The sequence below is a fragment of the Rhinolophus hipposideros genome, assembly GCF_964194185.1.
Source record: "Rhinolophus hipposideros genome assembly, chromosome: 20".
Taxonomy (NCBI): Eukaryota; Metazoa; Chordata; class Mammalia; order Chiroptera; family Rhinolophidae; genus Rhinolophus; species Rhinolophus hipposideros.
The window spans coordinates 17,973,574-18,261,931 of NC_138066.1; the positions used below are offsets into that span (position 1 = coordinate 17,973,574).

Genomic DNA, 288,358 nt, shown 5'->3' on the forward strand with positions numbered 1-288,358 from the left:
CTGGCCCTTCAGGAGCTTGGGATCTCTGGGGGAAGCATATGGGGAGGGAATATGGAATCCTGACTTGAGTATGGGAGGGAGTAGAGCCCAGTGGTTAGAAGTGGGTTGGCCGATATCTGCTCTCATTCACCCGTGTGTAGGCCTCGCCAGTTGGTAGATATTTTGGTAATCAGCCTGGTGAAGGGTACTGGGGTGTTAAACACACTGTAGCTAAGCCCCTTGCTGTGACGCACTCGCTGCGCTCACTGGCAAGTTTACGTCTCTGAGCCTCAGCTGTTCTCATCTGCAGCATGGGGACACCACGGCTTGTTGAGGATGAAATGCGGGTGTGCAATAAAGCACTTAGCAGTGTGCCCGTACAGAGGGGGCGGTCAACCAGTGTGAGGGTTTATTATAGTTTACTGAGCACCCACTCTGTGCCAGGGCGCTACACGGCACTTTGCATGTAGAGCCTATCAGCTGATCATCCACAGTGACTCTGTGACCTGCGAGTCATTGTCTCATTTTTCAGATGAGGAAATAGAAGCTCTAAGAGGAGAGTGACTTCCCTCAGGTCATATGACTGGTATTTACAATGTTGGAATTTGAAAACACACACACACACACACACACACACAGCCCACTTGCTTATAGGAGAAGTAAGCTTGAGGTAGAACTGAGAGAATCATCAGCCCACCAGTCAGTCAGTGGACAAGCTTCTGGAACCAGCTAGAAAAGGTCATTGCCCTGAACTGGAGGTTGAGACTTGCTCAAGTGAAAGACGAGTCAATCTGCAATACCATGAACGCATGAATCAAACCAAAGCCTCAGTCCACGCTGGGCAGCCTCACACTCCCACAGCGCAGAGATTTCCCATGTAGTACAGCCGGCAGGGCGCCCCCTGGAGGTAGGCAGCATGGCAACCCTCAGTGTACTTGGGATGCGGCAGAAAAGCAGCAGGGTTAAGGGCGCGGGCTTAGGAATGAGCAGGTGACTTTGCCTCTTAATAGCCCTATGGCTTTGGGCAAGTCCCCTAGCCTCTGAGCCTCAGTTTTCTCATCTGTGAGAAGGGGACAGTAATGCCTATTTTCTGGAGTGGTGGTAAGAACTGAATACATTTTCACATATAAACAACTTAGCACTGTGCCTGGCAGAGAGTAAGTGCTCAATAAATGGCATGTGTTGCCGTTCTCATCACTGTTATTGCTGTTGGCAGCTAGGACAAAGTTGAGCAACATTAAACAGAGTCCCCTCTAAGGGGGCTTAGGGTGGGCTTGGAAGAGTGGGTAGAGTGTGGGGAAGCGAAGAGAAGTAGGGAAGGCATCCCAGGAAAGGGCAGCAGGGTGGGCAAAGACTCAGAGACAGAAGCAAGCATGACTGTGCTTGGGCCTGGGGTGGGGGTGGGGGTCTGCAATAGAAGAGGTGAGGCCAGAGCACAGAGGGCTTGAATGCACAGTAGGGAATTGGGACTTGCTATGGTTGGCAGTGGGGAGCTATTGTAAATTCGTAAGCAAGACAGTCTGGTATGATGTGTGGGTTGAATTAGATGAGAGAATATTTGAAACCTGGTAGCCTGGGCTATGGTGGCCGAGGTGGCCAAGAGACCAAAGGATGAGAACACAGGGTTGGATAGCCTCCAGATGTCCTCCTGGCTCTTCAGACTGACAGTGGTTTTATCCAGGGAAGTCCTGAACCTCAGGAATCTGCTTTGACTCTTCTTGATCACCAAGTCACCCATCCCTTTCTTCTGTTCACCTCATGGCTGCAGCCCCTGCCAACCAGCCTCCCAGCTGCAGCCCCCAATACCAGCTCTGACCTCTGTCACTCCAGCTTGACTTCTAGCAAGCCATGCTTTTGCTCCAGAGTCTGCAGTGGCTTCCTATTGCCTCTCACCAGACTGAGGCTTGCCTGCAGGGTTCTGCGTGATCAGCCCTCCCAGACAGAGAGCCCATCCCACCTGGCCAGCCCAGCCTTCCTCAGTTTCCCAGCGCCTGTACATAGCACATTCCTCCCTCCATTCATTCAGACCGAACTCATGGCCTATCTTTCAAGATCCTCCTCTAACCCCTATAGTGTAGCCTACAGCCTTTATCCCTGAATCCCATACCTTCTAATAACACTTATGTTTTGGGGCCATTCAGGAGACCTGAGCTCAGACCCCAGGTGGGGTCCCAAGCTGTAGGTTGACCTGAAGTCTTTTTAAGCTTGGGTGGGCTGGTGGAAGTACTCAAGTCAGACATTAGAAGTGATGGAGAAAATATCACACATTAATTCATTTACCCCTCCCAACAATCCATGAGGAAGGAACTTTTGTTATTGTATGGTAGCGAGGAGGACATTGAAGCCTAGAAAGTTTAAGTAACTTTTAAGATCTCACGTTTACCAAATGACGGAGCCAGAGGTCAAACCCGGCAGTTTGGCATATAACCACTAAGCTGCGCTGCCACACTTTTGGTTCTGGGCATGTTCCAGTCCATTAAAAATTATTTGTGGAGGGCTACGACTCATCTGGCACTGTGCTGGGGGGTCGTGGAGATGTCAATGAATCCCTTCTGTTTGTTAATTAAGTAAACAGTAAACTGAGCTATTTATTATTTGCATACACAGCAGCTGAAAATAATAGTGTTTATAAAGTCCTTTTTACTGTATCAGTGAGTAATGAGGCAGAAAGTCTTATTATCCTTATTTTACAAGGTTGAGTGACTTATTCAAGGTCAGTAGCTGGAAAGTGGTGGAGCTGAGGTTTGAACCAAATTCAAACTCATAACCTCTACCCTCTATGGGCTCTCTTTGAGGCCCTACTATGTGCCGGGCTGGGAAAGGGACAGAGAAAAGAGACCCAGTTCCTGCTGTCAGGGAGGGATGGGGAAAATAGTGCCTTCCTCATTGGTTTGGGGAGGAGTATATGCAGAATGGGATATTAAAAGGCTCTGTAAATTGGGGTGGGACAGAGAGCTAGACAGGAGGTTACAGGAGAATGCAGGAGCACTAGGAGATCTTCTGGGGTTACTGCGGGGGTGCCTGGCCTGGCTGTGGGGAGGAGTAGGGTGGGAGAAAGCTTTTGGGAGGAGGTAGGCCCAGCTGTGCTACAACCTACAGTGGGGGTGGGTGGGGGGAGGAATGTAACCGGAAGGGGAAGCAGCAGTGCAGAGGGGATTTTATCCTGAAAATGGTGGGAACCAATGAATATATTTTGATTTTAAAAAGTAATTTTCAAATCCATTCAGGTGTAATAAGACCCAGAATCTATTATATACGACTAATGATTCTGTATTTTATGTAAACAAATGATTAGGTAGTGAACATGGTGTGTGTGTGTGTGTGTGTGTGTGTGTGTGTGTTGTAGAGACAAAGGCAAATGTTGGGAACATCTAGGTGAAGCTATGTGGAATTTGGAACAAAGTCAAGTTGGGTTGCAGCTGGCTCAGAATAAATATGGACCCAACTCTCTTTTATTCTGCTTTAATCTGCGTTGGGATTAAATACGCTGGGCTATGTCCAGGAGGGCTCCGTGTACTCTGAAGTGGAGGGCTGCTGCCCTGTCTCTCTGGACCCTCTGACTTATCCTGCTCCCAGTGTAGGAGCAACACACAGATGGAGCCAAGTCAGGAAGCCCTGCGCCTTCCAGGCAGCAAGGACCAGAAGCCTGGCAGAGACTTAAGGGGGCTTCTAGTCCAACCGCCCATCCCCGGTGCCTCAGACTAACAGGCAGCCCCAGCCCTGTGCTTTCTTTGGCTTCTTGGCTGGAGTCACACTGAACGTGCAGAAGAGAAACAGCGCTGCCCCGGGCAGCCCTGTGAGGTGAGAGAGCTGGAGCTGTGGCCCTGGGGCTGCCCTGTGGCCTTGGGCTAGACTGTTAAACGTGCTGGGACCTCCCTTCCTTCTCAGTAAACTGGAGATCACAATACAGAGTTGCCTTCTGGCAATTGAGACTCGATTTCGCAGGGGGTAGATGGAGTAACAGACAGGAAAGTTTGCTTTGTACACCGTAAGAGCCGTCCAGTGGGAGTTACTGTTATGGTCATTGTTGTTCTTTCGTGGGGAACAACCAATCCAAGTCCAGCCGTGCTTGCCTCGGGGTCTTGGCCCAGAGAACGGCCAGCGGTATCCGAAAGACACACTTGCCTGTGTAGGCCCGCTGTGGGCCCCTGGGGATGGGGGACCCGGGACAACAACTCTCTGGCCCCCGGCCAGGCGTGGGTGAAGCAGAGTCCAGGCAGCTTTTCCGACTGGCTCCGCCCCGGGGCGGGGACTGAGGTGTCCCGCCGCTATAAAGCAGCCGGCTCGGAGCAGAGCTTGGCGCCCTTCGAGCTGCGCCCGCGCGGGGGCCATGCGTGAGGGGCTGGGCGCCGCGTGCGAGTCCGCCCGGCCCCGGCTCTGCCGGCTCCTCCGCAGGATCCTGCGGCCGCAGCCCTCCTGCGGGCCCCGCCGAGCCAGGTACTCCCGCCGGGCCGGGGTCTGCCCTGGGAGGGAGGCGGGCGGCTCCGCGGGGACCGGGCTCCAACCCGACGTGGCACTGACCCCCTCTGAGCCTCGGTCGTCCGAGAAAATATGAGGGTTGGAATTTTCGCTCTGTAGGATTCCGATGAGGATTTCCTTAGTGTTTTTCTCGGTTAGAACGCATACGAGGTTGCAATTAAGTAGCCACGAAGACCCACGTGCAGCCATGAGAGGGAGCTGTGCAGGCTGCAATAGGAATTGTCGATGTTTCAGCCCTTGGGAGCTTTCTAGAGTTTTCAGCACGGGGGCTGCTGCACCGGTTAGGACAGACATGGTTAAGGGAGCACCAAGTTTCTTGTTCTACAAATAAGGTCCAATCCCCAGAGCGACTCCGTGCCCCACGCCCTTGGTGTGTGGAGAGGTGGGCGGGTGGGGAGGAGTGGGTACTTCAGGGGAGTCAGGACCCCAGGTCAGTCCCAAAACAAGCCACCGAATGCCACTCTGACCTCAGTGTCGCCAATGTCACTCAAGGGCTTGTGGATGGTCCTGGTTCTAGGCAAGCACCGCACTCCAGCATTCCTCTTGATGACAGGTCCTTAAGGGGCCTGTGTCCCCATGAAGGACCAAGCAGAACCAAGCACAGCTGTGGGTTTAGCCAAGCGGCATGAGTGTCTGGGTAAACAATGCAATAATTTGGCAATAAGTATCCAAACCCTTAATATGCTCACCTGGCTTCTGGTCACCCTATCCCCCAGCACGTAACCCAAAGAACTCTGCGCACTGGGGGAGGAAGGGAACAGTGCATAGCTTTGTTTATTCATTTTCAAATTTAAAATTTTTTTCCCAATTATGAAAGGAAGTCATGGTCACTATAAAAATTTGGAAAATGCAGACAAGTACAAAGTAAAATTCAAATCACCCATGCTTTCATTGCGTGATGCTAGTCATTGTTAACATTTACTGGGTTTTTCTATGCTTGGAGAGAGAGAGAGAGAGAGAGAGAGAGAGAGAGAGAGAGAGAGAGAGAGAGAGAATCAGACCACGTGTACCGTTTGAGGCCTTGTTTATAACAGTGGAGAAACTGGACGCAACCTAAATAACCAGGCACAGGCAATGGGTTCACAGGCTCATTATGGTCCATCTGTACAGTGGCTTTTCAGGTAGCTTTTTACTATTTGGGGACAATCGTTATGTCAGGTGTACAAAGACATTTCTTCTCAATCTAATCGTTACTGTGCACCAGTAAGCTCCTCAAATTCTCCAGTTCTATGGCCAGAAGTAAATGAAAGGAAGCAACACCAAGCAGGGTGGGGTGGGGGGCTGAGGGATGATGGCAAAAAAAATGACGAGGGCAGTAAGCATTCTCACTGAGGACCCCAGTCACAAAACGTTTCCTATTTAAGCATCCCCATGATGACTATTCAGCCATGGCTTACCTGTTCTGAATGTCCAGATTACCCTCTACTGGCTTTTTTTCTGGTGGGCACAGCAGTCAGAGGGGTGATGAAAGCTGGTCACGTGGAGGCCGCTGTCCAGGGCTGCTGGCTCACTTGAGTCAGATAGAAGTTGCTTTCTGATACATATGTTTGTTCTTAAAGGGACATTATCTCTTTATACTTATAAATCATATAATGCTACTAGTATGTAATGTCTGTAGAAAATTATATAATGTCAATATAAATATATGGGCATTACATTTTCCAATAATAAAAACAGTACATGCTCATTCATCATATTCCAACAATGCAGGTATGCATAAAGTGGAAAATGAGAGACCCTTCCCCTTGAATCCCCGCGTCCCTTTGGGTGTGTGCACACGTGCATGCACACCCCAGAAAATACTGCAGAGAACATGAAACAACAAGCTTTACTGAAATGCCCTTGGAAGTGTGATTCGCTCCAGGAGGAGGCATGTGTGGGGTGTGACTCTTGGAAGGGTGCTCGTGCATATGCGACCATAGGAACCACATGCCTTCTGTTCTCTGTAAGCATTTGCCAGGAGAGCGAACCTGAAATCCCAAACCAGAACCAATGGTTTCCGATTTCAGACTATGAGGACTTTTTCCTCTCCAAAGGACAGGCACCGTTCTTTCAGTCTGTTGTTTTAAAATACATATAACCAATATGTTTTTTAGAAAAGAGACTTGATCTTCCAGAAATACTTACGGAGATGTTTTTGGATGATAGAGCATCTCAGGCTTGCTTTAAACTGGTGGCTGAGCTGGGAGAGCAGAGTGGAAACAAGACTGGCCATGGGTAGATAATTGTTCATTGGATTGAATTTGGGTGAAGAGCCCACGGAGGTTGATGACTCTATGATCGCTACTTGTGTATGGTTAACATCATGTTCCATAATAAGAATTTGGAATAAACAAATAAACCAAGACAAATCAAATGCTTTCAATAAAAAAGCTTAAGCCCCCTCTCCTCCCACCCCCACCCCCCAGGATGAGAGGGTGCTCGGCAGTGTTGCTGGCCTGGGAAGAGCTATTCTCTGTTCACCCACGTTTGTATTGGCTTTTGAAGGGGGCATCTTCCCAGAACTTCTGTGGGTTGTCCTTTGGCCACCAGCTTTGGTTCAGCTCCCTTCATGTCTTTTTGGCTTTATAGAGGGAAGGCAAGAGAAGGAGAGGACAAGGGGGGTGGTGATTGAGGAGACTGGGTCTGACTGACTGCCTCCCCCGCCATATACACACACCCTCCTTGACTGGAAACCATGAGCCATTCACTCCCACCCTCTGGACCTCAGTTTCCCAATCCATCAAAGGATAAGCTGGCAGGAGGCACTCCGAGCCCCCTCTCTGCCCTCAGATACTCCATCTCATGATAGCTGTTTCCTTTCACAGGCCAGTGACACAGGATGACCCCAAGTGTCACAGCCTCGGCAAGCACCAGGATGAGTCCCCCCAGCCCCCCACGGGGATGGTAAAGGTCAGTGAGTCACATGGGTGTGGGAAGCCCCGTCCTCCTTTGCCCAAGCAGATGCAGGCTGAGCAGGCTGGGTGGAAGCTGGGGTCTGGGCAGTGAGTGGAGACCCAGGGGGAACAGGTGGGGACAAGGAAGGGCTTTGAGGGAGCAGGATGATCCATGGTGATCAGGACTGGTGGCCTCCAAGGTGCCCTGGATGACTTGGCTGTGTGGGCTGGCAGGCATGGGTGAGGAGACCATTCATGGAGCCAGGGGGTGGGACACTCCAAACTAATCTCAGACTCAGCAGCTGAGCCATCGGTCCCAGCTCCCAGCCTTTATCCCACGGCTTCCTTCTTCTCTAAGTGCTTTGGACCTTTCCAGAGAAGTAGGCAGAGAAGTGGGTGGGAGGTGGGAGCAAAGATGGTTTTCGCATTCTTAAACGCCCCTGTGGATGGCAGTGCCACGTCCCTCCTTGTCCTGATATTTGTTCTCAGCAGTATTGGTTGTGACAGTCGTCTCCCTCGCATCTCACCTTCGTCCCTCCTGTTGCAATTCCTCTGAGGGAGCATTTGGCAGGGTCTTGGGTGAGGAAAGAAACCTGGCCAGTGCCCCAGGCACCTGGAGATCTTAGCAGGCACTGGCCCAGGTGGCCAGGCTGCTGGGAAGGGAGGAGGGACACAGACCGACACCCACCACTCCCCACCCCACCCAAAGCCAAAGCAGGGCCCAGGGGTCCAGGAGAGACCGGTAGCGTCCTTGGGTTGGAGGCATTTGGAAATCTCTGTTTTTCCCCCCTCTTAGAAGTCTCCAGACCCCGTGGTTAAGCTGGATGCGCCCCCTTCGGCCTGTCCACGGCACGTGAGGATCAAGAACTGGGGCAATGGGATGACTTTCCAAGACACACTTCACCACAAGGCCAAAGGGGTGAGAAGTCGGGGCTTCATGGAGAACCACCTTTGTCCCAAGCCAGTGACGCCATCAGGGTCCTTCGCGGATCACATAGCTACCCCCCTGGGCAAAGCAATTAGTCATCAGCTTGGGGAAAGGGTGCTGGGCACAGAGACTTGTGGTCCTCATAAATAACCGCAGGAAATACATGATGCCACTCCTTGTGAACCCCCCTCATGGATAATGGATAATCCAGAGGTGAGCTAACCAGTTACAGGAACAAATCCATTCTTTCCGAGAGAGACAGATTTCAGCATATTATCAGGCAGAACTGAACTGAACTATATCAACAGGTAGTAGTGAGCTCTCTGTCACTGGAAGGATTCAAGTGCTTTTGGATAGGGAGGTTGGAGAGGGGGTCAAGCATCCAATGAGTAGTTGGACGAAGTGTCCTTTGAGGCTCCTTCCTAGCTTCTAAGTTTCTCATTCTAACTTGAGAATGCACTCTAGCTGCTGCATCTCAGTGGGAAAGAATGGAAAATGTCAAGACCATGAAAGCAGAATGATTTCCCACAGTTTCCAGAAACGACCACAGTTAACGTGTGGGTGTACCTCCTTCCGGTACTTTTTCTGCGCCATCCTCTGACTTTGGGATCTGCACCTTCTCACTTGAATTAATTTTGGCTGAATTCACACCAATAGTGTGTTCCCAGGAGCCACGTCAGCCTCTTTAAATGAGAAGGTAGTTGAGCTGTTACCAGGTATTGAGCTGTTGTTGACTTTACTCTGGGTCTGGGGCCGGCTGGGAATAGACCAGAGAGTGAGCCTGGGCGGTGGGGGCAACCACAGCTCACACCCACTGGGGTGCAGCCAGTAGAGGAAAGGAGATCTAGGTGAGGAGAAAGCCTGGTACACCCTAAGGATGAGGCGCCACAGGGGTGGAGAGGACTGGCAGGGAGCTGGAGCAGCCAGAGCGGAAGGAAGGTGACCAGGAGAGCCAGCCCTGGAAAATGGATGGCATCAACAGCTGTCTGCGGGTCCACGCAACCCGCCTCACCACCCGCCTCTCTTTCCAGGATCTCGCTTGCAAGTCCAAGTGTTGCCTGGGAGCCATCATGAACCCCAAAAGTTTGACCAGAGGACCCAGGGATAAGCCTACTCCCCCAGATGAGCTTCTACCTCAAGCTATCGAATTTATCAACCAGTATTACCACTCCTTCAAAGAGTAAGGCTTGCTTCTTGCAGGGTCTGCTGCCTCCTTCTTCCTGGGAGCTCTCCTGTCTCCGGCTATTTCCCTCTCACCCCAGACCTTTTTCCTTCCCAGGTTTGCAGTGGATCCAGGGCTAAAGCATAGTTCTTCAAGGAAAAAGACCCAGGACTAGGTTTTCATAATCCTAAGACAAAGAGGCAGAGCAATAGTGATTAGAAGTATGGGTCGGGAGTGGAACTGAGTTTGAATCCTGGCTTCCCCAGTAACCAGTCCTGTATCCTTGGGAAATCTGTTTACCCTCTCTATACCTCAACTGTAAAAGGGAGGGGCGGTGGTGATGATACAACCTGGTTCATAAGATTGTTGTGAGGATTAAATAAGTTCAGATGAGTGTCCTGCCACAAAGTCACCTTGATGTACACCTTTTTTTATTATGAAATGTTCGTGACAGGTAGTACCTTTGAGACCGCCTACCCAAACCCTCCTCCAGTAGGTGTGAACAGGGAAGCCCAGGGACATACCTGAGGTAACCCCGTCCCAGCTAGAATTCAGGCCACCAGACGTGGAGAAGGCAGGTTGTGTGCTCTTTGCACTGAACTGTGTTGGGTTCTCTATTCCTGGGTATCATAAAATATATGACTTTAAATTTAGGCCCCTTTAAAATTTTAAAATAAAAATGCACAAAGGGATTGTAAGACAGAATGGCCAAGGGCATGGATTTGCTGATTTGTGAGCTGGAGAGGGAGTGTGGCCCCACGTGGCACTTCGCCGCATGAAGAGAGCCACAGAAGTGCAACTGGGATCCCCCCATGGTGGAAAGAGTGGTTCCTGGTGATACCACATTCCCTTTCCTGTGACCCTACAATGTCTGAGCTGAGAGGGACCTTGAGTCTCTGAAAGAGGCCCTTATCTTCCAGGGCCAGTGATCCTCAACCACGGCTACACTATAGAGTCGCCTGAGGACCTGGCAAGATATTAATGCCAGGGTGCCCTGGGCCAAGCGTGTCAGGGTCTCGGGAAGGGGAGGCAGCAGACACGCATGTTCTTTAAAAGCTACCCAGGCAATTCTAATGTACAGTCGGATTGAGAACCCTGGTCACAGCAGGGGGGTGCCTGCCATGTGTGCTGTGCAGCTAGAACCTCTACAGAAGTGCTTTGTGACTGGGAAGTTCAAGGTCCTTGGGCATTCAGCTTACTTGTTGACTAATGAGCTTTTCAGGGTCCAGGAATTTTCTGGATGGGCTTCATTGGGCCACTATATCGATGCTAACGTTTACTGAGCACGAAGTATATTCTGGGCCTTGTGTAAGTACCTTGTAAGGAATGCTCACCACCACTCTGGGAGATTGGTTCCATTATTGTCCTCCCCATTTTACAGACAAGCAAACTGAATGCATGGAGGAGATATAACTTGCTCACAGTCACACGTTCTGAAGTTTCAGAGCTGGAATTTGAACCCAGGAAGTTTGGTGCTGGAGCCCCTGCTTTTAACCTCAACGTTCTAGCGTCCAGCTCTTTGATCGTGAAGATTCCGACTCCATGCTGGACCCCAGAGGTCCCGCTGGTGTTTGGAAAGCAGCTGGGTGGGTAGGAGCCCGGGGAGCCTCCAAGGCTGCTCTCGGTGGCTGTTCAAACTCATTTGCTTCTCATGGAGGCAAGCTCCATTTTTCACAGTCACAAGTCCATACCTGGGACCCCCAAGATGGGAGAGTCCATCCCCACAATTACACTAGAAGCGAAAGGCGTGGACCGCTGGGTGGGTTCCGTCTTTCATGAAGGAAGGATGGTATAGTGAGCAATTGTAACTTGCTCAATGTTCTGTTCAAATCCCATTTGCGGGAGCCAAAAGCCACTGTCTTTTATTTTTTTTCCAGAACAAATAGGTATCATAGCATTTTTAGTGCCTCAGAAATGTGACTATATGAAAACCGTGGTAAAATATAAAACTCTAAAGGAATTGGGTGAAAATGTAAAAAAAGAATCCCTTTTTATGTAGTCACCTGGTAACACTACCAGGTATGCTCAAGGCATCAGTGTCCTGGGCATCGTGACTGTTTTCATGCTTGGATACAGCGGGGAGTGTTGCTAGAAGCTTTTGGGGGGGGGGAGGTTAGGGCTTCCTGTGGTGGGGCAACCTCAACCTTCACCCAGCAGGTCCTGAAGCCAGGAGTATCCTTGAAGATAAATAGCGCCAAGTGTTTTGTCTTGGAGCTTTTTTCTTTAATCAAGGAAGAGTTGTTGAGACACTCTTCATCCACAGAAAGGCCATTTTGTTCTGAGTTGTCCACTCTCCTTAATCAGGAGTTCATTCCTTGAATATTTTTGTTTATTGCCATTTTAAACATCTTTGGTGCTGACTGGAAATCTCAAGGTTGCTGTGTGTGTGTGTGTGTGTGTGTGTGTGTGTGTGTGTGTGTGTGTGTGAAAGCCTTTCTGACTGAATCCCTCCCTCCCTGGGGGATACTTTTGAAGTCTGGGAGAGGAGAGGAGAAGCCAGTGTAGAAGTCTCATATGGGATCGCTGACGGCGTAGTGCAGAAGTGGAGAAAAACCACGCTGCAGAGGGCCTGTGACGTGGGACTGTGCTGGGGAGGGCTCCTCCCTGAGCAGGCCCTGGGGCTTTGCAGGCTGAGTCCTGAGACCCAGTCCCTATGCAGGTCTGTCCAGGAAAGCGTGGGCAGGTCCTGGGCATCTCCGGGCTTGCAATTCCCCGTAGGGTGGAAGGTGGAAGGTGGAAGGGTAAGAGCCTGTATTTGGCGTCAGGCACCCTAAGTCTGAGTCATGACTTTGCTCTTTATCACACTTACGTTCTATGCGGGTACTTAACCTCCTAGGCCCTTGTGACATTGGGCTATAAAATGGACACAAAAGCGCCTTCCTCCCAGACTCAGTGAGACCCTGACTGTGGATGGGCTTCACCCAGTCGCTGGCTCCCAGGAGTATTCTGTACACAGGAGCAGCTGTGGGAGGGACTGGCTCATGTCTTAACCATGGGAGGGGGATGGCCGCGCCCCTGGCCGGGAGGCAGGATGTGGCAGTGGTGGGATGGGTGTTCCTCTGGGTCTTGCATGGGTTTGAGGATTGCACTCCCTGCTCGCCAAGCTGAGCTGGATGTGATTAGAGAAAAACTGCCTAGAAAAAAAACAAGGGTGCTGAAGGGATTGGGACCAGCTACGTAGCATGCAGGGCCCAGTGTAAAAACAAAAACGTGGGTTCCCTGTTCAAAAGTAATGACAAATCAAGACGGTGACAGCAGACCCTTCTAAGCTCGGGGCCTGGGACACACACCCATGAAGCCGTCCTGGAGGGGACAGTCTCCATGAGAGACATCTTGCCCGCCTCGTGTCCTAGTTCATTTCCTGCTTCTGTGGATTGAATTAATCCCCTTGTAAAGCCATCTCATTGTTGATCTTCCTGATGTCTTCCTGTCCCCCAGGGCAAAAATAGAGGAACATCTGGCCAGGGTGGAAGCGGTAACAAAGGAGATAGAAACAACAGGAACCTACCAGCTGATGGGAGATGAGCTCATCTTCGCCACCAAACAGGCCTGGCGCAACGCCCCCCGCTGCATTGGGAGGATCCAGTGGTCCAACCTACAGGTGGATTTCCTTAGCCCCAAGTGGAAGAGGAAGCTGGGGTGGGGCGGGCAGGCCCTGAGCAGATGGCCCCGAACAGCCGAGCAGAGCTGTGCCCAACACTCCCCAGGCTGAAGCCAGGGCCTTGGGTTCTCTCTTCACATTCTCGAACATGAGATGGCGGCCCTGTGAGAAGTCTAGCATGCGATTTCAGCACCAGCCTTTCTAGCTGATCTTTCTCTCGTGTGTTAAATTTGGGAGACTAAATGCCAACATCAAACCAAACGACCTTGTTATTGTTATTGTTGAAACCCTGGTGGTGCGAATTCAAACCTAGACTGTTTGAATTCTTGGCTCCTAGAAAACATTTTCTTTATCCTAGCCTTGTAGGCCATCTTTACAGTGGGGCATCATTTATTGCTGGATAATATCGAAGGCATTTAGGCAGAGAAATTGATGAGAAACGCCAGGGAAACTGACTCTGGCTCTAATAAAATGTGCTGGAGGCCTGGTGTGAATGCTGTAAAGAAATGAGGCTGTGGCAGTTTTTCCTGATTCGTGATACTTGAAAGTCAGGTTTTCTTGGGATTTGGGTTTTGATAGGTTCTTCCAAGGGCTGTTTCCTGAGCTCCCTTAGGAGAGCAGGAGAAAGAATAGACGCGGCAGCCATGAGGTGGGAGATGTCATGCAGAGAGGAGAATGCAATTCTCTGCTTGGTGTTTGGGTGGTGGGCACCTGGGCCACACCCTTGGTCCCTCGTGACTTAGTTTCTGATCAGCCCAAGCCCTGTGCCCTCCCACTCCTTGATGGGTGTGGTCTGGGGGGTGCTTTGTGCAGGTCTTCGACGCCCGGAGCTGTTCCACTGCCCAGGAGATGTTCGAGCATATCTGTAGACACCTGCGTTATGCCACCAACAACGGAAACATCAGGTGGGGGAACCTTTCCCGAGGCTGCGGTGGGGCCCATCCTCCTCCAGTGTCTTAGCGAAAAGATGCAGATGGGTTTAGGGGCGGCATCTCTGGCTCCAGGAGAAACCAGGGAGAAAGAGAAGAGAGACTCAGGCTTCTTTAGGGACAGTGAGCAGAGCCTCCATAAGCTTCACACCCCTTAGTAGCCTGTTTCATGGGTTTCCTTCTGACTGGGAACCATGTGCAGGGGATGGGAGGAATCTCGAAGAAGCAAGGTTAGGGCTCCCCCCTTTTTAGAGGGGCTGAGAGGTTAGTTTTGCAGTAAATGGCTTCAGTGTGTTGTTTTTCTTGTGGGAGCATCTCTGCTCGTCAGTACCCACCTCCCGCCTTCCCTTCCCCTACCCCGAACCGAAGAGATCAAGGCTGATTCCGTAAGACTGAACAGCTCATTTGATCATTTATCCATCCTTCTGTTCAGCAGATACTCAGTGCCCACCTAATAGGGACCCAACAAAGGGCGAGGCATGGGGGTGGGGTGGCAGGGAAGCAGAGGTGACTAAGACTCTAAGATGCCACTTCAGCCCGCTGTGAACCTATGCCTTGCACTAGGCAGTACCCAACTAGCTCAACTGCAGGGAGAGAAATATGCAGCAAAGAAAGGGGGGGCAGCTAACCCTGCCCAAGGGATGGGGAGGGCTACCTGGAGGGGCCGGTCCCTGTGCTGGTCTCGAAGGAAGGGTTGGAGCTGGAGGGAGAAGAGGAGGGAGAGGGTCTGTCAGAAAGTGGGCCTGGTGACACAGAGGCCAGTGAGAGCTTGGCGTGTTGGGGACCTGCAAGAGTTGAGTTCAGTTAGCTTGGGTGCAGAGGGCTGAGGATTGGGAAGACAGGAGTGGGAGGGGGACCAGTGGAGGATAGCTGGGAGCCCCCGATGAAGCCAGGTAGTAAACAGCACTGTCCTCTTCTTGGGGAAGGTCGGCCATCACTGTGTTCCCCCAGCGGAGCGATGGGAAGCATGACTTCCGGGTCTGGAACGCTCAGCTTATCCGGTATGCTGGCTACCAGATGCCTGACGGCACCATCAGAGGGGACCCTGCCTGTGTGGAGTTCACCCAGGTACCCGATCCAGCCTCAGTGGGTGACAGAGTGGAGCCCAGAGGGGTCAAGGTGCCTGGGTCAGGAGCCTCACTGGGCCTGTCTTGCCCCTTAGCTGTGCATTGACCTGGGCTGGAAGCCCAAGTACGGACGCTTCGATGTGATGCCCCTGGTCCTACAGGCTGATGGCCACGACCCTGAGCTTTTTGAAATCCCACCTGACCTTGTGCTCGAGGTGACCATGGAACATCCCAAGTAAGCATGCTGCTGCGGGTGCGAGGGGTGTGAGTTAACATGCATGCCCCCCTCCTTTCCTAAGGGAGACCTCTGTCCTCAGGCCCCTCCCTGCACCTCCCCCAAAGCCCAGCCAGCCGCAGGTAATACTCAAAGGGCTGGCTTTCAAGGCCTGCCTTGTACAGCAACTCTGCACTTGTGTCTCGGGCCTCAGACGTATGAGAATATATTGATGGTGATGGGAAGGCAGGGGCTTAGATGGTGCCCTAGGAGCTTGGGAAGCAGTGACCTCAGGAGAGGAACCCTTGAAAGGCTCTGAGATTCTCTCACTGAGCAGCCCAGGCCCCGTTTGCCTTCTTAGCTGTCCCTCTCCTGACTGTGGTGAAAGCATAGGGCTACAGTGACTTCTGGCTCCTCTGGTTCGGCCCTCGCCCCAGGCCCTCTCTCATAATTACAAAAATACCTCTGTATATCATGACTTACTATGTTGCAAGCATGGGCCGGGCTCTTCTTTTTGTCCTTGAATATACTAAACTTTTGTCTCTTGAATATACCACCTCAGGGTCTTTGCATGTGCTGTTCCCTTGCTCTTCCTTCAGAGTGCATTTCTTCTTGTCTGTGAAGTGGTCCTGAATGCCACCCCCTCTGAGAAGCCTCTCCTGAACACTCAGTCTTGAGACACCTTCACTCTCTAACACATCATCTTGTTTTTACCTTCCTATTTATTGTTCACCTGTTTATAATCTAGAGTTTACACTGTAGACTGTAAGCACCTTGAGAATAGGGATCTTGCCTTTCTCGTTCATCCCCAACACCTAGCAGGGTGCCTGTCCCCCACCGTGTTTCCCCAAAAATAAGACCTAACCAGAAAATAAGCCCTAACATGATTTTTCAGGATGACGTCCCCTGAACATAAGCCCTAATGAGTCTTTTGGAGCAAAAATTAATATAAGACCCGGTCTTATTTTCAGGGAAAAACGGTAGTAGGTGCTCAATTATAAATATTTCTGGAGTAAAAGCATATACGAATAAATGATACTACTATCTTCACAATAATCCCACAAATTTGATGCTATTATCTCTATGTTGTTGGTGGGGATACTGTAAGCAGTAAGGCAGAACTTGAGCTCAGGCTTTGTGACAAAGAACTCAACCACTATGTCATGTTGGGTTCTCAGCAAGGCCTATCATGTACTCGATGCTTAATACATATTTGCATGAAAGGATGAGTGAATCATGCATAATTACTGAATGATACCTAATGCATCCAATTCACCTCTCAGACGGGATGAACTTAGAGATCACTTGGAAAGGAGTTCTCTTGGTTCACTCTTTTTTCTGAAGCTTTTTTAGGGGGAGTAAGGGGGAACAGACGTGAAGGCCCCAATTGCCACTGGCTCTACCTCCCTGCCAGGTACGAGTGGTTCCGGGAGCTGGGGCTGAAGTGGTACGCCCTACCTGCCGTATCGAACATGTTGCTCGAGGTGGGCGGCCTCGAGTTCCCAGGGTGCCCCTTCAATGGCTGGTACATGGGCACAGAGATCGGGGTCCGAGACTTCTGTGACGTCCAGCGCTACAACATCATGGAGGTAACAAGGACTGTCCAGCTGGGCCGGCTGGAGGTGTGGGCCTGTGGGTGGAGTCCCAAGGACCCATTCACCCCCATTTTTCTGCCTCTGCAGGAAGTGGGCAGGAGAATGGGCCTAGAAACGCACAAGTTGGCCTCACTCTGGAAAGACCAGGCTGTCATTGAGATCAATGTGGCTGTGCTCCACAGTTTCCAGGTACGTCGAGTGTTTGGTGAGTCTGAAGATTTTCTGGTTAGAAGGTCATATGGTCCGGCCACTCATGTCACACTTGATTTTCCCCATATCGCATTGTCCTTTTATTCATGCATCAAACAAGTATTGAACACCCAGACTACTGGCAGAGGATCATTCATTCATTCAGCAAAGTTTTATTAAGCATTTTTCAGGCACTAGGCTGGACCAAGGAGATGAATGGAGAACAAAATAGACAACAACTCAGTCCTTGTGGAGTGTAGTAGGGAACTGACATCAAACAATCACCTAGTAAATATTTACAATCACACATTGTTCCTCAGGGCTGCTCACCCCAGAGGCAGGTCAAGCTTGTGCTTGATTGGGGTGGGGGGGTTGGCTCTGAGATGGGACAGGAAGAGCCCCTTGGGGCTGGCCGAGCTCCGGAAGGCCATGCCAGTCGTGGACCACACATCCTGGCTCCTGGGAGCTCCCAGCATCAACCCTGACGTTGGCAGGATACAGAGATGCCCTAGAAAATCTGCTTGTCCTCAGCTGTCCCCTGACCATTGCTGATCATGTTCTTCTGCTGCTTGAGAGTCTCCAGGACTTTCTCGTTACTGTCCTTCAGGTTGAACTTCAAAAGACTTGACCTTGTTTCTTCATCTGTAAAACAGAGATGATAATAGTATGAGGTCTGATAATTAAGTTCGAGAACTCACCCTAGAAAAAGTGCTGCATACCTCAATGCTGAATATCACTATGGTCACTTTCGAAATGCTCCCCTTGGGAAACTGTGCACCGATGCCAGCGCCTAATCCACCCTTCAAAGCTATTCTGGAACTCTTTCTGGAATGGCCATCAGAGCTCTTGTCTTATTACACTTGATGTCCCCAATGTCATCAAAATATCTTCCTTTCAATATTTCCTTTGTCTTCGGGTAAAGAAAGAAGACATTGGGGGCCAGATCAGGTGAGTAGGGAGGGTGTTCCAATACCGTTATTTATTTACTGTCTAAAAACTCCCTCACAGACAGTGCCGTGTGAGCTGGTGCATTGTCGTGATGCAAGAGCCATGAATTGTTGGTGAAAAGTTCAGGTCGTCTAACTTTTTCACGCAGCCTTTTCAACACTTCCAAATAATAAACTTGGTTAACTGTTTGTCCAGTTGGTACAAATTCATAATGAATAATCCCCTGATACCAAAGAAAGGTTAGCAACATCATTGCAACAAGTTCGCGAACTTAATTGTCACACTTCCCTCATTAGGTTACTGTAAGAATTAAATGAAAATATATGCAAAACATTTTGCTGCACTGCCTGTCTCCTAGTGGACACTCAATAAGCATAGTTTTGTTATTATTATTATTGTCATGTTACCATCATTATCATAGAGATCATCATTAGCTCCTGAGCTTAAAACTGGTCTGGTACCCAGGAGTTGCTAGATGTATATGAGTGAATTTTAGAAGGTGTGGCTGGGTCTACTGGGCCCTCCATAAGCTGGTTCCTCTCCTGCCTCCTGGCGTTGAGTCACGCTGTGTCCTCCTCCAGGAATGCCTGTCCCTGGCCTAACCTGTACCCATATCTCAAGACTCACCTCCTCTTAGAAGCTGTCTGTGAAATTCTCCATCTCTCCTCCAGGCTTCTTTCTGTACTGAGTCTTCTCCTCTGCCCTCTGTCAGGACCTGCACCCACCTCCATCGTAGCTTCTATCAGTGCATGTGGAACAAGTAACTTTCATCTGCCTCCTTAATTAGAATATAATCAGATGCAGAGAAGGGGCCATGTCATTCACCTCTATAATGCCCATGCCTTACACAATGCCTGGCAAACAGAAATAATAGCAGCTAACATTTACTGAGCATATTCTATGCTTTACTTGTATTAAAAACTTATTATATCCTATCAACAACATGTAGAAATTGTTATCATGTCTACTTTACAGATGAGAAAACGGAGGCTTAGTGAGGTTCAGGAACTAATTGCTCAAGGTTATATGGCAAATAAGAAGCCAAGGTTTGAACCACTACATTAAACAAATGTCTCCTGACTGAATGAGGTTCCCCTGACACTGAAGGGTTTGGCTGCCCTTGTTGGGTCATTCTGGGAAGGCTCAGATCCCACAGCTTCTAATTTGAGGATGTGGGACACTGTGTTTCCATACAGAACGTTCCCCCAATGCTTCAGTCCTCTTCAGAGGGGACTAGTTCCTTCTTGGCCAAGAGCCACATCCTTGGGGAACTGACACCTGGAACTCTTATCGGCAAAAAGGCACTATGGGTTGCTATATCAGCATTCAGAGAGAGCCATTTGTCGGGAGTTCAGGGAGACTTGTGGGCATGGCCTGAGAAGCCAGAGGCTGCCCCCAGAAAGCCAATAGAAGGCCTCCAGGTGACCTGTGGGCTGACCATGGCAATGATGATGTTTTTGTCTCCTTCAGAGGTTCTGAAAGTGCTTTCTATTTGGGTATTTATTTCATCAGCAAGGAGTGGGCCAGGAGGAACAGCTGTCTCATTTTAGAGATTTCTGGTCTTTCCTAGATAGTTTATATGGGAGCCTGCAGCCAACAGACCAGTCTCCTTAGTCCCCTGTGCCTTGCCTCAACTCCCCTTCTCGCCTCCTGATTTAGAAGCAAAATGTGACCATCATGGATCACCACTCCGCTGCAGAGTCCTTCATGAAGTACATGCAGAATGAGTATCGGTCCCGAGGGGGCTGCCCGGCTGACTGGGTTTGGCTGGTCCCCCCAATTTCTGGAAGCATCACCTCCGTGTTCCACCAGGAGATGTTAAACTATGTTCTGTCGCCTTTCTACTACTACCAGGTAAGGGAAGTGCCTTCCTCTCCTCTCTGTCTTGGAAGCTCAGGGGTGGCGAGGGTATGTGTGTCTGCACCTGTGTGTGTGTACTTGCATGTGTGTGCACGTGTGCATGCATGTGTGTCACTCGTGCAGGCTGTGGAGGAGGAGCAGAGACACAGAGGCATATTTAACGCTTTCCAGGCTTCACTCAAGGTTACTGAGCATCTTTTGTCCATTTCCACAGAGCCTGGCCCTGAAGGAAATCCCTTTTCTTGTACCTTTAGTGCCCTGTTCCTCTGACAGGGTTTAAGCTCCTGGTGATCACCATTGCACCTGCCTCCACCTGCGTCCACGGGGCGGGGAGGTGTCGGGGCATAAACAGTCCTGTAGCGTCATGGTGAAGAGCTTGGTTAGATTTCGTAAGAGCTTCCTTACTCTCAAGGTGATAAGTAGGGTGCCTTGTTGCCCAGGACAGTTTGTACCTGTTGTCATAGCACCTCCTGTTCCTCTCAAAGGTGTCCCAGTTTGGACTGTACATTGTATAGTCTTCCTAGTGATAAGAAACTAAAATCAAAAGTGGGGTCTCTTCCTTCCAGGGGGACACTAATGAGAATAAAATCAACTGACCACGCGGTACATGGAACACAGATAGACACAGCCCTGCCCTGTGGGGCTATTAGTGAGGTGAGGGAATTGAGGACAGGGCCTGCTTGCCCCCCCCAACTCATGAAGGGCATGAGGGTCGTCTGTCTCCACAGCATCGCTGAGCCCAGACTGAGCCCAGGCCCACCTTCCTCTCACGTTGCTCTCTTTTCCGAAGGTGGAGGCCTGGAAAACCCACGTCTGGCAGGATGAGAAGCGGAGACCCCGGAGAAGAGAGATTCGATTCCAAGTCTTGGTTAAGTAAGTGGGAGCGGCCACTGTTGACGTCCTTTCCTTCTAGTCAGCCTGCCCTCGAGGCCTTGAAGAGCAGGGAACCAAGAGAAAAGATCATCTTAATGCAGTTTGGCTCCCAGAGGTCTGCACATCGATCCCAAGGGTCACCTGCTGCCATTGTTCCAACCTCCTGTCTCCTCCGTTTTCCCAAAGGGGCTGAGTAGTGGGTTGAGCAGGCGAAGGAAGGAGATGGACAGTGAGACAGGGTTGATAGATGGTGAGAAACGTGGGGTTTTTCCCCTCAACCTGCTCCGCTTTGAACCCTGTCCTCTTCCCATGCTCCTGGGCGCCATCTTCCTCCGGAAGGCTGAGTCAGCACAGTCTCTGTCTGTTTGTCCCCACAGAGCCGTGCTCTTCGCCTCTATGCTGATGCGCAAGACCATGGCGATCCGAGCTAGAGCCACAATCCTCTTTGCGACAGAGACAGGAAAATCAGAAATGCTGGCCCGGGACCTCGGGGCCTTGTTCAGCTGTGCCTTCAACCCCAAGGTAGCCGACCCAGCTGGACATGTACCATTTTCTCTTCCTGTGTGAAGAGAAGTCTGGGAAAGTTAAAATGGTCACCCTGCGCCTGGATGTCCCAGGACATTGGATGCGCTTTTGTACCTTGTGAATATGTGGTAGGAGGACAGATGTGTGTCTGGGGATTCCCAAACCCGCACAGTAAATAAGTTTCTCAGAGTATTCCAGGGAACACAGTTTGAGAAACACTCTCCTGATGACTCCAAGTCACTCTATGCGTGAGCTGCTCCAGATGAATTTTATTCCCGGTTACTGAACGATCACCTTCCATCCAGGGTACAGTGCTAAAGGTGAAGGGGGCAATGGATGAATACTATGCAGACAAATAAAACCCCAAAGGGTGGCTAATTCATTCCATCAGTGTTGGATTTTATCCTTCATCACTGCAGGCTTCCGAAGCCTCGGTAGCACAGCGACGCAGTGACACCCTTCCCCCGAGATCAGCGTCAGGCAAAGCATTCGGGTTCCTCAGGCGCCAAAGGAGTCATTGTTATAACCTGCTCATCCCATTTTTGTGGAAAATATGTCCACACAGCTGTGAAAAGCTGTGGAAGCGGTGAACGTGCTTTGATTTGGGACCTGCAGTCTACTGGAGACAAAGCCTTCAGGGCTCGCTGACGTATTGTCTTGTCAGTGGGGCTTGAGGCGGGGAGGAGACTCGAGGTCGTTGTTCATTTCACAGGGATTGTTAAGCTCCCGCCTCCTCTGTGCCTCCTCTGTGCTAGACACAGCGGGGACAGGATGATGAAGGGGGCCCTCGGCCTGGGTGGCGGAGGGAAGTGCAGAGTGTCTGGGGAGGGCATCGAGGGCCCCACCCTGGAATCAGGGACTGATACCCACTCTCGGTGCCCTGCAGGTGGTCTGCATGGATGAGTACAGGCTGAGCAGCCTGGAAGAGGAGCAGCTTCTGCTGGTGGTGACTAGCACGTTTGGGAACGGAGACTCCCCCGGCAACGGAGAGGTGTGCTGGCCAGGTCCCAGCGGTCTGGGGGGCGGTAGGGCCCAAGAAGACGAAGGAAACGGTCGGGGGGGATTCAGCATGTCCTAAGGAGGCTTTCAGGACTGAGTGCTCAGATCACTCTGGGTTGTCCTAACGTCAACCATTGTGCCTGTGTCCTTCATAATTCTTGCCATCTGCAGGTGCCACCTTTCCTATGATATACTTAAATATAGTTCGGTAAATTGACCTGCCTTTTTAAATTAAAAAAGTCATGGTTAAAAAAAACTTTGTATCACACTCACAATTGGGAAGCCAGGGTTATTTTAGAGGATATGGGGCCAGTCGTTGCTCTAACCAAGTTCCAAACGAGAAGAGAGGCTCAGTCACACACCATTAGGAGACCCTCTGGAGATGCCCTGCTATCGGCCAGGCCCAGCGCTACTAGGGCTGGGTGAGTTGGGTCTGGGCTGTTCTGGATCCCCCCTGAGGGTCAGGCCCACATGACTGGCTAAGGCTGACCTTGTCCCTGAGCCCCAGGCAGGTACATATAAACCAACTTCCATTTGTGGATCTTGAACCTTCTCCTGTCAGACGTGGCCAGTTTTTCAATGGCTCATCAGAAAAAGAGAAAAGGCGGTGCTTTGATGAATCCTGTCCTGAGAACTCTGTGGTTCTCTCTCTTTCTAGAAACTGAAGAGATCCCTGTTCATGCTGAAAGAGCTCACCAACAAGTTCAGGTAAGGCTGTTCCCCACCCCTGCTTGTCCGAGCCCGGCTTTATGGGCCCAGAGTCTGGAATTGGGTATGTACCAGGGGGTCTTCTCTGGGATGTCCAGGCACAGAGAGAGCCTGTCCTCAGCGTGTGTCCAGGATCAAGCTAGGGAAACCAGGGCCCTCTTACAGAGCTGCAGGCCAAGATGAGAGTTGGTGACAGGCTTGGGAGCCAGGGAGGACCAGAAGGGGATATGCCCTGGTGGGTCCTATGTCTGGCTGGAGTGGGAATGTGTGAGACTGGTCTTAGGGGCTGTTGGTACTGGTGGGCGAGGCTTCCATGGGTTGGCTCACCCTAGGCTGTGTGTGTGTGTGTCCTCCTTGGGCAGGTATGCCGTGTTTGGCCTCGGGTCCAGCATGTACCCTCAGTTCTGCGCCTTTGCCCATGACATCGACCAGAAGATGTCCCACCTGGGAGCCTCTCAGCTCACGCCAACAGGGGAAGGGGACGAGCTCAGTGGGCAGGAGGAGGCCTTCCGCAGCTGGGCCGTGCAAACCTTCAAGGTCAGTTCACAGCTGGAGCTCCTCCACAGCATAGACAGGGGGCTCTGGTGCATTTGTGTCGGGCGTCCTGGGTGGCGTGACCCCTGCCTGCTCCTGTAGGCATGGTCCCAGGTGTGGGTTGGGATTGCAGGCCTGAGGGGACATGTCATTGTCACTTTCCCTCTGCCCCCCAGAAGCGCCCCATTTTAAGTGTAGGTCCCCTGGGTGGGAGAAGGTGGCTAGGACACAGCTCTGCCCTCAGGGAGCTTTGGTTTAAGATCTTTCCCCCTCTGATTATCCTGGTCACCTATTGTCTCCTAGCCACAGAGAGGTGGGGACAGAGACCATCCAGTTGAGTTCTTTGGGCCTGTGTCAATTTGTCAATTTGTCTTAGCAAACTCCTCATTTCAGCGAAGTGTTTCACCCAACAGTGGTGCCTAGAAGCACCAGCTTGAGTCGCGGCAGATGTGCCCACGCCCAGACCTGGGGTTCCGTAGGAAAACGGAAGTACTCAAACCTGCCTCATGGTGTGGGCATGCTGATAAAACGAGATACTGTCAGTATCAATATTTATCATAATACCAATAGCTCCTGTGTGCCAAACCCGGGCACCTCTTTGAGTCTTCACAACAACCCACTAAGATAAGTGTGCTTAGTAATTATACAAAGCACTTAGCTCAGTTGTATGGACCTCAAGTAGGTGGTGGTACCGCTGCTGATGACGATGGCAATTATTAACACCAATCCGCTCTGGCTTCTTCCAGGCAGCCTGTGAGACGTTTAATGTCCGAGGCAAACACTGCATTCAGATCCCCAAACTCTACACCACCAATGTGACCTGGGACCCGCACCATTACAGGCTCGTGCAGGACTCACAGCCTTTGGACCTCAACAAAGGTACCTTCTTCCTGGCACCACATGGGGCTTGCTTGCCCTTCCTGCCAGGGTCAGGGTCTTTGAGCTCTGAGCCTGTGGTCAAGGAGACCACTGGGACCCTCTGAACAGAGGCAGCTGGCCTAGAGCTGCCAGGCATCTCTCTCTCGTTGCCTCCAAGAGCCGGTTGGGGTGCCAGAGGCGAGGCCTTGCTTCGTCTCTGAGGGAGGCCGTTTCAGAAGGAAGCTCTGGGAGGGAGATGGCGAGAGACAGATCTGGCACCAACTGAGGGCCTCCTGTGTGCCACGCACTGTCCTGGGCTCTTTGCCCACCCACTCTAAGTGAGCCCTGACACTCGTCCTGCGAGAAAGGCACAGACAGAGAAACCGAAGTTGAGGGAGTTGCCAGCATGTGGCCAAGTTGAGAGCTGAGCCCCAGCCTTCCAGCTCCGATGGCAGCCAGGGATTGTAAACAACATTCTGTAGAGCCCGTTCCAGGCTGCAGTCTGTGGACTCTCCACAGCGTCCTCCGGACGCTGGCCTCTGTGCTACCTCTTTTCTTGTACCATGAGCACAGCGGTCCTGCAGGTTTCTGCAAGTTTAGGATACCCCAGCTTCACCTGTGCTCTCCTGCGGATCCCAAACCGTGGGAATGTCCTAGAAATCCCCATATTTAAATGCAATTTAAAGGCATCTAAATTGCGTTTCCCAGCCCCCAGCAGCAGGGCAACCACCCTCTGTCAGACCAAAGGTCTTTATTTGTGATTCAGAAACACAGTGGGTAAAAAGAACAGAAGGAAACCCCTGCCACCGCCACAGCGGGACATCCCAAGGGCAGTGTCCGTGACTCAGACACAGGGAGGCTGCCCCACCAGCACGTAAGAGCCACGAGGCCATTTCACCGTCTCTCTGTCCCTCACAGCCCTCAGCAACATGCATGCCAAGAATGTGTTCACCGTGAAGCTCAAATCGCAGCGGAATCTACGGAGTCCGAAATCCAGGTGGGGTAGGGTACCGGGCTTCTTGGGTAATGGTCCACAGATTTTAATGAAGGAAAGACCAGAGCGAGTTAGCCTCTGAGAGAGATGTATCTGCGGGCATCAGCAGTAGTGCCATTGGTGAGGACCAGCTGAACGGGTCACCCTGTGGCCCCAGTGCCTTCGTGTCTGGTCTCCATTAACCATGGGCCAATTTTTCCAACTTGGGATCTAGGACCTGCTTCACGTCCTGCCCTCTGTCACTTGACTCTTTCACCAAAAGGGGAGGGTAGGAGAAACTCAAACCAGTGGACTCTTTCTTAAGAACTCTTAGGAGATGTTTTGGCAGGGAAGGACATTTCTCCTGCAGGATAACAGTGTTGTGGAATCTCTGTAGGTTTTGTTTCTCTGTGCTTCCTCACCCATCCATTAGGAAATCTGGGCTTTGTTCTAATAAGAACTGGATTTGTGCTGAAGACAAGGGGAAATTTGTCCCAAAGCCCACATATCTCCCAGTGGGATGCTTTCTTTAGGGGGAGTCTGTGGTCAAGCGCTCGTGGGCTCAGAGGACTGCACGGGTGGGGGTGGGGTGCAGCACACCTTCTCTCCACGGAGAAGCCGCAGGCCAGGTCAGCTGCAGGTCTCCTTGGGCACCCAGCCTCAGGGAATACCAGCGACCTGTGCTCATGGAACCAGGCAGGAAAATGAAAGGAGGGCACATTTCCTGGGGAAACGGGCCCACCCATCAGAGAGCTCTGGAGGAAATCCTGGTGGCGTCACCACAGGCCTCTTTTTCCCTTGTCCAGCCGCACCACCCTCCTGGTGGAACTCTCCTGTGAGGGCAGCCAAGGTTTCAGCTACCTGCCCGGAGAGCACCTGGGGGTTTTCCCAAGCAACCAGCCGGCCCTGGTCCAAGGCATTTTGGAGCGCGTGGTGGACAGCCCTGCACCCCACCAACTCGTGCGCCTGGAGACCCTCAGTGAGACTGGTGAGTCCTCTGCACGCAGCCTCTGCTGAGGTGACCCCAGAATCCTCCTGCCAACCCCCCAGCAGGCTGATAGGCTGAGCCCAGGCCTGAACTGTAGGCAGCTAATCCTGTCCTTCCTGCTGGGTGGGTGGGTCTCCCAAGCCTGCGCTAAAGCAGCCATGCAAATAGTTCTCTGCCTGCCGGCGGGCCAGCAAAAACGGGCCCTTCTTTGGGACTATTTGCCCAACGCCAGAGGCTGGGGTAGTTTTTTTGCCTTCATTCTTTTGCTCATCTGGCCGCTTTTTTGTTGATTGACTGACTCATTTATTTTTCCATCGAAATTTTAACTGGTCACATCTATAACCCATCTGTAACCCAGGACCTTGTGACAGGACCTGGGTTACAAAAATGAATGGGACTCAGTGTCTGCCCTCAGAGAGCTCACTACCTAGCTATTATTATTATAATAATAACAATAGCAGCTGGCGTGTGTGGGTAATTACTATATGCCAGCATTTTATATGAACAGTATGCTCCTATGTCATATGTCTCCTTAGTCCCCACAATAGCCACATATGTACAGCTTGCTAGGTGACATAATGGAAAAATGTGGAAACCGTTAAAAATGGTGAGGTTTGAAGGTTCAAGTCCCTGATCCATCATTTACTAACTATGTGACCTTGGGCGTGTGAGTTAACTGCTCAAGGCTTTATTTCTTTGTCTCTAAAATAGAGAAAATAGAGCCTTCCTTGTAGGCTTGTTGTGAAAGCAACTTCCTGGAACCAAATAAATGGAAGAATGGAGGGATGTCTATTTCCCACAGGCTAATGAACATTTGTCCAGAAGGTCGGGAAGGATGTCCATTTCCCACAGGCTAATGAACATTTGTCCAGAAGGTTGGAGAAGGGATTTAATATACCCTGAAGGTCTCCTGGATCCCCAAATTTATAACCTCCTAACGTTTTCATGGCATTCTAATTTCATACTGCTTCCCCACGGAGGGTCTGATTTATCCCCACCTTCCCTGGGCCATGGGCAGGGGCAGGCCGTCGGTGACCAGGAGAGTGTGGCTCTGCCTAACTAGCCTCATGGGGGAAAAGACGCTGTCCTAGGGAGGGCCCAGGGCACCCCCTTCCTGTGCTAAGATGAGGCTCTCGATCTCTGTGGTGAGCACAAAATGAGGTGACAGGCACTAGGAGAGGTAAACTAATGAAATCAACCTGAAATCAATCACCATGGGTCGCCCCCCTCCCCGGGCCATAGGACTAGCTTCCTGGCCTTAGCTTCCTCACTGAAAATGACACCTCCAAGCCTGTGTCCCCTTAAACAGTGGCCAAAATAGGAAAGCAGGGGCAGAGAAGCAAAGTCTAGCATTGTCCCCCACGGTCCAGGAGAAGGTGAAAGAGCCTGAAACTTGGGGATGAGGGGGCAGAGATGTCCTCGTGACCGTAGGGCGACAGCGTGGTTCATTAGGCCTTGAGTCTAGATGAAACAGCATAATAGTAATATTTGTACCTAACATTTGTTGAGCACGTGTGCGAGACACTGTACAAACTATTATACCTGTACTGTGTCATTCAGTGAACACACAAACCCAGGGCAACAGGTTTTATCACATCCATTCCACAGAGGCAGAACCCAAGGCCCAGAGAGTTCAGTCACCCAGCTAGTAAGTGGAGAACCAGAGTCTGAACCCACTTCCACTGGCCCCAGAGTCCATGCTGTGACCACCCTGTATGCTGGCCCTTGGGACTCCTAGAGATTTGCCACCTCACTCTGGACAGATTGGCTGCTCTACCAACACCCCTTGGTACCGCGCCCCAGGGGGCTGCAGTCATGTGCTTTTCTCCAAATTAACAACTGGCCTCTGGGACCTATATCAGTCTTTGATGGCTTTAGTCCCTGTGAGTCTGTAGTTCACCTGTGGATATCCCGTTAAAGTTCAGGTCTGGGTGAGAGAGGGACTGGAGTCTAGAGCACCGTTTTGCAGGAATGTGTCACCGTAGGTGCCCTTGGGAGGGCTGCTGCTCAGCCTCCCCTGCAGCCTATCTCTGGGAACCTCCTTCCTGCACATGAGTTGGGCACGTGAGCCCTGTTGTTCCTGGAGCCAGAAAATCAGCATCTTCTCTCCCCTACAGCTGGAGGGTGGAGGGTGCCTGCCTCAAGGGGCTTATCCCCCTGAATGGGGCCATTTCCCCATTCTGACCCCTTCTTTCTCTATTCAGGCAGCTACTGGGTCACGGAGAAGCGATTGCCCCCCTGCTCACTCAGCCAGGCCCTCACCTACTTCCTGGACATCACCACACCCCCAACCCAGCTGCTGCTCCAAAAGCTGGCTCTGCTGGCCACGGAAGAGGCTGAGAGACGGAGGCTGGAGACCTTGTGCCAGGTAAAGGTCAGGGCTGGTGGGTGAGGTAGTGGCAGGGTCCCAGAATCAGGGGAAGCCAGAGCCCAGAGCTGGTCTGTAACCTCCACGGGGGAATCCACCCAACTTCCCAACGTGAGACTTGTCAATGACATCCTTTCCCATCCCATCGCTAGGACGCAGTTGTGTTGAGTGAACTGGATTTTTCTGAGTGTCTGAAGAATGCAAGCAAAGTGCACTTCCTCCGAAGTTATCTAGAAAAAGAGCCACTATGTCTTGTCTGTCTTTGTGCTCCCAAAACCTGGAACAAACCTGGGATTTAGGAAGTGTTGGAGGATGGATGGATAAATGGACATGGTGACAGATGGGTAGTTGAATGAATACATTCATAAGAGAATACATTAACTCACCTGCAACTTTCTAGGTCCCAGTCTTTACAAAAGGCATGGGATGTCATTATTACTGTTATCATTTTTGCTAATTATCATGATTACAGCCACTTCTACTGCCATTCTCCTGTGGCTGCACTGCACGGACTTGGCACACATTCTCGTTTCATTCTCACAACATCCCCCACGAAGTAAGTGGTGGTCTCCTCCTTCCAAAAAGGTTCAGTCATTGAGACAAGATCCCGCAGCTCCAAAACAAGCATCCAGTCACAGCAGCCAATTCAGATTTCAACCCAAGTCTGTATGATTCCAAAGCCCTGCCCCAAATTAGGTTATAATAAAGATTTGACTCCTACCCACAAGTTGCTGACCGTGAAGTCTAAGCACACAAGTTAAATAAATGCTACCTGCTGGCTTGAGTTCCTCTCCGGCGTGGTAGTCTCAGCACCTTGGACAGCGCCTGGTACCTCAATGTGTTTGTTGAGGGAATGAATGAATGAGTACTGGATTGTGACAGGCTCTTCTCTCGGTGTGGGGCAGGAGCACTGAGTCACTCACGCTGTCCTTGCCTTTCAGCCCTCGGAATACAACACGTGGAAGTTCACCAACAGCCCCACATTCCTGGAGGTGCTGGAGGAGTTCCCGTCACTGCGGATACCTGCCAGCTTCCTGCTCTCCCAGCTCCCTATTCTGAAACCGCGCTACTACTCCATCAGCTCCTCCCGGGACCACACACCCACGGAGGTCCACCTCACCGTGGCTGTGCTCACCTACCGCACCCGAGGTGAGCCTGGGCCACAGGCTTCGGAGCAGTCCAACTCTGCTGCTTCCTGGGCAGCTGTTCAACAGCTCTGAGCTTTGGTCTCCTCATCAGTTAAACGCCCACCTTCCAGAGTTGCTATCGCAATAGGAAGCATGTGGGAGAGAGTACTCTGAACCGGGCGCCGAGCTGGCCCCTTTTGTATATGTATTATCGGTAACCAGGGGAGATGGGTACGGTGTGCATTTTACAGGCGAAGAAACAGAGGCACAAAGCAGTTCAGCCACTTGTTCAAAGTCACACTGTTAGCAAGTAGAGAACTGGGATTGAAACCCAGGTCGTCTGCTGAGTCCAAGTTCTTAACCACCCTGCTCCACTCTACTGTCCCACTACTGTTGGGATAATTTAATGAGATTGAATATGGAAAGTACCCAGTACCTGGTGGGAGCCCAGAGACTCTTAACCTTCCCAGTAGTCCAGCCTGAACACAGGGGTGATTCTGCCTCGGTTGTTCATTCCTTCATTCACTCACTCAACGATGATTTATTTCATCCCTCTCTATGCTTAACGCCGTGGCGGGCGTGGTAATGCCCATGCCCCTGCCCTCATGGAGCGTTTCATCTACAGGGGGCAATGAAGAGAGACTCATAGAAAGAGACAGTTGTCATTATGTAGGTGCTGAGAAGGAATGTGCAGGGTGCTATGAGGGCAGAAGATTGGGGGATGGGCTGACACTGACAAGTCCAGTTGGGCTTGGCTCCTGCGCTGGCATGCTCCTGCCTTGACCTCCATCACTCAGCAATGCTTGGGTTGGCAAAGTTGGCGAGCTGGCCCACACCTCAGAGCCTTCTGTGTTCTAAGAGACACAATCATGCAGTTTCTAAAAACTGAGCAGAGACTGTATTTGCTGTGCTAGAGGACATCACACAAGCCCAGTCTCAGTCCTCAAACTGGGAGAGGAGAGGCAGACACATCCTGTGAGGGCAAGATTCCATCCAGAAGAAAAGCAAAGGGACTTCTCAAGTTGGTTGAAGGTCCCTTTACATGCTGGGCCACTGGAGAGGGAATGTACCCCAGAGAAAGCTGGGGTTTCCACAAGCCCAGGAGGGGCCACACACAGATTTCAGAGCAGACTGGAATGCTCAGGAGGGTGTCCATCTCCCAGGGTTCCTACTAGCAAGGGCTATACTTGTGAGGACACTCTGGGCGCAATGACTGGCCACCCAGGGTGCAATTGTCATCGGAGCGGAGTCGTGTGCTGGGAGGGTCCCTGGAGAAACTCTTAGAAGGAGTCAGAGAAGCTGACCTGTGAGCCGATTCTACTGCTGAGTGACCTTGCACAAGTCACTGTCCCTCTCTGAGGCTCAGTTTCTGCAGCAGCAAAAGGAGAGGCTTGTACACTCTCTAAGGCCCTTTCACCAGCTCTGGGTGTGTGGAGGGTGGATCTCAGAACCAGGAGAAAAACAGCTCCCACGTTAAAGCCCATAGAGAGCCTGAGTGGACAGCTGGAGGACGTGCGTCGGTATGGGAGGAACCACTGGGGCGGTTCACGTAGGGGTGAGGTAGGGGGCGATGCTGGTCAGGTCTTTGCTGTCCTTGCAGATGGCCAGGGTCCCCTGCACCATGGCGTCTGCAGCACGTGGCTCAGCAGCCTGAAGTCCCAGGACCCAGTGCCCTGCTTTGTACGAAGGTAAGCACTCCCAGACCACTGGCTCCTGGGAGTTGTGGGTTGAAAGGGCGGGACCTGGGGTTTAGGTGCCACTCTGGGCCCCTAAAAAAGGCACTGGGGGTCACACGGGGCCTCTCCATTCTGTGAGCTGGCCATAGAGCATGGACAAGTCTCTAGCAGGGATGGAGGTGACAGTGGGGATGGGGCCCAGAGTACAGTGAGGTTCAGCCTTTTTCAAAGGGACCCCAGGCCGAGGTGATGGTGTGTCTGGTCAGGGTATGAAGCAGCCTGCAGGATTTGGGAATCAAATCTTAGCTCATTGTCTTCTCGGCACCCCCCAACACTACCAAGCCCAACCATACCTGCCCCCCAGATCCCTAGGCCCTGTCTTGCATGTGCACCCGGCCCATGGTGTCTGAGAACTAGGGCATCTCTCCTTCCGTCCCTGTCCCCTTCAGTGCCAGTAGCTTCCAGCTCCCCGAGGACCGCTCCCATCCTTGTATCCTCATCGGGCCTGGCACGGGCATCGCTCCCTTCCGCAGTTTCTGGCAGCAGCGGCTCCATGATGCCGAGCACAAAGGTACTGCTGGAGGGTTCCCAGGGGTGGGTGTGGGGGGCACCGGGTGGCCAGCCCCTGCCTTGGGAGTCCAACTGGAGCTGCAGGAGAATTGTGCCACTGCCCACACACGTTTCTTGGCCCCTATCTGAAGTTTACCTCAGCCTGTGTGGATAAGTGATCTAAACACCCTGGGCCTCCGTTTCCTCAGCTGTAAAGTGGGGTTAGTACTAGATAGGATGGTTTCTCACAGGGATGAAATGAGAGTTCAAATTGAGCACTCAGCGGTTCAGGCCTTGATGCCGCCCTCTGGTGGCCACTCTGGTAACTGCAGCCTGCTGGGTTTTGCAGGGCTCCAGGGCGGCCGCATGACCCTGTTGTTCGGGTGCCAGCGCCCCGACGAGGACCACCTCTATCAAGAGGAAATGTTGGAGATGGTCCGGAAGGGGGTGCTGCATGAGGTGCACACGGCCTATTCTCGCCTGCCTGGCCAGCCCAAGGTAAATGCAGCAAGTGCCCGTGCAGTGGGCAGAGCATTAAAAGCACAGACGATGGTGGGCGCCCTGGCACCCCACCCGCCCCCTCACCTCTCTGAGCCTTCATCTCCTAGGCTCTAAAATGGAGGCAGTTATACAACTGTCTGAGGCATGCTGTGCAGCTATTACGTTCTCTTTTCCGGGGGTGGGGGGGGAGGGAAGAGAGAGGCCCTGAGACTTTCAGGACTAGGTCCGGGCCACCTACTGGGTTAATCCCCAGGACCCAGCCTGATAAAGGTCCTCCCCCAGGATGCACAACCTACTGGGGAGAGGTGGGCCAGGCCAGCTTTCCGCTCAAGCACAGCATGGCTGGAGGACGGCCGCTGCTCCCACCACCGGCCCCCTGACGAGCTCTGCTGCCCCATGAGCCTTGGGTGGTCGGGACAGACTTGGCTCAGCTCTTATGAACCTGTCCCATCAGGGCTCCTCCCAGGAGAGTGCTCCGTGCCCAGCGCTGGGGTCACTGAGAGTCTCGTGTGGGACAAGAGCAGAGAGTCCCCAATGGGCTCCTGGACTTCTGTGTCACGGAGGAGCCCAGGGCTCTGTGCCCTGCTCTGAGTTGCAGTGGCGATCCCACAGAAATTCTGCACTGAGAGGCTCCCTTTTCTGGGGTGTAGGCAGGTGGGCCTCAGAGCTCTGCACAGGGAAGTGGCTTGATTGACGCCTCTTGGAAGCACGGTGAATTCAGAGTAAATCCAGGAGTCCCACGGGAGCTCCCCGAGGACAGGGCTGTGGCCAGCCTTCCTCTCTCCAGCCTGAGGATAGTCTGGGGCCAACCAGGGTGCCAGTGCACCTCCTCATGCTGGGCCTGGTCCCTGTGCAAGGTCCTGGCTGGGGGGCCGCTCACCCTTCAGCCCCCTGTGACCTCTCACCGCTTCCCCATGGCCAGCTGTCCTGACTGCAAGCTTCTCCCCAGCAGCAGGGGCCTGGACCCACCATTTCCTCTGGTTTCAGGTCTATGTTCAAGATATCCTGCGGCAGCAGCTGGCCGAGGAGGTGCTCTGCGTTCTCCACGAGGAGCAAGGCCACCTCTATGTCTGCGGGGACGTGCGCATGGCCCGTGACGTGGCCTGCACCCTGAAGCAGCTGGTGGCTGCCAAGCTGAGCCTGAGTGAGGAGCAGGTCGAGGACTATTTCTTCCAGCTTAAGGTGTGGTCGCTGGTGTGTGGGCTGGGGAGGAAGGTCAAGGGCCAGGGAGCCAGGGCTGGAGGAGTCAGGCTCAGCACTGTCCTGAAGCTCACAGGAATCCTGGAGGTCACCGCTGGGTGGGCTGTGAGAGGCCTGATTGTGTACATCCTGGTCTGGTTGCTCAGTTAAACGGAGGCAAATTATAAGACTTGCAGAGCCTCTCACATGCTACTGCGCATCGTGATACTTCAAGGCTGGGAGAAAGGACGCAGCAATCTCCAAATCAGAGCCCCCATTTCTGGGAGCATCTTGTGCAAGCACGAGGCAGGCTGTACTGTCCATCATAAAGCCCAAGGTGGTCCACAGCGGGGGGGCCCTGAAGGGAGGGGGAGAGTCTAAGTGAGAGTCAAATGTAATCTAAGCATGACAGTTGGGAAGGCAAGTGGCTCACGAGTGTACAAGTGATAGGGCAGCTGAGGGATCCTCACGCTGGACCCAATGAATGAGAGGTGGCTGAACCAGCAGAGCTGACACATTGGTCTCTGTTTTCCCTTAAAGAGCCAGAAGCGCTATCATGAAGATATCTTTGGTGCTGTATTTCCCTACGAGGTGAAAAAGGATGGGGCAGGAGGACAGGCCCGCGATCCCAGAGCTCCAACAACCCACAGGAGAACTTAAAGCTGCTGCCACAGAATTTCATGATGAAGCCAATTCTCAATTACCTGAGGTCACAGGGTCCGGGGAGATGGAGGGAAATTAAATCCCCAAGCCTCACATCTTATTTCTCCATCTCCTTCCTCCTCATACCCTTTACTTGACCTGCTACCAAGTAGCAGCCTGGACTGAGGGGGACCTCTTGTCTCCTTTGAGCCCCTTTCCCCCAATAATGGAGAACTGGGGCCTCCCTGGTCCCTTGGAGAGTAAATCTGCAATGCCAGGCCTGGCCAATGGGTGGAAGGGAGGGACCTTTCTTCTGATTGCATCACCTCAAGTGACCATCGTGAGGCGCTGTCGGGCCACGCCATATCTGGTTCCCCTATGTACTGCATTAAAAAAAAAAAAAAAAAGTCTGCTGCTGAGGGCCATTTAAGCCTTCCCTGTATGATTCCTTGATGGAGACAGTTACATGAAATGCATTTTATTTTAACCACATCATATGTGTATGTGTGGGGGGGAGGGGGTTTGTAGGAAAAGCAGCCCTGGGCCGGCCCGATGGCTCATGTGGTTGGAGCTCCGTGCTCCTAACGCCGAAGGCTGCCGGTTGGATTCCCACATGGGCCAGTGGGCTCTCAACCACAAGGTTGCCAGTTCGACTCCTCGACTCCAGCAAGGGATGGTGGGCAGCGCCCCCTGCAACTAGAAACGGCAACGGCAACTGGACCTGGAGCTGAGCTGCGCCCTCCACCACTACGATTGAAAGGACAACAACTTGACTTGGATGGAGCTGATGAGTCCTGGGAAAAACACTACTGTTCCCTAATAAAAAGTCCTGGAAATACACACTGTTTCCCAATAAAGTCCTGTTCCCCCTCCCCAATAAAAAATAAAAAATAAAAATCTTAAAAAAAAAAAAAAGTAGCCCTAAGTTATATAGAGTTGAGGACTGGTGGTGGTGGTGGGTGCCATGCCCGGAAAAATACCCCCCAAAGGGACATACCAGCTTGGCCACACTGCTTCTCTGAAATGGCCGCCAGGTAGAGGGGCAGCATACAGAGTGCACATCTGAAAACTGTGGTGGGGGCGAGGGGGGCACAGGCCTCCTGTGGGGCCTCAGCTGAAGTGAGGGGGGTGGGCAGGGCGGCGCGGCACGGGGGTGGCACTGCACATGATGCCATCTGTGTAGTGAAGGGCCTGACCACAGCCTGTCTTACAAAGTCATGTATTTTGCTCTGGGGCAGCCCGCTTCATGAGAGTTTGGCCAATAATGACTTGGCACCTGGATGACAAAGCAGGTGAGGTCGGGCTGCGTGTCAAGGACGTGGCCGTGAGTGAAGGACACACATCTTCCACAGGAAAGGCTTCTTCAGGGACTGAGCCACGTTTCTTTCTCCCAGTGAGAACAAGGAAGGAACTCAGCCAGGGGCTAAGTGGGGGTCTGGCAAAATCTGGCTCCCAGCTTGGGTGTGGTGTCTGTTTCATTGGCTCCCTGGCCCCCCGTTCTCAGATGGGGTGGTGGAGGGAGAAGGAGGCATGGCAGCTTCCAGTGGCCCGGCAAAGCATCTAATAACATGCTCAAGAACGGGGTCACCGGGACCAGCGCCTCTCACACTCTGACGGCGCACACAGACTGCCTGGGGTCGCGTTCATTGCAGGCTCCGATTCAGGAGGTCTGCAGCAGGGCCCGAGCTTCTGCATTTTCAATAACTCCCCGGTGCTGTAGGCGCTGCTGGTCCAAGGACTGTGCTTTGAGCCTGACCCTGGTTCCTGAGGCACTGGATTCTCGACAGCATTAGCAGGGTGTGTTGGCATCATATGGACACAGAGCTGGGCCCTCCCACCCTGGCCCAGTGGCTGGCAGAACCCCTCACACTGAGCCACTTTCCCCACCACACCCTAACCCTTAACTGGGGGACTCACAGTGGAACAACACAAACAAGGCTCTCTTCTAAGTCAGCTTCTCCTGACCCCCCTGCCACCTCCTCCCTCTGGGACACAGGGTTCTGATGAGCCGGCCCTGCCATCTGACCTCCTGGCCCTGCCGCAGCCATCACAGGCTCTGGCCCAGCTCTTGGCCAGTCTTAGGAGCATGAGATGGTTTCCTGGGTTCACTCTACCACCAAGTTTCCTGCGTTAGTAATTCCTGCCCAAGAGGCCTGAGGCACCCTGCTTCCTCCAGCACCCTTGTGGGGTTTGCGGGGGACCCACTGGGAGCAGGCATGGATGTCAGGGCTTCCCTGATCAACGTGAGCCCACACTCTGTCCTCAACCAGGACCTCCCCAATTCCAGAGGCCAAAATGTCTCCACACACAATAAACTACAATCATCCCGTGCCTATGTGCCAACAAGCATTTTTCTTTCTCTCTTTATTTGAAGGACACTGGAAAGTGGGGAAGCCCCCGGCTGAGGAAGTTTCTGTCAGTTGGTGGAGACCAGCAAGTGTTAATCAGTCGCTTTCCTAGAGCGGGAGAAGGGTGGATGCAGGATGCAGGAGAGGTTAAAGTTTGGGGAAAGAAGACGGCCTCCCCTGCGAGTGACCAGCTGATGGCTTGGGCCTGAGGTGGACTTGAATGGGGTATGGGAATGATGGGATTGAAAGGTAGACGGGGGTAGGCCTGGGCTGGGAGCTTGGGAAGGACCAGGACCCCCTCCCTTCCTGCTGAGGAGACTAAATATGGGGCTTCAGCCTGCACAGACTGCCGCGGTCCATGGATAGTAGGATTTGGGCAGCTGGAGCCCCAGGTGCTGCCCTGACTGAGGAAGCAGTCCCAGCCAGCTGCCTCCTCCACTGCAGGCTAGCTACAGCCAGAAGGAAAAGCTGATGAGCAGATCCAGACAGCAACATGTCCCAGCCCCTGTCCCCAAGGCCAGGGATCCTGTCTATGTCTGCACGTGGGTCAGCTGGATATCACCCGCCACTTCCAGGTTGTTGATGGCAGACAGGTTCTTCAGGCGATGGCAGTATTCAAACAGGTGCTGAGCGTTCACGGCCACCTTGAGGCAGTGGCCTTCGCACACAATCCACACCTGGACAGATAAGTCAAGGCCATGTCATTTACACTCCAGTTGGAAAGTCCTCAAACGTAAATGCAGGCTGGTGTCTCCCTCCCTCCTTCCTGCCTTTCTCAAACATTAAGTACATCAACCCCCTCACCTGCATTCTGGCCACACTGAAGGATTCACTCTTCATAAACATGCCATGTACTCTCCTCCCCGTCTTTTGCATATTCTGTTCCATTGGCCCAGAATGCCCTTTCTCCTGAGTCCCTGATCTGCACACTTTGCCCACATGGATAACTGCAAATCACGCCTTGGAGTACACCTCCCTCCAGCAAACCTTACCTGCCTTCCCCCACCTCCTGACCCCCTCCTATCATGTTTCCCCGAAAATAAGATCTAGCCAGACAATCAGCTCTAAAGCATCTTTTGGAGGAAAAATTAATATGAGACCTGGTATTATTATATTATATAATATCATATTATATTTTATATTATATTATATTATATTGCCATTATTATAATATTATATTATATTGACTTGGTATTATATTAATTATATTATATTAATTATATTATATAAGACCCAGTCTTATATTATATTATATTATATTAATTATAGTATAGTATAGTATATAAGACTCGGTCTTATATTATAGTAAAATAAGACGGGTCTTATTAATTTTTGCTCCAGAAGATGCATTAGAGCTGATTGTCCGACTGGGTCTTATTTTCGGGGAAACACAGTAGTTGAGTCAGGTGCTTCCTCAAACCACGTCCCCCACCCCACCCTCACTGTCCAGCTGGACCCTGACCCTCTAGGGGCAGGGATGCCTGCCCCCAGTGCCCAGCACACAGGAGTGTGCTGTGCCTATACTCCTGCAGCGGCAGCCTCCTGACTTGTCTTTTCCGCCCCAAACATTCTCTGCAGGGGAGTCAGCATACCTGTTAAGGCACCATCATCCCCGTCGCAATAACTAACACCTGCACAGCACACTTACTGCGCACCCGGCACTGTCCTATGCATGTCACAAACACGACGTTTCATTCTTACATCTCCATGAGACTGATATTGTTATTAGCCCCATTTTTAGATGAGAAACTGAGGCACAGAGCAACTAGTCATTTGCTGAAAGCCACACAGCTACTGGTACATATAAATCAAAGCATATTGCTTTCTGGCTTGAAACACAACAACACACTGTATTAAAATCCAAACTCCTTTCCATGTCCCTTAAGGCCTTACATCGGTCATTTCCAAACCTGGGTGAAGAATGTTAGGGCTTATTTTAAAATACATGTGCCCACGCTCACCCCCTTATTGGGCTGGGGCGGAGCCAGGCATTGATTTTTTTTAAGCTCTCCAGGTGAATTCAATGTGTACTCAGGGTTGAGAACACCTGCTGAGTGATCCAGGCCTCCAGCTACACCGCCCCACACCTCTCTGCCCCACTCTCCACCTGGGAATCCCTGGCCTCCCTGTTCCTAGACAGGCTACGCCCATGATTCTTTCGCTTTTGCAATGATAGCTGCTTCCTCCGCTGCCTGCCGGGCATGCACCCCTCAGATCTTTGTGGAGTGGGCTCCTTCTACTATTGGGGTCTCCACTGCACTGTGGCCTCTGAGAGCTGTCCCCAGCTAAGGTAGCGTGGCCCCTGCCAGGCCTTCCTCTATGCCCTTATTCCGTTTTGCTTTCGGCATAGCTAATCTGTTGTGATCTGCAATGATCCGTCCATGCGTTTGTTCCCTGTTCTTCCCTCACCTAAACTATAAACTCCATGGGAGCAGGGCCTCATCTGTCTGCTTCATGGCTATACCCCCAGCACCCAGGCTACTTCCTGCACAAAGTAGGCCTTGATAAAACAGCTGATAACTGCTGAATGAATGAGTGAGTGAATAAATGAGTGACACCTCATTCTTGGGTTCGATCTGGCACTTATTGGCTGTGTGACCTCAGGCAAGGAACATACACTTGAGAGTTTGTTTTCTGTCTGTAAACAGCAGACACCACCACCTATATTATGTGAGACAGTGATAGTAAAACCATAACAATAATTGGTTGAATCCATTCTCTTCTTCTGGGCCCAGCCCTCACCCCAGAGGCCTCAGCTCTCATCTTGTTCCAGGGACCCCCAGACACCTCCCACCCCCTGCTTCATTTGCCCCTCCGGAGCCCCTCTGAGCTCCAGGCTGTGACACCTTACCGAAAAGCTCTGGCCTCGGCCAAAGGGCATCTTTCCTGGCAGGCCCCGCTCCTCAGAACCCCAAGTGCTGTTGATCTGCGTGTTTCGGACCACGGCGTTCTCATCAAAACGGGGGTTCAGGTGGAAGGCGATGTCACTCCCAGAGCGCAGGTTGATGTGGAACCTGGGGGTGGGCAGCTCACATGGACTTCCTGTGCCCACTGAGCTCTGGGCCCCTGCCCCTTCCCAGCCTGCCTAGAGTCAGGAGGATGGCCAGTATGACCTTGGGGAACCTCTCCTCCCTGAGAGCCCAGGCTTACCTGTGAGCGCTGGGCAAGACGATTCCCGAAATGATGATGTTCTTGGAGGGGTACAGCCCCCCCGGGATGGTGGTAAAGAAAGGCATCGGCTGTCGGGAAGAAAGGGGCATGTCAACCAGCGGCCTCCAGAGCAGCTGCCACTGGAGGGGGAACTTTCTGCCAATTGCCATGAATTTGATCTGTCAACTGAGTTTGACAACCGTGCCTGTGAGTAACATATTTTCAAGAAAGAACTCCATGATATCTTTACTTGGTTAGTGAATGTCAGAGGAAAACTGTCCAGCGTTCCTCAAATTAATGGGCTTAAACTGTCATGAAAAGAACTTTGGCCAGACACAAAAGGCTACTTGGGCTGAGAAGGGAAGGCCATATAATATGCTCACGATGAAGGAACAATATTAAAGGTGAAAGCTCCTTTCAACAGTCTTCTAATGTACCTGGATGTTTGAAGAACTTCAGTTTACTAAATTTAGGACTGCTTTGAATTTTCTAAGCTGCCCTTCACCTCCCACTCTGCCCAGCACAAACAAAACCCCCACCCTCCCTGAGCAATCACTTACATAGGTGGGGTTGGGGTACACCATAGGTGGGATTACAGGATTCTGTTGAAAAGAGACCAGGAAATTCAGTGCAGGAATGAGCCCACATTCAGGCCCCAGACACTCTAGAGGGGACGCTCCAGTGTGATGCTTCAGTACCTGGATTCTCCCATTCACCTTCCCTCTCCTGTCAGCCTTGGTGCAACTTCCTGCCATATTCCCAAACCCCATCATGGTCACCTGCTTTCGACCCCTCTACAGGCAGCTCTCCTGACTCCAGACCTCCTGTCTGACTTGTGTCAGCAGGAGGAAGACAAGTAGCAGCTTACGCCTGCGATCAGCAGTGATGTCCTGAGGCCAGGGCCTCATGCAGGGCCTCAGATCCGGCCGCTGGGCTGCTGGGACCACTGCATTCCCCTCTCAGTGACAGAAGGACCCATTTTCCTCTTGGCCCCTAGGGTCCTGCTTCTTGGGCGGCTGGGCAAAGCCCGTCTGATCCAGAATCTCTGCTATCCCAAGGGAAGTTTAACTTGTATGTCCCCTAAGCAGAGAGGGCCGAGCCCCAAATGTCCCCATCCTCCTGCTTTCTTCCCTCCTCTAAGACTAGAGAATTCAGTCCTTGGTGAAGGGGGACATGGTGGGGCTGTGAGTTGACCAGAACTTTCAGACTTACAGGGAACAGCTGTCCAGGGACGCTCTGCACAGTGTGGATGACCGTTTGAGTCTGGAAGAAAGAAAGTGGGTTTTAACCAGCTCTCACCAGCGTAAAGACCACCACCTGCCACCAAAGGGCACCACTTCACACACACCCTCCAAGCAGGTAACCAGCCCAGTCACCCTGACCGGATTCCTCAAATGTGAAAGATAGAAGTGTTTTTTTCTCTTAAGGGGATGAGGGAGGAGCCAAGATTTCTTCTGGAGAAGAAATACGGCCTCATTTGTGGCCTGTGGCCCATCTTTCTTCTCAGGAAAATTTCTCTAGCGTAGCTTCACTTTGCAGGAGGAAAAAGTAAATGGGGGGTGTCAGTCTCCTGTGGTTGCCCACAGAATGACAGAGGCTTGGGCAATTCGAGCTGTTTCCTAATTCATCAGAGCCAGCCAACCACCCCTGCCCCCAAACTCCACCAGCAACACCATCACAACCAGGCAGATGGGCAAGGCGTCTGGCCTGAGCTGTCCCACCCTCCCTCTGGGCCTAATGCCTGGCCCTGCCTCCTCCTTTTAACCCACAGGAAGGACCAAAATGAAGAGGTTTCAAAGAGAGAAAGAGACTTACAATGGGAACTGAATCGGCCTGCCAAAAACCTGGAGGCTGAAAGGGATGAGAAAATCAAAATGGTGGTTAACATTGGTGCCACATGGGGGTGAGATGATGGCGGAAACTGTCATAAGAAATGACTTCCCAGACTCATGCTTACCTCCTTCCTGCTCCCAATCAAGGCTTCCTAAGCCCGTGGTGCCCAAATTCTCACCCACCATCCCGGGTATACCATGGTTATGAAATGGGGTTGGGGTGGGGGGGCTGTCAGGGTTGAAGGAGGGGGAATATCCCCATTGGCTCCTCCAGAGAGAGAAGGTGGTGTATCTGATACAGAACATATAGCTTACCTTAGCTCCCAGAGACAAAAACCATTATTTCCAGTGCCGTATTTCACCCAGAAGGTGAAAACTAGTATTCACAAGGCCTATACTGTGTGCCAAGTTCTGGCCTCAGTGCTTTATGGGGGAGGCATCCTTAGCTTCTGGTTTGCTAAGTGGGGCAACCAAGCTCAGGAAGGTCAAACAATGTGCCCAAGCCTGCCCAGGTAGCAAGTGATAAAATCCAAAATGGTACCAGTTCTGTCTGGTTGCAGCCAGCACACCCTGTCCTCCCCAGGTCAGGTCCAAAGTTGGGCTGCCCTGCAAAGGCTCTCTGGAGCTCCACCAGTCCTGAAGTCAGTGTGACAGGAAGCAGGTGCCCTGGCTGTACTGTGATGGGCCACAGGAAGGCTGGATAGAGAGACACCTTTTACCCCCTCCCCCAACTGCTCAAGCAGCCACAGGAAGGCCCAGGCCCTCTTCCCTTCCTGCCCTAGACCCTGTCCCCACCCAGCAGACTTCTTGTCCTGACTGGTCTCCCCATCTACTGGCTGTACAAAGCACATTCCTCATTCATTTATCGAGTCCCTACTGCATTCCAGGCACTGGGCAAAGTGCTGGAGATACACAAAGGAACAAGTCACAATTCCAGGCTCATGGGTGTAGGGAAGGACGGCATGGAGTAACGAGGACAGACACGAAAATACAGTTACAACAGGACATGGTGGCTGGCATGGTACAGAGATGTACAGAGTCCATGGGGATGGGTTGGGGGTAGGGACATCCAGCAATCTACCAGGCGGGGAAGATGCTCCTGAGAAGCGACATTTAAGCAGATCATTGAAGGGCAATTAGGGATTGGCTGGGGGGAGGTGGCAAAGAGTCTTTGACACCAGAACAGCGTGTGCAAAAGCGTGGTGGCCAGAGAGAACCTTGAGGGAGCAGTAGAGGTTGCATGAGCTTCATGAGTGAGGAGCTAGGCGGGAGGTGAGCTGGGCAAGACCAGAGAGGATTCTGTATGTCCTGCGGGGTAATCTGAGTTTTATTTAGAAGCGCTTGGGGCCTTTAGGATTTTCAAGCAGGGAGAGGATGTGATCGGATTTGCTTATGGGAAGGTCACTGTGGTTGTGTGTCGTTGGGGGTAAGGGGGGTGAAGGGTCAGGTGGCCTGGACCAAGGCAGTGGCTTTGGGAAGGACAGGTTTTGATACCCTAGAGAGATATTCAGGAGGGGAGGGAAGAATCAAGGACAGTCCCAGGTCCTGGCTCTGGGTGCCTGGTGGATGGAGGAGATAGGGAACCCTGGGTGGGCGTGATGGCGCCTGTGGACCCTGGCTGGCCTGGTGGCCGGAAGTAGCCTTTCGGACCCTCTGTGCTTCCTGCTGACTGCTCAGCCTCCCAAATTCTCCATGTGTAACTCACTTTTGGTTTGCGCCCCTTGGGCTTGGGTGGGATACGGGCAGCCTGGGAGTACTGCACCCCGGAGAAGACAGGCTGGACTAGGGCTGCACGGGTGTTCTGTTAAAACAAAAGTTACCATGAAGTGAAGAGAAGCATTAACAGAGCCAAGGAAGAGTGAAAAGGCAGGGGTCAGCGCAAGAAGGGGAAAGCCAGGCAGTCAGGGAGAGAGTTGGGTAGGGAGGGAATATGAGAGGAGGACCAAAGAGAGCGGAGCTCGTATTCGTTGAGGGCTGACTGGGTGCTCTTCTCCTCTGAGGGAGCGCACTCAAATACTAAAAGCTGTAACAACAGCTCCAATCCAGCCACCTAGGACTCTGGAGGAATGTAGGCCCATGATACTCCAATCCTCCCAGTTTTCACAAAAAGCCAGAAATTCAGATTTCCATGTGATATCACTTGACCTTTTAAAAAAAAAAAATGAGGTAAAATTCGCATAAAACGTATCTCCTTGACTATGTTAAGTGCACAGTTGAGTATCACAAAGTACATTCACACTGTTGTGCAGCCATCACTACCACTCCTGTAGAACGCAAAACTTCTGACCTTTTAGATGCTGGCAACACTGTAGAAAATTTTAAAACACAGAGAGGGTCCAATAAACCCTGGTGTGGGTCCATGTGGCCATTGTGTGACCTCTGGCAGGTATTGCCTCACCGAACTCACATAATGACCCGTGGGGTGGCAGTGACTATGCCCCTTCCACAGATGAGGAAACTGAGGCTTGGAGTGGCAAAGTCACTTGTCTAAGATCCCAAAGCTGATGACAGTGACAGAGCTGGAATCTGAGCTACATTCAGTTTGATTCCCAAGCCTGGGTTCTTTCTGGAACCACATGGCCTCCTAACCAGGGTGGAAATAGAGAGTGACAGAAAAGAGAGGCCCAGGAGTCGGAGAGACTGAAGCAGGTGTTCTGGACAGGGACAGTGACACAAGAAGGACAAGACAGGGAGCCAGAGATGTGTCCCCAGAGTCACCAGGGTAGGAGATCGGCTGGTACGTTTGGGCACACCCAACAGGGACTAGGCATAGACTGGGAGAGGTGTCAGGTGGATATTCTGACCTGGAAGCTGATGTAGGACAGCCTCACATTGCCGGCGACGGAGATGGTGTCCACGCGGTGGAAGGGCACACGGTGTGAGTACTGCATGAAGAAGCTGCCGTTCACTGTCACCTGCCAAGATGAGTGCACATTCCAGGGGAGAGGTCCAGGCCAGGGCAGGGAGCACACCTGAGCCGCGCGGACCTCTGCTTCTAGTTTTCATATCCATCCCCTGCAGGTCAGGGCACCAGGCCTCAGAGCTGAGCCAGTTACAGGAATAGGTGTGTGATCCAAAATATATCCTGATGGCTCAGGTGGTTGGAGCGCGAGCTCTGAACAACAGGGTTGCCGGGTGGATTCCCACATGGGCCAGTGAGCCGCGCCCTCCACAACAAGATTGAAGGACAACGACTTGGAGCTGATGGGTCCTGGAGAAATACACTGTTCCCCAATACTCCCCGAAAAAATTCATTAAAAAAAAACCAACAACACCAAAATATATCCAAATCCAATCTGCACTTGGCTCTAGTTGTTGTCTTCCTAGTTCTCATAGTTGTTTGTTTATGGCAGTAGGTTTGTCTTTCCACTCTTAGCTCACCTCAGGTGTTATTTAAATTTGCACATTTAAATATGCATAAAATCCTCAGGGGAGAAGAGGAGAGGGGACCTGGGGTTGCACATTGAGGGAACGGGAACGTCCACTTTCACAGAAGCACTGACAGGGACAGCCATCCCCCCAAGCCCGACAGGCACTACTCTGTTTGCAAAAGCAATTTACAACGCCATGCAAAGCTAAGCTATTTGTAAAACCTGGATAAGGGCTGCAATAATGTCGTCACAAAACAAATGTTATCAGGGACCTGTGGAGGAATGGCTACAGCAGAGGAATGGAATTAACTTGGACTTTGAGGCCTGTGGGGAGAGAGCCCCAGAGAGCAGTTTCCAGGCTCTCGGCCTCACGTGGAAAGGTGCTGGCTCAGGTAGTAAATGGCCATCAACTGTGATTGGATGGCCATCAGTTGTGGCCAGTTGGCTGTCAGCTGTAAGCAGTGAGCCATTGGCCACTAATATAACTGCTGTGGCTACAGAGACCCCGCAGGCCGCCCTGCATGACAAGGGCAACTATCCTCCTGGTGACTTAATCTAGTTCTTATTTCCTGATGGGAGAAGGAACAGCTGCACCTGTAGATTCAGGTGAAGATGTGTACGGAGACGGTAGCCATCAGGAAGCCCTTATGAGAAAATGGTAGGTTATCTGTATAATGGCATTGAGCTGGTGATTGTTTAAGGGCTATTCACCACTCCCGCCTGACAGCGCTGGGGGGCAGGCAGCGGGAGGGAGGGCAGGACAGTTCCTGCTCACCTTGAATTCCGAGCTCTGCACCAGGAAGCAGAGCTCAAAGGGACTCCCCATCTGGAAGGGCATTTGCATCTTCCGCTCCTCAGGCCCCCAGCTTCCATTCTGCTTTGTGTTGCACACCACGTACCCTCCCTCTTCAAACCGAGGGTTGAAGTGGAAGGCAATGTCATAATCACTGCGGCCGGTCTGAAAGTTCACAGAAAACCTAGTACAAGAAAAATCAGAAGGTGTTCTGTAGCCCGGTTTATTGCCAATGGTGGGAACGGGAGAGTCTCGCGCCTTTGATTTACGTCTGTCTGTCTGGGAACTTGCGGACGACCTATATGGCAGGCTTGCCCCCATCCTTACTTTGTTGCTATCTTTTTGGTTTACCTAATTTGCATGTAGTGTGTTTGTGTGTAATGATTGCATTTTGCCCTTTACAGTGTGACTTTCCAAAAGTAAGTAGAAAACGGAGCAAGAAAAATGTTGACACTAGCAACAAGGCTTGGAAACTGATTACAAACTTGTATCGAAGATGGCAATCAAGGAATAGGCCTAGAAACGAGAGCCTTTCACGCCAAGTGGGCACTCGTTGGAGGCCAGCCCATGTTTGCTCAACTGGGAAGGAAGAGAGCAAATTGAAAGAACAAGTGAAACTGATGGAATATACCACGAAGACGGTGTCCAAAAGGGGAGGCAGAGAATAAATATTAACTCTCTGGGTGTGAGAACTTTCCGTATGTTCGTCTGCTCCTCATTGGTGTGTGTCCCACACGTGAGATGTGCAGTGGTGGCCCTGAAGTCAGCAGGCCTGGACCCAGGCCCCAGCTCTGCCCTGTTTGTCATTTGGGATGACCCTGAATCACATTACCCTCAAGGCGCTGCACCCAGGAATGGTGGCCGACTTCCTTCCTTTGGGGATGATTCATGAGGCTGTGTTTAGGAAACTCCCACGCAAGTTAAGTGTTCCTTCCTGTCTCTCTCCTCAAGGAAGCCCCTCACCATCGAAAACTTCCTTCGGGTCTAGCTATAGCTCAAAGGTGAGGAATTAAAACGAAAGGAGCTTCCAAGGAACCTAATTCACAAAAGGGGCGCAATAAATGTTTATTCTGCCTTTCCCCAGACACAGCTCACTCAGGTCCTAAAACCAGTCCCTGTCTGAGGGTCTCTCCATTGAGGCGTCATGGTCCACTCCAGTCTTCCCTGAACTCAGCATGAGTAAGTGTGGATCATGGCCTGCTTCTCAGACTCACTCTGGTATTCCCAACTCACACACAGCGCTCAAGGAAGGCCGCCTGCTTTCACGTCTTCTGCATTCACCCAGGGCATTCCACCAAGCCCTGAGACGCCCCTTAATAGACATCCTATAAAATTCCTGCAGAGCCCATTTGAGTTCTCTGTGGAGGAGGGCAAGTTCTGGGCGCCATCCTCAACACCAGGTTGCTCTGTGGACCCTCAGCCAGCAGGGCCCATAGGGACCCGCGGTGGCCCCAAGCCCAGCCTGAACTCCCTCTGGAGACGCTAAAAGGAAAGGAGTCTCCCAGTGACTCTGGAAGCAGAAAAGTCCTCTTTAAATGGAGACTATTGTTTCTGAAATATCTCGGGATGTGTTTTCCATTTTGTGGTCCTCCAGCTCCATTCCTGTGGTCCTTTGAAAATTCTTGCCCCAGGGAAGGATGAGGGCAAACGCTTCCATGGGAAGAGGTAGGGACAGTTTCTAGCAAACAGGATGGGAGTAGAAAGCCCTCCTGGTACTGGGAGGAAGGGTAGACAGAGGGAGGGAGGCTCAGATGTCCCAGGTTCTCCTGCCAGCAGGGTTTAGGGGGATCTGGGTGCCCTGCTTTCGTTGGAGTCTCCTGGGGGCACTTGGGGCTCTCAGAGATGTCCCAGGTATCCACCTGGCAGGGAAGGCAATGGTGGAGGAAGTCCTGTAGAATTTAGATACCAAGATGAGGTTGAGCTGGGCTTGGGAGTGGTATGACGGATCCAGAAGTTTCCCAGGCCAATGCAAGATGATGAGAGGACTATTGGGGGCAAAAGACATCTGGGATTGAGACTCAGAGACTTCCAAGAGAAGGCCACATATCCAGAGGGTCTTCTGTGGACACCATGGACGGCAGCAGGCAGCTACCATGTATGTAGACTCCACCCAAACAGGGAGAGAGCCCCACACCTCTGCACCACCTGGGCGTCAGCAGAGGCCAGCGTTCTGTGAGCATCAGCGTCTAAGATGGGCAAGCTCTTCCCTGTTCCCAAATACACACTTTGGGAAGAAGGAGGGGGTGGGAAACTGCTGAGAAGATGTATGTATTTTGAATCAACTAAGTATTTTCCAGAAAAGACCTTGAAACAGAAAGAGACCAAATTTTGATTTCATGGCAAGTTTAAATATTTCCACGTCAGCCAAATGAGAGCTCTGAAGTAGATGAGGGCAATTATGGGTATTAAAGGAAGTGATATTTTTGTCATTCTGGGTTTTGGTGTGCAAAGTTGAATTCTAGAACATAATGATCTGCCTCCGGGCTGGCCTTAGACTGTGAGCTCCTGCTCTCCCTATGTCTATGGGGAGTCTACGTTCATGGTCCCAGATGCTATAGGCAGATGGCAGTGGTGCCATGAGCGTTGGCAGCGGCTGGGCCCTACTCATCTGGAATCCTCTGAACCAGGTACAGGCAACTCAGGTGAACCAACCTGAGCTGACGGGCGCCATGGTTTACTAAGGGGCGAGGCTGGAGAGAAACAAGAGTTCCAGGTACCTGGTATTACTGGAGTAAATAACAGTCCCACTGACATTGATCTGAAGTCCATCCTGGAGGCCCCCTTGGATGGTCCCAAAGAAGGGGACAACCTGCAGGGAGAAGACGGTGGTCAGTCAGTGGGCCTGCCTCCTTCTGTCTGTTCCCTTCCGCACTTGCTAGTGGTGGCCCTGGGTGTGTCCTGCACCGTGCTAGGGGTTTGGGTGGAGCTGTGAATAGGACAGATGGAGTCTCAGCCTCATGGATTTTCCAGGCCTTTAAGGAAGCTGGCCTGTACTGATGTAGTCATACAGACATTCTGAGACTGTGATCATGAGACCGCAGAACTCTGAGAGATTGTGATGGAGAACTGGCCTCCCGGAAGAGTCTGAGAAGAAGTGACCGCTTCCGAGAGGGGAAGGAACCAGGGTAGTGATGGAGACTGCTGGACCTCAGGCCAAGTTCCCAGTAAAGGCCCAGGGCTCTGGTCGGAGACTCAGGAGGCCTAAGGGACGAAAGAGGACACCCACGAACTCCAGAGGATAAACCTTCTGCTAAGCTGAGAGGGCCAAGAACAGGCATCCTTCCCTCTCTCCTGCCCACCCCACCATAGAATAGTGGTGGCCATGACCTTTGCCCTCCCAGCCACCTGGGGTAGCACCTCTTCCTAGATGCATTCTGCAGCCACAGGGCAGCCGCCTCCTCTACTCCTGCTCCTGGGCTCCCCATTCCTTCTGCCAGGCCCCCAGCAGCCTCCAAATTCCTAATGTGGTATCTCCACTCCTCCTACGCCCCAACAGCACCGTTTGTCAAATTCTCTCTCCGGGGCTACTCGAAAGGAGCAATGGTTATGGTGAAGCTTGCATGAACTTTAGAACCAGGCATACTCCAAGTTTGAATTCTAATTTTGCTGCTCATTACCTGAGTGGCCTTGGGGAACTTATTTAACCTCTCTTTGCCTCAAGTTTCCTCATCTGTAAAATAGGGATAAATCCCACTTTATGTTTAAGATCAATGATTTAGTGAGAAAAATTCTGTGGAAAAGACTGGTGCATAGTAGGTGTCTCTCTACCACCCAGTTTTTCCTCTGGGTCTCTCTGAGCAAAATTCCCAAATTCCAAAACTATCCTCCAGAATGTCTAGTACCTAATGTGGTTCTATAAGCTGCATTAATATAGGAGACAGTTCTATCTCCTAGTCAATTTTCCCATTTTTCAAGTTGCTAATATATTCTCTAACTTCTTCTTTAATTAATACCCTAGAAAAATGAAATGCTTAAGGGATCCAAACAGGAGATGTGTCTCAGTGAGGCAGGGGCGATAGGAAGTGGTAGAGACTATGGCAAAATAGACATCATCTCTCTCATTTAAAGGGGCAGCATCCTCTCACATCTAACCAGGATGAATTAATCCCTCTGCTGGGTCAGAACTTGCTCTCAGCTCCTGGCCATGCCAGGAGGCTGAGGACTTTTTCCTCAGCTTCCTACCTGGAAGTCTGGACAGCAGAGCCAGGCTCTACAGGCCTGAGAGTAGACCGCCTGCTTCTGGAGACCCAGTGTCACCACAGGGCACCCGGCCCCAGCTGGCAGACAGGACTCATTGCAGGAGGCAGTGTGGGCTTCTAGCCAAAGGGCGCTGCTGCCCCAGAGGTTCTGAGGTCTTTCTGGCCGCCAACGTCCTGGTCTGTTATCTAGTTATCTTCGTAACAATCCTGGTCATTATTAATGCCACTTCTACAGATGAGGAAACTGAGGCACAGAAAGGTTTGGTAACTTGCTCAAAGTTGGGCACAGCTGGGCAGTAGTAGAGTGGCGTTTGAACTTTAGCCTCCATGCTTTTACATGCCACACAGCCTGCTTCTCATGATGAAGCACAGAACACCCTCGCTTCTGGTTCACTGAGTGCTTTCCCAGGCCAAACAGCGTGTCCCGTCCTGCTTGAGGTTGCAGCCTCCATCCTGGCCTTCTGAGGAGGCTGGGCCAGATGAGGTCAGTGGGGCGTGGGCAGGGAATGGGGTGAGAGGTCCCCGAGGCAGGCCCTCAGCAAAACAGCTGGGCCGCGTGACCTTCCCGGCACACTTTAGCGGAAGCTAGAAGTTTACTTCTGACTGCTGGAGGTCAATAGGTCACCCTGGAGAGGGAGCCCATGTGGACTGGATGGAGGTGCTCCCAGCACCTGTGGAGGCCGTACCCATTCTCTTTCCTGTCTAGACTCCAAGGCCTGTTTCAATTCTCTGTGGCCCTTGCAGGATTTTCCTTCTGATTTGAAAATTTTGGCTTTTGAGTCCAAGGATTGGAAAGTGAAAACCAGTTACCAGGGTAATAAAATGTCAGGTCCTGGAAGGAGCTCTGGGATTCCCCCATCTTACAGAGAATGAGCCCAGGGTGACACGTCCTGACCCTGAAGCCCCCGTGGAGGCTCTAACCGGGCCTGGCCCAGCTTTATCCAGCCCCATTACGAGCTTCCTCAACGTGGGCTGAGGGTCCCCAGCAACTGCTGGGAGGAAGCAGGCCAAGCCCGAGGCCCCTGCAGAGGCGGGCTTGAATAGGAAGCCCTAGAAGCTTCCCCACTTAGCAAGCTGGTGCTGCCCACCCACCCTCCCCCTGGCCCCAACAGGAAGGGCTCAGTCAGCCCATCTCCAGCCCCTCAGAAAGCTCTTTGCCAAGGCCGGGAGAGGCTTCTATTCCAGGGCCAGGCCTGGGACACAGTGGCTACAGGGCCTCATGGACCAGGGGGCTGCCTCTTGCCTGCCTTCCCCCATTACTGCTCTGTCCATGGGTACTTCCCTCTCCTGAGTGTAAATCAAGGCATCTGCCTACCCTGCCACTTACCATCTGGGGACATTTGGCAAGTAGCCCCAACGTCTCTGAGCCTCAGTTTTTCCATGTATGATGTGGGTATAATAAGGCTCAGGGGGTTTAAACAAAACCACCTGCAAACAGGGCCCACACACACGGCAAAAAGACAGCTCTTGGCATTGCACATTGCAAGGACAGCCCCTCTCCTCTCTCACTCCCCAGAGGGTCCCTCTGCAGACACCCTTGACCTGCTGCTGCCATGTGAACTCACCCTGCGGGGAGCAGACACCTCCTTGGATGGCCTTCCCTGCTGCACTGATTCCTAATCATACTAAACACTTCAAAAACACCTACAGTGTGCCAGTACTGTTCAAACACCTTAGATATGCTACCTCACTTAATCCTTACCCCAACCCTGGAAGGTAGCTCGACGATTATCCCATTTTACAGATGTGGAAACTGAGACCCAGAGAGTAAAAGCAACTTGCCTGAGGTCGTCTAGCTAGTAAATGGCTGACCCTAGGGAGGCCACCTTTAAAGTAAGTGCCCCATGCTGGGGTGTTATTCTGCCCCAGAAGCCACGTTTACTTCCCCTTTCATACAAACAAACCACGAGTCTTCTAATTATGTGTTACTTGTGCCTGTCTGCCCCGCAGCACCTAGGACAAGGCAGGCACCCAGAGGGAGCTCAGTCAACATTTGTCACATGCACAAATCCTCATGAGTATCCTCCCCTCTGGTCCTAAGAGGCACGGGCGAGACCGACCTGGGGTAGAAGTTGTGTCAGGTTTGCTCCATCTGGCATTTCTGCCCTTCTGTGTTCTCTTTGGGATGCCCCCGCCCCCTGCCACTAGGTGCTATTTCTTCCTAGAACCAGAGATGCTTGCCCTGCTGAGGCAGCTCAGTCCAGGCAGCACTGCCATTGCCCTGGAACTCACCGGGTTCACGAAGGGAGTCTGGGGGCTGCTGAAGGCCATCTCTCCACCAGCTCTGTGGTCACTGCTGCTTTTCACACAGGGTTAGCAGTCCTCTGCACTGGGGAGGAGTTCACCAAGAAATAGAAACCAAAGCCATTTGGCAGTTACTCAATGGGGAGGAGCCAGGAGCAAGAGGAAATTGGTCTAGAAAGAGAAAGAAAAGTAGGATGCTGGGGTGGGGGGGTGCTGGGAGAGAAGGGGTGACTGTGAACTCTGGACCAGGAAAGTAAACACTTTCCACCCCAGAGAACTGTCCCTCCTCTCTCCTCCTGTGCTCCACCCTGAGACTGAATCGTGTTTGGTCCATATAGAGGTACAAAGAGCCTGACCACACTGACACGACAGTGAGTTTCTACTAGACACTGATCCTAAGTGGGTGGCTGTGTCGCCTCAGCATGCCCTGTCGCGGTGTCCAGGAAACAACGAGAATGTTTGGCAGGGCCTATGTGGCTAGGTATTGCCTGTGCGTGGGGGGTGGGAGTGGAAGGTCTGGTTATACCCATTTTACACACAGAGAAACTGAGATTCAGAGAGTCTGAGGGACATGCCCAAGGTCACATAGCTTACTGGTGGCAGCCTGACCTCTATGAGGATACTTAGGTTCTCAAAAAGGTATTTCTCTCCTTTAAAATTCTATTCCTCGTATAAAAATATCATCATGTAGAAGGAAGTGTCTCACAAATGGAGAGACACATGGAGGTTATGATCTCCTTGGATATGGTGGAGCCCTGGCAACTTCTGATCCCCTGCTCTATGAATTTCTCTCTTCTCCCTCTCTACTCCTCTCTCCCTATTTTTTTTTCTTCTGGGCTTTAGAACGGCAAGCGAGCTGTCTTGGACATAACGAAACATTCCAAGTGACATAGGAATCAGGGGAACATGTTAAATAAACTGCGTTTAATTAGCTTCAACACCTGGTTAAGAGAAATGATTGAAAAGAGACTTAACAAGATAGGCTGGGTCGGGGAAGTGGGGAGGGGAGGATGGGAGCAGTGACAATAACCTTACCTGAAGTCAAGCTGGTCCCTGCAATGTGCTAGAGAGAAAGCCAAGTGGGCTAGCCGTCAGGCCCGGAGGAGCTAGTAAGGGTCACATGGGCACTGAGTGGGCAGAACGTGCCCCAGAGCCATCAGATGTCTGTACCTCTCTTCCTTCTTGCACCTTATCAAGATGCACCAACATTTGCAAAGACTGACTTCTTTGAGAGGCTCCCATTCAACTGAGGCTTCGTGTTCCCTGGCCTCACCTCCATCCCCACTGTATTGCTGGATCAACTAGAACTTGACTGGTTAAATCCACAGTTAGAGCCGAAAGGAGGGAAAGGAAGGAAAATCCTTTGCAATCCTTTCCAACGCCAGGGACAGTTTCATCATTGATTGGGATATGGGACAAGTGACACTCTCATTCCTTGCAAGCTGGAGTATGAAACAATACAACTTTGGGAAACAACTCAAGAGAGGTGAAAACATATGCATACGTTCATGACAGATTTACTCACCCTAGCTCCAAACTGGAAACAGCCCACAGGAGAGAGGAGAAACAAATGATGGTATTCACACAATGGAATGCCCCTCAGCAATAAAGGAAGTATGATATAGGAAATATCAGTGAATCTCACTGTTAAGGAATGACCCGAGGTGGGTATGGCTGGGAGCGCATGCAGGAGTCTTCTGGGTTCTGGAACTGAATCTGGATTTTGGTCACACAGCGGTTTTACCTATTAAAAACATCCAGCAAACAAGGATCCGTGCATTTTACTCTACATAAGCACTAGCTCAATAAAGTACTGTTAAAAAACCAAAAAAAGCTCTGAGTCTAGAGTCCCATCAAGATACAGGGACAGCTAGAATTCCAGCAAACAAGCATGCACGCATCACCGAGTGTCTTGGAGGTGAGTCAGCCTTTAGAACAGAACCCCAGGGCCCTCTGCTCCCACCCTGCGCCCTTGCAGGGTGAGGCATTCTCAGACTAATTAAGACAGTAAGGAGGCATTTTCCAAATGCAGTGCCAGGACACTGCTGACTAGGCAGCCTGGCATTACTGCGCAGCCACCAGGACTCATTCCCAGGGCCCTACTGTGGTCTTTAAGGAGGCAAGGGGCCACCCTCAGCCCAGCTCCTACACAGAGTTTTGTTAGTCAAAGTCCCAGACACGGGTCTGAGGCTGTCTTCTCTACCCTGGAGACTGAAGGATCTGTTCAAAATGTGAGTCTGCCACCTCACACCCGTTGGGATTGCCACTAACAAGAAACCAGAAGATGATGAGTGTTGACGAGGAATGTGGGTGAACAGCCCTTGGGCACTTGGTAGGCCCGTAAAATGGGGAGGCGGCTATGGAAAATGTAGTGTAAGGGCCTCATGACAGCTTTTTTTTTACTGTAATACTGTGTTTCCCCGAAAATAACACCTAACCAAAAAATAAGCCCTAGCATGATTTTTCAGGATGACACCCTCTGAACATCAACCCTAATGTGTCTTTTGGAGCAAAAATTAATATAAGACCCGGTCTTATTTTCAGGGAAACACGGTATAAGTGCCTGATGTTAAGCGTTTGATTGCCAAGGCCTCCATTTCAAGGGTATCCATCTCAAATAAACAGAATGCCAGCCATGTAATAGCTTCTAGCTGAACAATTAGATAAGCACCCAGATCATCCCCACCCATTAAGTTCCCCTTTGAAAAGGCCTTAGGTAACCTCGATAACTGATCAAGTGAGTCATCCCACTTTTCCCTTCCTGTGTCCTAATTCCCACTTAGCCACCCCACCTTTGGACCCCAATAAATGTAAAACCCTAGGTCCCTGATCTCTCTCTCTACCTGCAACTTTGCTGTGTGGCCCCAGGACTAGTGAGTAGTAAACCTTGTGTTTTCAGAATTCCGTGATGATTTTGTTGCTGAGTTGCATCTTGCAGTCACCATAAGAACCACAAGGGCTGGTCCAGCCGCAACATTGGCTCCAGTTGGGGAAATATCTATAGGAATTCCCCACAAGTAGTACAGGGCCAGGTGAGTGCCCCAGGCATTTCTAGCCAATAGCATCACTATCCATCGGCTGAGACCTATGCAACAAAACAGTATGGCGGTTCCTCAAAAAACTAAATGTAGGATTACTATATGATCCAGCCACTCGTATACCTGAAAAATTTGAAGAGATATTTGTACACCCATGTTCATAGCAGCATTATTCACAATAACGAAGAGATGGAAGTGGCCCATATGCCCATCGATAGATGACTGGACAAAGTGTATATACATATAGGATGGAATATTATTCCTCCCTAAAAAGGAATGAAATTCTGACACACATGCTACAGTGTGGATGAACTTTGAGGACATTAAGTGAAATGAAATAAGCCAGTCACAAAAGGACAAATATTGTATGATTCCAGTTATATGAGGTCCCTAGAGTCGTCAAATTTATAGAAAAGAAAGTAGAATGGTGGTTGCCAGGGGCTGGGGTGGGGGGGAGTGGGAAATGGGGAGTTCTTGTTTAATGGATATAGAGTTAAGTTTTGTAAGATGAAAAAAGTTCTGTGGATGGATGGTGGTGATGTGTGGAGAGCAAACAATTTTATTTATTTACTTATTTATTTAATTTTTTTTTTAGGAAAAAAAATTTTACTCTACCTTTCTAGGTTCTTCTGGCTGGTTTAATAATAAAATTGGTGTGAGACAGATTAACAGGAGAAAAGCCAAATTTAATTTTGTATGTATGAGGGCTCCATAGAATGTGAGGCCCATAGGCAGTCAGGCAATTGAGGCTTATACGCCTGTCCTAAGCTAAGGTGAAGGGGGTAGGTCTGGGACTTCGAAGGGAAGGAAGACAATTCACAGGGAGATGAGAAGAGCAAATGTTTGGCTAATAATTTCCATGCCATGCAAAGAAGTCTTTTTAATGTAAACAGAACCTGTTTGATAATAGCTCTCTTCCTGGTACAGGCTCCCTATCTAAATTCTTTTAGGCAGGTAAGGGAGAAATTAAAAGAAAAACTTCTGGGCCAGCCTGGTGGCTCAGGTGGTTGGAGCACTGTGCTGCTAACACTGATGTCCCTAGTTCGATTCCCACATGGGCCAGTGAGCTGCACCTTCTACAGCTAAGATTGTGAACAACAGCTCTCCCTGGAGTTAGGCTACCATGTGCTACTGTGTGCTGCCATGAGCAGCGTGAGTAGCCGGCAGGCAGCCAGCGAGAGCTGCCATGAGCGGCTGACTGGCAACCAACTGCTTCAGCCGGGGGGGGAGCGCAAGGCTCATAACACCAGCAATGGGGCAGGGAGCTGTGTCCTACACAACTAGACTGAGAAACAACAGCTTGAACAGGAGTGGGGAGCAGTGGGGGAAGGCGGAAAAAGGGGAAAAAAGAAAAACTTCCTGAATTTTCTGTGTCTTAAAAATTACCAGCTCATTTATGCTAAACAGACACATTTTGGGGTGGCAAATTTTGTTTCCCTACAGTCTCACCTTTGAAAGTTCAGAAGTTGAGTTAGTAGATTGTTCCATCTCAGTGAACCAGGGTCTTGGTCCTGACAATAAGTCAATTCAGTGAAACTCATTTCAGGAGGCGGTTATGTGGGTACACTCCCAAAGTTAGGCCTATGGTACAAACAATCAGGTGTTTACTAAAACATTTCTATGGAAACGAAAGGAAAACAAAGGGTAATGATTGGAGAAGACTATAAACCCAGTCTCAGTCCAGAGGGCAGCCAGTCGAGAAGATTTCTAGATGTTTGGCTGGAAGCATATTTTAGATGGAGTGAGGGCAGGCAATGGCAATCTGACAGATGTTTTGAGGTTGCAGTTTGAATGCGTCTGGTGAGCATTCTGAGGGACAGATACAGTAACAGACACAGAGATCGTCCATTCATGAACTGTTGTGATGATTTCTCTGAGGTTTCTATCAGGTTGTCCAACTGTAGCTTCCGTGGCTTTTGGAAAAGGGTAGTTTTAGTTCTCACGGATTCCAAGTCAGAAGAGTGAGAGAAAAAATTGAAAATGTTAGTTTGGTGAGCTGTAGTCAAGTATTGGAGGAAACTAGAAGAATTCAGGATCTAGTCCAGTTTACGGGTAGAAACTGCAAGGACAATTAATAGGACTAGAAGCTGATAGCCACAAAGGTGTACTCGAGTTTGGCTTTGAAACGTAACTTTTCTCTCTGCAGTCACTCCCCACTTCTATCAGACATAATCAAAGTGAACACTAATTTGTTGGCAAAATAAGTCTAGTCTCTTTAAATATCACCTGGTTATTTAAGCAAATGCAGCAAGAACAATGCTTAACCATGTATAATCTTTTAATCTGCTTTGCCGGGACTTTTTATAAGGCATCTCAGACTGGACTTTTTAAAAGCTTCTCAAGGTCAGGACTTGCCTTCATACTTCGCTTGCAATACCTACAGATTTGGGTGAATTCTTCTCTTGTTGAGGTTTCCAAAATATCTTGAGGTTCCCGGGTCTGCCAGTAAGTGACCATCCTTACTCACCTGGTTAAGCTGTTGGGAACCCTATAAGCAAGGTACTCGCCAGGCTGATTTTTCCAAGGGGATTTACTGGCTACAGAAAGTCAACCTTAATTCCCAAAAGCTGTCTGGTCATATGTGAGTCGAAGCTTATTCTCAAATATGACAGTCCAAGTCAAAGTTTTGGTAATATAACCAATGTCCAATTGTATCCTGTTATAAGGAGAACAGATTCTTAATTTTCTCCTGTTAATCTGCCTTATGTCATTTTATTTGACCAGCCATTAGAACCAAGAGCCCTAAAGCAAGTATGCCCAGCACTGGGGATAGTGATAGCCAGACTCGGATAAGCCACGAATCTCTCCCAGAGCCTGGGATTGAGCAGTTTGGGGGGAAGGCTGGACATCTGCATTTTCAACAAACACCCCACACGGATCTGGGTTTTGTGGGACTCAAATTACACATTTGGGAGGCATCTTTAAGGAAAAGAATACCTTACTTTACTGAAATGAATGATCATATAAACATGTTGCTAGGGCCCTCCCCAAGGTCCACTCACATGAGGGACCCTGTAGCGTGAGCCTCCAAAGGCCTGCCTGGGAGACCACCTCTGAGTCAAGAAAGTTCTGAGGTGACAGGAAAGTGAAACTCCCTTGAAGAAGCACAGACTAGCATATCATTTACAAGCATTTTCTGAGCACTTACTGGGTGCTGGCCCTGAGCTTGGCTGTGGGGACCACAGACCAAGAGGACATTGTCTTTTCTTTCTAAAGATTGGTAAATCATTAAGATTGGGGGTAATGCAAATTACTAAATGCACTAATGTGCTATGAGCCAGTGTCTTCAGTTTTTAGTGGGGCATAGCAGCTGGGTGAAGCCAGAGAAGTTACTCTGTCAGCCTCCCTTTCCTCCTCTGTGAGATGGGGCTAATCCCAGGCCTTATTACATAAGGGTACTGTGAGAATGAAATGAACTAACGCTTGTAAAGCATGTAAGTCGATGCCTGGCAGAGAGTGAGCACTGCATAAATTATGTCTGTGTTTTCACATATCTCACCTGTGGGCAGCGAGGCCAGGATAGAGTTCAGAGACGAGGTGGCCCCCCAGGCTGAGTCTTGAAGAATCGGTGGTGTCCCTTCCATGGGTGGCAGGGATAAGGCACGGAAGAGCACGCAGCTCCGTGGAATCAAGCGCACTCGACATCACTGTTTACTCGCACTTCCTCACTGGGGAACCCACGTGAGCAAATATTAAGTACCAGATGTGCAAAGGATTAGTGTCGTGTCAGTAATTGATTTCCTGGCCCTATATAGTACTTTCCTACTTGTTTGGCAGCATACTCTTTTCTGCTTCATCTGATGAAAGATTCGACACATTTTCCATAGAGGAAACTAGGAAGATCGTCTCGTCTTTCCAGTGGCCTGCTTTTTCTCCATGGCCCACATACTTTGGGAAGCAGGCAATGGAGGACACATGCCACTGTGACACACCTCTGGCCATTCATCTGTGTATCTGGACCCAGGTGAGTTGGCACAATGGGCAGGAAGAGTGTTGCAGAAGCCACTCCTAAGCTGGGCAGCTGGGAATAACTTAATTACTCATGAAAGTGGCTGTGACCCACATAAACATATCCCACTAAACGTAAACTAAATATATGCCTAACTCAACTCTCCCTTAGCCAAATTCCCCAAGTGCATATGGCGTCTCCAATGCAATCTGACTCAAGAGGAAACGGTAGTGTTAATCAGTTCATTTAATACATCTTAACTTCCGCAAATGTTACAAACACCCGTGACCATGAAATCCATTGCCCACGCAGTGAAGGGCCTTGATATTCAAGTTTCTCGGCAAACCCGCCTCTGGGTTCAGTTCCTAAACCAGCAGGAAGACGGATGATGGATGGGCTGCAGCCAGATGGAAATGAAACCTGGTTCAGCTGGAACCTCCAGACCCCCGTCCATGCCCTCCCTCTCGGCTGCTCTCCCTTCTTCCTAGTACTGGTGTCTACCTCCTCCCTTTCCCAGAAAAACAGTTGAATCCAGTAAGAGATATTCTGAACTCTGATAGTTTCACTTCCTTCTTTTCAATCTGAGACCTTGCTGGGATGAATATTTCATGAATCTAAGAAGCAGAGAGTACTCGTGGTCACACATGGTACAAGCAACAGAACCAAGATAAAAACCAGGTCCGCCTGGCTCCTAGGTCTGCCTGCAAGCCCACAGCCAGCGCCCCTCCCTCTCTCTTCGTGTGAGTTGAGGAGATGGCGGGAGTAACCAGCAACCAGCTTCTGACCTGCTGAACTGACAGCACCAGGCCTGAGACATCTAGTCCACGTTCTGGTTCCCTGCTGCTGCATAAAATCATCCGAAAACGTAGTAGCTTCAAACAATGACGTTTATCTGGCTCACAAATCTGAACTTGGGCAGAACTCCGGGGGAGAGCTCATCTCTGCCCCAGAGAGTGGGATCCCCTTTGTAACTATCACCTCGCCTCAGCAGTCACACCGTGCCATTTCCACCATGTTCTATCTGTCGAGGCAATCCCCAAAGCCCCCCCTGGTTCAAGGGGTGGGAAGAGACCTCACCTTTTGATGGGGAGCAGCAAGATTCTGGAAGAGCATGTGGGACCTGAAATATGTGGAAGATTCAATGACTGCCACCGTCAGTAAACAAGTGCTGGGCCCCTCCGGGGCGCTGGGGTACAGAGAGGACTTGGGCACAGCCCTGCCTGGAGTAACTCATATTCCAAGTGTAAGACAGATATGCAGCTAATGGCTGGATGGGCATAGAGGAGGGCGTACCCAGAGGTTGTTTTTAAGTTAATATTTGTATAGTGTTGATTATGTGATAAGGACGATTCTGAGAGCCTTACCTTTAATCCTCCCTCAGTTTTATGAAGTAAGTGCCATTAATTCATTAATTTCATGTCAATTCTACATGAAAAGAAATGAAGGTACAGAGAGGTGAAGCTACTTACCCAAGGTTATACAGCTAGAAAGCACCATAGCCGAGTCTCAGCCCACCTGTGCTGCTCACCACTGCACCACCCTGCCTCACTTCTTAGATACCTACTCACGGGACGGGCTTCCTTTCATGGGCCCCAACATCTGTTGCAGGGAATGTAGCTCTGTGCTCTGTGCCCCCAGCGGTGAAAAGGGCTCTGCCAAAACCAATCTCCTGGTTTCCTTTTTGAACAATATTTTCTGTCCCTGGGGAGTGGGAAGCCCAGGGTGTCAGGTTCAGCTTTGGGTCCTATCAACACCGTCTCATCCAGGGCCCATTCCAGAGGGATGGCAGTGAATGAGGGCAGAAGTGGCTGCTCTTCCGAACCGTAAAGAATAATGAATCCATTTTCTTTTGTATCCGGGGACTTCCTGTGGAGAGCGTAACGTAGAATGAAATGGTATTTTCCACGAAGTGGCAGATTATCTCATAGGGGAGGCCAGGTGTTGAAGCAAGAGCTCACACAGAGGCAGCCAGACGTGGCTCCAAGTCCAAGCTGTTCCTTCACTTGCTGGATGGATGACCCTGAGCAGGGTACTTCACCTTTGACAGCCACTTTCTCCTTCTCTAAATGGGGTAATACTTGTCTCATGTAATTTGCCTGATACGAAATGAGAGAATACATATAAAGCGCTGTGCATGGTCCTGCTACATAGTAGATACTCAGTGATGTTTTCTTGCTTTGCTCTGGCCTCCTGGAGTGGGCCCAGAATTAGATCATGTACCCAAGGAATCTGACCAACACATAACAGTGTGGGGCTTTCACCTCCCTTGTTTCTAGAAACTCTACTTCTAGTAATACAGCCTAAGATGATTCTATTATTTTTAGCAGCCATATCTGTCAGTGGTTCTCAACGACTAAAATCCTACAGTTCTTTCTATATGTAGCAGCTGCCCCTCAGTCACTCCTTGCAGCCATCATAATGGGCCCAGCTACAGACAGTGATGCTTGTGGTGTTCCAGAAATATGGCAAATCCCAGGCCACTTCCTCCGTGGCTCAGGCCTTCCTTCCACACTGCCATGGGAGGCTTTCCCAATCCACCCAACAAAGGAGAGACCAGGTAAGATTCAGAACCTAGGGCCCTTGCACCTTCTCCTGATCCCCTCAGTTCCCAAGGGGTGTAGGCCCAGCCGTGTGCTCAAGGGAAAAGATAGCAGACACTCAGTTCCTACCTGGTGATGGTGAGACGGATGAGCCTACGTGTGGATACTCTCCAATGTGGTTGTCTCCCAGGCTAGAACCTTACTGAACTGACTTTTTTTTTTTTTAAGGTGGATTGGGGTGGGAGGTGGAAACCTTCATCACCTTGGAATCTACAGAGTATCATGGGCCACTCCTATGATACAAACATCGAAGACAATCTGGGTCTGGAGCCCACTTGGACTGGAGAGAAGGAAGCCCCTGGGGTCACTACGTAGCTCCCTTTCCAGAGACCAGGACTGGTGAGGGGTGCAGATCCGGCTGGCTCAGGGCAGCCATCAGGCTTTGAGCACCCACCATATGATCAGTGCTTTGCATACTTCTTTTTATCTTGTCTTCACAACAACTAGGTGGGTAGCAAGAGCCCACTTTCTTTAGCAACAAAGAGACTTGGGTTCCGGGGTGCGGGGGAGCTCATGCTGGGTCACACAGCCAATAAGTGAGAGGGCAGCCCGAGCTGGGCCAGAACCTGCAACCCAGTGGCCTACAGGCCAGTTCCGGTCTGCAAACTTGTTTCGTTTGTCCTACATACTGTTTAAAAAAATTGTAAGCTGACTTTTGGAAATTGAGAGATTTTACATAAAAATCTAGTCCTCTCACTTCTCTTAAAAAAAAAAAAAACACAAACCAAAATGACGTAAAAAACAAAAAGGAAGATGTTGTCTCAGACAACAATTCTCCAGAGCCGAGTACCAGCTGCCTCATAACACCAGCATGGGCCAGGGAGCTGTGTCCTACACAACTACACTGACAAATAACGGCTTGACCCAGAGTGGGCGGGAGGCGAAAGAAGGGGGGAAAACAAAGAAATGATAAACAGAAAGGCCCTCGATTTGTTACAAAAAAGACAGGAGAGAAAAAAATTATTTTGTGGAAATGAAGACTATTCCCATGCACTTAACAAGCAAGTACCTGTTCCATCTCACTCATGCCAGATACCTCCTGGCCCCACGGGCCTTTGATTTTGCAATCTCTGCGCTACACCAAAGCCACTGGAGCCTTGAGAAGAAGCAGGCAAGCCTGGCCTTCTTCCTGGTCGTGCAGGCATAGAAAGTGCCAAGTGTCTGAAAGGACGGTGGGGCCCTCCCGCTTTCTATCCGAAACAGCAAGAAAAAGGAGAGCAAAGGATTGACTCTGGGCGACACCAAACTTGCCTTGTTTTCTAGAGACTTCTCACAGTGAAACCAAAACCCGGGTGTGCTGTGGCACCAACCTGCACCCATTTCTAGTAACACAGAGGGTGGTTTCAGAGAGAACTACCGTGAGAAAGCCGCAGCCGCCACACGGGAGAAACAGTGGATCCTTTCACAGACCTCTGTCTCCTTGAACCTCTGTCTCTTGAGGGACTAGTGTGGCGTTGGGTGCTCATCTTGCTCACGGCTTCTGTCTCAGCATAGCTTCTCAATTTGGAACCGTCCCTGGCTACCCAGCATCCCCGCTGGTTCGCATCCCCTTTTGTTCTCCCAGGGTCTCAGTTTGGATGGTCTGGTCACTGTACTTAACCAACCCTTGTCTTTCATTTGTAATTGTAACTCAGAACAACTTCTGACAATTTATTCCTTTATTCTGGACACTTAAGGAGTAAACCAAGAGCAGAAACAGCTGTGGTTTATAAGAACTGTCTGGGGGACTGTTCCATGGGAATACGTCCTCTGCTCCATCTCTAAATGGGATGGCCACTGGGAAGGGCTGATTTTCCTGGAAACTCCCTCAACCCTCTTCTGTGCACTTGCAAGCTGCAAAATATAGTAGGGGAAGGCCAAGGGCTACCATGCTGCCCATCTGTCTCCCACATTTTCCGTGCAACGTGGGACCCAAACCTCCTCTGACCTTCTCACCTTCAGGAGTCAATGTCTTTGCTCAGTGTTGGGAAAGCAGGGGCTCTATTTTCCCTTTCTCTCCATCCCCTTCCCTGTGCTTCTCCTTCTAAGGGCTCCTTGGCATCCCATGCTCCCCCTTACCCACCAGGTTCCGACTCTTGTAAGATATACGCCCACCCCCTTTGAGACCCCAGGTACTCTCCCCAGCCACTATAATGAGTTGCAAAGTGTGTCGACCCGGGACATAGACCAAGTTTGAATCTTGGCCTGTCATTTAATTTCAGCGTGATTATGGATAATTTCCTTAATTTCTCCCAGCTTCATTTCCTCCCCTCTAAAATGAGACAAGTGAATAGGTTGTCGTAGGAATTACTTGGGCTAATGCATGGAAAGGATTTAGCACCGAGCTCAGCACGTACTACCCCTCGGTAACTGCTAGGTAGCACCGTCATGCTTACTCCTGGCCTGGATGGATCTTGCCCCCAGGTCTGCTCACCTCCCCCACAATATAGTTCTGAATCCTTTGGTCCGGAGGGATGTCCCCGGCACAGAGGGACCTCCGCTGGGCGGTCAGTGATGTCCACAGATGCACGAGTCCCACTGTACAGTCCAGGGAGCCATGGGTCCTCCATGTCCACATTGAACCACGTTAACCTCACTTAGCTACTTTCTTCAACCACTGCTCTCAACTCTGGGCTTGCGTCCTAGGAAAGGGGCCTGTTTCAGTGTCACACCCACTTTCTGATGGTCCTGCTACTAATTACATAAAGATCCTGTCCATGCTTTGAGATGTGCATGCCTCCAGCCTGGATTCTATTTGCGTTCTTTTAAGTCGAACAACAGGGGATGGAAAAGAGGGTTCACGTTCTTCTAGTTACAAAGTTTTCTTGCAAGTATACAACTTTAAATTTAATTCCCAAGGACCCAGGTGCACTGTCATTCACTGTCAGTTTGATCTTGGCAGCTGCTGGTCCCCTTTCTTCTTTCTTCCCCATGGACCAGCCTGCCAGCACCACCCTCATTCCCCAATATATCCTAGAGAAGTCCTCTCTCCTGGGCTAAAATCTGGAACCATCTACTTCTGCAGAGGCCATGGACCTGCTTGAATGGAATGGCATATAGAGTTCTGATTTTGGGGGTAATTAGGGACTTTTGGATATGAAACAAGGGGTCAAAGAGAGCCATTGTTTGCTAAATGCTCCCTCCTCCTACTGCTTTCTGAGAGTCAGGAAGTTTAGATTAGAAAAAGAACAAAGGGATTCCCGTCAGGACCTCAGATTGCCCTAGTTAATCTGTAACCTAACCCACTTTCACTCAGCCAGACGTCGTATGGAAAATTATTAGGGAAGCCATACCCAACATCATACTTATAAACTAGACCTCTCTCCCGAAATGTCTCCATAACTGGGGACCCTCAATTTATTAGCTGGGTCTTCAAGAACGAAGTCACGAAACCACAGACCCAGAATCACAAAACACAAAGTATGACGAAATGGTAACAGATTCACCTTAGTACATCCGCTGTAGTTTAAGGGAAAATATACACATCTTTGCAAATGCTCAGTTTGTCTGTAGTAACCCCGAAACATTTTAAGTCCCACAAAACAATTAGATTCAGCCATAAATTTTCTCCTCATCCAAGTTACTTTGGCCAAATCAATCATGCACCCAAGCAGAGGCATGTGTCCACTGAAAGTGGAACCAATAAAGCCCGATCTGCATTTCCAAAGTTGATTCAATTTCCTAGTTCCCACCCTTGTTCATTCATTTATATAGCTGACGTTTCTTGAAGGTGTGATGTCAGGCAATGCTTAAAAACTCACTCGCCTCTACCATGCAAGTAATCCTGGCACGTGCACACAGACCCACACTAGACCTTCACAGCTAAACAAGCTAGCTCCTCGCGGCGAGGTGACCCAGTCCCCCACCTGTCTGCCCCTCGTGGTCAGTTTCTTCTCAGCCTGCCTGGGTAGCGATGACAGCTTCTTTGGCTGAGTTTCACCTCCTACTTGGAAAGTGACACCTGAGGCAGACACACCCACATAAGCCATCCCTGCCGTGTGCGATATTCTAAATCTCGCAGGTGAAAACTTCTAACACACTCAAAAGACAAATTGGTCACGGAAGTCTTTTTTACAGAGCAAAAACTTTTCAAGCTCACATTCTGGTTCTATTAGGTTGCTGCAAAAGTAACTGCGGTTTAAAAGGTTAAGAAAAATTGCAAAAACTGCAATTACTTTTGCACCAACCTAATAGTTGGGGGGCACCATCTCGTGGCTGTTTCATGCCAGCCTGCTGCACCTGCCGGCACCTCTGCTTAAGGTGTTCAGTTCACTGGGGGTGAGGGGAGGTTGGGGACCAGGCATTAGACTGGGATCCCTGGGTGGACTTCACCCTGCCCTTTGTCCTTTATCCTGTAGCCTTTCCCTTGCCCGTCCCAGGCCCCACCAACTCTCACCTCTCCTGTCCTTCCCCACCACCCCTCTGTCCCAATTCTCTCCCCAGTCCCCCAACACTGTCCTCAGTACGTCCAGGACAGCCAGTGTGCGTCATCCCTCCCACCCCACTTGGTAATCAGTGGATTACCTCCCTCTCTCCTGTCTGTTCACAACATAGCATAAGAGGCAGCGTCTTAGCACCTCCCAGCTCTCCCTCAACCAGGTCTTCAGTAGCATTTTGGATAAAATAACTGAAAAATACACTTGCAAAGAAGACAGTACCCAAAGAGCCAACCTGAGCATGATCTAGTCGGTTCAAGGCAGTCACTTGTGCCCAGATGGCCCTCCTGCCCATCTTGGCTTGGCCTGGCTTATTTGGGTCCAACTCTGCTTTTCCCCCCAAGCTGCTAGAAACACCAAAACCTATCCCCTACCCACTTGCCATTTTCGTGTCTCTGTCGCTTGGAGTCTAGAGGAACAAAGAGAAGGTAGAGGGCGGCTGGATGGCTCAGTTGGTTAGAGCGGGGGCTCTCAACAACAGGGCTGCGGGTTCAATTCCCACATGGGCCAGTGGGCTGCGCCCCCTGCAACTAAAGATTGAAAACGGCGACTGGACTTGGAGCGGAGCTGGGCCCTCCACCACTAGATTGAAGGACAACGACTTGGAGCTGATGGACCCTGGAAAAACACACTGTTCCCCAATATTCCCCCAAAACACTTTATAAACAACAAAAAAAGATAAACTTCAAGAATGAAGTTTATATTAAAATGAACAAAGCAAAACAAAATCAACCCCAATCCCCCTCTTACACATGGAATAAGAACAGGGTTGCACTCTTAAAACTCATTGCTGGGCCCCATCCCCAAAGTCCCCGCTGCCAGATGGCCTGAGAATTTGTAACAAGTTTGGGAAGGACGCCATGCTGCTGGTCCGGAGACCCCACTTGGAGAACCACCAGCCTTCAAAAGAGGCCTGATATCCTGGTAGGTCACTCTTGTGGACTTTCCAGCCACTTTCATCTGGCATCCAGTTCTACTGGTGGTGTCTAAATATTTTGAATATCTCACTTGCCTACAGGGGCCAGGTAATGAGCATACGTGGGCTGGATAAAATGCATAAGCCTCTCAGTCTAGCTAGTCACCTCCCCACTTTTGATAGGTGTCCCTTCCTCTGCTCTAGGAAAAGACACCGCTCAAGGAAATGAAACCTAGACTCCAGGGACTGGGGGAGGGGGTAGCAGGAATTAAATAGGACAGAGACTGCCCCAGGGGTAGGAAAAAATGATATATGTACGACATATCATATGATACGTATGTCACATATGTGATGTAGTTGTTTAATAAAATCACCACAAACCCCAAACCGTGTTTAAATGCAGCAGAAAGAGATGAGGAAGAAAAGTGTCCAAGTTTAACACTGCTTATCTCAGGGCAGGGATTAGGACAAAGGGTGTGGGTGTGTGTGTATGGAGGGATGGAGTGAAGGTTAACATTTTCTCTGTAATTTCAGTAATGTTTGACATCTCAATGAACCTGTATGACTTTTCTAATATAAAAACATCTACTAAAGTAGAAATTTTGAAAAGATTCTAGGTATTCGGTCAGGCAAGTCTGGTTTTGAATCCTGCCTCTGCCACTTACTGTGTGTGACCTTTGGCAAGTACTACAACCTCTCTGAAAGGAAGACAGTATCCAAAGAGCCAACCCGAGCAGGATCTAGTCACTGGCCTGCCCTCCAACTACAAAATGGGTTCAGTAGCACCTACCTACTACCTAGTTAGTATGAGGGTTAAAATTAGTATCTGCCTTATCATCAGCATAATGTCCAGAATTTTCTCAATACTTGCTTGCTATTACGATTACCAAAGAATACAATGTTAGTGTAGGCCCATTATAATGACCCCAAAAAGCAGCATGGCTCCAACTCAGGAGTTTCCTTCTTGTTCACATACCAGTGCTGGGCAGAAGAAATAGCAGGTTGGCAGGGCGGCCTCCTCCAGTCAGATACCCGGAGTGGAGCGATGGGGCCCTCCACATGGGACTTCCTGAGTTGCCCTTGGAGGGTAAGGTGCTTGTGTGAGGTTTTTATAGGCCAGGCACTCACTTTCCATTGGGTAGGACTCAGTCCCGTGTTCTCACTCAACTGCGAGGGAGACTGCGAAATGGGTCTGTGTCCAAGAACAGAAGCTAGTAGAGAAGACACATGGGCTTTGGCAAGAGCTAGTTGTCTCTGTCAGTGAGACGCACGTCAAGTTATATCATTGATATGAGTCAATTCATGTCCACCTCATGAACTCCCACTGCTTTGAATATGTTAACTGTCAAGTCCATCGGCCCAGCCCTGTCCCCCAGGCTCCATTCCCGGCATCCATCTAGTCACGCAGATCTCACCTGGATCTTCCCTAAGCATGACCCCTCCCGTGCTCTTTGTCCATAGGCTCATCTTCTCAGCGAATGACTCCATCAGCCACAAAGACATTTGGGGAATTATCCTGTATGCTCTGGACGTCTCACATCCAATCAAAGCTGTTTGTTATCCCTCCTGACTCTAGTTTAACCCCAATCCAGCCTCTATAGCTAACACATTCATCTTATTATGGCCCCCCCTGACTCAAGCATTTTCAGTGGCTCCCAAGGACTGCCATGTGAAAGGCTCAACTCGGGGGCGTGGCACCTACGGAATCCTCTCCAGATTCATTTTACTCCTTAGGTCCCATTTTACAACAGCTAAAATAGCTGATTTCCCCAGGTGTTCCCAGACCTCACAGCCATTGCATATGATGTTCCTGTAGGGTACATCCCGTTGCTTATATGCACCAGGCATATCACTCACCTTTCTAGTCCGTACCAAGGCCACCTCCTCCATGAAGCCTGCCAGGCAAGGGCACTATCTTCTTACCGGTGTGCCAGCACTTAGCACCATCTTTTGAACACAGTAGGTGTTCAGTCAACGTCTGACACATCAGTTCCCCAACGTCTGATGAGAGGGAGGTTCTCGAGTCCGAGTCTTGGACCAGACACCTACCAGCAGTGTCATTTTAGGTGAACACGTGAACCTTTCCTCATGTCTGTTTCCTCAGCTGAGACATCTCAACAATTCCTACCGCATGGTGGTGTTGTGAGGATTAGATGGTGAGATGATACATAGAAAGCACCTCCCTAGCTCACAGTAGGGGGGTCCCACAAATCTGGTTACCCTGACTTTCAAAGCACCTCTCCCTAGGTAACTGGCAAGGAGAGGCTCCTAGAAATAAGATTTGGATAAATGACCACCCCAAGGTTTCCTTCCACAAGGCAAAGGTACCTCCAACTGAGGAGACACTGACAGGTCTGGGTTTGCTCACCAGCTGTGACAGCTGGGGGCTGGAGGACCTTCCTCTGCGCACCGTGAGCCTTTGCTTCTGTTCCTTCTCTACTGTTCCATCGGTTTAGAAATATCTGGTCCATGCATAACTTCTTTCTTTGGAAGGTGTTCCCACAAGGGGTCCATTCCTCTTCTCCCATGCCGTCCATCTGAGCAGTTACCCACACTCATCTGGACTGACCCAAGCAGACACAGCCCTGGACACCTTGGTACAACTTTATTCAAACTCCAGACACCCAGGCTTGGCCTGGCACAAAGGGTGTGTTCTTGCCAGTGGCAAAAAGTGATACAGCACATTCATTAATACTAACCATTTTAATTTAAATTAACAGCATTTCTGGAAGACAAATGCAGTTGGTAGAAAATATAAAAACTTTTACTGTACAAAGTTTACATCACATTCAAAAAAGCAAGTGTGTGCCGTGTGGCCACAGGGGACGCTGGGTTTGCACACACTGATGAAATCCTGGCTAATGTTATAGAATCGCATAAGCTCCCTATTCGGCTTCACATTTATGTCTCCACCCAGACCCCAAATCTTGGTCTGAGCCTGAGACCACCACAGGCTTCCAGGGCACGGCACTGCCCTCTGTGATCACACGGAGAAATGCCATGAGAAGGCAGAGGGATTCCAGAGCCATGCACACATCTGTGATTTGGTGACATGGAGAGAGAGGTGAACCCTGCTACACATTGCTCATGACTAACTGGGGATTCAAACCTAGGATTCAAACCTCAAGTTGGCTGGAGACCCAATGGCTGCGACGCTGGTGGCTAAAGGCAGCAGGGACACCAGCCCCAGGGACGTGGGAGGTGAGGTTGGGAACTGGAGGTTCCTGAAGGGCCAAAGCGTGGGCTCCACTATCAGACCACAGTGGGGTCCTCTGCAGCCCCCAGAGCTCTTGCCAAGGAGACCCTCTCAGCTTCTCCATCCCCTTCACAGTTGGCCATGAGGGCTGAATTCACAGTATCTGCCGTCCTTCATGTGTTTCCAAGGCAGACGGGAGAACACATGAAGGGCAAGCATGTCTTCCTAACCTCCTTCACAGTCACTTAAACAGGGAGAAGGGGACCACGTTGGGGATTTTCCTCAGGAGTTTCTTAATGACAGGCAGTGCAGAGGCTCAGGACAGGAGCAGACGGCTGCCCAGGGCCTCGCAGAGGAAGGGGATATCCCAGTCCCTCAGCTCCACCCTTGGGGTTCCTGGTCGATTCCAGTTCCTTAAGGGCGGGGATTGCGACTGCTCCCATCGTGGGTTTCCCCAGCACTTGCCCAAGACAACAGTAGGTGTGCAATGAAAGCTTCTCAAACTGACCCAGAGTGTGACGCTTATGAGAAAAACAAAACGCAGGGGTCAGGACTGGGGGGTGATGAGCCCGACTTCTCTGCAGCTGTCCAAACCCTGGACTCACCAGCATGGCCATAGGTTTAGAGGGGAGAGGCTGAGAGGCCCAACATGCACAAACTGTGACCTCTGGGAGGGCGAAAACCTGTGGGGAGGAGCTGAATTAGCTAAAGGAGGCAGTGACACACCATGTGGCTTTGGGCGGCGGTGATCACATAGAGGGCTAACGGGGAGCCCAAGGCATGATGGGGAGGAAGACCATATGGAGCTGAACCCAACTGGTTTCCAGCTCCTGTCTTCCTCCCACACCCTGACTGGGAAGGGGGAAGGTGCTCGTGTCTGTCTGGAGTGCTGACGGGCAGCGGGAGGCCAGGTCCCTTGCACTGCCTCACAGCTATGCTCTCCAAGCAGGGCTCAGCCAAGGGGGGCCTGGCTGGGAGACGGGAAGGCAGCCCACAGCTTCTAGGCAGAGCGGGCCATTTCATATGATGGTTTTGGCCAGACTCCGGGGACGGCTCTGAAGACTGGGAGCTCTGCTAGGTGGGTCTAAATGAAAGGGAGAGGAGGACAACATGCTGCCCCATCCTGGATCAGAGCACGGACACAGGTCCTGGGTCTGAATCCAACCACATTGTCGCTGTTGTCACCCTTGGTCATTTGTGGTTTTGGAGCCTAATGACGTAACCGACCACTGAAGGGTTTCTTCGCCATGTGGCACTTTTCTCTTTAGGCAACAGCTTCCAATGAAGACAGGCTCTCACATCATGGACTTTTCCCAAACCAAGTCCCTCCTTCTGGTTCATATGGACACAAGTGACAAGCTTGACTTGGTGTTTGGGAAGGCTCTGAAGATTGGGGGGCTCGCTAGGTGGCTCTAAATGAAAGAAGGGAGCATCCCTCCCATCTTAGGTCGGAACATGGCCAGTGGAGGAACCAGGAGTGTGCTGAGCGGTTTCAACGGGACGAGGGGAGTGGAATAGGTGGGCGGCTCTGGAACCTTGGGATGACTGACCGTGGGTTTCGAAGGGGTCAGATCACGCAGTGGCTGGGAGGGTGGGGTCAGGGACCCACTGCTGCTACTCCCTCCCACCACCTGCCTTGTTCTCACGGATCAAACCTTTATTGTGTACACAGCTGCTGGGTTGGGCCTTAGCTCTGGGGTCCAATGTCAGTCAGGGACTGAGATGTGTCTAAAAAGCCAAGGTCCTGCATCCCATCTCCTTGGTGCTTCCCTGGGGGCTTCATGAAAGAAACATCTCTACAGACAGCGGAAACCCTGGCTGGGAACCACTGGATCAGCTCAGATGTTATTTGGATTTTACCTGTCTCCACATTTCCAGCTGGTATGGGATGGATTACAGGGGTCAGAGGTGAACCCAAACTCTCTGGGAACTGCAGACCTTCATAATCCATCTCAGTTCCTAGCCAGGGTTTCCTCTGCAAAAGGAAGAAGGGACAGTGTCCTTTTGATAGGACGAGGGGATAGCCCTACAGAGGGAGATTCCCCACCGATAGGGTTTAGGGTCAAAGCAGAGGCCAGGCCAAACCTTATGGTCCCTGTCCTACCACAAGGAGAGCCACAGTCGTGATGCTTTTCTTCCTTCTGGCCCAGAGGGGGCTCACTGCCTCCAGGGGCCTCCAGAGGCAATGGCCACTTCCGCCATCCTGGCCAATGGTGCCAGAGCGCCTCAGCAAAGCCCGTTTTTATTATTACCTACTGTAAAACATCGCATTCACTCCGCAGAAACATATGTGTAAACATTTGCTGCCTGTCACGACAGGTCTGGTGATGTCATCTTAAGAAACGGCAGGTGCGGCTCCATCTCCGGGACCCGAGTGTTTTTTTGTGGGCAAACAGTCTGAATCGAGGACACACGCTCCTGGTTTGCAGCACTTAGGAGGGCGGCCGACGTGTTGATGAGTGTTGCTTTGTGTTGCGGTGGTTGTTTGGATGTTTTAGAAACACATTTAAGAAAGAAATCAGCAGAAAAACTGCACAGCTGGCTACATCTTTGGATTACTGGACTCCAGGACGCCCAAGCCAAACCTTTCAAACCGGGGTACAACTTTGCTGCTGTTAATGCTGCAAAGAGGAACAAAAATAAGGGTTATAGCCCCGGGGCTTTTCATCAGAATTAGGGTAACATTAGCTAAGGACTGGGCCGGTTCCAAAAGCTCAGCAGAGGACCCAGCCCACCAAGAAGTGAGAATGATTACACAGCCAACAGCCTTGGCAGCGCTGCTCCTGGTCATATCTGACCAGGAGGGAGGTAGGCGGTGGCCGTGGCCTGTAAGCCTCGGCCACACCCTCCTCCTGGAGGGCAGCAGCTTGTTCATCTCAGAACCCCCAGCACCCAACATGGCTAGTAACTGCTGTGGGCTCGTGGGAACTGCTTTCTCCTTTGCAACCCAGGAAAGCTCTCGCTCCAAGTAGAATTGGGAGAAGAGAAATCTAACCCCCAGTACTGACACTGACAGCATGTGCTCCTTTTAGAAATGGTCCTCAGACGCTGGGATGCATCAGGGCCATCTGGGAAGCAGATTGAAATGTGAGTTCTCAGGGCCTGCCTCCAGAGACCCGGATTCAGGTCTTGGGAGGCCCAGGAATCTGTACCTGGTAACCAGTGCAGTAACTCTGTGCCCTCCCTGTCAGCCACACTCTTGACAAATGCTGACTCAGGGTCTGGTACTTTCTGTCTGCACTGAGCTGATGTAAAGAGAGTAACGTTGTGGGGGGAGGGGACAGGAGCCTTTTCATTAGTGAAATTGTTTGGAGACAGGCCCCCCACCTTTGCTTTAGGACGATATTCCTGAGCGTGCCAGAGGACACAGCCCTTCCAAGCTGGTGTCTTTCACAGCAACAGGACTTTTGGTGTTCACTGCCACCAGCCCTCCAGAGGGGCCTGGCCCTGGGCAGCTCTGAAATCATCCCACTCCTTGTTGGAAAAGATCCCTGCAGGTTAACAGCCAAGCAAAACTCCCCTGTACTTTGGACCCAGCCATTGGGAGGCCAGTGTGCCAGCTGGCAGGGTCGGGGCAGGAAACAGATCTCACTGAGCTATTAGTAGGGAGACAGGACCAGCCAAACAAAAACGATATCACCCCGCAGAGGAAGAGCTGGAGAGAACGAAGTTGCATCCATGGAGGCAGTTCTGGGGGGGGGGATTTGTTAGGGGGCCCTCTGTGGAGATCAGTTACTCAGGCACACACAGGCCATGGAGAGGAAGGGGGTCAGTTTTAAAAACAAACAAAGCAATAGAAGAAGTCTCAGGAGGGAAGACTGGAGCTGCACAGATGGCGTCCCCTGGGTTAGTGCCCGTATCTCAGTTTGCATTTTGAGCAGAGGTCGCGTTGCCGAGTGACGATTAGGAAGAAAGCCCCGGGCGCATGCGAGGCAGCCAGGCCTACAACCTACGGGAGGAAAGAGAAGAGGGAAGAGCAGTGTAAGAACTGAGCACCACAGAGGTGGGGGGAGTGGCCTAGGCCTGGCCAGGTCAGGGGGAAGGGGACCCTCTCTCGCTGCAGAGAAAGGGACTCCCCCGTTCCATTCCAGGCTTGGCAGCAGAGCAAGCCTGGAAGGGAGCCTGGCACAAAGAACCTTCCCCGAACTCCCTCGGGGCCCAGTCCTGTCATGGGATTTTATACAGAGGTTGGCCATCGTGTCTACTACCCCTCAGCCTTTGACTCTCAAAACTGACTTCTAGGAGTTCACTATTCTTGCTCACTGCATTCCCTTCTTTAAGTTCTGGCCAGAGGGCACTGTGGGGACTTGGACAATGATCTCAGGTCTCTCCCACCCGGGGACAAGCCATCGTCTGCCATGGTGTGTGGACAAAGACCCTGCCACATGCTGTGGGTCTTCTCTTAGCCCACAAGAAAAATACAAGCCTGCAGGGCTCTTGCTGGTGACCATTTCGGTGGCAAAAGCATCACTTTGGTTTATGAGGAAGAAAACCACGCAAAGATGGGGCAGGAAGCAGGGTGTGCAGAGAGGGTCATTGCAAACAGGCAGAGGATGAGGGAAATAACAGAAAACACACTATTCCTCCAGAACTGGACAGGAGCTCTTAAAGTCAGCATGACCGTATCGTCCTTTCCCGTAGTAGCGGCTCCGCCAGCGACTGGGAGTGCCCCGTGACCATTTCGCCAGGTGTGAGAGGAGCGCAGTCCAGCAGGTGATGGAGCCGGGCACCCCGTGTGGATGGGTGGAGGAGCCGCAGGAATCAGGAAGGCGGGGAGAGGGGGAGATGACAGAACAGGCCAGCGCATCAGCCACCCCCCGAAAATAAAAAAGCGCCAAGACCGATGGAAAAGAAAAGAGAAAATGAGAATTAGAGGCTGAGTGTGTAGAAGCGAAAAAAATCATGAACAGAAAGCTCTGACACAGACTCATTCAGCTATGCTGGCATTCTTTCTTTTAAGGGGCTAAACCTGATCGTGTTGAGCCAGAAACAACCCCCATTTGTAACTCTGTTTCCCACCTGTGAATGAGAAGGTGGGTGTCTACGGTCTTTAGGGAATCTGGGACGATCTCCTGAATGCCCACACCTGCCTAGTGCAGGCTTCTCTTTTGCAGACGAGAAAAACCAGGGCACAGATTGTTACGAGTTGCCCGAGGTCTGACAAGCAAGATCCTTGAACTTCTCGCAAGTCCAGGAGAACCCAGCCTCCTGGTCTCTGCTGGGACAGCTCCCGTTCAAAATCTAGCGCCAATAACCCCTCGTCTGCAGACCCTTCCTCAGGCTTCCTAGGTGGGCAGAGAGGACCCTGTCTGTGTCCCCAGAGGCTGTGCTTTTTCATGGCACTTTCATGTTATGTTCATTCCCTCTTTGACTCACCCATCAAATGTTTACTGAGCAACTGTTATGTTCCTGGGACGGTGCGAGGAGGTGGGAATTATACAGAGGTGACAAGACAGAGTCCCGCTGCACAGACTTACAGTGTATGTCTGCTTGTCTTTGTTCCCAATTAGACTGTAAATTCCTTGCTGGCCTTGGCCTTCTGTCTCCCCAGATGTGTAGCAGGTACTTAGCAACGGTTGGGTAAGACTCACACCTCTAATGCCAACATTCTGTTACTCCCTATTTGTATTGGACTCTGACCCATCTTAAGAACAAAATATCGAATCTAATATCGCATTATAAAATAAAGTATTCCCGAACCACTAATTGCCATTCCTCCAGGCCAACCCTACAACTAGCCTAATCAACAAAATTTACCATATTTCTTCAGTTTCTCCTACTTGTGTCCTCTGGTCAGACAACCCATTGTGGGCCTCCCCTCACCTGCAGCTTGAAGCTGGTTTGGTTTGTTTTTAAGACGGCAGCTGGCAAACTGTGGGTAAGCCAAATCCGACCACAAAAAGGTTTTGGCTATTTTAGAGTTGTTTAGAAAAACAGAGCATGTGACAGAGACCATACGACCCATGAGTCTAAAATATTTGCTGGCCTTTTCTAGAATAAGAGGAGTGCTGCTGCCCCCACACACCTTGGCAGCAGGTGTGAGATCTGGGTGCAGCTCTGGGGCCTCAGTGATGCGAGAGCAGGTGCCTCACACACATGCCTGGTAACTGGGGTCTTGGGGACCAGCTCAGATGTGGGCGCACATAGGCTCTTACCCCGACTCCATCAAGAGCAGCTCCACTTTATCTGTTTATACAATGGGGCTGTATGAGAGTTCCCTTTCAGAAAGTGCTCTTTGCCTTAAAAAAAGTGTAAAACCATTTATCTTGTCCAGAGTCCAGCCACAAAAATGGCCCACCATCTGTTTCTGTACCATTCACCAACTAAGAACGGTTTCTACCTTTTGAAATGGTTGCGGGGCGGGAGGGGGGAAGAAAACAATCAAAAGAAGTATATTTCATGATATGTAAGAATGACATGAAATGCACATTTCAGTGTCCAGACTGAAGCACAGCCAGCCTGCTCCCACTCCAGGCAGCAGAGCTGAGCTGTTAGGACAGACAGTGCATGTGATGGCGTCATCGCTCCACCCTGCTGCTGGGGGCACTACAATCCCAGTGACAGGAGCTGTAACTTGAATTTCTCTCCTAGCTCGCAAAACCTAAAATATTTGCCATGTGGCCCTTTACAAGTTTACATACCCCCAATCTTACTCAACCCCCACTTTTTAAAGCTCTGGAAACCGAGGCCTGCCACTGAGAAGGACTTCCCGATTCTCACAAAGTGTTCGTGACAAGGCAGAAACCCATTTGTGAGTGTTCTGGCAGAGAGGGCCAGAGGGACAAAGGAAAAAGAGAAGAAGACAGTACTTAGAAGAGACGACAGTGGTTGCCACTGCCCAGTGGAGACCACCCCGGCACTAAAGGGCGCAAAGGACTGTGTGATTAAACAGAAGCAGGGACGGGCTGCTAGCATCAAAGGGCCACATAAACCCAGGCCATGTCGTCCCCATCACAGGTGGCTGATTTGGGGACTAGAAAGCTCTGTTTTGAGTCTGCAACATTTTAAGCAACAGCCACTCTGCTGATTTTGATGCTGTTCCATACCCACGTTGCTCTGATTTCAAACTGGCCCCGTCTGGCCCTGTCGTGGGTAGAGTCTTCTTGTCTGGGCCTGGCCCGGGCCAAATAAAACCACTGTTCTGATAATAGTGACATGGAGGTTTTTACAAAGGAGAACTAGAGATGCTCATTTGTCAAAAAGTCTCTCGAATAAATGTGGTGGATGAGATCCTGGTATCATTTAGGTGAGGGGATGAGACACCTCTGGCTAATCTGCTTGGAGTCTTCCCCCAAGTCTTGGGCACACCGGGCAGACAGTGCCCTCTGAGACTCTGGGTGAGGCTGCAAAAACCTGGTGCCAGGCCTGGTTTACCGAGGGGGCACTTACTCAGCAGACTTCCAGAAGTGCCCAGGGTGGGACAGCCTCCGATTCAGCTTGGGCAGCTTCTCCAGCATTTCCATCAGCAGGGTGAAGCTGGGCCTCTCCTGTAGGTCGAAAGCCCAGCAGGCAGACAGGATCTCCTGCAAGCAGAGCTGGCATTAGTGCATGTGAGAGCTGGCTGGCAGGGAGGAGGGCACAGCTGGGGCTCTATGCACAGGGTCCCTCCAACGCTCTCAGGTACCCTCCAGCTGCCGTCACCTGAACATCCTGCCAACATTGGGGTGACTGACCATTTCTCAAAACAACGGAAGCACCCAGTTTAAAATGAAGCACATCAGCTATCTCCCCTCCTTCCTTCTCAGACCTCCCTGAAATAACAGTAACATAGTTGAATAACCGGTAATAGGAAAGACATCAGAAATGGAGTCACTGATTTTTAGGGTGGAAAGTGGGAGGCAGCGCGTTGACAGGTGACATGTAAGATGCACAGAATGTGTGCAGGGTGGGGCTGCAACGGAGGTGGGAGCCTCCGCATTACGAGAATGGAGGCCGGGAGTGACAGGAACTAAATACAGGGCAGCAGCAGAGAGTAGGCAGAATGGTGGTCCCCGGAATAGAGCCCTTCTCACTTTGGCATTTTGCTGCCTACTCTCCACATCCACGGGTGTATACAGCATACCCCGTCAGCCTTCTGATTCAGGAGAACTACCTGTAAGAAAATAGACCTGCACATAGGATCTGGCAGAGTGCTCACGCGACGGAGCAGGAAGTGCACATCCACTTAAGATTCAGCAACTCAAACTTGTCTTTTTAAATATGACTGGAGCCCATCGGGTTGTCTGCCAGGTTAAGAAAACAAGAGACCGAAGATAAATAGACCAAAATACTGACTGGAAGAAACGGTGTGCAGGTGTGTGTGAAGAAGCTACTCTATCCATAAAACGAGACCAGGGTGCAATAAAAAAGACATCAACAAAGTACGGAAGTGCTTGTAATTAATAACGTTAACTTCTGAAACAAAACAGTAGTAGGTAGAAGAACTAGAAAATACAATCAGGGAAGTTCCCCAGATTGTGGACCCCATTTTAAGTAGGAATGGAAAATATGAAAGAAGTTAAAAGACACGAAAACTCACTAAGAATGACCAAGTTCTGTCTAATGGAAGTTTCCATAAGAGAAAACCAAGAAACCATAGGGCAGGGAACTATGCAAGGTCATAATAAAAAAAATGTCCCAGACATTTTTGAGGGAAACAGGAATCTTCAGCTGCCAAGGCACAAGAAAGGGACCTCGTTGAAAGAAGAAAAACAAACAACAGGTGATCAAAGCAGGTTTGAACAGCGCAGGTCAGTTGTATGTGGAATTTTTCCCAGTTGACCACAATTCAACTGACCTACAAAGTTCAAAACCACATTGCTCAAAGGGCAACTCCGTGGTTAGGAATCTGTGTATGCAGAGGACTGACTGTAATTATATGAGGATTTCTGACTGCACAGGTGCTTGGCACCCCTAACCCCCAAGGTGTTCAAGGGTCAAAGGTACTAAACATTTTCTCAGACATATTTTTATGAAATTTCACTGAAACAAACATAAAGAGAAGATCCTAGATGTTTCCAGAGAGAATAAAACCGGGCATCTACAAAAGGTCGAGAATTAGGCCAAGAGAACAGCTTTCTCAACAAGGCACTGGACACTTATTAGACAGCAGAGCAAAATCTTTATGTTCTGAGGGAAAACTGTTGTGAACTTAGAATCCTATTTCTGGTGTGAGGACAAAATAAGGACCTTTTTAGGAATGCAAGGATTCCAAGATTATCTCCTATGAATCCACTGAGAGGTAGTTTCTTTATGTTTCACTCTCATTTTGCTGGAGCGCAAATAAAGAAACAGGAAGACACAAGATACATAAAATTGTGTACCTGACCCAGGAATGAATGCAAAGTAACAGGATGACAGGTCTGCAGCAGGCCTACAATTCTACTGATTCAAGCTATGAGAAATCTCTGCAAAAAATGGAATAGATTCCATTCAATAGGCAGAATGTAGAAAGGGTTGCAAGACCTTAGGCATATAACAGTGTTATTTCTTCTCTCAATATGAAAAAAAAGGCAATTAGAAACTAAAGGGAAAAAAAATCTAAAATTATGCAAGAAAGCCAAGATCCAACAAATTTGTGGTGAGCCTTTGTGTAATTGATGGAATGGAGAAGATGGACCCATAAAGAAGAAAATGTGATCCTGCTTAACTCCATAATTAGCAGCAGCTAATGGCAATTCCAGTCTATTATAATAGTGCACACACTGTTTCTTGTTTTCTCACTTTTAGCCTCAGTCTTCAGACACAGCCTGGCATATTTAATTATGGCAACACAAAATCAATCTATACCATAAAAGAGTAAAGGCAAAGGTGACGGAAGTTGAGGGAGCGAAGAGCTAAGAGCATAAGAAGTTGGTCTTCTGGAGAGTGACCTGGGGTAAAGGACTGATGCTTTTCATGAGCACCCTTCTGGCCTTTTGATGTCTTCCCATCCACGCTACCTCACTGTGGCTGCATCTGTACATAAAGCAGTGCCTGGGGATGAACTTACAGCAATGGGGCTGGAGGGACAGAGAAAGATGTCCCTCAGAAGGAACTCCCTGCTTTTGACTATGATTCAAAATAATTGTTTTACTGCCATTTACCAACACCCACCCATCCGCCAACAGCAATGTGTTAAAAAAAGAGAAAAGACCTGACAGGAAAGACAACTCCGTGAGCCAGAAGCTGGCTGCTGGAACATACATTGCTAAAACATAAATGTTTGCTTTGTCCTCACTTCCTCATGCCTGTCCCTAATTTATTATTAAAAGGCTTCAAAGGACTCAAAACCCTGTATTATAAGAAGTCCTTCTAATCAGATCAGAACTCTGGCTGTGCACTGGAACTGCCTGAGGAGCTTTATTTCCAAAAAAAAAAAAAAGAAGAAAAAAAAAGAAAAAATTAACCATGAAACCATGACCTTAGCCCCGACCCTGGCTGATGAAATTGTTTTCTCTGGCGGAGGCCATATTTTTAAAAAGCTCCTGGATGATTCTGACTCGTGACCACCACTGAGCCCTGACTGCCTTGCCGCTCGGATGGCCCTGTGCTCTGCTCCAAGCCTTCAGCTCCTTGAAGACAGCACTCCATGTTCTGTACGCCAAGACTAAGTGTTCAGAAATGGAACTGAGTTTGTTGCCAGGAGGGCGATTTACTAAGATTACTTTTTCTTTCAGATAAAACAGAGGTACACACATACTCTGGTTTATACAAAGAAGTCCTTAATAACTTTATTGTAAAAGGTAAAATTGGAAATAACCTAAATGTCCAGCAATAGAGGACTCGTTACATTATGGTACATACAGCCATAGGTCAGAAGGCTAGATGGCCGTTAAAACAAGGACCTGTCAGTGATTTGAGATAATGAGCATATATATAATAAAATGCCATGTGGGGGAAAAAAAAAGAAAAAATATCACAATTTGAAAAATCAGCTGGGCCGGCCCGGTGGCTCAGGCGGTTGGAGCTCCATGCTCCTAACTCTGAAGGCTGCCGGTTCTATTCCCACATGGGCCAGTGGGCTCTCAACCACAAGGTTGCCAGTTCAATTCCTTGAGTCCCGCAAGGGATGGTGGGCTCTGCCCCCTGCAACTAAAATTGAACACGGCACCTTGAGCTGAGCTGCCACTGAGCTCCCAGATGGCTCAGTTGGTTGGAGCTCGTCCTCTCAACCACAAGGTTGCCGGTTCGACTCCCACAAGGGATGGTGGCTGTGCCCCCTGCAACTAGCAACGGCAACTGGACCTGGAGCTGAGCTGCGCCCTCCACAACTAAGACTGAAAGGACAACAACTTGAAGCTGAACGGCACCCTCCACAACTAAGACTGAAAGGACAACAACTTGACTTGGAAAAAAGGCCTGGAAGTACACACTGTTCCCCAATAAAGTCCTGTTCCCCTTCCCCAATAAAAATTAAAAAATCAGCTATGTGTTATGATTCTGCTTTTGTTAAAGACATGTATTTTAAAAATATTCAAAAAAAAAAAGACTAGATGGCAGAGGCTACTTCAGCTGCTCCCTGAGTTGTCCAAAGAAGCAGGAGCCCAAACCCTACACGCTGAGCCCATCGCAACCCTCCTAAGGAGCCCAAGGCCATGGTGCAGGTGGTTCTGGACCATGAAGCCAACAAGCACGAGCTCAAGAGCACTGGGGAGGCGCCCATCACTCCCCCTCCTTGCCTAACACCCCAGATGAAGTGGTATGGGTTGGCCAAAGAAGAGCGTGGTGTCGGTGCTACACGCTAGCATTTCAGTGTCATTCTTGGAGGAGCACACCTGTACAAATAGTCTGAACTTCAACCAGATGACCTGTACTACTGCGGAATAAAATACACCCACCAGATCAATGGCATAAATGAGCCTTCCGAAAATGCCCTAGCTGCTGGCTACCAGTCCAAGGAGGAAAATATTAAGATCTCTTAAGATGTGAGAGGAAGATAAGGTTGAATTCATTGCTTTTCCTGTCCCGAGTTTGCAGGTGGTGACCCGGCCAAACTGTTCACCACGTCAACACGAAACTCACAGTCTTTAGCTCTTAACCTGGACAAGGGCCAGGTGTCTCCTCCAGACACCTCCCGGGTTATGCTGCTTGATACCTGCTGTCGTTACTTATTAACATCCAGGCTGGCACCTACTTGCTCTAGTCCTACCTGACTCATGGTTATCACTGACTGCATTGAAAACACTGACCCCGGAGTTCCTTTATGTGTTCCGGTAGCAGGGTAGGGAAACTTGCAAACTGTAATGCAGAGAAACCATTCAAGGTAGACAGAAACCTGAGGTCAGCAACTGTATTATGACTCGGTATTTTGAAAACAAATTCACTGTGGCAACTTCCATTTGATCTTGAACAGCAGAGGAAACCATTATGGAGAAAGATAACCTCACCATTTGTATTTTGTGCAGCGATTACTTTTTTATTATCGTTTTTCATGCAACATACAGGGCTTTACTATCTTTTCATCTCATGATGCAAGTAAAACCATTATCTTTATGTACTTCATCTTTTTCTTTTTCTTTCTATTTTCTTTTTAAGAAAAAGTTTAACCGTGAGGTAATAAGGGGCATAGGCCTTTTAGGCAGTAGCAGAGAGGCTGCCTGGCACACATCTGCCTCTAGGTCCCACTTCTCAGATCAGTGAACGAAGGGCTGCCATGTCAGATGCCCGGGCCCCGCCCTCTACACCTTCTTCCCTCTCCAGGAACAGCTGGCTACTCACAGTGACTTCCTTCCCCAGGCTGACGGAAGCCAGGACTCGCTTCATTCCTTCCCCGCTTCCAATCTGCCAGATCAAGGCCTCTGCAGCTTGGTTTTTAAAGGGCCAGTCTCTTGCTTGCAGCTCATACCACACAGTCCTGTGGAGACCATCCACACAGCGTGAGCTCCTGGATGGCTCAGCCCGGCTAGCACCCAGGGACCCCTGTTGCTACAACGCCAGAAACCCAGCCAGAGGATCCAGAATCCTTCTCCAGCCTTCCTCACCCGCCCGGCTTCAGGGAATGCCGTGACGATGTCCTGCAGGCTCCTCGAGGATCTGTGGCCCTGCGCTCCCCTTGTGGTGGAAAGTCTGAACAGAGATCCTGGTACAACTGTGAACCTCAGTGGGGCTGATGGCTACATCCAGGGATGTTGGAAGGGTAACAAAAATGCCGGGCCCAGTACCTAGCACACCTAGGTGCTCAGGAAATGACAGTTACAGGTCAGGGGAGGAAGAGACCACTGTTGACCGAACGACACCCTGAGAGATTACAGGGTGAGGGCCTTACTCCACTTCTCCAAGTCCCCTCCTTGCCTTTCTCGGCTTATCCAGAGGCGGACCTTCTCTGTTAGACCTGCAATGTCCAGTGCGGGACCACTCGCCATGTGGGGCTCCTGAGCAACTGACATGTGGAGAGTGGAACCGAGGTGTGCTGTAGGTGTAAGACACACACCAGATTTTGAAAACTTTGTAGGGTAAAATATCTCCTTAACTTCTTATTTTGATTACATGTTGAAATGATAACATTTTGGATAGACTGAGTTAAATGAAACAGATTATTGAAACTGATTTCACCTGTTCTTCATTTTAATGTGGCTAAGAGAAAACCACATATTGGGCTCACACAATATTTCTCTATTTCTATTTTTCTCTTGGTCAGCTTCATGGGGCACTAGAGGCTAGCTAGCAGGACGTCCCAGTTCTCTCAGAGGGACAGTTCTTAGTTCTGGCAAGTGGTCTCATGAGGCAATAGGTGAGACTGACACCAGAAATTACCTAACCTTGTCCTCATGAAACAACCCTACTGGGGAGGTGCCATTATTCTCCCATTTTACAGATGGAGGAGAGGGAAGGTCAAGGATGTGATCACTCACCCAACAAGCTAGGACTCAAAACACACCTCCCCCTGCCCTCTATGTCTAGCAGGGCCCTCTCTGTGGCCTCAGAGCCCCAGGCCTCCTCACCCAAATGCATAGACGTCAGCAGCTTTTGAGAACGGCAGGTGATCCTCATCCTTCCCGGGGGTCATCTCGCGCACGATCTCAGGGGCCAGGTAGCACAGCCAGTCGTGTGACAGCTTCAGCTGGTTCTCACGCCTGGAGACCAAAAAGGTCAAGGGCAAGGAGAGCAGGTCAAGGACAAAGCCGGTAGCAAAGAGGCCTGTCTGGCACACATCTGCTCCAGGGCTAGCCTACTCCCCACACAAGGCCCCCAGCAGCAGCAAAGGCACCGGCGCGATTAGGCAATGTTTACAGAAGAGTGACAACCAGGTTTTCCTAGGAAAGCAGGCCAAGAAGGGGTACTGGCAGGGAGCTGCATTTGCAGGTGCCTGATTCTCTACTCTGGGAGAGTGGAATACATCTCCATGCAGAAAATCAGATGTGCCTGTGTATGTCACAGTAGCCCTGCTGCTACTCTCCTCCCTGGGGCTCTCGCAGATGCTCGGCGGGGAGCCTTTCTCTGCACCCCCACCTCTTTAAGACTTGGGGAAATAAAATCTGACACTCTTCTTCATATTGGAGACTTGAACCCTGGTCCTCTGCCCGACGGGGTAAATATGAGTGAGGGGGCCCAGCCCCCAAGGGGTCAGCCTAAGAATCAAGTATATGAGGGACTTAAACATCACCTGACTCTGATTCTGGACCAGGACCACAAGGACAGGCCCAAAGCACACCTGGCCTTTCCTACAGGGAAGGCTGCTCCTCAGCAAGTGTCCAGACCTCAGCTGGACTCAGGCCCACCCAGCTCCACCCACTTCCTCCCTGTTCCGTCCAGACACCACGGCCAGCTTACCGTCCCTCGCGGACCACGCCTGAGATCCCAAACAGCCCGAAGTCCGTGATGACCACTTTGCCATTGTCGTAGAAGACATTCTTGGATTTGAGATCTTTGTGCACGATGCCCTTGGCGTGTAGATACCCCATGCCCTAGAAGATGGTGAGCCTCGTATCAGTTAGCGGGAGGGAGGACGAGTGACGGTGACTTCGCGTCTGCCTGGGCCAGGCCCTGAGCTGGATGCCTTACCCAAAGCCCCTCATTTACTCTTTGCCATCTGATGCCGTGTAATTATCTTCGCTTTACAGATGAAGACACCAAGTTCAGAGAGAGGAAGTCACCGGCTCCAGGCCACACAGCAGTTAAACAGCATGGCTGAGACCTGGTGTCAGGCCTGTCTGTGCTCTTTTCATGCCACTGTGCTTTCCAACGTCCACCTTATACTTGGATAAGGTGTGAGGTGTGGAGAGGGTGATAGGCAGGAAGCTGGAAGGTCAGGAAGTATAGAAAGCAGGATGATACTATCCACGTTAAGTCACAGACAAGTTGAGTGATCTGGGGTCTCTGTGGGGCTTTGACCAGCTGGCCTGTATCCTCAGGCAGGGCAGGAACAGAGAGAAATTCACACAGAGGGAGTTCCCAAGTTCAGGAGGTCCCAATATCTGTGCTGTGACAGGAGTCCTCAACTAAGACTGAAACCTGCGGTCCGAGTTCTAGCTTAGCTTAGATACTAATTTGCTGTGTGGCCCTGGACCTTTGGCTTCTCTAAGCCTGTTTCCTCATCTGTCAAGCAAAAGGGGGAGAGGTCAGTGATTTCTAACCAGCACTCTCTGTGGACTGAACACTGGGATGGGATGCGGGTGACCTGACACAGGCATGACCTCATCCAAGGTCAAAGCTGACCTTGGATCCAAGGTCAAACCAGACTCCTGTGTATCCTGATGCCCTTGGGGATAGGGGCAAGATGTCACAACTAAAATGCCAGTTCCTGATAGCTTAGGAAGAGCACATGTAAATCTACTTCCCAATCTCTGCCTCGAGGGAACGTCACACCTAAGAAATCTCCCTGGCTTTAAAGTTATTTGGGGTAAGGAGTAGAAAGGTAAATAAGCCACCATTAGGAAGTAGAAAGAATGAGCGTGAGGCAGAACCAGACAGAACTCAGCCAAGGCCAGAGCTCAGTCCAAGTGGGTCTGGAGAGTGGCAGAGAAGAATTTACACCAGACAGATGTTCTTCTGCAAGAGACGGGAGGACGTGGGGTCCCCTGTGGCCACTTCCCTCAGGCCTCCTGAGAGCTGTCATCCTGCCATGGAAGCAGGGAGTTCCAGGAAAGTGTGATTTGCTCCTTCCCAAAACGCTGTCCTGAATGCAAGACAATCCTTCTTAAACTATCCGCCCATTCCCCAAACCAAGCCAAGTGCACATGCCTTCCTCAGTGGACAAAGAGAGCCAAAGACCCCACCTTGTATTGAACAGGGACCAGCTGTGTGACAGGACAAGTCACTGTACCTCTGTGGGCCTTGTTTATAAAACAGGTGCCACTGCCGCAAGAGACCAGCTTAGGGCGACAGGATGCAACACCGGGGTCTAGAATACAAACTCTCCTCCCTTCTCGTAACTTCACAGTGTTTCCAGAGTGCCCCTCAAACTGAAAACCCTCTAACCAAAGGTCAGTCCCCTCTTACCCTATTCTGAACCTCAAGACATCAGAAATGAGTACAAAAGGAAGTGGCTTAAAATTTCCCAGCACAAGGGAGAAGGGGTAGTTTTTCAGCACGATAAAAAACAAAAAAGCCAGCAGAGGTGGCTTCTGGCTCCACAGCTCCAAAACCTTTGAGTAACTTTTCTCTTCTGCACTGGAATCTTTCAGATGGCTCAGTGTTCTGACAATAAGGACAGCAAACCATCTGGGGGAGGAGGGCAGAGTGGGGAGCAGGGCCTAGCAAGTTTGGGGACAACATGAAGTAGATATGACATTCTGCAGCTCTCTCCAACTTCTCTGAAATGAGACAGACTCAATTGAAAGTATAAATTTGATATTTTGGTTTGGGGGATTCAAAAGTTTAATTCATTAGCTCAGCCACATGAAAAAGTCGCATGGAAATCCTGGTTTGTCCATAAAAGTCACGGTGATTTTTATCTTTTCCTTTCAAAAGACATCCACACAAAATGGACAGAAGGCAGGAGAGAGGGAGAAAAAAGGAAAGATGGCAGAGCGAAGGAAGAAGAAGACAAAGGAGAAAGACAGGAAAGGGGCACAAACATGGGGAGAGCTGCTAAGAGAAGCTTTTCAACAAAAACAAGAAAAGAGGAACGTTACCCGACAGCATTCTAGATTTTAGCTGGGCCTGTTGCTAAATAAAGCAACAAATAAGCATTTCTTTCATTTTTATTTAACTACTCTGAAAAGGAAGAAGGAAAGACAAAAGGCTGTCTGCGTTGAGCCTGAGGGTCTGTCATGAAACTTGAACCCCTTCCCATCACAGACCAGCGCGGCTCCTTCCGTGGACTATGCTGTTAGCCTTGGATCACTCCAACGAGGGAAATTATGTTGGTACCCCCACGTGACAGGGGCGGAAGCCAAGGCTCAAAGAGGCTGACTGGCCTGCCCAAAGTGTGCGACTACACAGCTGGTATGGCCAGGATTCAAACTCGGGCCATCTGTCTCTAAAGCCTGGTGTTTCTCCCTGACCAATTCAATTCTATCACTGCTGACCAAGTGTCCAGCTTGCGGCTCCAATTTGACAACATGTGGACGGAGGGAAGGAGATGGGGTCCCACTCTTAAGGCACCTGAGCTAAGGGGAGAGACAAAGCAGCCACCACCACCCTGGCACAAGCAGACAGAGCAGGGGGCGCCCCTTTACCTTGATGATCTCCTGAGCAATCTGCCTGGTCTTGTTGATGTCCAGAGATGTCTTGGGGTCCCTCACAAATGAATGTAACGTCCGCCCCTTGCAGAAGCTGTCGAGAGTGGCGGGGTCAGGCAGAGGTCTGGGGCCAGAGCAGCCTGACCCCGGCCCTTGTGGAGCCCAGGAGGAGCCATGGGGAGAGCTGTGCCCGCTGGCCTCTGGAGGGCTCTCTCCAAACCCCGGACTGTGGGTGTCAGAATCCTTGTTCTTAACCAAGCCTGATGCCCATTCCTTCTGGGGCCTGGCCTGAATGTACAAAAACATAGTCGCATGTACTCCGTTCCTGAGTCCCAGAGCCTGCCCACCCTAGAACCCAATTCACTTAGGTTCCTGGTGACCCAAAGCAGCCCACCCTTGGTGGGTTCAAGGTAGGAACACGCCCACTCAAATTCAGACGGGGGGAACTGAGCCTTTTAGGGCTATGAACGGGCAACACTGGGGCTCTGGGGCTCCTGGTAAGTTCCTGATCACAGGGATTTTATTACAATCGAGTGTGTGAGGAGTAGAAGGGGCTGTCAGAAGCGTCAGAGTGATTCTCGGATAAGGGGCTCGTGTTTTGGTGTCTCCATCTACATCGACCCCTAAAACCTGGGGTGAGGAAGGACCCAGAGAGAATGTGTGGTTCCTTCTCCTGTTCTAGGGAGAAGGTGACTTAAGCCACATGAGGAAAGAGCTAGGTTTTAGGGAAAGTTTCCAAGGAGATAAGATTCTGGGAGGCTCAGAGACTTTGGGAATAGGGCAAGGGGTCTGGAATACTGGAGAATGGTTCCTTATCTGTATTCTAGTACCTTCAGCGTATTCTAACAGATGTTCCACTTTTTTTGTTAATGAATGTTTTGCTATGTTATTATATGTATTCCCTTTAAGCAGACTCGGATCTTTTATGGAACTGGGTGGGCGAGAGACGGAAGGATGGATGCAGGCATGCATGGACAGCGCTGCGGGGAGTGGGATTTAGGGATTGCGAAGCTGGTCTAATTGCACTAAGGCTCCCTAAAGCATCATGCTTGGGGGCCTGGAATTTTGTCCCCTTGGAGAGATGGCCTGGCCATCTCACACTGCTCAGGAGTTGTGGTGCGTGGTTCCTTACGCCTCTGGATAAACAAGCAAAATGGAAATTTTTACTTAGTAAATATAGTTTGCTTGTGGAAAGTGTTTTTCAAAGCACAGGACCAAGCTACAGGGAATGTCATCAGAATATTAGCAAAGGTTCTCTTGGTTGATGGGATTAAAATGATTTTTCGTTTCTTCCTAAAACCTCCATGTATATTATGAAATTTCTTCTCTAACCTCCCGTGGTTTTTCTCTTGATTTAAGAAGTAAACACCCAACAACAACTTTTTCAATGCCATGGGCAAAAATGTTTCTGTTTCATATCCCTTGGCGCTGGGGGGAAGGGACACTCATACACTGATGGTGGGAGAGGAAACTGGTGAATACTTTCCGGACTAGAGACAGACAGTGTACATCAAAACATTACACACACATCCTCTGACCCAGCGCAGCACACATACTCACAGGTCACCGAGATATAGAAATGAGGTTGTTCATTATGATCAAGTGTCCAGTGAGAGAGGATGGGTTACATTAAGGAATGACCAGTGATCAGCTCGAGAGAGAACCCAGAACCTGGTTGTGAGACTCTCTTCCCAATTCCACTCCATTTTCAAGTGACATCATGTCGGTAGCTTGAAATTAACTGAGGTGAGAGTATGTAAACAGTGCCACCAATCAGAGCTTCCCTCCACACCACCAAGAGCTGGTTGTTAAACATTTACCAGCACGCCGCTGGGTTCAACCATGTCATGGGAATACTGTGCAGGTGTTAAAAAGAATATGAGAGACCTGCACACCAGTGAAGAAAGCAAGGTGTGAATCAGTATGATCTTTGCTGTGTATTTTTACAAAGGAATCGATAAACAGTCTCAAAACGTGAATATACAAGGTCGGACAATTAAGTTCGTGAACTTGTTGCAATGCTATTGCTCGCCTTTTTCGGTATCAGAGGGATTATTCACTATGAATTTGTGCCAACTGGACAAACAGTTAACCAAGTTTACTATTTGGAAGTGCTGAAAAGGCTGCGTGAAAAAGTTAGACGCCCTGAACTTTTCGCCAATGATTCATGGCTCTTGCATCACGACAATGCACCAGCTCACACGGCACTGTCTGCGAGGGAGTTTTCAGCCAGTAAACAAAGAACTGTATTGGAACATCCTCCCTCCACACCTGATCTGGCCCCCAATGACTTCCTTCTTTACCCAAAGATAAAGGAAATATTGAAAGGAAGACATTTTGATGACATTCAGGACATCAAGGGTAATATAATGACAGTTCTGATGGCCATTCCAGAAAAAGAATTCCACAATTGCTTTGAAGGGTGGACTAGGTGCTGGCGTCAGTGCATAGCTTCCCAAGGAGAGTACTTCGAAGGTGACTATAGTGATATTCAGAAATGAGGTATGTAGCACTTTTTCTAGGATGAGTTCATAAACTTGATTGTCTGATCTCGTATGCAAACTTCATTATTTTAATGGAAGGCATGGTAAGGAACTGTTTACAGTATCCACATGTAGGGAGAGGCACCCAGTTGGCGTGGGAGCAGACTGCTTTTTACTTTGTACCTTTCTGGGACATTTGAAATTTTCTCTCCTTAGGTATCACTTTATTTATTATTTATTTATTGTTAACATCAATGGGGTTTTATGATAGGGGAATTTATACCCCATTTTTGGTTTCCTTCCTTATACCTGTCTACACTAAAACTTCCATGCCTTCCGAAAAAGGTGACAGGGATTAAAAAATACAAATTGCCAGCTCCAAAAAAAACACCAGTCATGGAATAAACTGTGTAGCACAGAGACTAGAGTCAATACTGTAACAACTAGGTACGGTGTCAGATGGGTACTAGACTTACCACGATCACTTCGTAAGGCGTACAAATATACACTATGTTGTATACCTGAAACTAACATAATCATGTATGTCAACTATAATCGCAGAACAAATTTAAAAACAAAAACTTCCACGCCCTCCAGGGCATCCACGTAAATAAGGGGACTCCCGGGGAAGGGCAGGCTGAGGCGGCCACCCCAGCAGGGCCAGGGGCTGGGTTACCTGGTGATGATGGCCAGGTGGGGGGGGTTCATGCAGGCCCCCATGAACAGCACCACGTTCTCATGCCGTGTCTGCCGATAGTTCATCACCTCTTTCTTGAAGAGCTTCAGGTGGTCCTGGTTGTGGCCGTCCATCTCCAGCAGGCGGATGGCCACCTCCCCGTGCCAGCGGCCACGGTGCACCCGGCCCCAGCGGCCCTGCCCGATGGGCTCGCCCAGCTCCACCTGCTCAAAGGGGATGTCCCACTCCTGCAGGTACACACTGGTCTGGCTGGCCTTGCGAGAGATGGGGCCCCGCCAGGGCCGGCGGGAGCTTGGTAAGTCATCTATCTCGTCCTCGTCTTCTGCCTCTGACTTGTCAGCCTCCGGCTCCTCGGCCTGGAAGGACAGGAGCAAGGAATAGAGGGGGGCAGCAGATCTGGGCTCAGCCAGATCCCCAGCCAGGTAAGGGAGGAGGAGAGGCATGGGGTCAGGAGACCAGGGTTCTAGGTGCGGCTCTGTACTGGCTGGCTGGGCCAGCAGGTGGGTCACTTAGTACCATGGGGTCTCCGTGTCCTTATCTCCAAACTATGGCCCTTCGCCCAGGTGGGCTCTGAGGTCCTTCTTCCCCCTAACGCTCCAAGATCTACGTATGAGTGACCCCTAATCACCAGGGAAGAGCGTTAACATCCCCTGGCAGGAATAATTTAATCACATTCATTCTTTCTGGGTGTTCTTTTGTTTAAACAGTTTCTGGCTCTCCCCTAGGCAAGAGTCAGTCTGCGAACACTCTAAGCCACACTGCACTGCAGGGAGCCAGGCTCAGCTTACACCCCTGGTTCAAGGGTCACGGCTATGCTTCTTGGCCCCGGCTACAATCCGAATCACCAGGGGAACTTTGACAACAGATACGTGGCCCCACCGCAGACGGACAGACTGAAGCAGTCTCCTCTGGGCTGGGGGTGGGAACCATGGGAATTAAAGAGCTTATTTTAGCCTCCCAAACAGGAAAGCAAAAGGAAGCTGGCTTCATGGCATTCCTCATCAGTCTTCCCTGCTGTGCACATCTGCCCACATCTGCTGCAGCAGGCACCTGTGACAGCCCTTGCCCGGTGCCCACGTACTGCCCAGCCCCCTCCATGTGCTGAGACGGGGAGAGGGAGAGCAGCAGGGAGAGGAGTAGCTCACCTCCACTTCATGATCCTCCAACACGTCTGCTTTGGGTTGGTCGTCAAGCCTAGGAGTAAAACAGGATTTGTCAAGGAGACCCTGAGCATGGGCTATTCTTCTCTCAGCTGGGCAGGGAATCCCCATGTGAGGTTGAGAAAGGCCAGGCCTGGATCTGTACTTTAACCCACTTAGCTGTGGGTAAGGCAGCGTGGATGTTGTGGAAACAGTCAGGAGGCCGAGGACCAGGCCCTAATTCCCTTTCCCTTCACCTGAGGTTGGTGGGAATGAAGGGTAGGCAGTAACCACCAAGGCCTATCAAATCTGACAACCACTATGGAAGTTCCCAGTACAAGCACAGGACTTGAAATTCGACTTGAGAATCGGTTCTGTTGCGTCCTAGCTGTGTGACTTTATGCACTATTTTAACCTCTCTGAGCTACTTCCCCACCTGTACATTGAGGATGACACGTACTTCATGACCTACTTGGGAATGCGAGACAGGTACTGGGCGTAGCCTGACATGGAGAAATAGCTCCATAAACAGGAGCTCTTTTGAGTAGGTTTCTCTAACTCTGAGTGCCCTTTGCCCCCTCCTCCTGGGTCACAAGACATCTCCAGGTTTACAGTCCCATCCGATGTTCACTGCACTGATAGGAGGCTGATAAAACCCTTCTGGCTGAGTTCACATGCCCAGAGAGTGAATTAGCCCAAGGACTTTGCCATCTGGCTGGCCCAGGTACACGGATGGCAATGTGTGGAGTGGGAGGTCAGAGATTTAAAGGCGCGTGGGGTGGGAGATGGTCAGGGCTGTGGGTCCGGCTCTCGTAAGCCCTCATGGAGGAGACAGGGGACACAGCATAGGACTGCCTACCGTGTATTGTCCGCTGCATCGGGGAATGGGGCTGCCTGTGGAAATGCTGAAATATCTGGAGGAAACAAAAAGCAAATACAAAGCATGAGATTATCTCCCCATTCCCACCAAAAGACACAATGTTTTCATGCAGGGAAGCGGGTTCTCCCTGAGCAGCCCCCTCACAGGGCTATACGTGTGTTCTCCAGGCCATCTCCACTCAGGCCACCTTGTGCTTTTCATAAAATGGAACATGGAAGCAGCCTCCACAGTAGTTGGTTTGTCCCAGGCGGGGACCTTAGGTAGGCGAGGAGGTTGAGACTTCTCAGTTAACACCATTTCCCTGTGGCCAAACTGCCTCATATAAGCAAGTAGCGAAAACAAACTGGGCTACTATTTGCTGCACATGTGGGCTAGGCGCTCCTGCTCTGCTTGGAGGCAGGGGCTGGTGGTGAACCCCTCAAAGTAGTGAGACTCCTTCACTCAGGCCGAAGGCAGGACTCTCAGGTAGCTTGTTAGGGACACCTGGTGCCTGGCACAACTGCTAAGAATTTCTGGTGGGGGCCCCACCCCCTCAGCCTCTGGGTTTGGGGCACTGGTGCAGCAGGTCTCAGGTGAGAGGAAGAAAGCAGTCCATCCATAGGGCAGCTAGGGCTGACCCAAGCCTGGCGCTTTCCCAGTTTTCACTCCGAAAGCAGCACCTTCCTCACCCTAGGGTGGAACTAAGGTGTCACGGGCCAAACCCTCCATGGCTGCTGCTGCTGCCTGCCTCTGTCTTCTCTCTAGTCCCTCTAATCTCACACAGGGAGGCTGGCAGCCCCAGGGCTGGGTGGGTCCCTCGCTCCCTCCACTGTTATCAGCAAAAGGAGACAGACTGCAGGTGGCTGTGGCTCAGGCTAATCAGCTGCCTCGCCCTGCCTTTCAGGACAAACAGCCTCCCCACCAGCCATCACACCATCACACCTCTCTCGAGCGCCCTCTAGAGCTTTCTCCAAGGCCACCCTGAAGGTCCTCTGAAACACAGGTTCCCGACATCTCAGGGACCTCACAGACTTGAAGAATCTGACTGAGGCTGTGGGCCTTCTTATCAGGGAAACGCACACATGCGCCCAACAGCCTGTGCACGGTTGCTGAGGGATCCTGGACCCTGGAAGCTTCTGCCAAGGCCTCCTAGAGACATCACTGTATCATGTCCACAGACTGTCAGAGTGGCCTGACATTTCTACCCATCCAACACTACTCAAATGTTTCCACAAAAGAAACAGACGTGTGTGTGCATGGTGGGGGAAGGTGGAAAATGGGATGGGTGGGGGAGTGGGGGTTCAGGAAGACATTGCACCCCAGGTGGGAGGGCAAAATGTCTCTGAAGCCTCATATTTTTCCTTAAAATATTAAGAACATACTTTGCATTCTACTCCCAAAACGTGTCCATGTTTGTTTTAATAGAAATATATTGTCCTCCTCTCCCCCTAAAATATCTTCAGAGCAAGACAAACCGTTCTGGAGGTCTGAAGCCTGCAGACCTTCCCAAACTGGCTTCCCTTCTGGAAGAAGAACCATGTTTTCCCAATGCTTTCAGGTACCCCCCCTGTACACCATCCTAGAACTAGTAATCACGGAGGCTCTTGGAGGGAAACCAAAGCAAAAATGGGTATGAAATCAGGAAGCCAGCCCCTGACCCCATCCCACTTGCACACGCCTGCAAAATCACATGGTCCTGCAAGAACTGACAAATGCTTCATGTCACTCCCCTAATAGAGCTGGGTTGGGGAATCGAAAAGCCTGGAATAAGCAAAACGCCATGACTTCAGGACAGGCTTCTTTAACCCAGTAAAAAACCAAATGAGTTACAGTCTTTCCCTAAAACACACAGAACTTTCACATGGCTAAATTAAGAATTAAAAGTTGCAGATTACTACTTATAATGATTGTCACCTTCAGCTTGAGAAATAAATACTAATCATATAAACTCTTTAGGGGCATGAATACGGTCAAATGCAAAGGTTGGCACATTGTAAGGTATGCAAAGCAATTTTTGTGTAAGGGAATCAATGAGATTATCTTACTGAATTTAAAGTTTTTCCTGTAACCTTTCTGCCTTAAGGAGGCATTTCCAATGATGGCCAGCAGATGGCGTCGTGCGCCAAAGGCTCTGGAAGATGCACTCCCCCAAATGACTGAAGCACAGACCTTCCTGTACTACTAGCTTCCCCTTCTGCTAGTAGATAGAGTAGCAGTTTTCTTGTTGTTGTAACAAAAGATATCATGACAGATGCTCATAAGGCATCAGCAAAAAGTCCTCTCTGAACGTTATGCAAATCGTATTTCTGCCACCTCCTGGCTGTGTGACCCTGGACAAGTTGCCTGTGGTCTCTGTGCAAAAGGATGGACAGGCATAATGCCTCCTAGCAAGGCATTGCCCCTGTGAAGGGCTAGTCTCAAGGCTACTACTCACCCTGTTCCCTTGTCCAGCCTCAACAGACAGTCAGCTCTCAAAATAGGTGGGTGGGAGACTCAAGCACCTCCAAGGTGCCCAGGGAGAGGGCACCCAGGTGGGCTGGATAGAGGGGTCACAACAAGGGACAGTTAGTGGAACCATGCAAAGGACTCACCTGGGAAGATAAACTGCTGTCTATGATGAATGAAGTAGGCAGCTTTAAACAGAAGAGGAGGTGAGTCACACACAGAACAGCAAATGCAGTGAGGGGGGAAGGGACACAGGCATAGACTTGGGAGGGAGGGGCTGGTTATCGGGCTGGGGCAGGCCTGCTCCACCTGCCCTGCCCCGTGCCAGGTGAGCCTGGCCAGGACAGGATGATCAAGGCAGGAAGGAAAAAAGAGGTAGGAGAAAATGGGTGTTGGCTGGAGCCTACGGGAGGGGAAGTGGCTTGCACTGGAGGACTGGGGTCCAGAGACCCAGTCTACAGCCACCGTGCTGCAGAGCCCTGGCCAATCCCATTCACATTTGGGCCCACTTCTCTGCAATGTGTCCGAGCCCAGGAGGGTGGAACACAGTGGGGAGAAACACGGTGATTCTGAAAACATTTAACCATTCTGTGTACGGAAGAATGGCCTTTCCCTCTGGCCCACATTCACACCTGGAGATGTTGAGGCTTCAGCGACTAGACCTCACCATCCAGGAAAAAAAAATCTCTTTTGAGGATGATTGAAGGGCACACACTGGGGATCTGGACTCGGACACCGCACCCTTCTAACCCCAGTTGTGCCACTTAGGTTCTGAGGCCTTGGGAAGGTGATCAGCCTCTCCAGTTGCTGTATTTGTAAAATGGGGGTATAAATAACCTTTGCCCCGGTTGATCCTTGAAGATAAGCTGAAATGCTCCGGTGGATGGTAGGAGACTTTTCCCCAGCTTCCCCACCAAGCCAGCCCAGCCCTGGGCACTGCCACGACCAGAGCGATAACAGATCTGGGAGAGAGTCAGGGCTCTGTGCAGGGGACATAGGGCCCAGGCAGGAACATCAGGGAAAGCTGAGAAGCTCTGGCTAACATCACAAAAAGGACTTTTTCTGTGGTTGTTGTTTTTCAAGCAGGCCCTTCCTTTTAGAAAAACCCAAACTAGAAGGTTTAGCAAAAGGCCCAGTTTCAGAGCATATTAATGACAGAACAGAATGGGAGAAGCGGCTAATCAAATAGGCCATCGCTCAATCGCAGGGAGGGGAGGGGTATGATCGGGACACTGCATTAACGTTCAGAGATACCCAGCCACGTGCTTAGTAAGGCGCAGGGATAGCAAAAGAGAAAAAAAGATTCCTACAAAATCTGTCTCACACCATCCCCAAAAGAAGTCCCTGGAACCCTGGTGAGACGGGCCCAATGAGGTTGCCCAGCCTCCTGCTGGCTGCGTGTGTCCCCATTTGGGGCCCCTGGCACAGGAAGAGCTGTACTTCCATCCTCCTGGGCCTGGAGCTCCAGGGGCCAGTGACACCTAGGGCCTGATCTGGATTCCACGGGCTGAAGCCGGCAGTGGGCCTGTAGCTAGGCTGGGAGCAACCTGGACCACCCCAGCCTCCCCTCCTTCCTCCAGGCTGCCAAACGAAATACACTGCAGGTCGAGACCTACTGCTAGGAGCTGCCAGGGAGGCCCAGGCTCAGTCCCATATGGGCAAGGGGGCTTCGTTCTGCTCCCTGGAGAGGGGGGACACCCCAGGCCTGGCCACGGAGGAGGGATCCTGGGCAGCTGTGCCTATGGTAGAGTCAGAGGTCAGCTCTGGTAAGGTCTGGTTCTGCATGCACACTCCAGGGCGACTCTGTCCTTGTCCACACACTGAGGAGAATGGAATTCCAACTTCAGGTAGTCTCTTGTTTTACGGAAAAGGGAACAATCGCTCCCATTTAAGTAGTGTGTCCAGATCACAGAGCAGGTAAGTGACAGAGCCCTGAATCCCCTCTCCCAGGCCTGCTGGGCCTGCCCCAGCTCCCTGTGTTGCCTGCAATGCTTCCTGGGAGCTCAGAAGCCTGAGTGAATAAGCAATGTCTAGGAGAAGCCAGCAGGAAGGCAGCATGGGGATTATGTCAAGGATAAAGGGTTCATATCAGATAGACTTGGCTTTGATTCTGGCTCTGCCAGTTACAGGCTGTGTAACTCAGGGCAAGCCTCTTCCTCTCTGAACCTCAGTGTCCCTGTCTGTAAAATGGGTACAACAATGGCTACAACTGGCTCTGCCAGTTACAGGCTGTGTAACTCAGGGCAAGCCTCTTCCTCTCTGAACCTCAGTGTCCCTGTCTGTAAAATGGGTACAACAATAGCATCTACCTCAGAGCTGTTAATCAAGTTCAAACACAGCAATGAAATTGAGCTCGGTGCAGCGCCTGGCTCCCAGCAAGTTCTCTCTCAGTGGCGGCAATGTTTGACCTTGAGCCTGCTAGGGTGTGCTAAGAAGGGGAATCCGACTCTATCCCTGCGGTCCTGAAAAAACCAGAGGTGTGGTACCTGGGAAGTTGAACCTGCTGTCCCGCTGGCCAGGTGAAGGGTTGGGGGGTGTGGTAGCACTGGATGGGTTGGACGATGTGGGGAAAGGGGCAGGCGAGGAGGGCGTGGAGGACGTGGTAGAAGACGGGTTGCTGCTGGAGTCCAGGTGGTTCATGGTTGGAGGGTGCTCCTGCAGGACCAGAGACAGAGGAAGTGGGCAGGGACTGTCATTACCCTGCCCAGCCTGCCTCCCGTACCCCAGGTGGGGACCCTCCCTTCCCCACGTACAGATGAGATCAGCCCAGGGCATCCTGACATTCCACTGGTCTGATATTTGAGGGCAGGAGGGCACAGAACCCTCACCTCAACACCCATCCCCTACCTGCTAATCCTTCTCGTTTCAGCTCAAACATACTTTCCTCCCAGAAGCCCTTCTATGACCTGGCCGGGACCATGCCCCTCCTTCTTAGCCTCCCACAGCTCCCAGTACTTTTCATCAGGGCACTCGAACTACGGTTTGTCAACTGCATCTTGAGTGGTTTTCTGAAGAATGTCTTTCCCACCATTGTGTGTCCTGTGAGGGCAAGGGCCATGCCTGCTATACACCCAGTGCCTGGTTCTGAGCCAGCACATAGTAGGGTTTTTTAATGAATTAAATTCAGCCGCTGAAGAGTACTTGTTTAATATGTGGTACACAGCTGGTGCCTCATAAGTGCTCCCTCCACTCTTTTGCAGACCTGCTGGCGAGGCCCACCCAGTGGTTTGGGTCCTCGCAAGGCCAAAGGACCACCTGAGAGAGGACGACAGGGGGACTGATACTATGTGACGTGGGACCCTGGGCCAGTGTTTCTCTGACCCAAACAACAACGGGTGGGGGAGGAATTCTTTGGTCATAAAAGTTCAGGCCACATTTGGTTAAATGCTACGTGGAACGGGCTTCTATCCTGCAGGCCCTAAAAGCTCTGGGAAGCACAGTGGACCCTGAAACCTACCAAAGCTATGCAGTGGGCCTCACTGTCCAGGCACAGCCACCACCACCCGGCGTCAAGCTAAAGAGGGGGAAGGAGCGGGATCCACTGAGCACTCCCTGGCCCGGATCCCACGCCGAGGCCCCAGACCCTCTGGGCCAGGCAGCCGTGGCAGGGACAGTGGCCACGAGTCAGTTTGCATCCCAGCTACTGCATTCAGCACCTGCATGACCCCGGACAAATCACCTCCTCTTTCTGAGCCACACTGTGTTATCTATAAAGCAGGGGTGTCAGCTGCTGCCTTCAAGGGGTTGTTCCTTTGCTCAACATTCGACACAAATATTTCCTCACTGCCTGCTGTGTGCCAGGCACCCATGAGGCATCAGGGACCCCGCGGGAGGACAACATGGCTCTGCCCTCCAGAGCACCCACACCGGGGAGACGGACAGCAAACAGGTGACTGCACTATGCGGTATCAGGTCAGAGGAATGCTGGGAGGGGAGTGGTGCGGCCAGGCCTCCCTGAGGATTTCAGAGGTATAAACTCTGGGGAGAGGATTTCAGGCAGAGGGAACGTAAGAGCCATCAGGTCTGGAGCAGCTGGCCTCCTTTGTTTGACAATAAGATGCAGCCCCAGCTGCGTCTTCAGGGTCCGCAGTATTATCTGGCCACACCACTTGCCTCTCGTGTCTCTGCCCAAACCTCTACCCAGGTTGGCCCGACCCACTGGTCATGGAGCAGCCGGTCACACAGCCCTTTAGTAGGGAGGCAATTACATGCTAAGCCTTGGCCTGGGGCTGGGACACAACACACTTGAAACACATAGCCACCCCCACAGAGGCCTGGGGGAGGCCAGGATGGTCACCAGGATGGGCGCCTTGCAGATACCACGCACACCTGTGCATGGGAGCCCATGACAGGTCTGTAGACCCTCCTGGGGAACACAGGCCTTGGAGAATCTAGCTGCAGACGACGCCTGCCTGAGTTAGCAAAGGATATCTACCCCAGGCTCTATAAAGAAACGCACTTTTATGTATTACGTTCAAAGGCATGTTTGCTGCATTGTGAGTAAAGCCCAGGCTCAGGGGCTGGGCCTGCCTCTCGCTCACAGTACTGTTTCCTCATCTGTAAAATGGGGGTAATGGCAGCCTGTGCCTTTTAGAACTATTGTGAGGGTCAAAGAAAACACCAATGGAAAAAGTTCCTGACTCAGTCAGTGAAATATGAGCTCAGAAAGGGAGTGGGGCTTATGGGCATGTAACTATGATTTGCACGTATGTAAATGTGAAGTCTGTTAAATGGCTCAAGACAGGGTCCCTGAAGGCCACCCTCTGGCCATGGGTCTGGACTGTGTTGTCATGCTTGACTTCTACATTAGGGGTGCGTTACAGAGAGCATGCAGGGTCGGGGGTTCTCCTGGCAGAAGCACCAGAAACCGCGGGCCATCATCCAACGTACCTTCTTTGTCAGTGCTTTGGGGAGGGTTCCAAAATGGGGTTCGGCTGCTCTGTCCACCGGGTTGTTGATATCCGAAGGGACAGATTCTGTCCTCCGAAGCCTAGATACTGTTTAAAAGGGGGTGGAGGGACCATCAGCAGGGAACAGATCAAAATGAAGATTCACCCCCAATTCAGAAAGCGGAGGAGAGAAAGGGCAGAACACTCACTTGGAAGGAAGGATATTCTACAGGCGGGGGCTTCTTTTGTACACTTGTTATGACACTTCAACCTGGTGAAAAAGGCAGGGTCAGTGCATGGGGCCATATGGGGCTCCCGGGGCACATGTGAGGCACACATCTATTTTTCTTCTCTAGAGAAAAGACCCTCCACCCATGTTCTGAAAGCTCCAGAGGAATCTGAACTTAAAAAAAAAGATGAATTACAAGAAGAATGTCTGTATCACGCAAGTATCCCAAGGATGCAGGGGCAGCCCCTCCTGCTACATTCCAGCATGGGCCATGTGGTCAGAGGGTCAGCAGGGCTGGGCCAGGAATGGAAAGAGCTAGGTTCTCGTTTTGGTCCTGACTGATGCATGGTGTCTCAGGTTCTCACTAATCAACTGGGCTGACACTTGGGGCCCTACCAACCTTACATTACAACTGCAGGAGAGCACAGGGCTCAGGGATCACCATCCCCACATGAAAGGCATTACTTGAAAGGGAGCTGGAGGTCCCCAATTTAAAGCCAAATGGCCAGGAGCCACAGCAGACCAAGACTGATGAGAAAGCTCTGGCATCTCCTCGGTGGTCAGAAGAGTCAACAGGAAAACACAATTTATCCAACTGACACGCATGAGACCCATCACCTACAGTCTGTCGGGAACACACATGCTTTTACACATACTAGCTCAGATTCTTAGAGCAATACTGACAGACAAAGAGACTTGGAATAATCTTCCCAGATGTATACATGATAAAAATGGGGCCCAGGAAGGGCAAGTACCTTGCCCCAAGTCACAAAGCGGGAGGGAGCAAAGACTCCACGTCCATCCTCTGTTAAGGTGAGGGCAGCCAGACAGCAGGGGACCGACTCTGCTCCCACCACACTATTTCGCATCCTTTTCCTTCTCTCCTACCAGACACCACAATGGTATGAAAAACGAAAGGTGGATTTGTAGTGAATCGACATTCTTTCCTTCTCTAAGTACCATGAGCCATCGCTCCGTTTTTACCATTGCCTGTCCGTTTCCCATCCCTTATGGGCTAAAAAGTAAGGCAAATTTCTGAACGCCTTACAGTTTCCAGAATAATCTTCCCATTCCTCTCTGCCTTTGTACAAGATGCTCCCTTGGCTTGGAATTCATTTCCTTCCTTGGTCTACCTGGCAAACTTCTATTCATTCTTCACAGCCCACCTCAAATATTCCCTTCTTCTGGGATTGCCTTGCTTGATGCTTCCTTCATCTCTCTAGAGAGAGCTGATCACTCTTGGTGTGCTAAATGGGAATATAGATACCGTGTTTCCCTGAGAGTAAGACCTAGCGGGACCATCAGCTCTAATGCATCTTTTGGAGCAAAAATTAATACAAAACCAGATATAATATTATATAGTATACTATATTATACTATGCTGTATTATGTTATACCTGGTCTTATATTATTATAAAGTAAGACTGGGTCTTATATTAATTTTTGCCCCAAAAGAAGCATCAGAACTAATGGGCCGGCTAGGTCTTATTTTGGGGAAAACACGGTAGGAGGTTTATAGGAACCCTTTGAACTCTTGACTTGTCCTAAGGTCAAGAATCAAGTAGCAGGACTGTTACTAAACTAAAAGTATGCTCCCTTCTCCCACCCACCTCACCCTCTGCTCATCACCTGCAATGTTTGCACTTCACTCCAAACATCATGTTTTTCTGGCACACGTGGCAGACCTGCGACAGCCAGGACTTGGTGGAGAACCTGCAGGGGGTGGAGACACAAAAATGCTCGCATGGGCCAGGAGACCAGGACCTGAACAAAGAAGGGCCCCCAAACAGCCCCCAGGAAACCAAGAGACATGGTTCCAACCCAGAGCCCCAGGCACCCTCTCCCTGGGAGGGCAGGGACACCCAGGAACCACTGTCCCCGCTTTCCAACCACATTCAGATTTCCCAGCCCCAAAATCATCATTGTCAAAATCCCAAAATTGGTGTCACTGACTCCAGCTCTCTGGCAGGCAATTTTTGGCAACAGCAACCAAAATGACAAGTATGCAGACCTTCTGACCCAGCAATTCCCATCTTAGGAATTTATGCAACAGACACTCCCACGGGTGTCAACTGATGTATGGGCGAGGTTACGCCCTGCGGGCAGCGTGTTTGTAGCAGAGAAAGACTGGAAATGACACGCTGGTTAGGTGTTGTCAGTGACGGACTACAGAAAGCATGGTCCATCCCTGCAACTGAGCACCACGCAGCTGGAAAATAAGGATGCTTTCTGTGCAAACATGGAACGATCTCCAAATTACACTGCCAGTGCACAGAGGTACAGTACCACATGATTCCATTTACATGAAGTTCAAGGACAAGAAACTCTGATCTACGATGACAGAAGTGAACAGTAACCTCTGCGTGGCAGCGCTAGCAACCGGGAAGAGCCAAAGATAACTTTCTGGGAGCTGGAACCCCCAGAATCTTCACTCAGGAGGTGTACATGGGTGTAGACATATATAAAAATTCACTTGTGCACTTAGCTCTGTATAAATTATGCCTCGATTTAAAAAAGAAAAGGAAGTATAGAACAGTGTATATAATGTGTGCAGTATTTGTGTGAAAATAAAAAAAGGAAGCAGAAGAATCTACATATGTATTTGCTTGCATAAAAATATCTCTATACGGACACACAAGAAACTGCCAAGATCTGCCTACAGGGGAACTGAAGGACTGGGGACATGAGCCGGAGGGGACTTTTCTGTACAGACACCCTGTTGTACCTCTTGAATTTTGAATATATGCATGTGTTTCAATCCAAACCAAATCAAAATTAAAAAATTAAAAAAACACAAGATAGACTGGAAGGGGTGGGGGGAGCTGAGTGGGCATATCTTCCAGAGAAAAAGCCCCAGGCCATTCCATAGGGTGCTGAGGCCTAAGGGCAGAAAGAACTCACATTTTTGGAGGAAAGGATTTTTAAAAGCATAGTACGTCATAGTAACAGCAGAATGAATAGCAACAGTATGAGAAGCAGCTTTTAACCCATCTACAAGCATTAGCTCATTGGATTCTTGTAGTCACCCCTGGGAGTTAGGCAGGTCCGGGAGTCTTAGTACACAGGCAAGGAAGCCAGCTCAGAGATGTTAGGCGACTTTCCTGAGCTCACACAGTTGGAATGCTTGCTGTGCAGCAGGAGCCAGACCCCAGGTCTCTGAACTGAGAGCTGCGTGGCTTCTCTGTACGAGACCACCGGAGCAGAGTAGAAGAGAAAGAGCACGGCTGTGGGGTCTGACCCTGCCAGGTTGGAATCCTACTGACCACTGGCTATGGGAGGCCTCGGAGCAAACGGGACCGACACTCTCACCACTCAGCGACTTGGGGAAGACCACACACGTGCTATGCTGTGTGATTGTGTAGTGCCTGGGATGCGGAGGAGGCATTAAAATGCTCCTGTCTCCACCCAGCCAAGATGCAAGCTCCCGGGGGCTGGGACGAAGGCACCCGCCTCCCTCGAGGGAGTGTATTTTAAGGTGTCCCAATCCTGCCTCCCTGGGACCCATACTCGCTGAGCTTTAACTCTCTCTCATGTCAACACCAGGGGGAAGGCGAGCAGTTCAGTGGTACCCGAGATGCCCTCCACAAGGAAATCCTGAAAGTAGGTTGAAATGATAGGTCACGAGCAGGGGCAGGTGTGGTAGTGAGGTGGGTGGAGGTGGGATAAAAGCCTTCAGGGACCGGGGAATGGTCACAGGACAGTTTTTTCCCCCACGATTAGACCAAAAACCTTAGACCTTCTTGCTGAGACGGGCCTGGATCATGGGTTTAAAAACCAAGAGGGTGTGTGACTATGATGTCACTTAACCAAAGCCAGAACCTGAGCAGGGTGGGCTGGGGCAACCTGGCAAAACTAGGTAGGAGGGGTGCTGCTGCCTTGCTTGGAGAGCAGCCTCTGGAACAAGCTGCCCCAGGTGGAAGGAAGCAGCAGTCTGGGAAGGACTTGGGGGCAAGCTATTGCAGCTGCAAACCAAGTGAAACCAAGTGCAGTCGAGACAAACACGAAATGGACAACCTGCTGATCCCGTGTCCCTTGGATGACGCTGGCCTCTCTCAGGCGAGGGCCACGGGTTAAGCCCCATGCGCTCCCCACTGCTGGACATGTGAAGCTGGGATGCACATCACCCCTTTTTCTCCTCATTACAGAACTCGGAGAAAGTTCCATTTGCAAAGGAAGAAACTGAAGCTTGGAGAGGTTACTGCTGACAGGCATGCAGCTCATGGGGGAGAAGAGGTCCCCACGTGTAAGGTCTCGCTCTCAGCAGCTATCTCTCGGCCCTGGGAAGATCGCACTGGCACCTTGGGTATGGCCGAGGGAGGCCCTCGGATCTCCACTCAGGGCCTAACTGGGGTACTGGGACGCTTGCTCTGCCCGGGGGTCTCAGGTACACCCCAGCCGTGACATGGCTTCAGAGGTGCCCCAGTGCCAGCCAGGTGGCTTGAGCACTGTCTTCCTAGCAGTGCGACCTCAGGCTAATTACTCCACCCCCCCAGAACTCCCCCCTCTGGGTGAGAATTGCAAGCTGGCCTCCCAAACAGGCTGAAGTGCAGCTCACACTCCAGGCCCTGGCTGGATGCAAAACTCTTGCCAAGTGTGCCCTGTTGTGTTCACAACAGCACAGACACCCAAGGCGCTGTCCTGCTGATTGTCTGGGTGACCAGACGCCAGCCAGACCTGTCGCTTGTAGCACATACCAGCTGCATGAGCTGAGGCCAACCCCCTGGACACTCCATGTCGTGGGCCCACATCAGCCCACATCAACACGTATGAGGGCCAGTCACGGCAAGTTGTTGGAAATCCAGATCCCCAACCTCAGGGATAGGGCTCGGGAGTCTGGAGTTTCAAACAAGCGCCATGGGTTCTGATGAGTGGCCAGTGGTAGGACCCACACGACCTCAAGCTGGGTTCAGAAGAAGCTGTCGGCTCCTCCTCCAAGAGACTGTGACCCTGTTTCTCCTGGAACCTGTGTTTTCCCTCAGCAGACTGAGGAAGAGACCCGAGGAGGCACAGAGGAGACCCCAGCAAGTCCTTATGGCTGCAGGTTACAGACAGGGACTCCAGGTGGGTGCCGTGCTGTGTCCACAGAGGTGACAGACAGATCAGAGGCAAAGAGCACTGAGAAACAGGGATTAGGACAGACCCCACTATGACGACGAGTAACCCCTCAGTGAGGGCTGCGGCACGTGTGGGTCCCAGCCCAGCTGTGCCCCCTCCCGACCCCACCTGGCTGGGCCTACCTGTGTGTCACTGAGAGCCCGATGTCCCTTCGTACCATCTGCGGGGATCCGTGTGGAAGATCTGCAGGGAAAGAGGCCAGGTCGGGCAGGCTGAGGAAGGCCTGCGGGCACAGCTTGTGCCGTGACCTTCTTTTTCTGAGATCACAGGCCAGATGGCCACAGAGACTTACTGGATGGCAGAGAAATGCACCCTACCTGCATCTACGGGGCAGCATGGCTGCCCTCATGCTTGGCCTGCTTCTGTAATGAGTGCTGCTGCCTGGCCTTGGCAGACGGTTCAGAAACTATCCCTGTGTGGTTTCTAGTTACAGTGGAAGGCAGGCTTAAGAGGCAGAAGGCAAAGCAAAGGTGAGGGTAGAGTTCTCCACCCCCCACCCCCACCTCTTGCACTCTCTCATGGATGAACCCACAGATCACCAGTTTGTGAGGGGTTAATTCTGGACACTTCTGGTTAAGTGGGTGGAAGTTGTCCGACCCGGAGCAGAAGGTTTGAGGCTGGTTAGCCATGCAGTACATCCAGCACCTTGAGAATTTTGCTGAGAGTGATCACTGCAAGTCTTGACAGGTAGAGTGAGGACAAGGTGAAGCTTTACCAGGCTCCCTCATGGCCCAGTCCCACCTGGCACTCCATCTGAGCCTTTGGGGAACTCACACTTTGGAGATGTCCCTTCTGCCTGCCATCCTAGAGGGCGCCCTGGCTCTCCCTCTCCTAGTCCCGGGTTTCCCCCAAAAGAGCAGGCATTGCAGGTAGGCAGAGAAGGAACATCTGGTAGCAATCCCTCAATCCACTGGCAGCCCACACATCCAATTCTCTCCCTCCCCTCCTCTGCCTGTGCAGCCCCTTCTCCCCACCTTGCTTCTACCCTTGCTCAGCACTGCTTCCCTCCTCCCAGGGGTTCTCAACTAAGCCCATGGATGGGCTCCAGGAGATCTGGGAACCCTCTGGACTGGGTAAGCAGAATGTTGTGTGCTTTTCCCTGGAAATGGGGTCTGGACTTTTATCCAATTATCAGAGACCCGTGACCCAGAAAGGTCAGGAACATAGTGCTTGAGGGATCTGTGGCTGTCTCGTGTCCTCCGCGTCAGCAGCACCCCCCCCAACCCCCCCAGAAGCCCACTGCATCCTTCCTGGGACATGAGTGCTGGCACACAGCTGGTGCTCAGTAAGTGCGAGTTCACTTAAGGACAAGTACCACATACCCAATCACAAGGAGCAGGGCAGGATGGAGGTACTGACTCCTCCTCCACACCAAGGAGAGCTTGATCAGGACCAAAAGGCCCTTTGCTGCCCCGCTGATGACTGGGAACCCACAATCATACCACGTGCAGCTCTCTGGTACGTGTGCCATGGGGCTGACTTGTTCCAACTCCCTCCTGGGGCCCACCCCACCCCAGTCAGCCGCCAAAGCCATCAAAGCACTTGAGTGTAAAAGGGGTTAAGCTGCTACCCCAAGAGAATCAGACTGTGGAAAAATGAGTTCCACCATCTACCTCTGAGTACAGTCTGTAACTGAGTTGTTGTTTGCCACAGGCATCGCAGAGGGAGGTGAGGGAGTCCAAGTGCCAGGATATCTATCGACTGTCTCTGAGTAGACAAAATACTGGCCCCGAAGGCCTCGTTCTGCCTTCTTGGCACGCTGGGGAAGCAGCCTCACTGGGATGGCCCCTCATTATCACAGCAACCGGGAAGACGACAGGGCCAGGGCGACTGTCCTAGGGAGGAGGTGCTGGATTCTCCTTGGCTCTGTGAGGGCCCTGGAGTTTCCTCCTATGCCCTGGGGAGAGGGAAGTGCAGCCTCCCTCCTTCCTCACCCTGGGGGGCCTTTCAGCACAGTCACTGATCTCCTCTCATCTCTAAGACCCAATCGACAGCCTCATCACTCTACTTAGCCAGCTCAGGATAGATCGAAAATAAACTGCTACTTTGCTCAGGCAGACAGCAGACGTCTCTGCATTTCCACTGAGACAAGTAAAAGCATACTCCACAGGCACGCTGTTTCTCTCAGCTTAGACTCCGGAGAGAGAAGCCCCACAGCATAGCCACATACAAGAACCTCCAGAGGTGGAGGGGTCGGAAGGGTTGTCAGGGCCGTCCGAGCTTCCTCCTTCCCTCCCAAGGGGGCATTCGCCCCTCCAATCTCTGAGGGCCTCATTCAGAGCAGAGCTGCATTCCTGCCTCCAGAGATGTCCCTCTTCTGAAGAGAATGGTCCCAAGAAGTCGGCTGGCATCAGTAAATGGCTAATGTCCACCTACACTTCCTGGGAGTGTGGCGTTCCCACAGCAGCCCAACAGGTAAACCCTCCCTGCCAGATGTCACCTATAGGGAGGGCAAGGTGCAAAGAGGGCCCACTATGGAGGACTGCCCACGAACTGTGACATTCCCAAGATCTCTGCTTCACAAAGAGATGCTGCTGGCGGGGCTGAGGCCACCTTGTCATCTGAAGGCCACCTGTTCTAGAACTATTTCCTGAGGCAGTTCCCAGCACCTCTGCTTTTGGACTGGAATGGCAGAATGGACTAAGAGAGGGTCAAAGAAATCCACCCCCGATGGAGACAGCAACACAAACACGGCTCCTGGGTGGCAGAGGGGACGAAATTGAATCACTCTTACCAAACCTAGAAAAGACAAAACAGAGAGAAAACAGGATTAAGTCACCATACTGGCTCAGTGTGTTCCCCAAAATATCACCCCTATGGGAGGGAGCAGACCAAGTGCTGGGATGAGGACTTTGAGCCCCTAGGGCACGGGGCCAGGCTGGCTGAGTGTCTGTGGGGACATTTCCTCAATGGGAAGGGCTAAGAGTGCCCTCTCTGCCACCTCAACCCCCACTGCCGAGAGGGCACTGTGCACTTTAATATATTTGCTTATCTGAACCTCGCCAACCACCCAGCAGCAATTACAGTACTCTCCATTTCACAGGTGAAGAAACACAGGCTCAGTCTCCCAAGGTCACATGCGTGTTAGTGGGAAACCCAACCCAGAGCCCCGGGAAGAGGGGTACTCAGGGTCTAGGCAGGAGAAGGGCTCAGTCGGCCACAGAGGAAGCGGTTGGGGCAGGAGGGCAGGGAGAACAGTTGTGAGAACAGAAATGTGGCCCCCACACAGGATCAGGAGGGGACATGCCTTGAGCAGCATCTCTCTGGGGCTGCCGCTGCTGTAGGGATGACGAAAGCTGGGAAACCCAGGCTACTCAGTCTGCCCTCCAGGATCACTGAGGGCAGCCAGGTGGCCTGAGCATCCACGGCATGCTAGTTCAGGTGGCTCTGTGGGGACCCGATGCAGAATCCCAGGGTCTGAGGCCCAGTTCACCAGCCGTGGGATCTGCCCAAGGCTCTATTCTCTGCCGGGAGCCAGGATGAGACCAGGGCCCTCCTAACACTCTTTTCAGGAGAAAATGAGACACAGACGCATTGGGTTTTGCCCACTGTGGTGCCCTCTTATTCACATGACTATGTGTCCACATGATAGTTATCACTGCTGTCTGAGACAAAAGTATCCAGAGGGGCATAAAGGCTGCAGTCCCTTGGGGGGTGGGGTGGGGTGGGGGAGGGAGCATCCAGGCCCCAGAAGGACAGCAGGATCGGGGGTGGCAGAATACATCACAGCATGTATTTCTCTCTTTGGGTGACATACTCAAAACCATTAGAGATGTCCAGGATCCATCCCATAAGGGACCTAAGATGGCCTGCACTGGGGTGGGGGGGAAACAAGCCCACCCAACCAGAAAAGGGGTGCCCATTTCACGAGAGAAGCCAGACGCCCCAACTCTCAAAAGTACAAGGAGGTAAGAGTCTCCCAAAGAAAACTCCCTCCTCCCCCTCTGCCTTGCTCACAAGGGTATATGACAAGGGCAATTTTGGTAATAGCAAAAATGACAATGACCTCAACGTCCATCAAGAGGGGAGGAGTTAAACTGTACGATAACATGATAGGAATATGTTAAAAAGATGAGGTAGTTTGAATAATTATAAATATATATAAAACTGATAACTTGGTTGGCTCCAGAAAAGGGAAATGGTGACTGAAGAAAAATGGTAGGGATGAATTTTGTACTACATGCCCCTGTAAAGATGAACTACATAAACTACAAAGCTTTTGCATTTTGGACCAAGTGACTGTTACTAATGATTTAAAATAATTTTTAAAAAATAAATAAAAGAGTAACGCATATCTGCATGTGCTGGCATGAAGTTCTCAGAGGTATCAAGGTAAGTTGAAAAAAATAGGTTACAGAATAGAGTTCATGGTTTTTTGATAATCATTAGAGGTCTTAGCCAGATAGTCTAGTTCTTCTTTTCTGGGTACATGGGGGAATTACATTTCTTGGTTCCTTTGTTTGGGTAGGACCATGAATGGTGATTAGAAGTTTCAGGAAAGAATGTTTAACTGCTATTGTGTAACATCTAAAATTCTTTTCTTCCTCTGCCACAGTGGAATATTCCAGACAGTGGCTGTACCATCAGCCTGGGGCGTGGAATGAGGTTGACCCACGATGGACAGGCAACATTAGCAAGATAATAAATCTTCGTTGTCTTAAGACCCAGAGATCTGGGGGATATTTGTCACTGCAGCATAACCCAGTCTCTCCTGACTGATACATGGCATCATTTCACTTGTGCGTGTGTGTATGTGTGTGCGTGTGTGTACACACATACAAAAAAATCTAGTAGGATCCAGCCCAATCTATTAAGGTAGTTTGGGGAGTGCACTGAGTACCTGTCACTTTTTATCTTGTATACTTCTATATTAATTGATTCTATGTCCTTTTTAAATGGAGTCTATGTTCCCTTTATAATGAGAAAACTATAGTCAAAACTTTCAGTGGACAGCAAATTTAGCATCTGTCTGGCAGGAGCACTTACCTCATTGGGGAGACCTCGTCGATGCGGTTCCCCAGCTGAGACTCGTGGGACTTGCTCCGGGTGAGTGTGGGGAAGTTGGGCAGCAGCTGAAAGACCTTGCGGCTGGGTGGGGGCGGCGTCCGAGGTGGCTTCAGCTTGGTGTGCCGTCGCAGCTGGGGCGTCGTTGGAGGGGTGATGAAGCTATGCAGGGCGCGGGGGGTCAGCCGGCCACTGGCATGCAGGGGCATATAGGTGTCCGTGAGACCCTCGTTGGGGCCAGGGGTTGAGAAGTCCGAGGTGGGCAGCGCTGATACGGAGACGGAGCGAGGGCCCTGGGCACTGCTGCCCATTCTGCCCAGCTGGGAGCCCCCTGTGGACCAGGGCAGGCTGGCTGGTGAGAGGCTGTCTGTGGAAAGCCCTGAGCCACTTTCCCGCCGGGCATCCAACGAATTCCAGCCTGAGTCCTCTCTGTGCTCCCCTCCTGTGGGCCGAGAAATTGAATCATCGATGGCTGGGGCTGGAAGGATTAACAGTGGACACAGCCAGGGCCCAGAGAGGTTACACACTTGTCCAAAGTTGCACAGTTCTTTAGTGGAAGGTGTCCACTACCAGCCTTTATCTGGCACACACATAATCTCCCACCTTATCTAACTGACCCCGAGGTCACCAGTGTGGACATTGCTGTCCCTGTTTTACAGAGAGAAAAATGAGGTCCAGAAAGGGAATGGCTTGTGCAGGGCTCTTGTTGGAAGGTCTGAGGGGAGCAAGCTGGCAAAGCCACCCCAAAAGTGGGTGACCCCAGAGAGGGGAAGTGGTTAGGAAAGAGAAGCTGGAGTGTGTAAAGAGGTAACTCCATTTGGAGAAAATTCAAATGTGAGGAAAAAGGGTTGCACCAACCTTGCAATAGGAAATCGTCCTTGGACTTTGCCAGCCAAGAGATCCAGCTACAAAGCGATCAGTAGCCACTTCCTTCTGAGAGGAGCCTGTGAGTGACTGGGTACCCTACCCCCACAGTGACCCTCTGCCTGAGGCCCCTAAGACCTTGAGTAGGGGGGGTTCTAACTCAGTGGCACAGTCTGTCCATTCATTCAAGCATATGCTGGATGCTGGGTATCAAGGCATGAAAAAGACATATCCACTGAGCCTGAAGAGTCCAATGAGGGTAACAGGCACTCAGCACAGTGAGCTGTGTGCTGACACAAAAATGCATGGGGACTGAGGGAGCCCTGAGTAGAAGGACCCTAAACAGCCTGGGAGGTCAGGGGGCTTCCCAGAGGAGGTGGTACCGGGGCTGAGCCAGCTAGGGAACAGATGGAGCAGGTATACCGGGAAGAGGGAACAGCATGTGGAAAGGTAGGGAACACATGGCACTTTCCCGTAATTACGAAGAGTTCTGTGTGCCTTGAGAGGTCAGGACAAGCCAGGGAGGCGCAAGACTTGAAGCTGGAGGGTCAGCCCACTTGGGGCCAGCTCAGGAGGGGCCTTGGATATCTGTCCTGCTAAGAACTTTAGATTTGACCTTATAGGAGATGGGGAGATACTGGAGGGGTGGGGGCAGAGAGAAAGGACGCTATCTGGAGACCCTGTTGTTGGAAAGAGGACGCCACCCTTCTCATACTTATCAATGAATGAGAAGTATAGGAAATGACAAAATGATCTTCTGCCCAGAAATCATTCCACTTTGTGCTTTGTATCCCTTCTCCTTTCATCCTTCCAGCACGCGAGGTCGCTGAGATTCAGAGAGGCCACGTACACTGCTGAGGTCATACAGCTAAGCAAGTGGTGGGACAGGAACCGAGCCTGTGGTCCCAACCACCACACTGGCCTCCTCCCACGAGGCTATCAGTTCTGAATAACCTATAATGGCACAGCCTTGTGAGGTAATAAGCTCTCTGTCATCAGAGGTAGTCAAGCCAGGCCCACATAGCCATTTATCAGGGATGGTGGAGACAGATTAGCCTTCACAATTCTTAGGGTTTCTTTGTACATTCCATCCCCTCCTCAAATGCCCTTCCTCCTACTTCACTGCATGGTGACTTTCTATTCATGAATCAACTTGGCAGAATGAATTAGTCTGTGTGTTCCTTGTGCTTGCTTGCTCCTTTGGAACTGCAGCCATGGCTTACACTTGAACTTGCATATTGGCCGATAGGAGGTACTGACACATTTCTTGTTCAGGGGATGAGAGAATGAGTTCCACGAATCCATGGGCAAGTCTGCCAACAAAGGAAACAAGCCCCAAATTCTTCAAATTGCCTATTCAATGGCCACTGCTTTGAGCCAGCTCAGGGATGCCAAGTGGGTCTTGATGTGCGTATCAACAGTAGTCAATAGATACTGACGCTGGAGTCACTCAGTAGGAAGAGATCAGGGACTGATTAGTGATGTCTGCTATGGACGAAGGACAGAAAGTATCAGCTGGCATGACAGTCCCCTGTTCACCAGCCACTGGCTCAGAGAACCATCTTTTACTCACCTTTCTTAAGACCAGAGACCACAAGGGACATGACTTCAGTATTTTCCATCCCGTGAGAGCGTAATACTGAAAAGAATACCTAATATGCACCAGGCTCTGTTCTAAGCACTTGACCTTAACTAATTTCGTCCTCACAACCACCCTATGTGAGGTGTTGTTATTATTTCCATTTTACCGATAAGGAAACTGAGGCACAGTGGCATTACATAACTGACCCACGTCCCACAGACTTGAAGTGGCTGAGTAGAGTACTGGGCCCAGGCAGTCTAATTCCAAAGTCCACTTTTACTATAACTAGGCTGCGCTAACCAAGCCCTGTTGGGTACAATGAAGATGCCTGCATGATCCGAGAGACAGGGCAATCACTGGTACCCACCGGTCCCGGCAGGTGCCCTTGAAGTGTGGCACCACTGCGCAGGCCCACGTGGGTGAGATGTGGCAAGGACCCTCTTGGGGATGAGGAGGAACCACACGCTGAGACTGAATGAGAGGAGGACGGGGAAAAGACCCTTTCCCCAAGTGCCTCCTCTGGGGCACAATGGAAAAAGCAACCCCTGGGGAAGAAACCTGAGTTCTAAGCCCAGCTCTGCCGCATGCCAGGTGAGGTACCCCAAACAGCTTGCCCCATGCCTCCAGTGCTCTAGCTACAAAAGGAGCTTACTACCACCTCTTAAAAGGGTCTTGCCACATGTACATCAAGTACCTGGCTTAATAAATTAGTGCTTAATAAGTTAGTGAGCTCCCTGTCTTGGCATCCAGCGGCCTTCCTAATGTAAATGGGTCACCACCACTTGATAGCTCACTCCTCCACTAATGTTTAGGCCTACAGACGGTCTCTGCCACCAATGGCTGTGTGTCCTTGGCTAAGTTACTTCCCCTCGCTGGGCTCAGTTTCCTCCTCTGTAAAGTATGGGGAAGAGAATTCTGACCCCATCTCTGTCATGTTTATTATCCTGGCACCTGCCAGGAGGTCTGGTGTTTTGAGGTTTTCTGAACTGAGTGAAGTTCTCCACATAGGCTCTGTGTTCAGAGGAGGACTTGGTACAATGAGATCAGGGAAGAAATTAAGCCCAATCCTCTCTGGGGGAAAAAAATAAAATCAAGCAGAATGTAAACGTCTGTGCCTTCCTTAAGCCCCAGGCAGTGGGAGATAAGACAGGTGGTTCAGATAATTAAAAACCAGGGCTAATTCCACTCCTTAGGCTCATTTCAAAGCCTTATCTGTGTGGTTGGTAGTGGGAGTGTTAAGCCAGGGCATTTGAAGCCGTTTCCAAGGCAAGATTTAGAAAGCCTGCAAATAATTCCCTAGGAGCACATCATAATGCCAGGATGACACCCTTTGCCTGGGGCGGCCATAGACACAGTCAGGGCTGAAACGCCCTATAGTTTCTCAAATCCTGCTTGGCTCAGGCTGAGCCCAAATCAGCGTGTGCCTTCTGAGCACACAGCCTCGCCAGCTGATAGGGGCAGGAGAGGGTGGGTCTGAGGATGAGCTAGGGTAGAAAGAGGGGATGGAATGCAAGAAGCTGTTGGAGAGTTCACAGAGGCCAACAAATATTCTCCAAAGGGGAAATTTATATAGGGTCCCGCCCAGCAGACCCGCCTGGGATTTCTAACAATGGCTAACGCTTCCCATGTTCATACCGGCCAGATCAGTCCAAATCTGAGCCCTCTGACTCAGGGACAGCCTCTGTCTCAGGCGAGGCCCATCACATACTTCCTGAATGTCTACCCTGGCCTTTCCAAGCTGCCCCAGAAACGCTGGGCCACACCGGTCACACCCCATCATCCACCTCAGCAAAGGCTGTGCCCCCCAGCATCCGGCCAGGCTGCTGAGAAGGCTGAGACCAGGAGAGAAGGCTGGTGTCAAGGCTGAGGTGGTGGGAGAAGGAGCCGATGGGGCTGGCCTCGGTGCCGGGGAGGCAGGCCCTACCTACCCAGGCCTGTCACCTTCCGCAAGCAGGTGAGGGCGTACTGCAGGCGGCCACACTCCTCCACACTCGCCCCACAGCGCCGCAGCGTCTCCTTCACCTTGGCCTCATTCATGTCCAGCAGGGCATCCAGCGTGAGCTCTCGGAGGATCTCCTGAGAAGGCACAGAGGGGAGAGGCAGAGAGAGCTGGTGAGTACTCAGGAGGCTCCAGTGCCCTCTTCATTCCCTCCCTGGCCAGGGCGGGCCTCCCGGTTGAGTGGCAGAGGCCAGCTGCTGGGGGGCCGGCCTCTGACCCGGAGCCACCACTTGTCTGAGGACTCAGAAGGCCAGCTCTCGCCCCCACCCCCAGTACTCCCAGAGACAGCAGCTGAAGGAGAGACGCCTAAGCTTCAGGGCTGGGGGTGGGGGACAAGGAAAAAAAATATCAGAAAAGTTTTGATCAGGGCATGTTGCCCTTCTTGTTTCTTTTCATTCCTCTGCCCAGAAAAATGATGAATCATGACAACTTTCTAGAATGACAAGTACTTGAGATAAAGACGACCCTTTACAGTTTTGTGGCACTGTATTTGAATCATTCGAGATAGATTTCAAATAAAACTGGTTTAGTGAGAGAAGGATTACAAAGAATTAACCCTCACCAAGCATTGTATGGGCCCTTACCACCTTACCTTACTTACTTCTCAGTCAAAACCTTTCAAGGGTTCAAAGTAGCATAGAGAAAGTGAGAGACTCAAAGCATGAAAAGGACTCCATTGCAGACTTGAAAGGTGGACAGGCCCCCTGAGAAGGCATGTGGGTGGCCTCTAGGAGAGAGTGTGGCCCCCTGTAGACCAGCAAGGAAAAGGGAGCCTCCACGACTACCAGGAACTAGATTCTGCCAATGATCTGAATGCACTTGAACATGACTTCTTCCCAAAGCTTCCAGGTAAAAGGCCAGCCTGGCTGACAGCTCAGCTTTGGCCTGGTGAGATCCTAAGGAGGGAAGTTAACTGAGCCCGCCTGGACTCCTCCATTCAGTCTTCCTCCTACAGAACTGTAAGCTAAAAAATGGGGGATGTTTTAAGCTGCTAAATTTGTGGTGATTGGTTACACAGCAACAGACAACGAATACAAGGTGTGAGTATTTGAGTCAAGACCTAACTGACTTCAAAGCGTGTGGTCTTTTCTCTCATCAAGGAGGGAAGAAACACCTCTAGCTCTGACGGCTTTGAGCCTGGAGCAGACATACAGCACAATGGAACATGTCCCTGGCCTCAAGTGGCTTGCGGGGTGACTGACATGAAAACAAGTCATTGCACTGCAAAATAACATATGGCTTAGCCTAGAGAAAGCTCAAAGAGCTACGTGACCAGTGGTAAGACCTGTTTTTTTTTCCTCTTTGGCCCCACCCTTTCTATATTTTTCAGATTTTCTGTAACAGGCAAGACCAGACATCCCATATCAGATGATGCATATAAAGCTACAGGTTCTTGAGAATCTAAGTTGATTTTCATCTATTTTAGAAAGCTGGGTCTAATTTTATTTTAAAAGAACAACGTTTTTGTCAGTCAGTCCGTTGCCATAAATCTTAGATTCAAATGTCAAAACGGAACCTGATGAAGACACTGGCTGTGAGTCAGTGGGGCAATGGTTTGGGGGCTTTGTAATTCCTGGGGGTGGGGGCCACAGCTGCAGCCCGGCATGTGGCCCCTGGAGTCTGGTCACGTCCCTCCCATCCCACCTTTGTGTCTCACCTGTATAGCCTTCAGTCTCCAGAGTTGTGGACAAGAATCCTGTACCTCTTCAGAATGACTCACACCCACAATTAGAAATAAGCACCAAATGCACCCAGAAGCAGCTCATCATCATTGGTTGGACAAAAATCCTTCCAGGAGATAAAACTAAAGCGTCACAGGAAACTGATGATAACAGCACAGAGAAGGGGCCGATTAGATAATGGTCCCCAAGGCAGAAGCTTTTGTTCATCAGTGTGTCTTCCTTTATTGCCCTAAGTAACACTCCATCGAAATGGACTTTTGACATCTTTCCCCCTCATTTTACTATGAAAAGCAAGTTGGCAACATTGGCAGGGCAAGAACAAAGGGAGTGACGTTGACCTTTACCCAACTTCACAAAACAACACTCCACCTATCCCTGGAGTGGCCTCAGTTCTTACCCACACTCCTACATTTCATTTCCCAAGACTGTGATGACTCAGCAAGTTTCCAACAAGCCTAAAAACCCAATCCCCAATCTAACTACAATCTGCAATGTAGTAGGGATGCTTTTCTTTCTTTATATTTCTCTCCTCCCCACCCACACCAATTTCAGTTTCTCAAACATCATAACTACATTTATTATTACAAACTACTTGCCAGTACAATACGTCCAGTGCTTTGCGTACTATCTCTACTCAAAACAATTCAGCAAGGAGGGGCAGTTAAGCCCATTTTACTGAGGGTCAGAGACCTTCTGCAAGGCGATTTGGCAGCGTTAGAGCTGAAACGCAAATGTGCGGGACCCCAAAGCACCTTCAATTATTCCTATTGTCTGTCCCTCCGTAGCCTGGCAAAGCCTGAGTGTGCAGCAGCTACCTTTTGGGGGAAATGATTTTTTCAAAGTATGTTAAAGGAATTAATTTCTACCTGCTTTCTGAAAACAACAACAAAACCCCCCAAAAAACTATATTGTAAAGTGGGAATTCTTTGGCAAGTAAAGTAATGCCCTGAAAAAGAGAAAGACAGAATATGTTCAAATCCATTCCCTTAAAAAAAAAAATGAATGAAAACAAACAGGCATTCCCTTACAGTTTCAAATTAGCTGCAAAGTTTTTTCCACTCCTCTGAAGCTTCAGAGATCACTGCGCCCCACGGAGTTAAGGGACCAGGGGCTGCCTTCCCTTCCCTCCTTTGCCCCCTCTTTATGCTCTGATTCAAACCAAGGATTGACAAAACACAAAACAAAATTGGGGGGCGGGGGAACGGGACAGAAGAGCCTATCGAGAGTCCCACTAAAATGCAACTGCCCCAGCCTCTCTAAGGACAAGCGTGGCTTCCAGGAGTGTGAACTCTGCCTGTCCATCAATGAAATGTGAGTGCTTAGCACACCATCACCACCACGATTTCTGATGGTTTCTTCTCTTCCCTGATCCCTCTTCCCTGCAGGGTCGGATCACTGAACTAGGGAGAGGGACCCCTCTGTTGTCTATAAAAACTGCAGGCAGTGAAGCTATCCACCAGTCAGTCAGCTGGTTTACCTGGTAGAGTGGGGGGGGGGGGTCTCAAATATAGCCTGAGGGCTAGGCCTTGGGAAGAAATGAGATCAGTGGGGCGAGGCCCCCTTGATCTATCTTTTGATGGAGATACAAGAACTAGAAATACTCTCCTTGTCTCTTTACTAAATAACAAGAAACCTGACAGCAGCGAGGACGATGACCTCACTCAGTGTTGGGGTACAAGGGGAGGCTATGGGAGAGGCGCCAGATCTTCTGGTACTAAAGAAATCTGAATTTTTATTTTAAAATGGCTGATTTTTACATGGTGGCAGCTAATGCAAATCTGTGCAGACCAAACAATTATATCCATGGTCACACAGAGTCCCCAGAGCTTTTCATGGAGACCCTGTGTGAAGAATCTGACACATTCCAAAGATCTGTCTGATCAGCAACTTCTAAAGCTTTATTTTTGTAGGCAAATGGGGAGGTATGGCGGCTCAGCAGCAAGTGCCCTGGGCTGCATATCCCGGAGTGGCCAGGCCTCAGTGGGGCACCCGACGTGGCTCTGGGGCCCCACCATGGAAACAAAGTGCTCAGCCCTCCAACTCCTACAAGTGTCTTCGGACCTGAAGTGAATTCAATCAAGAGGGGAGAGTGCATGAGGCAAGCATGCTGGAACCAGGGGAACCAGTATTATGAAGAAATCACGTGCCCCTAGCTATCGCCTGGGCCTGCGGCTAGACAACAGGCATGCTGCCCTAGTGGCTGTGCAGGCCTCTGGAGTGACCCTGCTATCTCCTCCTATCACAACTCAAGCAATGCCCCCTAAGTAACCTGGCACCCCCAAACCTCACACACTTGTGTGACCCGCCCACCCATGGTGATAGGCACTGCCAAGTCTGAATTAGGAAGTTATTTCGGACCAGAGTAGTTCGTGTACAAATGTTCTGGGTAATCTCAACCGAAAGCAAATTAGGGAATCAGCTTAACCACCTGCTGAAGGTGAATTCACAGCCCTGCTGACAACCTGGCAAGTGGAGCCGCTCTGAGAGCCTGTCAGGTCTAAGAGGCCCCACCACCCAGGAGGGCCTCCCACCTGCCTGCAGGCTCAGGGATGGAAGATGCCAAGTTGTCTCAAAGCCCAGGGCATCCCCTGCTGTTCTGGGGAAGGGATAAAGGCAGAGAGTCCATAGGCTTTGAGGAGAACCATTGCCCACCCACTTCAGCTTCTGTCTAAAGAAAATATGGACATGAAACCAAGAAGGGAGGAGGGCATGGAGTTCAGCCCGTTGTGGGGATTCCCCTGGGTCCTGTGAGTGTCGGGTGAACATGGGGGCACAGAAGTAGGGCAGTGAGAACATGGGACAGGAAGAGTCCCAGAGAACACTGGCCCCCACCTCTGTCTGGGCCCTCAAGACACGATGTACGTTCTCCAGTGGGTGACATTAAGTTATTCTTTCTGATAATAATTAGAGGGCACGGTCCGTTGGGCACTGAGGTCCCCCCCAGTCTGTGTTAATTACATTGCTGTTTTGTTCTCTATAGAAGAAGGAAGAGGTGGGCTGGGCCAAACACAGCTGTCCCCTCCCCTCAGCAGCTGGCCGGTGTCACAGGCCAGGCTGGGTATCAAATGATACCCTGGGACTTACCGGCAGCCACGGGGCTGCCTGGGGTCTATACTTAGAAATCTGTGCCGGCTTACACCAAAAGCCATCCACACTCACCATGGTCAGTCAGGTGGACAGTGGAACTGCCAGGGGCTTCAATGCCTGTGTGTGGGGCCACGTACAAGAACCCGTGGCAGCTCAAGCCAGCCTTCGCGTGAAGGCCAAGGTTGAAGGAAGACCAAGAAACAAACTTTGTTTATCTGTTTAGCTTTCTAGTCCTAGAGCATAGGATGGGTCAATCAACTGCCCCAATCAGTGCTGCTAGCACTCGAGGTCCATTTGCAGAACCTGGATTTCTGGGATGTGTAGGCAGAGGCCTCCCCCAGCTTCCCTGGATGGGGATTAATTAAAGGGCCAGGATCCTTCACCACAGATTCTTCCCTGGGAACTGGTCACACCAGAGGAAGTGACCAGAGGTGGACTCCCAGAACCCCACACAACCCAGTGAGGCCGGGACCCGAGGGGCTGGGGCAGAGGGAAGAGCAGGAGTGTTTCTATGGCAGCTCAGGCTGGGAGCCTGCATGCCTCCAGTTGGCAAGGGAGCACCTGACACGTTCCTTCCTCACTGCTCCCCACCTTTGGGCTGAGGGACAGGGAGGGGTGAGACTTGGATAACAGTTGGATATTCTGGGAGGCACAGGAAGGGCTGAGGCAGTGAGGGCCTGAGTCAGGCAGCCTCCTGGGATTTCCAAAGAGATCAGCAAACAGTTTGGGGGGTACTGGCTTTGCCTGGGGACCGCATCTGGGCCCAGCCTCTTTACTATCACAGCCCTGGAAAACAAGGAAAAGCCCCTCCTAGGAGAAATCAGTCATTTCCTAGAGGCCGCTCCACCACCTCCCCGCTGGCCAGCACGGCGAAGGAAGTGTCAGATTTGGTCCTTGGAACCGCCTTTACCTTGGGTCAGACCTTGCCTCTCTCTTGACTTTGGTTTCGTCACTTAAAAAATGAGTGGGTTTGGTTAGATCACATCAGCGGCTCTCAACCCTGGCGGCACCCTGGAATTCGCTAGGGGGCTTTAAAAAAAATTCTGATGCTTGGGCCCCACCTAAAACCAATCAAATCAGAATTTCTGGGGGTGGGGACCATGAGAGCAGACAGGCTGCAGGCTCTTAAGTCTGGCCAAGAACGGGTCTGAAAAGGCCCAGTTCAGAAGGCAGGACTGGCCAGGGCAGGACTGAACTCTGGGGCTTGACCTCCTGCCTGTCATCTCGTGAGGCCCACACTCCTTCAACTCAACCCCAGCCTAGTCCAAGCGCACAGATGTCCCAGGAGATGTCCTATCCCATACACTAGTGCCTCCCTCCCGCCCATAAGGCAGGGTCAGGGCTCACAGAATGGGGAGCTTGGCTGGAATGTTCAGAAAGTAGCTGTCTTGGGCCTACGTATTGGTATGTCTGGGCTTGAAAAGCCTCAGAAAAATGGTGCCATGGGGAGATGAGGTGTGGAGATGGAGGAATGCAGGTCCAAGGGGAGGAGATGGGGGGGTCAAAAAGGGTAACTGATGAGCATTTAAACGTACGTATCTCCTGCTAGATGAACTAGGTCAGCGCATGCAATGCTCATCACATCCTGAGATGGGTGACAAGGCTCAGAGGGTACGTAACTTGTTCAAGGCCACAAACCGATTGGTAAAGCGGAGGCATGGCCATCTCTACCTAGTCCCAGCCAGCCAGCCATGTGTGCGCTGGTACCCACTTCTTTGCTCTATAAAGTGAGCTCGTTCTCCCAGGGCACAGTCTACCTGGCATCACAGGCCACATCTGGCTTTCCTGGCTCCATACCCTGCCCTCACAGCTGGGATGAGCTCCAGGTGCGAGGTTAAAGCAGCTGCAGGAGGCCTCCCTGGGGGTCTTCTTGCCACATTCCTTTTTAATCTGCTCAGCTGCCCCCTGGGCTCTGGGCTCCCCCTCAGTTCCCCTCCTGCCCTCTGGTGGAAGCGGGTGCTTTCCACCTCTGCCTGGGACCAGATCTCCAGCTTCTGGCAGAATCTGCTGTCACCACAGCCACCACCATCACCGGAGAGCCTGTCTTGTAGCTGCCTCCCAGGTCCCATTCTTTTTCCTATAAACCCTGAGGTATCTGGTGTAGGAATTGGCACATGTTTTTCTGTACAGGACACAGAGTGCACATTTTCAGCTTTGCAGGCCATATGGTCTCTCTCGCAACTACTCAACTCTGCCGTTGTCGCCCAGACACAGACAATATGTAAAGAGATGGGTGTGGCTGTGTTCCAATAAAAGTTTTAGTATGGACACAAATGTGAATTTCATTTAATTTTCACGTCACAAAATAGTCTTTCCCCCCCCACACACCAGTTAACAATGTGAAAACCATTCAAAAGGCTACACAAACAAACCCCTGGTGGGCTGGGTTTGGCCCAGGGGCCACAGTTTGGCAACCCCTGATCCAGTATGTCATGCAGCCACTCAACAAACACACATCCCCTGGGCTCCATCTCCTGGTGTCCCTGGGCCTCACTGCTCCTTCCTTCCCGCTTCCCAATGTGCTGACATGTCTTTTCCCTGTCCAGCCCCCAGCACAATATCAGCAGAAGGGAGACACAGAGGAAGAGGCTTTGAGGTGGGCCCACATCTGCCATCTAGGCAGCTGGCATATTGTCATCTTTCTCTGGGTCATCAACACACATTTCCAAAACCACCCCTCCTGGATGCTGTTTGAAAGTGGCCAGACATATCCAGCATTTGAGAAATACACACGCCAGTTTGGGGGCTGTGTGCTTCCCCCCAATACATGCTACTCCCAAAATGGAGAGGAGGTGAGTGGTCTTCTACAGAGGGTTCTCTCTACACTCAGCATGTTTACTGATGGTGGGACAAAAACACCCCACTATTGTTCACTGGGCTCCACAGTAAAACTCAAGTTAAAATGGTATACTCTAAAATAAACAAAAACAAAAAAGACTGGGGTCAGGGTAGGCCAGGGGGAGGGTTTGCCAGCAGCCAAAGAGACACACTAACCAGCGGGTGACGCTTGGCTTCTGGGGAACTGGCATATGGGAAAGTCCCTCCCCGCACAAGCCGGGCCCTGCTCCAGGGCAGAGCTTCCCCAGATCTGCAGCCACCCTCCCCTGCGTCCCTGGTTAATGCAGCAGGTGAGAGAGGATGAGCAGGGTGGCAGTGGGGACAAAGGCCAGGTGGGCAGCTAGGTGAAGACAAGTGGCTCCAGAGGGGAGGGTGAGTGTATCCTATGCCAACCCAACAGGGACACTTTTGAGAGGGAAAGGTGGAACCGTCAGTAACTACCCCGGGACAAGAGCCCTAAACTGGGAGGATCCCTGGAAAACTGGGAAGCCTGGTAATCCTATGCAGAGGGTGCAGGGAACAGGGTTTGGCTTGAAATGTATTTCCTTGTGGGGAACCCCAACTCTGCTGAGGGTAAGGGCACTGACAGAAATAAACAGCAGCCCTCGGGCGTGGCAACATCTTCAGTCATCTTTGTGGCCTGCTGGTCCCCATCTTCTCCCCCTTTCAATTCTCCCCTCTTCAAACTCCGTTAGAGGATTCCCAGACAAGTCGACTGTCTTCATCTCCTGTCTCCTCTGTACTTGCAGGCACAGTGGCTCTGCTCCGGGCCCTGGCACAGGCCTGGCCCCAGTGTTGGGGTGCGAGAGTCCCTCTCGGGGGCCGGAGCCTAATCACAGACCCCTCGCCCAGGGAGAGGCATGTTCAGCATGGGGTCTGTCCTTTTGGCTTGTTTGTCCAGGTGGGGGATGCAGGGCCGTAGGCAATGAGTCTAAAGCTGGAGATCTGAGACCCAGGCTGCTCGGCCTGAGGACAGGGGCCCATTGTTTCAGAGCTACCCTATGGGGGTCCAACCAGACAAGCAAGATCTCCTGGGAGTTCCTGGAGGTAGGCAGCCCCTCTCTGTAGTTTTCCAGAAACCGTGTAAACAACTCCTGCCCTACAGCACGGCAGGGAGCCCAATGGGGCCCTGAGGGGGACGGCTAGGACTCAAGCCAAGGAGGCCATCCAGAGTCACCAGGGTTTGAAGGCACGAAAGGGGCCCATGGATATTCATGAGGGACGGAAGAGAACAGGAGAGAAACCCTTCTTCTGCCAAGGTCAAAGGCAGAGTGTGAAGGGACCTTAGAAACAATCATTCTACAGAGAAGGAACCAAGGCCCAGGGAGGGGAGGGGACCTGCCTGGTCACCCAGAACAACAGCACCAGAGCCAGAGCCCTGCCGGTGACCAACACCAGGATACACTCTACTCCTAGAGGGCATTTCCCACGGTGGGCATTGCTTACCCAGATGTAAAGGTTTCATCCCTGCACAGGTTTTCTGAGCAGCCAAGGGGAAGACCTCCCTGAGGTCTGCCCTGAGAATCACCTCCAAAGGCGCTGGTCCAAGGAATGCCAAGCCACGTGCTTGCCTCGTGGGCCCAGAGCCCTGTGGAATCCAGAAGTAATGGGGTGCTGGGCTCATGCCTCATCTGGAACCTGGCAAGTTCCCTAATGTCTCAATGGCTCCAAAGATGGAGGGTGGGCAGAAAGCGTTGACTCCATGTTCTCGCCTATCCCTATCCACACCCACGTGGGTGACGGCGCACACTTTGCTTCTTTTTGAAAACAAGCATATCCCATATCACCAGCTACACCCAAACACACAGGGTCTGAGACAAGGCCTAGAGCCACCCAGGGCTGTAGCACACTGATTCTTACTCAGCTTCTCGATGTGCTTCCTCTTTTCACAACCAGTCTATTCATAAAAATAACAATTACTGGTATTATTGCCACGCATGAAATGGCCTGGGTACAACTGCTTGGTAGCTAAGGAAAGTGAGGTTCCGAGAGATTAACTTACAGAAGATACAGCAAGTGAGTGACGGTGCTTGGATTGGACCCTGGTCCGTGTAACTCCAAAGTTAGCACTCACGTCTCTACAGGGTTTGGCCTCCCTAGCCTGGCTGACCAGAAGCACCGAGAGGCAGGGCTGGGTCTGCCCGTACAACCCCAGTTTCTTAAGTTCCCTGTAGGAGTAGGCTCAAAACAAATGCATGCCCTGTTCCAACCAAAAGCACAAACAAGCAGGCCCAAACCAGTCACTAGAAGGATAGGGAAGCTCTATTTTAGGGAGATTCTACTGGTTCCCCGGCTAGTTGACCATAAGAAAAACAGGGAATGAAATAATGAAATGAAAGTCACATTCTATTCCAACACGTAGATTTTTCCAGGCGTGTTCCACAGTTAGCCAAGCAAGGACTCTGAGCGCAGATCCATATTCCCATTCCAGGGACTCACGGAAAGGCTGCCCGCTCCCAGACCCCAGTGCCTACCTCGCAACCCTCCGGCCTCGGCTGGTCCAGGCCTCGTGCTTCTCGCAGCACCACAGGTGGTGGGGCACCCGTGCCCCTTGGACCCTTGGACGGCACCCAGCTCCACAGGCAATGCATGGTGAGGGGCCTGATCCCAGGGTCGCTGGCAGCCTCAGCCCCTGGTGCGGCGTCCCAGGGAAGGAAGGAGGCAGGGAGAGTTTTTGTTTTCATGACTGTAGTGAACAGTCACTGCAGCCAAAAATAGTCTGTGCCGAGGAGCTGGGGAGTCAGCACATACCTCACAGAGCAGGTGCTGGGTGTGAGACCCGCAGGCTCCAGCGGGCCTCGCTGCAGGGGGTCAGGGATCCAGGCGCCCGGGGTACCAGGCCACATACAGAGAGCTTTCCCCTGCCTCGCTGCCCCCTTCCAAATGTTTGACTTGAGTCAACCAGGAACATGATCACCTCCCTCTTCCCAGTGAATCATCAGGGGAACCCCCACCCCCACATGAACTCCAACTCTCCCCAATCCCGCAGCATAGCTCACACGCTTGGGGCTGGGTGGTTTGGACACCCACAGGCAGAGCCGTAGTAACCACCAGCTATCAAAAAGTCATGAACTCAAAAACAGTGAATTTTACTGTATATAAATGAAATAATGTAAGACGGTAAGTGGCTGCCTACCAGTGGCTGTTGGGATTGTGGGGGATTATATTTTCTTTTTTGAGCTTTTCTACATTTTCAAAATTTCCTACAGTGAACAGTTGTAATTAGATTTGGAAATCTAAATTTTTTTTTTAAATGAAAGAAAAAGGAAAGATGCTCAGGAAACATGGTCCTATATGAGAGAATTTAAAGTGTGTGGGGAGTGTGTGTGTGTCTGTGTGTGTGTGTGTCTGTGTGTGTGTCTTGACCCCAGCTTTGGAGCCAGACTCCCTAGATATGAATCCTGGCTCTACTACTTACCACCTAGGGGACCTCAGAAAAGTTACACTGTCACTCAAGTTTCTCTATCTCTATCGCATACTGGGAATAAAAGCGTTGTTTTCTGCTATGGACTAAACATTTGTGTCTCTCCAAAATTCATGTTGAAACCTAATCTCAATGTGATGCGATTTAAAGGCGGGGCCTGTGGGAGGTGATTACTAGGTCATACGGGGGAGCCTCATGAATGGGATTAGTGCCCTGGGAAAAGAGACCCCAGAGAGCTGTCTGGCCCTTTCTGCCATGTGAAAACACAGCAGAAGGACAGCCATCTATGGACCAGGAAGTACGTCATCACCAGACACCGAATCTACTGGCACCTTGGTCTTGGACTTCTTAGCCTCCAGAACTTTGAGAAATAAATTTCTGTTGTTTATAATAGCCGCCCTGTCTGTGATATTTTTGTTACAGCCGCCTGAAGCGACTAAGACACCTCCTCATAAGGTTATTGGGAGGACTGAATGAGACATTCCATGTAAAGCTCACAGCTTGGTCCTGGGCACACTGGGAACACTCACTAAAGAATTGTAGCATAAATTCATGAACAAACTACACTTAAAAAGAAGAAAACGAAAAGAAAAACAAACCAACAAAGAAAGTCAACTGGAAGGGAATGCACCCAAATGTTTACAGCGTTTCCTCTGAGTAGTAAGATTATGGGATAAACCATCAATAAACGGTCGCATTATTGTTTTCTTTAATCTCTGCACTTTTCACACTTTGAAACTGCACATACGTGTAAATTACTGGATAGTAAGAAAAACACCTAAAAAGCCAAGAAGCAATGATTATCTCTGTACAGGATTATAGATAACTTATTTTCTTTGCTTTTCTAAAATAAGTATTTACTACTTCCTTTTATAGTGAAGAAAATGAAAAATGTTATTAAAAACAACTGAGGGATAGGCTCACCTGTTACATTCTAGAAACATGATCTCTGCAGGTCAACCCCAGGGTCTAGGCCTTTGACGCAACATCTCTGAGCCCGAGGCCCTTTGCCTCCCACACAGACACAAGAGTTCTGCTCACTGATGGGAAATGGGACACAATGGTCAATCCTGAAACCCCCAGGGGAAAGCCAGGCCACCTATCCCCTTTGAGAGCCTGCGGTGAGGGTGCAGGTGGGGTGCTGCAGTAGCAACTGTTATTGCTCTCTGAGGGAGGGAGAGTTTTTGTGATGCCTCTTCTTCTGTCAGCATGGCTGTCTTCCCCCCAGGAACCCATTTCCTGAGTGCAGGTGGCCCTGACCCTTCAGGCCCTCTACCACATTGACAAAGGGCTGAGCCCTTGACCCAGTGTGGGCCAACTGGGGTTCTTTACCATCCTAGCCCTGGGATTGGTTCTGATATGAGTCCGTCACCAAAGCCAAGCCAATCAGAGACTTCCCTGGAATTTTTCAGCTACAGTTCTAGGGGAAGAAGCTCTCAGGAAGCAAGTACTACTACTACTACCACTACTACTACTGTGTTTCCCCGAAAATAAGACCGGGTCTTACATTAAGGTTTGCTCCAAAAGACGCATGAGGGCTTCTGTTCAGGGGATGTCATCCTGAAAAATCATGTTAGGGCTTATTTTCCGGTTAGGTCTTATTTTGGGGGAAACACAATAGGCTGGAAAAAAATGAGGCTTAGCAACTGCTACCCTTCATGCCTGACACGTGGAGGGGGCCCATCCAAGATACAGATGCTAGTATCCAGACCTCTGGATACCCCTGCATCCAGACCTCCCTGAACTTCTATTACCTAAGCTGATAAAAGTCTCGTTTGCTTACACCAATGGGTATTAGAACTTGCTATGGAAAAGTTCTAGTAGGAGAATATAATAGTTTTTACTTAGTAAGTCATACTGTATGTCTTGGTACCATGTCATCCATCCATCCATTCAATCAACAGACAGCTATTAGATACCAGCTGTGTGTCACGAACTTTATTCAGCACTGGAGCTACACCACTAAACAAAATATATAGTCTTTTTCCTTGGTTACATCATAACAGGAAACACAGAAACACACAAATTAAAAAGTAACCAAAATATGTTAACTGAAATGTGTGAACAAGTGTGAAAAAGGAAACAGTATGCTGTGATCAAGTGGTGGGCATGACTGGCATCTAATTTTAGACAGGGTGGCCTCTCTGAAGATCTGACTTCTAAGTTCCTGTCAGAGGATGAGAAGGCGATGGCTGTGAGAGTCTAGAAATTTCCAGGCAGAGGAAAGAGAACGTGCCAAAGCCCTGGGCTATGACAGGAAACAACCTGATGTGTTCTCACATGAGGGGAAGAGTAAGCAGGGGCAGGAGACGATGGGGAAAGAGGCAGACGATGAATATATGTCAGGCCTTTAAAGTAATGATGAGGGGTTTGGATTTTATGCTGAATGCAGCGAGACACCGAGGACGACCTACACTCAGAAAAATGAGATGACTGGGTTTGGGCTTTAAGTAAAATCACTCTTGGCTCATGAAAAATGTAATAAAGAGGAGGGCAAGTGTGGCTACAGAGAGCGGTGTAGGTGTTACGGGACAAGTCCCAGCAACAGCTAGGATTAGGGCGGTGGTGGTGGTGAAAAAGAGACATAGACGATTTGGGATATATATTTGGAAATAGAGCTAGTGGGATTTGCTAGTCAATTGAATGTGTAGGTTCGGGAAGCAGAAGGACTCAGAAATGGAACCCTCAGTTTCTACCTAGAGCAACTGACAGATGAGGAAACCAGCTCAGAGAGGTAAGGGACTTGTCCAAAGTCACACCACTGGCAAGTGACAAAATTAAGATTTAATCGGCCTCCCAACATGAGGTTCTGAGTCGTCTAATTCCAGAGGTCACGCTCTCAAGCAATCTTGTTTTCCAAACTTGCTGCTTGCCCAAAGGGATAGAGCTGGAAGCGAGGGCCGCTGAAATTTATAGGCTGAATTATTTCAAAAAGAAAGGTAATGAGAGAAGAGACATTTGCTTTATAAAATTAAAAGTGTGGTGTTGACATGAGAATAGTACAATATCTAGCTGGTCCTATCTGTTCTAGGGCAATCTTGCCTTTGAGGCAGTCCCTGGAGGAGGAGGGACCGAACACAAGTTGCCAACCCAGGCGCTAGGTGGCCCTGGAGGAGATCTGAAACCAAAGCAGGGCTACAGACACACAGTCCTGCTCGAGTCCAGCCCATCGCCAACAGAACCAGAGGCAGTTCAGGAACCCCAGACCTCAGCAGGCCATCGGCAGCTTAAAGACCTCCCCCAGAGACCCTTGCAATGCAACCTTCACAAGCCCAGATAAGAGGTTCTGAGACACTTGAACCCAAGAGACCAAAACTCTTTGGGTGATCTTGTTTGAATGCAGTCCTTCCACAAGACACCCACTCTATGGCAGAACAGTGAACAAAACAGCCAGGTCCCTGCTGCCCACAGAGTGTGTCCAGTCTAGTTGGTTTTTACTGGACTTGGCAGCTCAGAAATCTAAGGAGTAAGGAGATGGGCTCATTGTTCAAAAGTGCCAACCAGGACTGGGCTAAGCCCATGATTTTTCAGATTTCTAGAAACTAGGGACACCCCTCCTCTCTAAGTTTTAAAAGAGGCCACTTTGGCTCAGGATCAGAAAAACAAATTCCTTCATCGATTGGAGAGAGTGATGTACTTATGCAAGTTCAGTAAGGACAGGAGCTCAGGTGCAGGGCTTAGAATAGTACCTGGCACAGGCAATAAATACACTTAACTGCGTGACTGGACCAATAGGAGAAAGCAGGAGTGGGCCCTCAGCGTTGTATCTTGCCACATGTCATCCTCTCCTCCCTCAATGCTCTGCATCGTGGCTATTTGCAGATGCGAATACTCATACCCCACTACCCAGTAAGCCCCTGAGCGCAGTTTGTTCATATTTAATCCCCTGTGATAATTAATCTGGGTACAAGGTAAATGATCAATGGGTGTAAAATAAATAAATGTGAAGGAAAGAAGGAGGGAGGGGAGTGAGAAAAGGACGAAGGACAGAGGGAGAGAGGAAGAGAGAGGAAGCATGAAAGGAGGAGAGATGGGGAGGGAGGGAGGGAGAGAGGGAAGATGGTGAAAGAGGATGAGAATGGGGAAGGGAATGGGAGATTGAAAGAAAGCTCGATTTGATTACACAACTATATATGGTCGCCCTAGCCTGGGCTATTCTGAGTAAGATGTCAGATGACAAAATCATGTTCGAGTTGACAAGCCTGGCTTTGTAGTCACAGGATGTGCGACTGCGTCCCAGCTCAGCTAGCTACCAACTAGCTGTGTGATGGTAACTTGCCACTTAATGTCTCTGAGCTTCAGTTTGCTTAACTATAAAACAGGGATCATAGTGACTTCCCCATCCCCCACCCCAGGTATAAGGATTATACAGGATGATATATATATAAAATACCACCTTGCGTTGTGCCCCCTTCCTTCCATATCCAAACTTCAGCACTTCTCCCGATGGGCTGGGTTGCACCAGCAGGCCAGTCCCCTGCCCAGGCCTCCATCCCCCATCCTAAATGGGGAGAGCGCTGTGGCCCAGCCCCATGGGGTTGGTACCGAGATCTCAATTCCTCAATACCAAGGCAGCCCCAAGCGCAGATCCCTGGGGTGTGTGCTGCATTCTGAGGAGGCTCCCAGCTGCCAAAGAGCAAGGCTGTCACAAGTGCGGCCTCTAGCTCCCAAAGGGAGAGGGTGGGGACAAGGGGAAGAGGGATAGGGAGGAGAGGCTAGGAGCAAGGAAGCAGGGCTTCATGCTGATTAAAGCTGTACCCAGGAGCCAATGCCAGTTTACTTTTCTGGTTCAATTTTACAGAGCCTCCTGCTTCACACAGCCTACATACTGTGTTTCCCTGAAAGCAAGACCTAGCAGGACAATCAGCTCTAATGCGTCTTTTGGAGAAAAATTAATATAAGACCGGGTCTTATATAATATAAGACTGGGTATAATATAATGTAATATAATACCAGGTCTTATATAAGACTGGGTTTAATATCATATAATAATATATAATAATATATAATAAAATTAATATAATATATTATATAATAATATATAATATAATATAATACAATACAATACAATACAATACAATATAATATGATATAATATAATAAAGACCGAGTCTTATATAAGACCCGGTCTTATATTAATTTTTGCTCCAAAAGATGCATTAGAGCTGATTGTCCAGCTAGGTCTTATTTTCGGGAAAACAGGGTACCAGGGCCCACCCAGAGCTACAGCCACTCCCAGCCAATGGAAAACCAACAGTGGTAGCAGAGGTCAGGTAGCATTCTTCCCCATCCCCAAGAGAATGCAAGAATAGAAAAAAGGGGAAAGAGAAACTTGACCAGTCAGGCAGGGCCACAACCAAAACCCCTCACTGGACTCACCTCCACCTTCCATTCAAGAAACACCACCAGCGAGAGCTTACTCGGGGACCCTGTGGCCTGTGGCCCCGGCCCTGGAATCCCAGCCAGAGCTTGCCATTTCCTTTAACAACTTCCAATAGGGAAATTGCTAAAGGAAAAAAAAAGGCTCCATGCCAGCAGGCTCTGAAATCATTTCCCCAGCTGCAGCCAGAACACGAAGCTGTGATTTTCAGTTTTTAACCTGTGGAAGGGGGGAGGGGAGGTAGAAAGAATCCCACTGTGTGACTCTAGAAGTTCAGGGAGGGGAAAGGGACGCGCTGCCTGTAAACTCACTCTCCTGCTCATCCCCAGGTTCCTCCAGGCCCTGCCTCCAAGCAGGTGTTCCGGATCCCACACCAGCAGGAGCATTATCTCACCTTTCACCCATCCCCACGATGAATCTAGCCTTCCCACTACTACGTAGGAATTTTATTTTCCTTTAAACAATTCCAATGTTTTGTCTCCGTCTATTTCTCTCTCATACACACACGTCAGTGATCTCCTAGACAAAACCCCAACCCTGGCACTTCCTGGGAACGCACCCTGTTGTCCTTACCAGTCTCCTCCCAGACCAAGCCCTTGCAAACACCTCCTTTGAGGATGGTACCAGCTCTCTGGGAGATCAGGGTCTTTGCGGGTACCGTTCCCTCCATCTGGTGTGCTCTTCCCTTTCCCGCCACGCTAGCTCCCAGCATTCAGGCAAGCCCTGTGGCGCCAGTCCTTCCTTGACCTTCCCAGGCTGAGTTCACCCGCTTGCTCCCACAGACCCCAGACCGGCTTTGGACAGGACGCTTGGTGCCCGCTCTCAATACATGCGTTTCACTGCAGCCTGTGAGCTCCTGGGACTAGGGAAAGTATCTTTAGCATCCTAACTCATCCTAGAGCCTGCGCTGACTAATACGTAATTGCCATATATCTATTTCAATTAAAATTCATGAAGATAAAATTCAAATTTTTATCACACTGTGCGTAGTTTAAGTGTTCCACGGCCACACGTGGCTGGTGGCTACCACGTTGGACAGAACAGTATAGAATGCTTCTGTCATCACAGAAAGCTCTACTGGACAGCATCCCTCTAGACCGAGGTCTGATGGGTGGGTAAGCATCTGAAGGCATCTCTCAAGCTCTCTGTCTCCAGCATCCAGGAAGAAGAAGGAGGAATCAAAGGTCATGCCTGTTAGCAACACCACAGCAGGCTCTGGAGCTGCAGAGGGCTGAGACCTCACTCGGGTCGGAAGGGAGTCAAGAGTGAAGCACCCCTTTACCACCCCATAAACCGGGAAGCCCTGCCACCGCCCTGTGGTCACTTCCATATCCGTCCCCACTCTTCATCCAGCAGAAAGGAACTCTTTACTGGAAACCTTATGACCACAAACTAGTGACTACAATCTGAAGCCAAGAGCTGAAATAATATTTAGATAACCCTAGAGAAACGGCGCCCAGGAAGGCAGTATTGAAAAGAAGACTGTACACACACATATGGCTATACACACGTCTGATGTATGTATTTTCCTGAGGGAAGAATCAGGGTCCCAGTCAGGAAGCCAGAAAGGGTGAAGATCAGCAGAGAACTCATCAAAACGGCCAAGGGGACAAATCCCACCACACAAAGACCATCCCATACCTGTGTTTAAAGCGAGGGGGCGTATTTTGAGGGGGATTCATGGCAATGTATCTTTTACTATAATACATTTTTTAAAATTTAAACCTTCACCATATTGTTTGATCACACTTCATATATGTAATAGCGAGAATCAATCTTTTTAATTTTAAAATAGATGTAACGGATTGAAAAGACTTGACGGGGAGAACAGCTCCTGCCAAGTATTGATTGACGTATGTCCCATGAGAGCTGTCCTGGACCTCTGACACTGGCACGTTATGCTCTCCATGCACACTGGTTCCTTAGTTGGTTAGTGTGTGGGTGAGTGGGTAGGTTGGGTGAATGGGAAGAGGGAACAAAGGAGAACAGTATATTATAGCAGTTAAAAGAGAAAATCACACGCACACCCTTATTTCCAAATCCCAACGCTAGCACCTCCTAGCTGTATGATTTTAAACAAGTTATTTAACCGTTCTGTGCTTTAATTTCAAGTATGAAATAGCAATAACTGATCATAACTTCTTCACAGGGTTTTGTGAGAAGTCAGTGACATGATCTATACAAAGTGTTTTAACACAGTGGCTGTCACATGGTCCATGCTTCCAGAAATGTTGGCTGCTGTCCTTACGGTGAACCAATGAACGACTGGTGTGGTCAGCCTGTCTCATTCATAAAGCAATGGCACCCAGGACACATGCTAAAGCCACATTTACCCTGGGTCCCTCCTGCTGCTGCTGTCCCCTCAGTCCTCCCATCCTAAAAGTACAGAGCATCGCCCCTGACTTGTAGCCACATGGAGCTGTCCTTGGCTTTGCGTGTGGTCCCTTCGCCTGGCCCACTGCATACCCAGCCCCTGCCCTGAGTCCCCACGGCCCGCATACCTGCACCACCTCCGGTCTCACACTGAAGGTGTACAGCCAGTCACTGAAGCGAGGATAGCTGTTGAGCTCTGAGGTCCTCTCACCAGGAGCCACACTCAGCTTGCACTGCCGCTGCTTGCAAATGTACCGGACCAGCTTCGCCTGCAGGGAGCCCAGGAAAGAAAAGGCCAGTTCATTCAGGGCACATACACGTGGCTGCACTGAGCACGCTACAGAGGAGCTCTGGCCAACAGGAGCAGTGAGAAGGACTGGAACCTGCTGGATTCCCCTCTCCTTGGCTGTCATTCCAACAGCACTGAAGCAGGAAAAGGGGGAGGGAGGAGGAGAAAAGAAGGGTCTGGGAGAGCCAGCAGGAAACCTGGGGGAAAATCCATAAGCCCCTACCCCACCCAAGGCTGGCTGACACTGCCTCATCCTTGGGACCATGATCCTCAGAGAGTAATGGGCAAGACTGGTCACAACAGAGAATGGGATTAAAATATAAGAAGGGCTTCCTGCCTGAGTGGGGGGAAAAGCGGGGAGAGGTTAGGTTCAGGGGGGTTAGTAATCGATGATATGGAAGATGTGGGGACTTGGGGAGGATGAGTAACCTTCTACTTAGGATGCTTCCAGCCTAGAATCAGGTTGCCTGGGTTGAGATACAGGGGCTCAGGCACCTCCTAGCCCTGTGACCTTGGACAAGTAACATAACATCCTGGCTCCAGAAAAGCCTCAGTTTCCTCCTCCAGAAAATGGGATAATAATAGAACCTCCTTCTCAGGGAGGTTGAGAAGAAATGAATTACTCAGTGCATGCCTGACCTAACTATACATGCTGGGCAGGCCTGTTGGGTTGTGTGTGGCACTATTAGCAAGGGTCCTTGAATCCGGTCTATAAACAAGCTTTCAGGACTCACACCCAAACATGGATGGAAACTTCAGATGTGTGAGTCTATGTCTTTTCCAGGGGAAAGTGTCCACAGCTTTACAAAACTTCAAATAAAATAAGATTAACTAAGGTCAGCCTGGCATTCTCTTTGACAAACACTGGGCTCCAACTGGGTGGCCTGCACTGTACTACTAAGGAATGCAACGGTGGGGGCAAGACCTGTGGGGAGGGCAGAGCCCAGGGCTGATTAAAAAGAAGGGGGAACGGACTCCAACAGATGGAAATGAGTGCGTGACCTGAAGAAGACCAGGGCCCTGGCGAGGCTGAGATCAAGTGGCCGATGGACCCAAAAAGAGCTGCTGAGATGTAGCCGGGATACTGTTGGCCTCATATTGGTGACTTTCAAGTCTCCCCAGAAGGCAAGCACCACCTTCAAAGACTTGTATAAGAACGATGCCATTCAAGCTACTTCCCAGTCCTACTGCTCTGCAAGGGTTTTGTTGTTAACACATCCCTTTATCTTTCATCTGTAAATATCTCAGCATATTTCTCTAAAGGGTATGAGCTCTTTCTGTTAGCACAGTCTCAATATTAAAAAATAATTAATAATTTTAAGTTTCAAATATCCAGGAAGGCTCCCAACATCCAAACAGGAGCTCTTGACCAGTTTTGGACTACGGACCCCTTTACCAGTCTGGGGAGGTCCATCCCTTTCTAAGAACAACGCTCTTAAGTGCATAAAACAAAACACTGTGAATTGCAAAGGAAATGAATTATATTTAAATACATTTATCAAAATATTATCTAAAATTGTGACAGGGTACTAAAAGCTTCTTTATAAAAGCCAGATAATATTAAATAATAATCTAGCAGTGGGTCTCATAGCTATCATAAGTTTGAAACTGTGACAAATGTAAAACTGTTTTTTTTCAGATAGCCCCACAACTGTATCATGATAAGAAAACTGTGATTTCTACTGGTGACCGAGTCACGCGTGTTTGCTGAGACCACTGTGCCTTGTTCCCTACATCCAAATTGAACAACATACTAAATTCCAGTTAAGGTTAATGAAAGGTTAAGAAATGAAAGGTAACAATTTTCCCCTGCAAATTTATAGACCCCCAGAATTCTCTCCACAGAACCGAGGTAAAGAACCCTTGTGGCTAGAGGGACGTGAGGCATGAAGTGAGACTCATAATGACAACAAAACCATTGCTTCTACATCAGCCTTTCTGAAATCTCCTCCAGAAACTTGTTTGGTCCCAGGCTCACGATGGTCCCAGGCTCACGAACGGCTAGACTCAGGGGCACTGGCCTGCAGGTCTGTTAAGTCCTGCTATCTTCAGAGGGCTCAGTGGCAAGTGAGGACAATTACTAGAGAGGGAACACTGAGTCAGAACAAAAATAATTCCACTCAGTTGTACAGTTTCGACATTTAGTAAAACCTAGATAGAAGCAAACCCACGGCATTCCTACACTACACGCCCCTCAGGTTCCCAGAGCAGACATTACTAATCAAACATTCTCTGCTGAGATTTTACACCTCTGAGCAGACACTGCTAACGGAACGCTCTCTGCTGAGGCAGGCAACTCCAAGTTGTCACACAAGAAGTGTATTCGCTGTCCTGTTATGAAACCTAAGCCCCTGGGAACATCTGTAGAGTGTGAAGCTCATAAACGCGAAGACACGAGTGCCTCTTGTATCCTAAAGGGCTCAGTGGAGGCAATCACATCCCTCATGTAGGCCGACCCTACTCCATCCATCCCATCCCTCTCGGTGTGACCAGAGGCCAATTCCCAAACTTCTTTTCCAGGCTCATCTCCACTCTACCTCTGGCCCACCCTGACCTCCAGGTGCATACTCCCCTAGGTGCTATTCCTCAAATACTTCCTATACTTTCCTACGCACTGGGCTTCTCTGCTCCAACTGTCTGCTCTGGCCAGAAGTCCCTCCCTCCTCCAGCCCCAGTGTGCTTGGCCTGGGCAGGACTTCCCAGGCCTGCGCAGAGGTCCCATCTGCCCTCCCGAGCGTGTCTGTGGCAGCCCCTGTCACAGCGGGCCGCCTACTTCAGCTTCTAATACAGTCTCTGCCAACAGATGTGAGCTCCCGGGGCACCGGACACCGAACAGGCTTCAGAGTTCAACAGAATCTGGGTTCAAATCTAGATTCTTCCATGTATCCGTTGTGTGACCTCAGGGAAGTTCGTTAATTTTTCTGAGTCTCTCGGTTTTCTCACCTGTACAACAGGAATGATAATATCTAGCTCACGCCTGTTGGGAAGATGGAACAATAGTGTGGAAACCCACCCTAGTCTCCCTATTATTACACATCAGGGCAGGGACTGTGTCTACCTCATTTGTGACTGTACCCACACGCCTGTTACTGCACCTGGAACATAACATGTGCTCAGAAATCCTGAGGAAGGAAGGAGGCAAAGAAACACACGGGCCTTATCCTCGTATTAAAATCTTACTCACGGCCAGTTCTTCCCTCCACTCCAAACTGCTCTCAAACCACAGCTTCAAAGAGCTGACCAAAGACAGGGGGCAATAAACCAAACAACTGTGCCTAGTCAAAACCATTTTTTTCCACATTAACCAAGAGGTGGGGCTGCCGGCCGCAGTGAAGGCTGTCCGTCACTGGCATTGAGAATCCCAGGGCCGTATCCCCAGGAGCCGGTGAGTAACGCATCTGTTCTGCATAAGACTTTGGCCATCACAGGTCAGCATCAAGGTCAGGCAGCCTGGCCTCAGCAGTGAGCCAGCGTTTGGGGCTTTCCCTAGTTCAACCCCCTCCAGCGTGTCCAGCCCTTTTCAGCCTCCAGGCCCTCTGCCAGGAAGGTTCTTTCCAGTGGCCTCTCAGGCTCCACGACTCAGCTCAGATATCCATTCCTCCAAGAAGCCTTCCCAAATCCTTAGCCCCATTCCCTTTCCTCCATCAGATCACACATCGCAGTTCTCATACGTCACTGGTCTGCTTCCTTCTTTAGACTGTAAGCTTCATGAGGCCAGGTGCCGGGTCTGTGTTCTTGATCCCCACTAGCTCCCCAAGAACCAGCTTACCACCCGGCATATGGTTTGCGACTGTAAAACCTTTGTTGAATGAAGAAACAAATGAAAACACAATACATTTTAAAGCCCCGAGAGGCATATACATTTACCAAAATGACAATGGAAAATAAATGCCAATTGGGTAAGTGATGACTCAGGAGCCTGAGAGTCTCAAACACCTGGGTAAGTTCCCCAGAACAGCGAGCAGTCTCTGTTCAAAGGCTGTCAGAGATCCCTGCTAGAGAGCCCAAAGCAGGCTCGTGGGTAGTACCATGCAGACCTTGAAATGACTCCTCGCTGCATCCAGTTAACAACCCCTAAGCTTGGCCGGCAGTGCACTATATGACCCACTTGCCAGCAGGTCTGATGTCCTGGCAGCTGCTCTCCTCCAGAGCTCATAAAGAAGACATGACACCTGCACATCTGGGTTCTGCTAAAGGAGCAAAGCTGTTCTCATTCACAAAGGATGGAGGTGCAGCAGCTACAACGGAGCAAATAGAAGGCTGCTCTCACTTTTTGGAAAATTGGTCACAGTCACAGAAGCACCCAGGGGCTACTTTCCCAGAGAAACCACAGTGGGGCCTGCCAGCCCAGCCTCAGGGGCCTGCAAGGGGACCTTTCATGGGGAGCGTCATTTTCTCTTAACCACAAAACCGCAAGATATAAATTTTCCGGAATAGAAAAGCACCTGGGGTTTCAGAGATGGAACTAGCAGTAAGAGTCATTCGTACTCTGGCCGTAAGGGAGGACCCTGGCACTAAAGTCTCATTTACCCCAACCCCAATATTCTTTGGCTTCATAAGTGTGTACCCCACCCCTGCTCTGACACGCAGCCTGTTGTACAGAAAGAGCAGAGGAGCATCAAGTCAGCCCATAAACAGTTGGTGGGTATTACCAATACACGGTCCACAGCAGCTACTCACTAAGTCTCCTGGGCTGAAAGATCTGGTCTCTGGTCCCAGCTCTGACATTTAGATCCAGGCTCTCGGGGAAATCCCCCTTAGCTCACCTTCAATCTTACCACCTATACAAAGGGTATCATTTTATGGAAGTTGAAGCCAAAGTAACTACTATAAAAGTGCTGGGGACAAATACAGAATAAATATAAAAGTCCTACTACATTACTGTTGGTTACTCCAACCATATCCAAGAGGAAGCCTGGCTCTGGGAGGAAAAACTCTGGCTCTCGAAACAGACAGATCTGGTCTCCAAGCCCCTCGCCACCATACTCCCTCAGCAGGTGAACACGGATAGAACCTTGGCCTCAGTGTTCCCATCTGTAAATTGGGGTTGGTCTGCTTCAAAGGGCTGTTTGTGAAGATTTACATAAGAAAATATGAATGTAGGATGTTCACGAGCTCAGTGGTAGCTGTGGTAGGTAGTATCCTCATTGGGCAAAGTGGTCAGGTTAACTTATACCCTCCCTGGGTAACAGGGAAGATGCGGGTGGGATCACACCCATTTCAGAGATGGGGCTAAAGAGAACCCGAAAGCTGGTGTTGGCCTTTAGAACAATGCTGGTGGATGGCACAGATTAGGTACATTTATTTTAAAGGCACGAGGGCCAAGGCCCAGCTCACTGGTTGCTCCAACATGACGCCAACACAGGCCTCCCAAACGGAGGCTGATGTGAGCTTCACTTCCCTGGAGGTGAAGCCTGTCACATAACCCTGAAGAGCAGACACCTGTTAGATCGCCCAAAGCACATGCCACTGACAGAGAGAAACTTCCGCAGGAAAAGGAAGCAGCTCCCAGAACTGCAAGGGTCACAGGAACACGAGAGGCCTTACACGTCTGCTCTGCTCAAAGATGCCAAGTGCAGGGACGGCAGCCTCTCCCGGGGGAGGCTCCTTCCTTGTCATTCTTCCTTTACATTGGACTTAAACCCACCTCCCTATAGCTGGCACTCCAGATCCCAGGCTCACCCTTCAGAATGCATCACAGTTGTCAGAGACGACCCAATGGGACATGGGGCTGCTCTGTGGCCATAGAACTGACATCCCTTGGAGGCAGCCATAGTGGGCTGGAGGGGTAGCTGCCCTGCCCCCCCACAGAGAGAGGGCAATGCCGGCTGAAACCGTCATCCCAGCAGAAACCTCTTGCAGGCTTCCCAGACTTGCCGGCTGGGGGCCAGCCATTGTGCTAGACTGGCCAGGCGGTGCAGTGGTAATAACCAGGCAAACATTCCATCTGGTGCACAGGTGTTCCCATACCTGTTTACCATAAAAGCATCTGTTCTGACTGGTCGCGGCCATGCCTACCATCAGTTAACTGTTCCATCACCCCTAGCGGGAAACACGGGCGTGTCAACAGGCGGACCTAAGGTCTACTCCCCGTGCTATCACTTCCCAGCTGTGTGGCAGTGGCCACTTTATCTTAGTTTCCTCATCTGTGAAGTGGAGAAAATAACATACACTCCATAGCTGAAAATTCACTGCAGGATTCATGTATACAAAGTGCTTCGTCCAATGTGCAGAACACGTGAAGTGCTCACTAAATAGGATGCTGTTAGTATCCGTCCTGCTCAGCCCCAAAGCACAGCCTTGGTGAGGAGTGTCGATTTGGGGCTAGTGCTGTCTGGATTCCATCCTACCCAGGCTTCTGCACCTTTGCAGAACATGCCTTGTAGCTAGCTAGCTATGTGTGACAACCGACTGCAAAGAAAGTCAGCTGCACCTTAAAACTTCAGTGTGTGGGATAAGGAGGTCCCTTCTCTGGGTAACCCCCAAATCCATGATCCAGGCTATGGAAGGGTCCAGATTCTAAGACATTTGTCACCCTAACCCTGATTCAGACGTTGGCTGCTACAGGACCCTGAGCAGATGCTTACTCTTCCCAGTATCCCAGGTCTTTATGTCTCAAGCAGGGCAGGTGGTTCAGTCTATGGGGACAGATGTGACAGATGTTGAAATACAGCTGCCCAAATGAACTCCAGGCACGAACGGAGCTGGACACCCATGTACAGCAGCAGGCTCTCTCAATTACGGAAATCATGTCAACGCTACAAGATCAACCCTGGTGGTAACAATGATTTCTTCATTTATGTAGCACCTTATCACCTTCTCTCCCTGGATTCTCAATGAAAATTCCGGGAGGTAGGAATTGCAGTAGATCCCTGACAGCACAAAAGTGATGTCCCAACCTTCACATAACCCGAAAGCTGGCAACGTCCCTGAGCATGTCATTCTTCCCACAAAACAGTTATATACAACTGAAAACATCACAGATCCTTCCAGACTCTTGATGGGAAGTACTGTGCACGCAACATCAAGTGGAGGGAAACAGAGCTATGTTGAGCTATGGATGCTGGGCGGCCTGCTTGGCTCACTCACTGGCTAAGGGATTCCCACCCATCCTGCAAACAGTAATGCACAATTCGGAGTCCAGCCAAAGCACAATGACAAGTACAGCTCATCACTTAGGGCCACTCACAAATAGCCAACCACACGTACTAAATCTATGAGACTTACAGGTATCATTTATTATTCCCATCTTACAAGTGAGGAAACTGAGGCACCAAGAACTTTGTAAGTTTCTCAAATAGTGAAGGGACCGAGGCCTCAACCCAGCTATTTCTTTGTACCACACCGTCTCCCCCAAATGACTCCGGCCATCCACCCCCTTAGCTTTGCTAAGCCGTCCTGACGGCATAAGCAGAATGGCAGTGGGCAGGGCCCACCTCTCCTGTGGCCCGCAGCCCCAAATCCAGCAATGCCCAGACTGCTCCAGGCAGTGAATCCTCTGAATAAAGGCTACAGACTGCCCCCCATACTCTCCAAATGTGTCCAGTCACACAGTGGGCCACTGGCTATGGTCCTGACTTGTAATAACCTCCCATCTGGGCTATACCTGATACCTGACTCCAAACCAGCTCTGAATTCATTAAAACTAGCTACCATCCTGCCGGTTACCTGGGTCTGCCCCTTTCAAGGAGATCCCAGCATGCTTGCAGAATGAGGTGGGCACCTAGATGACCACTCCACACTTCCATCCCCTTCCCATCGGGTTCCTCCGTCAGCAGGTGTAATTTTTGGACCAGCCTCCAGATCACCAACACTTATGAGACCCTGACTCCCTTCTTCCAGGTGGGCAGCACTGAACTCCTAAGAGGATGTTATTGTAGTCTTTTATAGTTCCAGGTCTCTGTCTACCCCATCCCAAACTTAAGGAAGTCGTCCAAGCTCTCGCACCTTCCTCCAGCCTTCCCTCAAGGGTCCCTGCAGCTGCCACTCCTTCCCTAGCACCACCAGCTCTGCAGACAGGGCCTCGGGGCTGGTCCCTTATTTCTTCTTCCTCCTCTCCAAAGCTGGAGTAAGCTCCCGGGAACATCCTGCCAGCCCAGGCAGCTAAGCAGTCTGGTCAGGCTCCCACGGCCAATGTATTGCAAAATGATTTCTGAGAATGTAAGGAGGCTTCTGGAGGCCAGGAGGCAGCTGACAGCTCCACACTCAGGCTCGGAGTGAGCCCAGCCGTTGGCCCCCAGCACGGCTCAGTCCTACAGAGCTCTCGAGGATACCAGTGGGGCTTCTATTAGAGGGAAGGGGGCAGAGTGAGGGACAGCACCAGGGGAAGTAGGGTGAGGAAGGGAGAAAGTGACCTCAATCCCCAAGCCGGGCTTCTCACAACCAACCAGCCTTTGTCCGTCTGTCTCTGGCCCCCACCCCTGCTCTCCTGGCGAAGCTGCCAGACGTGTGCATTTGTGCAGAGACGATCTCCCCACCAAGCCTCCCACCAGCAACCCTGCCCTGACGTCAAACTCGGAGTCGGGAAACTTCAAACACAAACAAACAAGTCTGCCCCAGACCACAAGTGGAGCCGTGCCCAAGGAGGCTGGGGTAAGAGGGCCACAGCTGGGAACTCGGGCTTCCCGCCCTTCCCCGATTCCACAGGGGCTGTGGACTCCAGACTTGACAACAGGCTGCAGATGGGAAGTTCCAATCCAAATGGGATCAGTCTTTGTCCTGGCTGATGGGTGTGAGTGCCCCCCGGCGGCTGGCACAGCAGTGGGAGCAAGAGATCCTGCCCAGCATCACTGCAACATTAGTTAACTTCCTCTGTGCAATGAGCACCCCCATTAGATACCATCACCCATTCTAATTGCTCTGGTAGTAATTATGAACAGGCAGGGCAACGAGAGCCTGACGTGGCTTAGAAGCACATATGAAGCTTCCTGGAAGAGATGGAGCTTGAGCTGGGCCAAGGGTGGATGGCCAAGGAACCAAGTTTCCTCGGCAACACCTGCTGTCCCATCTCAGGCTCCACTGAGGTCATGACACTCAACAGGAAATATTTTCAAGAGGAAAGCATTTCCCTGACTGAAATATCCTCAGACAGCTTCCACTTGACAACTACAGTTGAATGAAATAAAAGTGCTCTCCAGAAAACCATCTTTACCTTGAAAGGCCAGTAAATGAACTATTGGCCTTTCCAGTTGGCCTCAATTCAATACTATGGGCCTCCAAATGTGCCCCCCACACCCCCACACACACTTTTTTGTTAAAAGTACCAGCAGTCCTTGGGGGTTGTGGGGACATACTGGACTAAATCATGAGAAAGCAAGACATTCGCTTCATCCCCTAGCTGCCTGGGACCTGAAGCAATTCCACAAAGGAAAGAAAGGAGAACCTCTATCCATCATCCATTCATTCAACAAGTGGTCAGTAAACTTCTTCTCGATGCCAGGCACTGAGAGCCACTGCAGCATGGTGACAAGCAACCTGGCGCATAAGCTTGAGGAACTCTGTCCACAGACAGAACTGACCAAAGGACGGTGGGAGACAAAGAAGGAGACCGGGTATGTGCACCCTCCAAGCATCCCTGACAGCCCCAGTGCTCCACGCTCTTGTTGGGAAACTGAGGTGTCAGGAGCCAGAGATGTGGTGTCGGCCCCTATGTCACCTCCAAGCCAGATTCTTAATTGACACGGCCTTTGTCCAAGTTCAAACACTTATTCCACATGCTTGCCCGAAGTTCACCAGGATTACAGAGCACAGCTTGGCCCTGAACCCCTCAATTACAAGAGGTATTCCCTGGGAATTCCTGACATCGCACTCAGGAAGGGACCTGGGTATGAATTACCAAGCAGAGGCCTAAAAAAATAGGCAGAGGCTATGTCTAATGGCAAAGGTGGATTCCTGCCAACAAGCCCACCCCCTTACCTATCTTTAAGACCTGGTCCCACTAGAAGGGAGGGATGGGGGAAGGTGAGGAGCTTCAGATTCTGAGCTGAAAGCACCTGCTATGAGTAGGAGAGTGTGCCGTACATCGGGGAAACAGAGGCCTTCCTTTCCAGGAAAATGATTGTTTGTCTAACAACACAGAAACGGTAAAAGGCCACCACAGAAAAGGTAAAAGGCTGTGGAGGGACAGGTGAGCACCTCAGATACCAGGAGTCAACTAATATGACGGTGAACTCCCCTGGAATGATGGGTACTACATTAGGCGCTCTCATTATCTATCTGGTATTCATTCCTGACAGCTTCCTCGCTCACAGACTGACTTTCTTTGGGGCAGCACTGTGCCCAACGATGAACGGGTCTGGGTCAGTGGTTCTCAACCCTGACTTCACATCCATTTAATTGACCTGGGATGGGGTCCTAGCCTGGCTACTGTGATGACCCAGCCCCCACTTCCAGCATCCCTTGCAGCTAGCTAGCTATGTGTGACAGTTCAATGAGACACAAGGACATGTCCCCTGGAACTGCTGGGAAGGGCTTTTCTTTCCTTACAAGTGGGACAGTCTCTGGGGTGCCTGCTGCCCACAGTCTCCCCTTCCTGCTTGGAAGATAAGAATTGCCAAGAGTTGTCCAGGGAACCCCAGAGACACCAAGCGCTTGTTCCGCGGCTGAACCAACCCAAGAGCCACCTAACTCCATACGTCTCATTGTAGGAGAAATATAATGGCCAAATTGTCAAAGTCATATTTTCTGTTACTTGCAACCAAAAGCAGTCCTTTCTGTTAACATTTATGAAACCCACACTATTTCAAACCCCCTTCTAAACCTTCTACGGCTGTTTCTAAGGTTAAGGCTTCTTGCTGGCTTCCAGAAAACCTACAAAAGGAAAAATATTCTTTGTGGGACCACGTGCCATCCAAAAGCATTCCTCCAAAAGGTCCTTCCAAATTTCAAAGAGCAACTCCTTTCTTTTTTTTTTTTTAATGAAGTCCAAATTATCCTTTTTTTTTTTTTTTTGGTTTGTGCTTTTTATTTCCTATCTAAAAAGTCTTTGCCAAGCTCACATTCACAAAGGTATTCTCCTATGTTCTAGAAGCTTTAGAGTTCTATCTTTTTTGTTTACATCTATGATCCATTTCCAAGTAATTTTTATATTCCAGGACTGTTTTTTACCACAACTGTGTACTGTTTTTTATTTTTTAATTGGATATGTGCAAGGCACTGTGCTATGCATTTTATGTGCATTGTCCAATAATACCAACATTAATCCTCTGATAGGTACTATTATTAACCTCCTTTTTCAAATGAAGAAACTGAGGCTCAGAGTTATATATACTTGTATCTAATCCATATACAACACTTTATAGTTCCTTCCTGTCCATTATACAGCACCTGAAGTACAACTGGACATTGAACCTGACTAGGGAGGTAGAAAGAAGTGGAGGCCTTGCTGTTCTAACTACCTGCCTGATATAGTTGATGCCGAATGCCTGGGAATATAACCCGCAGCTGCCTCCTGCTCCTAGGAAGACAAAAGATGACCCAACTTCCAGGAGTGCACCCAGTGGGAGTGAGGTGAAGCAGGATGTGTAGTGGCTTGCATTTGTAGAGAAAAAAATGGGTGGGGGAGCTCCTGTTCTTGACAGTGGGTGGTGAGAGCTGTTCTTCCCTTTGACAATCACAGGATCGTTGAAGCCATGACACAAGTGTAGACCACCACAGTGGATTAAAGATGGCCACCAAGAATTTCACACTCCTCCAATCTAAGGTCTATTTCCTCTCCCTTTGAATGTGGGCTGCTCTGTGGCTGCTGTAACAAACAGGACAGCAGAAGATTCTTCTGGAGCCCTACTCCGACTATTCTGATGGAGAGGCCCTGAGCCTCCAAGGAGTCGGAGAGCAGGCCAGCTGAGCATGGCCGCCCAGCCGTCCCCGGCAAGGAGTCAGGCATGGGAGTGGGTCTCTTTGGGCCCTCCAGACCAGGACAGCTGACGCCACATGGGGCATGCCACCTCAGTGCCTTGACAGAGGTTTGTATATTTGCTGTGGGACCTCAAAGGGACTAGGTCTAAGTGTGCAGTGGGGTGGCTGAGATCCTAGGAAGGCATCAAAGGGGAAGTAATCTCTAAAATGAGTTCACTGGGTTAGGGTGAGGCATGGGGTATGGCACACAGACAGAGGCGAAGGGGTAGGAAAGGTGCTCCGGGTGGGGGGCATAGCATGAGCCCAGTCACAAAGAAACCTTTTTGTTTTTTAAGGGTATAGCAAGTAGCTGGAGACTACTTGCTATGGGGGATGGGGAAAGTCATCAGGAAAGCAAAGTCAGCCAGGGGACAGGGCCAGCTCATGCAGGTCCTGGAAGGTTCTGGAAGGCCAAACTACGGCATCTGCACCCAATCTAGCAGGAGTGGGGAGGGAAGCAAAAGAAGAAACATGAACAGATTTGCATTTTTGAATGATCATCATTCTGGAAACCATGTGGAGGACAGATTGAAGTGGGTGTGGAAAAATCAAAGACAGGAAAATCAATTAAGAAGCCATCGCAATTTAGCAAATGATGAGAACAAAAGGTAATTTAGTTAGTGGCAGTGTGGGTGGAAAGGAAAGAGCAGATTCTAGAGATGTTTTATTAGCATTTTTACTATAAAGACAAGACTCCCCTGCTTGCTTGTCCAGGGAATTTCTGGCATACCAGCACCCTGGAATGCAGGAAGCTGAAGAGCTAAGTTTCTCCAGCAAATGAGCCAATAGGGCAGAGACCATCTGTCTGATTTACTAGAACTAGGTGCTTCCTGGGGGAAGGGTTCTGCTACTGTGTTTCCCCGAAAATAAGACCTAGCCAGACAATCAGCTCTAATGTGTCTTTTGGAACAAAAATTAATATAACACCCGGTCTATAATATGATATGATATGATATGATATGATATGATATGATATGATATGATATGATATAATATAATATAATACCGGGTCTTATATTAATTTTTGCTCCAAAAGACACATTAGAGCCGATTGTCCGGCTAGGTCTTATTTTCAGGGAAACATGGCATCTGTTGGAAGCCCTCAGCTGAAGGTCCAACTTGGCAAGGGCACCTCTTCCCACAGGCAGCTAGCTCTCAGCCCAGGTGTCTCCTACTCCTGAGCTCCACTCCTTCCCCTCCTCCCAGGCAGAAGGGAACCCTACACCTGCCAAGAGCAAAAGCCACTGTTCCAACAATTCTATCTCCCTCTCTTCCCAGCAGCCCCCAGAGGTGGGTCAGAGACAGAGGCTGGAGAGAGGCAGCATTTGCTAGAGTGGCCAGACCTAAGAGGAGCCTTCTCCAGCCAGTGTGGGGCTGCTGTTTGTGTCCAGTCTTCTCCAAACCATATGTACAGGAAACACGCTCAGTTAAGAGACTGTGGGCAATCGACAGAATATCTCTGAGCCTGTATTTCCTGTTGTAAACAAGGGGGAAAAGATCACCCTCAAAAGATGACTGTGAACACAGAACGATATAACACATGTCCTGCAGCTGGCGTGCTAGGTGCCCAGTAAACATTTACAGCCACCTCCCTTCTCCGTGGCCTTAATCGTGGGAAAGGCCAGCGTTTTAACAGCTGACAGAGAGACCTCAAAAGGGGAGTGTCCAAATGCAGGTGTCAATTATTGATCTGTTGACATGTCTACAGGATCCCCATGGAACAAGGAGAACAACCAGCTTATAGAAACAAACAGCTCTGACAGCATGAGGAGAATAGCCTGAGCTATTCTCCTACCCCAACCCCTGGAGAAAACAGCATGATGTTAAGTTAGTAGATTAAAATCCAGCATTCCTGAAACACTGAGTCCCACTGGGGTCACTCCCAGCGGAGGACCCCTCAGATACCTCTTAGGGAAGAGGGGCAGCTTGACAAGGACACCCAAGCCTCTTTACATAACAAGGGATATGCGAAGGTCATTCCATTACCCATGAACTTCTTCATTATAATATCTTCAAAGCTCTCATTCTAAGGGACCATTTTATCTGGGCAGAAGAAGGTACGGAAATATGGGGTTTAGGAATGGAACTGCAGTCGGGTTGAAGAGATGTCAGCTCTAGGAGAGAAGAGGGGACCGCCCTCTCTAACATGCAAAGGCCAAAAGACTATGGAATTTCTCCTCCTGAGCCCTGGGCACCTCAGTTTACACAGGCTGTATTGGGCTCACATCACCAAAACTATTATTATCGAGAGTGAGAAAGGGCTCAGATAACAGAATGTCACCACTGAGCTATTCCAGGAATGCCAGCCAGGGGCGGTCAGAGAGAGATGGATGGTCAGGTGCTCAGGCCTAGAGTCTAACAGACCGGCTCTACTGCTGTCCTGCTGCCTTAACTTGGGTTAAGTTAACCTTTGTATGCCTCAGTTTCCTTGTCTGTAAAATGGAGGGCTAGTACTACCTTCACGGGAGGGAGATGTCAAGTGCTGAGCACTGCATTGTCAACACTTATCATCAGCCACCTTTATCATGAAAATGCCAGGATCTTGTTATCTTTGAAAGCAGTTAAATCCTGACCTGTTTATGGCTTTAAGATTCTGAAACATGTTCCTGAATGAGTCCATTTACGTGGTAAATCCCATGCTACTCTCATGTGCTCCCTGAAGGGGCAAATGTAGATGAGGCGAGGCCAGGCAAGAACACATTCACCTCAAAGAATGGCCTTAACGCTTGTTTTATTCCTGGGAGGTCAAGAACAGGTCAACACACAGGCCAGACAGTGCAACAGGAACCCCTGCCAGTGGTCTGAGCAGAAGAACGAGGCAAATAAGACAGCTATTAAGACACACGCAACCTGAGGATCCAAGTGGAGGAGTGCCTGGGAGGGACAGGCTCCAGGCCTGGCACACGGGCTGTAACAGGAGCTGTTCTCCAGGCCTGGGGCAGGAATGACACAGCGTGCGCGCACACACACACACACACACACACACACTCTCTCTCTCTCTCTCTCTCTCTCTCTCTCTCTCTCTCTCTCTCTCTCTCTCTCTCTCACACACACACACACACACACACCCAAGAATGCACATACACACCTGCCACCCTGGATAAGTTCTGACTGAACAGTGAGGGGCCCCATTTCCAAATAAACAGAGCAGGTGGGCTGCCAACTTCCCAAGAAATCAACTGACCACAACTTTCTGACCAAATTAGATAACAGCTACCACTGACAATGCATTTAGTACGCGGCAGGCATTGCTTTAATTGCTTTACATATATTAACGCACTTAATCGTCATAACAAATCTGTGAGAGAGGCGCTAACCTGATTCCCATTTTACAGAGGGGTAAAATGAGGACAAGGAACAGTCTCAAGTCACACAGCTAGTTAGTGGTAGGACAAGGATTTGAATCCAGGGGGTTTAACTGCTGAGTCCATGTTCCAACCACAAGCCGTAGTACCTCTTTCAGTGACTGACCTGTTTGGGGCACCCACTGTGAGCCAGGCCAGTGCAGGGCATCTTCCTATGAGGGTCCTCGTTTATAAAGGAGACCTGGAGGCTCAGAGAGCCGACCCAAGGTCACTCAGCTGGTTCATGCCAGAGCCAGCTTCAACCCAGGAAGGCCTGACACCCCATGCCGCCCCTCCCGACATGAGGCACTGGCCATGACCTTACAGGAGGCCACCCGACCCCAAACCCACCATTCAGACAAAGACCCTTCCCACTGTGTGGACACGTTGCTGACACACGATGCACAAACCCAGGCAGGTGTCGCTCTGCCACTTGCCAGAAGGCCTGGGGGACCAGCGGAACCCCAGAGCGAATCCACCAGCTGCAGCCCCCTTCCTCAGCACAGCCCTCTCCTCCCCAGGGGCCTGCTAGCCACATCCTACTCCTTCCTACCTGTCCACAGAAAGAACCAGAACAAGAGCCTACTGCTGGTTCCCCGATCACGAGCTCTGATTATGTAGCCTTCTGATGTAACAGCTCCAAGTAGAGATACACACCGGCTCTTGCATAAGACCCAGTTTCGCTCACACAAAGACCTCAGGGCAAGCAGCGAGCTCCGAGGGCCGGGACGTACTGTGGCTCACGGAGCAGAGGTGCCGGCAGCCCACACCTCAAGCCTGGCTCCGCCGTGCAGGACAGCACACGTCTCACATTCCCAAAGAGGCCGGTTCTCCCACGGCCCATTCCCAGGTGACCCAGATACTCTAAATCAGCCTCCTGGTGGAGGAGAGCTCACATGAGCTGAGAAAAATCCTGGCAAACCCTACAGGGCTTTGGATCTCCTGCGGCCAGTCTTTGCGGTCAGCCCTGACTGAGGACCTTGCCAACCAGGAGGGGCTACTGAAAGGACTGGAATCTTCCTGAGATTAAGCACAAAATCCTAGCATGTTCTAAGATGAGAAGAGCCTTCAATGTCATCTCACATAACCGACAAGGAAACTGAGGCCCAGGGTGGGGCAGTGCCTTAGTCCAAGTCACACAGAAAGTCAGAGGGTCGGGTCAGGACAGACACCCCGTCTCCTGCCTCCTGTCCAGTGCTCGTTCCCCATGCTGGATGACAGAAGGCCTGGGTGCAACCTGCTGCATGAGCAAGCAGCTTAGCTGGGCCTCTGGTTCCCTATTTTTATTTAGCAAACCAGGCACCATTTAGTTTATAAATGCTAACGCGTTCACTGGAGGAGGTAGGTGTTATTATTATTATCCCCACGTGGGGGTGAAAGTAACTGTCAGGGGCAGGATGTGAACCCAGGCAGTGTTGCTCCACAGTCCAAGCCTTGGACCGTTAGGCCACGTCGCCCTTGTAACTGCAGCTCCTCAGCGGGGACAGCTGGCTTTCGGAGCTCAAGGGCATGCATTGAGCAGCTCTTTAGAGGAGCGGAGCTGAGGACAGCTCCAGGACTCCTTCCATCCCAGCAGCCCCTGTAGGTAACAACCAGGAAGTACAGGCAGCAGATCTGCCGTAGGGGATCCAAGTCTGGGACCAGCCAGAAAATGGGCCCAGGTGTTCACTATAAACTCCTAAAGGGACCTGGAGAATGTGACCAGAGCCGACTGTTGGGGAGAGCAGCTTTGCCCAGTCGGAGGCCTGTGGCCCCTCCAAAGGCTCAGCCTCCCCTTCCCCTGAACCCTCTACAAGCCTGGGTGTAAGAGGAAAGGAGGGGCCACGCAGCGCCAAGGCCCTGACACCCGAAGGGCATGATAATGCACTCCTGTGGCCTCCTCAGCACTGAAGCTCTTGAGTTTTCTTCCTGAAAAGGAAGCCATTTCTCAATAGGTTGCTACACACGGACACTGAGAAACACAAACCAAGAGCGTAGCGGGTACCAACCCCAAAGAGAGGAGAATGAGGAGGAAGGGCTAGTATGGGTCAGTCAGCCTTGGGGTGCAGCTAAAGAAGCAACAAAGCTACACTGGGCACACTCCAGTCCATCCCTGTTTGTAAGAGTGACACAGCGGGAACAATCTAAAGACCTAACAGTCAACTCATGGCTGACTAGGTTATGGTAAAACCACATAAACTACTACAAAAATCACTGAACAAATTTATAAAAACATGGCGAAGTTTTTGGTGTTCTTCTGTTGAGTGACACAGGCAGTACAAAAAAAAAGAACTACGCAATAGATGGCTACACTATGCAGGGAAAACACTCAAAGCATTTTTGCCTAGAAAAATGCAACTGAAAGAAAACACGGCAGAAAAGGTCGACCTCAAGTGAGCGGAGTGTGAGTGGGGAAGACGATCATTGGTAATCGTCTTCTTTCTATATTTCTGTTTTCCAAAGGATCTAAGTACGACGTACTGAATTTACGAAGTGATTAGTAATAATGATATATTCTAAACTGTCAAAAGAGGAAAGTGGAGGGTGGTGGTTATTCTCTTCCAGCGAGGGTTGAAAAGTCTGGGTAGGTAGCCCAAAGCAATGCCCTGTCTGAAGTGGAGCCTTGCTTGGGGTTCCCATGCACAGCCTTCCCACAAAGGCTGGCACAGCTGGTTACTTCACCTGCCCTGCTCGATTGCGGATGGAGCAAAATCTCCCTGATTCAGAAGCGCAAGAGGAGGAAAGGAAGAAAACAATTTGATACGGTGGCATTAGATTCATTGTTAATTTTTAAGAACAGTGAGCATCCATCCACCCAACAATATTGATACCTACGAGTTACCCAGCACTGTGCCAGGAGCTAAGGAACTAAGACCCTAAAGACTAGATTCTAGTAGAGGCCAAAGATAATCAAGGTACACTGCAAAGGGGTAGTTGACAAATGATTTTAAGACACAAACTGCTGTGAAAATTCAGAGGTGAAAATAAATACAGCTTCCAGTTTCAGAGAAATAACAAGTAGCAAGAAAGGGTTCCTGGCAAAGGTGGGTGTTGAGTTGAGTCTTAAAGAACAAGTGGGAATCCATAAAAGGGTTAGGAAAATAGGCCAAGGAAATATACACACTTATCTCAAAGGAAACAAACCTCTCCACCTTAATAATGAGCAAGGAAATGCAACATGAAAACAAATGGAATTTGGGCAATGCTGGTTGTCCCTCTCCAACCGGTCCCTGGTGTGGGCTGCAGTGGGATCCCTGGGAGGTACAGCCTTCCTGGAGGGCAGTCGAGAAATGCGACACTGTGACAGCAGCTTTACAAAGTGGCCACCCTATCCTAAGGAAACAATTACGTGTGAGCGGAAGGCTGTTCATGAAAAGTATAATTTAAAACAGCCAACCATAAGGAAGTGGGTAACTAAATTCTGGTGTGTTCATATAGCAGAAGACTATGCTAGTAAAAAAAAAAAAATCACATTTTCAAGGAATATTTAATTACATGGGTAATGGACACGATATCATAGCAAGTTAACAATTCAAGATAAGAAAACCACATTTACAGTATAATGCCAATGTGTCTTTTTTAAATTTGAAAGCATTATTTTTTCTTTTATACAGCTTATCAAAATTTAAACACTGGAAACACAGGATCTTATTTTGATGTTTTCACTTTTGTTTTGTATTTTCTATGAAGAACATATGTCCTTTTTAGAAATCACAAAATAATGTTATTCAAAATGAAAGACTAATAGGTGGGATTGCAATAGGAGGAAAAGGAGTCATCGCAGACTTAGAAAATAGCAGAAGTCAGAAGTGAAGAAGTACTGGTCTGTATGTGGAGAAGAAAATTAAATTTTAGAATCAGACAGAGCTGGGCTCAAATCCTGGATCCATTATTTTCTAGATGTGTGACCTTTAACAAATTACTAAACCACTCTTGAGCTTCAGTTTCTTTCAAAGGCTTCTTTAACTTATACACTGGCTAAGGGCCCCCATCAACTCTCTCTCAGAAATTAATAATATTAGAGCTTTCTCTGACCAAGAAAATCAAATCCATTCTGGATGCACACAGGTAAGGTAGTAATACTCATTTATAAGATACACCATCAATACAAAAGGAGCATTTGGCAGAAACAAACAAGTGTTACATTAAAGCCAACATATCCAATATCAGAAATAATTAAACTATGAAAAGATACCTGTCTTAAAAATCAAGAAAATATGAAAAATTCTCTCTTCTAAAGATGGTGATGGGGGCAGCTGATTGGCTCTGTTGGTTAGAGCGCGGTGCTTATAACACCAGGGTCACCGCTTAGATTCCCACATGGCCAGTGAGCTGCGCCCTCCACTAGATTGAAAGCAACGACTTGACTTGGAGCTGATGGGTCCTGGAAAAACACACTGTTCCCCAATAAAAATTAGAAGAAGAAAAAAAAAAAAAAGATGGTGATGAGCAGGATGAATTGATGCATTTGGTCATAGCCCAAGACATGAATCTTGTTCTCATGCTTCTTATATGGCCTGATTTTTGTTCCAAGTGAGGAAATGGATAAGTAGTCAGGTTCCAGTTCCTAAACAGACATGTGTGCCATCGGGAGAAGGCCCCACCTTCCATGAAACAGTTCTGGATTGGGGGGTGCTGCTCACATTCTCCCTGGATCCCACCTATATTTCTTCAGTCTGACATTTACAGTGAGAATTTAGGGAAAATTCTGAATAGCTAGTCATACCAGCCTACCTGGGGTGTCCTTGGTCCCAATCACCCCAACCTCTTTCAGATGAAGACAGCACCAGAAATGCCAAGGTCAGCTGCCTTAACAATGAGCAGCTACATCCTGGAAAAACTTAAGGTTTGGAAAGAATCCTTTGGGAAGACATGCAAGCTCAGTGACCAAACTCAACAAAATCAAGAGCCCCGACCCTTCCCAAATGCCACGCTTTGGCAAACCCAACCAAGATAAGCCTTCAGATTAAGGAGACTCAGCTCACTCCCCAATTATATATAATCACAGCAGCTAATCCTTGTATGGTGCTTACCATGTTCCAAACATTTTACATGCAGTAATTCATTTATCCTCGCAACATAAGAAACATGCACAAAGAGGTTAAGTAATTTGCCCAAGGTCGGGGACAAAACTAGACCATACAAGCCTTTGAGCAAGTTGGAAGGAGGTGCCCCTTCCTCCAGAGAGACAGAGCATAGTCACACACATGACGGCAAATGGGGGCAGTCTGGATTTCAGCATCTTCTCAGGCCCTTGTGCAGTGCACAACCTGCCTGACTGTGCTGCCCCATCCAAAGTCATACAGCTAGTAAGAGGCAGAGCTGAGGTCTGAGCCCAGCCCCCGTAACTTGGCTCCCAAGTAACAAGTGGGTATAGTTTAATATTCAATAAGTGGTCTGCAAACGAATGCCAGTCACGGTGTACAGAGGCACGGATTTAGGTGACTGAGATCACCAGTTCTGCGTGTCTAGGAAGATGAGGTTTTCAGCAACAGTGGGGAAATGCTCTGACATTTACAACTGTACAGGCCAAGGCTTTTTATAGTGTTTTCATCATTTTAATGAGAACACAGGCATACCTCAGAGATACTGAGGGTTCGATTCCAGACCATTGCAATAAAGCAAGTCATAATCTTTTTGCTGGTGGAGAACCTTGCCTTCAATTTGTAAAACAAAACAAAACAAAACAGAAACAAAAACAAAGACAAAAACCACAATGCAATGTCTTCGAAGCGTAATAAAGCAAAGTGTAACAAAACGAGGTATGCCTGTCTTTCCAAAATGTGTCCCATCCTCTTCTGCCATTTATTTAGGACTAAGTATACCAAATATAACTCCACACCATCATTCCAGCCCCCTGCCCGGGGCCGGGGATTCCCCCATCCCCTTCCCTTTTCCTGACACCCACTGTGTGTCTCCAGACCCTGGGTAACTGATGTTTTTCTGCTTCTGTAAATGCTGGAGAAAACTGAATGTGCAGATGGGTTGAGGCCAACGTTTGGGGTTTCCACTTTGCTATGGCTCAGCAGTTCTTATACTTGCTCCTATCTAACTGCTTGCTCTTTCCCAACTCCTGGGTCTCACTGGTTTAACACTCTACAAGCCCTGTGCAGAGACAGTAGAGGCCATCAACTTGAACTCCCTCAACTTGCCTCTCCTCCCCCTTGGAACTCATCACCTCCCATGGTCACCTCCTTCCCTCTGAAGGCAGCTGGGCGCGAGGGGAGGGAGTCTAGCTGCCAGTTCAGCCTCCAAACCCTCATTCAAGTCTTTCTGGTCCTAAGAAAACACTTTCCCTCCACCTTCTCTCTGATTCTCTTCAGGCCCAAAGGTCTTGAAATATTCTCTCAGCTATTCATGTCTTTACTTCTCCATTTGTCTCCATCTCCCCACCTCACTGAAACATGCTCTTGCAGACACCCCCCGCTCCCACACACACACATACACACACACTCAGTCTTCTTATTTCTACGCTCATCATCCTGCTTGACCTCACCAGGGCTTTAGCACCTGGTGGAGGAGAGGAGGGAGTCTCTCCTCCTCCCAGAAGTGCCTGCCCCTGGCTTCCAGAAACCTGAGCCCCACCCCTCTCACAAGCTCCAGACCCCTCTAACCAACTTCCAAATGGATGCCCTGCCTGCCAGGCCCAGAGGCACCTCACACTCATCCAATTGGAGCCAACCTTGCTCTCTTCCGCCCGCCCTTCATCAGCTGGTTGCCTCCCCCTTCCCCACCCTCCATTCCGCCTCACAGAACGCTGATGTTTTCGTTGGCCCATTTCCATTCTCCCTTGCAGCTAGGTATAGCTAGCTGTACGACTCATGTCTGGCCCATGACATGGAAAGGGAAGTGTCATGTGGTAATTTCACAAAGAATATTTACAGAACATATCCTTCCTCCAGCACTTCACCCATCCTACTGTCTGGATTGATGTGCTAACTGGAGCTCTAGCAGCTACCTTAGAACATGAAGATGTGTCAGAAGAGGGTTGACCTGGAGCGGATCTGACTTCATCATGACTTTGGGGATCCACTAGACCAGACCTCTTTTATGTGTGAGGAAAACTAACGTGTTTGAGTCACTGTTATTTGACTTTACGGAGGTTGTGAATGAAGCCGAACGTAATTTTAACTGATATTCCATCCAAACCAATCTTCTCTTACATTCCTTATCTTGGTCAATAACATCAACATTCATATCCGGGGGCCCCTGGCTGTTTACTTGCCATTTTCCTCGATTAGATTATAAGCAACTAAATGAACATGTCTCTCCTTTTTTATGTGATTTTATTTGAATTGCTTACTAAAATACAGCTAACACACAATATTATATTAGTTTCAAGTGTACATCATAGGTATTCAACAGGACCCGCCTGGCTCTATACAGTGTTATTACCACATTATTGATTTTACTTTCTTGCTGGACCATGAGCAGTCCAGCAACCACTGGACACTGTACCACGCTGTCACAATATTATGGATCTTCCCCCATTTTTAAAATGCTCGGTTAGAACTGACATTCAGTATTATTTAATATTAGTTTCAAGTGTACAGCAAAGGGGTTAGATATTTATATAATTTAGGAAGTGACCCCCTAACTAGTACCACCTGGCACTATACATAGTTTTTACCATTTTATTGATTATATTCCCTATACTTTACATCCCCGTGACTATTTTGCAACTACCGATTTGTATTTCTTAATCCCTTCACCTTTTTCACCCTGCCCACAACCCCATTTCCATCTGTTACCCTGATAGATCTAATACCTATCTGGCACCATACATAGTTATTACAGTATTGTTGACTATATTCCTTATTCTATACCTTATATCCCCATGACTACTGTGTAACAACCAATTTGTACTTCTTAATCTCTTACCCTTTCACCCATCCCTAATCCCCTCCTAGCTTAAAGGAGTCCCTCTAAGATTCCTTGTAAAATACTGGTTTGGTGATAATGAACTTCTTCAGCTTTTTCTTGTCTGGGAAGCTCTTTATGTCTCTCATTTTCTTAAATATAATATTTCAAATATCCAAAAAAATTAGCAATATAATATACATTCACTACCAGATTTCACAAATGTTAACGTTTTCATCATATTTGCTTCAGACATTTTTAATAAGAAACGAAACACTGTAAATAAAATTAAAACACCCCTATACTCTTCCAGAGCATGTTACTTCCTCTCCCTCCCTACAAGCAGTGACTGTGGTGGGTAACCTTCCTATCTAGGATTTCATACATTTGCTACATTGTCTTGATTGTTCTAACTTACAGAAATGGTTCTTATTACTACACATATTGTGCAACTTGACTTTCTACCCATCTTTTTCTCAAATGTAGCCAGGCTGATTCACATACATTAGCTTCAACCTCTGAATAGTTTTACATGAGGTATATATACCATCGTTTATATTTCCCTGCTGATAATCAAAAACACTACGATGCACATCCCTACCTACCTCTCCTTGAGCAGCTGCGTGGTAGCTTTTCCAGTACAGACAATAGAAGTGAAATTTCTGGCAGGAGCCACAAGCATCCTTAATTCCCCCAGATATAGCCAACTTGCTCTTGAGAGTTGCTATCACCAATCTACACTCTAACCCTCGCCCCCCACCATGCCACATTTATCTCTAAACCACCAGTTCCTACCTACCACAATGATGGCAGGACATTTTCTCATACATTCATTCATATTACCTTTCTCTCTCTCTCGTCTTAATACTCTGAATTAGCTACAGCAGAAATATAGGAATGCCTTCAGCCTGAGCTCCTCTCCCTAAGTGCTGCCTAGCTGCAATGTGAGGATGGGCCACCCTGCAAAATGCAATCTAGCTGAGCAGCCAACATTCAGAGTGGGTGCACACATTAATCTCTCTGTATCACCTCTCCCTTAAGATGGATACAGACTCTTTCCCCTCTCGCAGCACTTGGAAGGGGAGAAAAAAAAAAAGCAGGCCCTCTGCCTCCTTCCCCAAATCACTTCATATCAAGCCCACTCCCTCAAGGCCTCCCCAAATACCAACGTGAAGACAGAAGAGGACAATTTACCCGTGTCTGACCCACTACAAGCCCTCCCACTTTTCCCCAGAGTTCTCCAGCGACTGGAAAGAAACATCTCATCTTGGGTGGTGGCTTATGAGTGTCTCCTGATAAAGGAAAGTCCCAGGCAGAGAGAGAGGCCAACTTGTTTATTTCCAAACACAAGCCAGATTCCAGCTGTGCCACGTATACTGGAAAGGAGAAGACGGGAGCTGCACAGGAGGAGCTGTGGCTATTTTTAGGTAAGCTAGTCTTCCCAGGATCAGTATACATAGCCTCTTCCCTGTCCTGTTTTTACTGACTGACTCTACCTGGCTGTGCATTTTTCACCTGGACTTGCCTCAAATGCAGAAAGGTGGACGCCCTGACCCATTTAACCCCGGGGCTCAGAAGAGCGACAGAACACTCCTCGACGGCTATCCACCCTCCCACTCCACAAACATTCACTGAACACCTGCTCTGTCCAGGCACTGATTTGTAATGATGGCTACGACCCAGAACCTGTTCCAAGGAGCTCACAGCCTAGAAAATAAATACTTGTGATCCTACACGAGAAGATGTGATGGTAAATAATGTGGGAGATAAAGGGAGCACAGAGAACAGAAAGATTAAATGCTAAGGGGGAGCTTCTGCCAAGTCTTCCTGGATGAAGTGACGCGAAGCTTGGTCTCCCTACTGGCATGGGTGATGAGCAGACATTTTATCATCACCAGCAGAATCCCAACCAACTGCCTTCCAGGAACGTAACCACGAACATGGAGACTCACAAGGCAGCAGTGAGTGGTTTGGAAAAAAGCCCCAAGTTCCAAGATGGGGACCCGGTTCTAACCCAATCTGTCTCTACCGGAGTAGTTTCTGTCAACTCCTCATCCTTATTGTGGACAAACCAGAGGTGGGACGTGGGATCGTCCTCTCAGTTCTAGCACTGGAACCCCACATTCTCCATCCTCACTATGTGTCAGTCACGGGGAGGGAGTATAGAAAGAGAGCTGCCCGGCCCCCCACCCGCCCCAGAGTATTGGTCTGAGGCTGTGCCCCCAACATCAGTCTATTTCAAAAGCACTGCAGGTGATTCAAACGTGCAGACAGGATTAAAAACCACTGTTTTAAACAATGTTCCCCGTGGTGGCAGCTACCAGGGCTTGAGGGCCAAGCGTCCCATTTTACACACTGACCCGGAACCTGCCCGTCAGGCAGAGGCCACACAGGCTGTAGGGATGAGATGATTTAAGGCTGGATTCTCTAAGAGTCCAGTTAGGGAGACAGGCGAATGGGGAATCACAGCATCTCCAATGCTCTCCCTGTCTCTACCTGCTCTCAGTCGGCTCGATGCCCTCTCCTAGGTCAGGGTCTCTTTCCTTTGTCCACAGGGTGAAGGTGGCATTCCTTTCTGTCCACCTCCCACTCAGGAGCACCCTTGGTGGAAGACAGCAAGAGAGAGAGGCAGCCGGGGCCTCAGAAACTTGGGCAGGCACAACCCGGCCTCCTGCCTGTGAGTCAGCCATGGCGAGGCCGCTTTCAAAGGGGCAGAAGAACAAAGCTCCATTGTACAAATGCTCAGCATGGAAAAACCGGCCAAGAGGAGGAGACTTTCTGGCCAGCAGGCGTGTCATTCGCATTTTACTTACTTATTTATTTACTTATTTACGTCCACTTTATCGAACACACACTTAGTGGGCACTGCACTTAATGTGTGCCAGGCACAGTCCAAAGCCCTTCCAAACATGAACTCATTTAGCTTCTGATCACACTGTTGGCCACAAATCGGAGGTTTCATCTTTCCAAAGTGAATGTCCAGGGAGGAGAAAAACGTAATCCTCCGCAGGCACATGAACCAGCTAAGGACGATATTTACCTATTGCGTTCTGCTACTACTGAACGAACGTGTCCTAGGGTGTGACCTAAATCCCTTCTGTGCAATTTACGGAAGGCCATCTTCCATAGACACGGAAATTTTGTCATGGCGAGGTGGAAAGAATCTTGGAGTCACATTTCACTTGCTCTGTGACCTTGGGCAAGGCTGGTAACCTCTCAGAACCTCATCGCCGCTTCTGGAAATGGGAACAGTGCTGCCTACCTCAGAGGAGGTGTAAGGCGTGAAATGAAATAATTAAATACAAAGAACTGGACCAAGGGCCTGATGTCAGCTGTGCGTTCATTCCCTTCTCCCATCTGCAAGGCACCGTCGCTGCCATGACCAAGACCTCACTCTGCCTTGCACCCAGCGAAGGTCAGTATAACTATCCCCATTTCCAGATGGGGAAACTGAGGCTCCCCTGGGGGAAGAGCATCTCCCAAGGTGGTGGAGCCCAGATTTAAAGCCTGTGCCACAAACTACCCTTTGGTCCTTGACTCTGAATCTCTCACTGCTGCCTCCGCCCCGCTTGGTTCTCGCCACGGTCATGTGCCCAAGGCCAGGCTGTGCAGAGAAGGGAGGTCTCACCCCAGGGACAGCTGAAGTCCTGTGACTGTCAGTGTGGCACAGACTAATCATACCATCCCAATTACTTGTTCTTGGCACCAAACCTGCCTCGGCCAGGAAGTCAGAGCGAAGTCGGCTGACACCACAGAAGCCAAATGCTTGGCGTTCAATGAGCCTCAGTTTCCTCAGCTGTAAAATGAGCATGGAGAGGAGTGTTGCTGAACTAAACAACCTTGAAGGGATTTTTCTGTCTTCCTGCCTCTGGGCGAAGGGAGTCACTGATTCACCCCCAACATTGCCCCACGCCATAGTGCAGGCCTAGACCTGTGTTCAGAAACCAAGGTGCAGAGAAGGGCAGCGGTTCCCAGATCCCACATCTGAGGCATGTGGAGCGATTGAGGATTGTTAAGGGGTGGGGGCCGTCCAGGTACGTTACTTTTTTGATTAAACAAAAAACCTCATTTCCAAGTCATCCGGGCTGCCCCTCTGCAGCGGACCCACAACTAGGGTTTCTGTTTGCTGACCATAAGCCATTATCTGGGGAAGCCTCTGGTCAGACATGACTCCCCCCACCCCACCTTTCACCCCATCACCAGCAGCTTTCAAGGTCCAGAAGTGAGTTCTGTAGCTGAAGGCTTCAGGGTCAAGTAAACCTGGACCAAATGCCAGCCCCACCCCTTCTAGGCAACACGACCTGGATAAATCACCTAACATTTGAGCCACAATTCCTTGCTGTAAAACGCTGCTCAGGACACGTGTCCTACCACAGCGTCCAGACCCAGTGAATGTCTGTTGCCTTACAGGCTTCTTTCCGTCTTTGTGCCACTGCAGCACGACAGAGGGGTGTGGAACTTCCCCAACACGACCAAGACTGCCCTTGGGGGAAGGGGCATAGGGGGGTGGAGAAGGGGTCCTGATACACTTTTCCTCCCCTTTGCTCATCAGTCTTAAGCTTCCCCCACTCCCGCTGACAGAATTCTTGCTTCCACCTCCACTTGCCCACAGAACTTGTCAGCACCGAATGTCAAGTATAACCCTAGATGTCCACCTCCCTCGACACACTGTGAGGGCCGACAAGGGCAGGCGCTGGGTCCCCACTACAGTCCCCAGTAGAGAGGAGGCACCTGGCGAATGGATGGGTAGGTGGACGGGTGGACTGCAAACACCAGAGTGCCTAGAAACTACTTCTGTAATGTTCTGGGGGGAAATCTACACTTCTCAGTGAAAGCACAGGAAGAAAACCTTCGAGTGTTTTCCAAACAACTACCTATGGCCTTTGTGTGTCACTTTAAGAATATTAAAGTTCATGCCACATTTCACAAGTGCAGCTTCCCTACCCCAGTATTAAATGCTTTGAGAAATGAAAAGGTGTAGCTATGGCTTGCTTCATCTAGCTGCTTACCTGATCCACGCAAGCTGCTTCACACCTCCAGGGCCTCGCTCACAAGGACTCCCTCCCCTGGAATGCCCCTCCCTCCTGCAAAGCCATGGTGGTTCCAAATCACCAACTGATTTTCTCACCCTTCACCCCGAGGCCGTGATAGTGTCTAAGACTGGAAGCTCCTGGAGAGCCCAGGCCGTCTTGTTTGTTTCTCTATCAAGAACTTCTTATCTGATGTGGTGGCACACAGCAGGTCCCCAATAGTGACTCAATGAATAAATAGCTTAAACTGTTTGGCTGCTTTAGCTTACAACGGTTCTTCTTCCTTAAATATGCTCCTGCCTATAGGTGAAATCATTCCAGGCCCCCAAATCTACACACGATCCTCGCTGATCACGTCCACAATTACAGAACATAGAGGCCCAACTGTGTCACTCAGTCCCTTAGCTGGACCAAAGGAGGTGTCACAATATGGGAGAGGGCCAAGGGAGTTTTCCTTATCATCACCCAGGAAAGCCAGTCAGTCTTCAGTTCTGAGAGGTCTCTTCCAATTTCAGGTAAAAACCCACTCCGTGGAATGCTATACAGCTATACTTAAATGAGAGGCCACTCCTGATTTACTGTGCCATGAAATGGAAGCAGCTTACAAAGCAAACAGCACAGGCAGCCCCATCTTTTTAAAATTTGTGTTCTCTCTCTCTCCTCCCTCCTTCCCTCCTTACATACACACACACACACACACACACTTTTTTAAAGAGTGATTTAACATTTTCTTTTTTGTTTTTATGTTTCTCAAATTTTCCTTAATGAGCAATGTTCGTTTTATAATCAGATTTAAAAATTATTATTGGAAGGAAGAAAGAAACTCCACTCTGCACTGTCATAGGAAGGGAACAGGGCATAGACACTAAAACGTGTTCTTGGTTCCCCAGTTTTGTCCCAATAGATTTATCTCTGTCATCAGGTAAACGGTAGCTCAGGTGTCTTTCAAAACACTTTTCCAGGGGGGGGCCAATCCTACAATGAACACACTGCCATCTATGATAACGTTGACAATATTAATAATAGTTTGTATTGAGCATTCATCATGTGGTAGGCACTATTCCATCTTTAAAATCATTGTAATTTATTTCATACAATGACTCCAAGACAATTATTATTATCCCCTTTTACAGATGAGAAAATAGACACAGAGATTAGGTAACTACCCCAAGTCACGCAGCTACCTTTTCTTCATTTTCTCCTTTGGTTACTGCCTAAATGTGATCGGTCTCTCAATTGGACAAAACCGGGTTTTGTAGTAGATGTGCTTATAAAATGGGGCTTTCTATTCCCAGGGACAGGAGGGAGTTATTTGGAGTGGTAGTAGGAAAATTAGCATTAAGTCAGCCACATAAAACCAACTGTCCAATATCACCTTGACTGGAGGATATGATTGGAAACACCTCTCTCTCTCTCTTTTTTTTTAAGTATAATAATTAATTCTCTTATCTGGTAGGCCAGAAGAGATCAAATGCTTCTGAGCTGATAAAACAGACTCCACTGCCGACTCACAAAGGCTCTACCGAACCTCGAGTCCTCCACGCTCTCTCTCACTCAGAGCCTCCTCCTCTATCCATGTGCACTATGACCTTTGCTTACCTGGTATCTCCCATTCATAGACTATAGAAAGCAGAAAATTTGAAGGTGAGAAGAACCACAGTACAGTAAGCCCTCACTTACCATCATTGATAGGTTCTGCAACTTGAAGCGAAACAACATGTAAGGAAACCAGTTTTACCATAGGCTAATTGATATAAACAAGAGTTAAATCATCCCAATAAATATAATAATAAAAAGACTTAAGTTCCTACAGCAACTCCTCAATGTTATAACAAAATGCTGTTGAACGAAATGATGTTATTTGAGGACCTGCTGTATCTAGAGCTAAGCACACAGAGACCACAAGATGTGATGGCAATGATGGAAGAAGTGGGGGAAGACTACAAAGCAGACCCAAGATTCAAAAAGTATACTTTTCTGGAACCATTATATGAGGAGTCAAACCACACCTCAATAGAGGTAGTGAGACTCTCAGCCACAGTGGGAAAAAATGTCATTAGATTGTTTCAAAGCAAAGGCATGTGCCTTCTTGAACCATTTAAAATGATTAAAATATATTTTCGTGCTCACAGGAATAAGTGTGCTACCAAGGAAATTCACTTTATGTGAAACGACTTGTTCCCTACACAATCTAGTAAATCATGGCACCTGCTGTTAGCTGCCTTCCCATGTCCACTCTCCCCTTCTTCCTGAACTTTAGGGATTCCTAATTTTGTTCAGAGTAACGATGTGCTCAGCTCCCAGGCTCCCTTGCAACCAGTGGTTGCCACGTGACCCAGTTCTAGCCAACTTGGTACTTCCAGGAAGTTAGTTTCCCTCAACATGAGTAAGAGTCAGTTGGCAAAAGTCAGCTTCCTTCTCCTCTTCTTTCTGCCTGGAATGCAGATGTGAAGCCTGGAGATACAGCAGCCATTCTGAGAGCATGAGGGAACAGGTCACATGTTAAGGATGATAGAGCAAAAAGATAGAAGGAGTCAACATGGAGCCCTAGGACTGCCTGCCTCTGGACTTCTTGTGTCATGAGAAAATAACTCCCTTACTTGTTTAACCCTCTGTTATTTTGATTTTCTAAACATGGAGTCATATGAACCTTAATTGACATTAATATCAGATTATAATTCCATGGTGATGAAAATGACTCATATTACTGTGTTTCTCCAAGTAGCCTGCCAAGTATTTTTGTGCTTTGGGGTGCCCCAGTAAAACACAGACTGGCCATCCATTACTTATGAGGAGCCTGCCTAGCTGCTGCAAGTGGCCAATGGCCATTAATTGGTATTGCTAAGCTGACTTGCTTTTTCAACTTGGAATTCTGTGAGGAAACAAAAAGCGCTTTATGGCAAAGGCGTTAGTGCCACAATGGGACCTTTCTGCTTTGATTATGAAAACACATTAAGAGCTTAGCTGCACCACAAGCAGTGGCCAGGAGACTTCAGCGGCTGAGGCCGCAGCCTCCCTGACCATTCCGCACTCACTATGCTGGAAGGCTGCCAGAGCCACGTGGGAGAAAATGCTGCAGGCACACACCGAAGCTTAAAGGGACTGGGCAGTCGGGTCCACCTGGAGGGCAGTGATGGAAAGCCTGTGTCCCCACACTGCCGGCACACTCCCGACCAGTCTGCGACACACCACTCACAGACTCCCCGTGCAGAGTTAGCCAGGCGCAGCACACACGCATTAGGACTCTAGCTCCCACACACCTGGGAAGGGGATGTGGCCCCGGGAGAAGCTCAGAGACAACCCAAGGGATACAGAGGCAGGACACTGAGCAAGCTTCCCACACTTGCTGAGCTGAGTCAACCATCCCTCTGTGCTGACCATGCTGCCGTGAAGACAGGATGTGATGCCGTGATCCCACCACCCCGTATGCCCAACAGAAAGCACGGGGACATGTGCACAAGCACACACATAAGCTTACCAAGAGACACGTCCGACCTCTTGTGCCAAGAGGCACGAACGAGCAGAGCAGCCTTTTTTGGTAACCGTCCCACACTGTAAACCAACCAAATGGCCATCAACAGGAGAAGGCACACAAAAATAGTGCTAATCGTTCAATGGAGTAACACATGGCAATGAACGTGAATCAACGACAGCTACCTGCAACAAAAATGCCTGAGTTTCACGAACAATGTTGAGCAAAAGAAGTCAGACACTGAAGAATACATACAATAGGATTCTCCTTATTGAGAGTTCAAAAAACAGGCAAACTTAAACTGCCGTGCTTAGGAGGGATGGGTGTTAGCGATGAAATAATGGTTTTAAGAAGCAAGGCAGTAACGAGTATGAGTCAGGCCAGTGTTATTTCTGGTGGTAAGGAAAGGGGTCATGATCAGGGAGACTTCCGGGAGATGGAAGGGTCTGTGCACTTCGTGAAAATTCATCAAGCTGTACATTTATGTTTTGGGTACTTATCTGAATCTGTGTTACATTTTGCAATATAAACAGTTAAAAAGGAAAAGGAATGATGTCTCTACAACAAACCCTTCAGAAAGGGAGGGGAGGGGTGCTCATATTTGTGGTCAGAAACTCTCACCCTTTCCTGGCTGCTTCAACTATATTCCTCTCTATCCCCCAAACCCAGAATTGGAAGGTTTTGGAGGAAGGAAACTGTTGTGGACATATACATTGATTCCCTAGATTAGTGATGGATAACCAAGGTAGGAGAAACTCAGAAAGCACTAGGAAAGTCACTGCAGGAGAAGGAGGTGAATGTTTTTGTTGCGTCATCACAGCCCAGTCAGGGGTCAGGATCTCAGTGAGGAAGACGGGTGCAGAATCTGGCCCACTCCCAGGCCCAAGCTAACAGAACGCATACAAGACTGCTCCCTTGTTTCCCCGAAAATAAGAACTAGCCGGACCACCAGCTCTAACACATCTTTTGGAGCAAAAATTAATATAAAACCCGATCTTATTTTACTATAATGTAAGACCGGGTCTTACACAATATAAGACCGGGTTAATATAACATAATATAACAACATAATATAATATAATACCGGGTCTTATATTAATTTTTGCTCCAAAAGATGCATTAGAGCTTATTGTCCGCCTCGGTCTTATTTTCGGGGAAACACGGTACAGACTACACGAAGCCATCTTATTGTTTTATGGTGAGAAACTGCCATCTCCAGTTCTGTTATCCTAGAAAGCCTGCATAAATCAGTGTGCTCTCCCCGGTACACAGGCTTACACTTTCACAGATGTTTCTGGGTGAGCTTGTCCTTACCTAACATCTAGTTTGAGAACCACCATGTTTGGTGGCATCGAGTAAAAGACAAAAAAAACCCTGGGTGTTTACAGCTAACCACAGTAATGAAATGCACAGAAGTCTAATCGCGGGGTGCCCTCTCCCCTGGGCAAACTTGCTTTGACTCAGGAAGCTTCCCCTTTCTTAAGCTTCCATGGTTGACCAAGTTGCTTTTACATCATTCATTCTATCTACAGAGGTAACTCAACCAAAACACAGCCAAGCCCTACTGGCCCAGGGGCCCCTGGGGTCCTGCAGGAAACTTGGCCCCGTTCTCTACAGGCCCCTCATGAAAAGAGTCAGACAGCTCCGGAGGGCAGGCTGCCGCCCTTGCTTTCTGAGCTCTAGTCCCCAAGTGCCCACCGAAGCCTCTACCCATTAGTGGGTGTTAACCTTCTTCCCAGAAGAGCACAGGCAGCCTGCAGTTCCTGGCACACCTTCCTCTCCCCACCGGCAAGCAAAGCTGCTCCCAGGTACTCACCTGCCACTTCCCCAGCATCCTAAGCACTGAGACCGGGGAGGAAAAGAACAGAGACCCTTCCAGGTTCTGAGTCATCATGATGGTATTTGTACCAACATAAACACCATAGGTGGCCAGAGGTTTATTGAAGGTAAGTTTCTAACCACGGCCAGCTGTCCCCACCCAATGCTTTTTGTCCACCTCTACACAGCCAACCATTCTGCAAGAGCAAAATGAACTAAAAATCTCTATCCCACCTTTCTCACTTTTTCTCTGAGACAGAAGTGACCAGCAAAAAGAGCTGTTGGCAAGGTTTTTTAGAGTTGTTAGATTGTTTTTCCAAGGTCTGCTCACCCTTACCTTCTGACACCCAAGACGGGGATGATGGCTGTCCTGCCCACTCTCGGGACAGCTGTGAGAATCAGGGACGTGAAGACGTGCTGCGTTATGACTGGGGCAGAGCAGCTGTCAATCCTGACATAATGCTGGCCCAGAAGTGCACGGCGGGGAGGTCCTGCAGGACGCTCCGAGGAGGACTAAAACTCATTCGCTGCCAAGAATTGAGCCAGGAAACGGTATTTGTCCACTTTAAAAAGAAGTTAGGCAAATGTTCTCTTGACAACTGTCAACCGAGCAGATCACTGCAGCACTGTCCAAGGATTCAGAAAAAGAGAGAGGCAGCTGAGCATCAACCGTGCACACGCCAGGCACAGAGTCCCGTTCCAATCTTCTCAGCAACCCTACTTTACAGACAAGGGCACTGAGGCTTGGGAGGTTCAGTTACCTATTACCTTAAGCTAAGGCCACTCAGCTGTCCAGGGGAAGGGCTCGGGTTTCTCCAGCTCTCGGGTTCTTTCCAATTCCATCGTGTCTGAAAAATGTCCACAAAACTACACAAGATGACCCTCACCACTGTTTCACATGTTTTACCAACATGTTCTCACTTAATCCTTACACCTCTTCAGGGTGGACTGATGTGGACACAGGGATTGCCCTGTTCCCTAGATGCCTAGAGGAAGGGGGCACAGGGTGCAGCCTCCGCAGGCCCCCGAGCTAGGATTATGCAAGGACCTCCACTACCTATGAGCCAAATCTGCCCACCCCTGGACGCTGGACAAGGAGGTTGAGGCCAGGGCTGGGTCTCGTCCCTCCTCCCCCAACAAACACATGCCTAATGGAGGCTCTGCCTTTTTAACCAAGATTTATTCAGTGTTTAAAAGGCACTTGGCCTAGGGAGCAGGGTTGTCCCCAAATGCCTGAAATGCAGAAAGCTGGGTTTTTGCTCATACTGCAGAAGATCTGCTGGGGCATCAGGTCTGGCTGTCCAGCCTCTGGGCACCTGGGTTCTCTGATGGGTCTGTTCAAAATTCAGGCCAGAACTTAGTTAACACAGGAAAGCAACACCTGGTGGGGACAACTGCACGTGTCCTCTCTCCAGGATGGTCACCCTGACTCTAAAGCTTGTGTTCTATCCCTGCTCCTTCTCCACTTCTTCTGTTTACATCAGGAAACTGAAGGTCAGAGGAAAAAGAGGAACTGGGCCCAGAAAGGAGTGGTGTGGGGTGGAGAACGACTTTGAGTCAGACAGAGGGTTCACTGTAAGTTCTAGCACTTACCAAACAGCAGGACTCCTGGCCAATATGTTACTATTTAGGCCCTCGGTGATCCTCATCTGCAAAATGGGTACAATGGCACCTCCCAGCCAGGTGGGAGGAGTCAGTGGAATGATAAAATGCCCAGCACAGAGTTTGGCACCCAATCAATGTTAGACAGTATTCTAACTGCCCAGAGCCAGGATTCATGACAACAAGTATAGTATGACACCCTAGCGCCCAGGTCCACACCCCGAAAGTCCACCCAAAGCCAGCCACTCCCCACCTCGAGAAGTGACCTGACTTCCTGTTCCCAAAAAACCCCAGCGGTATTATCAGGGTAGCTGCCAGAGCAGACACTCTGCCCCAGGGCACTTGCTCCTTCTTCACTCAGGCCTCAGGCGGCAGGTTTGGGAGCAGGAGGCATGGGAGCACATGGGAGAGGCCTGGTGCCCAGGTGGGTTTCACTTCTCCCTTCTCCAAGCGACATTAGGCCTTTAGGCGGCAGGAGAGCTGCTATCAGTCTACATGCTAGAACAGTACTGTCCAACAAAAGTATACCGCTAGCCCCTTATGAAATTTTATATTTCCTAATAGCCACATTAAAAAGAAACAAATGATACCAATTTCAATGATAGATTTTATTTAACCAAATGTATCCAAAATATCCCTTCAGCATGTTATAAAATATACAAAATCCATGGATATTTTACATTCTTTTGTTTGTATTATCTTCTACATCTGCAGCATATTTTTACTGTTAGAACACATCAAAATTTGGACTAGCCACATTTTCAGGCCCAATTGGCCATATGTGGCTAATGGTTTCCATATTGGAAAGAGTAGACCAAACATTTCCATTATTGCAGAAAGTTCTACTGGGCAGTGCCGCTGTACTCTTTTCATTAAATGCTGGGAGTTTCTGGCCCTTGCGGGATGGGGAGTGGCATGGGTGGAGCTCCTCTTTCTGAATTACCAAGGGGGCTGATTTCTCTAACAGCTGGGGACTTGACAGGAAATACCTGTTTGTCTGGCTATGAAAAAGTTTTCCCCTCCTTCTTCCCCAAGCTGGGGGGTTTCCATGACACCTGCAGACCCAAAGCACCGTGCCCCAGGGAACTGAACCAACACCCAGACCACAGAAGAGAAAAATCCAGCCTGGGGGTACACTGAGCCAAAGCCCACCAAACCCCAGACCCCAAGCTGATTACTATTCTACTGCCTTCCGTGTGTTTTATTGGGGAGGAGGGGAAATAACATTGTGAAAAAAACCTCTGAGCTCTTTGACTACAGTATCCATTACTAGATACCTATCTGTCTGCAGACAAGGACAAGAAGACATGAAACGCTTGGGTTAGGTCAGGGGCAGTTAGCCAGTTATTTTTTAAACATTATTAGGCTGTTTCTGCGACGTATCATTGTTTTTAAAGGCGGCTATCTCCTGGAAAGAGAGAAAATGAGAGCCTTACTAAGCACACCAAGCATCTACAAAGCTGTCCTGGTCATCCCAAGGTCACCCAGAGCAGGTGGGGCCGAGATGTGAACTCTGCTTGCATGGTACTTCCAGTGAGACTGAACACACACCAACTGTTGACATCAAAGAACTGGGTGGAGGCATGTCTGATGGCAACCCCTCGGTGACATCAATCCTGGCACGACTGATGGGAAGGGACAGCATCAAAAACATCAATAGCGAACATGTTTACAGTGCGCTGGCTCTGTTGTAAGCATTCTGCATATACTAAATACACTAACTCATTTGAACCACACAACACTCCGATTGAGGCCGCTACTGGTATCCCTCCCATTTTACTGATAAAGCAACTAAGTGGCGGGCAGAATACTCACTTGCTCAAAACTCACACAGCTAGGGAGTGGGGAGGCTGGGATCCAAACCAGGTGGTCTGGTTCGAGAGTAAGGCTCTGGGTCTGTATGCCACACTGCCTCTCATCTAACAATAACAAAAAAGCCTCCGTGCCTCAATCTGCATGAATCACCCAACTGAGGTGGAGACTATTGGCACCTTCATGGATTAAGAACTGATCCCTCCTGGAATAATGAGGGCAGTGGGAGGGGGCGGGGGAGGGCTTACAGAAAGCACACCCATGCACCTGCAGGCTTGCCCACTCTGTGGGAAAGGCAGTCTTGCTGAGCACCTGGGGTGCACTATGGCACCCACACGAGTTAGGATCAAGCCTCAGGGAGGAGCACCTAAAACAGGAAAGCTGGGGCTGCAGGAGGCAGAAGGACAGACCCCTCTGGCCAGCACCCAGAGGATTCAGATGAACAATCCCACTGACGGGTGATCCTAGCCCAGTCCGGGTCCACAGCCGGCAGGTATCCATTGGGCAGATTCTGTCAGAGCTTTCCCAAGGCTCCCGTCCCATCCCCCTCCAGGTGAGAGCTCCTTGAAGACCTGAACTGAGTGGCAACAGACTGATTCATTATTCCTCCCTTTCTGCCCTGTAAGGGCATTTGCCCCTGGCTTCGTAAGACAGAGCCCTCTGACGTGACTACCTCCATGAAAGGCAGATAGGGTGAGCTCTCCCGATTATGCCCCTTTTGTGGACGGGCACATTGAGGTGCCTAGGAGCGTGAGTCAGACTGACTCGGTTCTGCAGTGCTGGGAAGGGCTCTGGCTCTGTGCCAGAACAAGCCTGCTCCTGGCACTGAACGCTCATTCCCTGAGCCTCTCACGGAGACGAGCATAGTTAATGAGCCTTCAGAGCTATTCCTGTACAGTGACATCCCCTCCCAGGGCCCATGCTGCGCAGGTGAGGCAGTACCTGCTCAGGCAAAGCCAGGGAGGACCTCTCTAAGGCCGGCTAAAGGACAACACCCCACCCTACAGGACCCCTTCCTCATGGAGACCCTGAGATTGGGGTGCTTCCTACACATCTGAAACCCAGAGAAGACTGAGAAATGCCCAGCCCCTCCCTCTTCCATGCCCACACCCCAATCAGCGTGGCCTCCACCACCGAAAGTCACCTCTGGTCACCTCTTCTCTCAGGGCCCTCCAACTACACCCCATCATGGCACTATGCACTATCTATCTACCCTGTACCCCACCCCGGCCCCAACGCACTCGACAAACATTAGAGGCAGAAGCTGCAAGAGGTCCTAGGAAAGTGAAGATGAACGCTGCCTTCGAAGCATTCACAGAGTAGTAACTGATTTAAAACGATCCACTGAGCTGGGTGCGGAGGGCCTCACAGAGCCGTTGTCTTGGTGTTTCTGGATCCTGCAGGGGACTCAGATGGTTGGGTAAGTCAACCTCTTTAGATCTCAGAAAGGTCTAGATGGGCCTGACAGACCTAAAGTCTCTTGCATGTCTTCTACGAAGCAATCCGCCAGCATCTCTAAACCTCCCATGGGCCGGGCACAATAGCTTCACTAGAGTAAGCAATCCACGAATACTGGCTGCTTGAATTTTTACCGGCAATATCTAGATAGATACCAAAAAACACACACCACCTGCCTAATCCATAATCCCCACTTCTCATTTCTGTTCTAGTTAAAATTCATCAGTCAGGATCCGATAGGCTATGCCATGGTAAGAAACAACCCCAAATTTCAGTGGTTTACATAACAAAGGTCATCTCTCATTCATACCGCACGGCCCTGACTTGACCAGGAGGCCCCGCACACCATCACACCACCGCCCCAGCTGATGGAGTCTCCCCAGCTCACGGTGGCCACAGTAAGGGGGCAGGTAGGTGACAAATTGTACCTGAATTTTTAGAGTAACATGATACTCAAAGTGTCATGTTACTTCCTGCTCACAGTTCATTGGCCGACACAAAGTCACATGTCCAGCTAACTCCAAGAAGGTAGGAAAGTGCAATCCTACCGTGTGCTCAGCGGGAGAACCCGAAATAGATGGTAAACTGCACCAATGACCATGGCACGGTTTGCAGAAGTTAATGATATCAAACTGGGTGAAAAGTTCAGTATTCTCTTACTCTTATTCTCTTTAGATCAGACCTTCTCAACCTCCCACTACTGACACCTGGGGATGGATAATTCTTTATTGTGGGGGGCTGTCCTGTGCATTATAGGATATTTAATAGCATCGCTGGCTGCTACCCACTAGATGACTATAGCAAACCCCTCTCCAAACTGTGACAATCAAAAATGTCTCCAGATATTGCCAAATGTCCCCTGGAAGGCAAAATGGCCCCCAGTTGACAATCTCTGCTTTACATTTAACAAGAAGCATAATCTCTCTTAAAGAGAAAATAACAGCCTTCGCCTCCCTCAAGATATCCTATTCAGAACTATCTTAAAAGACAGCGCTCTCCGTTGCAATATAGGAATGATCATCATACCCACCTCGAACGGCTGCTGTGAAGATTAAACCAGCAAATGCTCGTAAAGCTCTCTCAGCACGGGGCTTGGCACAGGTAACCTGCGATGACACTGTCTCACTGTGTTACTATCACGCCCGGGGCTGCTGCTAGCACTGCTGTCAGAGAGTAAGACATGGGCACAGCACAGATTCCTTCCTGAGCAGCAGAGCCACTTACCCGGTCCAAGGTCATCCCTACCCCCCGGCAGGAGTCCAAGGCTGGGGTGCTGCTGCAGAATTCCGGCCATCGCACTCCAGCCCCCAACGCCTAAAGTCAAACAACGTCTGTGTCAGGATTACGCTGGAGGGTCGAGGTAGAGAAAATGTGCTGATCCTCAAGTGTGGGCAAGCACAGAAAGATGACGAATGAGCATCTGCCCAGAGGAAGGCTGCTGACCAGTGACATGGTCACCCTCTAGCTACAATGACCATCTGTGAGGCTGTGCATAGCTGAGGCCGCTGCACCCCTCCCAGCATCCACACCCCAGCCCCCATGACAGTCAAGTGCCTTTTCACCCAGGGCTGGAGATGGGGCCAGGGAGGGGGTGGGGGGCAGACTTGATTTTAAACTAGCAAAAGGAAAGGAAGGGAATATGGAGGAGAAATGTCAGATTTTAAGATGTTAAGTTTTTACAGATTCCTTACTTGGGTCACAGGCCCTGCCAAATGGCCACCGCGTCTCTTGGAACCACTTACAAGGGCCAGCCCTAGGACGGTCCAGTCCACAGTGGAGGCTGTGAGAGGCACACGGTTCTGTCTCCTCAGTGCTAGTTAGAGGCATCTGTTCTAAAACAAGCAGAGCTAGCTGGCAATTCCAGCTCTGCCGTTTCCTCGCCGTGTGGCTTTGACAAGTCCCTTAGCCTCGCTCATCTTCAGGGCTGTCACCTACAACTTTGCCCTGCACTATGGCACGAGTCCAGGAGGCAGGCGTGGTGGCAGGAATCCAGCCCACACAATCCTCACCAAACCCGGAACCCTAGTCTGGTCCACCCAAGGGACACCGTTGAGTAATTTGCATGAAGTCTGCCCTCCAGACTTTCAATTTCTCCACCTCGAAATAGGGATAACAACCCCCATATCTCCACACAGTTATTAAGAAATTAATGGCAATGCCTGGAAAGTGTGCATCTGTGCCTGACTCGGAGAAAGTGCTCAGAGATCGTTGTGCTAAAAATTACAGGAACGCCCAGCAATAATGACTTAATTTATAGCCTCAGTCAATGTCCTGCCCCCAAAGCAAGCAGAACAAACCTAAATGCTGCCTTGGGGGCTGCAGTGAGAATAACATGAGATAATGTACAAGAGAAGCTTAACACGCTAGGAAGGACTCGATACACGTCAGCAGTTATTATCACAGACTTGCGTAGCCTTTGGTCTGCGTTCTGTTTTGTGGCACTCACACAGGTGTAACCTTAGCGCAATGCCCTTCCTGGCACATAGGAGGGGCTCCAAAAATGTCAGCCACTATTATTCCATAACTTGTGTATCCTTTGCTCTGAATTCTGCATCCTGGAGGTTCCCATAAGTGTGATCTCCTCCTGGCAAGGCTGAGCCAGCCCTGGGAGGGTCAGAGCCAGGCCCTGGCAGCTCCCTGTGCCCTCTTCCTCCAAGAAGACCTCCTGGTCCCTGCAAGCAGAGATCGTCATCTGTCCCCAGAAGCCTTCTCTTCACATGTGTCACATATCCATACTGAAATCACCCACACGTCTGTCAACGTCCCTTCCAAAACGTAGCCCCCAATTTTTCCTCCATTTTCAGTTGTAACTTTTTTTTTCAGAACTTGAAAATATTCTTTGTAAAACAACAGTTTCTAATTTAACCAAGTAAGTGAAAAATAAAACACGGTACCCAGAATAGAACGTGAACGTCCGTCCAGGTGAGGCCTGGCTGGCCCAGGTGGATGGAGCCCCGATGGTATCTGTCCAGCCAAAACTCCCCTGGCTTTGCTGGCAGCCACTAACTCACCTCTGGAGCACAACTGCAAGTGACATCTGAGTCTTTTTCACACCGTCACACCTAGACTGTTCCACGTATGCTGGCACAGCTTCCACTTACGGGGCAGGTGGCCTTGGGAATGTCCCTCCACCTCTCTCGTCTCCACTGGCATCATCTCTAAGATCACCAGGGCCACATCTGACTCTGACGCTAAAGGGCAGGTTTCAAGGGTGTCACTTCTAGGAGCCTTCTGACCAGGTACAAAGCTGTAGATGCCTGGCATTACAGAAAATCTCTCTAATGCGGGCCAGCCCACCAACCCTACACCCTTTAGAAGCTCGATGGCTCAGTGCTCCCTGCCTTAGGTCTTCAGGAAACATGTCTTTGCCTAAGAGCTGCAAAGATGCAGAATGGGAAAGGCCCAATGTGCCTTTCTGCAGACTGACAGATCCACTAACAAGATGAGGGTGGAGGTGGTACAGACCTAGCCAATGCCTTCAGCCCCTTGATCTCCACCAATTCTCCCAGACGGCCCTTAAATAACAGGTAACTTAATGAACGGCATGCTTGCCACACTGTCAAATCCTCTTTGGCCCCCGTCCAGGCAGAAAGCCTCACCAGAACCCCTTCTCCATCCAATTGCAGGACCCCCTCTGCTTTGAGGGTGGCTGATGAATTCACTCTGAAGCCATCCAGCTGTGTCCCATCCAGTCCCCATTTCTGCATCTCTCCACGAGGACTTTCACAGATGCACTGAGTGCCTACCTGAGCCAGACCTGGCTTCACCCTACAGAGTCTGTGAAGAAGCATGTGCTATGCTAAATGCTTTGCGGAGCGACCTCAGGCACTCCCTGAGCGGGCAGTCAGCTATCTACCAAGACGGGAAAGGATAGCCTGGCATACCTTGTTCTGAAAAAAAGAAAATGGCCATCACCTTGACCCAGACTGGGCTCCAAACCGGCTCACAACACAGCTGCTTAGTAATGCTTTCTGGAAGTTTCTTGGAAATGGAGACCAAGCTCACCAGACTATGGTTTCTGGAATTCACTTTTTTCTAACTTCTTAAAAGCAGGGACAACTTCTGCCCCCTTCTTATATTCAGGAGCCTGGCTCTCCCTTTGTAGCTCCTCCAATTGACCAGTAACAATGGAATGACCAGGTGTAGCCTCATTTAAAGCAGTGGATGCTCTCTGGCCATCTCTGCCTCAGGTCTCGTGTTTCTGGTTGGGTTACCCTTGCTGCCAGGGTCCTAACAGAAACAGAGTGGCCATGGGAGCTGCCATCCATCCACGCTTCCCTCCTCCTCCTCCAGCTCTCAGCACATGGCCTGGGCAGAACTCATGTTTATCACACCTTGTTCTTCTAGCTCTGAGCAAACCTTCAAGAGCCCTCGTGATGCCCTTAGCATTTTTTCAAGCTGTTAACCCTCCTGACCTGGTTCTAACGAGGTTGGTGCCACTCTACCAGTCGCCCAGGGTTACTTGCCTTTCATCTCCCATTTTTTCATAGAAATCCTCTAAAACCTGAATTCATATCTGCAGGTTTCCTCCGCAGCCCTTTTCTTTAAATGCCTCATGAGTCCCTTTGCTTCTTTGCGGTAACCATTCCCCAGGGTGGTTCAAGTTCCCTCAAAAGTCTCTATCAAGGTCAGTGGGTCTCCACCTGGCCACACAACAGAATCACCTGGGGAACATTTTAAAAATTCCAAAGCCAGACTCGCCTCCCCACAGATTCTGGCGGGCTTCTCTGGGGTGGGGTCCAGGGCTCAGAATCTTCAATAGCTCCCCAGATGACTCTAACAGGCAGCCAGAGCTGACTGACAGCGACCTCGACCTTGAGCTCAGGCACTGGTGCATCAGGACCAATGGGACGCAGAGGTCCCTCTGGGTGTGGTAGGGCAGGCCTGAGCCTTTGTCTCCACCCAGCTCCCCCGGTGATTCAGATAACCACTGATGTTTCAGAACCACTGAACCATCTGGAAAACAGGACATTTCCTTGAAAACTTCTAGGCTGCTTCCTCATGGTGAAAATCACCTAAACATGACGGTCACACCCAGTTGGGTGTACGGAGAGCCAGGCATCCCTAAGGGCAAAGGACTACCACAGTAGCCCCCCTTAGCTGTGGTTTTTGTTACCTGGTCTGTTACCCATGGTCAACCGTGGTATAGAAATAGTAAATGAAAAATTCCAGAAATGAAGAATTCGTATGTTTTAAGTTAGGTGCTATTCTGAGTAGCATGAGCTCTCCCACCGTCCCCCTATGTCATTTACCTCACTGCATCTCATCACGTAGACGTGGTACCATCTCCCATCACAAGAAGGGTCAGCAGAGGACAAGAAGAATATTTTGTGTGAGAACCCACCATCACGTAGCTTTTATTACAACAGATTGTTATAACTGTTCTATTTTATTATGAGGTACCGTTGTTTATCATTCATTTATAAATGAAGCTTTGTTAATTTTGGTATGCACGTATAGGAAAACACATGACATATATATAGGGTTTGGTACTATCCACGGTTTCAGGCATCCACTGGAGGTCTTGGAACGTATGCCCTGTGGGTAAGAAAGGGCTACTGTACTGCTGAAGAGAAAACAGCACACATACCTACACAGACACACAGACACACACACTCCCCATCTTTGCAGCAAAGCCTGTATAAACCTGTCTGCCCATCCCGGAAAGTGTCACCTCGAAAGTCATGTGTGTACATATATGCATGCATTGGCTCTGCCAGACTTTCCAGAAAGATGCACTTCTCTCTCTTGGTCACTTGCTGAGTTTCCTCGGGGCACACATGTTGCTACAGCCAAGCACGGCTTTCCAAACAGTGGTTGTTCACTTTGGGCATATACCACCAATGTTATTAATATTTTTTCTTACATCTACTCACTTTTTAAAAAATTAACTTAGTATCATTGCCACAAAGGAGATACTGTTGTCTGTGCCAGACAAAGATTTCCATAAAAACAAGCATAATAGAAACAAAACAATGTTATTAAATCTAGCAGACCCTGTTGCCTGAGGAAGCCCCGGGATCCCGAGGGAGGTTTTCTCCTGGTCCCACTCCTTGGTTTTTGAAAAGGGAGATGGCTTTCAGACCCTCTCCTAGAGGCCACTGAAGGACTGGAAAGGGGCTGTAAGGAGGCAGCTTCTTCATTATGGGATTGAAGATAATTAATGCTACATCTGGGCATCACCTAAAATTGTCTGGGGTACCTACCCTGTACTTTGTCCTTAGCCGCGTTTTCTAGAAAGGACAGCAATACTGAGAAGTGAAAAACGCTGGGCTTGTTGGCCTCATGATTATAGGAGGACAAAACCCAACCCCAGGCCAGAGCTGCCCTCCGCCCAAACCTACACTGGTGACTTAATCTCCCCTGTCTTCAGCATCTTTGCAGGGGGCTGACGGCCCTTCACCCTTGTGGCGATGTTAAGAGGTGGAAAGGGATTATCAGAGGAAGTCCTGGAGGAAAGTCTGCTGTCCCCATACAAACACGCAGGTAAAACTGAGATAGCTAAAGACCAAATAAATATCGGCTCATCTGCTGACCTCATAGGAGGAAGGAAGAGACCACTTATGGCTGTCCACCTCGAAAATACCAGACCAGTTAGGACCTGATGCTTCCTGTTTACATAAAAATGAAAACAAACATGGGCTTTGAAAACTAGCTAAACAAAAGCTAAACTTCAGAGCAGGCCTGGCCGGCCTCGTCCTGCGTTCTCACTCTGCTTGCCTAAACTCTCACCTTTAGAAGATGACATGGCTGGCTGCAGTTGCAGATTCACTAGCCCCACTGACAGCCAGGTTCCCAACCTCCACACTGCTAACCCCTCAGGATCCCTTTAAGACATTTTCTATCTTCACTGTGTCCGAAAGACTGACAGAAGTAAAAGTGCCCCAAGTTGGCCTGGGGGTTGGGAGTCTTGAGGGCCACTGACTCATCTGAAAAGACATGAAGGGTTTAATCATTAACCTGAGGTCCCCCATGTCTCACTTGCTGGTTACCATGGCACCCACAGATTCTCTCCCCAGCCAGGGCTTCCCCTCTATGGTGGGGGAGGGGAAGAGGACCAGTAAATGGGGCTGTGACAGGTTTCAAAGACTTAAAATCAGACAGAATCAGTCATAGGCTGGAGAAAACAGAGAAAGCAGGCAGCAAATTATCTGAGTTTTTCTATTCAACTCATGGGCTTTAGGGTTTCTAATTTTGAAGAAATTGGGGTTTCATTTACAAGAAGTATCTCGTATACGCACCCTTCTCCCCCCTTCTTATTAAACATAATCGGAGACAAACAAAAGAAACATCATGACTATCTCTTTCGGGTCACATTAGTGTGGTTGGAGATGAGGAATCCAGTTAGGCAAACATACAATGCAGTGCTGGGCCTGTCTCTTACTCAGAACCAGACTTGGCACATCCTAGCCACTTATCAATGTGGATTCAAAATGCCAAGCCTGACCACTAGCCCATGAGGTCCCAACAAGCCAGAGCCTGGGGCTACTCACAAAGCAGTGGGCAGAGCCCAGAAGGTTCTAGAAACATTTACTATCTGCCCACATGAGACCCAGCCATAAGTTAGGTTTACAGGCAATGGTAATCCTTTCCAAAAAGGATGCATTTTCCAAATGGTTTCCTCTGGGCTCCCGGGGCAACACTGGAAAACCAAATTTTACTAACCATAATGGGTAAATATAATCCCACCTGAAAAAAAAAGAAGATTCTAGGCTTTGAAGAGAATGCCTGTGCCTGATCAGTGACAGACAGCTCCAAGAAAACTGAACCAAATGTAGACCTGCTATCAACTCGGATTCCACGGGGATTGCATGATCGACGAAGCAATAAACACTCTGTGAGAACTGACCCTGTTATTCTGAAATCACAGTAATTAAAATACCCACTTGGCAGTCATGTGTTACCTGGTGGAGACAATCATACTGGACAACATCGCTCATAGGGTTTCAGAGTTGGAAGGGGCCTCAGACACGATCGCCCAGCCTCCCTCTCTTTGCCCATCTCTACCCTTGGGGGCAGATGAGGGGGGCTGTGTCCCAGGGAGAACGAGGAACTAGGCCTAAGTAATCATCAGACACACACCAGCCCTGTATCCTCAAACTCCTGGTCCAGGCTGCCCGCTGCACCTCGCCCCTCCGTGTGAGGGGTTCCTTGATCCCTTCTTGAGTTAGAGAAACACACAGACACAAACACACAGAGCCAAACAAAGGTAAACCCACATTTAAACTGCTTTCCTACCAAACAAGACCCTGGACAAGGCTAGTGGAGTGAGAGAGCTGGGTGGGAGGGGAGGGTAAGGAAGAAAAGGGGCTCCTGAATACATCCAGACAGCCTCTGCCCCTGAGGTGCACATTCTTGACAAAAGCCTACAAGCTTCTGCTTTGCAGAGACCACCCTTCCAACAGACACAGTCTCCAAAACCAAGCTCAACGTTCCCAACTTCTTTCCCTGCCCAATAGATAAAGGTGACAGCCAGAAAACAAACCCGGCCCGCCAGTTCCAAGCAGCACACCTGAGTCCTCCACCCAGAAAAAGGCCTCCCTGGCTCCCCAACTAGCCATTCCACTTACTGCGGTCCCATCTCAGACCTGCGCTGCCCAGGAGCCCCTTCCCTCTGTCCCTCCGTCCGTCCCTCCGTCCGTCTCTCTGTCTCTCCCAGTCACACCAGGATCACCTGGGGCACCTGCTTATGGGCTGGGCCCAGAGACACTGCCAGGGCCACCTCCCTCCCGGGCGCAGGAACCACCCAGCAGGCGGCACTGAGTCAGCGGCCAGGGTCCAAAATCAGCTTCCTGGAGGACCTGGTAGGGACACCACCCAATGGCACTTTCAGAGAAGGAGCCTCTCTTATGAGGATATCAACTTGGAGAGGGCTACCGGCCAGACTGGGAAACAGTTCCATCAGGATTGTTTTTATCTGGTTGGTGTTTCAAGGGCACAAAAGCCAGACGTCTCCTTCCTCCTCTTTATTATTGCCTTTAAATGTAAATTAAAAGACCTGTTTGTTCATGTCTCCAGAATCTAAAATATCGGTCCCTGAACAGGTCTCTAAGAAAACATTAACCCTATACAGTCGAGACGGGCTTGACTGGTGGCAAGGCAGGGGGACCCCATTCCCGGATCCAGTTAAGGTACTTGTCATGCATGTGACCCCAGGCAGGTAAAGTCCAGCCCTTTCACTCGCTTTAACATCTGGGCTAGCTGCATTCTGGTTGGCCTCACTCAAAGGTAAGCTTCCCAGTTACTGCCACCTGCTGTTGCCCTCCCTTCTTACCTTCCAACAGGCCCACAAAGCTCACCTGCCCAGGAAAATGCACTTGCTACAGCTCTCATCCCCGCGCATGCCTGCCTCCCCAGGAATAATCCTATATACTCTCCACACCCAACCCAAGGCGATATCACTCTCAAAATTCAAGTCTTTGTGGAAGGACCTTAAAAAAAAAATCCCTCTCGTGTTCCTGGAAGCTCTTTGTACTTTTTTCCCCCTGCTGGCAGAAGGGGGAGGGGAAGAAGGAGCGCTGTTTCCAGTTCACAGTAACCCAGGAGCATTTCCGGGCCTCTGCTCCAAACCCTGGCAGACATCAAAGGCCAGCATTGACGGCAGCTGCCCTGAGTGGTGGAGACTAAACCAAACCACCTCAGGAGCCCCAAGTTTCTCTCCGGCCAGGCAGAGGAAGAGGTGGTAAGATCCCAGCCATTCGCACCACAGAATGGGAACCTCAGGTGCCCCAAATTAAAGGGAATAAACTCAACAGCCAAACCTCTTGGCTGACACAAGGGGCTGTTTTGCTTTTTAACTTTCCCAGCAACAGGCATAGTCTTCAACCCTGCTACTGAATATAACCAGTGCCACTTAGAATGCTCTGACGATCCCATTATTTCCTATTCAGGGCCCCTCCCTCTCCACCATACCCCATAATTACAGGGAATTTAGGGTTGGGATTTTCTTTTTTATGATGCTTCTTTTTTAAGTGCCTGACAACACAGAAAGAAGGGTTATTTAAATCTGAGCTGGGGGAGGGGAGGAATCAGCATTGTTAACAGGGCAAATTAAGAACACATTTCGCTGGGTTTTAGGGAATTCGAGGTCACTTGCAATAAACAAGACAGAAAACAAGACAGAATCATCTGGGCCATGTGAGCCGTGGGGCTCTACCACCTCGCACGGTCTGACAAGCCAGAAGCACTACGTGGCGCTCATCATTAATGTCGTGACTTAGACAATCTACCCCATTAAGGAATTCAAGTGCATTATTTCCCGTCTGACAGTCCAAGAGTTCTTCTTGGTCCCCGAATGCACCCCCGCTCTGTTCTGAAAAACACACACAATGGCTAAGGACGAGGTCTCTAAGATCTGAAACATGGAGCTCTATCCCAGCTTCACCCTTTACTGACTGTGACCCTGGGCACATCCCGTAACTTCCCAGAGCCTCGATTTCTTCATGTATACAATGGGGGGAAACAGTCCTTACAACTTCACACGGGTTCAAGGAGATTAGAGCTGTCACATGATCACATACAGCAAATGCTCAGTGCATGGTAACCATAAACAGAATGAGGAAAGAACACACTTGCTTTGGGGAAGGTTAGTAAGTCCCAGTGCCAGTGCTTTCTATGAAGTGGCATCTATGAAGCAAGATAATGCCCATGTTCATCCCTACGTGGAATATATTTTCCAGCGAAGACAAAAAGTTGGGTTGGAAATGCCAAGTACGAAGTGTAGAATACCAGTTAATGAGCACCTACTATGTGCCAGGAATTTCACCTTATTTTCGCAAATCCTCATCATCCTGCTAAGGAAGTATTGTTATTCCCATTTTATATGTGGGCAATGCAGGCTCAAAATGTGTCCCACCTTCTCCCAATTCCAGGCCAGTCTTAATACAGATGACAGATCAGAAGTCACACCCACGTCTGCTGGCAGCAAGCACTTGAGCACAGTGTCTCTTCTGGGGCCTTTTGTCTAGCTCATGAAGCTCTCCCTTCAAACAGCACGTATGGGCACCTTACCATAGAATGTTCTAGAACTATGAGAGACCCTCAGACTGGCTTCATCTGATCCACTGATTGAGGAGTGTTAGAAACTCAGCCTAAGGGAAGGGAAGTGGCTTGTTCAAGGTCACATGATGGGTCCTGGTATTTGGGCTCAGTCTACTGACTCTGAAGAACCAATGGACGCCCGACCTTTCCTAGAGGAATAAGCCGGCAGGCGTAGCTCTGAACAGATTTCAGGGCAATGCAAAGGTGAGCTAAGCAGACCCCGCCCTCCTCAGACTGACAGGAAAGCCAAGCCTGCCTGCCTGAGCCAGGCCAGCTGTCTTCAGCTTGCTTCACCCGTGAACCACAGCCTCAAGATTATTAGTGTTTAAAATTACCTTCCTAGATGCTTCATGAATCTAGTTTGAGGCTACTCACTCTTAGCTGTTGCACGCACCCCCTAGTCTCTTCTCTCCTCCCAACGTGCAACAGAGCTACTTGTCAGTACCGTCTGTCTCCAGCAAAGGCGTTTCATCAGGTGGCCAACCCCTGTCAATAATTAAAGAGTGATCCCATAACCTCAATGAAGTCTATTGAGAGAAGGTGGCTTGTTAAATTAGGCATTGGGGGGGGGGGGGCACCGCTAACAGCCTAACAACTGTTTCCTCAACAGATGGTGAGCAGAGTGAATCAGGAACGCGGCCCACAGCACCAGCCTGCCAAGAGGAAAAGCAAGGCGGAGCAGGGGGCCTTCATTGAGCAGCCTGGCTTTAATAACATCAGAGCTGCACCCACAGCCAGCGCCTCCTGCAAAGACCAGGCGACCCTGGGCAAATCCACCACCCACTGTGGAACTGTTTTCTTGCCTCTAGGATGACCTCTTTCTTGTTGATTTGAAGGAAAACACCAACTAGAAAGCAACATTACCCAAAAGGCTAGTCTGTTTGGGGCAGGGAAGAACTTCATAAAGTAAGAAATGCCAGCTTCCCCTCCATTCTCGGGAAGTCAAGTCCCATTAGCGGTGCGGTCGGTACCTTTCCAGCTGGTGCCTGCACGACGTAGTTAGTGAGCAACGGAGTGCTCTGTGTGTCTTGTCTATACATAGAGGCATACGTACATACACATACACTTAAAAAAAATAGAAATACACCATGTATATCATTCTTTGTGCGTCTGGTTTTTTACACTTAATATATCGTGAAAATCTTTCCACGACAGTCCACAGATCTACCTTGCCTGTTTTAGTCATAATGGTATTTCGTAACTAATTCCATCTTTGCCTTCCCAGTGGACTGCAGCGTCTCTTTTCACTTCTAGTATGCACAATGCTACAATGAACAACCTTAGGCATACACCTGTATGTATACAGGCTATGGTTTCTACAGGCGTAAAATTCCCAGGAGTTGGACTGCCGAATCCTAGGGAATATAGACTTTCAGTTTCGCTCAGTACTGTCAAAGCACCATCCAAAAAGGTAGTATCAATTGGCACAACTTGATTGTGTCTAAGAGTTATAAACTGCTCCCTGAACCACAGGAAAGGGGCTCAGGCACCCTGGAGAAAGACCCCTGGGCCTCTGCCGCACACATTCTCCCACCCTCATCCCACCCTGTCAATCAGTGCTGCTTCCTTCCATCGCATGTCCTTTATATACAATGTCCTGGCTCTCCACGGAAGATTTTACTAGAAATGTTTGAAAACCATCTAACAGATATTAATAACTGCTAACATTTGCACAGCATTTACTCTGCGCTTAACACTTTACAAGGACAACTTCATTTAATGCTTCAAAAGCCCCATTTTACAGATATGGAAACTGAGGCTTGGACAAGGGATTTTTATAAGGTTTCCTCCCATGTGCTGATAAAACACGCCTGAGGAGACCCAGGTGACCGGATTCTGGGGTCCGTACACTTGCTCAGCCCTTTACTACCTCCCACTGAGGACTCAGCACACAGAGACACTCAGACCCAGAAAAATAAAAATGCTTCCAGATTTAGGCCTACTGGCCTCTTTGAACCAAATTTATTTGACAAGCTTCTGCGTCACCTTTCCAGTTGGTGAACCAAGGGAACATCGTCACTTTAAGAAAGTACCTATACCTCCTCTTCTCCCTGAGAACCCTACCAACTGCCAACTCCCAGCCCTTCGCCCCCCAAACCCAAGGGCCATCATCCCTATTGCTAACCTCCTCCTGGGAAAGTCTGCTTCCCCATTTCCTGGCAACACACCCTGCAGGAGGAGGAAGTAAAGAGACCAAAGGCAAAAGATCTGCTCAACAGGAGAAAGAAGCAAAAGGCCCCCCAATTCACTGACCTCTGATCTTAGCGCCTATCATCCCACACTCTGTATAGATACGGGGGACTGTCCACATTCAGAACTGGGAGAGAAAGGAAAGAATAGCCAGAACTTTTACACGTGTGGATGGAGGAATCAGCCAGCTTACCAGGAATTTTAGTTCCAAGGGGTTAGGTGTGGAGGTAAAGAAAGAGAAGAGGAAAAAGAACAAATAGGGAGAAAGAGAAAGAGGAAACGAGGCAGAGGCAGATGGAGCAGCAAAGGGAAAGTGAGGAGGATCGTCTCAAAAACACCAGTGGCCTGGGCTTGCACCCCCAAACCTGCCCCACTGCCTCATTTCCATCTGCAGAAAGGTAAAGAAAAGCAGAAGAGCCGACCCAGGCCCCTCTCAGAGACACTGCACAATCATAAGAAAAGGAACTTTTCTGCTTGGAGTGAAGCCTGCAGCTGAATTCCCATCAGCGCACTTCTCCAGCACCCATGGCATATGCCCAACTGGGGATCCCACACTCTCCCAGAGACCTAGCCCCAAGGGGCTTCCAGGAAAGTATGGCATCAGACATACGCTAGCTCCAAGAAGGTGCAAGGCAAGGGGCACAGGACATCCATGTCTTAGGAGACCAGAGTCGTGCAGGGCTTCCCCGCTTTGAACGTTTCCATGTTGTTCTGGAAATGACTGACAGATCAGGAGGGCTGGTGCAATAGGACCTCTTACAGAACATTTCGATTAATGTTAGTGCCTGGAAGCCAGAAAAAATTGCAGTATTGTTGTCAATGGCAAAAGATTGGAGACACCCTAAGATCCATCAAGAGAGGATTGGTGAACAAATAAAGTAATGATACATCCATGTAGAGGAATGTAATGCAGATACAGAAAAGAACGAGACAGCTGTCCAGATGTGAGCCAATCTCTGAGATACAATATTTTGTTTAAAAAAAAGTACAGAAGAACATAAGCGCACGCTCATTTGAGTAAATGGGATGAGGAATACAGTAAATGGCATGTTTCCCACCTAAGATACCAGGAAGTTTCTTTCTCATCCTGAGTAGAGTATACAAAGGTATGCAGTTTATCATTCTTTAAACTGTATACACGTTTTGTACATGCTCTTGGATGTATGATATTTCACAATTTAAAATTTGTAAAGGCGGGGACATGTGTGTACATTTATGGGTACATATACCGGAGGTACCCCAAAAAATGTATACACATGACTTGTACTCATCTTTTGTTAGTGGTATACAAGGTCGGACAATTAAGTTCATGAACTCATCCAAAAAAGTGCTATTAATACAAGCCTTGTTGCTGAATTTCACTATGGTCACCTTCGAAGTACTCCCCTTGGGAAGCTGTTCACTGACACCAGTGCCTAGTACACCCTTCAAAGCAATTTTGGAACTCTTTCTGGAATGGCCATCAGGGCTGTCGTCATACCTTTGTCGTCAGGACCCTTGATGTCCTGAATGTCATCAAAATGTCTTCCTTTTAATATTTCTTTTATCTTCAGGTAAAGAAGTCATTGAGTAGGGAGAGTGTTCCAATACAGTTATTTGTTTACTGGCTAAAAGCTCCCTCATAGACAGTGCCGTGTGAGCTGGTGCATTGTCGTGATGCAAGAGCCATGAATTGTTGGTGAAAGTTCAGGTCGTCTAACTTTTTCATGCAGCCTTTTCAACACTTCCAAATAGTAAACTTGGTTAACTGTTTGTCCAGTTGGTACAAGTTCGTAATGAATAATCCCTCTGATATCAGAAAAAATTAGCAACAGCATTGCAACAAGTTCGCGAACTTAATTGTCAGACCTCATATATTGAGTATTATAATTTTAATACCGTTTTTTCCTTTCTTAAAATGTGTATACACTTTCTTGGTACCCTCTGTATACAGAAAATCTTTAAAAACTTTAAAGTGAATGCCTCTGAAAAGGGAAACTGGGGGGGCAGTGGGGTGGGGTATGAGGGAGGTTTACTTTGATTCTACATATATCTTTTTACAACTTTTAATATATTTTACCACATGTATGAATTGCCTAACCAAAAAAAAAAAAAAAAAATGTCACTGGCAATTCTCCAGGGTGTTTCAGCATCATAGATCAGGAAAGTACCCGAAGGGCCAGTTTCCCCATTTTAGAGCCGAAGAAGCTACAGCCTGGAGCATCTGAGTATCCTGTCCACGGTCACACAACACATGAGTGGTTGACGCAGGAAGAAAGGCTCAGTCTCCAGGAGCAGGCCGGTGCTCTCAACCCCTAACATCTCAACCGGGAGCTCCCAGGCTGCTCAAACCCAAGGACCACCTCCCTGCCTGGCCTGACCAAACTCTCCTGGAGCCCCTACCCCACCTCAGTCACACACGAGGCAGGGAGAATCAGGGGAAAGCCCTCAAGTCCCAGGATGGCAGTCAGGGGACACAGTCAAGGTTGGAGCCCCTCGATCTGGAGCTTCCCTACCCTATGTCCCCTGGGCTGCTGCCTTCCAACCTGAGGGCACAAAGCTGGGTAGGAGGGCGGGCTCCAGGGTTCACATCTTCCATCCTGACACTCAGGGCACTGCCAGCTATATGGCCATTCCTGTGTCCCCAGCAAGCACCCTTCCGACAAACCCCCGACCAGCAAAACCACGGGACGAGTTCCACATTCCGGCCACTTTGCAGTCATCACCACATCTGGGGGGAACAAGCACTTACCCTGATACCTTCATGCCAACAACCAAGCAGCAGACCTACCAGCGCAACAGCCTTAGATCCCAGATGCCAGCCAGCAGGTGGGCACCAGGAGCCAAACCAGACTCCGGTTGTAAAATACTACCCTTGTCAGTATGTTTACGTTGAACAAAATCCTTAAGGGCTGTGCAGAAAAATCATAAAACCTCAGAGCCATGGGGAGTTAAGAAAACCGGATGGTTTTCCCTGCAGTAAAAATCTACCATGCTTGCTTCATTTATTGGAGGCCAGAAACAACTCAATCCAAATTTTAATACTTCCTTATTTAACAAAAGCTAACAAACCTGAGTGCATATAGTATTTTCAACAAATAGTACCCCACTGTGAGCCAGGCACCCTGGGAGCACGGAAGGTAATTAGAACAGCTGACATTTGGAGAATGCTTACTATATAGCTTAATACATACCAGGCATGCTGCTAATCTATTTGCACACAGTACCTCATATAGTCCGCACAGAAATTCTGTAGGGATAGTCTGTTGTTAACCCATTTTACAGAGGAAGAAGTCAAGGCTTTGGGGGTAAGTAACTTGTCGGAAGATACAGAGCTAGCAAGTGGCAAACCAAGGTCTGTCTGGCTCCAAAGCCCATTCCCCACCCACTGAGCAAGACATAGCCCCATCCACAGGAGCTCTCCTTCCAGAGGGGCCTGGGTATCCTCTAAATCTACCATCCCTGCAAAGGGCCAGTTAGGCCTGTTACGTCCTCCTCCCTCCCAGAATCTAAAGAGGGAGCATTTCCCTAGGAGTTACAAATAAATCAAGAGCCCAGAATCCATCCATGATACTGCCTTCTCTGCTTCAGCTCCAGACCAACAGCCCTGGTGACCCACATGTTGACACCAAGCCAGGGTAACAGTCTGGGCAATGAGGATTCATGTGAGAGTGGACCTGGCACGTTCACCCCACTGACAGAGAGCCAGCTCTGCAATGGCCCAAGGGAGCAGCGGACTCTCTCCCCACTCACCTTGCTGTGAAGGCCAAAGCCAACCCTTCCTGCAGGCAGGGGAGGGGCTCAAGGGCTAGGGAAGAGCTGCTAATCTAGGCTGCCTGCCCTCTGTGGCAAAGTCCCTAAACCTCCCTGGGATGTTTCTATATCTGCAAAAGTGGGAGGAAATCCCTAAACCCCACAGGGAGCGGGGTGTTGTTAAAGGGACTCCATCACATCAACTTCTTCAAGGATCCTGAGAATGCAAGACATATTTACAGAGGAGAGGTACCACTCCCGGAAGACCACGGCCATTTTAAACGGCAGGCAGCTCCGAGGATGCCCACCCTCTGACTGGAATGTCCTCCAAGCTCTTCCAACAGCTCCGAGGATGCCCACCCTCTGCCTGGAATGTCCTCCAAGCTCTTCCAACAGGCAAGGTTCAAGGTTCAGCCCGAGCACCGTCTCCCCTGAGAAGCAGTCCCTCACTCACAGGTACCTCCCCATCACGCAGGACAGGGATTGCGCATCACCTGGCCAGGGTCTCTCGTGGGCAGGGATCCTTGAGTTGATGTACTTTTTTCTATACCCCCAATATGGGGTCTGGCACACATTAGGTGCTCAAGAAATGTTTACCAAATAAATGAAAAGTGTGGGGAATGTTAATATCACTCTCTGGAATTTGCACAGAAGAGAACCCTCCTTAGGGGTGGCTCCCCATGGGGGCCTCCAACATTAGGCCTGACCGAGCCCACCAGAACACCCAGGTCTCCCTGTGCTGTCTGCTCCCCAGCACATGCTTTTCATACCCAAAGACTAACTTCCCTCCAGGAAGCAAAGCCTACCTCATCTGTACCTCAAAGGCCCTGAGGATGCAGGGGAGACAGAATCCCCCCACCCCCATGCCTGACAGACCCAGAGCGAGTTCTCAAAGCAGGAATTCCAGTCCAGAGGCCCTGGGAGGCGCGGAAGGAGTGCGCTGCCTGAAAAAAAAGACCTTTCCTCATCTCATCCTTTCAAATGTCTCCTTGTGTAGATGTCTTATTATAATGAACATGCTGTAACAGCACAGCAGTATGTGTATAAAATTTGTACGTGAACATACCTATGTTGGAAACAACAGATCGAGATGTCTTTCCTGATAGGTAGGCAAGCGCAAGTGTGGAGATCAGCAGGCGGTCCAGTGAGGAAATGCACGACACCGCGACAGCAAGGAAAGAGCAGGAGAGAAGTTTCCAGCGTTCATAGGGCAGGAAGCCACAAAGGAACAAAGACAGGGGAAGCATTATTAAAAAAAAAAAACCCAAGATGCTCAGGGCCCAGGGCCCAGCACGTTCCCTGCTGGGGAGAGATAGGACAGGAAAGAGAAAGGAAACAGATGAGAGGGGCCATCCAGGGAGACAAGGGGGAATTCCGGGCATTCCAGGAAGAGGAGGCTTGAAGACATGAAACAGCAAGGCGCTCGGGAACAGCACAATTCACTGTGGCTGTACACTAACATTCAAGGGGTGGGGACACGTAGCTGGCCAGGAGGGTAGAAAGGCAGGCAAAGGGCCACGCTGAAAAAGTGGAACTCTGTCCTGCAGGAATGAGGAATCGTCCCCAACCAAAGGCTAAGGAGCAACTGTCCTCCATTTGTCTGTCTACTTGATTTGGTAACATTTCGGGAGCTATGTTGCAGCAAAGCCCAGTGCTTGGACAGCCCCATGCACAGGGCTGCCAAAGATTCGGGGCAGAAGGGAAAGCCCTTCAGGTCCAGACCCACAAGCCCTTGGAGGGTTGGGCTTGTGGGGGAGCCCAATCCATCTCCAGCGGGCATGGCCGGTCTTTGGGAGAAGCCACAGGAGGTGGACATGGGGGGAGGCCATTCAGCTGAAGGCAATTCTTGGGGAGGGGCAGCTGGGATAGGGGATTGAACTCTGAAGGAGAGTTGGGCAACACATCACAGCCTTTTCGATGCACCTCAGCCTTTTTAAACGGTTCCCTCAAGAAGAATTGTGTCTAGAACAGATCTGTCCAATGATCTCAGAATGAAGTGACATATAAAGTCACAGAGAAAAAGCATTTGTCTGTTATTTTTATATCACTGAGCTGATAGGATCTAACTCTCTCTTTCCTGGTTTTAGATTATTTTTAAGAACATAATTTCACTTCAGAGAACCCATCAACAAGTTGCTCTGTGAATTTTCCATTTATCCTTCATCCAAAACTCCTAGTTCACACATTTGGAAAAAAAAATCTATTTTTTGATCTGTAGACTCCAGCCACGTCATAGGAGCAGATAGTCACGATAGTCATATTAAGTTGGGGACAAGTTCAGGGCAATCAAATGGTTAAAACTTTACAGTGGGCATCAAAATAAAACATGAGAAATGTTTGTCACATTTCAAAGCACATGAAAATCCATCCAGAATATTTTTACATTTATAACATGATCCCCCCCCCATACATGAGAAATGCATGTTTACTGGGGGGGGGGGGGAACTGAGAAAGAAAAAAAAGCACCAAGAAAATAAATTAATTATCCCACTATTCAGGGATAAGCAACCCACCATTAACACACATAGGTACAACCTTCTCTTTTTCCTCCATGTATTTCATTCTCAATAGTTAACGGGAGCCATATTGTTTAACCTGGCTTGTTTTTTTTTCTGTTAACGGTCTATAGTGAACAGTTTTTCAAGCAGTAATTCCTTCCTCACAGCAAGTTTTTGGTGTTTTTAAAGGCCAAAAGATCTAAATGTGCGCTGGTTTTCCTTATACACTATCCCAAGGTTGTATGCTTAAGATATTGGGTATTTAGGTTATTTGCAATGTTTCATCAGTATAAATAATGCCGTAATTAATATCCTGGGGGCAAAATTGTTTTCAAATCCTAGCTAGTCCTTAACCCGTAATCCCAACGCCAACACTCTCATAACTTCACTGAACGTGCATCTTAGGAACCTAAATGATGGGTTCCTCATGCCTGCAGCCCAAAAGGAAGTGCCCAGCCCATTCTGGACCTCAGCAACCCCGAGAGACGGGCCTTCCTTCTCGTGGCTGGTGGTACACAGCAGGACCTGCTCCTGCAATCCCACGAGGGGCTGAGGGGCCCCCCACGCCAGGCAAGCTAGCCACATATACCCTGAAGCACCTGCCGACACAACTGAACACTGGCTTTCCCCAGGGTTCCTTTCAATCCCACCTGACTTTTGACCTGTTTTATAGCCAAGGAGCACCAACACAGTTAATTCTAGATCTTCTGCATTCAAAAATGTGTATTATAGATTAGACTTCCCAGGCTTCCGCTATCTCTGGCCAGTTTCTGGAGATAGTCTTTCCCCCCTCACATGACAGTAGTTCTTCAGCAGCATCACCAGCAACACTATTTCTGCTTTTTACTAAGCAGTTGACATGCCTTGTCACATTTAACTCTCAAAACCACTCTGAGAGAAACTCCTGACCCCACGCGCTGGATGAGAAAACAGAGGTTTACCAAGGAATTCACTCAAGGCACACAGCTAGCATAACAGCATGCAGGATTCAAACTCAATCAACTCCAACGTCTGACGTCGTTAGACTCAAATCAAAGATAAATTCTACAAAGTTTTGATGAAGGCAAGAGAACTGAAGCTAAACCCCCACACGGAGGAATCAGGATGGAGTGGCATACACCAGCTATGCAAATACTGTGGCCTTGGTACGTCCCGCCGTCCACCTAGGAAGCCACGCACGCCGACAGGAAAGCACGAGGCTGATCCATGGTTGTGGGCATGCAGCATGTAAGTAGTATCTTACACACAAATGCCTTGATTGACTAAAATAAGGTACATACGTGCTATGAGCTTAAATTACGATCGCTGTTAGTTTGGCTCATGAGAGAGAGAAGTAGAGAGTTGAAAGGGATCTTTAAGGAAATCGGCCAGTCCAAATCCCATCAACAGACGAGGAAACTGAGGCTCAGGCCGCTGGGTCACAAAGCCCATCATGGCAGACCCAAGTCTCCAGCCTGCCAACTTAGTGGTCCAAGAGAGAACTCACAGCAGTATGTTCAACACAAAACTCTTGAGAACTCGGTGAAAGACCCCCAAAAGAAAACTTCTAGTGTAAGAAAAAACACCGACTTGAGTTGTTTCACACCAAACTGAGTGTCTAATTTACAGGACCTTGATCACGGATTCAGTTCAATGTCTCTGGTACATGTGAACCCACTCCCGCCCCCCCCCCAAAAAAAAGTCAAGAGATGTAAATAAAGTCAACAACAATAGCTAAAGAGGTGATATACTGTTTCAGTCCAAGGTTGTTTTGTTTTGTCAATTGACATCAGAGGATTATTACAGCCTTAACCACAGAAGTCTGAGACACACCCACCAGCACTACCCAGACAGGCACGAAAAAACACCAACTCTCTCTCTCTCTCTCTCTCTCTCTCTCTCTCTCTCTCTCTCTCTCCATTAAGAGACGGTTGTTGCCCAGATCCCCTGGAGCCTTGATTAGTATGATGATGACTTAAATTTTCCAAACTTGGAAAATTACTCAGTGGGTCTTACTGGGCTCTGACAGCCAAATTGCACTAGGCGTTGACAGTTTTCTTTATAACGTACTTTCCTTTTTCTTTCATTCATTTGAATATTACTGAAGAGTCTACTCTGCTTAGTGTTGAGTATCCATCAGTGAACAAAACAGTCCCCGCCCTTCTGGAACCTTCACTGTAATGAAGGGAGACGACATTAAACAAATTAGGAAAACCACAAAGCCTGTGATGACGGTCGAAAGTGTGTGGGGAAAATGAAGCTGGGCAGAGGACAGACAGCAAGGAGGGTCTGCTTCCACATGTGGTGGTAAGAGAAGACCTCCCTCAGGAGTGGGAGTGGGCCCTGTGGGTACCTGAGGCAAGAGCATTCCAACAGGAACAAAGGCTCCAAGGTGGGAACACTGGACTTTGTTGTGTTCAAGGAACAGGAGGCCAGTGGGGCTGGGGCAGAGAGTGAGAATAGGGAGGACGGAAATCATGACCTTGACTTTGGCTTTGACACCAAGTGTGATGGGAGCCACTGGGGAGAGCTCTCAGTACAGGGCTGACATAAGCTGACTTACGTACATTTTTCATGCAATTCTTTACCATTAAATGTTCCCTGATTTTCACGAAGATCCTATTAATGTTCGGACCTCCCACACACAGGCAGACACACACACACACAGGTGAAGAGGCTCCCCCGCTCTGGATTCCTCTCCATGACCCCCCATCTCCCATCCCCCCCTTCCCGCTCCCCACCAGCATGGCCAGTGTCCTACAGAGAATGTTGTCTGACCCATTGCCCCCAGCAGGAGAACCACCCCTAATGTCAGCAGTTACCCCAACCATCAACCCAGGGCTGTGTGGTACAGCTACCCCCGTCAGTGAGTGACCCTCACACCCAACTGAGGTTGTGACCCTCCCGCGCTTGCAGCTTGCAGCCTTCCTCCTTCTAACCAGAACCGACCTCATCCCCCTGCAGACCCAGCAGGGAAAATCCCCCCAGCAGAGGTCTGGGGTGACCACCTTTAACAAGAAGCCTGAACCCCAGTCTGAGTGTGTGTCATTCGTGTCCTATGGAAGCACTTTGGGGGGTGGAGGTGGGGTGCTAAGCAGGAGAAGCCAGGGGAGGGCCAGTGTGGCCCAGAGTGACACACCTGTCACCTGTACTAAGAGAGACACCTTCCTTACCTCACAGCACGTGCCTCAGACAGAACAAAAGGAAGTGAGGAGAGGTCAGCTTAGCTTTGGGTGCTGCAGCTAGAAAAGGTAACCAGCAGTCCACGCAGCTCCCCTCACTGACAGGCTCTGGGGAACTCACGCCCGTTTGAGAGTGGCCTTTGCTTTCCAGGACGAGGGAGGAACATCTGCTGAGTCCCTGGGATACCCAGTGTCTTAGGGCATTGATCCCACTCTTGTCCCAGGAACAACCCCATGAAGGAGCTATGATTGGTCTCATTTCTCACATTAGGAAATGGGCTCCTGAAGGCAAGAGGACCTTTCCAAGATCACAGAGCGACAGAACTGGGACTCAGGCCTAACCCTGCCCAAGACTTTCCAGCCTCCACATGCATGCAATCTTCCTGGGGAGATAAGCCCCTCACCCAAAGCTACCAACAGAGCTCCATGACAGGGGTGGAAGGAAGTCAGGGGGGTTGATGGCATTCAGTGGAGACTCTGCAGCCACAGACAGGCAAGAACCCCAACCTGGGAGCTGTGTAGTCTCCCTAGAAGTCCAGCTCTACTTAAACTTGTGTGTGATAATCACAGCAAACAACGACAATGTGCATTTATCAAGTGCTTATCTACTACGTGCAAAGCTCTGTTCCACGTGCCTTGCACATTTACTCACTTCATCCTCACAGCAGCCCTAAATGGCAGTTACTATGATTGTCCCCATTTTATAGATGAGGAAACTGACACCCAGAAAAGTAAAATAATTTGACCACGGTTAGAAACAGTCAACGACACAGGCATGATTCAAACCCAGGCTGCCTGAACCTAGAGGCCGTATTCCCAACTCCTGCCCTAGATGGCCTTTTCCATTGATGACATTTTTCTGGAAATGTCATGAGGTTAATTTAACACTGACTACAATACACCCTCATTAATTACTCAGCACTTACTATCTGCCAAACTCTGTACTAGGCCCTGAAACTTCTGGATAAAGAGGTCACGCACCGCCTTTGTCCTTAAAAAGACAGGAAATCCTTCCTTTAGAGCTAACAGGCTCTAGTCACCCTTCTTGGAGAACAGGGGGCTGTCCCAAAGCATTTGGCATGGCAAGTAGAGGAGTCACCAAGGGGAGAGGCATGGCATTCTGGGAGGGATGGGCGGGGAGTGGGAGTTGGGGGCAGAGAGGTGTCCACTGGTGGCACTTTTCTCTGTGATGCCAGATTTGGTACCTCTCCGGGTTGAAGCCTATTGTGACTCAAAAACTGCAATGGCGTGGGCTCTGTCATCAGCCAGACCCCAAACTCCCAGGGCATCTGGAAAGACTGGTGGGGTGCAGTATTCTCAGAGCTATCCAAGAGCCCAGAACAGAGAGCATTCACGAAATGTTTGCTCTAGTCACAAATGTCCTGCTCACCACCACTACTGACTGCCCTAACACCCACAGGACTTCTCTCAGAATGTGGGCCGCAAGAACCCTAAGTGGAACCGTAAGTGGTTGTCCAACATTTCCACACGAGTCACTCTGAGCCAAACCCAGCTTCCTGGGGCAGCCTCACGGGCTGTGTTTACCTAGTGAATGTTTGCCACCTAGGAGACGGAGCCCACAGCAGCGGTTCTCCTTTCTGGGATGGCCCCTCAGGCAAAGGACCGCGAGGCCAGAAGAATAGGGGTGCTCCCTCGGAGGGCTGGCTGGCACAACTCGCTGACTGGGTGCCCCAAGGTTGCTCAAGTCAGGCAGCCAAGACTTGGGGGAGCCCTCTCGGTGCCAGGCAGGCTCTGCTCCCACAGGACTGCTTACTAGAAACAGTACCACCTCAGGAGGGGTGGAGGTTCTGGAAACTTCCCTGCTTCTCAGCTAGACGCAACACAGTCACAAACATCCTGGGTGAAGCTGCAGGACCGAGTCTCATTTTTATTCCAAAGGTTTGAATTCTGCCTCACACCACCTTTGATCCTTGAGCACTGAGACAGGAAGGGGAATGAGCAACCCAAGTGTGGCCTGAGGGGGCAGGGGTCTCTCTGGTCAGGTCCACCATCATATCTGAGCCAGCTCAGGGCTTCAAGTGTAGCAGGCACTCAAATATGTATTTCTTTAATAAAAGAATGAATGAAAATAATAGCGATAAGAAAGGAATTTTTCCCAAAACAGCCCCCTCCACACAATTCATTTCTCTTCTAGTTTTTTCCATCTGCAGACATATTTTACATATTTACATAACTAAATGCTGCACACATGCAAATGTGCACGCTATATATTTTCACTTAATGTAATATCATAAATACGGTCATTTTTTTTACCCCGTCTTCATAATTAGTAGCTGTGCGCATAACAATCCACCGTCCCCTCGCCACTGGACATCTACCTTGCTTTCATTTGTTTTTCTGTATTACAGATAATGCAAATATCCTCATAAAATGCTCTTACTGGATGGCAGAGCCACAGCTTGCCCCGGCCAGGGCTCTGTCACCCACCCGTGTGGTCAGAAACAGGACTCGCTCCCAAGCACAGTAAGTCAGCAACAGGATTTTTGGCAGCAGGTTAGTGAGTGTACCAACTCTATGTTTCGATAAGCAATGAGAGTTGAGTTTCAGAATCCCTTTTGGGGTCTATAGAATGCAGGCCCGCTGAAAAGCCTGCACGGAGCCCCCACTCCTCTCACCACTCTCTGCTCTCATCATTCTTTCCTCCTTGCTCCCAGGCTCCAGGCTCAGGGTCACATGCGTGCACGTGGCACCTATAGGCTGTGCCTCTGAAGTGTTTCACACAGGGCACCTCTCGGTCTTCCCCAGCCCCAGCACTCCAACCTCCAGAAGGGTTTCCATCGGCCCAGGCTTACTCCCTCGGGCCTCCTCAGCTTCCAAAGCTCTTTCCCAAATATTTCCCCAAGGCGTCCCTCTCCACCCCTGTGAGGTCTTTACTCAAATATTACCTTCTATGCAAAGCCATCCTGACCCTTCATTTAAAATACTAGTTCTTGCCCCTAACGCTCTTCCCTGCTTTCATTTTTTCCATAGCACATTCACCATTTAACAATGTATTTTACTTATTCACATATTGTCTGAACATCTCCTCCTAAGTTCCGCAAAGCCAACATTTTTGTCCATTTTGTTCACTGTTACTCCCCAATGTTTATAAGAGTGCCCAGCCCACAAGTGGGCCCCCAACCCATAGTGGGTGCTACTTAAATACTTGTTGAAAAAAACAATTGTAATAAATTATAAAAAGATTCTTACTCACTCTCCGCCAGGCTTCGTGCCTGGCTCAATCATCTCACTATGAACAGCAATGCTATTAAAATTCCCATTTTACAGATGAGGAAACTGCTGCTCAGACAGGTTAAGCAACTTGCCCAACGGCTTAGTCAGGGAGTGGAGTATGAACCCAGGCTGTCAAGCACCAGAACCTACGTTCTTACCTACTACAGGGTCTGCTTACCCTCTTGGCCTTTCATCAAAATGCAGAAGCAGCCCGTGAATCTGCAGAGCTTTCTAGAACAAGGCCAAGCACCAGCCCTGTGATCAAAATGGGGAAGAGGAGGCAGGAGCAGTGAGCCCAGGCAGTGGACTGACCCAAGGAGCCGGCTTTTGCTCCACTTCCCCAGGGAACAGCAAGTCTGACTCTCAGAACATATGCACAGCCTAGTTTGGCAGCCACAGGGTGACAGGGGCCAATTTGCTGTGACAAGTGGAACTGGGGCTTTGACAAGCTGGGTGCTAAGAAAACAAATCCTGCCAGACCAGGAAACTGCTTAAACCAAACAAGGCCAGAGAGGAAGTTTAGTTTAAGCTGTTAGATGCCCATGATAAGGTCTGGTCATTTGAGGCCACCTAAGTCTTTTTCTAAGAATACTCAGAAGCCCCTCTGGTTGAGGGACCAAAGGTGGGGATGGTACAAAATGAACCAGCACCAAAGAGCCAGTTTCCATTAGTCACATGGCAAACCATACCCTACGTGGCTGTCCGCACACAGGTATTGCGAGTAAACGACGTCTTTGGCTTTTGGTTTCTTTTGTTCTTTTTCTATTTTTTTTTTTTAACTACTTCCTAAAACTGAAAGTTGTCAAAGATGCAGTTGCAAGACTGGCCCATCACTTTGTCTCAAATGCTCACCTCTCCTCATAAACCACCAGGCCAACCACACAGAAAAAGTTTCCTGTCCCCTGAAAAGACAAGTTTCCATTCACTGATGGATCCTTCCTTGCTCTGTTCATTCCCCTTGGCCAGGGTGAGTCAGGGCCAAAGCAGAATCTCCCCAGGGACTTGTCATCGTGTGTGTGTGTGTGTGTGTGTGTGTGTGCGCGCGCGCGCGCGCGTTTCTACCCTAAGATTTGCCACCACCATCGTCTCTACCCTAAGATTTGCCACCACCATTTAAAATCAAACCGTGCCTGCCTATCATCTTCTTCAGGCCCCCAGCGCTATTATGTTTCTAACCGGAGCACTTCAAAACAGAAGCCGAATTCTCTGAGATGGAATCAGGTAAGAGCTTTTGCTCTGAACCCGCCACCCCTTCCCCACACAAGGAAGCTTCTCTCCTCATCATCCTCCTCAAGCAGGAGCCATCTACCTGCCATCTACCTTTCTTTCGGAAATGGTCACCTGCTAATCTAGACTCCAATACTCTCATCATCTCGTCCTGTTTTCAACATGAAGCTAATCCTGTTCAAATGGTATTGAAAAGAGGGAGATTTTCAGACTCTTTTCCACACAACATTATTTCTTCCCAAACGCTGAGCATTACCGAAGCCTTTTCTGACCTCTCTCTGCCCTGAACAAGACCCAAGGTCAAGTGGATTTCTAAGGGGTGCAATGAAATGAACACAATGTGAATGCAGACAATTCTAGGTTTGAACCCCAGCTCCACCACTTACCGTAATTTGAGGTCTTACTGCCTCATCCACAAAGTAGGCTAATCAGATTAACATTACTGAGAGATCTCCTGTGAAAAGTCTGATATGTTAAAATTGGGCAAGTTTATCCCAGGTCAGCCATAGTTGAGGGAGAAGGACATGAGGAGCTCAAGTTATTCCATTCCTAGGATCTGGTCCTCCCTGCTCCATTTGCAACGATCTCACACAAGGCTCCCAAGAAGCCAGGTAACTTTGGTCAAAGCTGGCCCCAATGCAATGGCATCAGCACACCCAGTAGTTTACGAATCATCTGGCCTCCTTCAAACAAAATGGCAGTCAATGTCTTCCACCAGCCCCATTTCCTGGAACTGCCATGGGGTCACAGCTCACTGGGTGAATACATCCTAGGCTGTCCCAAATTTTAGTATCTTTTTGGGGGGAGTGGGGGAAGGGGAACAGGACTTTATTGGGGAACAGTGTTACTTCCAGGACTTTTTTCCAAGTCAAGTTGTTGTCCTTTCAGTCTTAGTTGTGGAGGGCGCAGCTCAGCTCCAGGTCCAGTTGCCATTTCTAGTTGCAGGGGGCACAGCCCACCATCCCTTGCGGGAGTCGAGGAATCGAACTGGCAACCTTGTGGTTGAGAGGACGCGCTCCAACCAACTGAGCCATCCGGGAGGCAGCTCAGCTCAAGCTGCTGTGTTCAATCTTAGTTGCAGGGGACACTGCCCACCATCCCTTGCGGGACTCGAGGAATTGAACTGGCAACCTTGTGGTTGAGAGCCCACTGGCCCATGTGGGAATCGAACTGGCAGCTTTCGGAGTTAGAAGCACGGAGCTCCGACCACCTGAGCCACTGGGCCGGCCCCCCAAATTTTAGTATCTTGAAGCATCTGCGCAGACCTCATGTCTGCTCTCTTTGCCCTACCCTAACAAAAGAACATGATGAAAAGCACAATGTCCCCACGTCTATATTCCTAAGAAGAGTCACAAATCAGAGTCCCCAGTCAGGAAAGATTGGGGCAGGGCAGAGTAGCTCAGAAAGAAGGGGGTTTCCCATGTTTATTTCTCAGGCTGGTTTCCCATAAGTGGAGCCTAGATACTCATACCTGGTATCAGCAGCCTCACTTCTGAGCTGGCAACCTCAGTTCTCAGGGCCCCTTCCCTGGCAGAGGTCCAGGCTCCCCCCACCTGGCAGGCTGAGACTGCCAGGCCTTACAGCAGATAACTGACTTTCAGTGAACATGGGGAAAGCTGGCAGCACAGAGCACAGCTTAGCTCAAATCAAGAAACCTTTCCCGAGTCCTTACACACCTCAGGATATAGAGATGAGTCAGCTGTGCCTTCATTCACACTTCACCAGCACCTTCTATTGGTTTACTTATCTGCAAACCTACAAACTGCCCCAACTAAGCTGACATTCTCATTCACTCTTATATCCCAGAATAGTGCCTGGCACATAACGGTGGGGGGGGGTAGGAGGGGGGAGACATGAGGGCGACAACTATTTGTCGAATTGGTGCATTAATTCTTGACCATGGCCCAAGTTTAGGGGACCAGCCCCAAGCTCCGCCTACCTCCCTGACCTCATGGCCAACCACAGGCCTCATGGACCACCACTTCCCACTGTGTTCCAGGCACATTGGTCTCATAGCTGGTCCTTGAACACACCAAGTTCGTTTCTGCCTCAGGGCTCTTGCACATGCTGATCCCTCTTCCTACAACAGTCTTTACCCAGGTTTTCACAAGGCTGCTGTCTTGTCATCTTGTGTGATTCCAGCTCAAACATCACCTTCTCTGGGAAGGAAGCTTTCCTGACTACCAACCTTCGACCCACCACCATCCCTCTAACACACTTCCAGTTTTCTTTTTCTCAGGCCACTTCTCTGTCTATAGTCTTTTTTTTCTTTCCATTAAAGAAACTGCTCTGTCTGTCTTCTTCACTGCTCTTTTTGTCCAGTGCCTAAAACAGTGCCTGGCACATGGTTGAGGCTCAACAGTCACTGAATGAATGGAAGGAAGAAAGAAAGAAAGAGAGAAAGGAGAGAGAGAGAGAGAGAGACAGAGAGAGAGAGCAAGCAAGCAAATTAAAGACAGAGAATGATTTGCACACTTTAAATACTTTACAATTTTATTTGGCAATTATACCTCAGTAAAACATTTTAAGACAAAAAAGATGGGGAATGATTTAACAAGGCCAAAACAGGGGGAAGGGGCACAAGGCCAAAATGAAGTGCAAAGAAAATATGAGCTATTTACCCAGGAGTACAATTGTTAAGACAGCTATCATTCAAACAGCATAAAATGGAGAACAGTTCAGCATCTACCATTACAAAAAATATCCACGCTCTTTGACCCAGTAATTCCATTCCTGGGAATTATCCCAAGGAAATGAATTCAGAATAGGAACAAAAACAAAAAAAAAGAGGCGCCTGTACAGATACGATTCCAGTCACATTGTTTATAACAGCAGAAATCTGGAAACAACCGAAATGTCCAATAACATGGGAAATGCTTTGGCAAATTCCAGCATATCCACTGGATGGAATATCATGCAGCAATTAAAATGACCAAAAGGAAGATAATAGAGAAACACGGACAAGTGTTTTAGAAAAATGCTAAATGAGAAGGGATGAAAAAATATTGAATTTTTTTTTAACTGTCCATCACACTCCTGTATTTTATCCCCTTTTAACTAACAAGAAGAGCGAGCTTCAGAGAGCTAAGCATCTTGCCCAAGGTCACAGAGCTGGCAAGGAAGAGTCAGGAAGTGACTATGACCTTCTCTACCCAGAGCCCACGCACACCCTGAAGTCCTCACCGCAGCCCTCCACGTCCTACTAAGTGCTCAAGACCATCCTTTACCGGAATGACATCATGACAGCATCTGGGACGCCCCACTCAGAGATCAGAAGCAACTAGCAAAGTGACACGGAACCGGAGAAACACTTGTAAGAATGCAGCAAAAAGCAAAATGAAAACAACAACAAAGAAAACTACCTTTGTTGGGGGCAAGAGACCACAGAGAAAAGAACTGAGAGAGTGGTCAGCAAGACCAGGCTTCACGAAGGATGGAGCAGAACCACGAGAAGAATTACGAGGGACAGGAAGCCCCTGAGTGGGTGCTGGATCCCATTTCACGGCTGGAATCACCGAAATGAGATGCAGGTTCACAGGGAGTTCCAAGAGAACAGGGTCTACCTGTCCTCATCGACTCTTCTCCCAGGGACACATACAGTGGCACTCAATAAATGTTGGCTGAAATCTCATGACACTCATCTCATAACATGTGGATAAAGCAACAAGAAAAAGTAGAAGAGGAGATACTGGAGCTATGGAGAAGAGTGGACTGGAAATCGAGACTATCAGAGTTTGACTCTTAAGGGGTCTGGTGGCCTGTCTCCATTAAAGCCACTCATCTCAGTCTGGGGGGTGGGGGGCTGTGGGAATGGGGAAGGTCATGCACCATTCCTCGACTCTACCTCTGAGAACCCGTTTCAGGTGCAACAGGAGATTCAGCTTACAGAATGAGATGGGACTTCCGGTAATATACAGGCTGCCAGAAGCCAGAGTAAGCTTCAGGGGGAAATTGAAAGGGTCATTTCATGAGAAAAGGTACCGAGATTCCTCCCAGCCTGCTGGGGTAGAAACAGCTCTGCCTGGAGGCAGCAAGCTGGAGGAGAAGTCCTCCGCAGGTCACTCTGCTTCCTTGAGACCAGCGCCATCATGCTCAAAACCAGGCTACTCAGAGTACCCACGCCAAGACTGTCCAGAGGTGGTTATTGCTGAAGCTGGGGAATCACTACATGGGGCTGCATCATATCATTCTCTCTACTTTTGTGCATGTTGGAACGTTTCCATAATAAAGTGTTTTTTGTGTTTTTTTTAATGTAAACTCAGACCCAACCATTTTACCTAAGAATCACCAGGGCTGGCCCAGGCTTGGGGTCTGCCATCTGGAACCACACGAAGGACACCAGCCTTTAAAAAATGTATTCTACTCTAACAGATTTTCTGGCTGGGAGAACAGTTTACAAATGCAAGTCAGGCAGGACAGGCCTGTGATGAAGACTGTCTGGGTTCAAGTCACAGGTTAGTCTCTCCTTAGCTGTGTGACCCTGGGCAAGTCACTTAACCTCTCTGCACCTCAGTTTCTTCAACTGTAAAATGGGGGTAACAATAGAAGCTTCCTCACAAGATTGTGAGGAGCAAATGCCACATAAACTCCTAACTAGGGGGCCAGGCATGGAGTAAGCTTTCAGGAAAAGTAAAAGTGAGCTATTGTGACATATCCATTTTGCAACATGTATAAATATTCATTTTAGAAACCACACATCCATTTGATGGGTTATCAGGGGAAAATGAAAAGGGATGGAACTGGCTCTCTATTTCTGAGAACTCAGGTAGTGGTTAGGAGACCATGTCTAGAAAGGCCCTCCCGGCCAGTCCAGGTCTACACTGGCCAAGGGGCTAGAGAGCTCCTCCTTTCAACGAGCCAGCACCAGAAACAGGAAACTGCTTCCTTTCCTTTCCATTCTGAGCCAGCATTTCCTTTTTTGTTTTAAAAAGCATTCTGTGTCTGAAGCCCAGCCCTTCCCCTACCCTCCCCAGCCCCAGGCTCAAACACACCCATAGGCATCTGCATTTCTCTTGGATTGTTTTCTGAGGAGGTTCCCAGCCGTCCCTGATTGAGCATGCTGTCCCTGACTGAGCATGCCGTTGGCGCACTAGGCTAACTGGCATGCAGGGCCAAGGGGGGCAGGACACAAGGACTCCAGGCATACACACCTCCCTGGGCAGTTTCCTCATCTGGTTGGAAGGATTAAGTGAAATATGTCTTTAAGTGCTAGTATGGTGCCTAGAACACACACTATGCTTCCCTTTGTAAAGTACCTGCCTCAACAAAAGGCAACCTCGCACTGCTGGGTAAGTATATGGAGTTACCAGCCTTTCCTCAACCCACTCGCTTGTAACTGGAACACAAATGGAAGGAACCTCAGTATCATAAAAACAACAGTCGCTGAAACGAAGCCTACAATTTCTTGTCTTTTCCCCAGTTCATAGCTTAAGGCAATGTGTCCCCAACTACGTTCAGTGGAAGAAAGATCCCCTGGACAAATAGGTTTGGGAACCCTTGTTGCAGGACTTCTCAGAGCCTTTAAAACACGAATCTTCATTTTTAGGAATCTCCAGGAAGGAGATAACTAATGTGGCACATTCTCAACTCTTTTGAAGCCCTCTTTCACAAGAAAATCTTGCAGGAGACAGTATGGGAAAGGACGCATTATGCCCTTTCAACAGTCCCAGTCTGAGGGGTAAAGTAGGAGGGGACACTCAACATAGTGTCCAATGTATGAGACACTCAACATGGGCTCTCAACACTCAACATAGTGCCCAATGCATGAGAATACCCCAATCACCTTTTAAATATGACCTGTAACTTTTTTTTCTGGCCAGCAAAATTCTGTCTGTACCATGAGTGAAGCTGATCCTACTAATCCATATCAAAACCAAATCCAAATTAATTGGCTAAATTGGGCCTCAAAACCTCCAGGTGCCATGCCAAAGAAAGCCCCACCACTGTATAAGCAGCTTATCTCATCAGCTTTGCAGAAAGCAAAACCCTCATGACCAATGTTGCAAAGTCAAGTCTGCAATTTATGCTATAAGAAACGTTAGTTTTCCTAACCATAGCATAGCTGGGCTACGCCACATGCTGCATGATGCTTTCTCTCCTTCTTTTATCTTTAAACACAAGTCAATTCATTCTTAACAATTATTCTGAAGGTGGGAAAATGAAAGGGCGGAGGCGGGGCAGGACAGCAAGTAAGCAGTCTGACTTCAGCTCCATGACTTTGAAAGGCAATCCACGCCATTCCACCCACCAAGGCCAGGACGACAAAATCAGATGTATATTAAACATAAAGGTTTTAATTCAAACTGCAGGCAATTTGAATTAAGATGTTTTTAATGCAGATGAGAAACAGGCTTGTCTGGGAATAAACGACAAAGCATTTTTGATGCCAACATCTGTCCCGAGTATACCTGGGATCTGGAATAGGGCAGAAAGCCAAGATGGACACAAAGACACTGGAGGGAAAGGGTGAGTCTTCGGGAAGCAATGGTAAACTATTTCTAACATTATTTTGGCATTAAAACCAACAACAATGTATCGGGGTATAGAATGCAAACTGCATAAATTTAAGACAAACAGGAGGCCCTAGAGGAGTAAGGGTTCACCCACACAAGTCCCAGAGGTTCTTTCAATGGAAGGATGAGAAACCCTGCAAGTACACAGTTAGGTTAAGTTCAGAGAATCCCTTCAGGCTGAGCCAGCTCCCGGGGCAGACTGGCTTTCAAAACATACCTACCCACAGGACACCCCAGACTGTTCCCCAAGAATCTCTCCAGTCCCCAGAGTTCCTAAGATATTGAGATAGGGCTAGGAAAACAAACCCATTCGCTTCCTCTCGCAAGAAACTCCTTGAGGTCCAGGAACCGACCTCCTACCCCAGCACACACATGGGAAGGTGGAATGGCAGGCTGCTGCTTGCCATCAGTCAGGGGGGTAGAAGAGCTCACTCCAGGGCATGAGCCCTCAGGTCTGACTCCCAGCTCAGTGCTCCATTTGGAACCACCAATCTCTTCTCCACTGTCCATTAAGATTATTCCGATATGTATTCCCGGTACGTCACTTCCCCGTCAGGCCTTTAGTTTCCTCATCTGCAGAGAGGGCTGGACCACATGGAAATCCTAAGATCCTTTGTAGCCCTCTTAGGAATCCAGGACTCTTACTACATGAGCCCCAAAGCCAAGGCACCCCAAATAGCTCTGATCAATATTGATGGTTGGTGATGAAACCCAGGCTACAATCCAGCGAGGTGTCCTTCATGAGCCTCAGTGATGAAGATTTCACCATACGGCTGTGCACTGCCGACAGGGAACTAGTCCCTGGACACAGAGACCTGATATCCAGCACCCCACCCCCACCCTGCTGTCTTGGCGCAGCGTTCCTCTTCTAATCGGTTGGCCTCCTCACTACAGGCAACCAGAAAATGAGACCCCACAATCCTTGAACCTCAGCCATGGGGGCCACGTCCCATCTCCTGTCCGGTCTTCGACCTCAGGGTGGACACAGATGCAGTGGCAAAGGAGTAAATGCAGAGAGACGGCCATTTATAAATGCTGGCATTCCTGCTGGGGAGGGGGTAAGATTTTAAAGACTAGGACTGATGTTAAATGTGTTCACACGCTGCGCCCCAGCACATTCCACTTCCAGGAATGTACTCCTGCACTCCCTGCAACACTTGGCAACAGCCTGAGCGGCCAACAATGGGTGACCGGTTGGGTGAATTTACGGTATGAGCACCCGAGACAGCCACTAAGGGTGGTGCTGCGTATCTATGTGTATGGATGTAGACAGAAGACTTGAAAAGGCAACGCACATGGTAAGCATGTGGATTCGTATGCAAATGCAGAGGACAAAAACAATGGCAGAATATAGACAAAACGTTAGTACGAATTAACTCTGAGAAACAAAGATACTCCTTCCTATCAGGCATGACATGCCAAAGATACAGAGATTACCTTCCAGAAACCAAGGGTAAAGGCCAGACCTCTTTGGGGGGTAAGTTTAAAATCGTTATTACATCTGAGGGTTATACCAGTTGGGAATGAATGACCCCCAAGGGCAGAGCCACACACAGGAGTCCCCATCTCCGAGTCTCTGCTTGGAGAGCTGCCTAACCCAAACTAGACTGTGACAGGAGAGAGAAACAAGCTTTTATGTTGGCTTTTTTAAACAATGGACTGCGAATAAGAACATGTGGATGAAATTCCCAGACCTACAATAATTGAACAACGTCATGCTGTTGAATTATGTCCATCAGCCAACAAATATGTGTCTTGCCATTAAAAAGAAAAGAAATCTGAGTAACAATGTGCTAATGCTCCACATATTTTGCATGCCTAGTTTAAGGTTATCCATTCTTTTCCCAGGAACATATTAAATATTAACTATTATGACAAAAAAGAATTACTCTGAGAGGCAGCATTATAGGTGATTTTCTTTTATTCATTTGTATTCTTTTTCATAGTGAGCATATACCATCAGGTGTATTTCATAATACTTTAATAAAACTAGAAAGTTAAAGAATATACTGCTAATCAGAGGAATTATTCAAAAAAAGAGTAAGGCAGGTATCCATTGAAAAAATTAGGAGTAACTTGATCTCTAGGCAGCTTCTCATTTCTCAGAGTAAGACCCACACTGAGCCGGTTGCACCACAGTTTGCTGACCGAGGCCTGTCTTTGAGGGTGTGCTGGGCTGTACTTTAAGGAAGCAGCCCCAAGCCTGAGCTCAGAGGCTGCAACTGGCCATCACTACGCCCAGTCATCTAGAATTGAGCCAAATAACCGTGGGAGGGCCCTTTCTGTTATTGGCCACTTCCTTGGGCTCAGCAGCCATGACCCTGACCAGAATCCCCCCCACCATGGTTTCTAGAGGTCATTGGGAAGTTCACAACGTGAGGACTGAAGACCAGTCAACCCAGGTTCAACCTACCAACTCAGTCTCTGATTCCCTCTGAGCTGCAATGTCCTCATCTGCAAAATGGGGACAAAACCTCATCGGGGTCCTTGTGAACATTAAATGCGGCAACACGTGCCAAGAGACTAGCAGAAAGCTCAACACAGAACTGGTGACCGAGAATGGCTCTTGTCTGCCCTCACTATGCACGAAGGTCAGTCCCGTAACTCCAAAAGCACCAGTGCAGTTTTCCCTCTGAACTGAATATAGAGAAAGATTCTCACCAGCCTATTCTGAAAGGATGTCCTTTTGAAAAAGCACAGCTGAGAGACTTGGCCACAGACTTTGTTACTTCCCTCCACCATGACAGACACTGACACCAAGGACCAGGGTCCCTGCCGTCTCTCTCCAGACCACAGCCAGCAGACAGGTCCTACATACTTGTGGTGGGGAACGCGGCTTTCCTGGATTTTGAGCCAACCCAGAGAAGGAGGCATGCACATCACTGTCCCAGCATTCATGCTAACCTGGGCTGCAGAGTTGATAAGGCCTCCCTCCAGCACCCCCCCAAGCTCAGGGAAACTGCGGGTCCCTCCCCAGGCCGCCTCCAAGGAACGCTGCTGGCACGTTTCACCAAGGAAAAAGTTGCCAAGGCAAAAGCTGACACCAAAGGGGACAGTGCAGCGGCTCCAGCAGGAGGTTAAAACTATAGTAATGGAAGAGGAAGCAGAGAAAGCCCACACTCCGAGGCAGTGGTTGGGTGGGGAAAGGAAAACCAGGTCGCGCTGTCAGTGCTGCCAGGGATGTGTGACTCGGGACAAGTCACCACCCAGACTCTGGGATATTTCCCGTAAAACTAGGAGGTTAGACTGACCAAGTATTCAGTCATATTCCCAATTCCTAAGCACTCTTAGCAAGCCAGAGTACTGGAGTTGCTATCATTTGCCTGCCTGGCTCCCCCATGAGCCTGAAAGTGTCCCCGAAAACCAGGAGAGCATCCTACCTACCTACCTACCTCAGAATCCTTGCCAGAATGGCTGCCGCTAGGAGCTCAGCAGGCAAATCAGTAATAACTGAAGGTTTGTCAAGTGAACACATGTCCATGCCTGCCACAGGACCTGATCTGTGAGGATAGAGGGCCCTCCATTCCTTGCCCAGCAGTGCCACTATACAGATGGGGCACGGGGAGGGGGCCACACGGAGAGCTCAGGGCCTCCACACAGCAGGGTTCTGACGTCTGCCACAGCTGAGCTTAGAGAAGGTCAATTCTTCCCAATACCAGCAGCTCCCTCCCGGCAACTCCTCAGAGAAGTGGCCAGTGTGCAGACAGTTAACGACTACAGCTCCCCCGTGTCCCTCCAGCATGAGACCTAGGGGAAAGGTTCTCTGGGGACCCTTCCTCCACATCAGCTTAGGGTTTTTCTCTAGAAGAGCACAGGTGGGAGACTTGGTGTGGCGAGGCCTGTCTCTGGAAAGTACTAGTAGGCTGGCAGAAAAGGGTAACGCTGCAGTGTCCACATAACGGGAATCTTCATGAGGGCCCACTGTCTCCCCAGCGCCCAGCACAGAATCGGCCCAAAGAGGATGAATACATGAGGGAAAGAAGTGGTGTGGGGCTTCAGGCCCAGCTGGGAAGCCAGCTAGGTATCCCCATGTGAGCATATCTGGGGAATGAGAACACTCTATCCTGTCTCAGTGGAGTTCTCAGACCCCTCAGAGGGTCTGATTGAGATGGGGTACCAGGTGCTGCTGGGATGAAGTAGCCTCACCACTTCTGTTCATAAATTCAGACCCTGGGTTCAAATTTTGTCTTCCTCCCCTTTCCCACGTAAAGAGAAAAACTATGTGTGTCATGAACGTTGGTGGATTTCTAGGAAATCACGTCAGACGGAGAAGCGACCAGCACCAGGTAGGCAGGTAGGAGGCAAACATTAAACTTTGGCTCCTTCCACTCTTTTGAACTGGACTACTCCGTGGAGAAAGTCATCATAGGCAGCCAGGCACGTTGACCCCTGCACACTGTCACAATCTGCAGTCTCCAGCACCAGCAGCTGGGCCTGGGGTCAGGGACTTCCAGGAGCATCTCACGTGATGTTTTTCCCAGTGAATGCTTATTTAACGAGGGCCAGAGTGGGCTGGGGTTCCTAAGACTTTGGGAGAAGTCTGGCGTAGTTGCGTAAGCCAAGCCCTCTGGTCAGTCCCTTCTCCAAAAGCCAGGAATCCAGTGTTGCAAGCATTGTCTCTCTGGGGGCCCTGGCCTGGTATGTGAGAGGATCCTGCATTACAGGAAAGAAAGCCAGAGTGGACATCACCACTGCCCCATGATGGTGGGATGGTTTCCGGGCCTATGTCACCCACCACGAGGAAATAAGAGCCAGCTATGAAGTAGTTTCTCCTAAAGTTGGCCTGTGGCGTGAACACCATTGGATCCTCACTAGGGAAAGTTTATAGGCAGCATCACTTAGTAGGAAGAATGTGGACTTACAGACTCACTACAGGTTTAAGCAGTCTCATCCCCATTTTACAGATGGGGAAGCTTGAGATTCAGAAGTCGTGGGACTTGCCCAAGGCCACACAGACAAAACCTGCACCTGAAATCAAAGCCATGGACTTTCCCATCTGCCATACTGCCCCTATCATCAGGAATATTTGAGTAATAAACTTCCCCCCTATTTTATCAGTTTGGTAAATCTGGATTTTAGAACCATTCTTAAATAGGGAATATACTTTTTTTCATGTTTTTGTTAGTCTTGTAAAATTAAAGTAAAATTAAATGTATTAGTGTAACATTGATTAATAAAATTAAATTAGTATAACATTGCTTAATAAATTTCAGGTGTACAACTATATAACACATCTGTACACTCTTATTAGATGCTCACCACCCAAGGTCTAGTCTCCTTCCATCACCTGTATTTGACCTCCCCTTAACCTTCTTCATCCTCCCCAAACCCCCTTCCTCCTCTGGTAACCACCATTCTGTTGTTTGTATCTATGAGTCTGTTTGTTTATTAAACAGGGATATTCCTAAACAGAGGTATGTATAACAAACACTGACTCAGCCCAATTGAGGCACCTTCACTAAACCACAGCATTTAGAGCCACAAGAACCCAGAGATCCACACCGCCTCCCCCCCCCCCCCTTTCAGGTGAGGAGGCTGAGGCCTCCAAACTAGCTCCAGGGGTCTAAATTCCCATCCTCACAACAACCTGGGTCCCTCCTTCAAGAAGTAGGGTGGACCTGAATTCACATGACAATGAAGACAGGGAGCTGGTTCCCATTTACACTGCAAATGCACTTCAGATGGGTTTCTGGCTTGCCCATCCAATAAACACTCAGGCGGGAGGCCATTGAATAAACCAGTTCAGAGACCTACACGGCTGGATGCTCTGGGGTGTCCTGACGCCACACGTTGGTCAAAAAGAGCAACTCTGGAAGTCAGGGTATCAACAGGGCAAAGCGCCATTTCCAGAGAACAAGCAGCAGACGTTTCTCCTGCCACTCTGCAAACCAGGAGAACTTCAAACCGACATGGGGACAATCTGCGAGGGACCAACACAGAGAACGTTCTCTCATGCCAACAACACAGCAGTCCAACCAGGCACATGCTGCTGGACAACGACCCCTCCTCCAGGAACTAAGCCTCACAGACCCCCTATTGTGTTGGTTTAAAAACTGAACTTTGCTGGGCAAACACACTGGGCTGTGTTTAAGAAACCAGTTTCTCTCACCACTTGCAAAACAGCAGCATGCCTGCAGAAGGGACAGTAGTGGGGGGTATTGTTGGTTGGTTGTTTTTTATTTTTAAGCAAAGCCCTGGTCAGTAATGGTATAGCAACTGTAACAAAAATAATAATAGCCAGCACTGATTGGATGCTTCCAATGTCCGGGTTTTATAGCTCTAGAAAATAAAACTGAAAAACTCACCCCAGAGCATTTTAGATCAAACAGGGAATCAGGTTTGTGGTGTGCACGGAGGACTGGGTCTTGTAATAATTACCACAAATCACCAGCTGGCCCTATGACAGCTGGCAGAGGCAATTAGCAATAAGGGGGTGGGGGGATAGGATGTGAAATTAAGGTTCTAATAAAACAAAACATCGCCAGATGTGCAGAAGGCCAGATGTGGCAATGCAAGGTGAAGCCCCTTCTTCAAGCTGGAGTTACCTATTAACTGGTCTCTGGATTTCCACAGCCTTCCCAGCCTCTGGACAAAAGCAAGTTGGGAATGCACTAGTTTCCCTCTATTGTGTATGGGGGAGGGGGAGACTCCCCCTTCAGAGAACCCAACAACCTTTTTGGCTGCTTCTTCCAAATCCTTTTAATACTGCACTTCCCAGCTATAATTTGAGAGAGGAGGGCGGGTATATCTTATTTCTTCTTTACACTGGAGGCTGTCTCCATCAGAAGCCCTTAAATAATGTCATCTTCTCACCAAAGGCTCGTTCTCCAGCATAATCCTTCCTAAGCTAAAATCCCATGTTTGGAGGGGAGTGGGGAGAGTAGGTTTGAACAGTGAAACGCTGTGGCAGTGCGAAACGAAAGCACCAAATGCCTGAAGAGCAAAAATGCAGTTTCAGCAACACTTTTTGAAAACGGCAGACAAGAACCTGAAGGAGAGGAAAGGAAGGGAAAACGCAGTCTGGGGCGTGTGGGAAAAGCAGAGAACGACGGGCCTCTGCTCACACTTCAGGGGGGCCTCCCCCCCACCCCACCCCGGCCCCGTCACCCCGGCCCACGGCGGCTCCGCTAAGTCACACAGGGAAAAGTCCAGCGTGTGACTCAGTGAGAGAATGAGTCCTGCGGCCCCGCAAGCTGGAAATGGGGTGGGGGCGGAGGTGGGGAGGCAGGGGATGTCCGCGCGCAGCCCACCCCGCCCACCGTCTCCCGGAGTCTCCATCCTAGTTCCCACTCCGCCCCTCCCCCAAAAGCCCGCACTGAGGGGCTGATCCTGGGTCCACAAGCCGCCGCATCAGCCAGTGGAGGAGGGAGGAAGCCTCAAAGGGGGGCGACCCGGGCTCAAGGATGCAACTGGGAAAGGAGTGAAGTGGAGCAGGGAGGGAAGTGTTGGGGGCCGCTTCCCAGGCTGCAGACCCCGGTCTCTTCCAGCCCAGCCCGGGTGCCCTCCCCTCTGGCGTCGCGGCCGCCTTACCTCCAGGGTCCGGATCTCCTGCTGGGTGAGGTCGTTGGACACCGCACACTTGGTGCGCAGCCCGCGCAGGCTGCCGATGGAGATATCGATGAGCTTCTGGAGCTGCCCGCACTGCTGCAGCGCCCGGCTGGCCGCGGCTCCGGCGCCCCCCTCCGCGGCCGCCGCGGCCCCCCCGCCGCCGCCCTCCTTCTTTTCCCCCATCGCCGCCGTGCGCCTTGCAGTTCTATCCATGCCTCGGCATCGGGGCCGCGGGGTGGCCGAGGCGGGGAGCCCGGGGACGCGGGCGCCTCGGTAGGGAATCCTCGAGCCGGGAGGGCTGCACGAGGAGCGCCCCTCGGCAGTGCAGGAGCCCGGACGCGAGGAGAGCCGGCGACCGAGCTCACCGCTCCTGCCCGCCCAACCGCGGCAGCAAAGCGAAAGCCGCGGCGACCCGACGGCTGCGGCTCCCGGAGCCTTTAAGCGGCAGCAGGGGCCGGGTCAAGGCAGCTAGGCATGCTGGGACTTGTAGTCCACGCCGCGCACCTGCCTCCCGCCCCGCGCCTTCGGAGCCCCAGCCCGCACCCTGCGCCTGGAGCACCGCGGTGCCGGCCCTCCCCTCCGCGGTGGGTGCTGGCGGTGTGGAAGCACCCGCCTCTGTGTCCCGGGAGTGGCTGCCCCGCGCCGACTCCTCCCCGGGACGCCCAAAGCCCGGGGAGCCTCGTCTCCCCGCCCACCTCTGTCCCCCACGCTCGCCTCCATCCTGGGGGCTTCCCGCGACCCCGGGATGGGGCGGGGCAGGGGCCAACGGCCCCTTAAACCAGAGGAGGATTTGCATCCTGCAATTCTTCAGCCGCAGCCGAACCACGGAAGATGGGGACAGTGGAGGTTCCAGAATTTCTGTGTGGGTTTAGGGGCCGCCATCTAGTGGGAAGGGGCCTAAAGTGCTTGTCCGGTAGAGGGTTCTCAAAGCACTGGACCCCCGATTGTCTATGCTAAAGGAAATGCTCAGGCATGAAGAAAGACTGAAGGGCATTCTTCTAGACCTTTTTAACCCACCAGAATAAGTGTCCCATCTCTGCCACCCCAACCCAGCAGGACAGCCCAGACGCTTGGGGCGGTACATTGATTTGTCGTGCCCTTGGGAGCGCTTTGGAGCCGACAGCCTGGGTTCAAATTCAGCCTCTACCACTCTTTAGCAATGTGACTTGTACAAAGTTAGGTCACCTCTGAGGGTCTTGAGTTTCCCCATCAGTAAAAATGGGGTTATAACAGTACCTAGCTCTTAGGATTCATATGAAGAATGAGTTCGTGTATTTCCAGCACTTAGATTGATTGCTGCCACATGTAGTCACTGGGTAAATGTGAGCAATTATTACTATCCAACCTCATATCTCCTAAACGTAGCCCCAGACCCCAGCAGTGGGAATGGGTACAGTACCCCTTCTAGACTAGTAGTTGTCTGTTTGAGCCTTTCTATGCTTCCTCACTCAGCATTCAATCCCCATCAAATCACCACTCCCACACTCCCCTCCCATCTCCTACCAGTTCACATGTGCTCTATTATCTGGCTAAACCGAAAAGCCAAGACACGGATCAAAAGTCCCACACATCCATACTTCCATCATCTGTCAACCAGGGGAACTCTCTCTCTGAATTTTCTCTGGTAAGCTCCTTGGCTGCCCAAGTGGCTAACTAAATTATCTTGGTATCCTCTTCACAGAGCCAAATACAGTGTATGGCACACAGTAGGCACTCCATAAAATTGCGCAACCCATTTCATTAATTCTTCAGGCAGGTCCTATGCCGAGTTTCTGTTTCTCCTATCTCTCAGGCCAGCTTAGTAAGTTCTCTCTTCATTTTTTTTTGGGGGGTGGGTAATGAGGATTGGACAGAGGTAGGGTCCCAGCATTATATTCCTGCACAAACTATACATACAGTCAGTACTGGTTGGCAGTTTATTTTACACCTTCCTTTCACATCATTTGAAATTTTGAAATAAATATTAAGGTCTGAAAAATAAAACCATGATAACTAAAATGTGCTTTTGCAAACTAACCCCTCCTCTGGAAATTTTCTGAAACACAAGAGGCTTTCCCCCCTCCCCGCCCCAATTCCTCTTCAATTCCTGACCCTTTCCACCAAGAACCACTGGATCCAATCCTCACTTAATTTGTAGCAGGACTCACTCTGCGTGCTGTGTCTCTGGATGAAGCCCTCCAATCCTGACTGTTCCCTTAACCCCACCCACCCCCATGAGGCAGAGTAATAACTGCCCTGAAAGAGAAATTGTAAAACAATGGTTCTCAAACCTGACAGTGGATCGAAATCTCCTGGCTCAAAAATCAAAGGCTCCTTAATATAGTGACCGACCCCACCCACACAGTTTCCCCTTCGGTAGGTTGAACACGAGGCTGGAGAATTTGTGTTCTGACAAGTTCTCAGGTGCTGCTGCTGCTGCTGGTCTGGGGTGCTGAACTTTGAGAAGGCTTGGCACAGAGGAATGTCAGGTAAGTAGGCTCACAGCGCAGCCTGGCTGGTTTAGAACCTCTATTTGTTCAGCAGCCAGGGCTGCCAGGCTTGAGCAACTGACTCACTCTAACTCAATTCCCAAGAGATTTCCTGATTAAGTGCCTATTTATGCCTTTACATCAAGCTTGTAATTGCCATAGAGGCCTGGTCAACACATTTTCCCCCAGGGCCACTTTATATGGAAAGCCATATCCTGAGAAGACCGCTGCCTGCCTGTGGCATCCACACCTACCATGGCAAGCGGCAGTCAGCACTGGCAACTGGGCAAACCCCGGCTCCCTGGCTGCTGTCCCACCAGGCTTCATGTAGCCAGTTCCTCTTCTGCGAACACAGTCTTCCTTCTGATTTGTTGAAAGCGTTCAGTAAGCCACAGCTTTCCTTCCCGGTTCATCTCGCACACTCGAGCCTTCTCTACTGGGTTTGGGTGTCCTGTCAGCCACATGTTTACAGAACTGCCTCTTGGAGATGCAGAAAGCCAAGGATTTTTAAATAATCCCTTTATGCTTCCTTTTAATATTCAGTAAGTATTCACGAAGTGTCTACTTATGTGGCAGGCCTCTGTGTTCTGGACTCGGAGAAACAGTAGTGAACCAAACCAGGAATTAATAGTCTAGTGAGAGAAGACAGACATCAAAGCAATAAGTAGAATGCACAGTGTATTAGGTGGTAACCGGTGCTATGGCAGCATAAAGCAAGGAAGGGGGGCAGGGACTGCAACATTTGCAACTTCAACAGAGCTGTTTTAGGGAGTGGGGTTCTCAGCTCTGTCTCTGAATCGCTATGTGACTTTGGGCAAGCCCCCTAATCTCACAGTCCCTCTCATTCGCAACATGAAGATGATATGTTTTGAGGACAAATGGAGATGACTACGCAAAGTCATGATCACAGAGTAAAGATTCAACATAATTATTGTCGTTTATTCGATAAGTACTGTGTGTGAAGCACTGTTCCAACCAAATGCCTTACGTAACTCATTTAATTAATGTTCACTCCTTTCCTTCCCCACCTTCCAGAGTGAGTCTCTTCTAGTTAGATGAATTCATCTATTACATGTTGATTCTTAGGTTCAACTTCAGCTCCAGATTCTTGAGACTTTCCGTGGTACCCTCAGGACAGACAGTTTGCTCCTTCCCTCCTCCCCCGCTCTGCCTCAGGTACCTCCAGTTAAGTTTTCCTAGGATGCACTCCCCTTCCTACATCTCAACCACACGGCAGCCATGCAAGTATGTTCGTGTTCACGTTTCATTCTTCACAAACATGAAAAGGGAACCTACCATGTGCCAGGCTCTGGGATAGGCTCAGAGTGAAGGAAACCAAGTCCTTATTCACATGGAACAAATGGGAGAGTAGAGAGAGAAAATTAACAAGTCAACAAAGACAGTACCAAAATAAATACAGAGAATGACCAGTGCTACGAAGGGGGTTAAGCAAATAGCCATAGCAAGTTCCCAGGGGATAAGGTGCTCATTAGACAAAGTGGTCAGAGAAGTACTTTCTGACTAACTGTTGAACTAAATAAAGAAAAAGAGCAAGCCGCATGGAGCTCTTAGAAAGGGGCATTCTAGGCAATGGGAACACAACGTGCCAAGACCCTGAGGCGGGAACAACTTGGCGCAGGAACAGAAGGAAGGCCAGTGTGTCTGCAGTGTGATGAGAGAGAAGAACAGGGGTTGGCGATGACGTGGGGTTGCTGGGCAGGGGCCAGATAAAGTAGGACATGGGCAGGAAGTTTGGATTTTTCTCTAAGTCTTTGTTGTTCCTAACGTGGTCCAAGATTACTGTATCACCTGGGAGCTGGTCAGACATGCAGCGTCTCAAGCCCCACCCCAGGTCAACTGAATCACAACCTGGATTTTAGCAAGACCCCCATATGGCTTGGATGTATGTTGAAGTCTTAGAAGCATAGCTCTCTAAGGACATGGGAAGAAAGCCACGTTCCTTGCAAGGGAAGTGCTTGAAAAGATCCCTCTGGCCACCACGTGGAGAGATGTTAGTAGAGAGACAGGGCAGAAGTAGGGGAGTGGGGGTTGCTGATTTTGAGACTGCTGCCCATGGCGGTGCGGGAACAGGAGCAGCATAGGAGAGGAGGTGATGGAGAAAGAGAGGGGATGGAGGACACATTTTGGAGACCGAGTCAGCAGGACAAGCCGATGGGTTGAATGTGGGAGGAGGAAAGAAATGATTGTAGCTATGCTGGCCATATCGCCTCTACTCCTCCAAAGATACCGCAGGGCTCCGTGGGGTGAGCCCTACCTTGCAGTCAAGTGTGGACACCCTTAGGTACCACAGACCCTGTCCCCCTATTCCCATCTCCACCCCCAGCATCCTATCAGGACTCGGCAGATTTCTCTAAGAACCCAGGACAGTGCACGGGGAATTTTGGTTTCCTGGATTTCACCGTCAGTTCAATTGTCCAGGAAATGTGTGGAGTCACCCTGAAGAGATGCACTCTGTTATTACATACACCTGTGCTCATTCATTCATTCATTCATTCAACATTTACGGAGCCCCTAGTATATATGCTCAACACTGTGCCAGACTCCGGGAATAGGGCAGTAAACAGTACATCCCTTTATCGTTTATGAAAGACTTGGATTTGAGTTCACAGTAACCTGTGCTGTCTTCCTAAGACCCTTCCCGTGTTGTTTCCCGGCTAAAAAACCCCCTCGGCTTTCCCATTGACCTCAAAGTGAAGCATGAATTCCTCAACAAGGCCTACGAGGACCTTCATTCCCAGGCCCTGCCAACCACTCCGAGCTCCTCTGCTCCCCAAGGCTTTTTTAAGTCCATGTCTCAGTTTAAGAATATGATGAAAATTTAAAATGTCTCTCCCGAAAAGACTAATACATATACTCACAATTGTGATACAATGTCGGGGGGTTTGGGGTCCCCCGGAGGGTATCCATGAACCCCAGGACTGGAGCCAAGTTTAGGAACCCTGCCTAACCATTGATCCTCGCGGCCTTTACTCAACAACCTTGGGCCACCTCTGGAGTATCATGTCACTGTGCCTTTGCTCAGGCTGTCACTTCTGCCTGCTGTGCTGCTTTCCCATGTCCCCACATACACTTCTACTCATCCCCTAGATCTGGTTTACATGCCCCCCCACACCCCACCCACAACAGAATCAGTCTTTCTAACTTCCACCGTCCCAGAGAACTTGGCACACATCACATATTTTGGTTCTCGGCTTGTCTGTTTCCCTAACTGGATAGTGAGCTTCGTGGACTCACACAGACTCGATATGACCTAGGAAAAGTTTTCATCTCTCTGAGCTTATATTTCCTCCTCTGTAAAAAGAAGTATAATAAGCTCTCCCTCCAGGGTGGCTGGATGGGATGAAGGAAATAAAATAAATAGGCCTGGCCCACAAGCTTTAACACGTTTCAGTAAAACAATAAAAAAATAAAAATAAATAAAAAATTTAAAAAGATGGGTGGCATTTTCCAGGTGAAGAAACCAGGGCCTCTCTTGAGGGATGCCGACCGCTCTGTGGCCTAGGTGCTCATTCTAGAAGACACATCACCACCACCTGTGCAGTGTGTCGGAACTAGCTCTGGGTCCCGTTGCGGGAAGGAGCCAAGTTGAAAAATGGCCTTCTTGGCCCTAAAACTGAGGACAACCAAGTTGTCATGGGCTTTTCCAGACAACCTGGCAGGACAGAACTGCTCTGGGAGACACAGGTAGGGAAGGCCAGGAGGGGATGTGGGGGCCCTCTCTGCCCCGATTCAGCCGTATCCGCTTTCAAGTCCTTGCCCTTCTGAAGCCATCAGGGTGCACTGTATACTCCCCGCTGTCTTGTGGTTTCTTGTACCCATCTCCCCATCACTTCAACTCTTTCACTAGGAGCTCCAGCTTCCTCTCCCCCCTTATCCATTGTCGTTATCACTTTTACCACTGTACCCCTTCACAGCCTTCCTTCCCTTCTTACCCCATGTGGACTCCACGCTCCATTATGACTATCACCACCTAGCTAAACCCTCACTAAACTTGCCCCTCTTTTCCACCATATGAACCTGGCCCAGTTCTAGCCCTCATAAAACCCAACCCTTCAGCTTTTCTAGGCCTCCACCAGAGCAGCTGAATGATGCTGGAGGAAAGCACACAGTCCTGCTGACGGGTTGTTCTTTAAATTCATGACCACAAGCCTCAAATTGGCACTCTTCATGCCTGGCAAGCCTACCAACCTTTCCTAGAAAGTTCATTTTCGAGTTCATGTTCTCAGAGATGGCTTTTCGTACTTTCTTCTATCTCTACAAACTACCCTGCACTCTTCATCCTTCACTGAGAAACTAGAAGCCATCAGACCAAATCTACCAGCCCTCTTGTGCTTCCTGCCTCTCCTGTAACCATGGAAGAGATGTCCTGTTCCAGTCTGACACCAGCCACCTTTTCTGCTTGGACTCTGGACCCATCCCTTCCAGCAGGCTTGAGACCTCCACTCCAGCAAGTATCCTGCTTTTCTCTGAATCATTTTCTTTTTTCTGCCCTGTTATTCTCATTTGCACAAGAACATGTTCTAGTACCTCCCTTCATGAAAGAAGAGAGAGAGAGAGAGAGAGAGAGAGAGAGAGAGAGAGAGAGAGAGAGGAAAAAGTAGAAGAAGAAGGAGAAGGAGAAGAAGAAAGGAGAGGGGAAGGAGAGAGTGGGGAGGGAGGAAGACCTCTGTATCAATTAGGGTCCTGGCAGGAAACAGGATTCATTCAGATGGTTCAACTGACCTCAAAGAAGAAGCTACTTACATGTTAAAGAAACAAACAAGGGTGTTAGGCAAACCAGAGACAAGCCGTGCTGGGTAGGAGTGGTAACTCTTAGTGCAGAAAGGGACAGGGGAAGCAACAGTTTTCTGAGAGCCATGGAGGATAGGGCATCCCCAAAGGATTTGCAGGCATTGGGGACACAGCTCTTGCTAAAGACAGGGTGTAGAAACAGCAGCGAGAGAGGGAAGAACACCAACCTCTCTTCCAGCCTGTGGCTCTCTTGTCTTTGCCTCCTCTTGACTCAACACATCTGGACACATTCTAGCAGGAGAGTCCAGGCGATGCAGTACAAAAGGGTCACCCTCCAGGGTCCACAGTGGAACAAGAATAGATCTTGAATGGGAGGTTGGCCAGCACCCCTTCCCTTGGCCCCAAATGCCATTCCAGCTGCTGCCCCATTTCTCTGCTGAACTTCATAGCAAAACTTCTTGGAAGAGTTGTCTACACTCAACCTCTTCACTTCAGATGCTTTCTCCATCCTACTAGTCTAATTTTTGTCTTCATCATACAGCCCGACAACCTTCCCTTGAAATTCCTTTTTTCAAGGTCATCAGAGGCCTCCGTGTTCCCAAATCTGAGAGACAGCCTCTCAAGCACAGTTGCCACAACTCCGTCTTGAAACAAGTCTCTTAGCCTCCTTGCCTCTAATACTTCTGCGTTTCCTTCTCCCCTCTGACTGCATGTCTTGGACTTTCCTGCTGGCTCTCCATCCTTTAAATGGCTTGCTGCAGAGCTCAGCCCAGGACCTCTTCCTCTTCCCGAGGTGGACTGTCACCTTTGTGCCACCCTCTTATTGATCAGATGCATAGTCCTTCTCATCCTTCAGCTCTCACCTCCCTAGAGAGGGTTTCCCTGGCCAAACTCTCCAGAGCAGCCATTCCCTGCGCCTTGTCACGGTGTCATGCTGCCCTGTTTGCTTCCTTTGTCCACCTTATCACTATTAGTCAACCTGATTGGTTTATGGATTTGTTTCCTTGTTTATCTATTTGTTTCCTTGTTCTCCAGCAGTCTTGCCTATTTCTATATCCCTAGTACTTAGGACAGTGCATGGTACACAGTAAGTGCTAAATAAATAGTTGTCGAATGAATGGTCAGGACTTTGCAAATGTCACATAGCTAGATAAAGTCAATAATTTAAGAGTCGTTTTGCAAGTCTGAATCTCCTGATAGGCCCTTAATTATTCTACGGGGTCTTTAGAAAGAAAGCGCCTTTCCTATTAAATTTATACTCACATATATTACACATACACGTATTCGTGAAAGTAATCTGAGCAGAGAATCTGGCAGTATGGATTTGGAAGTAGATGAGGTCCCAGATCATTGTCATAATTCTGTAAAGTGAAGATTCAAAGTGACATCCCTTCTTTGCCTCCTCTGGTTCTAGCCTCCATAAGTCAGCAGGAGGAATGGTCAAGGGCCAGAGCAACGGACTGAGGCAGACCTGGGATTAAACTCTATTTCTAATCTGCATTCACAATGGGACCTTCACCACTTCACTTTATCTCTCTGAGCCTTGAGTTTCTCCTGTTCAAGCTGCCAGTGTAGGACTCTCCTAGGGATTAAGGGAACAATGCATATAAAGCCCTAGGCTTCAGAGTCTGACATATGTAAGCACCTTGTAACAATACCCATCGTGTCCACAGCTATGATATGATTTTCCAATTCCAGAAGCTTGCCAATGATCAGAGCCTGCAAAAGAGAGTGAGGAACACTGATTGAGAGTTGAGTTGAGGGCTGGCATCTGTTTCTAGAAGGTTGTTTGGAACGGGGTGGGAAGTGACTAGGAATTAAAGATAATGTAATATCCATCTTTTTCAGGGTCAAAGCATTGTGGTCAAAGATTATGGTGTCTATTCCCATAAATATGAGCCAAAATAAGAATAAAAAACCACAAAATCTGCATGTATGCTGAATGAAAACAGCTTCTATCTAGATTTTCTGATTGCATAATTTTAGATAAATTCATCGAAGCTGAACTCTTTATTTTCCAAGGCCCTTGCTGGGTTGCCTGCCTCCAGATAATCCAGCATGTACCTGATCCCAGGTTCAACAATTCCTAGGATCTGAGTGCCAAGAGATATTTCCCACACCTGCGATATAGTTAATGAGAATGAGAATGCATTTGCATTTCTTTTTTTTTTTTTTGCATTGCATTTCTATTGCCCCATTGTTCTTGAAACTCTTCAGAATCTTTTCAGAGTCCCTCAGAGTCCTTATATTAGCTTGCTTGAACTCCACCTCTTCCAGATGTGGGTTAAGTGATTGTCAGGGGTCACCCCCACATACACAAAATAACCAGAAATGTAGCCTAGGCCCCTGGGTCTATCAAATCATAAACCAAATGACCTTCAAATAACTCTTTGCCTGGAGACCACCCATTCACCTTTCACTTATACAACCCAACTCACCACTCAGGTCTCAGATGCCACCTCTTCCTGGAAGCCCTCCCTCACCTCCAGGCTATCCCAGCTCACTTCTTCCAAGCTACTGAAAGTCCTCAGTGCTTGTCACCAGCGTAGTAGGACATCCCTGCCTCGAAACATTTTTGTTTCCTGGTTTGCTTCCTGCACTGGACTATGAACAATCTGAGGGAAGGGACCTTTGCTCATAGCACAATGCTCCAAAAGGTCTGTAGTTCATTGTGGAATGAAATGAACCAATTTCATTACTATAAAGATCTTTCTCAAGTTGGATTTAATATCCTGGGAGGATTTGGTCTACCAAATAGAGACAGCACTCACCTTGTCCCAGGCAGAAGACAGAGACTTGGAAACGTTCCTTTCTGCCACTTCTACCCACCCAGAAACACAACACCCACCCTGATAACTGTGATCCCTGAAATGCCAGTATTTGAGAATAGCTTATTGTCTTCTTCTACTGACGAGGTGGGTGGGTGGTTAAGTGCCTAAAAGGGGAGGAGACGACTAAAGCGATTAGTTCCCACAATTATTTGCATACCTGAAACTATTATCCCCACTTGATGGAGGCTGAAATGCAACAAACCTGCATCTACTCCATGCCTTGGACATCTGAGGGCTTTCAGGCTCAGAAGGATAATATGAGGTCACATTTCTGTTGAACAGCACAATTACAAGGACTAGAAACGCTCACCCTCCTTAATCACTGTCTTCAGCCAGGTCCTGCCCCTGAGGATGTCTAGGCCTCCCCCTTGGGAGCCAAGTCTGTTGCACAAACCTGCTGTGTCGGCCATGTGCCTCAACCAGCCCTGGGTGCCAGGCCCCTGGACAACCTGGCCACATTGGGCTCCCATCCTCCCCTAGATGCTCTCACCTCCCAGCTAAGACCAGTGGGAAAGGTGTAACAATTCTTCAGAAGGGTCAGAAATAAAGTGCTTAGCTTTAGCTAACATATACTGTGCACTTACTACGTGCAAGGGACTGTCCTAAGCACTTTCAACACATAGCCTAGGATCCTCACACCGCACTATAAGGGAAGTGCTAGTAAACACTAATCCCTAGTTATCACAAGGAAACTGAAGTTTAGGAAGATGAACTGCCCCTCACTGGGTGACTCCTTCTGTTTCCTTGCTGGGTCTCCCTCATTGTCCAGTCTCTAAGTGCAGAGGCCTGGGGCTCCTCTCTGGGCTCACCCAACCAGCTCATCTATAAGCTGACCTTAGCCCCAGCTCCAACCCCCCGCCTCTCCATATATCCACGTGGATTTCCAACAGTCCAATTCAGACTCGATGTTCAAAACAGAGCTCCTGATCTGCCCACCCTCAGCTTGCTGCTCCCAGGCTTCCCCCATCTCACGTGATGACAGCACCATCCTGCTACTTGCTCAGTCAAAAACATTGGCGTCATTCTTGGTTCTTCTCTTACTTTCCCCCACATCCAGTGCATTAGCAAATCCTGTTGTCTAGACAACACACACACACACACACACACACACACACGTGCGCACACAGGATTCAGCAGGTTCCAATCTCAGGCCAAGGGCTGGGACTACTGTGTCAAAGGACAGACGTGTTCCCTGCCCTCATGGAGATGATATTCTAGTCGGGTAAGACAGGCAATAAGCACGGAAACAAGAAAGCACCAGGTTACCCTCAGAGAGTGAGACATGCTTTGGAGAAAAGAATACACAATGATTTGGAACATTCAGGTGGCATTCGATCTGAGCCTTGGAAGATGTGGAGCCGCATCCCATGGAGATATGGGGTCAGGGAGTGAGCCGGTAGAGGGAACAGCACACGCATAGCCCCTGAGACAGGAATAAACTGGGCATGTGGGGACTTCTCAGGAGGCCTCAGGAAGATAGGCCATTGCAGGAGACTGGCTTTCACCAGGGCCATGGGAAGCCACAGGTGGAGGGCTGTGAGCAGGTTAGAGGAGCTTGCCTACAGCTTGGCCACCACTGATGGCAGAGTGCTTTAAAAGGTGAAGCTCAGGGGCAGACAGGTGGCTCAGTTGGTTAGAGAATGAGCTCTGGGCAACAGGGCTGCCGGTTCGATTCCCACATGGGCCAGCGAGCTGCGCCCTCCACGACTAGAATGAAGTCAATGAGCTGCTGCTAAGCTACCCGGTGCCCAGATGGCTCAGTTGGTTGGAGCGCGTGCTCTCAACCACAAGATTGCCGGTTCGACTCCCACAAGGGATGGTGGGCTGTGCCCCCTGCAACTAACAATGGCGACTGGATCTGGAGCTGAGCTGCGCCCTCCAAACTAAGACTGAAAGGACAACAACTTGACTTGGATGGAGCTGATGAGTCCTGGGAAAAACACACTACTATTCCCCAATAAAAAGTCCTGGAAATATACACTGTTCCCCAATAAAGTCCTATTCTCCTTCCCCAGTAAAATCTATGAATGAATGAATGAATGAATGAATGAATGAATGAATGAATGAACAAATGGTGAAGCTGAGCCCTGGGAGCAAGAATAGAAGCAGGGAGAGCAGTTGGAAAACTACAGCAGATGGAAAGCTACAGAAGTTTACGGTGAGAGAGGAGAGGGACACTTTAAGAGACTGACAATACTAACAGACCGTGGCCAGGCCACATATAAAAACAGAACTCTGACCCACAACCACAACCTGCAGTGACCAGCCCAGGAAAGCAAACCACAGCCCCTGTAGCAATTAGCCCCCAATAGCCAGGACTTGATCAGTAACTTCCAGCTTCCGAATTTTTGCCCCTCACTTCCAATTTTGGACCAACTAGTGAAAGGTCAAAATGCTACCCTCACTACATATAAGATGCCTGTGTCCTAGCCGTGGTCGCTTAGTATATTCCTAGAAGTGGGATTATGGGATCAAAAGAAGTGAATGCTCTTCATTTTACAGACATAACCAAACAGCCCTCCAAAGAGCTCATGACAGTTTTTGCCAAAAAATGTAAAGGAAATTCCTGTTTGTCCCCTCTTGCCAAGACTGGGTATTGTCAATCATTCTAACTTGGTCAATCCTGATAGAAAGATTATATTGTACTAGTGTTTTAATTTGCATTTCTTAGACTACAAGAGAGGTTTCTCATAGTTTTTTTTTTCACATCCTTTGCCCATTTTTCTGCGGGCTTTTTTTCCCTTTTGATTTGTAAACATTCTTGGTGTATTAGAAGAATTCACTTCCTGTCTTATCTAGGTGTTACAAATATTCTTCATCGATTTGTTTTCTTTACTTTTACCTTATAAAGGTTTAGAATTTTATGGGATCATGTGTAGTAACTGCTTTTTTTTCAATTTTTTTTTTTTTTTTTGTATCATGCTTCTAAAGGCTTTCAATATTCCAAAATTAGTTTCTAAAACTCACTCGGCTTTTTTCTAGAACTTTATTGATTTTATTTTCTTACATGTAAACATCTTTGAACCATCTGGAATTCTTTGGTGTTGAGAGAGAGGGATCCAGTTTCTCTTAGTAAATATTTATCGAATGAATGAATAAATGAATGAGACATTCTGCAGCCCGAAGTGAAGCTGATGGCCTCCTAAGGGTTTAGATTAGATGATTAATGAAGTTGTTCACTCAACAAATATTTCTAAACCATGTGCCAGAGCGGTGGAATGCTTGTAACTCTTACGGTCATTGGAGGAGACAGACATTAGCCAGATAACACAAATGGATGTAAAACTTAGAAAGGAGACTTGCGCTCAGGGAGACCATGTAAAAAAGGAACATACCTTAGCCTGGGAGGTCAAGGGGAGGTCAGTGGTTAGGGAAGTTTCTTGGGATGCGCTCTCAGGATCAGCGCCTGTGAAAAGTGAAGGCAGCAGGACTGGGCAGAAACAGAAACCTGCATTGCAGTAGCAGAAAAGGTGTCAGCCAAGCTCACAGCAGGCTCTGGAGTGGAGATGAACCTTGAGAGTTGCCCTGAACTAAGGCCAGGGATTTTGGGCCTCCATTACCCAATCCTCTTCTCCTCCAATGCTCTAGGCAATGGATGTAGGCTGCCAGAAGGCAGTTTCTTTCTGCAAGGGTGTTTCCCAGAGAAAGAGACACTCCTTGTTGAGTGTCAGCCTGCAGCCCTCCAGCCTCCAACAGGCGATTAGAATGAGCGCCCCCGTCCTGAAGGGGACTTCTGGGTGACACACCACAGTATCCACTCCAGAAATCTTCTCTTCAGAAGTGGGGTGGCCCTTGTGTACTGATGGGTGAGCAGGAGTTAACTAGGCACTGGGAGTGGGGGCAACATGCTTTCTTTAGTTCAGTGCCATGGGCAGCCACTGTGTGGGGCAGGGACTGAAGCAAGGACACCAATCAGGAAGCTATTTGATAATGAGGTGCACACAATACATTAAAATCTGGAAATGACCATACATAAATTAGAAATATAGAAAAGGCAAGTCTCCTAATAACCCCAGCCCTCAGAGACAACTACTATTAATGTTTTAGCGTATTTCTTTTCCGTCTTCCTTCTCTGCATATTCTGTTAAAAAGCTAGGATTTTACTGTAGATGTGATGTGATTTTCTGCTGTTTTCTACAGTTTTCCCGATGCCTTTACTGTTTCTAATCACCAAAATCGTAACTGCCAATAACACAGAACTCAGAAAGTACAAATTTTAAAAAGAAAATGAAGAATACCCACCATTCCTCCTCCCCAGCTTCCTCTATTGTTGACACCATCCAGCTTCTTTGTTTTGCATATCTGTAGCTTGCTTCTTAAAGAATGAAACTTCAAACATACTAATCCGTTTTCTTAGAGATTCCTGGGCTGGGAGTCAAGAGTCCTGGGCTCCAGGCCCAGGTCACACATTAATAGTTGTTAAGTCTCTCCCTTCCCCTCCACTTCCCTCCCCTCCCCTCCCTTCTCCTCTCCATTCTGAATGCTGAATCATACGTACATAATGGATAAATCATTCCAGCCCAGACTTATTATAATTAGGAAGGTTGGGAGGAGGTAGGGAGGTCAGTAGACCTAGGACTGAAGTGGGGAAATGGAGTGAAGGCCCAGAAAACAGGCCTGGTGCTTCCATAGGAAGACTTTGCTGTCCCTGGCCTGCTGAGCAAGGGGCAAGGCCCCAAAGCTGCTTTTGTTACATGGAGTTTCCCATAACTCCTTGCAGTTCCCCAAGTGTACCAGACTCTGGCTCAACCCGATTCTCTGCCTGTGTCTCTTCCCGCCTCCTGAGCCAACTTGGTAAAGTCCTACTGATCCTCCAGAACTCAGTTCCAGGGACACCTCTTTCTGGGAGCCTTCCCTGCTTCCCCAGGTAGAATTAGGCTCTTCCTCTGATCCCTCAGAACCTTACACCGCATAGCGTTTATCACAGGACACTGTAGGTATCTGTTTGGTCATCTCCCACCTAGGCTACCCCTTAAACTGTGAGCCCCTTGAGGGCAGGAACCCAGCCTCACCCATCTTGTATCCCCAGCGCAGGCCTGGCAGGCAGTGAGCGCTCTGCCAGTAAACAATCACTTAAAAGGAACAGAACCTTCTACACAAGCTGTTTTCCTCAGCAGCAACTGCCTGTAAAGAAATCAGCTCACAAGGCCTGTGAGAGAGCACATGCTCCCTGGGTGTTCCCCACATTATTCCTCACTGGGAGAGCAGACTCCCCTGGAAGGTGCCATGGACCTGAGACGAGAGGCTCTGAAGGCTGGCTCCATGGCGAAGGTTGGGCACTTCTCTAACTCACTGAAAGCAGGCCGGAGAGGAGCCAGGTCCCCCTAACTACAGGCCCCATGGGCAGACTTCCCCGCTTTGTTCTCAGAGCAGCCCCAACAACTCCTGGGGCACTCCTCCCCCACATTACCTGCCTCTGTTTCCTGGGGTTGCAGGGCTTATGGAAGCAGAGAAGGGAATCATGCTTCTTGGCAGGGGGTGAGAGTGGGGAATGGCCTATGTTGGTACAGTGAAAGTCAGGGTTTCTTTCAGAAGGTAAAGAAGGTGGATTTGACTCGGGGAAGCCAAGCAGCTGCCTCTGCCCCTGCTGCATTCTGAAAGGGCTTACAAAAGTGAGCTGAGATGGCAATGAATGTGAGCTAGCCAAAAGAACTTCCAGACGGACAGGCAGAGGGGTGCTGTCCCCTCTCTTTCTGTTAAAAGCTTTTCATCCAAGCCCAAGCTACACATATCGTAGGGGAGTGAGCTCTCTGATAGAGGTAGCATTCAAGCAGAGGTTAGATGATCCCTTGTCAGGAATGCTTTTAAGGTTCCCAGAAAGAACTAGGCTAGATATTCATTGAGGATCGTCTCACTCAGACCTCATGATTCCAGTAGGAGGAGAGTCTGGAATAAAAGGAGGCTTAGAGAACACTAATCCTTTGGGCCCTAGGGGTGAAGGCAGGAGACACAGAGCAGATGTCAGAGGGGCCTGACTCATGCCCCCATAAAGCCATGCAGAGCTGAGGGCAGAGAGTGCCCATCTCCACAACCCTGTGGTGAGGCCCGAGAATTGGGGGGTGGGGTCGGGTGGGCACAGACACCAGCAGGCTGGAATTGGGCAGGCAGGGCAGGGAGTTTGGTTGGGTTGGAGGAGGAACCATTATCAATCAGGTGGAGTCCAGGGAGAGGAGATAAAAGCAGAGTACACACCGGTACTCATGCCATGAGCGTGTCGCCCCACGATGCTCTCTGCTCTGCAACCGCAAGCAATGGGCAATTCTTCACTGGAAAGTATAAGCAAAACCGCGAAGTGCCACCTCCTGGTAAGAGCTCTCACCTCTACAGCAAAGGCAGTTCTTGAACTATGGTAATCGCGTTGCTCTAGAATTAAGACCAAAACCCTTAATGTGGCCTGTAGGTCCTGCCTGATCTGGCCCCTGTCCACTCCCTGGTCTTGAGCTGCTCTTCTGAGGGCCCTGTTTTTGCCAGACACTCCAGCCTTCTTTCTTGTCCTACAAGGCATGATGCCCCTTCCGTTCTGGTCTCTCCATTACATTGTGTTCACTGCAGGAACTCCCACCCCATTCAACTTCACAGCCAGTCCCTTCACTGGATAATCCCACCTATTCTAAGACACTCAGTTCAAAGGTCACCTCCTACAGAAAGCCCTTCTGGATACCCCAAATAAGGCCAAACACCTTTCTCATAGCCCTGTGAATTCCTCCTGCCTAGCACCTGCCCCAATTGTTCCCAAATGACTGTGGCATTTAACATCTGAATCCCCTGCTAGACTGTTAGTTCTTTGGAGATGGGGCTGCATCCATCTTGTTCTCCACCAGCTCTCCAGCATTAGCCCAGGGCCTGACACAGAGTGAGCTAAGGGAGTATATGAAAAGAGAGAGAGAGAGAGAGAGAGAGAGAGAGAGAGAGAGAGAGAGAGAGAGAGAGAGAAACAGGGAGAGAGAAGGGAGGGAGAGAGAGAGAGAGAGAGAGAGACAGAGAGAGACAGAGAGAGACAGAAGGGAGAGAGGGTCCCTGAGAAACAGTATCCTTAGCAATAGAAAGATGATGGAACATGAAACCTGGTTAATTAAACAGGCACATAAACAAAGGCCCATATGTCAAGGTTCATTTGTTCAGCAACAGTGTAAAACCTGCACATTCATTATCAGGATGGAAACAACAAACACACACAAAACCACATGCACCAACTCCTGGTGAGAACTTCTTCCACCTCATCAGAGTGAGCCCCTCTGTGAATGCAGTCTGTGTCCTGTCCAGCGCAACAAGGGCAGTGAGGATGCGAGAAGGGGTGGTTTGGGTTAAGTTTTCAAGCAAGAAACAACCAGAGACTTTAGCAACAAGGGCAGTGAGGATGCGAGAAGGGGTGGTTTGGGTTCAGTTTTTAAGCAAGAAACAAACAGAGACTTAAGGCAGTTAAATCTCTCCGAAGGCCAGGGGTCTCTCAGTCTCAGAGGACTGGAGCCCAGAATAAAGCTGGCTGGAGGTTTTTATTGATAGGTCTACAACTACAAGAAAGCAACATTGTTTCTTACACAGTCTGTGAGGCTCAGACCTCATAACAGAAAATGTTTATTCCAATCACCCTTTGTCTTTAAACAGGGGAAGCACAAGGTCCCAGGATGTTTTTACTTAAAGTATGTACCTTTTCAGGATCATGTCTTTCACATTGTAACAACTCTGTTGAGAGAAGTGGAAACAGGTGCAAGGGGAAAGCCAGAACCAGCAACAGACTTTCCCAGGCAGGGGGAAGGGGAGGCAAGGCCCCTTCCCATACCTGTCTAAGGCAGCTCATTGGGGTCCCCACTCGGTTCCGCCTGGCTTAGGTTGTATCTCCCGTGAGATATCTTACCCGTCTTTGGCTTCAAACCATCTTTTGGGGACCAGACAGAGAGACATAAGCTGTAAACACAAGGATGGAACAGAGTCCCAGAAAGGCACAATCTCACAAACTCTTCTTTCCTTAAGGAAAGACATGAAGGGACAGTTGGCTAGGCTGTTGTGCGACTACAAGTCTGGGCAGAAGGAACAGGTGGGCTCCTGACAACAAACAGACCTGGTCTGGATCTAGGAGTTGGGACTGAGAAGCCAAGCTGGAGGTCAGGAACCAAAGGCAAGGAGATCAGAGATAGATTAACGATCTCTTCCATGCCAAGCACCGAGCTTGGTGGTTGGCTTGTTTAATCCTCCCAAGTCTGAGAGGTAGGAATTGTTATCCCCATTTTATAGATGAGGAAACTGAGCTTCCGATGGATTAGAGAATTTGGTTAGTGTCACAGTTCCGTATCCACAGTTGTGAGTACAGAACGACAATTTGTACCCGGATCCATTGACCCCAACCACCATGCTTTCTTCTCCCTGTAGCTTCTCTGCATAAGAGGCAGAGGGACTGCCAGCCGCTGTGGGGATAGTGCTGAGGCTTTGGAAACCAGGGTGTTGATGGGCAATACCTGCTATTTTTGTTTGTCTCACAGCCCTCCCCCTTTCTGGCAACACCCCCCTCTTTCCAGTAGAAAATTCATTCTGTGAGATGCTGGTGAGCTGACCCTGCCCAAGGGAGAAGCCCGCCCTGCGAGAACACTCATTCCTACCTCCACAGCTACTAGTTCTGGAATAGGCACGTGGCCAGGGAGGGCCAATCAGAGGCCTTTCCTGGATTTTTGTGCTACCTTTCCAGGAAAAGATGGTCTTTCCTACAGAGGTGCTGAGTGAGTCGGAAACAGAATTGGGCTGCCAGGGGACATCTTTCTTACCACGTGAAAAAGGTCAGCTGTGGAATCAAACCAACAGAGAGAGGGAAGCAGAAAAGAGATATAAGACAGAGAGTGCCCTGAAGGCCTTGATTGAGCTTCGGATCCAGCCATGCCTGAATCGCCCTTGGATGTCCCAGATACACAATTCCATAAATTCTCTTTCTCATGTGAGCAGGTGTAAGCTGGAGAAAGGTAGGCACACCAGGATGGAGACGATGAACAGTGGGCTAGGAGCTTAGCAAAGCATGGAACTACCTAAGCGAGTCAGAAGGGGACAAGTTGATGACGGGAAATAGTCTTCCAACTCAACTTGGTACCACCCACCACCCTGCCATGTGACTTTGTACCCATGGTGTACTTCTCTGATTAGGCCTGCCATCTGCAGAGGGATGTGCTCATTTGCAAAACCACAGCAGAGACTGCTTGTTCCTGGGAAACTGCAAAGAAATGGGAATGTTTCCAGTGAAATAAATATAAAAGATCTTTTCCGTTCGGGGGGTGGGGGGCACACATTTACCAAGTACCTAGTTTATGTCAAGCACACACACTAAGTGCCTTACCTGCTTCATTGTAAGGTATTCAACTGAAGGGAGGGGTGCAATGCCTGATACTCAATGCACATCACACTCAGAAAGGAAATTTTTTTGGCATGAATGAAACAAGAGCCCATTGAGAGGAGACCGAGAGACGTGGAAACTGATTCCCAGATAGGGTCAGAAATTCCCTCAAAGCCACAGAGTTGGTAAGTGGCCAAGGCCAAATTCAAGGCACATCTTTCAAGCCTGAGAACTTAAAATTCTTGCCATTGCCCTAGACAGACAGAAACCATCATTTCTGCAGGACATGCCATGGCAGGGGGCCTCCAGGAACCTAGAACAGAGCAAACGGAAAGAAGGGGCTGAATTATATGACTTAGGTAAACAAGACTGAAAACATTACATGATGAAGAATGTGTAATTGGTAACACAGAGGAGAAAGCCACACCGAGGGTGAAGGGCACGGCAGCAAGCAGATCAGGGCCAAGGAGAATTCAGGAGGAAATAGAGAGAGACAGTGTTAAAATAGGAAGTGAGCAGGGGAAGGCTTGGAATGAAGGTTTTATTTGAAACTCCCCACCTGGAGGATGGAGTTCTTGTGTGGGTAAGGAAAGGGAAGTGGAGGGATGGCTGTGGTCAGGTGTGCCTGAGACTGCCAGAGGTGTATGTGCTTCTGCTTGGGACAAGGGAAACAAGGCAAGAGGGACAGCAAGAGAGACTTGGGGTAGACAAAGGGAAGCTTTCTTCAGGGCAAGAGTCAGGGAGTCGTGGCTGGATGAATGAGACTCGCAGACTCTGTGTAGACAGCGCTTATGTGAAAGGCTGCTGGTTCAACCTAAGAGCTCCAGGCTCTGAGGTAAGCCAGCCTTGGGTTGGATCCCAGCTCGGCATGTCCCTGTGTGACCCTAGGTTACTTCATTGTCAGCCTCCATTGGCATCTGAGAATCAGCACAGCCCTTTACCAAGCCTGGCACAGAAGTGGGTGTAACAGGAAAACAACAGGCAGAAGAGGTGAAACCTTACTCCCTGGGGTTTGCCCTGGAGAGGAGGGTGGTCTCTCCCACCCCCTGCTGTCCTCCACAGTGCTCCTCAGAAGTGGGGCTGGGCTGGACAACTTTCTATTTGCAGAGATCCCTAGAGGCGAAAGAGGGGAAGGGGGCCGGAAGCCCAGGTACTTTATCCCTTGCGATTTGTCTAAAGCGCTTGTCTGAGACTTTGAAACTTTTTCTTAGGGAAAAAAATTACTAACTTCAAAGCTTCCTTGGTCTCTGCATTAGGGGAAGAAAAGTCTTAAATTAGCCTTTAGGGCACAGGCCCCTCTTGTTTTGGGAGGAACACTTTTATGGGCCTTGGCTGACCAGGGGTTAGATGGGATCTTATTCTGGAGTAGCCCAAGGAGGGCCAGAAAGGGCTGCCACGCATGTGCACATATGAGAATTGTGCTCAGTGTGTTATCTTTAGGCACAAGATCCCCATACCACCCTGCTTGGTATACAGAGGTGGACTACACTGCTTAGAAAATGGTGTGTTTTGGGGAGAAGAGTGTATACATGTGTGAGAGTGAGCATGCGTGCGTGTGCGTGTGTGTGTGTGTGTGTGTGTGTGTGTGTGTGTGTTCAGGGGCGTGTTTTCTGTCTAGGAGGGTCCCTGGGCGATCAGGCCTATATTCACAGGCAGGATGCAGAGACCTGCTTTATTTCCTGCTGGCGACGGAAGTGACCGGGGCCAGAGAGGGAGTGCTGAAACCCTCCCCCCACCCGGGATGATTCTGCTGAGCCCCGTGCCTGTCATTCTAGAAGGTAAAGGAAACCCTCAGGCTCTTGTCATGTATACTTGCAGACACCTGGATTCTCCTAGCTTGTCTTGGGAGGAGTAGTTTTGTTTCTTGAAGCATCCAGCCAGTTCCTCAACCAGTCATCCTAGAAAAGGACAGCCATGTGGGCTGAGAGTATAGATCCAAACAGAGAGGTTAGAGGTTCTACTTCGCTCTGTGAGAAAGAGGAAAAAGGGCAGCTACTCTAGAGAGTCAAGGAGGCTGATGGAGGGGGGTGGGGAGCACTTTGGTCAGATTTCCCCAGGAGCAGCCACTGTTAGCTTCTAGGTTGGAGTTTGTTTCTTCCCCCGTGCAGTTTCCTCCTGCTGTCACCAAGCCTTCAGTACAACCTCGTCTCCCCTCTCCCAATAAGGGAGGGGAACAAACGTGGAAAGCTAGAGCCTATATCCCATAACATAAAGACACAGATTCGTCACTCAGACGCTGGTTAGTACATTGATCAATTGCAAGGGGCCCCATTCATAGACAGGACAGACACATTTTTGCTCACGGAACGAAGAAATCCAAGGACCTCAAGCATGGCCAGATCTAATAGAGTCACGGGATCCTTTGCCTCTTTGCCTCTCAAACCCACTCATTTCTGTCTGACTTCATCTCCCAGCGGGATCTTACTCAGTGGTGGTGAGAGGGCGCCCAGTAACTCCAGGCTTACATCGACTTAGAAGTTGTACTTCAAGAGAGAGAGAGACTCTCCATTCCAGACTCCATGATAAAACTTCCAAGAAGATGTCAACGCATGACTTTTAATATAGAGAGCTAGAGAGAGGATGTCCTCCAGTCCCAATGGGCACACCAGGGCGTGTAGGTCTTGGTTTCTAAATGCACTCGACACTAAATGGAAGTAGCACTCCATAGAGAAAATGGCCGGTTCCAAGGCTGATTCAGGGAAAGTACAAGGTGCACCTAAACCATTTTATTAAACCAGGAAGCAAGGAGGCACTTAAAGAATGATGGTGCCATGTCAAAAGGACACAGTGCTGGGTGGAAGGAGTTCCCACTAGCCAAACCTGGGACAATCTGAATATCAAAATAAATAACGAGAGTAAGAAATAAGAACATACTGCATAAAACAGCAAGCAATGAGCCCACAGAGATATAAATAAATAAGTAAACAAATAAATTGATTTCTTGATGAGAAATGGGATATTTATACTGTCACAAAAGTAAATCCCCCTCCAAATACTTGTTAATCACAAAGTGGAAAATATTAACATCATAATGGAGAAGCCTGGCTGACACCACCTTAATTAAAAGTGACAAAGTGAACGTCACCAGTAATGGAACAAATCAAAGTTGTGTCACCTGATAGAATGTCATGAAAGAACGTAGCTGCACTTCTGTAACATTCCTGCCAAAGATGCATAATTTGAATCTAACCATATGGAAACATCAGACAAATCCAAACTGAGAAACATTCTACAAAACAACTAGCTGGTACTCTTCATAGTGGTCAAGGTCACGATAGTCAAGGAAAGATGAAGGAATGTTCCAGACTGAAGGAGACAAAGGAGTTAAAACAAGCAAATACCATGTGTGATTCTTAACTGATCCTTTTGCTATAAAGGATATGATTGGGACTGTTGGTGAAACTTGACTGGGATCTGAGGATCATGCAACTTTTCTATATAAACCTAAAGTGGTTTCCAAAGAAAATTTTATAGACCCCCACAAAAGGATTCTGATTGGCCCTGCTTAGGGCACATATCTATTCTAGACCAATGGCTATGTCAAGGCCTTGAGGTTCTCTGATTGGCCAATGTGTGTGGTATGCCCACTACTGACATAGGGAGCCTGGGTGGGCAGCTGGAGTGACAGTTCCTAGGATCAGACAGGCTGAAAAACAGCAGTTTCCTCAAGGAGAGGATTAAAGACAAAAAAAAGTAACAGCTGTCTATTATATTCAGGTTACACTATTATCATCAACTTTTAGAAAAGAATCCAATCATTTGAAAGCATATAACCTTTGATCCAGTAATTCCACTTCTTGGTAATTTATGTTAAGAAAATAATCCCCATATGGAGTGATGGAAGCTTTATATCCCAAGATGTTGGTTCCAGTGTTATCTAGGATACCGAAATACTAAAAGCCACCGATGGTCCCAGAATGGCAGAAAGGCTGAGGAAGGCTGATCTATAGCGAAATGGCTGACCAGCGGAGGCTATTTTCACGGTCAGTGGACCTTTGTGTGTCCTAACCATAGGGCCCTACATTTCCCCCTCTTGGTGAGACCATCTCAGTCCACCCAACTTGTCCAAACAACACGATGAGTTATGACTTCGTATCCTTGAGAATGACTCAAAGTAAAGAGACTGACTATTCCAAGTGGTGGGTAGGTGGAATGCTACTCAACAATAAAGAAGAATGAATTACAGGTCTATGTGACAACACAGAGGCATCTCCCAAACACGTTATGCTGAGGGAAAGGAGTCTTCCATAAGAGTACATGCTGTATGATTTCACCTCGTTTATGTGAGGTTCAACAACAGAGAAAATTAATCTCTAGTAATAGACATCAGAACAATGATTGCTTCTGGGGAATGGGGTATTGACTGGAAAAGAGGATCAGGCGATTTTCGGGGGTTGTGGAAATGTTCTGTATCTTGATTTGCATGGTGGTTACATTGGATGGTACTTTAAAAACCTGTCATGTTTTACTGTATGTGAAGTATACCTCTATACAAAAAGAATATAACTTAAAAAATTGTTTAAAGACTCCCAAGTTCTGAAAGACAGATGGAGGGAGAGGTGTATCTATTAGGTACAGTGCTGAACTATTTGCAGCACATTATCATATTTGTGGTTCTAGTGTCCAAAATCCATACGGGGATGTCTACTTTCTCACCAAGTTCTTCCCTTATTGCTCCTCCCATGAGTCCCTCTGCTTCAGTCTCACTGGCCACTTGCTGTTCCTCAAACAAGCCAGACATGTCCTCTTCTCAGGGCCTTTGCACTTGCTGTTCTCTCCACCTGGAATTGTCTTCTCCCAGAGTCTGGCTTGCCCCTTCACATCCTCAGTTCTATTTTTCTTCATTACTCTCATTACCACCTGACACTATACATATGGCTTTGCTTATTATCTCTCTTTTCTGCTAGAATGTCAGCTCTATGAGGCAGGAACTTTGTCTGTTTTGTTCCCCACTCTGTCCCCAGGACCGAGAATAAAATGTTCAGTAGACATTTGTTGAGTATTTAGTCTTAGCGGCCTCTCACAGCAATCGTGAGAGATTTTTTTGGAGATTGTACAGTTTAAATAGGATAATGATGATAAGCAAGAATCCGGACACACAGTACATAGTCAATAAATGTGAGTTCTTTCTATCTCCCAAACTCTTCTCTAGGGTGTGTAGGCACGGATTTATCATCATCCCCGTTTTTTACGTTAGGAAAATAAAGTTCTGAATGGTCTAGTGACTTTCCCAAGAACCACCTACAAGAGGCAACTCTCAATGCTGAGTATGGGTCTTTTGATCCCAAATGGCCCTTAATGCAGGCAGCAGCCATCAGGTAAATGGCCAGACTATACCATGGAGGGCAAAGGTGTTAGCACAGGGACTAATTTACTGACCATTAATGGATACCAACCAGGTAGACTCTCTTCCTCCCCCAATTTCACACCCTGGACTCTTATGGCAGGATAGGCACAACTCTCTATTAACTTTGCCAGGGAGGAGGAAGGCGCAGTAGTGAGGTAGATAAGCTCAAGGTCACAGGTATTTGACACCTGCACACATCACTCGTTTTCTTTTGACAGCAGATATTCATTCCCAACTATGTATGATCTCAGCTACATTCACGTGAATTTTCGTGTCGAGGCTATGTACTCCATGCTTGTAGGACATATGCATTTAGGGCGGTGGGACTAGGGGTAGGGAGGAGCTCAGGTGACTGAAGGCAGCCAACCAGAGAACAAACACATGCCATAAAGGCTAAAGTTCAAGTTCTCCAGGATGGAAAGTGGCAAATCTCTGTGAGTGAAATAAATGAAAATGAGTGGACAGACGAGCACTGCTTGGCCCTTTAAGCGCTAATATTGGACCCATCTCAGTGTCTGATTTAGCTGATAGCACATCCCAGCTGGTCTCTGACTTCCTCTTACTACCCTGCTAATCCTGAACCACTTGCCCTAACCCATCTGACCTACTCCCCAACTTCCTCTGATGACTTCACTGCCTTCCAGAACGAACGTTCCAGACCTCTCTCTCCACCTCCAGTGGACCCAAGATTCTCCTCCGAAAGTACTGTTTCAGCATGCCCAGCCTGACCCAGGTTCTGGAGGTTTCACTTCCAGTGCAGATCCCGAGAGGACACCTAACATCTCATAATGGAAACCCCAAAGCGGGGGAGGACTCTGCAGTGCACGTGCAAAGTGGTCATCTTTTTCTGAATCTAAGATTTGTCATTTTTAGCAGGAGCCACACCCCTTTGGCAATCTGAGAAAAGCTATGGACCTTTTCCCCAAGGAAAAGCACATGCACGCAAGAATTTAGTGGGTTCCTACATCCCTTGAAGCCCATCCATAGAAACTGAGTTAAGGACATCTGCTTTAAGTACACACGCATCCTATTTTTCAGGGGCTTTGTTAATATTCCTTAAAACCGTCCAGTGATAGGAAGTTTTCTAACCTTTAGGTGATTGGGGGTGTTTCCCCTTAATTACAGAGGAGTTTGTGTTGGGAGGAGGCAGATGTAGTGGTAAATTAAGCTTAGGACTTGTCTGGGAGAATGAAGATGAAAAGAATAGCTCAAGTCTCGTGTTTTGCCAGAAGGAGAAGGAACACGGCGTCCTCACGCTCAAGGCTTGTTCTAAACTTAGCCAGCTCCCGTGGTTCCAAAGTTGGCAAAATGAGCTCCTAATAAACATGCCGTGGTGCAGTGACTCACTGAGACAGCAGCCATGTGTGGGATGTGGCTCCTTAGCCAGCCAGACAAGGGACGGTGGTGGGCTGAGACCCCCACCCAGCGGGGATGTCCAGTGTAGGGTGAGGATGGCCTGGGTACCAGCCTTCCCTAAAGAGCCAGTGGCAGAACCTAACTTCTCTTTCCACAGAGAAGGAAAAGAAGGCCTGGGGCAGGGGGAACGGTGTGTGTGTGGGGTGCACGCAGGTCAGGGGGAGGGGCTGCAGAGCAAAGCGGAGGACCTGGTGATGTCACACAGTGAGAGAGGGAGCCATCTTGGGGACGTTATCTGCTGGGACTTTACAACTATCAGGGTCCGGAACAAGGGAGGCTATGGTGCCACGTGGACACACCAACCCACCTAAGGAAGATGGCATTCCTCGATGCCAAGGGGTTTCCCTCTATGTGACCTTACGTATCTGGGCATTAGTAGAAGATGACTTCTAGAAGGAGAGGCAGGTAATGCCCCTTTGCCCTACCTGGCCCTGGTCAGGCTGTGCTGAAGGCTGCTGTCAGCTCAGGGTACTGCATTCCTGAAGTGAGCAGTTTGGAGGAGGTGGATGGACTTGGGGTTCACCATTAAATGGGAACACTGAGGCAAATGGGCATGGTTACTATCTCCAAAGAGTCGGTGTGCTCTCCAATTTGTCAGACTCCCTCTGCAGAGGCTGGGACAATCCCACAGGACTGCCAGCCACAGGCTCAGTAGGCTGGGAGGGGCCTCCTGGGGTCCGGTGAGTGCTGAGAGTTTCTGGCAGAAGTCAGGAAGAGTGTTCATCTGAGCAGCAAGTCGAAGTTGCAGCTGAGAAGGGGAGTAGCCCAGGGCATTATATAGCAGCAGGTCTGAGAGGTGATGGGACAGATGGCCCAGGCCAGGGAGATAAGGGACAGGCCAGGAGGCTAAGAGTTGGAACGGTGCAGAACATTGGCCCTGAACAGGACAGGAATATGCAAGCTTGCTTTGGGTGGGGAGTGGCCTCCTGGCACCTAGGGAGGTCAGAGGACCCAATGACGTGGACCCTCCTGGGCATGATGGCAGAGGCCTTAGTCATGTTCCACGATGCCCTCAGGAGAGAAGTGAGATATTGGGAGAAGCTTGAAGAAGTCAATCCAATATAAGGAAGGGCTTCTCAGCCACACCCACAGCTACTGAGCAGTGAAATGAAAGGTAGTGAACTCCCTGGCGCATTAGGCTTCAAGCCGTTCCTCTTGGTGGGAAAAGTGGAGAGCAGATTCAAGCACCAAAGTCCCTTCCTCCTTAAGAGTCTTTGGCTTGGATTCCTCCAGGAGCCTTGTTGAGGGAGAAGAGCAGAAATGAATTTATTCTTTTCCATAATGGGAAAGTCAAGCCCTAGACTGAATGCTGCACCCAAGGTCACAGAGAAAAGCAGCAGAACTGGGAATAAAACCCACATCTGCTCCTTCCCAAGCCCCAGACTTTCCCATCTGCTTTCCCGACTGGTGTCCCAGCCTGTGCTATTTTGGGCTGGCTTCTCCGCCGGGCCAGAAGGTGCCTATGGGACGGGCATGGCATTGCCTGCTGGCTCCCAGGTGAAGCTGGTAGAACACCAAGGGGCCTATCCTCTGCCTGGTTCAAAAAGGGGAAGAAAAACATGTTACCTACTTACCCAGCCCTGGCTCTGTCCCTGCCCCCTCAGGAGGAAAGGTAACTGTACAGGCCATGTACTTACTCTGTCTCTGACTCTCTTAGCAAAGGAAAAGACATTTTCACTTCTTTGGGGAAAGTTCAAGACCCTCAGGTGAACCTTGTCCTCCAGGCCACCAGGGGGACCCAGCTAAATAAATTCCTTAGACCACCAGTCTTTCAAAAAGTTCCTTGAAGAAAGGCGTGTGTGTGTTTTGTAGCTTTGTTGAGTTATAATTACATACCATACAATCCACACGTTTAAAGCATACAATCAATGGATTTTCGCATATTCACAGAGTTGTGCAACCATCACCACAGTCGATTTTAGAAACTTTTCATCATTTCTAAAAGAAACTCTGTTGCCTTCAGCTATCACCCTCTAATTCCCCATCTCCCCAGCCTTAGGCAACCACTATGCTACTTTTTGTCCCTACAGATTTGCCTATTCTGGACATGTCATATAAATGGAATCATATAATACGTGGTACTTTGTGTCTGGCTTCTTTCACTTAGCTTACACTTTGCAAACGTTGTTTGCAAAGTTCAACCACGTTGTAGCACGTGTCAGTACTTCATTCTTTTTTATGGGTGAATAATATTCCATTGTTTGGATAGGCCACATTTTGATTATTTATCAGCTGATGGACAGTTATTTCCACTTTTTGGCTATTATGATTGTGGGAAGGTTTTGTGTCCAAATAAATTTGGGAAGTGATGCCAGTCCTGTCACCCTCTTGGAGATTCACAATGCTACTTAGCATATTAAAGGCTCTGAGAAGTCTTACAATAAAGTCAAGTGTTTATCCTTTCTCAATCTGGACTTCCCTTACAACCCTTTACACTGGAACCCCAGGAATCTGTGTGTCAAGGTACACACTTAGAAAAACAGTGACTTGCCTGAAGAAAAGCTGACAACATGGAATCTCTACTAAAAGGAAGTGGGCTATAAAAAGTGTTTCAGGGGCCGGCCCGGTGGCTCAGGCGGTTAGAGCTCCATCCTCCTAACTCCGAAGGCTGCCGGTTCGATTCCCACATGGGCCAGTGGGCTCTCAACCACAAGGTTGCCAGTTCAACTCCTCGAGTCCCGCAAGGGATGGTGGGCTGCGCCCTCTGCAACTAGCAACAGCAACTGGACCTGGAGCTGAGCTGCGCCCTCCACAACTAAGACTGAAAGGACAACAACTTGATTTGGAAAAAAGGCCTGGAAGTACACACTGTTCCCCAATAAAGTCCTGTTCTCTTTCCCCAATAAAATCTTTAAAAAAAAAAAAAAGTGTTCCAACCCCGTCCTGCTGCTGCCCCTGGGAGGACTATTGAATGAGCTGAAAATGCCATGAATCCTGAGAAATCCAGCAGATTGGGAGACCTTGCCAGGCTATGGCCTGCTCATTCATTTGCTTCTTTGGTCGTTAAACCTACATAGTTTACGTATCTATGGGGCTACAACAGAGGCTTTCAAACATATATGACAACAGGAAGTAAGATATCTCAATTCATGGCTTGGTGTTACACATACACACACACACACACACACACAACTGAAAGTGTGTGAAGCAATGCTTTGCCTTACAATGTGCAATATCTCCTGTAAGTGATTATTCTATCCTACTTTGCTCAAAAAATATATATTGGTCCTGACCCATTAAATTGATTTCATAACTCATTAATGGAGCATAATCTGAAGTTTAAAAACCCACTAAGCTGACAGACTGGGGAAAATACTTGCAAAACATATATCTGACAGACAGCGATATCCAGTATATATAAAAAAACTGTTACAATTTTTTAAATGAAACAAAAAGGAGGAGAAGAAGGAGGAGGGGAGGGGAAGGAGAATGAGAAAGAACAAGAATTTTTTTTTTTAAAGGGCAAAAGATTTTACAGGCACTGACAAAAGATCTATTAATGGTCAATAGGCACGTGAAAAGGCATTTAACATCAGTAGTCATCAGGAAATGAAATACCACTAACCATTCTAATACCCATTAGAATGGCTGAAGTGTAAAACAACTGACAATATCAAAAATTGAAAAGGATGTGGAGCAACTGGAGAATTTCTGTGTTGTTGGTAGGAAGGCAGAATACCTAGCCACTTTGGAAAACTGTATCTTATAAAGTTAAATACACACTAACCACATAACCCAGCGATTACACTCCTAGGTATTTACCCAAGAGAAATGAAAACATGTCCATAAAAGACTAATGCAGTAATGTTTATAGCATCATTATCCATATTAGCCAGAAACTATAAACAACACAAATGTCCATCAATAAATGAATGAGTAAACAAATTGTAGTATATTCATAAAAAGGAATACTACTCAGCAATGAAAAGAATGAAATATAACACTTGCAACATGTATGAATCTCAAAAACATTATGCTAAGTGAAATAAGTCAAACATGAAAGACCACAAACTGTATGATTCCATTTGTATGAAATTCTGGAACAGACAAAATAATAGTAACATAATGCAAATCGGTGGTTGCCTGGAGGTGGGAGACTGACTGCAAAAGGCTCAAGGAAACATTTGGGATGATGACAATGTAACTGTAACTGTATACAATTACCAAAATTCATCAAACTCACACCTAAAATGAATTTTATTACATATAAATTATACTTCCATAAAACTCTTTTTAAAACCTTGGTGATAGACTATCTAGGGGGAGAGTCAGCCAGAGCAAGGAGTTTGTACTATGTTTTGCCCAGGCCCAAAAGCCATGGGGAGCCATGCAGGGTTTGGAGCAGGAGAGTGTCATGGTCCAATTTGTGTTTAGAGCAGTCACTCACACAGACCACTATGTGGACAAAGGATGTGGTGAGAAGAAATAAGGGCCTGAACTGAAGAGGTGGAGAGAAGCTGGAGCAGAGGGCTATTTAGGTAGTAGAAGAGGATCTGAAGACAGATTAGAATACAGAGGGTGAGGGGGCTGGGAAGTGATGGGGGGACAGAGAAAGACGGAATGCATCTTACGTTTCTGCCTTAGCAACCAGGTGGATGATGATGATGGTGTCTTCAGAAAGCAATCAGTCTCGGGGAGGAAGAAGATGAGTTCAGGCTGTGATATGGAGGCTGGGGGGCTGCGGGCCACCTGAGAAAATGTTGGCAGATGGGAATTTTCATCAGTCCAGGCATCAGAAGAGACATCTGGGCTGACCGCCGAGCCTTGGGCATCATGGTTAAGCCTTGGGAGAGAATGAGAAGCGGGAAAAGAGAGTTGAGAATACCATCTTGGAGAACACTAGTATGAAGTGTGAATTCGAAGTGAAATAAGTCAGGCTGAGGAAGACAAATACCATATGATCTCACTTATATGTGGAATCTAAAGAACAGAATACATGAACAAACAAAACAGAAATAGACTCATAGATACAGAGAACAAACTGATGGTGGCTAGATGGGAGGGGGTATTGGAGGATGGGTGAGAAAGGCGAAAGGATTAGGAAGTACAAATTGGAGTCACAAAATAATCATGGGGATGTGAAATACAGTATGGGGAATACAGTCAGTAATGTTGTAAAGACTGTGTAGGGTGTCAGATGGGTACTGCACTTACCTGGGAGATCACTTCATAGATTATATAAATGTCTAACCACGGCACTATACGCCTGAAACTAATATAAAATAATATTGAATGTCAAATACATACACATATATATATATATATATGGTCATGGGATGTAAAGTACAGCATAGGGAATATAGTCCATGGTATTGTAATAGCTCTGTACGGTGTCAGATGGACAGTAGACTTGCGGGGGTTATCACTTTGTGAGGGGTGTAAATGTTTAATCATTATGTTGTTTTGTACACCTGAAACTGAAAAAAAGAAAAAAAAGGGGAAGGGATGGAGGGAATGTGGCCAGCGAGATCAGAGGACGACAGGAGGGTGGGGTGTTACCATAGTGATGGCGTGGTCAGAAAGGTCAAGTGCCACAGAGCCTGCACAGGAGACGAACCCTGAGACAGAGGACAGGAACTCTACTGCAAGAGGTCAAAGGGTAAACGAGGAAAGGAAGGCAGGCTGTGCAGACATTCTTTGAAAAAGTTTGAGAGAAAAGAGAAAGAGGGGTCTGTTTCTTGAGGAGAATAGGGTCACAAAATGAAGATGTCGTACAGGCAGGAGCGGGGCAGTGGAGTGGCACAGAGTCCTGGCTCTAATCGAAGTGCCAGCTTCCCTCACCAACCATCCTGCTACTTGGAGCAGAAGCAGCCTCTTTTTGGCAACGGTTTTGCCCTTACTCATGTTTGGATTAACAGCAAATTCTAATTTCCTTGCCGACTCATTTCCCACCCCTCAGGGAGCCTGGCAGGAGGCCTCAGCACCTTCCCTGCCCCCTCTCCTTCCAAGCCACAGTGAGGTTGGGAGAGCTGCAGATGGTTCCCAGCAGGTTCATCATGGAAGAAACCAGGAAGCAGAGTGAGACTCAAGGCCAGCATGCCAAGTCTCCCCATTTGGGGATAAGTAAAAACTGATGCCTGGAGAAGGGCTTTTGGTTTGCCCAAGACTACAAAGCTGTATCCACAGCATTGCCCAAAACTTTAGTGGCAGACTTCTCAGAGGCTGGGGTGGGGAGGTGATGCCCAGCCAGTCTTGAGAACCCAGAGGACATCAACCCACCCAGCAGGAACTCCAGCAGGAAGAACCTGGAGAAAAGGGAGAGATGATAAAATGACTCTCCTGTGACTGGCTGGCCAATTGCCCTGATTGCTGGCCTGGGGAGGGGCGAGGCCCATCCCTGGGCCTCCTGCCAGGCTCTCTGAAGGGTAGGAAATGAGTCCACCACTATCCTCCGTGTGAGTAAGGGCAAAACGGTAGCCAAAAAGAGGCTGCTTCTGTTCCAAGTAGCAAGAAGTTTTGAGAGGGAAGCCGCCACTGAGAACAGAGATAGGACTCCTTACCCACTTTGCTGCTGTCTGGCTCTGTGACCTTGAACAACCTGCTTAACCTCTCAGAGCTTGGAAATTCCACCCATTACCTCTGACAGACACATGTTCCTTTATTCATTTCCTCATTTATTCATTCATCCAACAAGTATTTCTCAGCATCTGTTCCATTGGAAAGGGTGTGTGGTTGGAAGAGCTAAGACTTTGGAATCAGAGACCCAAATTCAAATTTCCTTGCCACTTAGGAGCTATGTGACTTTGGCCAAGCCATTTAATCTCTATGTGCCTCGGTTTCCTCACCTGCAAAAGGGGGGTAAGAATACCTACCTCATAAGGTAGATGTAAAGATTAAGTTCAACTAGACAAATGAGAGCCTTTAACAAATGAGAACACAGCAGCCATAAGTACACAAGTGGCAGCCTGAGGATGATGATGATGGTGCTAACCTGTAAAGCCCAAGCCAGTGCCTGGATCATACAAGGGGCTCAAGAAATTATAGTTATTGTTATTGTGTTACTGTTGACGTTGACAATCATAAAACAGTAATACCGTTGTATCTGTCATGCAGGGTCTCTGGTCCCGCTCCCCACAGAAGAACGCAGGATATGGCGAGGCCAGAAAGGAACACCCACGGAACCATGGATAGGGCGTTCAAACCACTATAGTCTCGCTGGCGGCCGGGTTGCAGACACAGGAAGCAGACTCCACACAACGCGCAATCCGCCGCCTGCTTCTCTGCCAACCAACTAACCAACCAACCAACGTACCCACAGCAGTTATATGGTGGCTAATGGCTAACCGGTTACAGCTGATGGCCAACTAGTCACAGCTGATGGCCGTCTACTACCCAAGCCAACACCTTTTCACGTGAGGCCGAGAGCCTGGTAACTGCTCTCTGGGACTGTCATTATATGTGAAGAGTTTGAATGCTTCCTGACATAGCACCTACTCAAGAAGTGGTTGCTATTAATGCCTTTATTTCAGTCATGGCATCATGACATGTAGGTTGTCCTTGCGTGTGAGTTTCCTCCCCCCATCAGCACCGACCTCAGAACATCGTGATCCTAGTGAAGGGTCCATGGTCATCTAGGATGGAGTTAGGCACCTTTGGGTCCCCAGAGCAGGGTGCCTATAAATCCCAGCATCCTGTGGAGACCTCCATTCCAAAGCACAGCTGCTCACAGCTGCTGCTGGAAGAAACAACAGATCATTCCAGCAAACCTCAAGTCTCGTTCTGGAACAACCACTGTCCCCCCTCCCCATCCCCCCACTGCATGTTTCTCGGCCCAGGAGCAAGCTGGACTCTGCTTTCTCTGCCCAACATTTATATTCCCAGCTATTTATAACCCAGGCTTAGAGCCGCTGGGGCTGAATGGATGATGAGAAATCTGGCCTCCTATCACGTGAGCAGCCCAAAGGCCCCTGGCGCCCATCAGAGCATTTCATTTTCCAAACTATCTCTTTAGTTTTCTTTCTCTTCCCCTGGCTCTCTAGCATCTCTGTAGCTTGGGCAACATGGTTCAATGAAAGATCATTTCATTTACCCCAATAACTCTGTTTTGGAGTCGTGTGGGCTCTGGGGTCCCGGCCTATTTGTGGCCCTGAGGTGCTCTGCTTCTCTTTCACTAAGATGGAAGGTGGCCCTGACTGCCTGCTGGGAAGTAGAGGAGAAAATCAGGAGCAATGGCCAATAGCTGGGAGGGCTGAGGGGTCGAAGGAGTGAGGGAGGGCAGAAGGGCACTCACTGTGCTGTCTGCAGTGCCAGGGAAGGAAGTAGGAGGGCCAGGAGCAACTGCAATATGGTGAAGGGTCAGGAGTATAGGGGCTGGAATCCCAGGTCTGCTACTACCTGGCAGTGTGTCCTTGGACAAGCTACTTAACCTCTCTGAATCTCGCTTTCTTACCCTGTAAAACACAGAAGAGAGTTTCACCAGAGTCACTGTAAGGAGTGAGAGAATGTTTGAGGAGCTCCTATAGCACAGTGGCTGGTATGCAATTGCTGTATCTGCCTTTCTTTTCCCTCCCTCAAACGCCCATCTTTGGACCACCTAAAGACAAAAGATCTGAATCTGTTGCTCCCCATGCTTTTCCCAGGGTTTGCCATTGAAAAGGGGATCAACCTGAAGAAGAGAGCCTTGGCCTCAGGTGCAGCTAACTGGGGACTCTCCACCTAAATTGCTTGATTTGGAGCTGGCCGATTAGTCAAGAGCAGCGGCAGCCCGTTTGAACCTGTGTAACCACAAAAACATGTGCCTGTGAGGAGGAGGGCTGGACAGGGGAGAGTGTGTCTGTATGAGGAGCTCTGGAGGCTCACCGGAGAAAACACGTCCGAAGTGAGAGATGAGGGCCAGGCTTGATCCAAGGACCTCTTGCCAACCATGGTGAGACATGGCCTCCAAATGGCTTCGTGGCAACATCAAGATATGGCATTGTGAAGATGGTTAGGTCCTCCCCATGGGCTGGAGCAGGAGGGGAGAAAAATGGTGGTCCAAGAGGCCCGCATGAGGCTAAGTTGGGGAGCCCAGAAATCTCTGAGGGGCATGCTGAACAGAGCCGGACACCTGCCATTACTAGGGGGCTAGAGAGTCTAAGGAATCCTGCTCACTACTCTTACAGCGCCGCCTCTTGGCCGGGTTGCCTGGGAGAAACGCTTGTCCCAGGCTAAGGGCTAAAGTAGGTTGCTTCTCATTACAAGGGAAAAACAGATGAACGTGTGTGCATGGGGGGGCAGGGGGAGGGAGGGAGGGGATGGAGGGGTAGGGAGTGAGGGGGCTGAATTTAAAATTTACTCGGAATCACTGAATCTCCTTGGGGACCTCACTAGTCTCCTTGGGCTCTGGGAGGGGAGCACTATATCTAGTTTGTTCAGTGTCGTCTCCCCAGGGTCCAGCACACAACTTAGAATGCTCAAGAATTCATGAATGGATGAATAAATGTTGAGAGAGAATGGCTTTTAGGGAGAGCCCGCCAGGTGTGGGAGAGAAACAAGACTGAGAAGGTCTCGGTCTGTCGTCCCCATCCCTCCCTACACCTGGCCAAGTCACAGCCTGGGATGTTAGGGGCAGCTGGTGTAGGGCAAGGAGTATCCCCGCTCTGCTACCTACAAGCTGGGTGGCCTGAGGCTTCTCATTTAACCTCTCTGAGCCTCATGAGCCCCCTCTATAAAAAAGAGACCCTAAGGCTGACTAGGCAGTTTTTTTGAAAGTTAAGTGAGATGGGTAAAAGGGCGTACTATGGTCAGTACTCAATGCATGGGAATTTCCTTGGCAAGGCAAGGATGGCCGGGCAGAGACTCACTCTCCCACCCAGCACCCTCCCCTGCTTTCTCTTCCTGTCGCAATGCAGTGCCAGTTCCCCAAGACTGGCTGGCAGCTGCTATGCTGCCTGCTGGCCAGCATCCAGGCCCAAACCAGAACCGAGAACCACCCCCATCCCAGCAGCAGCCACTCACTTTCTTCTTCCCTCCTCATTCCCACTCACCAACCCCCACTTCCACCCTCCATTCCTCTCCTCCTTTCTTCAGTGACTTCCCTGCCTTTCTTTGTGTTTCTTCTAGACATCGATCCAGCCAACTAGAGAAGAATAAAATGGAAACCTCCTCCTCATCCTTTTCTACTGTGGCAGTGCTCACAGCCCCCTCCTCGTGGGCCTCATGGACTGGGAAAAGCACTCCCACTGTGTGCACGGCTGAGAGCCCCGCCTTTCTACCCCCTGCTCATGAGGCTGAGCCTGTGAGGGGAATGGGCATTTCACCAGAGTGAAAATACCACTGATTTAGGAAGCAGAGCTGGGGAGCTGGCCTGACCTCCCAGCTCTGCTACGGGTCTCAGGTGGGAGCTGAATCATTCTGGACATTCTGTCTTTTCCCACAAACATGGACCTGTTTACCCTACTCTAGGCTCTTGTGCTACTCAGGCTGAGGTCACAGAAGAAGCCCTGCTGGACCTGGGATGTCACCAGTGTCCTCTCAGCAGTGTCCTGGGCTCAGGCCCTCTCTCTTGGGAAAATGCCTCATCCTGCATCCCACGGTGGCCACCCCTATCTCAGGGTAGGAAAAACCCCAGCAGTGTATGTCAGGCACTGTGCTTTGACCTTTACATGAAGTACCTCGTTTAATCTTCACCACAACCTTTTGAGGCCAATACCATTGTTTTCCCCACCTTTTACAGATGAGGAAACTGAAATGACTTGCCCAAGGCCACGTGTGTGTCAGAGGCAGGATTAGGTCACAGATATCTCTAACTTCAAAGCTGGTGTACTTTGATCACCATCCTTTCTCAGGACAGAAAATGTACAAACCAAAAAAAATAAAAGCAATACATAAAATCTGTTGCATAATTTGGACGGATTTTATGCAAAGGGAAACTCAGAGACTCTGGAGGGCTCTCCACTATTGTCACCTGAACAATAAGAAACTCTGGGACTCGTAGTTGGTGAATAGGGAGTAGAAAACAGATCAGTATAATAAAAAGTACACACAGGGGCTGGAGCTGGTTAGGCCTGGGTTTGAATGCCAGGTTTCCAATTTGCTAGCTGGTGGCCATGAACTGGTGATGTTACTTCTCCATGCCTTGGTTTTGGGGGCTTCTCTTCCAGGATAACCAAGTGAGATCTTACTGAATTGACCCTCCCACAGATAATAACACCTGATAAAAAGTACAAGTGAAGAGAGAGAGAGAGAGAGAGAGAGAGAGAGAGAGAGAGACTCAAGGCATTAGAGAGTGAATAAAAGCAAGTAGACTCCGGATGGGAGCCAAAACTTGAAAGAAGGGAACGATGGCATAGGGGAAGTCACCCATTTTTTTATGGTTTTGATCTTGAGAGCAGGCCACAGTCAGCATAGCACAGATAGAAAACCCTCAGTCTTTCTGGCCTGAAGAACCAGAGGACAAAATTCATATTAGCCACATCAACTGGAATGTGAAGAGGGTGGGGGTGGGGGTGGAAGTAGAAAGGAGAGACCCAGGGAGAGAGAACCCCAGATCCTGTATAGGAACTCGGTTCCAATCTCTGGCTGATCCCTGAACCACACATGCATGGAAACAACTTCAGCTAAGGAGGGGGAAAAAACCAGAACTGAGATTTGGGCTGCCATCCAAGAGTAGAGTTTGAAGGTAATTGCCTAATAAAACAAAAAATGAACACACTTTGAGACTATAACAGAATCCAGAGCCTCTACAACATAAAATGCACAATGTCAGGATATAACCCTGTTCCTCTGTAGGTATGTTCTCAGACCACAATGGAATTAAACTACAAATCAATAACAGAAAAATAACTGGAAAATTCCAAAGTGTTAGGAGATCAAACAACATACTTCTAAATAACACATAGGTCAAAGGACTCTCAAGAAAAAATTTTAAATATTTTGAACAATATGAAAGTGAAAATAAAATTATCAAAATTTGTTTGATGCAGCAATAGCAGTGCTTGGAGGGAAATTTATAGCATTGAATACATATATTACCAAAAAAAAAGATCTACAATTAGTAATCTAAGTTTCCACCTTAGGAATCTAGAGAAAGAAAGGCAATGTAAGCCTAAAGCAAGCTGAAGAAAAGAAATAATAAAAATTAGAGCAGAAACCAATGAAACTGAAAACAGGAAATAAATAGGGGGGAAAAAGGAAACTCTAAGCTTGTTCTTTGAAAACATCAATAAAAATACTAAAATTCCAGCCAGGCTAAGCAAAAAAGGATACTAATAAAAGTACTAATATCAGAAATGAAAGAGGATTCATCAATATTGACCCCATGCACATTAAAAAGATGATAAAAGAATATTATAAACAAAATTGATAACCTAGAAGAAATGAACCAATTTCTTAAAAGATACAAACTACCAAAATTAACATAAGAAAAAAGCAGAAAACCTGAATGAGCCTATACCTAGTAAAGAAATGGAGTCAATAATTAAAAACCTTCCAAAAAAGAAAGCACTAGAACCACAAGGATGGAGGACGGACACTGCCTGACTTTAAGATTTATATAAAGCTTTACTATAAAGCTACAGTACTCAAGATAGCATAGTCCTGGCAAAAGAACAGATACATAGATCAGAAGAACAGGATGGAGAGCCCAGAAATAGAACCACACAAAAGGAGCAAAGGCAACTCTGTGGAGAAAGGATAGTCTGTTCAACAAATCATGCTAGAAAAAGTGGACATCTCTAGGCAAAAAGATGACACAAGACAGAGATCTTACTCCATAAAATTTAACACAAAATGGATCATAGATCTAAATATACAAAGCAACACCATAAAATTTCTAGAAAAGAAAATGGGAGAAAATCTAAGGAACTTGGTTTGGGTGATAATTTTTTTCCATAGAACACCAAAATCCATGACCTATGACAGAAAAAAATACACTAGTTGTATTCAGTAAAATTAAAACCTGCTCTGTGAATGAATGAAAAAAAAATAGGACATCTCAGCAGAGAAATAGAAATTATATGTATAAAGAAACCAACTGGGAAGGGGAGGGAGGAAAAAATGGAAATTCAAGAACAGAAATATACAATAGCTGAGTTAGCTCCGGAGGAAAGAGTTCACTGGATGAATTGAACAACAGAATGAAGAAGAAAGAGAAACTAGTCAGTGAACGTGAAGATAGATAAACAGAAATTATCCAATCTGACCAACAGAGAAACCAAAGATGAAAAAAACACAATAGTATCTCAGGGACCTGTGGGACAAAATAAGGCCCAACATACATGTAATTAGAGTCCTAAGAGAAGAAAGAGAATAAGGCAGAATAAAGCATTCGGATAAAAAAAACAATGGCCCATAATGGGAATTAAATTCCCAAATATGATGAAAGATAAATTTTAAAATTCAAGAAGCTCACCAAGCCCCAAGCAGGATAAAGTTGAAGAAAAGTATGGCTAGGAACCACACGTCAAACTGAAAGCTGAAAACCAAAGATAAAAGAGAATAGCTTGAAAGTAGCCAGAGTGGAAAAAAACCCACTACACACATAGCATCAAAAACTGTGGAGGTCAGAATTGGAACCACATCTATAAAATGATGGAAGAAATTCTACATAGATTTCTATAGCCAGTGCAAATGTCCTTCAAGAATGAAGGTGAAATAAAAGATGTTATCAGAAACAAAAAACTAAGAGAATTCATCACCTGCAGACCTGCATTATAAGACAGGCCAGTTATGGAAGGCAGTGTGGAGGTTCCTCAAAAAATTACGTATAGAATTACCATATGACCCAGCAATCCCTCTCCTGGGTATCTACCCAAAGAATCTGAAAACATTTATACATAAAGACATGTGTGCTCCAATGTTCATTGCAGCTTTGTTTACGGTGGCCAAGAAATGGAAACAACCAAAATGTCCTCCGATAGATGAATGGATAAAGAAGTTGTGGTACATATACACAATGGAATATTATTCGGCGTTAAGGAAAGATGATATAGGAGCATTTGTGACAACATGGATGGATCTTGAGAGTATAATGCTAAGTGAAATAAGTCAGAAAAAGCAGAGAACCCTATGATTTCACTGATATGTGGTATATAAACCAAACACACAAAAGAACAAGACAAACAAATGAGAAACAAAAACTCATAGACACAGACAATAATTTAGTGGTTACCAGAGGGTAAGGGGGTGGGGAGTGGGTGATGAGGGTAAGGGGGATCAAATATATGGTGATGGAAGGAGAACTGACTCTGGGTGGTGAACACACAATGGGATTTATAGATGATGTAATACAGAATTGTACACCTGAAATTATGTAATTTCATTAACAATTGTCACCCCAATAAATAAATTAAAAAAATACACAAAAAAATAAAAAGTAAAAATAAGACAGGCCAGAGGAAATTCTTCAGGCTAAAGGGAAATGCACCCGGTGAAAATTCAAATCTTCAAGAAGGAATAAAGAATGTCAGAAATGGTAAATATCAGGGTAATTATATAGGATGATTTTTCCTCTGAATTTCTTTAAATAGACACGACTATTTAAAGAAAAAAATTATAACATTATCTCGTGGAGTTTATCCTGTATGTAGCTGTAGTACGAAAAGGTCAGACAATGAAGTCATACGGTGGAAAGTTCACGAACTTAATTGTCCGATCTTTCATACATATGACAATCACAGCATAAAGGACAGGAGGGTGGTAAACGACAGTGATGGTAAATAGTTGGAAACATGAAATGGTGCAGTATTAACTCTAAGCAGACCTTGAAAAAGTAAGGATATTGGCTTAGTTTTTTTTGGCTGCTATAACAAAATACCAGAGAGTGGGTGGCTTATAAACAACATAAATGTATTTCTCACAGTTCTGGAGGCTGGGAAGTCCAAGATCAAGGTGTTGGCAAATTGTCTGGTGAAGGCCTGCTTTCTGGTTCATACATGGTGTCTTCTAGCTGTGTCCTCACGTAGTGGAAGGGGCTGGGGTTCTCTCTGGAGCCCCTCTTATAAGGACACCAATCTTAGTCATGACCTAATCACCTCCCCAAGGCCCCACCTCCGACTCCCTTCACCTTGGGGGTTAGGATTTCAACCTATAAATCAGAGGAGGGGGGACACAAGCCTTCAGTCCATAGCAGATATAGATTGGGACCTCTACATAAACCACTAAAAACCTGCAGAACCGAAAAATAAATTCAAATGGAATTCTAAAAAAAACATTTGAATAAGTCCAAAGAAGGCGGGGAAGGAGGCTTCCTCATCTGCACGTGGGGGTCACACAGCCATAGCTCACAGAGCTGTAGTGAGAGTAAGAGACTCCGCAGTAGCTGCTGGGCCTCTGGATCAGGCCAGTGGGGGAAGGGAAGGGGGCGGCAGGGCAGCTTTACACACAGCCCAGGAGGGCTGGCTGGCAGTGGCAGGTCATAATGGAGGACACGCTATCTATTCCAATGACCTCTGGGACCAGGCAAGCTCCTCCCACAGTATAGGAGGTCCCCTTCCCAGTTTCTGACCCTTCTGTCTTCCTGCTTTGCCAGCCTTGCCCCTCCTCTTCACTTACCCAGTCTCCCGGAAAGAACAGATCATCCACAGATCTTTACATGGGGATTGTTTCGGTATGCAACACCAGCAGGTCCTCCGTCTCCTTCCACACTTCCGGGCTGGTGGGTTGTGCTGGCCTCCCTGCCATACCTCAGTTCTACATACAAACCCCTGTTTCCACCAGCCAGGTTCAGGGTCTGCGGGAACGAGAAGAGCAGGCGAGTTTTGGCGCCTCCTCCTTTTCCTCTTTGCTCCTGAGGTCTTAGCCCCAGCACAGCTCTCGGCCGGGACCTCTTCGGCCATCGTGATTAAGAGGGACCATGTATTCATTCCTTCCTTCATTCATTCTGTACTATGAGTCTGCTATTCACCAAGATCTAGGAATACAAAAATAGGAAACCTGTGCTCTGCCTGTTCCTGACAGTGGTCAGGATGAAGATGGGAAACGTTACAGAGACATTCTGGCAACAGACTCCACAGAACTCCTAACTGCCGGGAAGTGGGAGTGAAAGAGAAGTCAAGGATGAGGCCTCGTGTCTGCCTTCAGAGAGCTGGTGCTGTGAGCAGAGGCTCATCGGGCCTCCTGGGACTGAAGCTGCCAGGCCTCACGGTGCTGCTGGCCCCGCCAGGCTCACTGGGCTGTGGCCAGGTCATGTGCAGTCCAAAGAAAAGACAGGCTCATTGCCCTCAAGCCTGTGCTGGACTTGTCACTAGGCCCCAAAGCAAGGGGACGTGTGCCCCTGTGTCTCACAGAATCAGGGGGAAAAACAGTTCGTTTGGCTTCTGCCTGCAGACCCACTCCAGTAAGTCCAAATCTGCCTGAGACCCAGCTGGGAATTCTGCTGTAGGATCATCACCAAGTGGGGCGTTTAATTGTCCCAGTATGCCCAGGACTCTCCTGGTTTTAGCATTGAAAGTATTGTGCCCCAATAAACACCTCCGTCCCTGGCAAACTGGGACAGTTGATGACACTATCATAGAGGCCACAGGGAGAAGAGTGGGTGGGGCATGATGGTGGGTCAGCCACTCTGATGGAGCACAACCTAGAGAGTCCCTAGTAAGGGTTTAGAATTGGGGGAGATGGAGCTTTGGTTTAGGCCTCTGATGGGTTACGAATTTCCCAAAGATGCTGAGAAACCCAACATAGGTTTTTTTGTTTTTTTTTTAAGGAACTTTGTTCTGGATTCCAAATAACCAGCCTTCCTGGGACTTGTGGAAGAAACGAGATGATGCTAACACAGGAATAGTTTTACAAGCAAAAGAAAACGTCAGCGCTAGAAAGGACCTCAAACATTGCATTTTTACCAGGTCTCTACCTATTTCACAGATAAGAAAGCTGAAGCTAATAGTTAAGAAAGTGGGTTTTGAAGTCAGGAAGCTCAGGGTTAAATTCTGACCGTTATAGAAGAGGGTCACTCTGGGTGATGGGTGGCTGTCAGTCCTTCAGCCTCTTTGTTGTCTTCTCTAGTCACAGGGAGCTCATGACCTCTTCAGCCCATTACCCTGCCACTACTGGGCAGATCTCCCTGATAGGAAGTTCTTCCCTGATTCAGGGCTTGTTCTTCATCAGTTTCACTTTTCTTCTGAGGTTCTTGTCACACAGAATAGGTTGAGTGACTTGTCCTCGCAACGGCCTTCACGTGTTTAAAGATGGTGTTCATTCTCCCCTCTCACACCCCCAGCCCCGTCTTCTCTTCTCCTGGTCAAGGACCCTACCCATGTTTTAAAATTTACTCACAACCGCTATGTAGAAATCCAGGCTCAGAGGGGTTTAGTAACCTTCCCAAGTTCGCACAGCTAAGTGAACAACAATTTATCTGAACCCATGATTTTCTAGGTCTGTCTGTGTTTCCCTCCTTGGCTTGAGGATGCTTCACTCCAATCTCTACCTCTGTCTTCACAGGGCCTCCTCTCTACGTGTCTGTGTCTTCACGCCATCTTCCTTCTGTGTGTGTCTCTGAGCCTGAATTTTCCTCTTCTTATACTCAGTCACTGGATTTAGCATCCAACCTAATCCAGTATAACATCATCTTGACTTGATTATATCAGCAAGGATCCTGTTTCCAAATAAAGTCACATTTACAGGTAGCAGGGGTTAGGTCTTGGACATATCTTTTGGGGGTACACAATTCGACCCCTCCCACCCACCCCCAACCAAATGTGGTAGAAATTAATTCAGGAGCAGAAGGAAGTGGAACAGACATCATGACTGGGGAGTGGACTGCTCATGCTCAAGGTGTGATGGAAGGCTGGGCAGAGTCCTGTGGAGAAGGCCCAGCTGCCCAGGCACAGGGACAGAGCCCCAGACGGGAGCCTGGTTTGTGCTCTGTCATCAGACTGTCTTGTGCTTTTCCTGGCTGCTCTGTCTGCCCTCCGGCTGGCAGGAGGAATGGTAATGCAGGCAGAGGAGGGAGCCCGACAGCTTTCGGGCCGGAGCATTTGCAGTGAAGGCTGGCTGGGTCACCGCACTGTTTTGCAAGACACTGTGGATCCCAGCTGCCTGCAAACTGATCTCATCTGCAAAGCAGCAATTTAGTCTGCCGTTGGACAATCCTTGGCAAGGGCTGGAGTGACTGGCAGGGGCAGGAATTTTTCTTAAAAGAAAAGAGATAGAAGAAGACTCCCAGGGCAAAGAGGGCAGCACTTTACTTTTTCAGAGCCATCAACCAAAACCCAGTTTGTAGAAAGGACAGTGCAACATCTTGTGATTTCAAAGGGCCTCTGAGAAGGGACTCCAGGCTCCTTTCTGTGTCTAAGGCTATGTCTAGGATAGGTTGGCTTTGTCAAAAGAGCTACATGAAAGCAGACAGGGGTGCAAGTCTTAGCTTCGCCAGGTACCAGCAGTGTGGTCTTGGGTGTCAATTAACCTCTCTGTGTGCCTTATGGCCCTATCGCTAAAGCAGACAGCCTGGTAAACATTTATTTTCTGCGTCTCTGGCTTCCATCCCCCCTTCTTACAGCAGCACCCTTGATTTTCACTTAGAGGGCACCCCGCCCCCCTCAGTCTATGAAGTCTGGAAGGCCCCACACCTTATTTAGGATGGGGCATGGAACATTTGATGAGACCTTCAGCCCTTGGGACACTGCCCTCCTCTGGTAGAGCAAGACGCTCAGGGAGACCAGTGATCTGAGTTGGTCGGGGTGAATGGCTGGGCTTTTGCAGGAGTTCTCGGGAAAGAGATTTTTGCTCTCCCGCTAGCCCTAGGTCCATAGGGATATGAACCTGCAGCCATATGGAGATTGTGACAGGAGGACCCAGGGGTGCTGGAATGACAACATGGAGCCAATATCAAGGAGGCAAGAAGCGAGAGACAGGCAGTATGGTCTGGGGGACACTATTGAATCTAGAATCCACCATGCCTGAAGCCATAGCTACCCCTTTGACTTTTCTGTCACATAACCCAGTTTTGCTCAAGCCTGTTTGAATTGGATCCCGTGTCACTTAGAACAAAAGTGTCCTAATCAACCATGATTAACAATACTCATTTCGGTAAGTTATTCTACCACTCAATAGAATTAGACTCTTAGATTATGAGCTTTTTGGAGACAACCACTGTCTTATGTATTTGTTTGTTCTTAGCAGCTGGCCCGTAACAGGTGCTCAAAGGTTTGCAGAATGAATGAATGTATTTAAATGCCCCTAAAGGTTATAGGATTCCTAATAAATGTTAGCTAATATTATCCCGGCAATGTAAATCTTATTATCTTTTCTTGTTCCATATTGCCTTTCTCATAAATTTGTATAGTGAGTCAATAAACCCCTCCCTGACTCCCCTAATTAACTGAATAATCAAGTTAGCAATACCTGTTGTCTGCCTAGTATGTTCCAGGATTGGGCCGTAGAAGTCCAGTGATGAACAAAAATGACACATGGAAACTGCTCCAATGAAGTCCCAGTAGTTATAAATAGTGTGTGATAAGGTTACCATAGAGATAAATGTAAATTCTGCGGGGACACAAGAGCAGGAGCAGCTGACCCTGACTTAGAGGATTAGACACTGGCTTCTCCTAGGAAGTGTTTGCTGGGGGCTGAAAACTGAGGAGGAGTTCGTGTGATAACTGGAGTAGGGTGGGAGGTTGCTCAAGGAAGGGGAAACAGGCTGGGGAAGAGCAAGGAGATATTTTTTTTTAATTTATTGGGGTGATATTTGTTAGGCAAGGAGATATTTGAGGAACATAAGTCTATTTGGTTTGAGAGGGGTGGGCCCAGGCAGTATGACATTCGTGAGGCTGGAAGGATGGAAGATGAGGCCCTCATCATCCATACTGAAAACTTTGGATACAGGACTAAAGCAGAGGGGTTGCATAGGCTGAAGGGACTAGGCCGAGGCCTAGCATGCACAGACTTGCATTGCTGGAACACTCTCCTTGGCTGGAGTGTGAAGGATGGTACTATAGACTGAAGGTTTATGTCCCACCCCAAATTCATATGTTGAAATTCTAACCCCCAATGTGATGGTATCAGCAGGTGGGGCCTTTGGGAGGTGATTAGATCATAAGGGCAGAGCCCTCATGAATGGGGATTGGCGGCGTTGTAAAAGCAACCCCAGAGAGCTGCCTAGACCTTTCCAGCACATGAGAGCACAGCAAGAAGACCACCAGCTATGAACCAAGAAGTGGGCCCTCATCAAACACTGAACCTGCCAGCACCTTGATCTTGGACCTCCCAGCCTATAGAAATAATAGAAATAAATGTCTATTGTTTAAGCCGTCTAGTCTATGGTATTTTTGTTATGTCAGCCTGAATGGACTGAGACAAATGGGTTGAAGGGACTGTGTACAAGGGGCGTGGCAATGGTCCAGGGGGAGATGCTGGTGGCCTGAACCCAAGAGGAAGCAAAGGGATGGAGAGAAGTGGGCTGATTCCAGGGTTATTTGGAAACAAAACAAAAAGAGTATATGGGAAATTGTGATGGGAAGGGTGTTAGAAGAGAGGGAAAGAGAAGGGTCAAGGGCAGCTGGGAGAAGCATGTGGTTATTTCATGAGAACAATTTAGAGAGGGAAAGCAAGAATGGACATTCATGTTCTCCTCCTTTCACTGCTAAGAAATGCTCTAGCTCAGCCCATGCAACTCCTGGGCTTTAGAGATAGGAAGGAGAATTGCTGTGGCCCCTGGATTTCCATGGAAAATACCTAACGTTAAATAATAAGGGGGAAGGAGTGAAAGAGAAAGTTTATTCTCTCATTGATTGGAGGCCAGAAGTCCGAAATCAAGGTGTTGATAGGGCCATGTTTCCTCCAAAGACTCTAGGGGAGAATCTTTCCTGTCTCTTCCAGCTTCTAGGGATTCCAGTTGTTCCTTGGTTTGCGGCTGCATCACCCCAATCTCTGGCTCGATCTCCCTTTTGTGTGTCTCTTATAAGGACACTTACTAGACTTAGGGCCCCCCCGCAGAATCAGGATGATCTCATCTCGAGATCCTTAATTGCATCTGCAAAAACCTTTCTCCAAATCAGATTACATTCACAGGTTCCAGGGGTCAGGATGTGGACATATATGGGGTCGGGGGCACTGTGTAATCCATACATTCCCTTTCAGGATTACTTCAAGGAACAACAGTAAAGATTCCAATCACTTCTTAATTGTTTTTTTGTTTTGTTTTGTTTTTTTGTAACAGCTTCATTGCGATATAATTCACATACCATACAATTCACACATTTAAAGTATACAATTCAATGGTTTTTAGTATATTCACAATTTTAGAACATTTTTTTAAAAGATTTTATTGGGGAAAGGGAACAGGACTTTATTGGGGAACAGTGTGTACTTCTGGGAATTTTTTCCAAGTCAAGTTTTTGTCCTTTCAGTCTTAGTTGTGGAGGGTGCAGTTCAGCTCCAGGTCCAGTTGCCGTTGCTAGTTGCAGGGGGCACAGCCACCATCCCTTGAGGGAGTCGAACCAGCAACCTTGTGGTTGAGAGGACGCTCTCCAACCAACTGAGCCATCTGGGAGCTCAGAGGCAGCTCAGCTCAAGATGCTGTGTTCAATCTTAGTTGCAGGGGACACTGCTCACCATCCCTTGTGGGACTCGAGGAGTTGAACTGGTCACCCGGAAGCTGAGTGGCAATGACTGGAAGAGGGCACCAGGGGGCTGTTTACATTCTCTTTCTTGATCTGAGTATGGCTTTACATGGGTGTGTTCACTTTGAAAATGCACTCAACTGTACACTGCTTATTTGTATTTGGGGGCATATACATTACATTGTAAATTTTACAACAAAAACAACAAAAAACCAGAACAAGCAGAAACTGGGTGTGATGCTGTGGTCAGGGGTGGGGTGAGATGAGTGTCACGCATAGCCAGCCCAGGCCCAAGGTTCCTCTCGTCAGGGGTGACACACTCCCAGCAAACAGGGGTGGATACAGCCCTGACAGGCAGCTGTGCGGAAGGCAAAGAGCAAATTAATTAATTAATCTCTTCCTTCTTTCTCTCCCTCCTTCCTCCTTTCTTTCCTTCCTCCTTTCTTCCTTTGCTTCCTTCCTTCCTTCCTTCATTCCTTCCTTCCTTCCTTCCTTCATTCTTTTACCATACTTTTAAGACCCATTCATTGAGTACCCACATCAGCCAAGCCCCAGGTACACAAAAATAGGTAGTTTACAGCCACTGCCCTCAAGGAGCTCACAGTCCAGTGGGGGAAACAGATCCGTATAGCAATCAGTGCAATCTAGAGGGAAAGCGGTCCTGTGAGCCGTCTGTCCCGACAACAACGTGGCCACATCAGGCTGGTTGGAGACCAGGGCAGGGCAGGGGGACAGTGAGGGAAGGCTTCTTAAAGGAGGTGATACAGGATCAGAGACCTTAAGCAGGTGCTGATTAGACAGGCTGTGGAGAGAGGATCTTTCTGGCAGAGGGAATAACCAGGCTGGCTCTCTTCTTACTGGTAAATGGACATGATTAGGAGGTGAGTATAAGAAATAGGGGAGGAGATCAAGAATCAAAGGGAAGGGGCCTGGGGATGATTCAACGGTTTAAAATGCCAGAGGCTACTGTGTTCCTAACTGCTGGCTGGATAGGAATCAAAACGATCCTGGTAGCAGGAGGCTGAGATGATTTTCCAAGGAGTCAGCTTCTCGCAGAGAAGTGTGCAGATGGCCCACTCCGGGGTTCAGGCAAACAAAGCAAATATATGAATCTGGCTGGTGTGGGTCAATAGGTGGAGTCTGTAGACCTTGACTTCCCCACACTGTCCACAGACATTCAAATTCTGTTGTTTTCCAAGTGGGGTGCAGGCAAAACACAACAATCTGGTCCTGAGTTTCACCTCGTACTTGGCTGCCACTTCGCAGCTTCTGGACAAAGTTACCTCCAAGCTGTCTCCAGCTATAAAGAATGATTTAGTGTGTGGGTGATGGGGTGTCGCTCACGAGCTGCAGTCATACAAGGTGAAACATCCTCGGAGTTCCTTCCTTTCTTGACAGAGTCAGTGGACAAGGCCAACCCTGTGAGCCTTCGTGCAGCTTTCCCTGACTCTCAGGGCCAGAACTCAGAGGGACTGGTTTTTTCTCTGTGGAAAAATACTGGCAGTCATAACAGATTTTGATCCAGGTTCTGGAAAATCCCAGAAGCTAAGAGCCTAAGATGCGCAGCTGTCCCATGACCAGGGCAGAAAGAGCTGAAGCATGCAGATAAGGCACCTTCCTCTTTGGGAAGACGTGTGGCGTGCCCAAGTTCTCAGACTGGCAAGCAGCACAGCCCCTGCAGCTCGAACTCCAGACACCCATATCCTTGACAATGGCCTCTGTCGGGTCACGTAGAACCTAGGCTCAGAGAAAGGAGGTGACTCCTTTAATGCCACACAGCTGGTAAGTAGTACGTGACCCCTCATCACACTTCGTTTAGTCTTTCAATAAGCACGTTCGGGGTACCTGCCAGCCACCGTTCTAGGCTCTGGGGACCCAGGAGTGAACAAAACAGACAACAATCCCAGCCCTCGTGGAGTTTACATTCCAGAGGGGGAAACACTGAACAAATAAACAAGTAGGTTATGTAATAGATGGGAAACGTGAAGTGCAGTGGAAGAAAATAAATCAGAGTGTGCAGGAGATGGGAGAGTTGCTGGGTTAAATAAGGGGGTGAGAAGGTGATGTTTGAGATAAAGCCTGAAGATGGGAGGCAGTGAGCCCTGGGTGCTTTTGAAGGAAGAGGTTCCAGAGGGACCGAACAGCAGAGGTGGTAAGGTGGAGTGAGCCTGGCATATAAAGGAGCCCAGTGCAGCTAGAGGAGGCCAGTGGGTCAGGGACAAAGGGGAGGGATGAGGTCAGTGAAGACATGCGGTGGGGGAGGAGCTGGGGGACAGAGGGGATAGGGTCTTGCAGGCCACTGTGAAGAATGGCTTTTACTCTGAGTCAGTGGGAGCCATTGCAGGGGTCTCAGCCAGGGAGCCACCTGCTTTTAACAGGATCACTCTGGCTGCTATGTGGAGACAGACTTTATGGGGCAGAAGCAGGAGTAGGGGCACCAGTCAGGAGGCAATTACTGTGACCCAGGCAAGAGTGAATGGGGCTCAGAACAGGGTGCAGCAGCAGAGCTGGTGAGAAGTAGGTGGATCCCAGGTACATTTTGAAAATAGAGCTAACAGGAATTGCTGATGGATTGGACATGGCAAATGAGACAAAAAGAAGAGCAAGATGGGGCCAGCCTGGTGGCTCAGGAGGTTGGAGCTCCGTGCTCCTAACTCCGAAGGCTTCCAGTTCGATTCCCACATGGGCCAGTGGGCTCTCAACCACAAGGTGGCCAGTTCGATTCCTCGAGTCCCACAATGGATGGTGGGCTGCGCCCCCTGCAACTAGCAACAGTAACTGGACCTGGAGCTGAGCTGCGCCCTCCACAACTAATATTGAAAGGACAACAACTTGACTTGGAAAAGTCCTGGGAGTACACACTGTTCCTCAATAAAGTCCTGTTCCCCTTCCCCAATAAAATCTTAAAAAAAAAAAAAAAAAAGAAGAGCTATGATGATATCGAAGTTTTGACCTGAGTAACTGGAAGGATGGAGTTGCCACTCCGCAGATGGGAAAAAGCATGAGAGGAGAAGGTTTGGGGGGAAATTCAGAATCGCGGTGTTGGGCATGTTAGTTTGAGATGCCTCTTGGATTTCCAGGTGGAGATGCTGAGGCAGCATGGTGCTGGGGACGGTGGGGGGAAGCCAGGATGTGAAAATCTGTCCATGAATTTGAAGAGCTCTCCAGCTGGTTGGGAAGGCAGGACACCCTGGTAAAGCTCCTTGGGGCCCTTGGATCCCAGCAGCAACCTGATGCCCCTCATGGTAGCCAGCATCCTAGGTGGCCCCAGTGATCCCCCACTTCCTGGTATTCATGCTATTTCTTCCATAGTCCTTTCCCACACTGCATAGGGCTGAACTGTGTAACAAATAAGAGATTGCAGAAATGATGGTTTGTGGTGATCAGTGTTAGGTCATGAAAGAAACCGTGGTTTCTTCCTTGCTTTCTCCTGGATCACTTACTCTAGGGAAGATAAGCTGACATGTCCTGAGGACACTCAAGCAGCCCAGTGGAGAGGTCCATGTGGCAAGGAACTGAGGCCTCCTTCCAACAGCCATGTGAGCAACCCATCTTGGGCTTGGCCCCTCCCCAGCCTGTCAAGCCTTCGGCTGACTGCAGGCCCAGCTGACAGCTTGAGTGTAACCTCCTGAGAGACCCTGAGACAGAACCACCCAGCTAAGGCACTCCCAGATTTCTGACCCACAGAAACTGTGAGCTAATAAACATACGCCATTTTAACTTACTGGGGTTGGAGATCATTCATTACACAGCAATAAATAACTAATACAAAAACATTTTTTTAATGCTCAGAAGGGCAGAGAAGGTACTCTTGTAGCTCACACATTGTCACGTATCTGCTGACTGCCTGATGAGTGGGGCAGCTGCCCAGCATGATGCCACTGCTGCACCTTCCCAGGGTCCTCCTGCGGCTTCTCAGACTGCTGGGCCAGGTGTGCGTTTAGCATTTCAACAAAAAGTGCCAGCTTCTCCTGCAGGACACCTCCACTGTTAAGGTCAGAGGCAACAAGAACTCACTCACATGGGTCTCAGGCTTGCTCTCCCCCACTTTACATCCATCTTCCCTTCTCAGATGTTTACCCTATAGACATAAAGCTCCAGCACTGGACACGAAGACAACAGCTTTACAGAGACTGTGTACACAATTAATTATGTAATATCAAAGACCGTAACAAATCCCTTTATAGCACTGAAGGGGTTCTGCTTCTTTAATACAGCCCTTCAAGCCTCAGAGGGCACAGAGGCAGAGCACAGGCTACACTGAGATTTGGGAAAGCTGAGTGCATGGGTCCAGGTGGCCCTTGCTCCCCATCTAGCCATGCTGTCTAGACTGAACCCTGCCCAGGAGAGGTGCCAGGCCTCGCTCCCCACACCGAGAGGGTCAAGACACCGGAGTCTAGTGGCAATGGCTTTGGAATCCTCAGACCTGCATCTGGAATCCCCACTTGGAAGTTCCTGGCTGTATCCTGAGTCACTTCACCCATCTGACCTCAGTTTCCTCAGCTGTAAAATGAGAATTGCACGCTGACCGAATGGGCTTACTGACACTAGATAAGGCACATCACTCCTTGACACACAGGGGCCGTCCAATAAATAGTAGTGATTATTATGATGTGACCTCTTGGCTCAAGGCTGGCTGACTGGGGCTTGGGCAGGAAAACCCCAGCATTGTCCATCTCCTACCAGTTCCCTTTGTGAAATTGAGTGACTAATCTTTATCCTTACCACCCCTGCACGGGCTGCTGGGAGAACACACATCAGAATTTATGTGAGTAAATCTCTTAAAAGATGTTATCACAAAGGAGGGGTCTCCGGTGACGACAGTTGGATGGGTGGTTTGAGCTGGAATGAACTTTAGAGGTCATCTCTTTCAATATCTTCAACTTTTTGGTGAATAAGAGCCATCTTTTAATAGTACCTGAACCTCGACTTCCTTGGCACACCAGAGGAAGTTAAGGCCAGAACTGAGAGGGGAGGAGGCTGGCAGAGACGTTTTCAGAAGACTGGGAGGTGTAGGAAGGAAAGAGCTCTCTCTAGCTGCTCTTTTTATTTATGCATCTATTTACATTTGTGGGTTTTCACCTGCCTACAATTCTAGTTATGCAGTAAACATTTATACAGCACTTTCTATGTGTCAGGCACCGTTCTAGGCACTTAACAAATATCAATGACCATTTATGAAGCACCTACTATGTAAGTACAAACCTTGCATTTGCATTCCCACTCAACTCTCCCAACAGCCCTACAAAGTAGCTGTCTCTGTGGTTAGCAAACTGTGACTCAGAGACTTTCTCAATGTCACAAAGCAAGCGAATGGGGGAGCTGGGATTCAAACTGAGTTTTGCAAGATGCCAAAACCCACATCCTCCCACCAGGGCTGGCATGCTAGAAATCCAGGCGGGGCTGAGGCTGCAAGGGGTAGAAAGACCAAACTCATTTGGAAAGTTAACACTAAGATGTGACCTACAGCGTTAGTGGTTTACAAAGTTCTTCTACTTCTAGGAAAGTCTACGGGAACTGCCAGCAAAGGAGGTCCTGCAGTGTTTGAAAATCCCTTCCCCATTTTTTTCATATTAAAGGTGAATAAACTGGGACTGAAGAAGTTAAGCAAGTTGCCCAAGATACCACCTGGCCCTTTCAATATGCAACAGTCTTTTCAGGAATGCTCTCGTCCCTCCCCAAGCGGGCACAGCCTGGTCCCTGAGCTGAAGCAGGTCAGAGCAAACGGATATTCTACGCCAGGCATTGCACGCACATCATCTTGCAACAGCTCTGAGAAGTAGGTATTTTCATTCTCATTTTATAGCTGAAGAAATTGAGGTTCAGAGGAATAAAAGAATTGATGAGGAGGTGGTGGAGGTGGGATTTGAACCCAGATCCTGTTGAGTCCAGAACCTGTGAAGCTCCTTCCACTGCAATTCACTGTCTCATCAAGGGGCAGTCAGTCCACTAAATAGGAGGGCAGGGTTAAGGTCCAAGCTATGCTGCTCCTCAAGAGGAAATGCAGACAAGCGAGGAACAAGTCTCCAGAATGCTCAGGAACAAGTTTCACTTCTCATGAGCCTCTGCTCCCAGGGTATCATAGTGGCAAAGCCAGGAATGGGCAGTCTCAGAGTCGCCTTGCTATTTCTGCTTTAGAGCAGCAACCTTGAGGTCCATCCAGCCCAATTTGGTGGTCCCCTATTATACAATTCCCCCAGATTGGTAATCCAGCCCCTGCTTGAGCACTTCGAGATACAGGAAGCCCACTCACCACTACAGAGGCCCTGACAATGCTACCCTTCTAAACTGTGTTACCCAAGTCCTCCAAGCCCACATCAGTCCATTGATAGAAATAGGGCCATGCATTATAGCTATCGGTTTTCTGTGGCTCTGTCCCAGCAGCTCGTGGAGACCGTCCCAGGTGAGTCCAGCAGGTGTCTTGCAGATACTCTGCCTTCAGAGGTGAGCTTCCCAGGACTCAACCGCCCCATTAAAAATGCTGACTTTTAAAAAACCCAATTCTCAATGTCCATAGCAGGTGTGAAGCCACCAGATTGTCATAAAGCCGCCACTGATCAACCGTGCTGATCAACTGTGCTCCTCCTTGGCACGTTCGTGAAATTGTCCACTCCTTTATGCAGTGCTCTGGGGACTCAGGTCCTCTCCCCAGCATCACGCTCTTCTCCTTGCTCTGACCTTGAGCCTCATGTGTTCTTCAACTCCCTTTCCTTAGGATGACATCTTCCCAGGAAGCCCTTTATCCCTTCTGCAAATAGACCCTAAAGAATCTTCCCTTCTGGTCCTCTAGGTATGCTCTGACAGGCCTAACTCCTACAGAAAATCATCCTAAGCAATAATAATCATAGCTAACACTCATTCATTCAACAAGTATTGATTGGTTTCCCACTTTTACCAGATAGTGTTCTAGGTGCTTGAGATATGGCAGTGCACAAAGGAAGAAAACAGAAAGAATCCCTGCCTTCATGGAGCCCAAGTTGTGGAAGGATATCAGGTGTTATCTGACACCACGCACTGATATAAGCAAGCACCTTCCATGTACGAGATCATTTAAGCCTTAGACTGATTCTCTGAAGCATATTGTTACTACATCCAATTTACAGATGAGAAAACTGAGGCACCAAGAGGTTAGGCAACTTGCTAAGAGACAATAATAACCACTCTTTATTGAGTTCTTTCACTGTGTCAGACACTGGGCCCCTTTTGCATTCAGTATCTGGGCAGCATGGGAGGAATTGAAGAGGTCTGAGGTAGGACAGGTGTGGTCTGAGCCCCAGCTCACTGTGTGGCTTTCACATTCCTCCTTCCCAGAGTCCTAAAGGAACGCACTCTTAGGTGGCTCTGGGTCGTGTGAAATATTTGATATTTGGGGCTGGCCGGGTGGCTCAGGCAGTTGGAGCTCCATGCTCCTAACTCCGAAGCCTGCCAGTTTGATTCCCACATGGGTCAGTGGGCTCTCAACCACAAGGTTGCCGGTTCAACTCCCACAAGGGATGGTGGGCTGTGCCCCCTGCAACTAGATACCCGCAACTAGACCTGGAGCTGAGCTGCGCCCTCCACAACTAAGACTGAAAGAACAACTTGAAGCTGAACGGCAGCCTCCACAACTAAGATTGAAAGGACAACAACTTGACTTGGAATCCCAATAAAATCTTTTTTTAAAAAAATTTGATATTTGAAATGCCCAGACTGGAGTGAGTTTTCCTGCCTCCCTGAAACCTGGAGGGAAGCCTGAGAAAAGAGGACGGGTCCAGAGATGCAGGTACTGTGTGCAGAGGAGCCAGGGAGTGGCACCTGTGACAAAGCCAGCAGCTGGGGGCTGGGGGTGTGGGCGGGCAGCGCTGAAAACGGGAGCGCCACCCAGTAACTGCAGACTCCACTTGCTTCCCAGGTGGAGCCCTAGATGCCCTCAGCTCCTGTTGGTTCCAGGGGCGACCAAGTTTCGGGGCCCACAAGTGATCAAAATCTGGGGCATCCTGTCTGCAAACTCTGCACTGGAAACACCACGGTGGAAGGCAGGGAGGCAAGGAGGATAAAATTAACACCTGCGGGTCTGTGGGAAAACCACCGCCGCCGGGGGGAGGACCCGGTGGGACGGGGGACGCGGCGGGAGGGCGAGAGTGAGGGATTCCAGTCCCTCGCTTCCCAGGGTGGGCTGTACTGCCTTGATCAAGGCACACACCTCCGTCCCCCAGGTCTCAGTTTCCCCATCCGTGGGCGTCAGGGGTCTGACTCCAGGCAAGCCACGCGGAGCATGGGGAAGAGCAAAGTCAGAGGCCATCCTCGGTTTCCTTCCCTCTTCGCCCATCCTGTCCGGGAGGAGGTGAATCCTGGCGGCAGAGGGAATGCAGCTCCCAGGTGCCCAGAGGAGACGCTGCGGACTCTGGCGCCCCCTGCGGGCCGAGAGGCGCCGCGCAGCGCCCGCGTGGGGAGCGGGCCGGGGAGGGGGTCCTGGCTGGCCTTGGTGGGCGCAGGATTGTCACTGGGGAGAAAGGAAATGACTCACCTCCCCGGGGCCGTGGGGCGGCCCGGGGCGAGTGTGGAGACGCGGCCACAGGAACCTGGGACAATGGCGGGAAATGAGAGGAATGTGGGCCTGGCTGCAGCGGCGCTGCCCCTCAGCAGCCCCTGACCCTGGACCCTACAGAGGGGAGCTGGCTGGGGCGCTGGAGGAGCGGGCATGGGAGTGAGGGCATGGGGTGGCGGGAGGAGGATGGGGGCAGAACCAAGCCCGGGTGCCGCAACCTGAAGAACAGCCCAGGGCATCTTATAACAGCCTCGTCAGACCCCGGGTGGCTACCCATTGCCCTTTGTACAATACTCAACTTTGAACATCAGAGTCACCCCAGGGGCTTGTTAAAACTTATATCCCTAGGCCCCACCCAAGAGGTAGGTCAGAACTGCAGCAACAAGACTGTGCATTTTTAATACACTCTTAGGCGATGCTGAGGCAGGGCTCCTGGGACCACCCTTTAAGTAGCACCACCTTAGAAGGAAGTCCAAGCCATGTAGCTTGGACAGATTCCTCCAGCCTCACCTCTACCCACTCGCTACCCCCTCCATACACGTTCTAGCAAGACTCGGTTACTTACATTTTGCTGTTTCTTTCCTCTGTGTGTTTGCACAAGCTGTTTCCTTTGACTGAAACACCTTCCCTTCACTCCACTGCCGCCCAAACTGGCTGAGTTGTACCAACCCTTTAATATCTTCTCCACACGGTGGAGAAGGACACAATCAAAGGACACAATCAACAGAGCAAAAAGGTAACCCACAGAATGGGAGAAAGTATTTGCAATTTCAATATTTGATAAGGGGTTAATATATCTTTGATGTATTAAGAATCCCTATAACTCAACAACCAAAACACACAACACAATTTAAAAACGAACAAAGGAACTGGAATAGACACTTCTCCAAAGAAGATATACAAATGGCCAATGAGCACATGAAAAAATCACTAGTTATTAGGAATGTGCAAATCAAAACTACCAGGAGATACCACCTCACCCATTAGGATAGCTACTATCAAAAACAAAACAAAACAAAACAAAAATCCAGAAAACAAGTGTTGATAAAGATTGGAACTCTTGTGCACTGTTGGTGGGAATGTAAAATGGTGCAGCTGCTGTCAAAAAAGGTATGGTGGGTCCTCAAAAAATGGAAAGTAGAATTACCATATGATCCAGCAATTCCCCTTGTGGGTATATACCAGAAAGAATTAAAAGTAGAAATTGGAAGAGATATTCGTACACTTAGGTTCACAGCAGTATTACTCAGAACAGCCAAAAGGTGGAAACAACCCTAGTGTCCGTTGACAGATGAATGGATAACCAAATGTGATACAGTAGTCCCCCCTCATTCATGGGGGATATATTCCAAGCCCCCCCTGCCAGTGGATGCCTGAATCTGACGGATAGTACCAACTCTACAAAGTTATATTTTTCTCCTATGCATACATACCAATGATAAAGTTTAATTTATAAATTAGGCGCAGTAAGAGATTAAGAACTATAATAAAATAGAACAATTATAACAGTATACTGTAATAAAAGATATGTGAATGTGGTCTCTCTCTCTCTCAAAATATCTTGTCCTGTCCTCACCCTTCTTCCTCTGATGATGTGGGATGATAAATTGGCTTTGTAATGAGATGAAGTGACATGAATGATGGGGGCATTGTGACTTAGCGTTAGACTACTATAAGGGTAACTGGAACACAAGCACTGCGAAATTGTGACAGTCAATCTGATAACCAAGATGGCTACTAAGTGATTAATGGGCAGGGAACATACACAGTGGATATGCTGGACAAAGGGATGATTCACGTCCTGAGTGATTTCATCACACTACTTAAAGCCACTGAACTGTACACTTAAAAATGGTTAACATGGTAAATTTTAGGTGATGTGTATTTTACCACAATTAAAAAAAAACATTTTTTTAATCTCCCTGGCAGCCTCCGCCTGCTTGCTTCTCCTCTCCCTTCAGAACAGATCAGGCCTCCTTATTTGCTCCCACTGTGCCTAATACCCCCAGGAAAGCATACAATGCAGAGGTCTTGGCGTTTGTTTATTTTAATTCACATATTTATTTTGCTAATATGCAGTGGGCTCCTTGAGGCATATACACAAGTGGGATGAGCAGTCGGTAAAGGTTTGACCCATGAATGAATAGTGGATGAGGGTCAAAGAAAGGATGATTGGATGTGTTGGTGGGTGGATTCATAGGTGAATTGATAGATATATGAGTGGATGGGTGGTATATGGATGGCTGTCCCCAGAGTATAAAAGGGCCCTTGCAATGAAGTGGGATCCTGTCCCCAGAGGCTGTGCCCACTGACCTGGTGTGGTAGGGTGAACAGCTTAGCACAGATTTCCATATCTGGACAGGGAGTTTAAACCAAACTTAGGGGGGAAACAACCTTTTGGACTTCAGAGTTTTTTAGATTTTGGAACTGCAGACCAAGGGTTGTAGGCATGTACCAATTTATATTCCCTCCAGAAATTCATCAGTTCTCGTTTCCCGATGTCTTCACCAATGTAGTGTTATCAGGCTTTTTAAGTTTGGACAATCTGATGGACATGAAATGGGTCTCGTTACTTTTATTTGAATTCCCATGATTACTAGTGAGGTTGAAGTTGTTTTTTTTTCTAATTTATTGGGGTGACAATTGTTAGTGAAATTACATAATTTCAGGTGTACAATTCTGTATTACATCATCTATAAATCCCACTGTGTATTCATCACCCAGAGTCAGTTCTCCTTCCATCACCATATATTTGATCGAGGTTGAAGTGTTTTTGTTGGTTTATGGTCATTTGGGTTTCCTCTACTGTGAATTTCATGTTTCTCTTATGTTGTTCTTCTTTTATTGATTTATACGAATTTTTCATATATTCTGGATACAAACAACTGCAGTGAATTGCAAATATATTGTCTTTTTATTTTTATGGTACCTTTAGTCATAAAGAAGTTTGAAAAAATTTTTTTAAATGTACATATATATATTTTTGTAATTGGGGAATATTGGGGAACAGTGTGTTTTTTTAGGACTCATCAGCTCCATGTTAAGTTGTTTTCAATCTGTTGTGGAGGGCACAGCTCACTGGCCCATGTGGGAATCAAACCGGTGACCCTGGTGTTATGAGCACTGCACTCTAACTACTGAGCCAATGGGCCACCCTGAAGTTTAAAATTTTAAAGCAGAAAAATTTATCAATATCTTTATCAATATTCGAACTGACTCTGGATGGTGAACACACAATGGGATTTATAGATGATGTAATACAGAATTGTACACCTGAAATCTATGTACTTTCACTAACAATTGTCACCCCAATGAATTAAAAAAAAATTTATCTATATTCTTCTGTCCCCTTTTTGTCTTATTTAAGAAACTCTTGGGCGGCCCGGTTAGCTCAGTTGGTTAAAGCATGTGCTCTTAACAACAAGGTTCCTGATTTGATTCCTGCATGAGGTGGTGGGCTGCACCCCGCCCCCCCCCCCCCCCCGCAACTAGATTGAAAATGGTATTATGGTATTGAAAACGACGACTGGACTTGGAGCTGAGCTGTGCCCTCCACAACTAGATTGAAGGACAACGACTTGACTTGGAGCTGATGGGTCCTGGAAAAAACACACTGTTACCCAATAAAAATTTAAAAAAAAAAAAGAAAAGAAAAGAAACTCTTTATCACTTCAGGTTCATAAACACATTCTCTTGTAGATTTTTTTTAAGTTTTAAATTTTGGGTTTCTAAATTTAGGTTAAAAATATATATCTGGAATCCATCTTTGAGAACAGTGTGAGGAAGGGATCTAATTTTATATTTTGTATACAATAACCAGTTGTTCTATCATGATCAGCTGGTTTCTTCTTTTCCCACTGATCTGTAGAAATACCACCTCTGGTATAGTCCAAGTTCCCATGAAGGTGTGATCCATCTCTGAGTCATCTATTCATTTTCATGATCTCTTTGTCTACCTTTCCTACTAATAAATCTTTATACATGGCAGGACAACCCACCTTCTCCTTATTCCTCTTCATTATTCCTCTTCAACAGTGTCTTAACTATTCTTGGCCCGTTAGTCCTTTAATTTTTTTTTTTAAGTGGAGAAGCTTCTTTTTCTAAATATTTTTTATTGGGGAATATTGGGGAACAGTGTGTTTCTCCAGGGCCCATCAGCTCCAAGTCATTGTCCTTCCATCTAGTTGTGGAGGGCACAGCTCAGCTCCAAGTCCAGTCGCAGTTTACTATCTTTAGTTGCAGGGGGCGCAGCCCACCATCCCATGCGGGAGTTGAACCGGCAACCTTGTTGTTGAGAGCTCGTGCTCTAACCAACTGAGCCATCCAGCCACCCCAGTCCTTTACTTTTTTAATAGAAATTAAAAGAAAATGTGTCCATTTTCAGAGAACAAAACAATTGTATTTTGTAGTCGCACAACAGCCCAGCCAACTGTCCCTCCGTGTCTTTCCTTAAGGAAGGAAGAGTCTGTGAGATTGTGCCTTTCTGGGACTCTATTCCATCCTTGTGTTTACACCTTATGTCTCTCTGTCTAATTCCCAAAAGATGGTTTGCAGCCAAAGACGAGTAAGATATCTCATGGGAGATACAACCTAAGCCAGGCGGAACCGAGTGGGGACCCCCAATAAGCTGCCTTAAATAAATATGGGAAAGGGCCTTGCCTCCGCTTCCCCCTGCTTGGGAAAGTCTGTTGCCGGCTCTGGCTTTTCCCTAACTGTATTTCCCTAACTATATTTCTAGCTGTCAGTCAGAAATATAATGAGGAGAATGAAGACCAGTTATCTCTTATATCTGAGAGACTTAACACTGAGAAGATATTTACCTTAAGTAAGATATAATGGGACCTTATACCTCGGCTGTTTAAAGACTAAGATAAATTGGCTTGGGATGTGTATGAGTCTCACAGACCGTGCCATAAAACACTGTTGCTCCATTGCATACTCATCAATAAAAACCTCCAGCCAGCTTTGTTCAGGGCTCCAGTCCTCTGAGACTGAGAGACCCCTGGCCTTCTGAGAGATTTAACAGCATTAAGTCTCTGTTTGTTTCTTTCTTAAAAACTTAACCCAAACCGCCCCTTCTCACCTCCTCACTGCCCCTGTTGCACTGGACGCGACAGTATTTTGATTAGCATTGTCTGTGGGCCACAATTTCCCTGTTAGTAAGGAGATAGGAGAATAGATCTTTTTTTTTTTTTTCAAAAGAAAGAGGGCAGTTAAACCTCCCTCATTCTGTGGTTAGTTTTCAACAACCTCCAATTCCTAGAAAACAAGAGAAAATAAGAAGAAGGTAACAAAAGTCTCTGAGAAACTACAGATATCCCAGAGCTTATGCTCTAAATCACACACACTTTTGTCAGAGGAGAACTTCTCAGGCTTCCCTCAGAAATTAACTTTTGCTCTAGTCACTGCTCTAAGAAACTTGATTATCTGGTTTTCTAGCCTATAGCAAGTTAAAAACTTCAACGTGGAAGAGGATATGAAGAGAGGAAAGCATGCTAATAACTAAGTCTGAACAAAGAAAAGTCCAAATAATTCTCAAAACCATATATAGGAATATAAGAGGGCAGCAGCATGGGGCCACGTACTTCTAGGACCTTGGGGGCATGGCTCTGCATTTTATAAACAGAAGGAAGCTCTGCTCCACATGATTATTCAGGATTCACCCTCACCCTGTGGCTTCCAGGCTGCTACAACCGGCCATTCTGGTCAGAGGTGAGAAGGAAAAACAAAGAAATTCAAGCCCAGAACTTCCTCTTAGGCAAGTGAGGGGGGAATAGACACCCACGATTTGCAGTGCCATCCATTGGTGAGAGGTTGTCCTCTGGCCCTATCCAGCTGTACAGGGGCTGGGAGACCATCTCTTGCTGGTCATGTAGGGTCATGTAGGGCCTATAGACCATCATAGGAATTTGGCTTTCACCCTGAGGGACACAGGGAGCCACTGAAGGGTTTTGAGCCCGCAATAGCTTGATCTGACTTGTTAAAGATCCCTGCAGCTGCTGTGCTGAGAAGGCTGAGGGGGTGAGGGTGGGGATAAGGGCAAAAGTAGGGAACTCAGTTTGGATGACCTGCTTCCATGAAGTTTCTGGGCCCCCTCCTGCCCTCAGGTGGAGCTGACCTGCACATCCACAACATATCTCACACTTCAAGCGTTTTGCTTATCTATTTCCTTCCAGGTCAATGTACCCATAACACGTGGCCCAGAACAGGTGCTCAGCAACATGTTTTAAACATGTTGGATGCAACTGAAATAACAGCTGGAACCTGGTATGTTGTTGGTCAGGGTTCTTTGAGTGCAAGCAACAAAAACCAATTCTGGCTCATTTAAAGAAAAGAAAAGAAACTTGGGAAATGCCCCGAACCCACAGGAAGACTGGAGAATGAGGCTTCGAAATAGTATAGGAAGCAGAAAAGAAGTTTCTTGGCAGTTAGGTTATGCTGCTGAGGTGAATAAGCCAGCTGCTTCTCCCGACCTTGTTTCAAAGTCCTGGGAAGGGGTCTGTCTGGAAGCACTTAGGTTGTCTGTCCAAGCTTTAGTCTCACTGGGGCAGAGAGAGGAAGCATTGTGACTGAGAAAACCTCCAGATACCCTTTTGGACGAGGTTCTCTGATTCACTGTCTCACCAAGGCTATGCTCGTGGGGGACAGGTCATGGGAAAGGAAACCAGAGATCTGTTTAGGGAAATGAACGCTGAATGGCTAAGAGCCAGCAAATGTCCACAACAATTTCCTAGGGCTCACAAAGCAGAGAGGCATGAACTGTGGACTGTGAAGGAGACGTATCTTCCTCTTTGCACTCGGTGTTTAGTACAGTACCTGGTTCTCAGTAAGTGCTCACCTAACGATTATCCAGTAAGTACATGGATGGAGTAACCAGCTATGCAAACCCAAGAGCTATTAGTGGCCCTTGAAACATCAATTTTATGAATAAAAAGGGATCAGCTAGCAGCAATCTCAATGAAGAGATTTGCCAAAAGGAAACAAAGAATTGTCTCAGGGGACAAATTGTAGCCCTATCTCTTCTGGACCTTCCCAAAAGGCCCATCCATCTAGCTCTGAGCAGCATTAACATTTATTTGAAGTATTGGCCCCATGCAGCTCTGGTTGATTGTGCTGGATGCAGTGGAGAGAATGGGCAGCAGGGGGTGGGCCAACCTCCAAACCCTCTCAGAAGCCATGGCTCTGGCCCAGACATGGCGTCCAGGCGTGGAGCCCAGCAGCCTCAAGGGAAGAGCCAAGCAGGAAGTTTGTGTGTGCAACCAAGCCAGTGTATTCCAAGGAAACCCACGGGGCCAGGCACCAAGAAGTGTCACAATCTAGATGTGGGGGTTTGGCTGTAGAGAAGGCCTGGAGGCCATACAGTCCAGAGGTCTCCAAATGTACTCGTAGGCCTGGAACATCACAGAAGAGTCCCCGGTGCATATCGAGGGGTGAGGGGAAGAAGGGGCTCACTTGGAACCCCCAGCCTTCCACCATAGCAGAAACACACTTTCCGGTTTTCCAGGAAAGTTTCTATTTGAATAAAGAGTCCATCTGTGTAATGTTGATACAAGAAACGTCCAAACCTCTAGAGAACTTGAATGAGTTTATTAGAACTAAACTGATGACAATTGCTGGGAAGCAAAAATCCCAACAGGTTAAGAAAAGACTCGAGAGAATGGCAGTTTTGCAGCTTATTTTCCACATTAGAATCAAAGGAGGAGACATAAGGGGGTTAGATAAAATCCATGGGTGGTAGATGAAGGGGGTGGAAGAAAGCAAAGCGGAGAAATCCCTGGGATTGGATAAAAAGTATTTCTTTTACATTGGTGGGTACAGGACAGTTAATTAACATTTTACAGCACGTAGATGGTATTTGGGGAACAAGATAACCATGAGGGATTCCGTGGTCTCCTGCTCTGGTGCAGTGGGTTGCGCCCTGAGGGGTGTGGAAAAATGGATTCCTCTGACAGTCCAAGGGTATGTAATCTTACATTCAAAAAGACAATAAACAGGCTCACTTAAGGTAAAGAATGACCTTCCTTTGTCAAAGAAGCTACAGGCCAAGGATGTGGCGACCTGCCATGATCCGCTTTTAGTTAGGAATTTTTATGTTCAGATCATCCCATGTGGTTAATTTCGGTCTCTGGGTTTGTAGAGCCCGCCATGCTGGCCTCCCCTGAGCTTGTCACGTGTAGTATGTGGCCCCCTTTTTCGTCCACACTTCCCCCTTCTGGTCATAAATCAGTCGAAAGGATGCCTCGATGACCAACCTTTTGGTTGGATAATGTGGTCCCAGGTGCTAGGAAGGCTCATTCCTAGGAAGTGTTGAAATGGTGAACCACTGAGGGTGGGATAAGACCATAATCTTGGATGGCAGTTAGGGGGGAATTTTTTTCCAAAAGGAAAGTTGGGTAAATGAGAGGTAGTCAGGTCTTATGGGCCTTCACTAAGTGAAAAACATACCGGATCATTTCTAACCTGTAAATTATCATGATCCAAGTTTTGCTGTCTTATTTTTCTGTATTTTGTATCTAGTATAACATTTATTTATAGCTTGAGGGCACACTATATACCTCTTCAGTTTTCATAATCTGACCATGAGATGGGTTCCCATTTACTATTGTCACTGTTATTAACATTATTATTATTGTTGTTGTTATTATTATTATTATTATTATTATTATTATTATTATTTTATTTTAACATGGCCCAACTACCTTCCCATTGGAAGCACTTAGGTGTCATTCATTATTAATCTGATTCCTACTAGTTGTGCAATTGGGAAATGTAACTTTAAGGTTTAATTGGGTTAAGGCTGTAAGACCACAATGGTGTAAATTATAACTACCATCTAAAAAAAAGAAAATAAAAATAAAAAATTTCCAGTGGCCAGGAGAACAGTAAGAGTTTCATGAGTAATTTTTCTGTGCCTCAGCCGCCATTATAGAGAGCCATTTTTTTTTCAGCCACTTCAGCTTCCATCTAAATTAATATAGTTAGTAATCTTTGTTGGATTAGGGTATAAGCAGGTTCCATAATTGGGTTCTAGCATTTATACATAAAATTCCTTTCTCAATATTTTTGTTCCACTAACCTTCTACAACTTCACTTGTCCTTCTCATTTTGTCTCCTTTCCCTCATTCAGAAATAATCAACTTATTAACTTCCCTTTAACTTCTTTCAAAAACACATCCATTTTCTTCCTTCTACAATAACCTCCCTTCTAAATTTCAAAAAAGAAACCATAAAAATAGTATTCTTGATAATATAAAAGTTATATAACTTCAACAATTATTAACAGTTGGGCTATATAAGTACAGGGTTTGAGAAAAGCCCAAAGAACAAGTAGAACTATCATTATGACTAATATTATTAGCAGACAGGTAAAGACAAATAAATGGTTATTTTAAGTTCAATATCAATTTTGTAGGTATACGAACCTTCTCAAAGTCTTGGGTAGACAGCTGTGTCTACCTCTGATGTCGTGGCTTCTCATCCTCGAGGAGTCTTTGATGTCCGCTGACAAGTCCCTTCCAAGGAGGTTGGAGAGTCTTTAACTGATGTCTTTTCCAATGGACAGATTCTCCTGGCTGTGAGACGTGTCTTTGAAGTCTTCATCTCCTGGAAGCACACTGTGAAGTGAATCAGTTGCTAATTTATCAATTTCTTTAAGCAGGTTGATAAGTCCTTGACAATAATGCAGAATGTCTCCTTTTAGTAAAGTTGGTTCATATGTCCCTTCATCCAGACGCCTCTGGTGACCAGTGACTAATGAGGAGAAAGGCTATGGTTACCAAAAGGAGTAAATCTCAGGTTGAGGAGCACTATAGGGAGAGCTTTGGGCCAAGGGAAATTAAAAGCTTCTGAAATTTTACCTACGTAGTTGAGTTTTAATTGTACCATTTGTGTAGTTCACCAATCCAGAGGACTGGGGTGATAAACACAGTGAAAATACTGTAGAATAGGCCAAATATTACAAATGGATTATATTATTTGCCCAGTGAAACGAGTCCCTCGGTCACTGTGTAACTCACTGGGAATTCCCCAATTGGGGATTATTTTTTCCAATAATAACTTACCTACAATTAAGGCAGTTGCTTTCCTGCAATGGAATGCCTCAGCCCAGTGAAACAATATATAAATCATGACCAACACATATTTGTATCCTTGAGATGTTGGCACTTGGATAAAATCTAATTACCATACCTCAAATGGACCTAAAGGAAGTGGGAAATGTCCTTGGGACCCAAGGAGTGATTTTCCAGGGTTACAGTTTAGACAGAACATCTGCTATACACTTTACAAGCTACTATAGGAGGAGTTTTCCAAAAATATTCTTTATTCTATGAAATCAGCTTTTCAGGACTCCAATATGTTAGCTCATGTACATGTTGAAGTAATTGAGCCCCCTATAAGTAAGATTGGTTTCTGATTGGTCCAAGCCATATCTATTTGTCTGGGTCAAATTTTCCCTTTTTTGTTACCATGTTTTCTTTTTTTTTTTCTTTCTTTCTTTCTTTCTTTCTTTCTTTCTTTCTTTCTTTCTTTCTTTCTTTCTTTCTTTCTTTCTTTCTTTCTTTCTCTCTCTCTCTCTCTCTCTCTCTCTCTCTCTCTCTCTCTCTCTAACATTTTTTATTAGTTTCAGGTGCACAAAACAATGTATGTAATAGTTAGACATTTATCATTACCATATTTTCTTTTCTTCCTCTGCAGCTGTTCATTGGAAATTTAAGAGTCTCTTATTGATTTAATAGGGAAAAGAAACGTTTTCAAGTCTGTATATTTTGGCTGCTTATTGATGCTTGTCTAGTTGCAGCGTCTGCTAAATTATTTCCTTTTGCTTCCATGGTGGCAGCTTTAGGATGTCCTGGAATTTTGATAATTTTGATAATTGCCAATTGTTTTGGTTGCTGACATCTAATAATTCTGCAACCTGTTTTCATTCTTTATGGGCTGCCCTGAGGAAGTCAAGAAGCCTCACTTCTTCCACAACATTCTGGAATTTGTGAACTACACCAAAGGTATAGTGACTATCAGTGTAAATATTGGCTATTTGATCGTTGGCTGACTGACAAGGTCATGCTAGAACAATTAATTCAGCTTGTTGGGCAGATCTTATTCGGGTAAATAAGAACCTTAAATTTATATTCACCATGGAAGTTATTGCATGATCAGCTCAGTAATGTCCCTGTTCATCTTTCAGATGAGATCCATCTGTAAACCAAATTAAGTCAGCGTTATCATTAAGAGTTTTGTATAAATCATCTGTAGGAACAAGAAGGTGGTCAGTAAGCAAAACACAATCCTGGATGTCTTCATCCTGCAAAGAAGGTAACAAAGCTGCTGGGTTAAGACTGTTACAAAGAGTTAAAGTAATATTATGCGCAGGAAGCAAGAGTACTTCATAAGAAGCCAGTTGACTGACAGTGTTGAGTGTGATGAGAATTCAGTGGAGATTCAACAGAATGAGTAACATAAATAAAGGAGAGCCCATAACTATGTATTCTGTTTGTTTGCATAACACAACTGTAGCAGAGATGGCGGTCATGTAGGGAGAGAGCCCTTTAACTATTGATTTTAATTGTCTAGAGTTTCTTCAGCTTATTTCTCTTTGGGGTTCCATTGAATTGGATCAGGTTGATCTGGTTTTAAAATAAGACATATAGAGACTGGGCCATTAATGAAAAATTTGGAACCCACTTGTGACAGTATCCAGTCAGACCCAGGAATTCTCTAAGCTGTTTTGTTTGTTTGTTTTTAGAAGAGGAAAGGATATTATTCCTTTGAGTCTTTCAGGGTTAATTAGTAGCCCATCTTTAGATACTAGATGACCAAGGTATTTTACTTGGGGTAAATAGAATCAAAGCTTGTCTTTTGAGACCCTATGTCCCTTTTTGGCTAGCTATTGTAAAAGGTAAATTGTGTCCTCTTGGGAGTCTAATACATCCTAGAGCATAAGAATAAATTATCCACATATTGGATTAGAGTAGAATTTCTGGGAAATTCAACATCAGCTTTTACTATCTGAGAGAAATAGGTGGGACTCTGTATTTCCTTGGGGCATTACTGTCCAAGTAAACTACTGATCTTCTCAGGTGAAAAAGCAAAGAGGTCTTTACTGTCTTTTTTTCATTTTGTTTTGTTTTACAGGAATGTTGAAAAGGGCACTACATAAATCTGGCACCGAAAAATATTGGCAGTATATACAGGAATAGCTGATACGAGGGTATGTGGATTTGGAACCACAGGATATCTTTATATTTATATTTATTTATGAGATCCTGTGCAAATCTCCATCCATTCCCATTGGGTTTCATTACTGGAAGGATAGGAGAATTACAGGTGCTTGTACATGGAATTATAAGCCCCTTTTCTTAAAAAGTAGTCTTATATAATGGGCTAATTCCAGCTAGTGCATCAGGCCTTAAAGGATATTGGCAAATATTAGGTAGAGGCAAAGGATTGTCAATAGTTGTTTTAATAGGAGTGGCTGACTGAATCTTGCCAATATCTGTACTGAAAAAGGCCCAAAGTTTCATTGAAACGCCTTGTAACAAACGTTCAGTCAGTCTCAAGACTAGTTTCCTTTCATATGGGTTCTTTGAAATCATTATTTTCCCAACTGGTTCAGTATCTGATTCATTTAATTCTAAATACATTTCACCCTTCTGGGAGAAGGATATGTGGGTGTCACTGGTTTCAAGATAGTCTCTTGAAACCTCTGATTAGTCTCTGATTAGTAAAAATATATGTTGCCCCGTAACATTCCCTAGGTGGAAGGGAACAGGTTCTGATTTAAAAACAGACATTGGTTGATTAGATGTCCCTACCATTTGTACAGAAGCTTTACTCCGAGGGAGAGGGCAACTTAGTCGGGTAGTGTTCAGAACAGATAAAGTAGCCATCTGTAACCCAACCATGAATGTGGGCAGTCATCCCCCAGCCGTCCTTATTGGTAGCCTCAGTGACCAGTGAGGGAGATGTCCCATCCTCAGCCCTGAGCCCCAACCAGCCAGCCAGGGCGGGGACATCACCATTCCTTTGGAGCAGGGCCCTGCCTGGAGTTGGCCCCCAGGATTTAGAGTCTTTGGCTGCAGCCAGTTTCATCCTGTGGTCATGGATGTGGAAATTCCATTAAATTCTCTGTAATTGGAAAAGAGAGAGAGGACAGATAAAGGAGCCCCAGTATCTACAAGGACCTAAGTAGTTTCTCCTTTTATGGTAATTTCAATTTCTCTTAAAGTTTTAGTAAGGGGACATGCCCTCTTACAGTCTTTGGAGCAGCCCTATGCTGGCTTCTGTTTCTTTTCTTTTTCTAAATCCCATTTCAGTTTTCTACAATCCTTCTTAAGGTGACCTGACTTTTTACACTAAAAGCAGATTCCTCTACAGGTTTCCCCCAGCAAACCTTGTTTAGCAATTCTGTTGCTTTGCTCTCAGAAACCAGTATATGTGTTAATTGGAATGGGTCAGAATAGCCAGGATCATATATGTTCTAACAGTCAATTTAAATTCCTTTGCGAACTCATCAGGGTCTTGGAGAGGGTCGAGGGAATCTTTAGTACATTCCTTACTTCTGTTTGTATACAATTGCTGGTTCCCACTGCCTGAGACCAGCTTTTTTCCAAAGTGAGCTGCCAGAATTTCTGGGTTTTTCTTTTTTCCTAGTCTATCCTGGTCTGGTTTTCTATTGAGTGTCCCCTAGGTCAGTAGGGAGCTGCAGTAGGGGTGTAGGAGAGAGAGAAGGAAGAGGAGGAAGAGAGAAGACTAAATCCAGACAATGAAGTAGAGGATGAAGTGGGTCAGTTGGAGCAGAGGGAAAAGTGGGGTGTTGGCAGTGAGCAGCTTCGGAAACCTTCTTTAGTGCAAAGACAGTCCATAAATTTTCTTACTAACTTTCTGGAGGGAAGAACGTCCCTCTGTGTATGGTTTCAGAGGCTTCCATTTGCCAAGCCTTCCATTCGTTTAGCTTGATTTTAAAACAAGTTTTTTTTCTAATTATTCACACAAAACATGAATTTAGATGTCAAAAGAGCTCCATTTGGCCATCTGAAGCTGATATCACTTCTAGTTAAATCTTCCCATTTCTGTAAGTACTTGCAAGTAAAGTCTCCCTAGGAACTGTACATCTGCAGGAGTGTTATGGCGCTGGAGACCCGGAGCTTGTCGGCCTTGGAGGTACTATTTCCCATGTTCATTTTAGTTTTCTTTTGAGATCTGCAGAGTCTGAACAAATTTATCGTGGTATTGTGTAGTTGAAGTGTGCTGCTTATGGGTTGAGTTCCAAGGGGCTGTCGTCACCTTCTGAGTTGCTTCAACCCTCTTACGTGCTTTGATCTCCCTCCCCAGCTACCTAGTACAACCGTGAGGACTCGAAGCGCTAGATAACCAGCCTTTCTGTGCACGACCCGGACAAGTCAAATATTTAATTACAGTTGTGTTGGAAATCCACATGGGCCCACTGCACGTTTTGAGGAGTACCCTCAAACACCTCCACAAAGATTCTTTCACCTAAGAATAGCCGAAATTCAAGCTGGAGGGAGTAAATACCCCTTATCTTCAGAGGTGAACAAGTTCAGACTCTTATTTATCCAGCAAAAATTAGAATCGCAGTAAGCAATTCTAATTGAAAAGCCGAAATTAAAACCAGCCACCCATTTTTCTTTTCTCTTGTCCCTGCATTATCTCAACTCTTGTCCTTAGCCTGGATTATCTCAATCCGTAACCTTTAAAGCCAACTTAAGGATTTTAAAAAAAGAGTTCAAATAAAATCAGGGCCTCCTACCTAAAATCAGGGAGGCCCGGAATTCCAAAAAAAAATTCACTCAAGTTCAGTGGATACAAAGGGGGAGCTGGTGGGACACAGTGAGTCCCTGCTGGGACCTAGAACCAAATCTGGGTCTTCATGATGATCTTGGGTGCGCTTCTTTGGAATCCTGCCAAGTAAATATCGACATGAAAAATGTACAAATCTGTAGAGAACTTAAATGAGTTTATTTGAGCCAAATTGACAATGATTGCTAGGAAGCAAAATCTCAATGGATTAAGAAAATGCTCCAGAGAATGGTAGTTTTGCAGCTTATTTTATACATTTGAATCAAAGGAGGAAACATAAGGAGGGTTACAAGAAATCCACTGATTAATGGGGTAGGAGAAAGCAAAGTGGGGAAATCTCTAGGATTGGTTAAAAAGTAAAATGGAGAGAGACACATACTTGTTTTACATTGGTAGGTACAGGATAGTTAATAATTAACATTTTATAGCACACAGAGATGGTATGCTGGGAACAAGATAACAATGAGGTCTCTGCTGTGGTCAGTGGGTTGTGCCCTGAAGGGTCCGGAAAAAGGGATTCTCTTACATTCCAAGTGTATGTTATCTTAGATGCAAAAAGACAACAGACAGGCTCACTTAAAGTAAAGAATGACTTTTGTCAAGGAAGCTACAGGCCAAGGATGTGACTATCTGCCATAACCTGCTTTTAGTTAGGAATTTTTATGTTCAGATCATCCTATGTGGTTACTTTCGGTTTCTGAGTGTCGCGCAGGGCGGCCTGCGGGGTCTCAGCTCCTGCTCCCCACATAAGAACACAGGACATGGCGAGGCCAAAAAAGAACACCCATGGAGCCATAGGTAGGGGAGTCATACCACTATATTCTCGTTGGCGGCCGGGTTGGAGAAACAGGAGGCAGGCAGGAGCCACACGGCCCGCAACCCTCACTTCACCGCTTGCCGGCTCAGACACCATCTTCTTGCAAGCCCCCATTTTCTGCTAGCGAAGCCATGGCAATTATATTAGTGGTCAAGGGCTCACTGGTTACAGCTGACGGCCAACTAGCCACAGCTGATGGCCATCCAATCACAGTCGATGGCCATTTACTACCCGAGTGAGCACCTTTCTATGTGAGGCTGAGAGCCTGGAAACTGCAGTCCTGGCTCTGTCCCCACACTGAGTTTGTAGGGCCTACCATGCTTGCCTCCCCAGAGCTTGTCAGATTTAGTATGTGGCCTCTTTTGCATCCGCAGTAACAACAAAAAGTTTGGGCTCTAGCTCACTAACCTACTGCATACCCATTTTACAAAGTGCTTTTGGATATGTATGTGGGAAAGACACTTATTACTTACGTGACCTTATTAAACTTTAGTTTCCTCCTCTATTAAATGAGGGTAACTTCAGAAGATTGTGGTAAGATTAAATGCAATAATGCATGTGGCTAGGTATGATTTTGAGACACTCATCGATGTTCATTTTTCTCTCTGTATTTTTCCGTTTCCTTTTCCCCATTCAAGCAGTTTTGAGGGTTGTAGCAGAGCGGAGAAGGAGAGGACAGGAAGCTGAGGTAACCTAAAAATCTTTTTTAAGAGCCTTAATAAACCCTTAAGAGAACTGCGTTGATTTCTAGAAGCAATAAAAGGGGGAAAGAGGATTCATGCAAGTGTTCAAGATACCTTGGCCAGAAGCAGTGGGGAGAAGGGAGACCCCCTCACCAGAACCAGGAGGAGGCCATTCCTTGGCCTTAAGAGGGATGACAGAGGTCCCAGGGCATCTCTCAGGGAGGCAGTGGGAGCCTGGGGCAAATGGTTTGGGGATGTGTGTAAGCCGGGCCTGTGACTGTGATGAAATAACAGGAAAATGTCAGACCTGAACGAGTCCTGGAGACAGGGCATGGGCAGCCTCAGCAGCGACTTGGCAATTGTTTTTGGAGGACCAAACCACCATCCTCTTACCATGCTGCATTGCATTGAGACCTCAAAAGGATGGCATAAGTCCTGGAAGAAGGTATATATGTTTCGCCACCAGTCTGATTGAAAAGGGACTCAGGGTCAGCTATGAGGCACAATCATAGAAACCAGAGGAAGTTCTAGTTCTCGTCCCCCTGAGGTGTGTGGGCACTGACAATGACACAGCCTGTGGATCTGAGGCCTGGAGCCCAGAGGAGGGTTGCGCCTGCCCTCTTTGCCCCTCGGGCTTTCTCTAAGCCTCTGCACAGAGTGTTATCTCCTCCCCAGGTCCCATCTCTTCTGCAGTTACATTCCAACTTTGGCTTCCTCTGGAGGGTGGAGCCACATTTTATGACTCCTGTTTCCTTCTTCCTCTGGATTAGATTTTTGTGGGAGCTGGGAAGAAGGCCGTTAGGAAAGGATGAGGCAGGCTGACCTTTTGAGGGTCCCCATGCCCCCCAACCCAGCCCTCAATATGGAGATGTGGCCTGATCCCACAACTTGGCAAGGCAGCCACAGGCATTGACAAAGTGACAAAAGAAGAGAAAGGGCTGAAGAAGAAAACTGCTTCCCACATAAAAATGCTTGGGAATGTGTTCCAGACACATTCTTCTCTGGGGTGATTTTCAAGGCCAGCAGAGCCTGGGGCCTAAAACTCCAGGAGGTGACTCAAGTGGCCCAGCCAATATGCAGATACTTCCTCTATGCATTGTGTGTGTGTGAGCATGAATGTATGTGTTAAGGTGTGTGTGCATGTGAATATGTATGTGCATTTTGTGTGTATGTGTGTATATATGTGCATGTGTATATGTGTATGTGCATAAGTGTATGTGCATAAGTGTGCGTGTGTGTGTGTGTGTCCATCTCAGGATACAGACTCTCCCTACATCTATAGGGCCCATAGGCCATTTAGAAATCCCTTAAATTCAAGCACTTCTTTTCAGAGATGTGGAAACCAAGGCGTATGGGACATGACCTGCCTGAGATCACGCTGTTCTCCAGAGACAGAGAAGGAAGTGGCCTGGGATTCTGAAATGGTCTCGCCTGCAACCCAGCATGGGCCCTTCTTCCTTGGTGGAGGTCACCCTCTCCCAATGACACAGCCACTTGATGAAGAGAACGCAGTTGCTGTGTACCCACCACTGTTCCTCTTGGGCCAGGCTCTGTGCTTTACAGTTTATGTAAGTTATGTCATTCCCTTTACTTCTCACCGTCATCACCCAAAAAAGGCATTTAAACCTACATATCAGATGAGGAAACTGAAGCCAGGTGTGTTTAATTCCCTACAACCCATGTTTGTTCTATTTATATAATTGTGATGGACATTTTTGAGCACATACTATGTGCCATACACTGTTCTAAGCATATTGCACACGTTAGCTCATTTTGTTCTCATCGTAGCAGGTTCTATGACCATCCCACATGCTATACATGAGGACCCTAAGACACAGGGTTTAAGTAATTTGCTCAAGGAAACAAAAATAGCAAGGGGAGAAGTCAGAAATCCAATACATGATGAGGAAGGGGAGAAGTAAGACAGGAAGCGGAGGAAAGACATTGAAGGCCACATTCATCAGCAGGTGGGCAACGGGCTCACCTCGTGGGGACCTGCTGAGAGGCTGCCCAGAACACACATCAGGATTTGGCAGAGGGGTGAGGACCCTCCTCCTTGGCTGAAGGTCACACTTGGGGTATGGGCAATTCCTTGGCACTTCTGAGCTGCCCCTGTGCAGGCTCCTCACCTAGAGAATGTCCTGGGGCAGAGATGCAAGGAGCT

General features: G+C 48.8%; 3 protein-coding genes across 7 annotated transcripts; 1 reads left to right on the forward strand and 2 right to left on the reverse strand.

The window, feature by feature from the left end:
- Nucleotides 1-4,283: 4,283 nt before the first annotated feature.
- Nucleotides 4,284-35,202, forward strand: NOS2 (nitric oxide synthase 2). Its single transcript, XM_081027976.1, has 26 exons — nt 4,284-4,416; nt 7,266-7,350; nt 8,131-8,253; nt 9,294-9,442; nt 12,863-13,025; nt 13,839-13,930; nt 14,881-15,022; nt 15,117-15,256; nt 16,650-16,824; nt 16,918-17,019; nt 19,627-19,821; nt 20,618-20,700; nt 21,078-21,222; nt 22,112-22,216; nt 22,883-22,932; nt 23,295-23,469; nt 24,213-24,345; nt 25,243-25,321; nt 26,104-26,285; nt 28,490-28,653; nt 29,595-29,802; nt 31,381-31,468; nt 31,906-32,027; nt 32,355-32,503; nt 33,494-33,688; nt 34,226-35,202. Exons 1-26 carry the CDS (start codon nt 4,310-4,312, stop codon nt 34,343-34,345), a joined length of 3,471 nt encoding a protein of 1,156 aa, XP_080884102.1. The 5' UTR covers nt 4,284-4,309; the 3' UTR covers nt 34,346-35,202.
- Nucleotides 35,203-35,531: 329 nt separating this feature from the next.
- Nucleotides 35,532-52,351, reverse strand: LGALS9 (galectin 9). 2 transcript variants are annotated; one of them, XM_081027991.1, is made up of 11 exons: nt 52,253-52,351; nt 48,539-48,630; nt 45,804-46,005; nt 44,462-44,572; nt 43,363-43,458; nt 41,641-41,676; nt 41,038-41,088; nt 40,386-40,427; nt 39,826-39,914; nt 39,527-39,689; nt 35,532-37,352 (listed from the first exon to the last, which is right to left on the reverse strand). In XM_081027991.1, the coding sequence occupies exons 1-11, from the start codon at nt 52,289-52,291 to the stop codon at nt 37,206-37,208; spliced, it is 1,068 nt and encodes a 355-aa protein (XP_080884117.1). In that variant the 5' UTR covers nt 52,292-52,351; the 3' UTR covers nt 35,532-37,205. The 2 variants fall into 2 exon arrangements, with proteins under 2 accessions (XP_080884117.1, XP_080884118.1); XM_081027992.1 differs by lacking the exon at nt 43,363-43,458.
- A 17,417-nt stretch (nt 52,352-69,768) lies between these two features.
- Nucleotides 69,769-214,159, reverse strand: KSR1 (kinase suppressor of ras 1; the record flags this gene model as incomplete). Of its 4 annotated transcripts, XM_081028633.1 has the most annotated exons (21): nt 69,769-72,999; nt 74,957-75,037; nt 77,768-77,901; nt 83,057-83,192; nt 84,280-84,411; nt 85,109-85,242; nt 87,958-88,054; nt 91,120-91,496; nt 92,286-92,334; nt 93,139-93,193; nt 95,730-95,771; nt 98,070-98,238; nt 100,474-100,580; nt 100,682-100,743; nt 102,331-102,414; nt 105,939-105,999; nt 108,503-108,555; nt 110,803-111,262; nt 115,195-115,342; nt 134,178-134,318; nt 213,733-214,159. In XM_081028633.1, 21 exons carry the CDS (start codon nt 213,961-213,963, stop codon nt 72,921-72,923), a joined length of 2,832 nt encoding a protein of 943 aa, XP_080884759.1. In that variant the 3' UTR covers nt 69,769-72,920. The 4 variants fall into 4 exon arrangements, with proteins under 4 accessions (XP_080884759.1, XP_080884760.1, XP_080884761.1 ...); XM_081028634.1 differs by lacking the exons at nt 74,957-75,037; nt 108,503-108,555 and having other exon boundaries at nt 105,939-106,028; nt 213,733-214,158; XM_081028635.1 differs by lacking the exons at nt 74,957-75,037; nt 95,730-95,771; nt 108,503-108,555 and having other exon boundaries at nt 105,939-106,028.
- Nucleotides 214,160-288,358: the final 74,199 nt, after the last annotated feature.

Coding starts and splice junctions, on each gene's coding strand:
- NOS2 (XM_081027976.1), top strand. CDS start 4,310: ATGCGTGAGGGGCTGGGCGCCGCGTGCGAGTCCGCCCGGCCCCGGCTC. Junction 8,254..9,293: donor TTCACCACAAGGCCAAAGGG/GTGAGAAGTCGG, acceptor CTCTCTTTCCAG/GATCTCGCTTGCAAGTCCAA. Junction 26,286..28,489: donor GGAGACCCTCAGTGAGACTG/GTGAGTCCTCTG, acceptor TTCTCTATTCAG/GCAGCTACTGGGTCACGGAG.
- LGALS9 (XM_081027991.1), bottom strand. CDS start 52,291: ATGGCCTTCAGCAGCCCCCAGACTCCCTTCGTGAACCCG. Junction 46,006..48,538: donor ATTTACTCCAGTAATACCAG/GTACCTGGAACT, acceptor TTCTTGTACTAG/GTTTTCTGTGAACTTTCAGA. Junction 37,353..39,526: donor GCCGAGGCCAGAGCTTTTCG/GTAAGGTGTCAC, acceptor TTATCTGTCCAG/GTGTGGATTGTGTGCGAAGG.